Genomic DNA, 246,006 nt, shown 5'->3' on the forward strand with positions numbered 1-246,006 from the left:
ACCAAGGTTTGAGAAAGATGGCAGCAACGTGGGGGGAAACAGAATGTGGGAGGTTAGGGGACAAAGTTGTGTGGACACCCCCCCCCATTTGATGCAGTTTAAACATGAAATCAGAGCAAGACTTCCATGAGTATAATTCTGTTAGAATTGCTCTCTGTTCCTTGAGCTGCTTCCAGAAACTCTGACGCTTCTGTGCTAAGCTGATAAAAGCTGGAATCACAGGTTAAAGTGTTATGGGAGAAAGAAATTTTTTAAAAGTCCAGTGGCCCCATGAAGACAAATGTTATTTATTTCAATATGAGCTTCCATGAGTCACTGCTCTGTTCCTCAGATAAGTGGAAGGAAAACCACATAGAGGAGAGAGAGAAAAAAGCCTACCAAAATGGAGGGTTAAGGGCAGATTACCTTCTCTTCGGTATATCTCCTCCTTCCTGTCAAGAAGCCGTACTTCTCCAGTTCAGTCAGTACCTGTATGCAACCTACAATACCTACCCCACCCCAATATATCTTCTTTTATGTTGTGTCACAGGCAACCGTGTGGTTCGGGAATGGAGCCAGTGTCTATATTTCACATTAACTAAGTATGTTATTTAAATCTGGGTGGAGTACCATGGATTGCAATCCTGGCTGTGCATGTCACGGGCTTCTCTAGTCAGGCGATGGCAGACAAGGCAGCAATGCTGAACGCACGAAGCGTCCTGGTGACGGGATCCAACCGGGGCATTGGCTTGGCAATTATCAGGCAGCTGGTGGAGAGCAGCAACAGTCCAGAATGGATCTTTGCCACTTGTCGGGAGCCAGAGGGACCCCGTGCCCAGGTGAGTTCTTGAGGGGAATTGGGTGAGATCTAGGACAGGGGCCTGAATAAAAGAGTCCCCCTGATGCCAAGGCTACGGTGTCCAGAAGGAAAGAGATTTGAGATCTTTGGCAAGTTTCATTTTTCAGCAGTTTAGGTTCTTTTGAGGATATATGCAAGATTTCTTCAACACCAGTTAATTGTGCTCACAATGATCTTGAAGTATATTTATTTATTTACTGTATTTATTCCCCATCTTTCTCCCCAACAGAGGCCAAGTGAGGTTCACATCCTTGATTTTATCTTTACAACAAACTTAGGCAAAGCGTGTGTGACTGACTTCCATGGCTGAGAGGGGAATCAAACCTGGGTTGCCCAGATCCTAGTCTAACACTCTAACCACTATGAAATTATGAGTGATCCAAGTTAGATTTTCTGAAATACTATCATGGGAGGAATATAGGTTTTTACCATTGCAGTTATATATCCCATTGCATGAACTGGAGAAGCATGTTCAATATTGTACTATTTGCTTTAGGAAAATGGCATTGAAGAAATGGAGGTGGAGAAAGAGGAACACCCAAATTGTCAAAGAGAAACTAATTTGTGTGAATGGTTCAGGAGAATGTGCCTGAAGCATAAAATTCTCATCTCGCTCTGGATTTCTTATGGTGAGGAGAATACCACGCATTGCGAGTAATTTTCTATACAAAATGTAGATTGCTTTTGTGCGAGGACAGTTCCCCATTGTGCACTCATTACTGCAACCAGTGCAGAGTCATTTGCAGCAGCAATGGAGTGCCATTACTGGAGGGGGATTCTATAAACAGTCTCTGTGGTAACCCCTCATGCCTCCAATGTCCCTGATCAGCTCCCCTACCTTCCTTCAAATGATATCACAATTTGCAACCACACCAGTTTTCCAGACTTCTTCTCATGTCACAAGTCTCTGGGTTTCTTTTCTTTTCAGGAGTTGAGGAACTTGGCTGCCAAGCACCAGGGAGTCAAGATCATCCAACTCGGTATGTGCCAGGCACTTCTTGCATTACAGGAGCGGAGATTCAGGGCTATTCCATGAGAGTTGGAAACTCAATGCATGCAATAAATTCTAGCGTTCATCCAATGAGCATTTTCTGAACATTGTACTTTATCCTGAGTTAGTTCATTAGACATTTTGACCTCTGACTGGCTGCAGCTCTCAAAGGTCTCTGCCAGAAGTTTTTTCTATCTTCTTATGACGTTCCCTCATCCGTAAACAGCAGAAATGGCACCAGAGGCGTTAAAATTCAAAAATAACTAACTAGTTTATTTATTTTAGAAGGGAATGGTCAGGTGAAATCTGTTGAAATATATGTGTGTTGCAAGGTCTGACATTCAGTCATTATGGGGTTAATGTGTTTACCTACCATGCTATTGTTTAGATTGACCTGGAAGAGAACCTGGCAGAAAGCCAATAGCCTAGAAGCCCGGGGAAACTGAAGGACATTTGTAAACTGTTATTGGTCAATAGGTCAGGTGATTTTCTTTCAGGGTCAAGAAGATGGAGGAAGAATCTCCATTCCTATCTCTTTGTCTATACTCGTGGTTAGCAAGATGTAGCCTTAAGCTTTGTTATTTTGTAGCAATCCTATGCACCTTTTTCTTTAGAAGTAAATGATTTTGAAAGCAAACAGATGCTCTGACTCTCTATTGAGTCAAGATCCATTGCACTTCTGATTTTAAGCTATTTTAATTAACCCTTTTCGCCAACAAAATCAGGGGTTGAAAATTTATGAGGAAACTCAACATCTCTCTATCTCTGAGATAAAATCAGAATATGCAGAGATTTCAGTTCTTATGCTCTCCACTGATACTTAAAGGCTTATGTTCTGAGGCTTTGGTTCCCTTGATTTTCCCCAAGCACTTGAATATACTTTCCTTTAGTATTCTCTTTGTCTTCTGGAGTTAGGAATGCTGGTACTCAGTTTCTAGTACTCCAGTCCCCTTCTCTGCACGCACCAGTGGATTCCTTAAGTTGTTTACTGAATCTGGTTTCCAGCCACACCCAACCAGGGATCTCTTCACTTTCCAGAGCTACCTCTTTGACTGGGTAGGGAAAATCTCCTCTCCTTAGAACATCTATCCCTTTTCTTTGGTCCATTGGGGAGTCTGCACTGACTTCCCAAACCTCCTTGCTTACTTTCCCCAATTCTCCTGTCAGTAGTAAAATTGCTCTCTCTTTCAGTACTCTATCTTCCAACTCTTTATCCTGGATTCCACTCTGCTAGGACTGAAAAAAGACCCTCCTCTTTTCAGCTCTTGCTACTCAATCAGATCCCTTTGAGTAGTTGTCACTCACAGCTCTCTAATTTTATGAGAGATTAACCCTTAATAGTCATGCAGCTGTGTGTACACTTCTAGGATTTTAAAGACACACAGTCCATCACACCCATTCATCTGGGAGTCTTTTAAACAAAGAAGCTGGAATCGAACCTGGGGCACATACAGTACACTAAGTTGTGGCCTGTCTTACACGCATTTCAGCAATCAAAGAGCAATGTGAAGAAATCTCATTTTCCTCCTTCATAAAGTGGATATTGGCCCACTCTTCTGAGAGCTACTCCAGTCAAAGGTGTTTTCCACACAGTCACTTTACAGCATTTCAGAATCTATTCTGCTTCCCATCTTCTCCAGAGTTCTGCAAGTGCAAGGAGACATAAGAATCAGAAATGTTTTTTGTCTGTCTTTTCCTCTTCCCCCCGTCCAGGCACATTCTGTGATTTTTTTAAAGCCGCTGCCTAGTCGCTGCTGGCGTGTGTTCTGTCTGTGCAGAATCAAAAAAATCCCATCCTGCTTCTCGTGCCCTCCTCTTCCTTTCCCCCAGGAGCTGATTGGTCTGTCTACCAGTAACCACTTCCACCCTCCTCAGTTCTATGAACTCCTCTTCTGCCATTTTTATCAATAAAGTGAGGTAAGGGTCATAAGGCTGCTTCTTCGTTTGCTCCCTTCCTCTCGGGTATGCACACACTCTTATATATTTTTTTCAAAGCCAGGAATGAGTCCTAACGTTGCTGCTTATCCCCTGCTGGGTTTAAAAACCAGGAAAGAGTTAAAGGGCTGTTTCCCACTTCCTCCTTTGAGGGTATGCGTACACTCTCATTTATTATTTTTTTCAAAGCCAGGAATGAGCTGTAATGTTACTGCTCCTCCTAGCTTTAAAAGCCAGGAAAAGGCTCCCCCCCACTTCTGCTTTTCCTTATGCCGAAGAGGAAAAAAACCCAAGCATTTGCAAAAAAAAGTGGCAGGGAAGCTTCCTGGAGGGAATGAAGCAGCAGCATTTTAACCCTTTCCTAGCTTGCTTTAAAAAAATAAATGAGAGTAGAACAAGCATAAAAAGTACTCCCCCCCCAGAACTCCACCCCAGTGGGCACGAGACAACGCAATCAGCAAATACAGGGATGGGGGTGGGGGATGGGTCCCAACGTTATAACGTTATAATCCATGTGAATTTTTTTTAAAAAAAGACATTCGCACCAGCGACCACAAAGTACAGCTCCAAACAGACACATCTCAACTCATAAGTAGACACCAAATTGCCTCAAGGACATGCAGTGCCGAATGATATGACCCCAAGCCATTTCGGCACCGATCAGTGTAAATGCTCAGCTGAAAAACTCAGGTCTATGTAAAAGTCTTATCCTGGACCAAAGAATTCGGGGACAATATTTGACTAAATAGTGCAAAAGACTAAACAAATCTCAAAATGCACCAGGGGCAAAGATGCAGCAATGGGGAATCTACTTATGCTACAACTAGATGGAATACCTATACAGAAAGTTTCCTTACCTTTTGTCAAAGCCTCTTTTCCCACAAGATGGTTTTGGGATCAAGGTCGAAAGCAAAACACACTAAAAATGGGGTGTGAAGCTTCACTTCCCAGCGTAATGGAGAACCACTACCAGTCTCTCTGACTAACCCTCAGCTATGAGACCAAGGAACAAGCCTCCAGTCCTACCTGGTGTTAAAAAGGAAGCCACTCCTGCAAGGTAGGACACTTGCAGAATGAGATCCACAAAACAATTTTTGGGGTAGCTGTAGCCAATAGGCCAAAGGACTGAATTCAGGCTGAGGCTTCAAAACCCAGAGAACACCAGAAAAATATAGTTCATGAAGTTTTTTTTAAAGAAGAATGTGCAAAAGAGTACAATTATAGAATGGTACAAACAGGAGAAAAAAATAATAAAAGCAACATAACTATCCTAATCTACTAAACAGGATTTCAGTCTTTAAACAAGAGAACATGCTATATAGATGGTACAGTTACAGACACCTGCAGTGCAGGATTTGGGCTGGGCGTGGCTTACTTTCCGTTTTGACCTTTTCTTTGCTGCTGCAGAAGTTACTGAGCCATGCAGCGTCCAGGCTGCTGCAGCCAGAGTCACGGAGCACCTGCAAGGAGCCGGGCTGAATCTCCTGATCAACAATGCCGGGATTGTAAAGCCAAGTACTTTGGAATCTGAGACACCAGAGAACATGTCCGAGGTGTACAAAAACAATGTGATAGGGCCCATGGTGGTGAGCCAGGTAAGTGCAACCAAAGCCCCCTACTTCTCAAAAATGTCTCGTTGAGACACTGGTTGGCCAGTCCCCTTACCCTCCCAGTGGGAGAGGGAAACCTGGAGCTTACCTTTTCTCTGCTCCCATCAGGTTCCTCATATATGCACACAATGCATGTGTGACCCCCCTGCGATGATGTCACTTCCAGCGATGGCACTTTGGGGTGATGGCAGCTCTGGGTGATGTCATCACACAGATGCAGGAGTGTGCACGTGCTTTGCAACTGGCTAATTTGGGGAGAATACCCCATGGGGACTGGTAACCTTATCATGTTTAGGGCCCTTGGTGATGGGATCATTAGTAGGACTGCTACCTCTTTTTCAGCCAAAGATACTATGACGTTAACAGCAACATAACAAAACAGAAATTGAACAGGTGCTGCTATCCTGGTTGTGGTATTGAGGCAACATGGGAGATCTGAACCCACAGTTGCTGTTGGGTTGAGCCCCTAAGAGAACACGCCCATCCCACAGCTGCGTAGCACTTGTGGCTTTGGCCTAGTTGTTTGGACAGTGTGAGTGGCTGTGCTTGCTTCTTCCTTCTCCATCTCCAGGCATTCCTGCCCTTGCTGAGGAAGGCGTCTAAGGAGAGCCCCCAAAAAGGGATGAGCTGTAGCAAAGCTGCCATTGTCAATGTGTCCAGTAAAGGAGGCTCCATCACAAATCCCATATTCTTTCATGTGGGACACTTCATTAATTACCGCTGCAGCAAGGTACGGACATGCCTTTGGCACAAAGGGTGAAGGGATGGCTCAGCTGACATCATAAGAATAAAGTGTCTTTCCATAACACACACTCTTTTCCAATTCTTGGCCAAGGTTTCACTCACGTCAAAATACAGAACGCAAGCTTGTGTACACGAAGAAGAAGAAAAGTACTCCCGGTAGAAACATACTCAGCCATGCAGTGAGAAGGTGGTATAAACTGCCATCAAGTCACTGCTGACTTATGGCAACCCTGGGAGGGGGTTTTCAAGGCAAGAGATGAACAAAGGTGGTTTGTCATTGTGTCCACCTGCATAGCAACCCTGGACTTCCTTGATGGTCTCCCATCCAAGTTTTAACCAGGGCTGACCCTGCTTAGCCTTCAAGCTTGAAGAGATCAAGCTAGCCTGCCCTCCTTCAAGTCAAAGCAAGGCTAGATATACAATAGAATTAAAAAAGCATCAAATAATATCTTGGATCAACAAGAGTTTCCAAATGACTTATTGCCTTTTCATAGATCAGAATGCATCGCTCACTCTTCTGCTTCTGGTATGTTTCCCTCGTAGGCTGCTCTGAACATGCTCACTCGGTGCCAGTCCCTGGCGCTTGCCGAAGACAAGATCTTGAGTGTTGCCCTGTATCCTGGATGGGTGCAGACGGACATGGGAAATACAATAGTAGGTCGTTCATGGTATCATCTCATTTGTACGATGGGTGTGTGTGGGGGTCAACTTTAATTACATAGTTTGGGCTCAAATCCCAGTAAGAGTAAGTCGGCTTTTATGGTTGCCAGTTCTGCAACAGACATGCCTCCTATCAGGCCCTTCTGTCCAGAACTCTCAAAGAACAGTCAAATTGGGTCAGAATCTGTTTTCCATCTGATGGTAACATTTTCCAGCCTTCAGATTCCCCATGGTTGTTGTTGGTGCAATCTTCTCAACAAATCATCTAATCCAGTGATCTTTGACCTGTCCTATGACAATGAATTCCATAAATTAATCCAGCTTTGCTTTATTTTGCTTCTTAGATGTTTTGAGTTAACTCTCTGGCTACTGTATACTAGGCCACCTGCCAAAGTTTCATACTTTGTCTGAAGGTGTTCATGCTCCCTTTGGATGAACCTCCACAGCAACAAAGTTCCATACACACAGAGCAACTTTTAAGTATATTTGTCTGTTTGACTCTGATGTATGAACACATTGCACAAAATGATGTGGTGTGGTGTGGTGTGGTGTGCTGGTTGATCTTACTCATTTGTCGTGGTTTTTTTGCACAGCACAAGTATGCCTTGTTTAACTCACTTAAGCTGCAATCCTAGGGACGCTTTTCTGGGAGTAAGCTCCACTGAATGAAATGGGACTTAAGTAAACCTGCTTATGCTTGATCTCTTACTATCTTTTCTCTAGGGGCAGCCTCCATTAACAGCAGATGCTAGTGTAAAGAAAATCTTAAACACCCTTGGCCACCTGTCTGAGAAGAACAATGGCACTTTTGTGAACTGGGAGGGGGAGACCGTTGCTTGGTGAGAGATCGAACTGTCCTCCTTGGCTGCTATGCCGAAAGAATATCTCACCCATGTGAATGTGGATTTGAATGCCGGAATAACTGTGTTCTCAACTGCAATAAACTTAACATGACTTGCAGAAATTTTACATGCCTCTTCTCTTACCAATTGATCTCCATGTGGGAAGTTGGTTGCAAATTACCCACCCTTTAATTAGTGTGTGTATATATTCTTTAATATATTTTGAACACCTCTTTTCATACCAGTGCTGTCTCCCCAAAACAGGCCATTGCAATTAAAATTCGATACACAACACCACTGCTGTTCCCTCTACCAAAATGAAAATGGAGGACAGTGCCCGTCCTCAAGGCTTTGTGAACAAAAGAGCAGATACACAAGAGAAGGGAAGTGGAAGGGTAACTGAGAACAAGAAGATCAGTTTCCACGGTTAATTCCATGCAACCATTTCAACCAGAATTATCATGATTTATTCCCACACTTTTTATGGAGCACCCAGATGACATCATAACCATTTTTACTTTTCTGGACTTTGTGCCTATTCCCTCCCGCTCCAAATTCAACTGCAGCACCAGCCATCTGCATGTAGACAGTGAAAGCACTGCCAGTGAAAGCAATGGAAAGTGTTCCATTTTTAGCCAAATTCTGGAGAAAAGTCTGCTATCTGTTAGAGTTCTTCTATTGTTTATCCGTTGCAAACTCACGGCAAGTTGAAATCATCAAAGTACGAGAGCATTATCTGTGATGCTTTTTGAGCCATTTCCAGAACCTTTGTCAAATTGGCATGCTGTGGGTCCCATCCTTGATTCCATCCATCAGCAATATTCCTCAAGCAATGTTCCTGTTTCAACAGACCTACTTTGGATCATCCTTGACAGCCACACGTTAGCTTGCAATGTTACCTGGATAGATCCATGGTGACCTACAAACGGTATGGTGAGCTGACCACCCCTGACAGGGTTCCCAGCCTTGGAGAGTGGAGACCAGCTATGGTGACCCACCATACACTTGCAGATTTAGTGGCCAAAGCAGACGCTAGATCACCAGTATTCAGAATCAGGACCCTTTAAAGTTGTTCAAAAATTGTTTGTGCTTCACTCCCCTCTGCACTCCCTCACTCTGAGGCAGAATTTTCTGCCAAAATCTAAGGGCGAAGCTACAAGTGACGAATGACACTTGAACGGCAAGTGTATTTCTCCCTGTTCACTTGTGTTCCACTCAATCCACTTGCCATTCAAGTGCCATTCGTCACTTGTAGCGTGGCCCTAAGGTTGCCTGTTTTGGCTGAGTGTGTCTCCATTAGTGATTTTAATGTTGTAAAGTTCCTTTTGTCCCACCCTGATAAGCGGGTATATTTTAGGGTTTTTAGCCCAGCCAAGAAACTTGATGGGGGAAAAACAAAATCTCTCTTCCTCATTAATGAAATGGCACTGGAGGTGACTCACAAAAGAAATGGCAACTTTATTGAACAGGCAAGGATGGTATGCAGGGAATGAAATGTTGAGGTAAAATTTGTAGGTAGAACAGAATACTTTAAAAGTAAAAAGTACTTTTTACCACATTGGTTAGTGGTTTCTGTCACAATATTATCCCCACCACCATGCGTAATCCAAATATTTTGGATTTACATCCAAGAAAGACTAAGAATGAATAACATATCAATTAACTTCTTTGGTATTTCCAAACTAGTTCCAATAATCCCTGATAATTAAAAAGATAAGAATTTCCTCTCTGAGGGCCAAGCTACAAGTGACAAGTGACACTTGAACTGCAAGTGTATTTCTCCCTGTTCACTTGCACTCCACTCAATCCACTTGCCATTCAAGTGTCATTCGTCACTTGTAGCTTGGCCCTGAGAGCGGGACCACAAGTGACGCCTGACACAGGTTGGACACTAGTCAGCTTCCCTCAAGTTTTGATGGGAAATGTAGGCATCCTCGTCTCGCAGCTTGGCTCTCCGGCTGCTGTCCAACGGAATTTTCAACTGTCACTTGCCCAACATTCCGCCAAGCTGCCTACATTTCCCATCAAAACTTGAGGGAAGCTGACAAGTGTCCAACCTGTGTCAGGCGTCACTTGTGGTCCCGCTCTGAGTTGATTCAAAAGCTACCTAGTCTCATTCAAGGGTCACAGGTAATTAAAATATTTTGGGGCCTACATCCAGCTAAAGACTCTTGGGATTTCCAAAGTATTTAAAATAATCCCTGATAATTAAAAACATAAAAGTTTCCTTCCTGGATCAAACTAAAAGCTATAGTTTGGCCAGGGTTTTTTTTCTGGGAAAAGAGGCGGCGGAACTCTTGAGAGTGAAATGAAGGAGAAACACACGGAATTCTTTGAAATAATATTATTTTCATGCGATATTGCCAAGCATTTTCAAGAGCTGCCAGAATGCCGTTCCACCATGTTCCCACTGAAAAAAAAGCCCCGAGTTTGGCCAAATTCTCCTGGGAATCCATGAGAGCCATAATCTTTATTAATTTGTCAAATCCTTTAAAAAAGGAAACCATCCAAGCTAGGGGCCGTCAGCTCATTCTATGACAGTTAATTGTAATTTGTCTGTAGAAATGCTTTATTTTGTTTAGATAACTCAATTTAACTCTTTGACCAACCAATATTATCCCAGTTGCAAACGACTTACGCTTCCAACAAATACATTAACCTCAGTTCATGTTAACCTCCAAAGGAATGGGATTTTCAAAGTGTGGAGAAGATCGGGAGGATGTTTTTCTGTACAACTTTAATATGAAAGTGTGTTGCAAGGACATTGTGATTTGTACACTCAGTTCATTTCACTCAATTTTTTGAACAGCACAAGCCTTTATGTCATAATCCTGTTCTCATAACCATGGTTATGTCATAACCATGTCTTGAAGGAGAACCCCCAATGACAGAGGATGCAAGTCTGTGAGCCATCCCAGATATCCTTGACCACACATTGACGAACAAACTATACATTATGGTTGTTGTGGTTTTTCCGGGCTGTATTGCCGTGGTCTTGGCATTGTAGTTCCTGACGTTTCGCCAGCAGCTGTGGCTGGCATCTTCAGAGGTGTAGCACCAAAAGACAGAGATCTCTCAGCTGCTGGCGAAACGTCAGGAACTACAATGCCAAGACCATGGCAATACAGCCCGGAAAACCCACAACAACCATCATTCTCCGGCCGTGAAAGCCTTCGACAATACAAACTATACATTACATTTTTCTTGTATCTTCTCTGGGTCTATGTAACTGGATGTCTGTTGGATACTCCATGCTGGATTTAGATGGGAACACATTTCCTACCGTTTTGAGAATGGCACTCATACTTCCTATGAACAGTGCAACTTCATGATATTCAATTAACTCTGTGGCACAGAGCAGTTCTCCAATAGAGGAAACTATATTTTTTACAGGATGGAAACAAAGACTCTGAAGCAGTTGGGGCATCACATTTAGAAGGGAAGTCAGCAGGTCCGGTGCCAGGGCTTCTGGTGGCTGAGGTGAGATACTTACTTGCGTCCCTCGCCCCTTGCTCCGGCCATGTGTAATGATGTCACTTGTGATGTCATCGCGCAGGATCGTCCCCCTCACCTGAGGTGGGCAGCAGTGGCGAAGGGGCAGGGAGGAGGCCCACTTCCCCGCTCGCTTCCCCGCTCACTGCCGTGCCACCTGGGCGCCCGGCTCACTGGGAGCCAAGCTGAGGCAGGCAGCAGTGGCGAAGGGGCAGAGAGGCAAATGGGGATGTGGCCCGCTTCCGGGTCGGGGGAGGGTCATCGGGGGCTGGCACAGCACCTCCTTCAGAGTTCAGCTCTCGAGACAGCTGCCAGCACCGCCTCCATGGATGTGCCAGGCCTGGAAGTCAGCCATCTTTCTAAAGTTGTTCTTTTTGTATGTCAAGTGTTTGTCTGAGAGACAATTGTGGGGTGTTTTTCTGTCCCTTCAGCCCCACCTTAGGCAAATGAAAAGGCTGAATTTCAATCAACAGGAACAATAATTAAGCAAGAGATACAGCTGCTTCATGCTCGTCCTAACTGATTTTGAAATCCTAGCCACAGGGGTTTACCCTTCCCTTTTATCCATTCCTAGAGCATGGAAGATTTGTCAGGGCTTGTTTAATCTGAAGCCTGCAAATATTATTGTTCTCTCTTGCATGATCAACAAGTGCTTTTAGGCTGTAACCAATCATAAACTGTGCAACACAAAGTTTTAGCCAATGACAGCAAAGTATTCATCTATAGAGTCAAAATTATATCTGCAACAGATTAGAATTTACCAGCCACGCTTGCATGCTTGTAAATTCCCCTACAATTGTGGTTTAATAATCCAATCTTACCGTCTGCTAAACAGCGAGTGGGCTCATTTTTGTTAGAACGCTTCTTACAGCCGAAGGGACCCCTTTAGAAGAAAGCTCCTTTTGCTGGAGGAAAGTGTCACATTTAGCTGAATGAAGCAGTGGATTAAATTCACCTGCCCCCTTGTCATCATTGTGTTCCAAATGAGAGCGGGACCACAAGTGACGCCTGACACAGGTTGGACACTTGTCAGCTTCCCTCAAGTTCTGATGGGAAATGTAGGCATCCTGGTCTCACAGCTTGGCTCTCCGACTGCTGTCCAATGGACTTTTCAACTGTCACTTGTCCAACATTCCGCCAAGCTGCCTACATTTCCCATCAACACTTGAGGGAAGCTGACAAGTGTCCAATCTGTGCCTTTTGTCACTTGTGGTTCTGCTCTTAGTGTGATATTACTGTGGGGTCTGACCAGTCAGCTTACCTTAAGTTTTGATGGGAAATGTAGGCGCCCTGGTTTTACAGCTTGGCTCTCCATTACAGCTGCAAGACCAGGAAGCCTACATTTCCCATCAACACTTGAGGGAAGCTGGCAAGTGTCCAACCTGTGTAAGGCGTCACTTGTGGTCCCGCTCTGAGCGTGTGTGCATCAAATAGGTACCCATTTAATGGAAGATATGTATCAATTTGGGAAAAATGAATTTTGAAATGATCATGCCATCATTCTTTCAGTACGCAGGGTACTGTGTTACAGCTCTGCTGTTTGATTGGTATCCCACAAGGGGGAGCTAATTTTCCAAACAAATTTTAACAGACTTCTTTGATTCTGAAAATTTAAAAGGATATGAGAACTCAGGCATACCTATGATAGAGAGCTTCAGCATGTATATGGATAATAGCCAGGGCTTTTTTTCTGGGAAAAGAGGTGGTGGAGCTTAGTGGGTTGCCAGCACAGGGGGCAACTCTTGGTGGGAGGTGGTGCCCCTGGTACCACATGTGCACGCGCAAAGTGCATGCATGCTCCCAGGGCCAATGATGTAACTTTGGGTCAGCTGGAACAAGGGGGGAGTTTTTAAAAGTTTAAATCGGCCTCAGCGAAAATGGTCACATGGCTGGTGGCCCCGCCCCCTGATCTCCAGACAGAGGGGAGTTTAGATTTCCCTCCGCACCACTCCAGTGGTGCTGAGGGCAATCTACACTCCCCTCTGTCTGGAGATCAGGGGGCGGGGCCACCAGCCATGTGACCATTTTCAAGAGGTTCTGGAACTCCGTTCTACCACGTTCCAGCTGAAAAACCCCCTGATAATAGCTGTATTTTCAGACTTGTGCTAAGCAGGATATACAATGCATTTACACATTTTTCTATTTTTTTATTTATACTACGTTGCATATTTTTTATCCGCACACGTGAAACAAATTATGTGTGCATTAAAAATTGTGACACGGGAAGGGATCGTCTCTACGTCAAGAGCAACAAGCACACAATCTGAAGAGGCAGCGGTACAGGAGCCAGGAGGGCTGGATCAGCTTTCCTTGAATCCCTTTTTAAAATCTGCTGTAGACATTACTGATCCATTCAGCATCCAGGCTGCTGCAGCCAGAATCACGGAGCATTTGCAAGGAGTCGGGCTGAATCTCCTGATCAATAATGCTGGGACTGGAAAGCTAACCGCTCTGGCATCTGAGACACCACAGGGCATGGCTGAGATATGCAACGTGATAGGGCCTATGATGACGAGCCAGGTAAAAGCACACTACAGCTTTTCATCATGTTGCGGAGACTTTAGTATTTGATGTTTCCTGGCAATGTGTTCCCTTGTAGGGTTTCTTGCCTGTTTAACAGATAGAATTGTTTTTTCCTTTTAACAATGGCCTAATAAACAGAAATTCTGGTTATGGAAGTGAAGCAACGGGGGGGGGGGGGGATGTGACAACTGTTGAACCATAAATGCAGTTTTATTCATATTACAAATTTCCTCGCTTGAGTTGCAAATCCTGTAGAGTCACCAAAGGATATTGAGGGAACTGACAGCAGAGGAGCTGAGTGGGAAGGGTTAATTAATGCCAGTCCTTGATTAGTATCTATGACAAAGAGATTCACTGGACTCCCCCGCTTCTGGAAGGGTCAATGTGCCTGTTTCTGAGCCCAGTCAAAGGTCTTCCTTGAGTGCAAGAAACTGTTTGCTTCTATCTTCTTGGTGCTTTGCTGAAGCCTTTAAAGACACATGCTTATTTGTACTTTTTATTTCATGGCATTAACAATAACATATAATCTAATTAAGATGATCTTTCCCCTACTCCCTTACTTCCAGCAGCAAGACATTTCTGTGCTTTTAAAAACACCATGCTTTCCTCTGTCTTCCTGCTTTGCTAACAGATGGACATGAAGCTCCCAACAGCTAAGTATGCCCCTCTTTTTGACCATTTTTATTTATGGAATTAAAACAATCACACAGCAGGAGTTTTGTGCTACTGCCTGTCAAGTTGGCTGGATTGCCACAGCATCCTAAGAAGAGTTACACCCTTCCAAGTCTATTGAAGTAAAAAGGCTGGAAAGGGCATAATTGTTGGAAATCCAATGAACGGAGTTATGACTCTCGGCAGCTTATACCCTGGAAATCTAGTTGGTCTTTAAGGTGCTGCTGGACCTGAATTTTGCATTTCTACTACAGACCAACATGGCTACCCACCTGAAACTATCTGTTTGGGATTCCACTTCAAATCTTATTTAAACCAAGAATCAATAAACAATTGCTTTCCCCCATCACATCCTGTTCCTCCCTTCTCTCTTCCTGCTATTCACTCTGTTGTTAATGTCAAAATGTAATTTCTGTGGGAGTCAAGGGCCCTGTTGTTTTATTCTTATAAACTGTAAAGCACTGTGTTTCTTCACGGTATTGTAAACAACACAACAACATTGTGGAGTAGTGGTTAAAATGTTGGACAAGGATCTGGGACAACTAGGTTCAGATCACCACTCTGCCATGGAAGCCTGGTGGGTGAACTTGGGTCTTTCACACACTGTCTCCCTAATCCAACTGAAAGGGTTGTTGTGTGGTTAGAATGGAGAAGAGGAGATTTAGAGAATGGTGTCAGCTGCTTTGGGTCCCCATTGGAAAGAATGGCAGGGTATAAATGAAGTAAATAAATAAACAATAAGAACAACAAAATCCTGCATTGAAAAGGCTTATACAAGGATGTGTTTTCCACTAAAAAAGACAATAAAAACCATTTGTGTCTGGCAAGAGCATCAAATAACATCTGATAGATCTACAAAGGTTTCCCTTTGACCTTCTATTGCGTCTTGGAACTGAATGCTTCATGCAACTTCTTGTTCCTGGCATGTCTCTCTTGTAGGCTGCTCTGTACATGCTCACACCGTGCCAGTTCCTGGGATATGCCAAAGATGAGATGCTGTGTGTTGCAGTGGACTCTGGTTGAGTCAGGACTAGAGATGGGCACGAACCGGGGAAAAACCGAACTGTGCGGTTCGTGATTTGTCACGTTTCACGAACCACGAACTTTCATGAACTTGCCCAGGTTCGCGAACCAGTTTGCTTGGTTTGTGAAAACATCACTTCCGGGTCAACAAAACGTCACTTCCGGATCAGCAGAAGGTCTGCAGAAAGCCCGTCCTCTGTTGCCTAGGAAACTGATTGATCGGTGCCAGGTTGTCTGCAGTGACGAACTGAAAAATGAACCAAATGAACCGGCCTAAAGTTCATGGCGGTTCATCAGAAATGAGCTCTGACGAACCACCAGTTCACAAACCATGAAACGGCCCGGTTCATGCCGAACTTTGGTTTGTCTTTCAGTTCATGCTCATCTCTAGTCAGGAGGACAGATCTAGGAAACTTATTGGTAACTGATTCACAATGCAATCTTATCACATACGCAGTCCTGATATTTTGGGCCTACATCCAAGGAAGTCTCAGAGTGGATAATAAATTAATTGATTTTTTGGTATTTTCAAAATTATTTTAAATAATCCCTGATCATTAAAAAAATAGATTTTTCACCCTGCATCAGATTAAAAGCTATTTAGTTCCACATGGTGGTGGTGACAATCAACCATAGAATTAGCTGTGCTTCTGTTTTACAATCCATCTCTGCCCTGGAATGCGGTCTTCCCTGTCGAGGCCAGACAGATACTTCTGCAAAGATGACAAGCAGGGTATAAAGGTGATGACCGGATGGGGAGAGGAGCCCCCCTGGTACTCACATTATGGAGGATCTTTGCATGTGCATGATCCTGGCCCCAGCACAATGACGTCACTTCTGGAAGTGCAGGCTCCAGTCCCTAAGTCTCTCAGCAGCAGGACTGCATAACTGGGGGCTGCTGGTGGGGAGCTGGCCTAGCCAGCCCAGCCTTCCTGGGAGTGCCCCTCAACAGGAAGTACAGGGGCACAGTAGGCCTGGCCTTCAACTGAAACCCTTTTGAGAGAACTGTGGGATGTTTTTCTGCCTCCGTCGCCACACCTTATGAATAGATCCATAAAAGGCTTGAAATTCAGAGTGCTATCAAATAACGGCCACATTTGTTTCCTGCTTTTCCTAATCACGTCTCAAAGTCTTAAACTTAATTGTGTTTCAAAAGTCTTAAACCACCGGAGTTACCCATCCCCTTTCTCTGTGTCTAGGGCAAGTGAGGGGAAGGATTTTCAAGGCCTGCCCCTCAGATTTGCCAGGCCTTGCTGGCTGTGACCAATAGAAGTTCTTCTAAGCCATACATCTCCAATACTGTCATTTGAGCTGCTTGCCTTCACCGAGTATGAGCTCATGGAGAGCTTTTCGTTTATAGTCCAAAGGTTGCTGAAAAATCTACACAAATCAATGGTGTGTTGGCAGCCTCTCTGTCTCTCTTTCCTCTATATTATCTTTCCTTCGATAAGCAACAATCCTGTCCTTCTTCAGACCTAATAAGGTAGTGCTTGAAGGAAACTCACACACACCGTATTTTAAATAGTCACCGTCAGCTGAGCAATGTTGGCAATTCGCTCAATGCAGAGTTTGTGTGGCACAGGTCTCAAGTGACAAATACCATACCTGGGTGGAAGGACCAAAGGTTACAGCTTGCTGGATCTGGATTTACTAATCAGGCACAGGCAGTACAATGCTGAACGCAAGAAGTGTCCTGGTGACAGGATCCAACCGGGGCATTGGCTTGGGGCTAATCCAACAGCTGTTGGGGCAAAACAACCGGCCAGAATGGATCTTTGCAACCTGCCGGGACCCAGAAGGACCACGTGCCCAGGTGAACCTTGGGGTAGAGTCAGCTGAACTCTGGAATGGGTGCCTGAACAAGAATGTCCTCTTGATGCCAAGAATAACATGCCCCGGGCTGCCGGCGCATGAAGGGAGGGCAGTTTGGGGCAGCTAAGGAGGTTGAACCTTGGGAAATTCATAAGCACTTGGTGAAATTTCTCAAGCTTTCCCCAAGTGGGGCAGGTTTGGTACCATGGGGAATGTTCATTGAGCCTCTTAAACTCAAATTCAACCCGTTTGTCCAACAAACATTAAAAGACAAGAGGGATTCGGTGTTAGAAATTACAAGAATAAAACAAATATTGTGAAATATCATGGGATTAATATAGGATTTGAAGGTTACAGTCACTGTGTAATCAGTTCTGTTGAATGTGGCAAGGCTTCTTTTGAATAAATATAATTAGGCTCGCCCTGTTTGTTGTGGGGAAAACATTTGGGAGAACATATCCTAAAGTATAAAGCTTTTGTCTGCATTACTGATTGTACACCAGTTTGGACAGTGATCTTACGTCCTGTGCCTCTGTGTCCTTGTACGGTTTTTCTGTTGGTTTTATTATATTACTGTGGGGTTGGGTTGTTTTACTGATGATTGAGAGGGCTTTATTCAAAATAGATAACATAATAAAATAATAAAATAATAATGTCTATCTGATGTTGTCAAGTGCTGCCTCAAGCAGTTTTTCTAGAGAGGTGGCATAGACATGCCCTAAATAAATAGATAAACGAGTAACAAAGGCTGCGATCTGAAGGATGCTTTCCTGGGAGTCAACTCTGTTAACTAACTTGGGATTTTTGAGTTGATCAGCCTAGAATGTCTGCCTAAATAAAGTATCTAGTGGCAGTCAGTTGGGTCTGGTGATAGGATTTTGTTTGTGCAGGTTTTCCCGCCAAATATTTTTTCTATATGAAATATCATTGCTTGATCATAGAGATGCCAACCGCAGGCAATTTGGGGGTGGAGTCTGGGGAGGGTGGGGTTTGGAGAGGGGTGGGATCTTAATGAGATATAATGCCATCGTGGCCACCCTCCAAAGCAGCCATTTTCTCCAGGGGAACTGATCTGTGTAGCCTAGACATCGGTTGTAATTCTGGGAGATCTCCAAGCCCCACCCGGATGTTGGCAACTCTCTACTCTGAGTAGTTCATAGAGGCAGGACAGCACAACAGATAACCTCCCTCCGGCCAACCCAGGCAAACGGGGAAACCAGATGGGATTTAATCTCTTCTTCCCCTTCCTCCTCACCCCACATCCCACAAACCAGGACACTGTCTGTTACAACATAAATCTCTGGCTTTGGTCTCTTTCAGGAGTTGAAGAATTTGGCTGCCAAGCACCCTGAAGTGAAGCTCATCCCCCTGGGTATGTCTCTCCCCCTCCCCTTCCCGCAGTTCTTTCTTTGCAATTGATGTAGCAAGAGTCCATTGGCATTCCGCATCCGTCGTTTCCACACCAGGTCACTTTTGTGTTGCTCAGCCACTCCTTTTTCCAAAATCAACTTCAAGTAGAATTAAAATGGTGATTCCAGACAGTATCACACCATGCCCACAAAAAAAACAGCAGTTCCCTTCTCCGTAAAAGTGAAATGCATTCTGTAAAGATTCTGCTTGTCTCTGCAATTTTATTTATAATCCTTCTTCTATGTTTCTGAAGCATAATTTGTTACTTTCTTTTCACTCACAGTTGCTGCATTCCTGCGCTGATCCTTAATTATCAATTCTTGTTCCTGGATGATTAATTGCGGCTTTTCGGGTCTGCTCTTTTACAATCCCATCTGTTTAATTAGTTGCTTCCTTTTCAGTTGGAGTGGCCACAGCATTACTGAACTGAACCTTGCTTATCAGCTTTTTGGGTGGTGGGAAATTAATTACTGTTTTTCACTTGAACAATTGCTTTGGATGTAAACTGAGAAGTAGTCATTGAATTTAAAGTGAAATAAAACCTTTTAAATGAACTATTGCTTTGAATGTAATTTTAAAATTTTTATTTTGTTATTGTTGTAATTTTGTAATCAGCAATTATGATCATAGAAATAATGGTTTTGTTTCAGCTGTAAAAATCAAAACAGTAATTAATCCATCCAGACAACAAGCATCTATGATAATAGATCAGTTCAGTAATACCACAGCCAGTATGAATCTATAGAAATTAAAGGCGCTGAAAATGTAAAGGAGCTGAGCCCTGAAAACCCTCAATCACTTTGTGATATTCTTTATTGAATAGGCCAATGTTGTGATTATGTTTTGCTTTTAAAACTAGCCCCAAGTTGGGTTGCTTCCTCACTACTCTGTAACATACTGTGTTTATTCAGCTTCGACAATGCTGTTACAAACTCATTGTATTAGATCCTCTGGATCCAGGGCTTTTTTTCAGTGTATTACTTCTGTGGCAAACACTCAGAAATGGTTTCCTCCACAAGTCAGGGCTTTTTTCCAGCAGGAATGCAGTGGAACGGAGTTCCAGCTCCTCTTGAAAATGGTCACATGGCTGGTGGCCCCGCCCCCTGATCTCCAGACAGAGGGGAGTTTAGATTGCCCTCCACCACCACTGGCGGCGCAGAGGGCAATCTAAACTTCCCTCTGTCTGCAGATCAGGGGGCGGGGCCACCGGCCATGTGACCATTTTTGCCAAGGGCGATTTAAACTTGAAAAAGCTCCCCCCTTGTTCCAGCTAACCCAAGGCGACGTCATTGTGCGGTCCTGAGTTCCACCACGGAGTTCCACCACCTCTTTTCCCAGAAAAAAAGCCCTGTCTGGATCTATTGTATTATAGTATTTCCTCTATTTTCCTCAGGCATGTTTTCAGAACTCTGCCACTGAGGGCCAAGCTACAAGTGATGAATGACACTTGAACGGCAAGTGTATTCCTCCCTGTTCACTTGCCCTCCACTTGCGCTCCACTCGATCCACTTGCCGTTCAAGTGTCATTCGTCACTTGTAGCTTGGCCCTGAGGGCCAAGCTAGACAGGCAGGTTTTTAAAGACTTGGGTCTGGGTTCCCAAAACCCAATTTGAATTCCCTGAAGCTATACAGCAACTTTGGGGAGTAGCTGTTAAAAATAAAGGATACCCTAAATGGCCTCAGAATTCCTCCATGAGGGGAGGAGGGGCTCAAGCCATTTCCCCATGTCAAAATAGCAGGAGAAGTAGGTTTTTTCTGTTTTTTTCTGCTCCATGGGGAGTTTTCTGTGTACCTGAGTTGGGTCTGGGGAACTTTAAAAACCTGCATGTCTAGGAGCCAAACTACATGAGACACCAGACACATGTTTTTCACGTGTCGTGTCCTGCAAGTTTCCCTAGGTAGTGCAATCTTACAAAGAAAAGCTGCTTGTTGCAATTCTCCGCCAGGGAAAGAGCAATGGGAGGGATTCTTTCTCTCTCTATCTTGCAAAAAACCTCTTGCTCGGGTTTTCCTCTGGGAGCTCAGGGGTGGGGGTGGGTGGACATAACAGGGGGCAGGAAATCCAGGATGGCTTTTTGCAATAGAGAGAAAAAGAATCCCCCCCCAACTGTAGGGTATTAATTTTTCACATAAATTGCAACAGTGCTACTTTATTAAAATTGCAAAAGTGTACTGGGTTTAACCAGGATTTAACCAGCTCAAAGTCCACTTTGTATAATATACAGCAACAAGAGCGTTTGATTATTTAAAACCATCCTGTGAGGCAGGATTAGCTGAAAGAGAGATGGATGGTCGAAGGTCATCCAGAGAAGTATTCATGTTAGTCTCTGGGCCAAGCTACAAGTGACGAATGACACTTGAACGGCAAGTGTATTTCTACCTGTTCACTTGCCCTCCAATCAATCCACTTGCTGTTCAAGTGTCATTTGTCACTTGTAGCTTGGCCCTCTGTCAGGGTGCCCAAGTGGCACCCTCCTTGATTGTCAGCTGCATCTATCCAGAGCTGGAAGTCCAGTGGTGCCCTAAAGGCTAACAGTGTGTATTCCAACCTGAGCTTCCATGAGTGAGAGCTCACTTCCTCAGATGCAATGAAAGAAAGAAAATAATGTTCCTCGTTTTTATATAGAAAATTACAGACAGGAAGAGGGAAATGGGAGTTGAGTAAAGAGAGGCCTGGTACTGGAAATCAGTTGTGGTTTTCCATGTGAGAGACCGGCATTCTTCTGTAAAGGCAAGAATTTGGACCAAATCCCCCAAATACTAGACCAACCCTGAACACTATACTACACTGACTACAGCACTAGACTCACAAGGATAGAGCTTGGCTGGGTACCTCATCTTTAATTACCTTTCAAAACTTACATTGCTGCTTTAGATGTTACCGATCTATCCAGCATCCAGGCTGCTGCAGCCAAAGTTGCGGAGCACCTGCAGGGAACTGGATTGAATCTCTTGATCAACAACGCTGCAATTGCAAGGCCAAGAGCTATGGAATCCGAGACGCCAGAAGACATGTCCGAGGTGTACAAAAACAATGTGATAGGGCCCATGATGGTGAGCCAGGTAAGGAAATCCTAGAGTCCCTTCTTCACATAAACATCTCATGTTTCACAGCCCTTCACTTCTGCAGAGTAGGTGTCTTGAGTATGGGATCACGAGTACCCTTTGTTTTACAGACGAAAGCATTCTGCTTTAACAGCTCCCAGCTGAAATCCAAGTAGCGTGCAACTTTTCACTTTTGAATGAGGAAAAGTGACATCTATTGAACCCAGATTGCAAGCACCTCACTCTGGAGACTTTTTCCAAAAACGAAAGCTACGATTTCAGAGGATTGTAATATTATAACGCTATAGCAATCTAGAAATTATTGAATTTTTTAAAGCCTGGAAAAAAGTGTTCCAGGGATGTGGCTGGGGTGGTAGTGCAGGGGAAATGGCTGCGGGGGGGAAATAATCAAATTTCTATCATAGAAAATATACCGGAAAGCACCATCTTTTTGAAAACTCTATATTAGAAATGTTGACTATTTAACTTCCTTTTATACTAGAAATATTTCTACTTAATTACATTATAATGGTTCTACAGAGAAATCAGGACATGATCTTGCATACGATATGACTTATTTTTGCCCAGTTTTGGAAAGGAAAGTGCTCGGTTGATGAAGGTGTGGGAATCTGATTAAGTGAGTCACATTGAAGTGAGCAGATGTTGGTTGCCTGTATTATAATAGATGGAGTCTGAATGAGGAAATATTCTGTTTATAGTATGTATCTATTGTATGTATTATATAGGTCTGTTTAAAAAAATATTTTGTGCATATCTTACCTAGGGACACTCAAATGAACCTCATTTCACATGTCCCCCTTCCAACTTTCCATGCACTCACTCGCATAGTCACACTTCAATTTGCTCCACATGAATACATTCATGTACTTGATATCAGTTCCTCCTCAACTGCTAAAAGTATCTGAGTTTCCCCCACATCCATTCATTGAAATGCAGATCTTGACACTTTCTCACACGTTAAAGAAATGCAAATTGGAAAGTCAGAGTAGCCTACAGTACTTGTTCTTGCAGCAAAACCAGAGCTGAATTGGCACTTTACTCTCTGGTATCACTTGCAGATGCGATCACACAAAGGGAGCTTCCGTGAAAGTGGCATTCACGTGCACCAAGCAAGAACAGCCTGCATGTGAACTGAGAACTCCACATACAATCCTGCACTTTTGCATCCCTAGGTACTTAGTAATGTGTATTTCTGGCTTGTGCGGATGTCCTTCATTCTTCCCTCTCCTTCTCCAGGCATTCCTGCCCTTGCTGAGGAAGGCGTCTCAGGAAAGCCCGCAGAAAGGGATGAGTTGTAGCAAGGCCGCCATTGTCAATATGTCCAGTGATGGAGGCTCTATCACTAATGTCTACCTATGGGATATTAGAGCACCATGTATTAATTACCGTTGTAGCAAGGTAAGTGTGAAGTAGGAGGTAAGTGTAAAGTAGCTCTTTTATTATGGTTAAAAATTAAGAATAAAGTTGTTTTCCAATACATGCTGTACCCCCATCCTCTGTCTCCAGACTCTCTCCTTTAGTTTTAGAATGTCATCTCCCTTAGAGAACGGACTCTAGTCTTTTCTTTTTCCTTTTTGTAACCGTAAAGGCCTATCTTCTTTGATGGCGCAATATCTAAGACAAAAGTTTAGAAACAAACTCAAAGTTGTTGCTATGATAAGCTGTGTTCAGAGCTGTGTATGCTGCAAATAAAAACAAATATAATCTACGCCTTGATAGAGCATAGAAGATAATCACTAAGATCCTTAAGAAAATTTAGTATGTCTAAACCCTCAATTCAAACAATATCTTCCAGATTATTGTTGTGTATTTCAGATTTTAACCACAGGTATGCATGTTAATCTAGGTATTCTTTCTTATGTAGCTTCCTAACTAGAGATGGGCCCGATCTGAATTACGATTTCAACACCCCCCCCCCCCCCCGATTTTGGCATTTGCGCCATCGTGACTCAGCTAATCGGTTCTGTCCACGGCAACTGATCCAGCAGTCGGGAGTTTGCTTGTTTGGGACTTGATCAGATGAGTCAGTTTCTGTTCGGAATTGCAGACACTCTTGCGCCAGTAATTTATTCCTGGGGCAACGGAGTCAGGGGAATGAGCTGTGTTTGCCCTCCTTCTGTCGCCCTCGAAACACAAATGGAAGCCCAGCTTTCCTTGATTAGCATGCTTCCTTCCAACCATGGAGCAGCAACCCAGGGGAGGGAGGGGGAAGGGGGTGTTCTGAAGCCATGGGCACAAAGGAAAGGCAAAAGGTAATGCAGGAGGCTGGGAGGCCACCCGCGCCATTCGCCTTTCCCCAGGACAAGGGGCGTGTGGGCAAGCCAGCCGCCCCTTGTCCTGGGGAAAGGCAAAAGGCAGCGTGGAAGGCTGGGAGGCCAACTGCACCGTTCGCCTTCCCCTAGGACAAGGGGCATGCGGGCAAGCCGGCCGCCCCTTGTCTTGCGGGGCAGGTGAACGGCGCGGGCAGCCTCCTAGCCACTCGCGCTGCTGCCAGCTCCGCAGCGCACCGGAACAGCCGGCTTGCTGCGGGGGCGGGGGCGGCTCAGGAGCGCGTGTGCACGCGCGCGCAAGAGCCTGACTACAGTTGCCCTGGGCGCTGGCCTCCCCGATTCCCGATTCCGGACCGGAAACGAGACTTGATCAGTTAGAATCGGTGACCTGCGTTCGGCGGCAGCCCAGATCCATGAACGGCTTAATCGGAATTTTTTTTTGGATCGTGCCCATGTCTATTCCTAACATCTGTAAGGTTCAACAGCTCGTCAGGAAAAGTACAGGACTGCATCTCTACCTGGCAGTTGCAGCTGAAGAAATAGCAGAATTATTGCTTTTTAATTGCAAACAAGTGCTCTTTTTTAGCCTTATAACCTTGCTTTGAGACATTTTTGAGCATTATCAAGCTGTAGTCTAGTCTGCCTCTTACTCACTTGCACAATTCCTTTAGGAACCAGTTATTTTATTTAGAGGACAAGCGCAGGCCTCATGCCAGGTAGGGAAGTAAATGTGGCTGTTTTGGTTGGTGGTAAATGTGAATGAAGCTCTCCATGAGCCATAAAGTACTGCTATCCAAGATCTACTGCCTCCTCATGGAACTGGATGCTTCTTTCTTCCTGTTTCCGACATGTCTCTCTTGTAGGCTGCTCTGAACATGCTCACACGGTGCCAGTCGCTGGGATTTGCAGATGACAAGATTCTGTGCATTGCACTGCATCCTGGATGGGTGCAGACAAATATGGGAACATCAGCGGTAGGTGATTCCCAGGGGGTGGGATTTCATCATCACCCAGCAATCAACTGCAATATATTATGTCTGCATCTAAATAAGGCTCAGATTGTTTATTAACTTATTTATTAACTTAAATATTTCAAAAATATTTTCATTATTCTCTCAAATTAAAATCCTAAGAACTCTTTCCTTGAGTCGGACCAAAACTGATCTCTAGTCCCAAACTATAGCCCGAATCCAACACAGCATCAATGGTGCTTCTATTTTTTCCTGAACTCTGAGCTCGATTATGATGGGAATTTCAGCAGTGGCCAATCCGATAGTGTGAAGCTGGTGACAAGCTTGGTATGGAGGTGATGACCCTCCCCCTCCCCATACTTTGCCCCTCCAACATCAGTTATTCAGAGGTACACTAGCTCTGGATGAGGAGGGTCCATTTTTAACAATTGGGACTAACAGCTGTTAAAAGATCAAAGGAATGTGAATTTGCAAATATTTTTTGAAAAAGTCATCTAAGCCAGTAGCTATCAGCAGGGATAAGTTTGAAGAAACACCTTGTGAAGAGTTTAAAGAGAGATAGTTTGGTGTAGTGATTAAGAGCATGGGACTCTAATCTGGAGAACCAGATTTGATTCCTCACTCCTCTACTTAAAGCCAGCTGGGTGACCTTGGGTCAGTCACAGCTTCTCAGAGCTCTCTCAGCCCCACCCACCTTACAGGGTGATTGTTGTAAGGATAATAATAACACACTGTACACCGGTTTGAGTGGACATTAAGTTGTCCCGAAGAGCAGTATATAAATTGAATGTTGTTGTTGTTGTTGTGTGAAGAAATGTTCCATGGATGTGATGAAGGATGCTATGATGTGTACTCGGCAAGGGTGAAAGCAATTTGCAGCGCAATGCTAAGCCGAGTTACATCCTTCTAAGTCCATCAAGAACAATTGGCTTAGAAGGTGCAACTCTACTTAGGATTGTATAGTTAAATTTCTTACTAGCACTCCCTCACTCCTCCCTTGACCAGCAGAAGGTGGGAGGCCACTAACTTTCTGTTTTTTCTGAACTGGACTGTACCACCTTACTTTCACCCTGACTGTTGGTCAGTCTTGCTAATTGGTCATTTTTTATGTAACGTGCAAATCTTTATGTACTCTCTTTTTTCAAATGGGCAGGCCCCACTGACAGTGGACGCAAGTGTGAAAGCCATCCTGAACACCCTCGGGCACCTCTCTGAGAAAGACAATGGCACTTTTGTGAACTGGGAGGGGACAGCCCTTCCTTGGTAAGAGAGAGATAGGGCAAGAACTGCTCTTTGTCTACCTCCTACAGTAGGGAAATCTGGCCACAGGAGGCAAGCCATTGATCAGTTCCTTTGTTGTTTCTCTGTCACGTTGTTTTAATCTAAAACTAGTGCTTGCCAATCCGTTTAATTGCACTATCTATAAAGAGGTTAGACTTTGTCCTTGCATTTCTACTGAGTTGGACTTCTAATCTGATTTGTAACAAATCAGTTTTTCTTGGCAAAAAGGCAGTTTGGTCATGAAAAAGACACTACCTCTGGCACCAGCTGCTAAAAGGTTTTCACGAACTGTCATGTGACAAATAGTTTGAAGGAAACTTGGCTCTTCATAATTTGACATCTTTGTTTCATTATGTATTTGTTTAATTATGCTATGCTCATGGATGTTGTTGCAACTATACAAGTAAATACTTGTGGTTGTAGTGGTACATGCGAAAGACTATTGTGAACTAGAGATGGGCACGAACCAGAAAAAACCGAACTGTGCGGTTTATGGTTCGTTGCATTTCACGAACCACGAACTTTCACGAATCGGTTCGTTTAGTTCGTGAAAATGTCACATCCAGGTCAGCAGAAGGCCACTTCCAGGCCAGCAGAAGGCCACTTCTGGGTCAGTAGAAGGTCTGCAGGAAGTCCAACCCCCTAGGAAACTGACTGATCGGCACCAGGCTGTCTGCAGTGACGAACCAAAAAACAAACCAAACGAACCAGCCTAAAGTTCATGGCGGTTCGTCAAAAACGGGCTCTGATGAACTGCTGGTTCACAAACCACAAACCGGCCTGGTTCATGATGAATTTTGGTTCATATTTCAGTTTGTGCCCATCTGTATTGTGAACTTGAGGAGCCAGGTTTGGTGTGCCACAGTTCCTCCATCATTTGCCTAGATTGCTCTGCAGGCCAGACCAGAACGTTCTTCTCTGTTTGGGCAACATGAGATGTTTTTCTCTTAAAAACATGTTTTTCACTTTAATATCTACCTTATCTAATCACAGTGTCCTGTTATTACACTGAGGACTGGGATGTTTATGAGCTAAACCGTATACCAGGTATGGGGGTCTTTTAGAGAGGACAGTAGCACTCTTCACATCGGACACCTGCCACTTACTGCTTATCAGTTGGCCTTGCCTTTCCAACAAGCGCACAGGTATAGTCTCAGGGGACAGCTCCACTGAAGAACCTCAGATAGGCTGAACTACAGAAGCAATATTGTGCAACTGACCAGAACCAGGGGTCTGTCCGTTGTCGTTTCTTGTGGATCCTGACAGCAGTACGGGGGTGTAAGCATAGTCTCTGTTCTGTACTTGTTCATTTCTGTAAATTGTCAGAGCGATTTAATAAATATATTTTCCTTCAACACTTGTGTGTCTATTGTCCTCAAATCCAAAAGAACCACTGCCTCTTGTCACCGTAATGTTCGAGACAATAAAACCATTAATAACTCAAAATTGCTGCACAAAGTCCCACAATCCCTTTAAGTATAATTACATTGATTACAATGTAAGTTTTCATCCACAAGATTCCTTTAGAAACTGTGCATGCTGTAGCTCTTGTACTACTCATGGTCTTATGCATGAATTAGCTATGAACAGAGATTAGATACAGTGGGAAAGCCCCTACTTGCATTAATTCCTGGCATTTCCAATGAAAATGGAATTTCCGTACCAGCTGTTGGGAAATACCTTTTTTCCTATTTCTAAATCAGAGAGATGGAGCACTGGTTTGTCTTGGTATAAGGATTAGCTTGCCAGCTCCAGTTTGGAAAATTCCTGGAGATTTGAGGGGCGAGGCCTAGGGAGGGCAAATTTTGGGGAGGCACATGGCTCAGCAGGGATGTGATGCCAGTCTAGGAATAATGTTACTCCTGGACTCTGTGGTATACCATAGTCCACTTTCTGAAGCTGTCATTTCCTCCAAGGGGAAATATGTCTGTCTGGAGATCAGTTGTAATTCCTGGAGAACTCCCCCTCCCTTTGAGGTTGACCACCTTAATGGGGAGCTTCATTTGTTCAAGTGCTTAATTTTTGCTGGATCTTGCGCATTCTCATTATTATTATAAAATAGATAATATCATAAACAGATTCAACCAAATTCTTATTCCAAGGCTGATATTAACTGAATAGTCACAACATGAATTTATCTGGAGGATAGTCTCCCTAAAGGAAGTGATGTCACACATCTCTGCACATCCCCATCCTGCCTTCCAAAGCTCGTGACTCTCACCCTGCCTCATGGAAGCTGTTGTTTATTCCTCTTAGAGGATCAGTTCAACTGCCACCACCCCCACGCACACACTGAGGATACACACACAGTAATTAGAATATGTTAATTTGCTTTTTTTTGGTATTTCCAAAAATATTTAAAATACCCATTCTTAAAAAAAAAAAACAGGAAATTTCTTTCCCAGATCAGACCAAAATCTATCTAGGCACACATCCAACCCTGTGGTTAGGCTGGTGGGTTATGACAACTACCTCCTGATGTTTGTGTTCTTGGTCAGAATCACATAAGTGTAGGCAAAGGATAAGGCTTTCTCCTCTGGAAAACACAAAGCTCCAGCTCTAATCAGAAATGGCCCCAATGCTCTCCGCTCTCCTCCTCAGAAATAAGGGCTGTTAAAGACTAAAGCAGACATCACACTGGGGGTCTGATCCAGATCTCCAGACATGACACAGAACTGTCCAAATCAGCCAGGAGGTGGCTTGAGGAGACAACAGATTAACTGCATGCTTGTGTGAACATGCTCTCAAATTGCAACCGACTTATGGCGACCCCAGCAAGGGGCTTTCAAGACAAGTGAAAAGCAGAGGTGATTTGCCAGTGCTTTCCTCTGCCCATCCAAGTACCGACTCGACTTAGTTTCCGAGTTTGGGCTATACCATGCTGCCTTCCCTCCCTTCCAATGCATGGTGGCCTGGAAGTAAGGTATGTATACACACAACGGAAGAGAAACGATTTTATTTATTTATTACACGTATATTGCATCATCTATCACAGAATTCAAGAGGGTGTACCTAAGGGTTGTCAAGCAATCTCCCCTCCAGGCACCGGCCGGCTTAACTTCAGCCAAGGTTGCCTTTGGACAGGATTCTATATTTCTGCAATAGAGGCTGGGGCCTGGCCTTGACCCCCCTCAGCTTTTTCTCAAAGTGGCCCATCACTGTCTGACAGATGATGATTACATTAACAAGTGTGTGTGCATGCTGTCAAGTCATAACCAACTTATGGCGACCCCAGCAAGGGGCTGTCAAAGCAAGTGAGAAGCAGAGGTGGTTTGCCAGTGCCTTCCTCTGCAGAGTCTTCCTTGGTGGTGTCCCATCCAAGTACCAACTCTGCTTAGCTTTTGAGATCTGATGAGATCAGGCTCTACCATGCTGCCTTCCCGCCACACTTTGCTTTAAAAAAATGCTTTATTTTGTTTATCTGGTGTTTTAAATTACTGCTAAAAACCCATCTAATTGCAGAGGTTTACATGACTCCCAAATGTATGTATGTATGTATGAATGAATGAACGAATGAATGTAATGTGTGGAGTAGACTTCAGGATCCATCTCACAGGGCATTTTCAAACAGAATCCTTTCAGAAAATTATGGACTGTTTATTGGCCTCTCCAGTCCACGCCTCACCAACAGACCCATTCAATGCTTAAATTTGATTAAGAGTGGCAGGACTCTAATCTGGAGAGGCAGGTTTGATTCCCCTCTCCTCTGCTTGCAGCCAGCTGGGAGACCTTGGGTCAGTCACAGCTTCTCAGAGCTCTCTCAGCCCCACCCATCTCACAGGGTGATTGTTGTGGGGATAACAACAACACACTGTAAACCATTCTGAGTGAGCGTTAAGTTGTCCCGAAGGGCAGTATATAAATCAAATATTTCTGTTGTTATACACTGTTCCTCCTAATTGTATTTGAAAGTCTTAACCACAGAGGATATCCGTTTCCACTTTCTCTTCTTCTGGGTAAAATGACAATAACTTGACGGGTAAACTTGTTTACCCGTCAAGTTATTGTCTACAAAGATACTATCAAGCTTCTGTCATCTCTCATATGCCCTCTTGAGCTTTGCTTGTTAATATGATTGCATTTGTGGTGTATGTAGTACTTTGGGAACTTGTCCACATGACAGCATGTACCTTCTCATTCTCTGTATATGCAAAATAGAGGAGAGTGAGGAAAGCTGCACCAAACATTAACCTATCCAAACTCTGGAATATTGCAGAAGGGCAAAAGAGCAGACTGAAACCTCTGCCCCATCCAAATGGCACTCAGCCCACCTGTGCAAACCGAGCACACAACCTCGTCTCTTTCTACCATCTAAACGACGTTTTCCTCCTCTCTGCCAAATCTTTTTCTGCATTAGGCAAAACTCTTTTCTTTTCTAAGCCTTTGCGAGACAACACCTATAGGAAACCAACAAGAAATTCCAAACTCTCTTATCTTTTTGTGTTGTCCTGGTGAGCCGCATAGAGGAACTTGAACTAATGCAGGAATCAATTTCCTCAAACTTGCTTCGAGGAGTTGTAGCCTAAAGTTAGTTAGGCTGTGACAAGTCTAGTTGGACGACAACAGACAAGAAGCCATGGATATGCTGAAGGCACGCAGTGTCCTGGTGACTGGATCCAACCGGGGGATTGGCCTGGAGCTTGTCAGGCAGCTGTCTGAGCAAAATGAACATCCAGAATGGATCTTTGCCACCTGCCGTGACCCAGAGGGATCCCGTGCCCAGGTGAGCTTTGAAGGGGAATCCTGTTGATGCCAAAGATATTGTGTCCAGGAGAACGGAGGTTTGAATATCTTTGGAGTTGCAGGGTAAATTGGGTTCTACAGGAAATGTTCATAAGATCTCATAACATCATTGCCTCTTAATGTGCTGTGGTTACTCTTTTCTTTCCAGAATTAGGAAAAAGACTGCTCATGCCCTTCTCTGATTCATCCAACAAGCATTTTGAAAGAGGCATGCTGATCTTAATGCACACAAGAAATTAGGAGAGTAACCTGAACAAAATATTCTGAAATACATTAACGTGAAAAGCAGGGTTTTCCAGGCAGCAGTTCACTAAGCAATCTATCCCAATGAACTCAGTGCAGCTTGCGCTAAGTAAATGTGTACAGGACTACATTCTTTGTTCTTTAAAAAGCAGGGGAGACCCAGATCAAACTGTTGCACAAACTGTTCTGGAAAACATAACCTGAACTATAAAGCTCCAGTTTTTACATGTGTTTCCTGCACAACAGGAGGTTTGGTGGAGGTTTTTAACATTTTGCTTGTCCAGATTTTCTTAATATTCTGGGTGAAGTCAGAAAGTCAAATGTAACCTTTGCCTGACTTTCCTTCCTAGCTCATAACAAAGAATCCAGAGGATATTGAGAGGTTAATTTAATTATAAGGCTAAGTGGAATGATCTATAGAGCAATAGAGTTGTACTGGGAGTAATTGTGAATATGAAATAATATTGTATGGAATAATATTTATGTATCTACTGCCTGGAGGTCCCTACACGGGTGATGTCGGTGACGGGTTGTTATATTCGGAATAAAACAATAAAGTATTTTTTTAAAAAATATATAACAAAGAATCCAGGACTTGCCTCGACATCACTAGCTTCTGCCTTTGGTCTCTTTCAGGACTTGAAGGATTTGGCCGCCAAGCATCAGGAAGTCAAGATCATCCCCCTGGGTGGGTGTTTCTCTCCCCCTGCCCCAGTTCTGCATTGATTGGGATAGAAGAACTTCCTATTAAATTCCCTGCACGATGCCACCTCTCTCTTCTCCTTCACATCCCACTTTTGGAACGATGCCTTCACGATAACTATTGCCCCTGTTTATCCTCACTGCCGTTCCTCCCCCCGCTCCCTGTATCCCTGATGTGTAGTCATGCGCAGCAAAAAAAAAAACACTACAGCCCACTGATTTCCAGAAAATGCTGCTAATGGGGAATTGGAGTCCCAGAGGGAGATACGCAGTGGGAAGTGGGAATCCATGTAAATTGCCAATTTAGTTTTGATCCAATCCGGTGTGAGAAATCCAAAGTCCTTGTCAAGATCTGGAGAGGGGAAGATGTGCCAGGGTCTCTACAATGGGGAACCAATCTTTTGTGGACACAGCTTCAGTATTAAAATGTATTTTACAGATGAGAGTGATTTTGAAATTATTTGTTTTATTTATACTCTGCCTTTCTTTCCAATGTAGACCCAAAGCAGTTTACATTGTTCTCCTCTCCTTCATTTTATCCTCACAACAACCCTGTGAGGAAGGTTAGACTGAGAGTCTCTCTACACAAGATATCTGACATGTGAAGAACACTTGTCGGGAAATGCAATGTTAGCCGGGAAGGGTAGTTTAAAAAGACAGAGTGTCACTCATCGTCACTCTCCAGCAGCTGGCGTTGGCTCAAGAGGCGAGCACTGCACCGTCTCTCCTGCAGTTCTAGTCTCTGGCGCTGCCTGCGGCGTTCCTTGGGCATGGGTGAACCTGGGGGGGTGGAGGCTCTTGGCTGCGCTGCACCTGTAGAAGTCCCTGGCTGAGCTTCCCCTGTGGTATTGGAGCTAGAGGGTGCTGGTGTCTCAGCTGCTGGCTGCAAGCTCTGATCAGCCAGCAGCTGTTGCTCCTGATTGCTGGCTTCTGCTGAATCAGGGCTAGGGCTGGCTACACAGGGCTCCTCTTCTCCTGAGGAGTCCTGACTGGCTACACGAGGCTCCTCTCCTCCAGAGGAGACCTCACTCTCAGACTGGGCCATGACACCCATGGAGGTTGATTGGGTCGCGGTGTCGCCCTAACGATGAATTACCCTTCCTTTTTTTTCTTTAAGTGCAGGGGGGGGAACCACGGAGACAAGGGGTGGGGCTTGAATGGGTGATGCTTTAGGGGCTGGACGATGTAATGAGCTCATAGCGCGATGAAATCGCGGTGGTCTGCTGTGACGCCGTAGCGATACTATTACAATTTTTTTAAAAAACGTGTGAACAGAGGAATGTGTAGCGTTGCGGCAGCGAAAAACTGGCGCGAAAACAAGGTGGTGTGGAATCGGCCAAGGTTGGCTTGTGGCTAAGTGGGCTAATAACCATTAAAACTTCCCTTTTTCTGCTGCAGAAGTTACTGATCCATCCAGCATCCAGGCTGCTGCAGCCAGAGTCACGGAGCACCTGCAAGGAGCCGGGCTGAATCTCCTGATCAACAATGCCGGGATTGTAAGGTCCAGCACTCTGGAATCCGAGATGCCAGAGAAAATGTCCGAGGTGTACAAAAACAACGTGATTGGGCCCATGATGGTGAGCCAGGTGAGGACATCCTATGGCCCCTCCAAAGAAAATAATTTGTCATCTCTCACAGTCATCTTTCCATTTGGTAGCCCGATGCCTGTGCTTCCTAATGACGGGAATCACCGTTTCACATTTTATTTATTTATTAAAACACTTATACCTTCACCTTTCCACATAGTTCAAGGCGGCTTACAAAATTATTTGAAATTTTCCAAATCAAAACCAAGATAAAATCTCTCCCTTCCTGCCCCCTGTAAAGATGCCTGCCCCAAAGGTTGGGTTGCTATCAAAGGGGAGAAGCTGTGGCTCAGTGGGAGGACATCTACCGTTGAAAAGATCAGGTGGAAGGTCAGATGAAAGACACTTCCCAAGGCCTTGAAGAGCTGCTGCTCGGCCGTGATAGTCTTAGGCACACGGCATCAAGGGCAGTTGCCCTGGGCCCCAAGCTGAGGAGTAGGGTTACCGGCATCCAGGTAGTGGCTGAAGATCTCCTGGAATTACAACTGGTCTCCAGGCCACAGAGATCAGTTCACCTGGAGAAAATGGCTGCTTTGGGGGGGGTGGACTGTATGGAATTATGCCATGCCAAGATCCTTTCCCTCTCCAAACCCCACTTTCTCCAGGTTTCTCCAGGTTTCACCCCCCAAATCTCCAGGAATTTCCCAACTTGGAGCTGGCAATCCTACTAAGGAGGCCCCAACCACTCACTGAAGAGTTGCCAGCACCAGGTTGGGAAATTCCGGGAGATTTTGAAGGTGGAACCTGGAGAGGGTGGGGTTTGGGGAGGGAAGGGAAGGGACTTCAGCAAGGTATAATGCCATACTATCCGCCTTTCAAAGCAGCCATTTTCTCCAGGAGAAAATGGCCTGGGTTATGTATTGCCTGAGTAGGAATGAAGGCTCCTGAAGCCTACAAGACTATTGGTCTTTTGTGCTAGTAACGGCCAATCATAACTGTTGCCTTATAGGCCAGTCACTGCGCTGCACACAGTTACTTTGTGTATAGTTCATGCAAATGAAGGATTCTAGAGGCATACCTTGTATTGGTTGTTGTTAAAAGTGGGCATGGTTTCTGTAAGTATAAATTAATTACTGTTGAGCCTGTCTTCTGTCTGTTTGCTTCCAGCTTCCAATAAAGATGTTTACTATAATAAAGAGCTGTTAATCACAATATATAATAGCCTGGGGATCAGTTGTAATTCCAGAAGATTGCCAGCCACCACCTTAGCTCACAGCCCTGCCTTCCCTGGGGTTCTGGCAGAAAACAACTTAGCAGTCACCATGTACACCCACCCACTTTGCACTGTATGTGGGCCAGTGCTTGCTTGAGCTTGGAGTGGCCCCAGTGGGAGGGGGGCCTGGCAGGCAGGGCGAGATTGATTCTGAAGACTCTTGCTGAGAGCCCCAGGATCATAAGACCCTCTTCTGGCTGCCCATCAGGGTCTTCTTGACCTTGATAAAACCGTCTGGTTCCATAGAAGGCTTTTTCTGTTCACTGAGAAGGTCCACATTTGTTTGGAATTAAGTTCCCAGCAAAGAACTGGCAATGGACATTTTGTTGGGTGGACCCAGGGGGGAGTAAAGCACGTAACTGAGATGATGGCAATAATAATGAAATGGAATGGAGGTATTTAGGAGCAAAATGAGATTGATTTTTAAAAAATTCTGTGCATATCCATGCCAGTGAGCAGTGGCCCGGTCTGTCCTACGGATTGTGTTTCTGCGCTTGACGGATGTTGTCTCCTTCTCCAGGCATTCTTGCCCTTGCTGAGGAGGGCATCTCAGGAAAGCCCCCAGAAAGGGATGAGCTGCAGCAAAGCCGCTATTGTCAACATGTCCAGTGGCGCTGGCTCCATCACTGATCTCCTTGGATGGGATTTTGGACAAGTCATTAATTACCGCTGCAGCAAGGTAGGGCCATGCCTGCAGTGCAAAGGATGACGACCAGGGCTTTTTTCCTGGGAAAACAGGTGGTGGAACTCAGGACTGCACAATGATGTCACTTTGGGTCAGCTGGGACAAGGGGGGAGTTTTTTAAAGTTTAAATCGCCCTCGGCGAAAATGGTCACATGGCCACCAGCCATGTGACCATTTTTAAGAGGTGCCGGAACTCCGTTCCACCGCGTTCCTGCTGAAAAAAAGCCCTGTTAACTAGCAATGCTGGCATTGGCTTCTTAGTATTGGAAAGTTAGAGCTCAAGTCTAATAATTCCTCTTCACCTGTGTTGTACATTGGTTTGAGTGCTTGGGATGAGAGTTAGGTTCAAATCCCTACTCGGTCTCAAAGCTCACCGAGAATCCTAAGCCAGTCACTGTTTCTCAACCTACCTTACGGGGTTGTTGTGAGGATACAAAGATAAGAGGGGAGACTAAGTATGCCACCCTGTGCAACTTGGCGGAAAGGAAGGTTGAAATATGATAAAACTACAAAGATGTCCTTTTGACATGCTCATTTATCATGGACCTGGAAGCAGCATTTATTTGCCAGTTTGGTGTAGTGGTTAAGAGCACGGGACTCTAATCTGGAGAGCCGGGTTTGATTCCCCACTCCTCCACTTGAAGGCAGCTGGGGGACCTTGGGTCAGTCACAGCTCTCTCAGAGCTCTCTCAGCCCCACCCACCTCACAGGGTGATTGTCGTTGGGATAATAATAACACACTTTGTAAACCACTCTGAGTGGGCATTAAGTTGTCCTGAAGGGCGGTATATAAATCGAATGTTGTTGTTGTTGTTATTTCTCTCCCTCTGGCATGTTTTCTTCAAAGACAGCTCTAAATATGCTCACTCGGTGCCAGTCCCTGGGATATGCCGGAGATGAGATCTTGTGCATTGCATTGAACCCTGGATGGGTGAAGACAGACATGGGAAGCATGATGGTAGGTGATTCCTCATGAACTCTCATCCCCACACTAAAAACCAGTGTGGTGAGCTACCAGCAAGCCAGCTGGTACCACAGGAGTTTCCAAGCCACCAGCCAGAGACCTCACCCAAGAGGTGCACCCCAAGCCACCTGGCAACCCTGGGCAGGAGCGCTATGGGGCTGCCTGCTTTGACTGCCTTGGCACCTCTGCCTTCTGGTTTCCCAAGCCTAGGGCCCTCTAGTGGACTGATCATCACCTCCGGGTAAACCTCCAGAGACCCGGAGTTCTGTAAAATATGGAGCTTTTTATGGGAAGATTCGCCAGGGTACGAGACTGTTGTTATCTTGGTGAATCTTTCTGATTTAACATTCTTTTGTGCGTGGTGCCAGTCCTTTGAGTGACATACCTGTTTTCTCTTCTCAATGGTGAAGGCCCCAATGACAGTGGAAGCCAATGTGCAAGCGATTCTGAACACCTTCGGCCATCTCTCCGAGAAAGAAAACGGGGTTTTTTTGAACTGGAAGGGGATGATTCTTCCTTGGTGAGGGCCAAACTGCTTGCTTTGCTGGAAGAATTCTTCATCAGAGCATTACTGATCATGCCTTCATCCTCAATAAGCTTTCCATGATCTGCTGAAAAATTTGCAATGCTCGTTCTCTTTTGTGGGCTAAGATCCAGTGAAAACTAGTCATCCTTTATTTCCTGTGTATGGAGAGCCAGTTTGGTGTAGTGGTTAAGAGTAGCGGAACACTAATCTGGAGTACCAGGTTTGATTCCCCACTTCTCCACTTGTAGCCAGCTGGGTGACCTTGGGTCAGTCACAGCTCTTCCAGAGCTCTCTCAGCCCCACCTACCTCACAGGGTGATTGTTGTGGTGGGGATAATAATGACATACTTTGTAAACCGCTCTGAGTGGGTAGCTATTGTCCTGAACGGCAGTATATAAATTGAATGTTATTATTATTATTATATTTCTTTTCTTTTTTAAATTCATCTTGATTTTTCAAAGAGAAATTGTCTACTAAATCTTGTCACAGCAATTAAAATTTCATACAGGATACTGCTGGCTGGTGCTATTTATAAAAACGAAACACTGATCCTGTGGCATACAAACTAAACACAAGAGGTACAAAGAAAGGGAGATAAAAGCTAGATGAGGGAGATCAGTTTTGCAATCCTTAATGTTTCTACAGATGGCATTTGCATAAGGTAGCTCCATAAATTCTGTTCCAAAGACATAAGGGCAACTCTCCAAAATGAAAAAGGACTTTTTAAATGGGGATCTCCAATACTCATCGGTTCAGGGCTGAATCCACATTCACCCATTACCCGCTTATAAATCGCTTTTCTTTCGGTTTCCTCCAACCCGCAACTTTTCCTTCTCCGTTCACATTCAGGCTCCCCATCCGGCTTTCTCGCGCGAGCCTCCGGTCACACGTCCGCTCGCCAACCGCTTTTGTGGGCGGTACCTTTTTTTCCCTCCCTTTTTTTTTATTTTTTTTGAAAACACTTTTCCGTTATTTCGTTTTATCGATATGAGGAAACATCAACAAAGCGACAAATCACGTGAACATCTCGATAGCCACTGGTTAACTTTTTTGGGCGGGCGATTCGAATGGTCTATAAAAGGGAAGGTTCTCGGCAAAATCTATTTGTGGGTGTGAGCGGATGGTTGGTGTGCTTGGTGTCGTTGTGGTTACTGTTGCCGATTCGGTTGTGGGTATGGATCCTATAGTCGCCCTCATCGGACAGCTGATGTTTACGTTGCTGGCTTGCCAGACGCAGCTGCTTCTTGCTTACCGGCGCTATTCAGCCCAACGCCGCAGAGCTGCAGCCAGGATTCTGTTCCAGGATTCAGTCTCCACCGTCGCCTGGACGCGCTCCAGAATACGGCGCCGGCAGCGCTTCCAACATTGGTTCCTGCTTGCGCAGATGGAGGAGCCACGGCAGCACTGGGTATACCCGAGAAGCACCGACTGGTGGGAGAATATCGTGTTGGTGCACTGGGATGACCGTCGGTGGATGCGCCGCTTCCGGATGTCCAAGAGGACCTTCATCGACTTGGTGGAAGCCCTGCGTCCAAGGCTGCAGCGTCAAAACACCTCCCTTCGCTCTGCAATATCGGTGGAGAGACGAGTCGCGGTTGCAATTTGGTGGCTGGCCAGCGGAACAAGCTACCAGGTGGCGAGCGATCTGTTCGGGATTGGGAAGTCAACGGTAGCCTCCGCGGTGGTCGAGTTCTGCCTCGCGGTCGAGGTGGAACTTCTATCGAAGACTGTCTCCTTCGGAAGAGCGATTGGACAGGTAATTTTTATTTTGAAATATCAAAATTTCGCTATTACAATTTATCGTTTAAAAAAAAATTGTGACATTAACGGAACGACCAGTACACAACACTCTGGTGTGTACATCATCCCCCTCTCCCAGTCATTTTAAAGGTAATTTTGAAACCCTCTCAAAATCTACAACCCTATGTGTTTGTTTGAGTGTGAGTGAACATTGCCCACAGACACCTTAAGCATGCAATGGCATTCAACCCTCATAGTGTGTTCTTCCACCACACAAATCCCTTTTTTTTTAAGAAAAAGAGGGGCAACAACTGACACACACACACACCCCTCGCCGTGTGATCTGAAGCAGTTAACAAAATGAATTGTCGTGGAGAGGGATTGCCTTTTTTGCCTCTGTGATATAAACATTTGGTTTACATAGGTGGGGTGGTGTGCAGGAATGCAGTTTGGTCTTTCCCCCTACTGTGTGACCCAAATCGTTACACAGTTGTCGAACACCTTCTCCTAACCCTCCTTTGTCAAACCTCCAAATTTAGGAATACTTTGAAATATGGGGATACAAGTTTACCCCCCCTCCCATCCAATTCTCCACGAATCCTCCTAAAATCTCCATGGTTTTCTATGGGGAGAAACGTCTCCCTTCATGGTGGCTCTGGGTGGCATTGTGAAAGCAAAGTAAACACAACGTGCAAGGCACCTTATCCGACCTGTTATCCCACTCTCCAACAATTTCTAGTTAATTTGTTACCTGGGGGGATGTTTTGGTTTACCCCGAAAAACAGTGCCTCATACACCGCCAAACACCTGTCTCCAGGGTTAGAAAAAATAGAGGCCTCTGTGGCCCGGGGTGGAATTTTGAGTCCAGAATGGACCCAATTGTCATGGGCCCGTCTCACACCCGTTCTCGTTCCCTCTAGCAAGGCACAAGACGATCCCAATTTGGTGGGCCAGTTAGTGGCCTCAAAAAGATGCTGATTTTTAAACCACCAACGGTCACCTTTATTGCCAAAGGGTGAGAAGAGAGAGACTTGTGTGGATATGTGGATCATTCAATTTAAATTACACCAAACATAAGAGAACCTCCACCCAACATTTCAGAATGCAAAAAAATCCTAAATTCAATTTACAAAAATAACCCTTTCAGGGTGTTTAAGAACTAGACATCGCTGAGTGATGATGATTCTTTAAAGCACAGTTTGCCTGATAGCACTATGACTTTTTTTTTCCTTTCTTTTTTCTTTCTCCCAGATAATGGACGGTTTCCGTAGAATGGGTTTCCCGCACTGTGTGGGAGCTATTGATGGAACGCATATCCCAATCTGCGCTCCTGGAGGCCGCCCAGATCAGTACGGCAACCGCAAGAACTATTCCTCGATTCTGCTCCAAGGCACAGTTGATCACCGGGGAAGATTTGTGGACGCCGAGGTGGGGTGGAGTGGGAAGAACCACGATGCCTTCGTGTTCGCCCACTCCGCCTTCTGTGTTGCCATGGATAGTGGCTCACTAATTCCGGGAAACCCTTTCATGGTGGTGGACGGTGTAAGAATACCCCCGGTGGTCATTGCCGATGGAGCCTACCCCATGCGTAGGTGGCTTATGAAGCCCTACGGGAGAACGGCAACCACACAAGCTCAGAAAATGTTTGACACCCGCCTATCGCGAGCCAGGAACGTGGTGGAATGTTGTTTCGGAAGACTGAAGGCCAGGTGGAGGTGTCTGTCACACCGCCTCCAAGTTAGGGAGCACAACGTCATCGCTGTGGTGACAGCATGTGTTGTTTTGCACAACCTCTGTGAAAGCCGGGGACATCCCATCACTGGCCGCGGAGCAGCCCCAGAGACAATACTTGTTTCTCATGGAGAGGGACAAGAGTTGACCACCCATCACAGGCATCTTGCCGAAGGAAAGGTGGTTAGGGATGCCCTGGCCAAGTATATGGGCCTAGATTCGACAAGTTGATGTTGCCTCCCTCAGTGCGGCAAGTGATGGACATCGGCTAACCTGCTTCAAAAAGCTGCTAAACCAAGGGGAACATAAATGGTCTCAACCAGCAACTCTAATCTGTGTAAATAAAAAAAAAATTTGGTTAACTGAACTCAAAAGACTATTGATTATTGGGGTGCTGTCAGACAAGCGGTGGATGTGAATTCAAGTCCTGGCACATGCAGACAATACATTCCCACACAGCTGAGTGGTCCCCCGCATACATCGTTCACAGTTGGTCATGGTATTTTTGGCCAAGTCTGGAATAGGGCCCCCCCCCCAAATTTCCAATTTGGACTGCAAGTGCTCCTCCCAAAAATATAACTTAGCCGCATGTTGCAATCAAGGGGGGGGGAAGCGCCACTCAATTGGTGACTGCTGTGTTTCACTTTTTGCAGGAAGGCTGTTTAGAATGGTCACTACATGAGTGATGCCACTTACACAAAGAAACACAAATGTGATTCTTACTGTAATTTCATTGTATTGTCTGATGTTAAATATTCCTAAACTTTGGGGATTGCGTTGAAAAAAAAAAGGGAGTCAACATTGGAAACGATTGGCCATCATCTTATACCTTGATGATTCCATTTGATCCCAGAAAGTTAAGAATTTTAAAACAGACATACATGACTGGGGCGACAACTCCTTAACACACATTTATTTCAAATACAATAGATAAAGACCATTAAGGGGTCACCAGTGCAATGGAATCTGTCAAATGAACTTTGCTGCCAAAAACCATGATATGTGGCAAATAAGGAGGGCAACGCAGAACATAGCTCCTCAAAGCGTCAGCCTCTCCCTGGCTTTGCCAACACAGGAACGCCTCGCTGCTGCCTTCTTCGGGGTGGCCTGTGAGGCAGGTAGGGCGGTTTGCCCATAATCGTGTGTTGGGGGGATGATTTGACGCTGTTGGGCGAGCATCTGTCCCAATGACTTCAAAGTGTTCACAGCATCAGACATCACCGAAATGTTCTGTTTCCAGGCCTCGGCAAACTTCTCACTCTCCATTTTAGTGTGATCCAAGAATTCCCTCTGAATCTTGTTCTCATCAGCCTTCCAACTGCACAGCATCTCTCTGTCCGTTCGCCATTGGGAAACCTGGACATTGTGCTCCTCTCGAGAACGGCGCATCATATCATCGGCTACTCCATAGAGTGCTGCGTTTCTGCGTCTCCTGTTTCTTAGTTGGAATAGTCTTGTTCCCGGTGAAACTTCTGCTAGGCATCTGTTATCTGCCCCGTCTGCTGTGGATGTAAGTCAGAGCAACAGATCAATAAATTGTTAACATCTCAGACATTATTCAGAAATCTAAGCCTGCAGAAAAGGATGCAACATGTTTTTTGGTTGGCCAGCAGCAGGCTTCATAGTTTGGGCACTTCCCCATGACTTCCAAAACCCACATAACAGATTTCGGCCTAGTTCATCCCGTTGCCCCCGCCGAGGCCAATGTGTTCCACATCTTTTGATAACCATGCATGCACAAGCATCAAGGTTTTTCCATAACTGGAAGGCTTTTACAATGCCACTTGCCATATGGGTTGTACAGAAATAACATGGAGGACATACTGGCAGCAGTCAAAGCTATTATGTTTAAAACTGCGTTAGTGAGAGAGACCAATTTATCTGCTTTAGATAGCGAGGAGACGTGCTGTGTCCTGATCTGCCTTTTACACCAATGCTGACCAACGTTGCTCTTGCAATGTGCCACAGTGAGCACATTCTGACCATTTTCAATGTTATGCCAAATCAAGAATTTCCTTGAAATCCTGACAACATCAGAACATATATGGTGGGAGCAACCATTAAAGAGGATAGGTGATCCAAGACGGTGTCTGGGTGTCCCTCAGAATTAATTTTTGGAACTGTGATTCATGTCAGTGCAGATCACATCAACAGTGTTGGCATTATCAATTGAGGGGTGCAAGGTGCAGTTCAATGCGCGCTGCAGATCTGAGAAACCAGCCAACAAATGCGAGAAAAAATACATTGACAAAAATCTTACATGATAAATGGGAAATTTCAGCTACCAGTGGGAGAACACTACACTCTTCTGGGAAAATCCAATGCAGACTGTAAGGTAGCCGTGGTTTGTCCCAATTTTTTTTTTTTCTAACCTATGCACCCTGCGTGGCCGATGAATTACAACACACATGAAAATTTCATCCGTTCCATTTGGTTCAGAATGGGGACTATGCATGCTGTTCACAGTGAAACAGGTGACAGATTTTATTGCACCAGGTGGGGTCTGGGTGAGCTCGGTGACACCTGGCGTGGGCTTCTGGGAACAAAATTTTTTTTTTTTAATTCATCTTGCGGGTAGGTCTGTGTCTATAGGAGGGTCACACGCCAAGGGGATATTATGGTCTTGCTGTTGGGCTTACAGAAACTAACAGGGCAACTGCCTTGGAGGCCAACAGTCGCACACAAAGAATGGAGATTTTGGACATGTGACATAAAAGGAACGATTGTGAGGCACCCTCCGGCCTCCCAAGATGACTCAGCTCTCTCCTCCACTTCTCTCCCCCCCTCTATATTTGACCATGCTCTGTTTCATATGTCAGACAAAGATAACGTGATTCAGGAGAGCTTATGCCACTCTGCAATTGTCTCTTCTCAAAGGTGCAACTGGACTCTTTTAGATTCTGCAGATCAACTAAGCTTACCCGTGTTATAGCGTGAACGATGCCCCAGGGGAAGGTCTGAATCACTGTCGTCGTCCTCTACTGCGTTTGCACCTGTAGTGTCGTTTTCTGAAAATTGATAGGTTTTAAATGTGATTTGTTTGAAAAACACGGGGATTTGATATAGATAAATACAATTCAAACATTCACTTCGCAGGCACTGTCTTCTGCGTTGTCCTCTTTTCTTATTTGTATCTGTGCCACTAGCAATATATAAGAGATGATAGGAGCTGTAATGGGACGTCTGACCTTTTTTTTTGCACCACTATAACGACAAAGAGGTGGCCCTGAAAACCTGAAACAGATTTTGAATGTGCCCTCTGTCATCTACCCCTTATTCAGCCTTTTAGTGGACCGGAATGTCTCACACAGAAAATTGCACCAGTCCGTGCACCCGTCCACGGTCTCATATTCCTGTGTTCATCTGTCCCTGAAGCTGGGCACTGGGTTTATATGCTTCGAGTGTAGAGATTGGAGTTCAAGTCAGGCATCCATTAATGAAAAGGAGACTGATCAAAAATATATTTGAATCCAAAGCCAACTCCATCCATGCATTTTGGTAAATATAGAACGGATAAACCGTGGTGTTGCTTGCATGGATGGCCTGGGCAGGAGTGGACAGTTGACGATTGGAAACCATAAGTCTAAGACAACCTCCACGGTGTGGCCAATGATGTCACATCATCCCCATAAATGAAAGACCTCCAAACCATCCCATCACTGACAGACTTTCCCATATCTTGCAAACCTGAGGTCGTGCCCTTTTTTTCCCCTAAAACAAGCACTCTCATCTTGGCGTTCCCACTTTCGAGATGTCTTCAGCCTTTCCAGGGACTGTTTTTGGGTGGGCCACCATTGGAGCAACCTGTCAAAACAATGCTCACCCTTGTCAGCAAGTCCATCTATGGTGCGGTCAAGATCCTCTTCACTGGCATCGGTGGATGATGACGTGTTCTGCGCTATAAACGTGAAATCAATAAAGGTGTTACGATTTCATAGACAGGGAAATGTGAAAAGGAAGAAAAATCATAGCTCTGAACTAGAATAATCAACGCTCCATCACTCACGTGCTGCCATGGGATTTGGAGAAGAGCACCACAGCGGTGCAGCATCTATCGTCTGCATGTCGTGCGAGAAGAGTTCCTCCGATCCCTCCATCACTTCCCTGGGGGCGCTTATCTGCGGGGGTCCTTGGGCAAAAGAAATGCTTCGCGCTATCCGTTTAGGTTTTACACTTGCGTCCCCTCTTAGAATACTGTCCAGCTCACGAAAAAAAGGACATGTAATGGGGCCGTTTCCAGAGGTGGAATTGTGTGCTATGACGCGCTTGTACTCCAACCGCATACTTTTTGTTTTGTTCCTGCATTCCAATGCAGTGCGCCGATGACCACGTGAGGACATCATTTTGGAAATTTTTTCAAAGTTGTCTAAGTTCCTGTGGGAGCTTCTAAGGGCGTCCTGTATCTTGTCCTCCCCCCAGAAAGAAAGGAGGTCCAATACCTCTTTTTCCCTCCATGTCGCTGATCGTGGAGCCGCAGGAGCAGTGGCCGACATTTTCAAAAAACAATTGTTTATGATGGTGTCCGCAGATCAGAGTGTCGGTTGCTCTTCTCTCCCCACGTCTGCAAGAAAGCAAATGGAGGGCAGTCCACTGCACTGTGATCCGTCGACCAAGCACTGTTCTCCCGCCGGAAATCCAAGCCGTTAATTGCGCATGCGCTGCAGCCACCACCCGTTCCTTTGCCTAATTAATTTTAATGTGACAAAATAACGCTATGACGAATTTTCGATGAAGCATTGGCGCGCCAGGAAAATGTATCGTGAAAAGAACTGTAATGCGATGTGAAAATTGAACCAATTTGTTGATAAGAAATCAACCCCTGTTCTTGTTAAAAATGCTTTCTCGTGCTTCACTGGACCTCAAGTAGCAGAAATAAAAATTATTGGCCTGAAAGGGCCTTCCCATGAGTGTGGGAGAACATAGTGTTCATTCAACAGCATTTGGCGCCGAAATCAAATCCTTAACACCGATTGGTCATCCTGTTTAAGCGCGTCCAATCAGCAGCCTTTTTTTCCGCGCCTTTATGGAGCCGTTATGAAGGCATGCTTATTTATGCAACAGCACATTTTCGGTATTTCGTTTAGGAACAAGTATGGCAGCAGCGGCAAAAGGAGTCTTCTGGCGGGATGAAGAGGTGGAGACCCTGCTGGACCTCGTTGCACGCTCCGGAAAAGCGGCGCGTGTAATGAGGAGCACACATCTGCCCACGAAGCTTATATTTCACAAGCTGTCGAGGCAGATGTGTGCCCGTGGTCACAGCAGGACCCCCGAACAGTGCAGATCGAAGTTCAAGAGGGTGAAGGGGGACTTCTACGGGGCGCTGGAAGCCTGGCAGGGGATCCCTCGCCAGAGTGGAAAGCCCCCGTACTTTGCGTCCATGATGAACCTCTGGGATCTCGCCGGAAGGCCAAGCTGGCAATCCCGTCATCATGCTGGTAAGAACCTCTTAAAAGCATTTAATTTTAAATTAACAACGCAGTTAAGTGCACGTCAATGTGGAGAAACCAGGCAAAAAGTTAGATGGTGGGGGGAGAGCTGAGATTCCATTCCCCCCCCCCCGTAATCGTCGCACAACGCCGTTTTATTGCAATAGCGGATTTTTTTTCTCCTACAAAGAAACCTTTTTTTTTTATGCTCGGCGTGAGGGACCCCAAGTTTGGGAATGTGGCATGTGTCGAGCCGCTGTGTTCATCACGGTGCACAGTTGCTGGTGTTATCTTTGTTGCACCTTTTTGTCATGAATGTTCCGATTGCAATGGTTTGATGGAGTGTACCAACATTTCTTCTTCACTTTGCAGCCCTTCTCCGTGGTAGAGCTCCCACCGCTGCCGTGGGGGAGGCAAGAGCAGACGAGGAGCAGGAGGCGCTTGAGGTGGCTGGGGAGCAAGCTTCCTCTGAGGACCCTGCACAGGGATCAGAACAGGCACCCCCTGGTAAGCATGTATTTGCCTAATATATTCTTCCCCACCTAAAATCAGGCAGACCAGCAACTGATGCTTTCCCACACCGTGCACTTGACCATCAACCTTCATAGAATGTGTCCATGGATGAGTGGGACCACATTCGCTTCCACACTTCCATGGATGGAGGGGAAGTTGTATATGACAGCGGTGCCCCAAGCACGGAGCATCACCACCCACCGGCCTTTTCCACGATTTCAAAAGTGTGCTGTGAAAAAAAATAATTGTCAGCCTTTTTTTATCTCCTTTGTAACAGCAAGAAAAAAAAATTAATGCTTTCCGATGTTTTATTTGCTGGTGCTATAACAGAGTTCCCATTTTTCTGTAATCATTGAAATGAAATCAGAGAATCTGGAGGTTGATGCCACAGTGGATCAGCCATGATGTTATAACTGCTGTGGCCAAACCGTTTTACAAGACTTTGATTTCTTCCTTTCATTTCTGAAGCTAGTGCACAGGAAAGCCAACTGGAACGGTCGGAGGAGGGTCCCTCAACCAGCAGAAGGTCTGCTCCCCCTGGAAGAGCCCAACGCAGAGGGATAGGAGATCTGTTCACGGCCATGGAGAGGATGGAGGAGAGGCTAGGATCATCCAGTAAGTTTTTGCTCTGAATGGTGCTGTCACCCTTTTTTTGGGTGCCGTCTCTCAAAAACACTTTTCTTTCCCAAATTCAGTCTCAAATGTGCAAGAGAGGTTGAGCAGCGTGGAGGACCGACTAGCACGCCTAGGGCGGCGAGTAAATGTGATGGAGCGCCGTGAGAGAAGGAGACATCGTCCCTCTGCCTCTGGGGATGCACCCTGATTGTTCTCACCACTGTATATAGTTACCCAAGTTTTCTTCCCCTTCCCCCACAGTTTATTGTTGAGCTGTTCATTTAAAAAAAAAAATTTTTTTGTGGTTCTCTTTTGCTGAATTTTTTCCTTAAATTAAAAAAATATTTTCCATGATGTCACAGTGATATTTTCTCTGTACGTGGTCCATGTCTATGCATCCATAAGATAGGTGTAATGGCTGTCTGGACTGTCCACTAGATTTCCCAAATTACAATCAATGCCCACCCCTTGTTGGTACAATGTCCCACATCATCATAGGTTTTCTCTGCACCCCCTTTTTTCTAATTTCCCGCATCCCCGGCAAACACGTGAAGTGTTTGTATTTATCGTGACCTCGAACTTCATTAGCCTTACCTGCCAAAGTTTAGTCTCATGTGTCAAATTCTGATTGCCACAGTTGACTTGACACAATTGTAGGTTTTTCGGGACATGTTATATAAGTGGCAAATGGTGGATTACACTGTTCCACAAGCACCTCACAAGCATCCCCCCTGTCATCATGTCACCAGACTCAGTTTTCCAGACGAGGGAAGCACTGACAATTTAAGGATCATCACCCCAATGGCATCATTGGGCTCTAAATTGCTGATGTTGAGAAATAATGTGATATGACCTGTAGTTTAAATGGCCCAAGAAACTGGTTGTTCCGCCACAGCACATGGAGACATCAAGCTGAAATTTGTTGGCACAGCGTAATACAAAAACACCAATTCTGATTCGTCTGGAATGTGCCGCTCCTGGTGTTACCCGTTCTTCCCTCTCAAAAGCACAGTCCATTAATGTGGGAGATGAAATCAATGGGTGAAACTGGCATTGAATGCATGATTTTCTGAATGGAGTGCTGAATCAATCAGTCCCCAGTGTCTTAGATTGGGTGTGATGGAAATGAACTACACGTGACGCCAATTAACAGAATTTACAGGCGGGCCCCTATCTGTGCTGGATATCCAGATGTGTTTTTTCTTCTACTGGCGTGGAACAAAAGGAGCTGTTTAAAAGTGGAGGATGCCGAAGGACACTTTGAATATGATGTCCAGAATGATTCTGCTGATATCCTAGGTTTCCCATTCATCACTCCAATCGGGGGGCCAAACGTCGTAGTCTCCAGCCTGGTTGGCACACAGGTTTGAGACAGGTGCCAAACACGAAGAACCACAAAGAACCCACAGAACGCCACATCACAACTTTAAATTTAGCATTCTGTCTGTATTCACTGTATCTTCAGAATGCTTTCTCCATTGTGTCCCCAGGCATAACACCAAATTTTACAGCAAAACAGGAATGGAAATACAGATAAGATTTCAAGGGAATCTATTTTAAGTTCATGGATGTCAATGTGGAACTAAAAAATTGGGTCACCAGAAATAAGAAGCGTTTCTTTAAGAGCAACAGAAAGGTGTTCGATGTTCAAAATGTTTTCTGCATGTTTTTGGACAGCATTTCCCCTGTTAATCCAAGATTGACAAACTTTCTTTATCTACTAATATTTTTGCAAGGAACACAATTGATTCCTATTCTGTCTGTGCGGCACGTAAATCTTCCCTCGATTCTCTGATCCTTTTTTTTCTAATTTTTTTTTTTAATGAATCTTTGGAATAGCGATATTTTGTTATGTGGGAATAAAAAAAGTATTGCGCCCAGAAAAGGCACCCTAGCCAAGTGTCCCCGTGGTGCTCAACCTTCGGTCGTGACAAGCGCCAGCCACGAGACACACCCTGACCAAACGATTTAATAACATTCCAACAAAATAATTCCGGGTTGGACATTCAAAGCTTTTTATTTTGATCTATCGTCACTGCGTCACGATGTCTTAAGTTTTAAAAAAGCCAAAAAAATTAAAAGAGACATTTCTCAAGGAACAAGAAACACAACAGATTTTAAAAACTTGTTTGTGGTATCATTCAAGAGCACTGTATACATGGGCCGAGGCAGGAGGCGTTAGGACGGCGGTTAAATGTGATCTTTGTTGCGCTGGAACACACTACGAAATTTCGCTATGACAGATCTATTTAAAAAAAAAAATTAAAAGAGGAGGGGGGGGGAAGAGGATATTCGGGTGGTTGGGCCACTAAAAAGATGTTAATGAGAAAAAAGTTTGGCTTTTGAGAAATCGGATGTTGCTGAACCAAGCAACGAAAGCAAATAAAGGGGAAATATAGGAGAAATCGCTTATGAGCCATCTCTGGTGGAATCGGCCAATGGGAACGCAAGGAAAGGAAGGGGAGACTTGATTGACGGCTGTTTAAAAAAGGAGCGCGAAAATTGCGCTCGCAAGCGTTCACGTCCATCGTGAAACTCCCGCAAGAAAACCGCTACTAGCAATCCGATGGAAATCCGAGAGAGATGCGTGTAGAGGATTGGGTAATGTGACCGGCACTCTGAAATGCGGATTTCATGTGGAGAACAACCGGGAAAAAAGAGGTAATGTGGATTCGACCCAGCTTACAGTCTATTGATTTGTTGAGAACAGGGAGCTGATTTTTTGTCAGTAAATCTGGCCGTTTGCAAACAGTTTGTGCCTCTTCACTGGGTTATTTTTCATGTATTCAAACACTACAGTGCGAGCAGAAGTGTTTCACACCTATGTATTCTCACACAACCCAACAGGAGTTAGCCTCTTGCTATAGTGAGAGGACTCTTGGCATCCCACATCATTGCCCACTGGTGCCTCAGCCACTGGTGGGAGGAAATGGGGGTGGAAGGGATGCATTCCAGCATCATGCTAGCGTGCTTACATCACTTCCATTTTTTACCATAGAGTTTTTGCAAAATTCTAGAACATCCACCATGCAACTTCCATTTTTTACCAGAAGTGACATAATCTCACTGACACAATGCTGATGCATGAGGCCTCCGTCCACATTTCCTCCTGGAGGTTGCCAGTTGCGACCTGGCATGCCTACCTGCAGAGCAGTCATCGCTGCCTGCCTCTCAGAATCCAATCCTATATATAAACAGTGAGCCAATCACTCAGTCAGCCAGTGATTATAAACACGGATTTTTTAAAAAAGAAGTCTTAATGTTTGGTTTAATGGTTCAACAAAACTGAAAAGGGAAATTAGGTTGACTTAAAATGATGATCCTTTTTGTACCCTTCTTTGGTGTGTTCTGTATATGCATAGCAGGCAGTGCTCTGACTTGAGAGGGTGCATGGCTGGATGACCCAAGCTAGCCTGATCTCATCAGATCTCAGAAGTAAGTATGCCCTGACCTGGATGGTGCAGGCTAGGCTGATCTCGTCAGAGAAGCTAAGCAGGGTAAGCCCTGGCTAGTACTTGGGTGGGAGACTGCTAAGCAAGTCCAGGGTCACTATGCAGAAGCAGGCTATGGCAAACTACCTCTGTTTGTCTCTTGCCTTGAAAACCATACGTGGTTGCCATATAAGTCAGCTGCGACTTGATGGTACTTTTCATACATACACATGACTGAGTTTGTGTGTACCTGCTGGTTGGCATTATCATGGGCTCCGATGCCATTGTTATGTTCTCCGAACCGTGTTAGGGGTGTTTCCATCTGCCAGAGCAGGCAAACTAATGGTGTCAGTGCGGGTGTTAGAGTCTCAGGGCTGAGCTGCTGAAAAGCTCAAGAATTTAAAACAGGGATATTTGGCAACACAAAATGCTCCCATTTAATAATGCAAAATGTTCTCAAACCTGAATGGGAACAAATGCCCAGAAAACGTAAACAGCGGCTAAAGCGTCAAGGAAACGAGAATCGGCATATTAAAAGGCACAAACTTTCACAATTTAGATGCTCAGCACTGTTGAGGTGTTCTGGAGCTCTGACCAAAATCTCCTCACCAGGGAAAGTGGTTTCCTTCCCAGTCCAGAAAAGCCCCTGTTTCCAATGATGATAAATTAGCAAGGACTCTGAGGATGCCCCGCACGCTGCACTCGACAGTCAAAGGTGCCTGCAAGACAAGAAGAGTGACTGTCCCAAGACAGAACTTTAAGGACTTTCCCACTAATGGCCCAGCCCAGGGCTTTTTTTCTGGGAAAAGAGGTGGTGGAACTCAGTGGGTTGCCCTTGGAAAAAATGGTCACACGGCTGGTCGCCCCGCCTCCTGATCTCTAGACAGAGGGCCCTTCCATCCCTCTAGATTTACCTCTGGGCTTTCTCCCAGGGCCCCTCTCAGCTTTCCTTTCTGACATTCTTTCCCCTCCCGGAATCTGCACTGACAGCTCCTGTAGATAAGTCTTTTTAAAAAATAAACGTATAACAAAAGGAAAACGAAGGTAAACTTTGTTTTCAATCTACCTACTTCTAAATCTGTGCTTCTTGTGGCTCTATCACTACTGGAGATGGTCAATCAAATGTCTTCTTAGACAACCCTATTTATGCTTGGGAACCTAAACCTACCAAACAGCTGAATTCCTCTTCAGGAATCGAGCTGTCCCTAAACCCCAATAACAAGGGAAAGCCTTGGCCACTTACAAGACTAGTATGCCCAGGCCGGCCTGGCTCCACGGGTGATGGGCAGTGAACCCTTGGTTATGGGAGCACTAATGGGAAGCCTATTTATGACTATATCAATATGTATATAGATATAGATACAGATTTGTGTAATTTGAATATAACCTAACGCTAAGTACTGCTTTTCCTACTGATCACTGCCAGGGCTTTTTTTCTGGGAAAAGAGGTGGTGGAACTCAGTGATAGAACTCAGGACTGTACAATGACGTCACTTTGGGTCAGCTGGAACAAGGGGGGAGTTTTTTAAAGTTTAAATCGCCCTTGGCGAAAATGGTCACATGGCTGGTGGCCCCGCCCCCTGATCTCCAGACAGAGGGGAGTTTAGATTGTCCGCCGCACTGCTGCACAGAGGGCAATCTAAATTCCCCTCTGTTTGGAGATCAGGGGGTGGGGCCACCGGCCATGTGACCATTTTCAAGAGGTGCCGGAACTCTGTTCCACATCGTTCCTGCTGAAAAAAAGCCCTGATCACTGCTAACTGTAGATGAACAAACCTTGTGCCATACAAAGAAAAATCCCAGCACACGAAATATATAGATGTCCAGGAGAAAGAATCTATCCTAACCTACTCATTGACGTGCTAGTTTTAAACGTGTTAGGTATTTTTCCACGGGGGAGCATTCCATCACTAGATCCCCCTCCACCTCGAACCTCAAAGATAACCACTGACCACTTCCTCTACCATCTGTGAATTTGGGTCTTAAGAGATTCAGCACTGGAGCTTCTCAGGCTGTCTACAAACATAGCTCCCTCTCTCACATCCTGCACAGTACCTCGGCTGTTCCCATGTCTGTTTTCACCCAGCCAGGATGGAGCGCAGTGCACAAGACCCCCTCGCTTTGCAGTTCTGATGCCATGCATGCCGTTGCCATATTCAAAGCAGCCTGCAAGATGGAAAAACAGCCTTCAGCCAGACATTCTCACAACCTTTCTAATGATATGTGAGAGCCAGTGTGGTGTAGCCATCAAGACTAGGAACCAAGAGACCCAAGTTTGAATCTCTGCTCTGCCGTGGAAGCTGGCTGGGTGACTTGAGGCCAGTCACACACTCTGAGCCTAACCTACCTCACAGGGTTGTTGTGAGAATAAAATGGAGAAGAGGTGAGCAATGGAAGCCGCTTTGGTTCCCCACTGGGGAGGAAGGCAAGGTATACATGGAGTAAATAAATAAAGCTTTCAATTTATCAAAAGATACTGGGAGCAAGGACTGGAGGATTGGACAGGCGGGTGTGTCCCAGGTTTCTATTGGGATCAATCTTCAGAATGATGAAATATCCCGCTCTTTGAAAGAAAGACTTACCTTGGTTACACGGTACGAGTACACAGGTGGACCTTCAAATTCAAAGCCTCGCCCAATGGAGCCCAGTCTGGAAGTAAGGTTGATGATGGCGGCCTTGCCACAACTCATTCCCTCTGTTGCGCTCTCTCTAGCTGCCTTCTTCAACAGGGGCAAGAACTCCTACATTGGCACAGAAATGAGGGATCTGAGCTCTGATGTGTGAGAAACTTCTGGGCTACGACTAGCTTTGTACATTTTTAATGCAAGGCCTTTGTTTATCCTGCCACCACTTCTGCTGATGGAGGTGTAACTCCTGTGGGCAGTGAAGGACTGTGCCATGTCTCTTTGCACCAAGCCCAGCAGTGCTCCTGAGAGGAGAGCCAGTACAGTGCATAGGTCAGATTACTCGATATCCTTCCTCTTGTCTGTTCTCTTGCTACTTGCATGGATTTCCTTCCTTCTGTCTCCTTCTCTGCTTGCTTCTTTGTCTAAATTCCATGAGAGCAAGGTGTGCCCTCAACATTTCTTTCCAATCTAACCTATATAGATAACTATAATGCCTGTTCTTCCTTTCCTATCATAGTATGGAGTCCCTCAACAATAAAGGACATCCATTTCTTTCCTAAAGCAACAAGATTCATGTGGACTTAACTAAGGCCGTTTCCACATGTCCTTAAAGAGACGGCCCACTCACCAAATGCTGGCGGCTTTCCCCCTTGACTCCAGACATCGCTGTTTTCAAAATGGTTGCAGGCTGTTTGGCTTCCATTTTTCAGCATCTTTTCTGGGACCGCACTTTCCCATGGTCCTAGAAAAGGTGCTGAAAAAACAGAAGCCAAACAGCCTACAACCGTTTGAAAACAGAGATGTCTGGAATTAAGAGGAAAAGTTGCCAGTGTTCGGTGAGTGGGCCGTCTCTTTAAGGACGTGTGGAAATGGCCTAATAAAGCAGACATCCCCTTTCGCTGAACAAACCAGCTCTAAGCTCTTCTTTCTTTCATTCTTTCAAACACTGATATCTTTCCTGTTGAGAGAGCGCAGATCTCCAGGTACTTTATCTTTAAGTTCATTATTTTCATCAGCCAGGCAAATTTGCCACTCTTGTTCATCTTGATGATATTCCAACGCTTTCGGATCCACTTCTGATGGGATGCTTGGCCTCATCAGGGTGGTTTGTTGGACTTCTGTTGGTTATCACCTTATCTATGTTTATGTCTTTGGCTATTGGACATCCACCTCACTTCTCGTGGTTCTGGGCCCGTCTCTCTTTTCATGCTCACTGCATACTTTTCAATCCTACACCTATTCCCGTTGCTCTCTGCCTGGCTTTCAACTTTGCTGTCTTTGATTCCTCGTGAAGTCCAACTCGTTTCCTTCTAAACAGAACATAGCACTTTTCTCTACACCCTCCAAAAATGTCAGTTTCCTGCATCTATGAGGCCAAACTTCCCATTCCCTCCTATTCCGCTGCCCTAAAGTCCATAGAAAGCTATTCTTACCTTGACCACAAGGGTGGGCCCTACTACGTTGGTGTTGAACACAGACAACATTTCTTCCTGCTCCATCGTCTCCAGCGAGCCATAGATGGCAACTCCAGCATTGTTGATTAGCAAATTCAGGCCTTTACCATTTAGATGGGACTCAACCACTGACACAGCAGCCTTGAGACTGGATGGGTCCTTCACATCTTCCAAATGGAAAGGGGCACAAATGTTACAGGTATTTAGATTGGGCATAGCCAGATGCTTGAACCGAAAGGCACTGGGCCTGGGGCATCTTGCCTGTGACCCCGAATGAGGTGGTCTACTGAAACCAGCAGGAACCCTCAAACATTAGGGGTGCCAACTTCTAAGTGGGGCCTGGAGTTCTCCAAGAATTCCAAACTACAGAGATCAGTTTCCCTGGAGAAACTGCTTTGGGGGCAGGGGCGGCTAACTCTATGGTATACCATAGATTCTAGATGAAACCCCTTCCCAAACCCCCTCCTCCACAGGCACTGTTCATAAATCACCAAGAATTTCCCAGGCCTGAGTTGGCAGCCCTATCAAACATTGTATTATCTATGATTTAGATTGTTGGTTTTAAACAATATTTTTGCACTGGTTTTTGTAACCTGCATTGAGTCTTCAGATGTGGGAGAAAAGCGGGATAGAAATGAATAAACGAAACGATTAAAAAGTACCTAGGCTTAAACAGCAAAATATATTTATGGAGCCATCAAATTGTGAATGGGTTCTAATGACCAGGTTCCCGTGCAACAGATCGGGGCATTCAGAGACCGGGGGGGGGGGGCTCCCTGTGGCAGGGAAGGGATACATTCCATACCTAACTGAACCACATGAATAGTGGGGTGTTTGTCAGCCAGTTCACGCAGAGCCTGGAATCGGAGACAGAAAGATGGTTGAGAGGAGAGCAATCGGTCTAATGAAAAGGGAAGAAAATTCTTGTTTGCTTATTAAAATTTGTATATCCTATCTCTCTCACCATTGAACGGTGGCTCAAAGCAATTTCTAAAGACAGATTCGAACTTCACTACACAAGCTTTGTAAATGCAGATTCAGATAAATAAACTAAATAATACAGAAAAAAGCAATCCTAACTTCATCTTCAGTATGCATACTCAGCTAAATAAATAAAAAATCAGTGCTTTTGCTGCCCATACAAGTCTTGTTAAATATGGTCTATGGAACTGTGCTAAGATGGGAATCCTCCTTACCTCTTCTGGGAGACTGTTCCATAGAACAGGTTGCAAATCTGGGAAGGAGCATGCCTAAGAGATCGCAGATCTTCAGGGATGGGATGTTCAAGAGGAAGCCTTGGGAAGATCTATGTTGGTGCACAGGCTCACACTGGCGAGATGGTTGCATGGCAGATAATTTTACCTATTCCTAATATATCAACTTTTCGGGGTCAGTATTTCTAAAATCAGACTTTGTTGGGCTGTCATTGGGTTTGGAATAAGTCAAATTATTTTGTTTTATACCTAACTATCAATGGATAATTTAAAACAAGCAGGACTGTCAATGGCAAAGCTTTCCACTCACTTTGGGGTGAACTGCTAACATCAGCAGCGTAAGGGATTTCCTATCACTCTCTTGTATTGCAGCCAGCAGTTCCTGGCCATCTCTGTGGCCAAAAAAGTCTAGAGCCCCAAGAATTATTTGAGTGCCCTCAAGTCATAGCTGACTTATGGCAACCCCTAGTGGGGTTTTCATGGCAAGAGACTAACAGAGGTGATTTGCCATTGTCTACCTCTGCAACCAGGGTCTTCATTGGAGGTCTCCCATCCAATTACTAACCAAGGCCAACCCTGCTTAGCTTCTGAGATCTAATGGGACTGGGCTTACCTGGACTATCCAGGTCAGGTCATTTACCAACCCAAAAACTTAGAAGCTTTGTGATTGTATGTACCATAAAAGGGCTTACTAGGTCACCAAGGAAGGACTACCCAGAATACACAAAACAAGATATTTGGTGCCACCTTACCAACAGCATAGACTTTCTACACACCTTTCCTTGGGATCCAGCAGGATTCCGGCAAGTTGCAAAGATGTGCTCTGGTGGATCTGTTGTCTCGGCAAGCTGCTGCACCAGTTCTAGTCCAATTCCCCGGTTGGAGCCTGTCACCAGGACACTGCAAGCAAGTGGAGCCATCCTGTCCCTTAGTTCTCACTCTCCTAACGCATGAACTTTGTTGATGATTTGGTTAAATATGAGCCGAAGAGGGTGGTTAATGGGAGAGTGTGTTCCCTTTGGGCTATGGCTATTTTCAGCTGTGCAAGAAGAGTGAAGATTAGGCTAGATTAATTATTGAATGAAATCACTAGAAAGCAACGGGTGCTCCTGGTGTGGAGAAATGATGGATGGAGAGAGGGACCAGAGTTCACTTTGCATGGATAAAGTTCAATTTCTGGCACCTCCTGTGGAGGTTTCTCATGCATCAGTGCTCAGGGCTTGAAAAAGATATGCAGGAGTCTTTGGAGATCAACAGTCAGCCAAAAGAAACCACTAGATGCACAGTACATGAAATATCACCTAATATAAGGCAGATATTTGTGGTGAGGTGGGGATTTGCCCTCTGTGCTAAGATTTCTAGATCACAGTAATGTGTGTGTGTGTGTGTGTTATGTGCCATCAAGTCGCCTCCAACTTATGGTGACCCTATGAATAAAAGACCTCCAGAACGTCCTATCTTTAACAGACTTGCTCAGATCCTGCAAACTGGAGGACGTGACTTCTTTTATTGAGTCCAGCCATCTCGTTTTAGGTCTTCCTCTTTTCCTACTGCCTTCCACTTTTCCTAGCATTATTGACTTTTCCAGCGAATCTTGTCTTCTCATGATGTGACCAAAGTACAATAGCCTCAGTTTTGTTATTTTAGCTTCTAGGGAGAATTCAGGCTTGATTTGATCTAGTACCCATTTATTTGTCTTTTTGGCTGTCCATGGTACCCACAAAACTCTCCTCCAGCACCACATTTCAGATGAATTAACTTTCTTCCTGTCAGCTTTCTTCGCTGTCCAACTTTCACATTCATATATGGCAATGGAGAATACCATCATTTGGATTATCTTGATCTTGATTCCCAGAGAGACATCTTTATCTTTAAGGATGTTATCTAGCTGCTCTTCCAAGTCTCAATCTTCTTCTTATTTCTTCACTGCAGTCTCCCTTTTGGTTGATGATTGAGCCAAGGAATAGAAAATCTTGAACAATTTCAATTCACAAGCAATATACAAACTATATGAGAGCCAGGGATGAACAGTGAATGGAGTAGTGAACCCAGATCAGAAATATGTGTATTCAAAGACCTGCTGACTTATAAAGCTCACTGTGTGGCCTATTACTCTACCTAATTATTTCACAGGGCTGTTGTGATGGTACAGCGGGATAGCCCCATATACAGTACCCTGGGCTCCTTGGGAAAAGAGTGGGATGCAAAAATAAAAGTTAAATAAATAAAAACTCCCACATCTTCAGCAAATACAAATGAAGGGGGATTGTGTTGTGAAAGCCTTGGGAAGTAAGTGTTAAATCTGAGTCCATATTGATAGGGAAGCAAAGGCTAGCTGAATTCAGTTATTTTATGCCAGTAATCCCTTCCTCCCATGGTTACAAATTTTCCTAACTGATCTACCACCTTTTTAACAGTGCAGTCCTAAGTCCTATCACTGAATGGTTTAGGTTACCGATTAACTGTCAGGCAAGCATAATATGAAAACACCCTGAGGTAGCTTGAATATATGACGGCATATATTGAGATTCCCCAGTGCTAAGACCCTTTGGTGCTATACCAGAAGATCACTCATTACAGTCGTTGTGTCTCTTAACTCTGTGCAGGCCGTCAATCAACCAACAGGGGTGCTGTAGGGCTGCCAACCTCCAGGTGGCAGCTGGAGACCTCCTGGAATTACAACTGATCCCCAGATGACAGAGATCAGTTCCCCCAGAGAAAATGGCTGCTTTGGAGGGTGGATTCTATGGCATTATACCCTGCTGAGGTCACTCCCCACCAAACTCTGCCCTCTCCAGGCTCCACCCCCTACCCCAAAATCTCCAGGGATTTCCTGATCTGGAGCCGGTAACCCTAGGTAGATGCCAGGATGAACTCCATTCACAGTGGACTGTCAGCCATCTCCCAAGCCTGTAGGACAACCAACAGTTGCAGTGACTAGTGTACTTTTAGCTGCTCTCTTGTGGGGTTTGCCAGCCCTCTTGTTCCATCCTGTATCCTGTACTGTTGCAAGCCACTTAACAGGCATAACAGTTGTCCTTTTCATGAGCACGAAGTTGGAAAGCTCCATGTGTGATGCTGGGGTCAGTGCAGTTTGCAAATGCACGGAAATCATACTGGAACAAGAGCAACTTCTTCCCTTTGATGTGCTTCCACATCTGTCTCTGTTTGATTGGGGTTTGGTAGCTAAGAGATCACCTCACACACCCTGTTCCTTATTGACCTCAAATTGTCATCAAGACAGGATTCACACTGGGAGGGAACTGAGGGGTCCCTCCACTGTCTGCATAGTTGTGCTGGAGTGAGGTTGCACAATACTCTAAACATCTGCTATTTGGGGGCCTCATTACATAATCCAGATGTTTTTTCAACTCATTGCTCTCCTTTGTCCCTGTAAGAGAGGTGGGGAGGGGAGACGGCATGGTATAGACCAATCTCATAAGATCTCACATCAGATTTTAACCTCATCAGAGGGTAAAATGGAGGAGAGGAGAGCAATGCAAGCTGCTTTGGGTCCCCACTGGGGATAAAGGCAAAATATGAATAAAGTAAATAAAGAAATCAATCTCAGACGCTAAGCAGAGTCAGGCCTGGTGTCAGTACTTGGAAGAGAGACCACCAAGGAAGAGTGGGTCGCCCTGCAGGGGAAGGCAATGGCAATCCACCTCTGCTCCTCACTTGCCTTGAAAGCCCCTTGCTGGGGTCCCCATAAGTTGGCTGAGAGAAGAGAGGAGTGGCATCGACCTTGCCGAGTCACGTAAAGAGGCTGACGAGAACAGAAAAGTCTATCTTCCTTATCCTCCCATTCATAAGGAAATTGCTTGTCAAGATGGAACCAAAACAATTTTTAGCAACAAATGGAGAGATACAAAGAAATATAGAGATCGCATACAGTTATTTTAAAAATGCTGCTCTTTTTACAGAACGTGGTGTTTTTGTGCGCAAAAAGTAAGACAGGCAGGGTCAGAGAGCCAGTTCAGTGTAGTGGTTAAGAGCGGCAGGACTCTAGTTTGGAGAACTGAGTTTGATTCCCCGCTTCTCCACTTGAAGCCAGCTGGGTGACCTTGGGTCTGTCACAGCTCTCTCAGAGCTCTCTCAACCCCACCCACCTTAAAGGGTGATTGTTGTGGGGATAATAACAACACACTTTGTAAACTGCTCTGAGTGGGCGTTAAGTTGTCCTGAAGGGCAGTATGTAAACCAAATGTTGTCATTGTTTTTGTTGTTGTTAACCTCCGTGGTGACAAGTCCCCCCAATGCTTCTAATAGCCATGTAATTACATGGTAGTTCGAATGACGGCACCAGCATCAACTGGCTAACGTTCAGCTGCAAACCAAACAAGTACTACCTTTGATTATTCATTACTCAAGTTCTTATAAACACAAGGCCAGGTGCAGCTCTAGGAACAGTCACACAGTTACAAAGGATGAGGCACTGTTGGGTCTCATCAGGACCTTGAAGGGCATGTAGCCTGCAAGGGATGGGGTAGGGCGGAGCACGATGAATGAATAGCATCAGGCAATAGTAATTAACTCCCTAAATGCAGCATATCAAAACGATCAGCATGGGGAGCAGCCAGTTAGCACAGGCGGTGCATCTCAAGTGATTGTGAAAACCTCAGTAAGGCTTGGGACTTCTTCCCGGACTGCCTGATGCCTCAGCCCATGCAGGGTGTGAACTGGGGACTCCAGGTAGGCTACACCTGTAGCAATTCTACTGTACAATGCCTTTTTCTGCAGTCTTCCTTGGCCCGGTGTACATGCCAGTTTCAGCACCATAAAGCAACGAAACAATGGCACTTCCCGTACTATAGCAGTGAAACTAAAGAGAACCCTCATGGGAAGAAACAACAATTACAAACCAATAAACAACTCTTCTTTTAGCAGCCGCCCTGCTAAAGAAGATACAGCTGCTCAGGTCCGGGAGTGAATAATTGTCACAGCGTTTAAGGGTCTGCCACACAGCGTTTGGCCACGCCCCTGAGGAAGATTCTGCACGAAATCTGAGCTTTTCAGCTGGCCCAAGATCGGGCGTGCAGCCGTGGATTTCCTTACCATGTGTGGACATAGCTGTGCATGAATGCTACTTTGTTTAAAGAAGATACAGGACACATTTCGTTTGGACCTTTGTATTTTCCTGGACTACTATTGGAGATCATAATAGTAATTTCAAGTTTATGGAAGAATCATTGTATAATTTGCAATTGGTCATCCTATTGATTGGTTTATTTATATAAGAAATACGTATGGCCCTTTGGGCACTTATAATAGAGTTGTTTATTGGTTTGTAATTGTTGTTTCTTCCCGTGAGGGTTCTCCTCAGTTTCAGCACCATGGCTGCTAGGGATTTGCTGACATATGCTGTGCTGTCAGCCATGTGTAGTTACAGGAATGCTGTGAGTGTGGGTTCTAGTCCAGCCTGTTCCATTGTGTCTGGCTGAAAGGTCAGTTTTATATTCTTGACAAAGAAAGGAGAACTAATCTCTGCAACTGATCCAAAACAGAGAAAGGAATAAAGCAAAAATTTAGGGGAAATCCAAACAAACAGATAATGCAACAAAATATAAAAAGCTAACCAACTGGTAAAAAAACATTGCAAACGCTGTAAAATATAAGGTGCATATTACAAGCTGGCCATAAACTTTTTTTCAGATACAACACCAATGAAACATGAAACACGTTAACATGCAAAGGGTGCTAAAATCAAATGCATTTTAACCAAAAAGGCCTTCGTTCGTGATATTACTTTATGCTGCAAAAATACATACAGATTTTGAAAAACACACCCACATCCAACTATGTAAAAGGCTGCGAGACAAAAACATAATAGCATGGTGAAACATGAACTCAAAGCTTTTTTTTAAAAAATGACTATGCCTATTGAACCGAAGAACAATATTATGGCTAGTAAAAATAAGAGTTCCACAACATCAAAAACTGTGTTTCCAAATGTTTAAACAGGAAGGGGCAGATTCACTCAGGAGTCCTACTCCTTACAGGCAAGAAAAAAACAAACTATTAACATATATCCAAACTTAATTATTCACTTCAGCAAAGGCTTTGAATAAACTATCCCTGTATGAATTTTTAACCCCCTCCTAGTATAAATTTGATAGTTTGGATTTTTTCCAGATTTTGAAGACCAAAATAAGGTTCTCTGCAGGCTTAAGTCTGCAAGGGCTCCTGAGGGCCTGGTAAGGCCAGCCCTGGATCTCTAAACAGAATTCCTTCACCAAGGGAGGCTGTTTCCTTCCCAGTCCAGAAAAGCTCCTGTTTCCGATGATGATAAATTAGCAAGGACTCTGAGGATGCCCTGCACGCTGCTCTCTACATCCAAAGGTGCCTGCAAGAGAAGAACAGTAAGAGCGACTGTCCCAAAGAGGAATTTTAAGGACTGGACTAGTCTGCATATAAATCCAGAGGGCACTTGAGCCTTTCTCTCTGAGACTCAAGGTGGATTACCAGATTTTAAACAAAGTGGTGCAAAAATGCAGGAAGAACAGTATAATATATTCAGTAAACAATCCAATAAAACTGCCTGTTTTTTTCACAGGTAGTAAGAGTGCAACTCTAGTCCTCTTCTAAGAATGGCCTCCTGAGCAATTCCATTTTACACATGTTACGTAGCTTTCTTTTTTTAAAAGAAAATAAGCCCGGAGCAGATCGTTTCATGATTTTTTCCTGGTTCTTCTAAGGATTGCACAAGCCATTCTGAAGCAGCCAGTGAGCTACCAGTGAGCTACCTGTTGGAGACCCCAAGTTTACTCCTTCATCTGACGTTTGCGGGAAGCAGACCTTAGAGACTTAACAGAGGCAGGAAAAGTTGCTGAACTCCAGCTAGGGCCTTGAGTTCTCTTGGAGTTACAACTGATCTCCAGACTACAGAGTTCCCCTCTATGGCATCCCATCTCTGCTGAGCTCCCTTCCCTCCCCAAACTGCCTTCCCAAGAACTTCTGGAGATTCTACCAGCCCTGAGTCAGCAAATGTCGAGGGATTTGGGGGGCAATGTCTGGAGATGGTGGAGTTACACAGTATGTGGCATCACATTTCTGTGAGTCTCTGCGTTCTTTACAATATAGATCTGAGAAGTTCCTAGAGCGTCATGGAGGATGCGATGTCACTTCCAGGTAGCGGTTTGGAGAATGTTGCATCACTTTTGGATAACGCTGCAGGAATCCTTCCAATCTCTTTAACATAGAGGCTGGGGGATGTCCTGGAGTGTTACTGTCAATTTTATTTCCCACTTCATTTTTTATTCCATTCTTCAAATCACCAAGGGCAGGCAATTAAGACTGGGGGCGGGGGATTGGTGGGCAAATGGCAGGTAAGGCTACCTAAGGATATAACTCCCTTTCTCATATCCTGCATACCTTTTCCGTCCCCATGTCTGTTTTCACCCATCCAGGATGGATCGTGGCGCACAAGATACCGTCTCCTTTCAGTTCCATCGCCATGCATACAGTCACCATATTCAACGCGACCTGCAAAACGAAACCAGACTTGGAAGAAGCTGCCTCATTCAAGGTCTTCCTTCAAGGTTCCCAAGGTTCAAACCGATAGATGACTGCCAGGTTGCATAGGTCCTGGACTTCCCCACAATGATGGTACATCAAGTTCTCTGAATGTCTTACCTTGCTTGCGCGGTACGGCAGCATGGACGCCACCATCACCTCAAAGCCCCTTTCAATGGAGCCCAGTTTGGAGGTTATATTGATGACAGCTGCCTTCCTGCAGCTCATCTCCTCTGTTGCTGTCTCTTTTGCTGCCTTCTTCAGCAGAGGCAGAAATTCCTGTGATGCAAATTAAGTTTTAATCATTCAGAAACCACCTGGATATGAATGGGGAATGGCCTGCCTGAGGAGGTGAGGAAAGCTCCCACTTTCCTGGCTTTCTGCAAGCTATGCAAAACTGAATTATTCAGGAGGGCTTCCTACCCAGATTATAGGGCTGTGTCAGATGCCTTAGGGGTAGGGACTATACACTACGTTGTTGGGTACTGTCTGCTGATGTACACATGTGCCTGCTAGGGAGTTTCCACATTGCTAAACGTGCCATGTAAATTAGTTACGCTTTGTTTCAGAAGGATTTCCTCCACATGCTTAGCTTTATGCCTGTTCTCAAAACTTCTGCTGCCATATCCTATTGTATCTCTTTCACTGAATGCCCTAAATGTTGTTTATTATTATACTTTGCTCAGTGAATGTCCTAGCTGTTGATTATATTGTATTTCATTTGCACTGTTTAATCCACCTTGTATCTCAGTGAGAAAAGCAGACTATAAATAATGATGATGACTATGGTGATGAAAGGTTATACATCTTCCCTGCCATCATTGCTGCGTAACTAAAGCATTGTTCTTTGCTTTTTTGTTTGCTGCTGCTGTAGCATAGGGGTTAAGTGACTGGGCTGCGAGTCAGCACTCTGATAGTTTGATTCCCACCACTGCCATGAACTCTGCAGGTGGCCTTGCGCAAGCCACTCCTTGCAGTCCCAGGCAGCTCCTCAGCTATATCATGGGAATAAAGATAACGCTGACTTTGTTCACCGCTCTGAGTATAGCACTAATTTGTCCAAAAGGGCGGTATAAAAGCACACTGTTGTTGTTGTTGTTGTTGTTGTTCAATTGCGGGATCATCATCATTATCATCATCATCTTTGGGTGCAAGAACCAAATTTCTCTGCCATGCCTACATAGCCAAAGTGTGAAACTGAGGATACTGCCTAGTTCCACACCCAATCACTGCACACTTGGTTGTGCAATGCAAGACTACACACCCCTACACACCATCTCATGCAGACTTAGCACTCATACAGGTGGACTTGTGATAAGAACTCTAGAGAACGGGCACATTGCACAAACGAAAAGGGTCAAGAGTTGGGGGAAGGGGGACATTGGTAGAGCATATTGCTGACACTGCCTTGGCCAGAGCCATTTCAGGTTCTCTCCTGCAGGACCCAATGTCAACTTGCACCTGCCGTTCCTCCAAGTGGAGATGCCCAAACCATTAACTCCAGGTGGGTAAGAAAGGGTTATGGATTCCCTTTCTCAAACCTGGACTGCTGAAAAAGTCTTTCCCACTCCAAGATGTGCACTTGCTATGTAACAGAGATGAAAATTTTCTGGAAATTTTGAAACCATAAAAAACCCATCCCTTCTCTCCTGGGAGGGTAGGATTTAAATACTTACTTCCTTATCAAGCCTTTCTGCTGCAGCAAAATAAAACTGATTGTTTATTATGTAGCATATACAAATATACAACACATCATATTGGGGAAATGGAAAAGTATAAATGTCTTGCAAAATTTGAACTGTAAATTCACCCAATTCTAGCCAGAAAGAAAGAGCTGCAAACTTCTTCTGCCCATGCTACCTTGCCCTCTAAAAGGCAGGAGGGAAAGTTGAAAACAAAAAACACAGATGATGTAATTTTTTAAAAGGAAAGTATATTATTTGGAGAAAAACAGTTGTAATAGGGATAGTAGCACAACTGAATATCGAGTTAAACTTCATAAAATGGGAAAAAATAAACATTTCAAGAGTGCATTATCATCATACACATTATAATATATTATCAGTGTGGACACATCAGTCACATTTAAACAATAAAAATGCTCTGAAACAGAGAAGGATATCCTCACCTGGACCACAAGAATGGGTCCTACTACATTGGTGTTGAACACGGAGAGCATTTCTTCCGGTTGCACAGTCTCCAGTGAGGCATAAGAGTTTACTCCGGCATTGTTGATGAGCAAGTTTAGGCCTTTGCCGTTTAGATGAGACTCCACGACTGCTACAGAAGCCTTCACACTGGACTGGTTTTCCACCTCTGCCGTGTGACAGGTGAGCAGATGAGACGGGAATGGGACAGGAAATGCAAAGATCAGTGTGGTGTTGAGCTTTGGATCATTGTGTGGGTAACCCAGGTTCAATTAACTCGTACATTATGATCTGAATTCTGCTGCAGATGTTCACAGCTTTAAATGGCAAAATGTATAACTAGAGCAGGGGTCTTCAACAGGTAACTTGTGAGATACTAGGAGCTCACCAGAATAGCTCATACACCCCCCCCAGAAGACTCTGGAAAAAGTGTTAAATGATTTGCTCTAGAATTTTTAAAAAGCTTTTATTTGTTAGGATTTTTCTCTGTGCTGCGTAGCAGATAACCACATATCTGGAGCTCTTCATGTCCTATTTCTAGGACAGAACAAAGCTTGGTGACATATTGAGGTGATGAGAGTAGTTCAGAATATTTGATGATGATGATGATGATGATGATACCATTCAGTTTATATACTGCTCTTCAGGGCAACTTAACGCCCGCTCAGAGTGGTTTACCAAGTATGCTATTATTATCCCCACCACAAACACCCTGTGAGGTGGGTGGGGCAGAGAGAGCTCCTAGTAGGGTTGCCAAGTACAGGATGGGAAATTCCTGGAGATTTGGGGGTGGAGCCAAGAAAGAGTGGATGGGGGAGGGGAGAGGCCTCAGTGGGGTATAATGCCATAGAGTGCACCCTCCAAAGCAGCCCTTTTCTCCAGGGGAACTGATCTCTGTGGCCTGGAGATCAGTTGTAATTCCAGGAGATCTCCAGCCACCACCTGGAGTCTGGCAACCCTAGCTCCTAGAAGCTGATTTAGCTCTCATTAAAGAAAAGGTTGGCAACTAGAGCAATCAAATTGTGAATGGTGAAAACGCATTTAAATGGCCAATATGGCCTGCAATAAACAGCATGACATTTAGGAAAGGATTGGGAATTTGGGAACCTTCGGGGAGAGGAAGGGAAGGGATAAATTCCATACCTAACTGAATGATGTGAATCCTGGAATGTTTATCAGCCAGATCACGCAGGGCCTATAATTGGAGACACAAAGATGACTTTCAGTGCAATCCTAAGCAGACTTGCTCCAGTCGAAGCCCATTGAAATCAATGGGCTTAGACTGGAGTAATTCTTCTTAAGATTCTACTGTTAGACAAGAGTAGTATATCAAATGGACACAGAATCCTCAGAGCTGTAGGATTCATAACTTTGGTTACTCATGTTCAATGTTACTGACATTTTGGGGACTGAATTTTCAAAATTAGCCCCATCTGAAGGCTGTCAGATGGAGTTTTAAAATAATTTTAAATTATTTTCTCATCTTCATCCTTCTTCCTGGATTCTAATCAACAAAAAATAGTATCCTTGCTATAGAAACAATGAAAGCCACAACAGATTTCTAATCCTAATGCCCCCCCCACACACACACACCATGTAATTGGGCTAAAATCAGTGACTGTATCCATTATCCAAGGGACATTACGAGAAAGATTTCCTTTTTGGAAATCTATTAAAGTCTATTAAAATTCTCCCTTACAGAATTGGCACATAAAGGTTCTGTAATGTGTTCCCTTTTCAAACTCTTTTCACCTACATGAACTCTGTGTTAGGTTAATTCACTTCATTTTTCTTACAGCCCCAGCCAAACTTAATTTCTGGTATCCACTGATGACTGTACAGGATTGCTTGATTAAAATTAAATGCTTCAGATAGCGAAACACAATAGGGTACTCCCTTAGCCCACATACACTATTTTTGTAAAAGTATGTTTCTGGCTAATGCCCAGAAGATGGAATATCTCCAACAACAAACACTCCAAACCAGTAAGCTAACAATGCAGTTGTGGGAAACAGTCTACACAGAAATGCTAAGTAAGGATGAACGATTCCAGTGTAAACGTGGGCTAAATGTTTTAGTAGGGCAGTGTCCCAGCCATATACATGCTGCTGATTCCCTCTCTCCCCTCAGTGCTTGCCTCCTTGGGGAAATGGACTTTTACAGATAGCACAGGGGACAATGGAAACTGAAAGCAGAGTGAACATTGACATCGTAGCATCATCAGAAAAACAGCAAGATAAGGTTTGGATATACAAATGGAATATAATTTCATTCACATTGTTTAACATTCTGAGCTTAATGAATGGATTAAGCTTAATGAATGGCCGTATTGGGTTTCAAATGCTTAAATCCAAATGCATACCGCTAGTTTAAGCCAAATCATTTTTTTCCTCATTTGCCAATCAAACTGTGCATGCAACTCAGACAACCTGGCCAGATTTCCCGTCTTCCAAGGAGGGAGCAGGTTTCACTCTCTGAAGATTTTGATACCTTTCCTTTTCCTCACTTTGTTGTTCCAGCCAGATGTATCCTGCCGTCTCTGTTGGTTCAACCAGAGACCTTACTTTGTGACTATATGCTCCATAAAAGGTCACCAAGGATTACACCAGAATACACCAACCAAGATCCCCTACCGTTCGCTTTGACTTTCTACAGACCTTTCCCTGGGATCCAGCGGGATTCCGGCAAGTTGCAAAGATGTGCTCTGGTGGGTCCGTCATCTCCACAAGCTGGTGCACCATTTCTAGCCCAATTCCCCGGTTGGAGCCTGTCACAAGGACACTGTGAGCAAGTGGAGCCATCCTGTCACGTAGTTCTCGCTCCTGGAATAACTGGACTTTGTTCCCTGATTGGGTAAATATGCATCAGTCAAGCTCTAGAGAGGGCGTGTTTTTGGGTACACCTGTTTCCTCCCATGCCTCCTGAGGTTACTGTACTAGCATCTTACACAGTAGAGAGTTGGGTTAGGTTAGCAATTTATGTGAATATGATATAAGGGAAAATGGTGTTCCTGGTATGGTGAAATTGAAGAGAGGGAGGGAAGCAGGGAGGGACTACAGTTCATGTTGCATGTATAAAGTTCAGTCTGGCCATCTGGGTTACAAAAGCTTGAAGAAAGATACTCAAAAATATTCTTCAGAACTTGGAGAACTATTGCCAGGCAGAGGAGACAGCGCTGAGCTATACAGAGTATATGGCATAAAGTAGTTCTTACAGGGCTTTTTTTCTGGGAAAAATGGTGGGGGAACTCTCAAGAGGGAAATGAGGAAAAGACACATCCGATGCACTGGGTGAAGCTGGCATGGGGGGGCAGGCGTTTGAAAGCCCCCACTTTTTCTGCCGCTCATGAGTGGCAGAAGAATGGGCGCTTTCAGTTTCAAATGTCCTGCCGTCGGCTTCAGCCGATGCATCTTGCAGAGATCAGTTACCCTGGAAGAAATGGCCATTTTGGAAGGGGAATTGGAAGGAGGTGTGCAAGGGAAAGGAGCTGCAGGGAAAGGGGCACTTTAACTTTTAAATCCCCACATTTGCTTCAGCTGACAGGCAGGGAGCCTCCTGTCAGCTGAAGCAAGCCATGAGGGTTTAATGTACTTCTTTCCACATAGCTTCCAAGCCGAGCAGAAAGGGGCGATTTAACTTTTAAACTTGCACACCCTCTTTCAAATCCCCCTTCCAAAATGGCCATTTCCTCCAGGGGAACTGATCTCGATCTGGAGATCAGGGGGCGGGGCCACCGGACAAGTGACTGTTTTCAAGAGGTTCCGGAACTCCGTTCCACTGTGTTCCTGCTGAAAAAAAGCCCTGAGTTCTTATCTCTGCAAGTAACTGGCTACTTACGAGATGGATATTCGATAACAAACCGTAAAGTCTGGTGAAGATTATGAAATGAGGTTTTAACTCAGGGAAGAACAGGCACTTTGTTAATGATTATCATGACCTGTATATGTTGTATATGTGGATCCGTGTTATTTGATTTTGTACAATGGTGGATTTCTCAGAATACACATGACAACTGCCATTCACACATTCTTAAGGGCCTTTTTTTGTCATAAAGCAGTTCTTTTTAATGAGGGGTGGGGCCTGCACTGAGTGCCATGTTGCCAAGACTGATGGGCCTCCATTTTGTTGGCACTAGTCCCTATCATTTTGGTTGGCACCTGGACAGAATGCCTTTGCCAGATCTGGAATGTTCTTCTAGATTTTTATAGACTCTCTAGGGGGAAATGGAGGTGGGCTGGGAAAAGAAATATAAGGCTGAGACTAAATACTCAATATGACTGAATCTGAGCCCACTGAGAGAATGTGTTGGCTCATCAAGGAAGGAGCTAGGGTTGCCAGCTTTGGGTTAAGAGATTCCTGGAGATTTTGAGGGGAGGCATTTCAGCTCGGTATAATGCCACCGAGTCCACCTTCCACAGCTGCCATTTTCCCCAGGGGAACTGCTCTTTGACGCCTGTCAGTTGTAATTCTGGGAGATCTCCAGCCACCGGATGAAGGGTGGGAACTGTAGAAGGATCCAGCACAGCACATTCAAGGTCATTATGTTGTCTATCTTGACATAATCAAGGCTCCAGTCCAGGCAACAGTTGCCTTTTCCCCTTCATAACAAAGAATTCTTTTATATCAGTTCTAGAGTTGCTAGCGTCCAGGTGGAGCCTGGAGATCCCCCACACTCCCAAGGCTGGACCCCCAAATTTCCAGGAATTTCCAAACCTGGAATTGACAGACTTAATCATTTTAGGCCAACCAGATTCTTCTCAGCCAGCTCTTGTTCAAATGGCCCAATCAAGCCACCAGATGCCACTTCACTTTGGCTGTCTCCTGCACCAGTCAGAAGTGCCATTTCTCACTTTCCCCTTCTCTGGGCAAACTTGCTAAAGTGAACATTTGCTTGGCTATTGTGCTCAGTTGCCTATAATGAAGTCCCGCGCACAGTATCAAATAGCACACTGCCACTCTGCAATGTGCACCTGCTAGCCAAGACTTGACTCTTATGAACCTCAACCTGGTTCCGATGACTTTTCTAGCTCTAACGAAGCTCCAAGACCAGGCTAAGCCTTCAAGGATCATCTCTCTACTCACAGGGAGAACAGGACAGAAAATCACAAAGCCCCACAGAGATGAATAGGGTTTCTCCTCCAAAAGAATCAACTGATTGGCTTAGCAGCAGCCAGAATGACAAAAAAGCACCTATCCATGCAAGGGGGTGTGATTGTAACAAGGTTGATAAAACACTGTGGGTGGAGTTAAGATTACTTTTTCCAGAAGTAAGCAGGGGAAGAGAAATAGGATAGCCCCATGTCAGGCCAACATGGCTCAGAAGAATCTATGAAGAACTGCGAGCCATTCAACTTGGGAACCAGTTTAGTCAGGTTGCATTAATACTGTGCTATTTGAACTCTTGCATCCTCTCATGGTGTCTGAAATCCTTCCCTGGTTCACTTTGTCCACACAAGCAATTATATGCAACTTCCCCCTTCCTCTCTTTTACAAATGAAATCAATCTTTTTATTTAAGGGAGCATAAAATTTGTGGACTGCAGATCTCTCATGAAGTGGGCTTTAGTTCATAACATTTTATAGCACAACAGGTCTTTATGATGCCATGATATTCTTTTTTGGAGTCATACTAACATAGCTATGCCCAAGAATAGGAAGACAGATATTATGGTGCATCTCTAGCAGGCCACTTCACTCCGCCTCTTCTATTTGGCATAAGGCTGTTCGCATTGGTAAATCTGCAAGTTTGCTAGAGCCTGGAGATTACCCACTGGTATAAGGGGAAAGAAGGGATAACGAAGGGTTTATGACCAGGGTTAGGCAATCCCTGGCACCTATGCATGCAGGCAGGCAGGCATGTGTCTTAAATTTAGCTAGGCTTTGTGTATTTGTAAATAGGCCTAGAACATCTAGGATGGGATAGACTAAAAACAAAATAAGCTTTGACTCAACAAATACATATGCAAATAAATAACCTTTCTCTCAGATGTTGCTTAATATTTACTTCTTCCTCTACCTTCCTTATTTCTCCTACCTGATATTATTTAAATATCCCAGCTGTGTTGGACAGTTTGAAGATCATGACCAGGGACATATTGGCCTATGAGAGCACTTTATTTATAGGCACAAGATAACTTTTGACATTATATTCTCCACCCTTCTACTTTCATAGATTTCTTCAACCTGTGGTGTTTTTAAACATCCTTTTTGCTAACTTATGCACCAGAAATTCTTTTACCTTGTGGAGCTAACAGCTGAAAAGTGCCTGCCTACCTTTCCTACTGTCTGCATCCAACAGAAAAAAATACATTGTTTTAGCTGCTATTGCTTCTTTCCAATATTTTGCACTTCTGCTACCTCTTTCTTGAAATTGAACAAAGAAAGCAACTGAATAAAGATCAATTTAGTATTGTCAGACTCCAAAGCATGTTTACATCAGTTTGCCTTTCCCATGTCGAATGCTAATGCAAAGGAATAATTTCTGATACACTATGTATGCTACATTAAACAACCCTTTGAATAGGCCATGTGGCATGAAGTCAACATGCATACAAAATTGTTGATTAATTAGGATTGTCAGCTTTTAAACTGGTTTCTCCAACTGTAATTTTAATATCAGTTTGAGCCACAGCAATTATCAGGTGATGTTATTTAGCTCTGTGCCATGAAAACTTTCAACTGGCCATTACTACCTATTTATCCTCTATTAAAAGGTCAGGAGGACCTTTTTTGCCTGGATAGTCACTAACCTAGTAAAGTCAGCTGGGGAAGGCACCCATTCTGTATGATTTTGTAAAGATGTACAATTTAGGCAAGTGTTCAGCTCTGTCTACTTGGTAATATTTTTTACCCTTCCATTCCTACAAGCAGTTGGGGTGACATGCATGGCTTTCCTTTCCCCTTTTTATGCTTACAATAACCCCTGTGAAGTATATTAGGTTATGGTTGCCAATCTCTACGTGAGACTTGGGAGATCTGGAATTACGACAGATCTTCAGACTACAGATATTAGTTCCCCTAGAGAAAATGGCAACTTCAGAGGGCAGACTTTATGATATACCATAGAGTCTAGGTGTTATGTGTCCCCAAATTGCCCCTTCACATGTATCATCCCCAAATCTCCAGGAATTTCCTATGCTGGAGTTGGTAACCCTCATGATTGGCCCAAGTACCTTTAAATATCATTTCAAGAAGGATTCTAAGCATGATTTCTCAAGAAAAAGTTCTTTCTGGGATTTCCTTCCTGGTGTTTTGATTTGCAAAGTATAAATTGATATCCACTAACAGTCATTTAATTGCCGATATAGTTGAAAGTTATTCCCACCTCCCTTCTCTGCTATTTAAAAGCATAGGTGCTTATGGGGAAAATGGAAATTTTGTAATCCATGTATAATGTAAATTTGATTTGGGGGTGGCCATTACTCCATATTAACTGAAGCAATGGCCTTGTGTGCATGGCACACTTAGCTCAAGTGTTCCTTGTATGCCTTCCCCAGCAGTTTCATTGTGGCGGAGAAGGAGTAGTTGTATAATGTGCCATGTTCGCAAGGCACATTATTTTCTAATAATAGAAAAGTAACGAGGAAATAGGCGAGAAATTTTTTGAAAAGATTTAAAAGCCGTTTCTCGTCAGAGAACAACTTTGCCCACAATGGCAGCCCCCGTCTCGCCCTCAGCCCTTTTGTGGCCCACGTGACCACCCTTTCAGAGCCGTTGCATCAGCCGCTCTAAAGTCCCTGCTTCACCGTGACGTTTGCAAAGCCGCCATTCCTGGGCGGAGAGAGATTGACAGGCCGGATTTTTGCCCAATTACTAGCCAGTTCTGAGATGTAGTTGCTAGTCATGTGGGCGTGGCAGTGCCGCAGCAGGTTTGGATGCACGGTGGCAGCATTGCAGCAGCTGCTGGAGGAAGGGCTGCTAAGAGACGGGTAGGAATGGGAAGTGGGGTGTGATTGCAGGATAGGGGGATAAATAAATGAATGAATGAATGAATGAATGAATGAATGAATGAATGAATGAAGTTTGGCTGAGGATCCTTGGGAACTAGGAACCTTGGGAAGCTGGTTCCTAGTTTCTTCGATAAGATCTGCATTAGGGCCAAGGCTGCATGTATGGCTACCAACTTCTCGGTGGTGCCTGGAGGTCTCCTGGAATTACAGCAGACTTCCAGACCACAGAGAACAGTTCCCCTGGAAGAAATGGCTGCTTTGGAGGTGGATTATATGGTATTATGGCATTATGCCCTGCTGAGGTCCCTCCCCGCCCAAACTCTGCCCTCTCCAGGCTCCACCCCCCCAAATCTCCAGGAATTTCTTGACCTGGAGCTGGCAACCCTACTCCACCCCCAAATCTCCAGGAGTCTCTCAACCTGGAGTTGGCAACCCTAGACCAGCCGCAGAGGATGCTAGAAGTGTAGTTCATGCCAAGGGATGTGTGTGAGTGGGAAATAAAGTGGGATGTGAGCGTTACCGATTGCAGAGTGTACCAATGTGGTCCGTGTTCCAGATTTGGTGGGAGGAGGGTCTAAAGCCAGCAGGGTACATTGGTAGTTTGATTTTATTGTGGCAGAAATGAATGTCTCTGGATGCATGGCTGAATAAAGATGACGGTTTGCCAAGTGGTAGCTTCTTGTGGTTGAAAACTAGGCATCTGTATTTGCCTGCCTGCTATGGTATGGAGGAAGAATCTCTCCACTCTTCTGTTACTGATCAGGAATCCTGTAAAGTGGGATTGTAAGAACCTCCACTCTATATACTTTAGATGCACTGTATGTGTAAGTAAATACATGCGTGAAACAACTTGGGAAATAGATCATACGTATATGACCTATTTCCCAAGTGGTTTTAGGCTTATCAAGGTTAACTTATCACTTGCCACATCATTCTTTGTATTTAGATGCTATAGTATAGTGATTAGAGGATCAGATTAGGGTCTGGGAGGCCCAGGTTCAAATCACCATTCTTCTATGGAAGTGCACCTTGAGTCAGCCATACCCTCTCAGCCTAACCTACCTCACAGGGTTGTTGTGAGGATAAAAAGGAGAAGAAGAGAAGGTCGTCAGCCTTTTTGGACTCCCATTGGGAAGGAAAGTGTGGTACAAATGAAGCAAATGGTAAAACAAGCTTACAGTTCTCTACATTGTCATCTATAACTTCTTGCATTCTCATAAACAAAAATGAATTGTTACAAGGGTAGCTTCATCAGCTGAAAACCATTCTCAAATGAAGAATATATGATTGTTCTTTTGGAGTTCATATTAGTAATTCTGCAAGAGGTAGCAAAATTCAGACTGGCAGAGATTATATGGAGAACAAACACCTCTTCATGTGGACTTGGTTCATAAACTGGATTGTCTGGAGGGTGGTTTAGTTAACTTTGGGGATCTCCCTCCTTTCATATGACCCCAGGCGTACCAGGGCAAGACTGTTTTGAGATAGAACATTATTAGGCCTGAATTTCACAACGCTTGTGGCCTCTTAGCATTTATTCCAGTTGTATTCGATAACAGTTACTGCCGCAACCTGAAATTCTGGCTCCAAGTGCTACATCTTGTCCTTATATAGAAAATTAGCATTGCCTTCAAGTCTTGTCTTTTCTTTTTCCTGGGCCAGTGTTGAGCGGCGCTCTGAAGATGGAGTCTTTAACAGCCAGCCAGATCCGTCAAAGGTTCATCAACTTCTTCGTGGAGAACCGGCACACATATGTGCACTCTTCGGCCACCATCCCACTGGATGACCCCACTCTACTCTTTGCCAATGCGGGCATGAATCAGGTTGGACATTATAAAGATTTAGATTGTTACATTTCATTTGTTTAAACATCAACCGTAAATCATTGCAAAAGCCCACTTCTTCAGAAGAGGAGAACAACTTAAAAATGTATGCTGACACCAATATAATGGCCTAGATTGGTCTCCGGCACACTGAATAGCTATATCACTTATGGGTAGCATGGAGAGAGCAAATGAAGATTTTTTTTCCTTCTCTGGTACTATTAGAATTTGAGATTTTCCTGTTATCAGTTGTAGCTTTACTATGGTCTAAGGAAAGTACAATGTCACCCAGTGCATAGTGAGGGCGGTAGATCTCCAGCGTTTTGAAGCAGGATTCACTTCTAATCTTAGGACTGGATCCAGACTAAATCCTCCTTCACACTGCAGATCCCCTCGTGTCATTCCTCAGGGTTGCCTTTTCTCCCAAAAGCTCCATTTAGGGAAGATCAGTGAGCTGCAATGGGAGGGAGGAGCCCGGAAAGTTCCATTCTGCCACTGGAAAATTTAGTCTGGGTCTGACCTTTGCTCTGCTTTTGAGGACCTGCTTATGAAATAACTCCATGCTACTTTCTACCCCCCCTAACATAAAATGCAAAAATCTTACAACTGTTACCATTAAACAAGTTTATATTTTATTTTTTTATAAATATATAGCAATGTTTGTTTATTTTATTTACTTTATGGGTACCCAAAGCAAGCAGCAGGCTGTATTTCATGGCCGTTTTGCATATTTGTGTGGAAGCAAATCCAGATTTGCCATTGAGCCTGCAGTCTTTCAAGAAAGGTTGTTATTCCCATGCAACAGATTGAGGGAGACTGGTTGTGCCCCTCCCTGCCTCTACAGAACCCAGGTGGTCCAGATTTCTTTGATGGTTCCACATCAACTTGCCTGTACCAGAAGGCCTTTCTCTGTCCAGTTGCTTCTTGTGAATCGAACATGGTCTCCTTGTTTCTCTCCTAGTTCAAACCCATCTTCCTCAACACTATCGACCCTTCCCACCCCATGGCGAAGCTGACGAGGGCAGCCAATACTCAGAAGTGCATTCGGGCTGGCGGGAAGCACAACGATTTGGATGACGTTGGCAAGGATGTCTACCATCACACTTTCTTCGAGATGCTGGGCTCCTGGTCTTTTGGGGATTACTTCAAGGTACAGTTATAACCCTGGGCTTGGGGTGGGAGTGGGGGCGGGGGCAGGGGGCGGGGTCAGTTCTAACCAAGACTACAGGCAACTAGCTAGTTGGTACCTTGGGTGGTCAGAAGCTCAGCAGAAAGGCAGGAATATCCCTATTTTAAATACATAAACAGTGCTTGCAAGCTCTTCTCGACCACTGAGGTGGCAAGCCTATATCTGGCTACGCGTCTGCAGTTTCCTCTTTTCAAAAACAGTATTTTCAGTACTCAAATAATTCTGGTTCTAAATCTGAGTCTAGGCAGTACCACTTCAGATTGCAAGTGTGGGCTAGAATCCTTCTTCTTGACGTGACTTTTCAGGGTGCAGGGAATTTTTTTTTCATACAGAAATAGCTAATCAGATTTTTTCATACAGAAATAGCTAATCAGATAGCTAATCCTTACTTGCTTGTAATTGATTGCTTCCATATGCAAAGAAAATCCCTGTACCTAGAAAGCGAGCATCTCAGGATTATAGCCTGCACTTGCAATCTGAAGTGATCTTGTTTAGACCAGGGTTCCCCAACATGGTGCCCTCCAACAGCCTTCCTTGTGCCTACTAAGTGTTTTTAAAAAGTGGGCAGGGCCAGGTGAGGCTTTTGTCCAGCAAGGCTTCTGATTGGCCACTCAAGATTTGATTGGCTGTGCAGATTTTTAAAAATGTTGCTTTGGCAGCCACTGCTATCACAGCATAAGGATCTTCACTGTATAACTGAAGAGAAGCTGCGGCAGCCATTTTGTGGTAGCCATTTTGTAGCTGCGCCCACCACACTGTGTCAGAATTCCAAAGGTGCTCACAGGCTCAAAAAGATTGGGTACCCTTGGTCTAGACACAGATATAGCTCCTCATTGCAGAACCAGGATTTCATAAGTAGTGGAAATACTCCATTTTTTAAAACAAAATCTTTCTCATACCACATGCAGATACACACAATATATACAATTGTAAATTGACAGCTTTACTTACAGGAAGATTATCATCAAACCCCAATGGCTCTCCGTCTCTGCATATGCGGTGCCTCAGTTACTGAGGATCTTCTACATTACACTTTATTTTGTCCCATGTATGCAAAGGTTAGAGCTAAATTTCTTGCTAACTTGTTAGTGGGGCGTAACTTTACCTCTGATACTGACAAATTAGTTTTTTTGTTTTCTGATACTGATTCATTTGTCACTAGCAGAGCATCCCTGTTTGCCTTAGCTGCAAAAAAGATTAGGGCCAAGATTGTTTCCTCAGAAACCTAACTTTTTTCATAACTATCTGGTATTTATTAAGGTTCCATTTTAATTGTATTTTATTTTTATTATTTTAATAACTGTATTTTATGCTTGTAAGATAGATTTCTATTTTTACTGTTCTTAACTTTGTATTGTGACGACCCTTGGCCATATACAATTAAACCTATTAATTATAAATAAGGTTGTGTGATTATTATAGCTGCAACCAATCAGCAGCAACCTTTATTGGCATTACATCCATATTAACAAAAACACTAGACACAACCAGAACTCAGTCTACAAATACACAACCCGCCTCATAGATGCAGGATACCAAAATTTAGCTACAGTTTTAATAACATTTTGGTTCTGAGTAGCCAATAGGAAGATAACTTTACATTTATCAGATTTTCCAATTTGCTCTCTCAGCAGCGGGTCAATGAGGGTGGGACGTAGATCACAGTAATAAGTACAATACAATACAAGTCTGTGTCTTGCTGAGCACAAGTGCATAACCTGTTAGCATATGGCATTTTATGGAATCTCTCGTAAAGTATCGCAGAAGGTAGCGCATTAAACCAAGCTAATGAATAAGCTCTGCAATAATGTGGGGCTGTTAAAGAAGTGAGATATTCTGCCCTATACCCATGGGGTAAAACCCCCAAACCCAGGGGTGAACATCTGCCTTTTGCAAGACACCTGAGATTCTGAATCTCGATGTCAAGGAGCCTTTGTCTGATCAATGCATAAGCTGATTTTTCTGTGAGGGAAAAAGGGTGTGTGTAATGCTGTGAAATATATATCAATCCACTCATTGCTTCGACAAGTGTCGGCTACTGCAGGGTTAGGGAGGAAGAGGAAGAGGTTAGTAAACCATGCTGTGTGCCTTACCCCTGCTTTCTTCTTCATTCAGGAACTGGCCTGTAAATTTGCCCTGGACCTACTCACCAAGGAATTTGGCATCCCCATTGAGAGGCTTTACGTCACGTACTTTGGCGGAAATGAGGCAGCTGGCTTACAGCCAGATTTGGAATGCAAACAAATCTGGCTGGATCTTGGGTAAGTTGTGGGGAGTCCCAAGCTCCATAGAAAGTTGGCTGTGTGTTTTGGACAGCAAGAAATTCTGCTAAGTGGTAGATGATTCGGCAAGAGGGGAAGCCATCGGGAAGGCCCAGAGATGTTCCTGCCCAGAAAATTGAGAGAGATCAAAAAAGAGGCACAAACAGAATTCCTTCTGCTGTCTCCAGGCAGACGTAAACTGTCTGCCTCTTTCTTCCAGATGGTGTTTTAAGCATAGATGGGCTAATCAAATGAAAATGCTATCTTTTAAAAATAGGAAACCAACTAATTAGGTCCCAGGGATCCAGACCCTCTTATATTCAAAACATTCCTTTTAAACGTGTGTAAAGAGCCTGTGAATTACAAACACTTTCTCCTGTGTTTTGCCAGTCGTGTCACTCACTGGCCGTTTTCTCCTCTGTAGTCTGGCAGAGAGCCGGATCCTTCCAGGCAGCATGAAGGATAACTTCTGGGAAATGGGTGACACGGGGCCTTGCGGACCTTGCAGCGAGATCCATTACGACCGGATCGGGGACCGAGACGCTTCACATCTTGTCAATCAAGATGATCCAAACGTGTTGGAGATCTGGAACCTGGTGTTCATACAGTTTAACAGGTGATGCAAGCATTCCTCTCCTTCCACGTATATGTGTGTTTGTACCTGCCTACTTATCTTTTAGTTTCCCATGTTAAATAAAGACATGTTGTCATCTATACCACAATCTGGGTGCCAACTAACGATGTCAATCATTGTAATTGCTTTCCAATTCAACTTACTTTTTTCACAGTATATTAAAAATCACTTACTGAAAGGAGCTGTAGCCACTTTCAGGATAGGTGACATGTTTGCTGAGTGCCTTTCATCTTAAGGGATATTCAGAAAAAATCCAAGGGGTGCTTCCATTAGCCCGACATAACCGTGGTTCTATCAACTGAGTTTCCTAGCTCAGGATGACATGAATCATAGTCTGGTCTATTATCTATTACATTTTATCCCTCCTTGCCTTCAAGGAGCTCAGGGCACAGTTTGTGTTTCTCCCCTCCATCTTCTTGTCCTGAAAACACCCCTTCGAGGCGGGTTTGGGAGCAGCTGGCCCAGGGTCTCCCAGTGAACGTTGTGGCTGAAGGGGGTTTGCATCCAGGGCTTTCCCAAGCCTAGACCAACGCTTTAAACATGACATTACTGTGATCTGCTAATTTGCTAGCATTTCCATCTTGCGTCAGCCTGGTGGCAAATGGGCTTTCTCTGATTACGGAACCAGTTTCCTTCTGGGATTCAGCACGACACATTTTCTTGGATTTTTTTGTTAATTCTAGCTTGCTGGCCATAAATTTGGTTGTTCTCTTTTAAATTGTGCTAACAATTTTATTATTATTTTATTGCAACTCTCCTTCAACACTTGTTATTCGAAATTTTCCATATCAACAAAAATTCCTGCCTTAGAGCTCCTCTATGGTTGTTTTCCTTGGCTAGGAAGAATCCAAAGACAAGAATGCAATCTACACAATACCTTTTATTAGGGGCAGCAGAAAGCCATGTGCAGAATTTCCCAAGTTTACTGGAACTTTTCATCAGGTTGGATGAAGAGTTCTGTTGAACCTGGAGAAAGCTTGCACACTGTTACGTATTGGTCCTAATAAAAAGCTTGCATGCTACTATGTGTTGGTCCTAATAAAAAGTCATATGTGTTCTTGTTTCTGGATTTTGCTTTTTGGTCAACATGGCTGTAAATAACTTTGGATTAGGGAGAGGTTATGGGAAATAACCATAGGTTTTACCCCAGATTGGTTTTAGTTTACAACTGCATTTATAGGTCCTCCCGGGCTGCGCATACTCTGACTTTATATATCCAGTGGCACCAGCTAGAGCAGGAAAAGAGCAGCTATTCATGCAAGGGGGAGTGATTGTAACAAGACTGATAAAATCCTGGGAACGGGGTTATTTCTATAACCCGTGGCATTTTTGGATTGCTTTGAGGAATGGGGAAAGGCATGGGCCCCTGTTCATGTTTCCCGCATTACAAAGGTGTGTCTCTTTCCACTATACAGAGAATCTGATGGAACCCTGAAGCCTCTCCCCAAGAAGAGCATTGACACTGGGATGGGTCTCGAGAGGCTGGTGTCCGTGCTGCAGAACAAGATGTCCAACTATGACACAGATCTCTTTGTGCCCTACTTTGAGGCTATCCAGAAGGTATTTGGCCCAAATGCATTGTGGGTGAATGCCTGTCTGCAGATTGGCTATGAGTTCTCTCTCCTGCTGTTCACAGAACAGGCTCTGTGCCTAGATCATTGTTGCAGTGAAGCACACCTTTCTCCCACTGAGCTTCACTGCCAGTCCTAGCTGGATATATTTTTTCCTTTGTTTTAGAATGTACTAGAGTGATCTTCCATGCATTTCTCGTGAATGGAACTGTACGTCTCTCCCCAACTCTTGAACATCACCTTATTTCTTCTTCCTAGGGTACCGGTTGCAGGCCATACACTGGGCAGGTTGGCGAGGAGGATGTAGATGGCATCGATATGGCATATCGCGTCCTGGCTGACCATGCCCGAACCATCACTGTGGCCCTTTCGGACGGCGGCAGGCCCGATAACACTGGCCGAGGGTGAGGGAACTGTGGGATTCAGCTATTTAACCTGGGCCATGTTGGTTGTGTGGGTCTAGTATGGAGCTGGGGACTAACAGGGCAATCTTAAGAAGAGTTACTGCAGTCTAAACCCAGTGAGTTTAGACTGGAGTAATTCTTAGGATTGCATTGTAAAGCTTGGATCCTATGCCATGCATCCATTTGCAGTCCCCTCTTTGATTATTGAGGAAGGAGTAACAGCGCTTCATGTGTTCTAAGCATTGTAGGAGTGTTGGCTGCACACCTTTGCTTGTCTGGACCGGACCACTGTTATTTTTCTATCCGAGAATGAACTCCACCTCCTGAGGACGATAACCTTAATCACTGTTTTGAGAATGAAAGGTGTATCGAGCCCTTAAACTAGCTAAGAGCTATTGACTTTTTAATAATATAATAACATTTGATCCCGCATTACAAAGTCAACTTAACACCCACTCAGAGTGGTTTACAAAGTATGTTGTTATTATCCTCAAAACAATCACCCTGTGAGGTAGGGGGGGACTGAGACTTCTGAGAGCTTTGACTGACCCAAGGTCACCCAGCTAGCTACAAGTGGAGGAGTGGGGAATCCAATCTAGTTCTCCAGATTAGAGTCCTGCCGCTCATAACCACTACACCAAACTGGCTCTCGCAGATAACATCACCATCTAATTTATAAGCTGAGTGAGGCAAGGTTGGAAGTTGTTATTCATGGATAACTGCTTGTAGGAAACCCTGAAAGAAAAGCCATGTAAGATTTAAGACTACCTAAATTGATGCAATATGGTGTACAAAGGTCTGAGTTTTCCAGAACTTTTTGTCATGCTGTTGTTGTTTTTTAAAGGATCCTCACAAAACCCCTCTGTGGGGTAGGTTAGGCTGGCCCGAGGCCACCCAATGAGCTTCCATAGCAGAGTGGGAATTTGAACCTGGGAGTCCCAGATCCTAGTCCAGTGCTCTAACCACTGTACCACTATGCCTCTCTGACCTTAAGGTCTGTTTTTCAGCGTCCTCTGTAGGATGCTTTGTTCAGTCCAGAATATGGTTATGCAATAGTTTCAAGTAAGTAACCTTGTTGATCTGCAGTAGACCAACAGGACTGGTATCTGAAGAAGGGAGCTCTGACTGTTGAAAGCTTATACCCTGAAAGTCTCTTAAGGTGCTGCTGGACTCAGGTCCTGCTATAATAACCAATAGTTAATCAAATGTCCCTTGATAGTGCAGGAAGAAGTTAAGGGCAGTGCCTGTGAATCCTGGCTCTGAAGAGATTTTGCTTCCTTGGTTGCAAATCTGGCTAACCCCCTGCCCCCTCTTTCCCTTAACGCAGGTACGTTCTGAGGCGCATCCTTCGCCGTGCCGTGCGCTATGCCCACGAGAAGCTGAATGCCCGCAAAGGGTTCTTCGCGACCCTGGTGGACGTGGTGGTAGAGTCTCTGGTAAATTCCTTTCTGTTGCGAGGCTTCGGGGGTTTCACAGGGTATGGAGCAAGGAAGAGAGGGTCAGTTGTTCTGACTAAAGCCTTGTTCCCTCAGGGTGGGGCCTTCCCTGAACTGAAGAAGGATCCTGACATGGTGAAAGACATTATAAACGAAGAGGAAGTTCAGTTCCTGAAGACGCTGAATAGAGGGCGCCGCATCCTTGACAGGAAGATTCAGAGCTTGGGAGACAATAAAACGATTCCTGGTACGGAACTGAACATTGTAGAGTTTGAGAGAGAGTGTTGTACAGTGGTTAATGCGCCGGACCAGGGTCTGGGAGACCCCAGTTCAAATCCCTACTCTCTCATGGAAGCTCACTGGGCGACTTCGAGCTGATTGGGTACTATTCCAGCTATTTCACTCTTGGCTTTCTTACTCGCCTTTCTCTGTTCAGGAGACACTGCCTGGCTGCTGTATGACACCTACGGTTTCCCTGTGGATCTTACGGGACTGATTGCAGAGGAGAAAGGCTTGAAACTTGACATGGAAGGCTTTGAGGAGGAGAGGAAGGCCGCCCAGGTAAGGCTTGGCTGCTACTTATTCAGGATCCATAGGGAGCACTGATTGACTGCATCGACCTGTTGTGCAAAATTTGTGCATCTCACTTTCTCTGCATTTCACAAAAGCTGTTCACAACCAAAGTTCTGGAATGGTCAGAGGTGCAAACCTTTGGGCATGAGACAAAAGGCGCTTTGCCCTTCGGCTCTTAATCCACATCTTGCATCTTTGGAGGAATCGGCTTCTGAATCTGGGAGAAGTCCCAAGGCATAATTTTTGTTTTTGGTTTAGCTACATTGCACATCTTATTGTTATAAGCTACTCTGGTTCCATTTGGGAAGAAAAGCAGGGCACAAGTATTCAAATCAATAAATAACTTTTTAAAAAAAGAAATGCAGATAAGTTTAAAGAAATGCAGATAAGTGCTAAACGTACTTAAAACAGCCAATGTCACAATGAAAGACTACTCACCCCGTTTTGTGTAAACCCCTCAAAATAGCACACTTTATTCTGCTGTAGAGGTATAATATATAGGGCACACCTCATAAAAGCCAGAAATAGGAGAACTGTTAACAGGATTCGTGTTAAATGGGCACGAGGGAGGGGATAATAAGCAACATTCCATTCTAACATAGCTAAGGATGCCTACACAAAGTAACACCATGAAAACAATTTGGCAGCGTGAAAAGCACCTTAGCTTTCATTTGAACATGGATGAATACATCAGTGGATAAATGTAGTGAGAGTCATTGCATAGACAAGACATTGCATGGACAAGGTCCAGATAGTCAAACGCCTGTGGTAAAAGAGGAGCTTCTTTGTTGTGCGTTAGTGTGTTTCTCTTTATGCCAGCATAAGGGAACCTTCATACTTACAGAGATGCAGAGCTTTTTAAAGAGCTGGCCGCTGACTGCTCCATCTCCTTCTTCTATAGATCTGCAACCCTCCTACCCTGAAAGGGCTTTCAGTTTAGACATTTCAGTGTATTCAGCCTTGCTGGCCTTATAAGGGCAACCCTAAATTCAGATGTAGCGTCCTAGTAAGTGGGACGCTTAATTTCCTAGTAAGTGGGATGCTTAATTTCCTGGTGATGGTTGGAAAGCTGAGATGGACATTCTGCAGGGCTTGGAATCCGCTTCATTAGTTGGCCTGCCCCAGCTTTTCCGCTGCTGTTTTCTAGTCGCCAAGGAGTAGGGCAAGGGGATTTGTTGACCTCCATTTCCTGCCTTTCACCCTTGGGTTTGTTACTGTTCCCAGCTAAAATCCCAGGGCAGAGGAGGTGGTGATGAAGACCTCATCATGTTGGATATCTACGCTATTGAAGAACTCCGGTCCAGAGGTCTGGAGGTCACGGACGACTCTCTCAAGTACAGCTACACATCAGATCCCAGTGGCACTTATGGTAGGTTACAGGCTGCTCCCTTCCAGATCTCACTGTGTTGCCATGATGTCTGTCTTGGAACACGGCGAAAACGAGTTGCCTTTTGTCAAATTCTGTGCTTTCTGCACCTTCTGTCCTCTAAAATCCTGTATCCAAAGGCATTGTAACATAGCGGTTAAGTGGTTGGGCTGCAAATCAGCACTCTGCTGGTTGGAATCCCACAGTTGCCATGAGCTCTGCAGGAGGCCTTGGGTAAGCCACTCCTCTCAGCCCCGGCTGTATTGTGGGGATAATAATAACACTGACTTTGTTCACTGCTCTGAGTGGTGCACTAATCTGTCTAGAAGAGTGGTATATAAGCACTGTGGTTGTTGATGATGTTATCTATCATTAGGCACAGCTTCTGGAATTAGAAGACTATAAACTTGAATTTTTGTAACACCAAAGCAGGATTTTCTTTCTAATTCATTCTCTTTCTACTTAAGGCAAATGTTTTAAGGTTCCTGTAGACCCACAGAATGGCCCCTTGGTCAGTGTTTTGATTAAGGATGCAGTGTTGAGCTGATCAGTTAAAGATCTGTTGATTAAGATGAAACTCCTATTTCATTGAACAGTTGTTTCGCCCCAAAAGTTCCTTTTTATAAATGAAAATATTTGCAGATCTATTGGCAGCTGCCTCCCAAAGAGGCATTTGTCCTCCTATCTCATAAACGCATTACCCAAGAGCCGGTGTGCCATAATGGATAGTGTCAGACCTAGAACCCTGAGAGATCTAAGTTTGAGTTCCCACTTCTACCATGGAAGCTTGCTTGGGTGATCTTGGGCCAGTCCCATTCACTGAGCCTAACCTACCACATAGCAGGATTGTCGTGAGAACAACAGAGGCGAGGAGAATGACGTTCTAAGTTTAAGCGCCCTTGGGGAGAAAAGCGGGATATAAAGAAATAAATGCAAATGCGTCTTCTGAGACGGTGTATTTATACACCGCAGCAGAAAAAAACAAAAATGGATTTTTTTTCTTTCAGATTTGATAAATTAACTGATCGATTAAAATCTATACAGTAAATTGATTAAGACCTCTTTAGTTAAGTGACCGCACTAAGTTTTGACCCGTCATCAGAATTCTTAAAGTAGCTGCCATCCTGTGACTTCTTGTGCCTCTCAAATACAACGTTTCTGCCGACATACGGTGCGTTCCTAAGCCGAGTTACACCCTTCTAAGCCCGCTGACTTGCATGGATAAACTCAATTGTGATTGCCAGTCTCTCTGTGTTACTCTCTGTTGTCTAGCATGATTTTGAAATAAAAGGAGTTTTGTGCCCCAATTTCCACCACTCCCCCCCCCCCGCAACCTGCAGAGTTTGAGAGTCCCGTGGCCACGGTGAAAGCCCTCCGCCGGGAGAAGAAGTTTGTGGAAGAAGTGTCTACAGGCCAGGAGTGTGGGGTCGTACTGGATCAGACCTGCTTTTATGCCGAGCAGGGAGGACAGATCTACGATGAGGGTTATCTCGTTAAGGAGGACGAAGACAGCGATGAGGATGTATGTTGTTGCTGTGACTTTGGCATTCAGAGATTCATTACAGGGGGATGGGCGTTTGCAGGGGGCATCGTTGAACATTATCCCATTGTTTGCTTCAGTGTTGAGGATTGCGATGTCACGCCTGCATCTGCTTCCCCCCCCTGCAAAACAATATTGGGTCCTGGAATCTGGCTGCTTCCCAAGTTTTCCAGATCTGTGACTGGGTTGGGTGTCTTGACTCTCTTCCTGCCCTTGCTAATATAGGCTGCTACTGTTTGTTTTTGGTATTTGCAGAAGACAGAATTCACAGTGAAAAATGTCCAAGTGCGCGGAGGCTACGTGCTCCACATAGGCACAGTCTATGGCAACCTCAAAGTAGGAGACACTGTTCGGCTGTACGTGGATGAGGTGAGCTTATTGCCAGAGCGAGGTCCCATGAACACTGCTCTGGATTCACTTGTTAGCTATCTGAAGCTAAGATTTCTTCCTGTTTTGATCTGGGGATGCTGAGGAGTCTTTGGCTGCGTTATCTTTTTAAAATTGGCTTACATTTAAACAGGCGGGATACGTTTTTGTAAATAAATGCATTTGTGGGGTGAACAGCTTGGGGTCTGGAGCTGGATTGTAGTGTTGCGCTAGGGACTTGAGAAAAATGAAGAAATGCACATTTAAGTGATGCACAGTTATGTGATGCATGTTTGAACTGGCTTTTAATTTTTCTGGATTTTTGAAAACATGATCACTGTTGGGTAGAACTTTTTTATCAAATCAAGGTTAAAATTTGGTAGGGCCACAAAGAATTAAATCAAGTTGCTTTGTGGGCCAGATCTGGCTTGCAGATGACTAGCTGTCAGCATGAGTTTAGGTCACCAGTTGCAGGATCCCCGTTTTCTTAATTTTTTAAAATATATATTGTGCATGCCCACCATCCTGATTCATATCTGTCTTTGCTGTGCAGCCAAGGAGGAGACCAATCATGAGCAACCACACATCCACCCATATCCTCAACTTTGCTTTACGAGCTGTACTGGGGGAGGCTGACCAACGAGGGTCCTTGGTTGCCCCAGACCGACTGCGGTTTGACTTCACCGCCAAGGGAGCCATGTCCACCAAGGAAATCAAGAAGGCAGAGGAGATTGCCAATCGTATGATTCAGGAAGCCAAGGTATGGTGGGGTGATGATTTGGCCTCTGGGGCTGGGGTTGAGGGTTGGAATCCCTAGGGTGTTCAACAACTTTCTTGCACCCTGCTTGTGTGAAGTAGACAGAGCTGTGCTCCAAGTCCTTGACACAGGTGTGTGTGCTTCATGGCTCTAGAGGCTGTCACTGTGTATGTGTTTTAAAGACTGTACCTTTTCCTATCAAGATTCTCTAGAAACCAATCCCATGACATGGAAACGTTCTCTTCCATTGAGCAGTTACTGGATTTCTCACTGACCCTGTTCGCAAGTTACAGTGAACAGATGTAAATAGAGGGGGGCACAGACGGGGAAAAACCCGTGGGTCCGTGGTCCATGGTGTTTCATGGACCACGAATTTTTCACGGTCCACCCCCAGTTCACGAACCAACTGGTCGTTGGTCTGGGGCCACCAGTCAGCTGGAGCAAGGGGGGGTTAAATGTTAAAGCACTCCCGGCACCACTTGCCAGCAGCACCGGGAAGCTTTAACAGACCATAGACCTACAGACTGGCAAAAAGTCCATGGGTCCATGGAAAACGGGTGTCCCACGACCCGCTGGTTCATGAACACTGAACTGGCCAAGTCCATGAAAAATTTTGGTCCGTTTTCCATTTCGTGCCCATCTCTAAAGCTTTTTTTATGCACATTGAGTAATTCTCATTTTACATTTAACACTTGTACAGCTGGACATGTGAATATGGACCCCATTTTTATCCAGGTTCTAATCCCCAGTTTAATACGTAAAGGGAATGCCTTTTGGCTCTTTTGTACGAACAGATGTATGCCCATACATGCAGGATGTACATTCATGCATTGTATTATGTGAACAGGACTTTTAACCTTCTTGCGGTCAATTCTCCAGGTTGTCTATGCCAAGGACTGCCCTCTGGCAGCAGCTAAAGCCATCCAAGGTCTGCGAGCTGTGTTTGACGAGACATACCCTGACCCTGTGCGCGTTGTCTCTATCGGCATACCCGTGGAGGACATGTTGGCTGACCCCTCCAGTGCTGCTGGCGCAATCACGTCTGTCGAATTCTGTGGGGGAACGTAAGTACTGCAAGAGGAAGAGAGATTCTGAACCACAGAAAGAGGGGTTACACATGTGTGGAATTCTCTGTAGAACGGGGATACTTAGAAACTGCTACATGTGGGTTTGCAAGGTTCTGTCCTGATTTGAATCATCTGTAACCTGGTTTGTAAGCTTAGTGGGTGCTTACTATTGTGTATGAAACAGTGCAAGTTGTTAATTTCTTTCAGTAGCAATAATGGCAAGTGTGGTAGCTTGCTTGTGTGTGCAAAGCCACAGAGATGCAGGCAACATGGCTTTCTTTCAATGAAAGGATCTGTGGCAAAGCTTAGGTTTGCTTGTTCCCAATGGATCTCTCACCAGTGGTTCTAAATAAATTTGCGAAGGCAGAAGAAAAAATGAAAATCACGTGAGATTTCTCCATATCTGATGTTTCACAGGCACTTGCAGAATTCCAGCCACGCCGGATCCTTTGTGATTGTGTCAGAGGAAGCAATTGCCAAAGGTATCCGGAGGATAGTGGCCATCACTGGAGCAGAAGCCCAGAAGGTGAGCAGAAAAAGAGAGGGCAGGAGCTTTGGGAAGGGGGGAGGGCACTTACCCAGATGATTCCTCGGTTGTAGAGCATCCGCTTTGCATGTGGAAGGTCCTAGGTTTTAATCTTTGGCATCTCCAGTTAAAGTCTTGAGTAGTAGGGCTGGGAAAGATGTTTGCCTGGAAACCTTAAGAGAGCTGCTAGCAGATAGAGTAGACAGTCTTGGTCTAGACTGACCAATGGTCTGATTCCATATAAGATAGCTCCATATGTCAAAATCAAGTCAACAAGTTTCTATTCCTTCAAACTTGCATGTGCATACCTACATTAATGTGTACTGGCCCCATTTAGCTGTGAGGCAGAGAATGCAACACGTAGGGGCTACCAGCTGTCACCACTTATTGCTCATTAGCAAGTGAAAGATTCCCTTTTTGTGTCACCGCCGATCGTCAAACTTCTCTTTCCCAGGCCCTGAGGAAAGCAGACAGCCTTAAGAAATTGCTCGCCGACCTGGAAGCTAAGGTGAAGGTGCAGACCGCTCCCAATAAGGAAGTCCAGCGTGAGATCGCAGACCTCAATGAGGTACGAGACAGCGTGGCTACTCTTGGTGGGGGAAGAGGATTGCAGCACCTTCCCCAGAATTCTCCAGCCTAGTTGTTCTTTGGAGAGCCGCAAAGGCAGTGCTATGTTGCCAAAGGCTGAATTGGAGAGGCTGCTGGGTGTGAAGTGTAAATAGGTGAGGCTGTGATGTGCTGTGCACCAACACAACCCAGGATCTGTATCCAAGGAAGCCAAATTCAGTATTCAAAGTAATATTTTCCTAAAATGACGTTCCATAGTTGTGTTCCTAGAAGCCATGGCTGAGGAACATATTATGCAAAGCATTGAATTAAACCCTTAATTGTCCTCCCCGGGAAGCCATTTTGACATCTGTAATACATTATGCAAAGTAATATATTTCATAATTGCATGATTGTATGCCTAGAAGCTGTGAATCAAGGTGTTCTTCTATGCAAAGCAGTGAATCAGGCCCTTAATGTCATTCCCAGGGAAGTCCTATTCTGAGACCTGTAATGCATGATGCTGAGTAATATATTTTCATAACTCTTCTTTGCATAATTATGCTCCTAAAAGCCATGGGAGAGGAACCAAGAAGGTATACCAAACAGTGAATCGGGTCCTTTATAGGCACTCATTAAAAAGCCATAGGGGCTAGATGCTTGTTTGTTTTTAACAGAAGCTGAGATTCTTGAGATTATAAACTCAACATGATGCGCTAAATTCTGCCCCGGTCTGCTGGGTCTGACCACAGATGCACACAACTTAGTGCCTTACCTGTAACAATGGACATACAACCGCTTGGGGCACCTTGTGGAAACTTCAAATTCTTCTTCCATTTGCAGACCCTGGCTACTGCTGTCATTCCTCAGTGGCAGAAGGATGAACTAAGAGAGGCCCTCAAAGCACTGAAGAAGGTTATGGACGATCTCGATCGTGCCAGCAAAGCCGACGTCCAGAAACGAGTGAGCTTGCCCTTTCTCTGCCCCTCCCGCTTCCTTTTGCGTCTCTTCCCCCTGGCTGTGTCATATATGAAGGGTGCCAGCATGCAGAAATTGCTGTAAGACAGGCAGGGGGTGAGCAGGAAAGGATTTTGTCTCTGCTCTTACTATTTTAAAGGGGAATGTAGCAGTTTCTTCGCAACCCTTTGTGTTGCATACCCCATGCTGGCTGAATATACAATAAAAGGTGATCTTGCAGCCCCATGATGGATCTTGGCTGTATCTAAGCAGTTCTGGAGTCTGGTCTGTGCCTGGATAGGAGACTGTTCAGGGACCCCTCCCCATCCCCCCTCCATAGATCGCCTTAAGTTCCATGGATGAAAGGATGAAAGTTGGTATCTGCTATGAACTGGAAGTAAATCAGGCAAGGCTGTTTCTCTTAGGTGTCTGATGGAATCTTGAAGGGTTCAGTGCCTATTAATAGGCAGTGTTCGTATCCATGGGCAACCTGGACTCTCTTTGAACATTTCCTTGTTCTCCCAGGTCCTTGACAAGACGAAACAACTTATCGAGACTCATCCCAACCAGCCACTGGTCATACTGGAGATGGAAAGCGGCGCTTCCGCAAAGGTAACCCAACTGAACAGCAGGATCAGCCCATCTCCCTGCCCTCATGAGGGTCTGCTATAAAGGAGAGGAAACAAGGGTGGCTGGTTTGTTTTTCTTGCCACAGCAGCTCCAGCGCAAACATGATGTAGGCCTGGAGAGGCAAGAATAGAATGAACTGCTTCCTGCTGCTGGTTTGGGAGCATCCAGTTCCTTTTTAGTGCAATACAGCAGTTAGCCATTTCCTTAGCTCAAGGATGTATGTTCAGCTTTGTGCTGGTTTCCAGATTTGCAGCTACCATCCGCTATTGTATCTGTTTTCATTGAATATCCTAACTGTTGATCATGTTGTGTTTTTGCTCTGTGGATGTCCTGGCTATTGACGTATGTTGCATTCACTTGCAGTAGGTAATCTGCCTTGGATCTCAGTGAGAAAGGTGGACTGTAAACAAACAATAATAATAATATATGGGTGCCGCCTGGTTGCATGTTTCCTACAAAAAGTGTCCAAAACAAAGGCAGGCATCTCATTTCTCTGGGGTGCCCGTTGACTTTTCAAGTAGCCATGCAGACGCCTTCCCCTGGTCTCTGGCATCCATGTGGAACATTGAGAACTAGCGTTGCCTAAGACAGTCTGTAGGTCTGCTCTTTGGAGGATAAGAGTGCCCCAAAACATCAAGCCTCGTTCCCAAATTTAGGAGGTCAGGAGTGGAATGTGCTGCCACATACTTCCATCAAACTCTCCCCTTCCCCAGAAACAGATGCAGCAACGCTTGAGTTTGTGGGGCCTGAAAGTTGCAGACCAAGTCCTGCATCTAGTTCCTGTGTCACTGGATGCTGTTTCTTCTCCTCCACTCTTGCTGCAGTCGGCACCTGTGCTCTTGGGAATGAAAATATCACACACAAACTTTTGCAGCTGCCACATACTTGAGAGACTGTGTTGATGAGGAATGCTGTGCTTGGCGTGGATTCAGACAGCAAGCGCCCACCCCAACGGCATGCTTTTTGCCAGTTTGGTGTAGCAGTTAAGAATGGCGGGACTCTAATCCGGAGAACCGGGTTTGATTCCCCACTCCTCCGCTTGAAGCCAGCTGGGTGACCTTGGGTCAGTCACAGCTCTCTCAGAGCTCTCTCAACCCCACCCACCTCACAGGATGATTGTCGTGAAGATAATAACAACACACTTTGTAAACCGCTCTGAGTGGATGTTAAGTTGTCCTGAAGGTGGTATATAAATCAAACGTTGTTGTTGTTGTTGCTGTTATAACCAGACACATGTCCTCCTGCAGGCGCTGAATGAATCCTTGAAGCTATTTAAGACTCACTCCCCTGAGACAGCAGCCATGCTTTTCACGGTGGATAACGAAGCCGGCAAGATCATCTGCTTGTGCCAAGTTCCTCAGGTAAAGCAGGGAGGAGAAGGGAGAGAGTTGGACCCTCGGGAGTCCATGGGGCACTGGAAGAAAGCAATAGGGGCCACTGAAGGCTGGACCCTGCGTTTTCTCCATGTGGATTGCTCAGGTGGTTGGCCTGCCTTAAGGCAATTCATAGCTCTGGAGTCATGAGAGCAGGCGGCATATTTTTGGCCGCTGTTGAATCTTTGTCAACTGGAGGCTTTTGCACTGGAGGACATATTCAGTGCCAGATTCCCTTCACTCCTTGATACATTTATTATCTGTAAGATGGTAATTTTTAAGCAGCCGTTTCCCAGAGAATCTTTTCATACTGTGCCCAGTCTGACATTGCAGGAGTTCTAGTATTTTTGGTACTTTCCAGCAGCCATCTGGGAAAGGTGTGAAAATCCAGAGGGGGTAGCCGTTCGTTTCTTCAAAAGAAGTTTTTATATCCTGCTCTTTCTCTCCTGCGCTCGGGATGGCTTACAAATAAAGCCACAAAAATTGGGAGGTGATAATGCACTGATTTGGTAATCACTTTGTTGGTTGCCAGTTGCTTTTCTGATTCGGTTCAAGCTGCTGCTTATTACCTACCCAGTTCTTCATGGCCCAGGGCCAGGGCCCACATGTCCACAGGAGCATCTCTCCTCCAGTTTCTCTGCTCCGTTCCTCTGGATGGAGTTTTTTGCAAAGTCCTTCCTGCAGATAACATCTGTTGCAGCCCATGCCTGGGGCCTTTTTGGTGGAACAGCCTATCGGAGGAAAAGAGCAAGAGTTCAGTAGCACCTGTAAGACTAACAAAACTTCTGGTAGGGTATCTGAAGAAGTGAGCTGTAACTCACTTGTAGGTGCTACTGGACTCTTGCTCTTTTCTACTGCTACAGACAAACTAACATGGCTACCCATCTTGATCTGTCTACCAGAGGAAGTTCTCTCTTTTGCATCCTCTCCTTTGCATCCTCGGGCTTTACAAAACAGGACTTTTTTAGAAGGGAGTATTTTTTTCGCAACTTAGGGTGCTTTGTTAATATTGTTTTATAGGTGCTTTAATGTTAAATATTTTAATTGTGATCTGCCTTCAGAAAGGCTGACTATAAATGCAGTTAAATAACTAATAATTAAAAACTAGTCTGGCAACAGACTACAAATACTTAATAGGGAGTACTTAAAACCAATTAATCATTAAATGCCTTCGTAGCACGAAAAATCTTAACACGCCCTATGAAAATAAAACAGTGCTCTCTGGATTTCCTCTGGAAGATTATTCCCCAGGGTGGGTTCTACAGTTGAAAACAACATGTGTCCTGGCAGTAACAGACCTGCCCAGTTGAGGGGATAACCAAAAGAGCTCAAATTGGTGCCTACTTGGGACGAGTAAACATGCCACAAGTAAATTTGGATGAGTAAATCTGCTACAGCAGATACAAGTAAGAAACTGATGTTATTGTGGCAGAAGCTTTTGGGAATTGAAAGGACACTTCAGGCATCAAAGAAGTGGGCTCTAGTATAGGAAAGCTTGTGCCACAACCAATCTTTCAGTCTTGAACACGCTACTGACGTTATGTTTTGAAATCAGTGGAAGACTCTAATGTGCTCTCTTGCACGCTCTTTCTCAGGAAGTGGCCGGCAGAGGACTGAAAGCCAGCGAATGGGTGCAACAGGTGTCAGGGCTGATGGACGGCAAAGGAGGCGGCAAAGACATTTCCGCTCAGGCTACGGGCAAAAATGTCGATTGCCTTGAAGAAGCCCTGAAGGTGGCCACGGACTTTGCTAAGCTCAGGCTGGGCGAGCTGAAGAACTGACCCCCGTCCGGGCACACACTGAAGAAGGGAATTCCTTGTCCACTAAGCCAGTAGGGTTTGGAGCTGACTTTAGTGACATTTGTGGAAATAAAGGCTACGGGCTCTTGTCCTTCTAAATTCACCAGCTTAGGCAGTGACCCAGATACAGAACAAAATGCCAGGACTGCACAGATTCTAATCTAGTTTCATGGTAATAATTGACCGGTCCCGTGATGCCTGTCAGTTATCTGTCAGTTAATATTTTTTGTGTGCAAAAATGTCTTTTGCTTTCTGAGATTGTCAGTTCAGCGCTGCTCTCCCCATACAGTTTAAAAGATCACAACCAAGAGTCTGCACACACAACCCCTGTCCATGCCTGGGCACCTGAGATGGTTGCTGTACCACGACCAGGCAGTGGGGTGAACATCAAAGCTGCTATTTATCCCTTCCTTATCTGTAACTGTGGCTGCCGTTGCTGCTGTTCATAGTATTAACCTGTGTTGTTTGTAGCAAAGCCTTAGGTGGACTGACTAACCCTGGCCTGAGGAACTGTGTCCGATAGGTTGAGTACTAAATAAAAGAACAGATGCAAGTGTGTCTGTGGGGATTTGTGGCTATCGGAACAAAGCGTGCAGGTGAGCTATTGCTTTATAAGGAGTGCCACCTACAGGGGCAATTTGTGCATGTCGGGGTTATATATATATTAGTATATTTGGGACATAGAAGGTGGGAGGAGATTGAATCACATGGTTGCCCACCATTACGGAGGAATGCTACGCTGGATTTTTTATTTTGCAGATTTCAAGCCTACATTTTTACAAATAAAATTGTCCTCAGAACAGCTTATGCACAAAAGAGACTGCACAAGGTATTGCGTTTAGTCCAGCAAGCATAATTGCTCATCTATATTTTGGAACTGCTAAGCCAAACCTTGGAATCAAAACTTGGAGGGATCCCCATGTAGAGGGAAGAACAGACTCTCACTGCTGTCCCAGCAAAAAACCCACTGCTTAGAAGATGGAGCCATGCAGATAACCTGTCACCGCTGGCTGCTAGTCACCATTTACTTTTGGGCTAACCCCATTCAAGAGCTGCAAAACAAATCTAGCAATGCAGTGCCTCTCAGAAAGATGCTAAAATAATGGAAAGGGATTGATGTAGGCACAGACTATAGAAAAACAGAAAGGAGGCTTGTGCCATCTTAAAAGACAAGCCGTTTTATTGTAGTGTAAGTTCTCGTGCAGATACACAGGGAGGAGGAGGAGGGAACGATGAGGTTAAAAGGCTATAAAATGCAAGAAGTACAGACGGACATTTCTAGTCATGACTCAGTTCAACAACGGCTGCCGCCAAAACAGGAATAGGTAATACACGAGTGACTTTTACTGCATTGTAAACTAAAAAGGTAGCACTTTAGGGTCAGGGCATTGTGTGCTCTCGGACTAGCCGTGCTCTCCAGGGGCTCAAGTAGAGAGAGCTTTAACGCTGCATCCTGGGGATTGAAGTCGGGACCTTTTGCACGCGAAGTAGATGCTCTACCGTTGAGCAATAACATCATCCCTGTACTAAGGGAGACCTTTGGTCCACTGAGGATTAGTATTGTCTACTCTGGCAAGCTCTCTCCAGGAGCTTGCATGTCACCCACTATGTAATCCTTACATTGTTTAAAAAGTAGAGGGTGCCATGGACTGACAACATTTTTGAAGAAGCTGTCTCCCCCAAAAGCTCATACCCTACAATAAATTTTGTTAGTCTTACAGGAGCTACTGGTCTCTTGCTGTGTTCTATCTTCATGGAAGGCACCATATTCAACAGACTTGAGTGGAAATCCGTTAAGCTTAAAAAACAACTTGCAAAAGGTTCCGACTAGTATCACTTTTTGGGACAATATAAACCTAGATTCTGTGGGTATAGCTGTAAGAAGTACATTTTAGAAAGGAGATGGTAAGCCCCTCAAATTGGTTAACTTCTTGAGAGATGCTAATGTTTTCACAGGGTGATGTTAAAATCAAGCGAGGACTTTTTAACGGGATATATTTACCAGTGGTTTACTCAGGGCTTTTTTTCAGCAGGAATGCAGTGGAACGGAGTTCCGGAACCTCTTGAAAATGGTCACATGGCTGGTGGCCCCACCCCCTGATCTCCAGACAGAGGGGAGCTTAGATGACAGGGCAATCTAAACTCCCCTCTGTCTGGAGATCAGGGGGCGGGGCCACCAGCCATGTGATGATTTTCTCCGAGGGCAACCCACTGAGTTCCACCACCTCTTTTCGCAGAAAAAAAGCCCTGGGTTTACTTATATGCAAATAGTGGAAAGGTTTCAAGCAGATAAGCCACAATATGACTTTGATCAACTGAAGAGGAGGAAATGACGTACAAATGATCAATGTGTTACTGCTAAATTTGTACTGAAACTTGAGACAGAAGAAGAACAAGTCACAGAATGTATGTATGATTGAATGGGCTAAAACTGGTTAGGATATCTTGATGGAACAAAAGTATCTGAAGAAGGTATGTGAAGAAGTAAGCTGTGACTCACGAAAGCTCATACCGACTCCAAATTCTGTTAGTCTTCTAGGTGCTACTGGACTCTTGCTCTTTTCTACTGATACAGACTGAGCCTGCTACCCATCTTGATGTACCTCCACTGCAAGGGACTCGACGTCGCGCGCCTTTCCTGTCCTGCTGAAACGAAGTGCGAGCGGGAGCCGGCAGAGGGCGCGGCCGGGCTGGCTGCTGGGCGGGCGGCGCGCTGCCGCTTCCCTTCCGGCGTGCCCTCGGCGGAGAGGCCATGCCGCTGGACCACCGCCGGGTGCCCGGGCCGGAGGAGTCGCAGTCGCCGCTGCTTTTCGTGCCCTCGTCCGCGCAGGATGGCGAGGCGCCGCCGGCGCAGGAGGCGAGCCGGGACCCGACGGCGCTGCAGCCGCTCTTCGCCCGCGTGGGGCTGCTGAGCCAGGCGAAGGGCTCGGCCTACGTGGAGCTGGACGGCGGCACCAAAGTGCTGTGCGCCGTGGCCGGCCCGCGCGAAGCGGCAGGCGGCGGCGGCGGCGGCGGCGGCGAGCCCCGCGGCCGGCTGGTGTGCGAGTTCCGCCGGGCGCCCTTCTCGGGGCGCGGCGCCCGCTCGCGGCCCGGCGAGCGGGAGCCGGAGCTGAGCCTGGCGCTGCAGGAGGCGCTGGAGCCGGCCGTGCGCCTGGCGCGCTACCCGCGGGCGCAGCTGGAGGTGAGCGCGCTGGTGCTGCAGGACGGCGGCTCGGCGCTGGCGGCCGCCCTCTGCGCCGCCGGCCTGGCGCTGGCCGACGCGGGCGTGGAGCTCTACGACCTGGTGGCGGCCTGCGCGCTCTGCCGGCCGCCCTCGGGGGGCGAGTGGCTGCTGCAGCCCCGCGAGGCCGAGGAGCGCGCCGCCGCCGCCCGCCTCACCGTGGCGCTCCTGCCCTCGCTCAACCAGGTGGCCGGCCTGCTGGGCAGCGGCCAGGGCGGGGCCCCCGACAGCTGGGCGCAGGCCCTGCGCCTCGCCCTCGACGGCTGCCAGCGCCTCTACCCGCTGCTGCGCCAGAGCCTCCTGCGCGCCGCCAAGCGCGCCGCGACCGCTGAGCCGTCGGAGGAGGAGGACGCGGCCGAGGCGCCTGCTGCCACCACCGGGACTTAGAAGAGGCACGGCTCAGCTTCGGGCTGCAGGCGGGACCCTAATTTTTCCCCAGCCACCTTCCACTCTTGGAATCTGTTCTAACAAGGTATCCAAAGACAAACATCACAGTACCGTTGCCATCCAACCACTAACTGCTGCGCTGGGCTCTGGTGCCTATGAGAGTGGCAGAGCCTCAGCATTGGGCATCAGGCGGGACTCTTATTTTTTCCAGCCGTCTTGGAATCTCTAACATGGTAACCAAATATGAAGATCACAGTACTGTTGGCAGCTAATATCTAAATGCTGGGCTGTGGTCCCCATTAGAGCGGCAGAGCCTCAGCACTGAGCAACAGATGTGACCCGCTGCTTCCAGCCATCTCCGCTCTTGGAATCTTCAAATCTGGATATCTGCAGCCCAGGTTGGGCCCATGCCTCTTCTCCCTCTTTTTTGCCAGTGCCGCCCTCCCTGCCTCCTTCATGAGGGACAGGGCACACATTTCCTCTGGCTGGTCATAGGATCCACTGGCACGAGCCTTTGACAGGCTGGCGATAGAAGGAGACTCTAGAAACTGCAGAGAATGACATTTGTGAGCAAGTTTCAGCAGAGGCTTGGATGAACGGCATCTTCTACCTGCTGTTAAAAGACTGCTGAATACCTATTACTTTGTGGATTTGGGGGCGGGGGATTTCTATGAATAGATAATGCTGAACTGGATTCGTGCTACAGAGCTTGGCATGGGGCAACAGACATGACCCACTTTTTCCAGCCATCTCCCACTCTTAGAAACTGTTCCATTGAGGTATCCAAATCCAAGATCTACAGCCTGGGTTTGTTGGGCCAATGCCTCTTCTCTGCCTCCTTTGCAAGCACCCCCCTCAGTCCCTTCAAGAGGAATAGGCCACCCATTTTCCATCGGTCAGCCATTGAATCCACTGGCAAGATGAACCTCTGATAGCAGTAGAAGGAGACTCTAGAAACTGCAGAGAATGACATTTGTGAGCAGGTTTCAGCAGAGGCTTGGATGAACGGCATCTGTGGAGAGACCACTGCGCATGTGTGACTTTGTGCTTTGCTACGATAGATTTAGGGGAAACTTGGAAGATGGGGGGGCGGGGGACATATATTTTTGTGAATAGATTAATGGAATTAGTTGTTTGCGGCAGATAAGATTTTGAATGTTTTTCCATCTGAGCTTTTCAATATGATGCCTGGTGTGTGACTCCCCCCCCCCAAAGCTGCCTTTTCACTTTTTTGTGGAAGTCTTTAAAATGGGACAGATTAAAAAAAAATTTTTTTTAATTCATTGGTCAAAAGAATTGGCTTGTGAGCATGTTCTTGCATCCTGCTTACTTAGGAGGAAGTCTCAGTTTAACCCCATGCTTAAAAACAAGAAAAATGCTTACACTTTTTTCCTCTTGGGGAAGTTCTCAAGTTTCTGTAGGCAGTTAAACCACGTTTACATGTATGTGTAAATCCACTTGAGTTACTTTTTCTATTTAAAATAAGCATCTTTGTTATTACAAATGGACTGCTCTGTGGAGCAGGTTATTTCATAGTTATTTTTGCAAATAAAGGATATAAACAATAAAATTTTGTGCTTAAAAGGGTATCTGCAAAACTGGGCTCCTTCCTGCAGAAGTCAGGTGCGCATCAGTAAATACTAGAGAGTAATGTTGTATGTGGACTTGGCAGAGACTGGTTACTTGTTGCTGGTTATATGTGCAGGAAGTATCTCTGATGTGACTATCTTCCAAACATGAATCTGGTGTGGATCTCATAAGCATGGTTTGAGAATTTGTTCTTCTGGAAGGAAAAGCAGGGTGGGTTTTTTGTTGTTACCTATTATTTAGCTAATATCGTCATTGTGCACAATGTTTTATAGAATCTGTGCCATATCCCTACCCCAAGGAGTGTACAGTCTAAAATTGGAACTAAGGAAGGGAGCCAAGACAGCAGGGGATAGCCTGAGAGAGAGAGAAATATTTCTCTACACACCTAAGCTTAGTTTCAGTAAGTAGATGGATTTAGGGGTTGTGCGGTGCCTAACCTGTGATAATCTGTAAATCATAATTTCTGGCTCTTTTCATATTTCACTGGGGCATGCGAGTTTATATGGCGCTGAGGAAATTGTGAGTCCACATGTGGAAGAACAGAATTATTTTCATGCGAGAAAGAAAGGATCACTGAGAAAGGGACTTGTAAAATACTAGAGTAGGGAGGGGAAATGGGCAGAAAGATACTGGTAAGCCAAGCTGCCAGTGAATTTAATCCCCAGCACATTGAATTTGCCCTAGGATGTTTTTTTAAATAGGGGTGCAATGCTCTCATGTGTGGTGAGGTGAGAGGGCTACCTCCATTGAGGGATTTGGGATGTTTATAAAGGTAATAAGGGTTTGCACTTTAAATGTTTTGAAAAGAACACTTAAAAATGTTAAAAGGATATTTTAAAATGGCCCATGGAGCAGGAGTATGTCCCTGGATACAGCTAGAGAGCCAGCGTGGTTGTAGTGGTTAGAGTGTCAAGACTACAATCGGTCTGAATCCTCACTGTACCATTGAAGTTTGCTGGGTGATCTTAGAACAGTCAGCCACTCCCAGCCTAGCCTACCTCACAGGGTCGTTGTGAAGATAAAATAGAGGCGGAGAATAATGTGAGCCACCTTGAGTCCCCATTGGGGAGAAAAGTGGGTTAGGGAATGAAGTAAATAGGCATGTACCATGGGGGAACATACCCTAGAACCTTTTTTCGGGCGATGAGGCCCTCTTTAACAAGATGGCTCCCCTCAGAGCAACCTTTCTCGAAAGCTTGTGGGCGGGGCATGTGGCTGGATGCATCTGGGAAGGGCTTTTAATGCTGCTAGAGGAAGAGGAGGCTGCCAAACTGGTGCTGAGCTCTTAATACCGTGTACAACAAAATAGAGCAACACGGTAATGTAATTGTCACAACAGAGAATCTCCCGTGTGGTATTATGTCTTCACAATTGTTTTAATAAAGGATATATTAATTGAGTACTGTTTCACAAATTTGTTTATACAGAGTAAGGGATGTAATAAACAATTTGTATATTCTTTTGTTTCTCTTGACACAACCATATACTACACCATATATTGCAACCTCCCTAGACCTCAATTATACAGGCATCTTATGCGTTCTAAAAACAATTCATTAAAGTGTCCCGTGCTCAAAGTGCTATCATAGATGTTATTAAAGTGCAATTGCTTTTGGCATCTTATGACACTATTTCTCATATAGAACTCGATTTGCCTTGCATACAGGTACAATACAGGTACAGTATAAGGGTAATTCCAGACACTGTGAATGTCACAGATCAAAAGGACACAAATGGAAGTAATTGACAAATCAAAGAGGGATATGGAAGGTTAACTATGATGAATCTTTGACATCTGTGCTCTTTGAGAAAGAAGCTTGGAAACGGACCTTACAAGGATCTGGACCGTCCGTTAGAGAATGCAGTCACAGAACCAACTACGTGAACCTATGATTATAGGTCCTTTTGATCTGTGACATTCACAGTGTCTGGAATTACCCTTATACTGTACCTGTATTGTACCTGTATGCAAGGCAAATCGAGTTCTATATGAGAAATAGTGTCATAAGATGCCAAAAGCAATTGCACTTTAATAACATCTATGATAGCACTTTGAGCACGGGACACTTTAATGAATTGTTTTTAGAACGCATAAGATGCCTGTATAATTGAGGTCTAGGGAGGTTGCAATATATGGTGTAGTATATGGTTGTGTCAAGAGAAACAAAAGAATATACAAATTGTTTATTACATCCCTTACTCTGTATAAACAAATTTGTGAAACAGTACTCAATTAATATATCCTTTATTAAAACAATTGTGAAGACATAATACCACACGGGAGATTCTCTGTTGTGACAGAGCTCTTAATACCGGGCATTTGATCAGATCAAAAATACTTCCATGATGAAGTCAGATAAAGCACGCCTACCTTTGTTGTTGGATGATGCTGTGAAGTGATTGTTTTTTAAGGCAGGCCGCCTCCTACATGAGGGCGTTCTTGGTTTCATGGACCGCGATCAAATAACTGACAATCCTACATCTTAACTCAATTTTCTGCTTATTTAGCTGGACGTTGTTGCGTGTTCCCAGGCCTCCTGACAAGTTTTGAAACAGTGATATCGGAGGAATCGCGGCGTGCACAAGATAACAAAAAGAAGAACCACTGTGATATACAGCTCTTCCCAAATAAAGACAAAGTGGTATATTCAAAATATTATAGAGAGTGGGTTAGTTATTTGTATCAGTACAAAAATACAATTTAAATCCAGTATCAAAAGATAGCATGAATGAATTGCAATCTGTGAAGTGTCACAAGCAAGACGGTGCGTCTGGCTGACTCCCATGTTTCGGCATTTCAGTCCCTGGCAGAGCATCAAACATACAAACAAGATCAAATATATCTCCCGAACTAAACAATGAAGTTTTCTATGTCTTCATGCGCTCAAAATCTCAAATGTGCAGGCAGTGATTTATTTACTCAAGTTATCTTTTGATACGGGATTGAAATTGTTGTACTTTTGTATTAATACAAATAATAATAACTGCTTATATACCACACTTCTAGACATAATAATAACATTCTATTTATATACCGCCCTTCAGGACAACTTAATGCCCACTCAGAATGGCTTACAATGTTGTTATCCTTGCAACAATCACCCTGTGAGGTGGGTGGGGCTGAGAGAGCTCCAGAGAGCTGTGACTAGCCCAAGATCACCCAGCTGGCTTCAAGTGGAGGAGTGGGGAATCAAACTCGGCTCTCCAGATTAGAGTCCCGCGCTCTTAACCACTGCACCAAACTGGCTCTCAGGTTAGTATCCTACCCAGAGCAGTGAAAAAGTATCCCCACAATACAGCTGGGGAGCTGGGGCTGAGAGGAGCAGCTGACCCAAGGCCACCTACTGAGCTCATGGCAGTAGTAGGATTCAAACCAGTAGAGTGCTGATTTGCAGCCCAACCACTTAACCACTGTACTGCAGCAGCTCTCACCTCTATAATAACACACCTCTATAATATTTTGAATATACTACTTTATTTTGTCTTTATTTGGGAAGCGCTGTATATCACGGACGTTTTTCTTTTTGTTATCTAAGTATTAAAACAGAGCATACACAGAAGACACAGATCCTAGGAACTAGGCCGATCCCCAGGTCTGTGCAGGAGGCGCAAGATGAGAATGTGAAGATCCTCTGATCTGACATAAGACAGTAAGATTAATAGCCGTCCTGGATACGTACTGAGCCAGTATACCAAAGCAACACATCACAGCCGTAGGAGACTGCTTCTGTTTTTATTTCAGTTTAATGGTGGGCAGCTACAGTTGTGCAGTCTCATTGCCTGCGCTTCCCACCCTCCTCCCAGGTTGGCATATTTACGTTTTCACAACAAAGAACACAGAGCTTCCTCTCTTTTCACCTGTCGTATGAGTCTCTCTCTTCCAGACCAGAGGAAGGTGCTGGTGAAATCACGCACATTCCTTGCTCTTCTGCACCATCACTGTTGGGTAACTGATGCGCCACTAGCTTGGAGGCATTGGAAGAAATACAAAACACAGGAAAAGGGATGCTGGGCAGGGGGTTGCAGTACTCCGGGGCTCTTACTGGTTGCTCTCATGATCCAGCATGTGATTTCGCGCCTGCAAAAAATACCCAAGATGCTTTTATCCACCCTTCTCTTCCGAAATCATAGCTCTGGGCTATATTAAATCACAGTTTCAGGCACCAAAATGATTTCCGTTATATATCTTCCACTTCTGCAGATGAGCAAAGATACTGCTTCCCATGTTATGTTTAACAAAGTTAAGCTTTTTGAACCTGGGGTTCTTCTAATATAATAACAACAACAACTGTGTTTATATACTACTCTTCTAGACAGATTCGTGCCTCACCCAGAGCGGTGAACAAGTTAGTGTTGTTATCCCCACAATACAGCTGGGGAGCTGAAGCTGAGAGGAATGGCTTACCCAAGGCCACCTACTGAGCTCATGGCAGTAGTGGGATTCGAACCAGTAGAGTGCTGATTCACAGCCGAACCACTTAACCATTGTGCTACATGTAACCTTTCTTGGCCCCTCAGAGCCAAAACACACGTTAAGGTTCAGCACGTGTTCTCTTACCTCAAGGTTTGCTGGGATCTGTAGGCGTCCTGGAAGCTTAAAGTTTAGCATTTACAGAGCAGCAAAAAGGGAAAGGGAAATACAGGCGCCTGTATTTTAAGCTTTAAGCTTCCAGGACGCCTTTAAGCTTCCAGGACGCTTGCAGATCCTTTAAGCTTCCAGGACTTTAAGCTTCCAGGACCCCTACAGATCTTTAAGCTTCCAGGACGCCTACTTTAAGCTTCCAGGACTCCTACAGATCCCGGCAAACCTTGAGGTAAGAGAACACGTGCTGAACCTAGGTTTTTCTTAACGTGTGTTTTGGCTCTCAGCCAAGAGTGGGATCCAAATTTCTGATTGGAAAAGGAAGTCCAAGCACAAGTATGTGGGTGAGTGCAAAAAGTCTGTTTAAATCCCACCCAAGACATTCCACATTTAGTTGTGATGGGTTCTTAATAAATAAACTTCAGAAAAGGAAACTGAAAATTATTCTCTTCAGTAAACTAAAATCCCATTCCTAACAAGGACCCCCATCTATTTATTAACAGAAAAACAGTCCCCGTTCATGTATCTTTCTACTGTAACATGCCCAAATTTAGGCTTGTAGAAATACTGCTGGTTGCTGGACACATAGAAGGCCTTGATGCTTGCCCACGGGGGTGGGGAGAACTTGACCAAATCATTTAAACTCAAAACGTTTGCAACAGTTTTGGCACAAAAGCCAAAAACAGTATCTTTGTTTAAAACAGGTGGGGGGGGGGATTGCCTACTATTAAAGCCTTCTCCTTCTGAGCAGACTTTGCAGAGATGGGACGTTCTCCCTCTGAGGCGGAGGACATCTTGATGGGACCTCCCAGAGCAGTGTCCCTGTTTTCTGGGTGGGTCATTGTCATCTGGTCATAAGATATGTTGTAATACTCTTCTGCCAAATGCATCCACTGAGTCGTAAGTGTTCAGCTTATAGTGTTTAACAAAGGGAGATACAGACGACCAAGTAGCTGCCTTGCAAATTTCTTAACTGTAGCATGTCTGGCAACTATTACACTGGCGCAGCACTTCGTATTGAGTGAGTAGTAATCCTAGCTGGTATGTCTAGTTTTTGAATGTTGTGTGCTTCGATGATGCATGTCTCTAGGTTACTGCTAATGGCAGATTTAGACATCATTCCTTTACTCGGTGAGGATAGAGAGATAAGGAAGCAGTTTTCCAGATTTGCTCTGTTCTATAAAGAAATGCTTTTAGAATAAGGCTGATTCTGCACACATTGGATAGTGCACTTTCAATGCACTTTATCAATCGTTTGAGGTGGATTTTTTGTTCTGCACACAAAAAAAATCCGTTCCAAATGATCTATAAAGAGGATTGGAAGTGCATTATCCAACGTGTGCGGAATCACTCAGAGTCTTATGTCCAGAGCGTGCCACATTTCTACTTTGGGATGGAAAGTATTTGGTCAACGGATAGTAGACCTAATTCCAGTGATCTGTGGGAGAGATCACTTTGGGTATGAAGGTAGAATCTGTTCTCAGGACCACTTTGTCCTTGTGTAAGATACGTAGCTCAAGCTAATTAACAGGGTACCCGTTAATGATGGGACGTTTGGGAGGTCTTTCATTCATAGGGTTGCCATAGGTTGGAGGCAACTTGACAGCACATAATACGCACATTACTTTGCAATGACTCCGGCCCCTGAAAATGCGAGGCTCTGGTTGCCCTCAATAAAGACAGAGTTGTTAGGATAGCCGGAGTTTCGAGGTGGGAATACTACGCATCTGCTGCTAGGACAAGGTTGCCAGTTCTGAGTTTGCTTCGGAGGGAGATCTCCCTTTGGGCCACCCCTCTTTGTCCTTCCTTCTAGGGGCAAAGCACAGGTAGGTGTGCAGTGGCAAGTGAAGACTCACACTTCTCTCTCTCTCTCTCTCTCTCTCTCTCTCACACACACACACACACACACACACGTATTTTGTGCACTGGCTGATTGGGTGGCAAGGGGCCAGGTATGGGATGGCATGATGGTGTGATATCTTGTGTTAAATCAGATACGGAAGTATGGAGGAGACTGGCCTAGAGTGGCATCCACCTGGGGTCTCATCAGGTCTACTTCCCCCCTTTCTGCAGCTCTTTGGTTTGTTGTTTTTGGCATGGCTATCGGTGCTTAAGCCCTACCCCTGTTCTAGAGGGGAATGAGCTGTGCAGACCAGTGAGTGGTTAAGAGGATCAGACCAGGATTTGGGTAACCCAGGTTCAAATCCCCGCTCTGTCGTGGAAGCTTGCTGGGTGACCCTAGGCCAGTTACAATCTTGAAGCCTAACGTTCCTCACAAGATTGGTGTGAGGAAAAAAATGGAGGTCATTCTGGGTCCCCCACTGATGAGAAAGTCGGCGTATAAATCAAGTAAATATTACAAGAACAATAGTAGCATTGGTTATACTGTCATGACAAAATGGGAAAGATGCTGTGGGACAGAAGAAATGCAAAAATAACATCTATTTAAAACTGCCTAGTAGCATAAGTCATGCAATTCACTGTGTTTCAGGTAGGTAACTGTGCAGTAGAAGAGCACGATTCAGGTCCAGTAACACCTTAAAGACCAACTAGATTTGCAAGGTATGAGCTTTCGAGCATCAGAGCTCCCTTCTTGACTCTCGAAAACTCATGCCCTGGAAATCTAGTTGGCCTTTAAGATGCCACTGGACCCAAATCTTGTAATTCAGTGTAGAATCTGTGTTGCCACAGAGTTTTGTATTTCCTTGCTCTCCCCCCACTGCACTGGGAAACGGAGCCTGCCCTTCTCACCTTTGGGGACATTTTTGTACCACCATCCACTCTTCCCTCCCTCTGGCATCAATGAAAGGAAGGAACTTGTTCTTCCAGCTGATAGACCCAAAAGCCTCGGAGGGGGTGTGAATATGTGTATACATGAGTGCGCTGGGACGCATAATGAGAGCCAAAGCTGCTGGCCTAGCTTCTTTGTGACTCTTCATGCCTTTAATTGTCTCAGCTCCGGAGGAGCAGGCCTCGGCTAATAGAGGCACACCGGGAGGGTTTTCCACTTGGTTAGTTGCAAAGACATAATTTGCCTCGGGTTTCCGTGGAGTGGGTGGTAGTCTGTTTGGGCATGATGGGAGAGAAGAGAGAAGACAGACATTCTCCCCCCGCCCAATAATCCACAGGTGCCACAAAGGATTTAAGAGGATGACGGACAATGCGCACCACGGATATTCTGGGTGCCTGGGGAATTCTATTTTGTGTGGAATATCACAGCCGTAGATGCTCTGGTGAAGTCAGGCTTTGGTTAGATCTGATGGCAATGCGATAGATGGTGTTCATTGTGTCTTTGCAACAGTACAACATGGAATATCGTCACAGCCCTTAGTGTCAGAGATACCCAACATGCTTGAATTTGCATGAAAGAAAAAGAGAATCAGCAGTTCTCTCTGCTTTATCTTTGCCATTTCATTCTGGCAGCACAAAGCCTAGTTATCATCTTACTGCCTCTTCGGTGTCTGTGCTCTCGTCAGCACTGTCAACCTCTTGCACAGGGGTGTGTCTGTCATTGGCTGCGCTCTCCTTCTTCCGGGACGTATCCCCTGCTGAATACTCGCCACTGGACAGGTTTTTCTTCTTGCCTTCCTTAGAGCCTGCAGGGGGAAGGGGCCATTCAGAGCTGGTAGCCTGAGTTAAGCATCCTAGCCTAGTCAGTTTGTGTGTTAACAAGTGGGGAGGGTGCTGCAGTCTGCAAAGCTACACTGGGCCTAAAAATAAATACAGATCCTGATTCGAATCTCCCCTCAGCCATGAAGATGGAGAAAACTGTGCAACCCTGCTGGGCAGGCCTCTCTGTTCGCTGCCTTGTGTCACCACAGTGCGTGAGAAAGCAGAATAAAAATATTTAAATGGATAAATAAAACGTTGAGTGCCTTGGAGGAAGGGCAGAATAAAAACACAACAGATGTCATTTGTGGTCAGTGTGTGCAGAGATGTTACGCTGCCCAAATGCAGACTTTTCCCACTACATAAGAGCCCTTCCAATTCTTGACATAACTGGATATTTCTAAATTACATTCTTTGGCTTTCTGTCATATTGGAATTGTTCTGACCACCTGCTCTATTTGTGTCCATGACACTCATTTTGTGTACTCCTTTTTGGGCAACACTGCATCCTTTTTACCATTACATAAATGTTTCATTTTCTTATTTTTCATCTTCTGTTCCTGTTCACAGCCTGTAAACATATAGATTGTAATCTTTTGGGGGCAGGGATTCTCTTTCTTGTTGTCGTTATTTACATATGTTATTCTGTAGTGTTGGATATATAGATGCTATATATAATGATGGTGATGAGGAACATCATTTATAGCCCACCTTTCTCAAAGAGGCTCAAGGCAGATTACAAAATATGATAAAAACAGTTCTGTCAAACAGCAAAGATGTCTAATGAACAAAACAATGCAGTGGTGGTAGAATTGAAGAACTGCAAAACAGTGCAAGCAAACAAAAAACCCTTAAGGCTACAAAACTAACTACAGTTTGATATACCATACTGAAAAGAGGATTAACAAGATGGAAGACACTGAATTACATTAAGGGGCGGTGTTTGAAACGTACAATGACCACTGCAATAGAAGACAGCTCTGTCTTCTTAATCACATGCAAACCACCTCACCTGTCGGATGCTCCCGTCGTTGGTCCATCCGATCCAGGCTCTCCAATAAGCTGTCCACCTGGGCTTTGATCTGACTTAGTTCCCCTTTGATGGAGTGTAGCTCCTCTGCTCTCACTGCAAGGAAAACATAGCATGGGAGGGTTAAGTTATGTTTCTGCCATTCAGCGGATGCCCAGGGAGAGGGGTGGTGCTAGAGTTGTGCCTGCAGTTCTTTCAGCTGTTATGGAAGGGAAAATTGTAAATCACCTGCATGTCATGAAACTGACTTTTAAAAAATGAAAAGCAGCCTAAGGAGGCTGCAAGTTTAAACTAAAGTTATGGCTCATGGGGTTCCAGATATATGTTTATAAGGGTAAATGTGCATCTGAGACCCTGCACAGATGAAAGAAGATTTGGAGGAGGGTTAGCAGGAAAATGGTTGAAAGTTAAGCCCTTATATCCCTCTACTGCCCCCAGACTCAACATGGCAGCTTCCCAAAGCAGCTTTTCATTTTTAAAAACAGAGGTTTATTACAGTTCAACTTTTATGCATATCTTGCCTCTGAAACTAACATTAAAAAAATCATACTCCAAACTTCTAATATCTTGATCCTAATCATCACTCCAAGCATCTCATTAAAAAGGTACTTGTTTTCCCACTCTGTCTGTTGTCTGTAATTCAGTATGGATCTTGCAATGCCTCTCATCCTATTTGGTCTGTTCTCCATTCTGAAGTCTTTTTTTCTTTCAGAGAAACTGGACTACATGCTTACATCTTTGTTCTGTAAGCAACTGGAATGTTTATGAACATTCCATATCTCCTCACCAACTCAGCCAATCCATGCTGAAGGCTTCTGGAATGTTTGTGAACATTCCATATCACCTCACCAACTCAGCCAATCCATGCTAGAGGCTTGATAGGATACCACAAAAGGCACTAATGCAGAATTGGCTAACGTTGACGATGACCAAGAAGGGGATCTGACGGCAAAACCGATCTCCGTAGTATTTTCTGCAAAACACTCACACTTTGTACGGCCTGCGATGGAGTTGCTGTTGCTTCTCAACCCTGTGTGAGGGCCCAGGGCGCTCTTGTCCCCAGCCCCTAGGTGGCTTCGCTTGGTCTTCACAGGGATATGACTGATGAGAGGAGGAATCTTCTGGTATTCGTAGACCCTGTGGAGGAGAAGAGCGGGAGAAGACGCATTTCTTCAAATACAGCAGCTCAAAGTCAAGGAGAATACATATGGAGGCCTACAGATGTGTAAAATTACACCCATTTCACTGTCATGATACCTCAAAGAATAGAAAGAGTAGATACTGAGGGAGGGAAGGAGGCCAAAGCGCTAAACCTACCTGTATGGAAAATCCTCTTTGTAGACTTCATAGTCTAGATCGCAGCTGCTGCTGCTGCAAAGGAGAGAAGATGCTGGTAATTCAGTGCAGGCTGCTCATAAGTTTTTCAAAAGTGGTCACCCCCCATTTCACCCCAAATGGTACCATCACATGTACATAGTTGGAGGAACTCCACGCATATGAATCTTCCTTCTACCATGTCAAAATATTAGCCCATCTGCCTCAAGGTTGTCTAGCCCCTGCTGCAATGACTGCTTATGATATGAAAGACATAAGCCACTCAATCTGATTTATTTCGTGTCCAGTGGGACAAAACGTTACCAGATCCAGCCTGGGATACTGAAACGCACGTACTATGCCAATGGAATGCGGGGCAATTAGGCTTATTGAACTCCTGCCTCCTGTAGATCTTGGAACAAGAAAGGCACCTGAGAGATCTTTCCCTTTAACACCCCTCTGACATTCCTTCCTCTTTCATCCCAGTTTGGTGAGAACCCCAATGCAAGTCATCAGTTTTATAGATAGTTTTATTCCTTCCTGGGAAAAACTTAATTTTAACTTGGAGACACATCACCAATCTTTAAAGATACTTGATGAATTACAGTTTTATTGGTGAGCACCTGAATAAGCAATTGTAACTCTGGTGCCCAAACAGAATGTTGAATTATTGTTTTATTGGCAGGAACCTAAAATAAGCAATTGCTCCCCTTATCTCTAGACCAAATGTTGATCAAAAAATCATCAAAGTCCTTATCACTCCCAGACAAATATCAAAGCCCGTTGTATATAGGACCATTCTGTCCCAAGGGCTGTTCCACCCTATATTTGGGTTCTGAGCCAATCAAAGTGTGCACACTTCCTTGGGACCCAAGTGTCACACCCTCAGGGTTTGCCCTGGGCTTCTCTTTGTGGACACCGGTCATTCTCTGCGGACTTCACTTCTTGTCTGATAGACAAATAACCCTGAACCTTACTCTATTCCCCATTTTCTGGCTATACTCCTCAGATCCTTGTTTATTTGATATATATATTTAGTAATCTACCTATGTATGTATGCTATTTATCTCTTCAATAAAACCTACTTTTGTCTTGGAAACACCCCCCCCATCTCGTTGGCTTCCTCAGGAGACAGACCCCATTAAAGTTTGTGGAAAATCCCACTAGTTACTGACCTCTCGCTAAACCTACTCCTTGTTTGCTAATTTCCTCTATTTTGCAAGGAGCCCCATCCAGGTAACATCATACTCTAGATCACAGGTGCTGCTGGTGGTAATTCAGTGCATACTACTCCAAAAGCGGTCACCCTATCGCATCCCAAATGGTGCCATCACATGTGCATAGAAGGAATTCCATGCATATGAATCTGCCTTCTGCCATGTCAAAACATTAGCCCATCTACATCAATGTTTTCTGCTCTGACTGGCAGCAGGTCCCCAAGTTCTTGGCAGAGAAGGGTCATTTCTTGCATCTGCTACATGAGGTCCTTTTAACTGGAGATGTCGGGAGGATATCCGCATGCAAGACATGTGCTCAGTGTGTGAGCTGCAAACCCCTTCCCAGACAGGGCATATAAATGTGTAAGATTTGTTAGGCTTTTCAGTGTGCCTGTTCCCTTTCTACCCTCAAAAAGACCTTTCAACGGACTCGTTACAGCCTCATAAGAACATAAGAAGAACGCTGCTGGATCAGACCAGTGGTCCATCTAGTCCACTGTCCCATCTCACACATTGATCAGACACTGCAGAGGGCCAGCATCATTGCACAGAGGCTAGGGCCTTGCCCAATGTTGCCTCCTGGCACTGGGTTTCAGAGGTTTGCTGCCCCTAAATGTGGAGGTTCTCTTTAGCGCAAATTCCTTCTGTGTATCATACTTGTTTAACCTCTGGACCATGGAAATGCCTAGTGCACTTTTTTGTCAAGAAAAGATGATAAAAGCAGAAATACTCTGTCTTCTGGAACAGGTGAACTTTGTGGGTATGGGGTAGCATATTGCGCACAGCAAACAAAGCGATATCTACCTCCACAATTCAGATTCAGGGCATGTGTCTCTCTTTTCCAATTCAATTTATATTTGAGGCAATACCTATCCTGGAATACCTGAGGAGATTAAAGATTAAAAGTGAATCCTGGAGTCCTATGATAAGTAGGCTAGTCCACAAGAATTGGGGGAGACGGTACCTCAGTACTCCCCAGATCTAATGCCACAAGATGGCTTCATATCCTCTTTTGAGACACTGGGGTAAAGCTGCTTTGGGTTTCACTGAAGAATCTCACACCCGCAGGCGGGGAATGGGCCCTGTCACTCTACTGATCTTCAGTTAGAGATTTCTGAAGTTAAATTTCACGGTCAGTAGTTCTGGAGCAGAAGCTGTCTGCCCCTCAGATCCAAATGAAGAAGCTGTCTGCCAAGAACGCCTCCCTTGAAGGAAGGTGATGTGCCTGTCACAAGTCTTGGGGTGGGGGGTGGGGGGGAAACAGAAGGCTGGAGAGAAAATCTTGTGGGCCAACCTATTACTGAGCAGCAATAGCCGACAATGGAGAAAGAACTGAGCGTAATATCTGTGTAGAAGAGGAGTTTTTTGAAAGTGCAGCTTTTTCTTAATGCTACACAGCAATGCATATGGCATCTGCCAACATTCCCTTTTTTACACAACTGTTAGAGGGTACAGGACTCCCGTCCTTTGCATTTGATGTAATGGTTTGATTTGGTTCCCTAGGAAATGAGCTAGAATGGGCCCTGTCCTGGAATGAGCTTGAATATTGGCTGTGACAGAGATCTCTCTATCTTGCCATTCTTACTACCACACAACAGATTTCAAAACAAAGGAAAAAGTCCACTTCATTGCCCAGAAATATGCCCAGGGTTTGGGGGAACGAAGGCACTATTGAGGAGGCTGCATTCTCTCCTCTTTTTGTTGGGTCACATATTCAGGTTAAAGAGGATTTTTAAAAATTCTGTCCATGGAGCTGGAAACTGATTGTCATCCCACAGGGGAGTGTGTGGGAGCCGAGTTGCCAGACATATGCTTGGAATGTTTTGCAGAATAATTGAAATTTTTTCAGCTTCGCTTCCTCCCGGAAGCCTCCCCCCTCAGCATGACTCTGTGCCATCAGTCTCTAGAGCTTACGTGCCAATGCAAAAGGAGCTGATTTTGTGGAGCTTTTATCCACTCAGCAGTTGTGGTGGTAACATGCACTGGCTGCAGCACAGTGCGTGCTTTGGATCCGTCTACACTGGCTCCCTCGATCGTCATTTAAGTGAGGGAACAGTACTGACAAATTTGGACTTTGGAAAGTTGGCGAGTCCTTTTTCTGCCCACTTGGCAGAATAAATTTTGCTAGATCGACGCGCACTTCCTTGCATCCTTTATACAGGCCACAGAATTCTAGTGGGTTGGTGTGTGCGCATGATTATTGTGGGAGCAGAACACACATGGAACTCTGCTTAGGGCACGTTTTTCTCTCAGCCGCATCCCTACTTCCTCTGCTCCAGCAGACCAAGGCGTCCGCTTCTGGAAGAGCAGCTGCGTTCAGTTGATAGTGGCACAAAAGCACAAACGTACATGTCACGTTAGAGGCAAAACAATTTATTGCAGTGGGAGCTCTTGTAGACAAGAGAATTAGAGAGGAAGCAGGGGACTGGACAGATGGGAGGGGGGTTGCCTGTGAATATTCCTGCCACGATAAATTCTATTTTCCCTGTTCCTTTTTCACAGGCTTTATTGTAGGCATGGGAAGAGCCCAGCCCTTCAGTTGTGCCAAATCCATGCAGAGCCCAAACGGTGCAAATGGAAAGGGAGACCTGGAAGCTTGGGAACGTTTGGTGCATTAGCTCAGGTAGCTGTGGATTGCAGGACAAAGAGGTCTGTGGTATTTCGAGGGGTTTAACAATGGCTCATGCCGGCCGGCAATAGCAACACCCCTCCTTTTAAAGGCACGTCCAAGCAGCATGCTGGCAGACACGGGGAGAGCTGAAGCCAGGAATTTGGGAAAAGCTGCTGTGGTCCGGCTATTGTTTTCCCCTGGAAGTTATTTTGGGACTCTTTGTTCAGTCCTTTTGTTTTCCAAGTTTCCATCTGCTGGATCGCCGGTCTCGTCTCTTGGCTCCTCAGACTTGCTCATACAAAATGGTTAGAATGACGGTTGCCAACTCCAGGTTTGGAAATTCCTAGATATTTGGGGGCTAATCCTGGTGTGGGCAGGGTTTGGGGAGGGAGAGACCTCAGCGGGATATAATGCCATAATGCAAAGCTAGCATTTTCTCCAGGGGAATAAGTTTCCCAGTTGCCCGCTGGTGGCGGGCAATCTCCCAGGACCTATTGCCCTGTTGCCCACCAACTGCTGAAGTGACATCATTGCACCAGCTGTGGGCATGTTCCCGCGCTTTGCTGGGGGCGATTTTGGTGCCAATAGGCTGAATTTGCCCTGCGTGAAGCGCTGGAGCACATCCATAGCTGCCGGGATGATGTCACTTCCCAGAAGTGACATCATGCAAGTGCCGGGAGTGAACATAAGCAAAAAATAGAATGCATGAGGTATGAGGTAAGTGCCCCCACTCCCACTGGGAGGGTATAGGAACCTGGCAACCCTAGAACTGAACTCGGTAGTTTGGAGATCAGTTGTAATTCTGAGGGATTTCCAGCCCTCACTTGGAGGTTGGCAACACTAATTAGAACTGTAAGGAGGACTATTCTGCACCTGAGAGACCCATTAAGCATTTTTCATTTTACGCCACCCTCCCATCACACTGGTTTACATGTGGTCACATTATGATCTTACAATGCTTTGACAGTTATTTCCTCTTTCCAGGAAACTTTAGGAAATACCGGGAATGTGTCTCTGACAAAGAGTTCCCAGCACCCTCACTGAACTTCAGTTCCCAGGATCCTTTGGAAACAGCCATGCGAGATACATAATCTAGAGCTGATATGAACTGGTAGCAAAGAGATGGCTGGCGGTGCATCAAAAACCCTTCCCTTGCGGATTGAAAAGGAGAGGAGAACCTAGAACATAACCAAAACAATTGCTTCAGCCCTTTGGAGAACCTTCCCCAGTCTTAGGGAAATCATAAATGGCTGAACAGGCCACTTGAGGCATGAGATCTTGATTCATGACTGCCTCTCTCTCGTGCGTTTTTATTCCTTTCTGCATGAAATTAAGGGCAGCACACATGGCTTCGAACTCCCTTTTCCTGTTTTCATAATCAGGCAACATCAGGGGAAGGCCTCAGCCCTGTTTGTTGGTCCTCCATAGTAACTAGTTGGCTACTGTGTGAGATGGTGGCCTAGATGGACCACTGGTCGATCCCACAGAACTACTCTTATATTCTTATGAGATAGGTTAGTGTAAGAGAGTGATGGATCCAAGGCTACACAGTGGGAACTCCCAGATCTTAGTCCAACCACTACACCACACTGTCTTTCTACTCCTCCTCAGATTTTATTTATTTAATTTATTTATTTTCAATTTATATTCCGCCCTGCCCACATTTCCAGCGGGCTCAGGGCGGATTACAAAAACATATAGTTAAAATATATAAAACTATTATTATAAATTAGAAACCATAAAAACATGCATAAATTAGAAACATAAAAACAAAGCCAGGCCTGCTTTAGTAGCTCAGGCTACATCCCTTCAGGAAGCCCCTGCAGACAGTTCTATCTCAGAAGACCCCAGTTAGAAAAAAGCATCTTTTCACTCTCTACCACGAAAGATGGTTGGCCTTTTTGAAATACTATCCTCAATGGTATCTGGACGCAGAGAAAATAGCAAGTGAGATTTTTTCATTGCTTTGACAACGTTCCAGGAAAACTTTGCTGACGAAACTGTGCACGTTCGGCTGTTTTTGGAAGTTGTCTGTCTGTCCTTGGACTTCTATCTTTCTAAGGCCCTTTCCTGGCGCACGTGATTCACTCCCAATTCCCACTCCCAGTCTTGCCTGTTCACTTACTTCTTGCAGGACTTCTGCTTTCGTGCCCCCTATCCTGTCCTGCCTGTACTATGGATCCCATTCTATTTTGCACCTGATCTTTCAAATGATGTTCCTGCTTTGGCTAGCTCTTGAAATAGAGAGAGATTAGAGCGGGTTTACTGCTGACTAGTTATTCCCATATTCCACCAAGGAGATGGAAAAGCAGCCTACCGCCTCCCTGACCGAACAGCTGCAGCCAAATAATTTTCATTACCAGCTATATAAATAAATACATGAAATAAACCCACTTAATCCTAAGGTTCTAATCTGTTTTATTGACAACGGAAGAAACCCCACGTGGGGGGCTGAACAGGAAGATGCAAAGCTGTGATAAAATAGAACGCTTTATCCTTTATCAAGAGCCTTTTTTGAAAACACAGGGAAACAACAACCTCCAGATGAGTATCACCTTTTTTCACTCCCCCTTGCTGCCGATGAATCAACATTTGGCACAGTGAAAATGAAACAAACTGGCCGAAGCGTCCTCTGTCTGGATTCTCATGGCAAAAGAAGAGATTTGTCTTGCTAAATAACGTTCAACGTTAACAAGGCTTTATAAATTCTGCCTCAGCCGTTGTAAAAGCACACACATGTTTTGCAATAAAGGATTGCAGAGAAATCTGTGCAAATGTAATAAAGTCAACGAAGTCCAGGGGTGGGGTGGGGTGGGGTGGAGGAATAATTACATGACATGCCTGACAAAAGCTTTTAAAACCGACTTACTCCTGTGCTGCAAACTGGCACACGGGAAATGCATGACGGAGTAGTTAAAATTATCGGATTAGGACTGGGGAATCCAAACTCAAATACCCACTCAGCTGTTGAACTTACTCACTGGCCTTCTTCCTTAGCCTGACCTACCTCACAGGATCGTTGTAAGGATAAAATGCAGAGAACTGTGTACATCTAAGCTCCTTGAAGGAAGGAAGGAATACAAATGCAACAGACAGGAGATTTAAGAAGCAACCTTCTAAAATCTTGATGCCAGGAAAAGCTTTGCTTACTAAATGTCTTTATTTCCGAAACTCTGTTCTATCTGGAGGATATACTCCAAGCCTATGTAAGGCTCTGTGTCTGTGTCTTAAGTAGCTGCAGGGGTCATTTTGTAGAAAAAAAGCAGGAGGAACTTATTAGCATCTCATTAGCATAATCATATCCCACTCCCCTTAACATCACTGGAAGTGTGTCATTAGCATAACTGATTTGCATATGCCACACCCCCTGACATCACCTATCCTGGCTCTTTTGGACCCAATCCTGGCCATTCAGGGCCGAAATTGGGCCCAAAATGACAAAAAGGGGCTGAAAATGGCTGAAAAGGGGCACAGAATGGTCAGGATTGGGCCGCTGCTGAGCATGAGAGTGATCTACCACCCGTCAGAGGCACAATTCGGGCTGTCTTGGCCCCAATCCAGGCTGAAACAAGCCCAAAATGGCCGAGAGTCAGGTGGGCGGGGCCACCTGACATGTGACCTCTTTGGGGAACTGCCGGAACTGCGTGTTCCCCCTCAAAATGAGCCCTGAGTAGCGGCACACCACAAAAAAAATTAAACAGGTGAAGTTTAACTACATTATCACCATGCCAGGAAACACTTCCCCATCTACGTTTCTGGGTTTGTGGCTCTGCTATAGGCCTAGGACAGGACTAGAAATTAAAGTAACAGCTCTAAGAGCTTTGCTTTCTGCAGTAACTCGTGACACTTAAGGATATGCATAGCCAAGGCAGAGACTGGACTAAGTGATAAACACATGCTTAACAGTGAGCACACCTATGCTATAAATGTACATCAGACGCCATAAGCTGGGTTCAAATCATACAGATGGTACCTTCAAGGAAAAACTGAGAGTTCCCCAACCTCACGGAACTAAAAATTCTCAAGATTCTTTCGGCTTTGCCGTGTAAATGTGCACATAGGAGTCACTCCTGACTCCTGACAGAGAATACAGAGTGGTTAGGTAATTATCAGTTGCCGTTCTTTCCACTTGTGAATTAGCATAGCAAACCATGCCTCATAGCTTAGTACGTATTATTTAAGCAACATTGGGCTAAAATATGTCACACACTGAATCAAGAGTCTAGCCCTGGGCATGTTCTTACATGGATGAAGCACAAACACAGAGTGAAAGACTCAAGGCGCAAACTATTGCGTTTGTTATGGACTCATCTGGGCTAAAATTAGGTTCCCATTCTAAATTCCAAAGCCAAGTGTGTTAGGTTTTTAACATACAGATGCCGGGGGGTTGGGGGTGAGGGATCTTACGTTGCAATCAGAGAATCAACATCACCGTTTTTACTGGGAATTCAGGTTGTGTGTCACTCTGGTCTTTTTCTGTCTCTGCGGCAAGAAAGCTTGCAAATGCGCTAATAGTTCTCTCCCTCCTTCCATTCTGTATCTGATATCTGATCGAGAACCAGCATTGCATGCTGGGACAGGTAGTCTGTTACACCCTTGTTAGGCAATGCTAGATGTACTTCTTGCTTCTTGACTTGCAATTCTGGGTCATCATACCTTTTCCCAGTCTAGGGGATAGCCCCAATAGCTCCAAGCATGGGAAAGGCTATGGGCACTATTTAAAGCCTTTTTCCTTGACCTGTAAGCCATAAAAATGGGCTTCTGAACAACATATCCCATGGATGGCAGCTGCAAAAAAATATTGTGCATGCTTACTAGCAACCTTTAGATGGGCAGTCAATTAAATCCTATACGTGGTAACTGATTCACAAGATCACCTGGCCAGGGCTGAGAATCAGCAATGGTAGGATTTTCGAATGTTGTTCCCACAACTACTATAGCAGTACAATGACCACATGAACAGACCCTCTGATCATTTGTAAAGTCACATCTGCTAAAGCAGCAGATTTCATCTCTGGGTCCTTCTTTCTCTTCCGGTTGTAAAATAAAAGAGGAGGCCAGCGGCATCTGAAACGAAATTTATTCCTGCATAAGCTTTTGTGTATCAGAGCGCGCTTTAACAGATGCTTGTGCCGGAATAAATATTGTTAGTCTTTTAAAGTGCGACTGGACTGCTATTTTATTTTGCTGCTACAGACTAACGTGGCTGCTCGTCTGGAATTATCTTCTGGTTGCAGTTGACTTCTGCCTATTCACGCCTGGATTTGTGACCGCTGAGCCTGCGAGGCCCAAGTTTCTTTGTTTCAAATGATGACCGTCCTTCCTGTCATCTTCTTGTAAGAAACAAGAAACTGGCTCTTGGATCTTTATGGGAAAAAATAAATAATTTCCATCTATACCACTGTTGTATGCAAGCGCACACAATCTCTGCCTGAAATGGGCCTCGCTGCTATTGAAGGCAGCGAGCGGATAGCGAACCTGGGAACTGGATGTTCCGTGTTCAGGTCACTGTTCCCAATTCTGCTTATTTATACACACTCCTGAAATGCACATCCTTTGTACGCTGAACCGAAAAGACAGGAATATCCCAGCCATTCTAGGCAGGTCCAATTGCCCCCACCCCTGCTCCTTCCTTTGCCTCATGCTGAACAGACTCTTCTGTTTTCCCTTGGAACATCAGCTGTGGAGCATCTCCAGTACTGCTCCGCATTCTCCCACTTTCCCCAACAAGAACTGTATGTAGACTCACTGGTAGAGGCCTCCGCCATGCTGCCGCTTCTGACCAGGCCTGGTATGGCTCAGCTTAGGTTCTCGGGCCATGTCTACATCTAGGGAAAGAGAAAGACGTGACAGAGGGAGAAAGAGGAGAGAGCAGGAGAGGAGAAGCTGGGGGCCGAGGAAACCGCCACCAGGATGGCTCTTCAGGAAGCAGGCAAAACCATGCCAACAACCTGGAAGGCCCATCCCAGAGACAGGGTTGCCCGCCTCCAGGTAGTGGCTGGAGGTCCCTCGGAATTACAGCTGATCTCCAGGCCACAGAGAGCAGTTCCCCCGGAAAAAAGGCTCCTTTGGAGGTGGGACTCCATGTATTCTACTCCACTGAGGTCCTCCCCTCCCCAAACCCTGCCCTCTGCAAGATCCACCCCCAAAATCTCCACGGATTTCCTCATTTGGAGCTGGCAACCCTACCCAGAGGTCATACGGTACTCTGCATCTTCACAGCATTTCACAGGCAGGTGAATTCATTCATTTTTTTTCAGGCTCATAAAAAAAATCTGGGCTGGTAGTGTTGCCTACCAGCCCTGGAGATTTTGGGGGTAGAGCCTGGGGAGCCAAGAGATTTGGGGGGGGGGAGCCTGGGGGGTGGGGTTTGGGGAGGGGAGTTTGAGGGGGAAGGGACCTCAGTGTTGTATATAAATGCCATACAGTCCACCTTCCGAAATAACCACTATTTTCCACGAGGATGATCTCTATGACCTGGAGATCCGTTGTAATTTTGGGAGATCTCCAACCACCACCTGGAGGTTGACAATGATAATAATAATAATAAAAAACAAACAAACAGTGTGCTTATATACCACCCCTCTGGACAGATCAGTGCCGCACTCAGAGCATTAAACAAAGTCAGTGTTATTATTATCCCCGCAATACAGCTGGGGACCTGAAGCTGAGAGAAAAGGCTTACCCAAGGCCATGCTGACCTCAGGGCTGTAGAAGGAGTTGAACTAGCAAAGTGCTGGTTCACAGCCCAGCCATTTAACCAAGGAGGCCCGCCTGGCGTCAACCAGAGCCAGGGCCTTCTCGGTCCTGGCTCCAGCCTGGTGGAATGCTCTGTTGCAAGAGACTAAGGCCCAGCCTGATGTGCTATCTTTCTGCCGGGGCCTGTAAGACGGAGCTGTTCCGCCAGGCATACGGTTGATGCTGGCTAGGGCCTCCCTGCCAGCCGAACAGAGGAAAATCTGCCCTCCCTATCAGATGTATTTTCCGCCCAGCCTCTCTGTTAAACATCTGTGGAGAGGAATGAGTGGCGGATCCCTTTTTTGAGAAGTGCTGCCACATTGTTTTAAATATTTATAATACTTATGTGATTTTGTTTTAAAGTGTATATATATTTTTTCATGTTTTATATTGTATATAATCCGCCCTGAGCCTGCTATAGTGGGGAGGGCAGAATATAAATCGAATTAAATAAATAAATATGCTACATCAGCAACCCTAGTGGATAACCATATTCTGGGAGCTGAAATGCATAATGGTGCCAGCCTAGGTGGTATCAAAGGGACAGCAAGGCGATCAGCGCCCATTCAGAATGCTGATTTGCCCACCCAAAAAAAGGCCAACGAACTCACACAGCCCTTATCTCAAAATAGCAGTGTTAGTAACAGCAAAACCTTCTATTAGAAAGACCAGGAAGGATTACTGTTTCCTCTAGCTTCTCTCTTCCTCCCCTCCTTCTGTTGCCTTCTCTGAGGCAAACTGTAGACTGCAAGCTCCTTGGGGCAGGAACCTTTATGGCTGTTACTTTGCAAGGTACTGTGCATATTGAAGTGGCCATATAAAAATAAGAATTCTCAATTCAGCAAACAGCAGCTCCTAATACCTACTGCAGTATTTTTTTTAAAAATATAGTTTTCAATTAAATTTTTAATTAAGGCAGCAAACCTGAACCTATCTTACTGAGATACAAATCATCATCGTTTTGAAGTCAGTATAACTTATCTCTAAGTAAATTATGCTTTAGGACTCGAACATTAATGTAACACAGAGAATAAGGCTGCCATCTGGAAAGATTTAATAGGGAAAGCTTGCTTTCTCAGACAACTTCACCCCTCGTTTGCCCATATGAATGCTTTTTTCCCTAGCGCTGCCTGTGGACGCCGGGTCCCATGTCACCTGCTGGCATAGGATTCCGGTCTGCTTGCGACCGCTTTATCTTGACTGTGGGGCAGTTGTCGTTGTTGTTGATGCTAAACTCTTCCAGCGCTTCTGCAGCTTGGGCTTGGGCCTCTCAAACCTTTAAAAGGCACACTTGAAAAGCTGACATCAAGGGACGTGCCCAAGGCCTCTCAGCAAGTTAGTGGCAGAGCCACAATTTGGACCCCAGTGTCTCCAGCCCCATTTCAGCTGGCTTCCCTTTTCCCGTTCCGTTCCAAAGATGCTTTCTTTGGTATGCATGTTTAGGGTGTACAAGGCAGGTCCTCAGGACACAGGCGAAGGATGTTGTAGCTGGAAGGACAAGTGTTTTATTTTACTCCAACGTCCTTACAGCTCAGCATGCTGCGCCCACAAACCCTGAGGTTTCAAACCCAGACCTCTGCGACGATCCTTTCTTGTTTGGATTGTGCAAATACACTCTCCCAGTTGCCTTAATCATCTCTGGAGCTGTTCCGGGGCAGCCAGACCTTGTATATTCACATCACTCTTTGGATCTAACTTTCTCTCAGCAAGTGAGGGTCATTTTTCTGCATTCACAAGCAAGAACAAAATGCTCTAACACTCCCAGCAAAGTACAATAAAATAAATCTTCTTCCCCCCCCCGCCCCACCCCCCCAAAGAACTACGTACACTGCTATGTTTATAGTATTCAAGGGAGCAAGGAGGGGGGGCTGTCAACAGTTCTCAGCCCTCCCCTCCCTATGCCACCGTTTTTGCCTTCTGGAGGCAGCATTTTTGCCATCTTGTTTTGGGTCTGAAAGGCAAGGAAACATGCAAGCAAACAGACACAAAGGGATCATGGAGGCACCATCGGTACTTACATCGCCAGCACCCTTCCCTGCTGCCAAAAAGTGTCATGCCACCCTAGAATGAGACGAGGGGCCTGGCGCCAGACTCTGGAATCGTTGCTGCCCGGCCTGGGGTGATCTCGGTAAGCGTACGCGGGCTTGCCAGCAGCTCTTTTGCTCGAGAAGGGATCTCAAGTCTGAATGCTGTACCAGAGGAATGTACCATCTGTCCTTTAGAGGTGGGGGGGGGGGAGGAGGACAAGAAGGGGAAAGGCAAGGCAAACCATCTCCGTCACATGCAGAGGGGTGTGTGGAGCCAGAATAGCAAAGTATTTCTGTAACGATGACCTCAGCGTTATTGGTTCAAGGGATAGAAGAGGAGGGCTTTTGGGCAGGATGCTGGAAGCGAGGTTGCCTCTTATGTTCAGAGGGAGGAAAGAAGCAAACCAAAGGCAGGTGTGGACAAAGCTCACTCTCCTACGCTCCAGCCTAATCTTTCCTGCGTTCTGATCTGACTCTGGTGTTTAAAAAAAACACTGTCCATATCTTGGGGAAGATGTTGGGAATGGCTTTTCAGATTTTGTCAATCATGTGTCCTTGAGTTCCTCTGGCTTTGGTCCTCCCCGGCAACCTTATTGATGTAGCTTGATTCTAGGGTTGCCAGCCTCCAGGTGGTACCAAAACAAGCAATATATATGAGGGCAACACAGTGAAAAATTAGTATATTCGCTTCCTCTGCCAGCGACCACATCTTTGGAGGTACTTGCTTTTCCACCAAAGAGCTTCATGGTGGAGATTTATTATTTTCATGTGTTATCTGCGTTACCTGTGTTGCAACTCCTGAGAAAGACATTTTGAAACAAGTTCTTCGCCTGGCTCCTTGTAGAGTCGCTGGGGTCTTGTGCCCCCAGGCTTTCTTCCTGACACCTGTAAAAAAGAACATGTGCCTTTAATATGAAAACAATTCTATGACTTTATATGTAGCACTCACCTTTTACTCCATTACCTTGGTTGGTTGTATTGGTCGCCGCTGCCTGTTCTGATAGTATTACTATGGTACTGTAGCATGTTGCACTTTAATCGACTATACATTTGCTGTTACTTTTTCAATAACACTTTATACTAATTTTTCACTGTGTTGCCCTCATATATATTGCGTGTTTTGGTACTCCCTTGAGGGTTGCTCCTGTTGCTTTTTTGGTTAGCCTCCAGGTGGTGGCTGGAGATCTCTCGGGATTACAACTGGTTTCCAGGCCACAGAGATCTGTTCACCTGGAGAAAAGGGTTGCTTTGGAGGGTGGACTCTATGGCATTATACCATGCTGAAGTCTTTTCCCTCCCCAAACCCTGCCTTCTCCAGTCTTCACCCCCCAAATCTCCAGGAATTTCCCCGCTTGGAGCTGGCAACCCTACTTGATTCTAATGCACGTGCCACTGCTTCTGTTCTGTCTGTATTTCATCATAACAGCCTGCGAGGGTGTAATGCATTTTGCTGGTTGAGTGCAATTTGGTGTGATTCAATAATAGACATAGAATACTTATTGCATGTGGCCAAAGACCATCACATTCAAACGAACAAAAATGAGTAAAACACATAAGCAAAAACATGGATTCAATAAGAACTACAGCCAGGCCCGCTGCGAGATGAAACATCTTATTAAACTTTCTTGAAAGGGTTGGTTTTAAAAAGAGGGAAGCGTAGGATCATACCACAAGTAAAGATAAGCAAGCGTTAATGGGTGGCAGGGTGCTCAAGCTGTGATCCTTAGGCAACAGGAGCGTGAGGGAGTATCTCTCTTTTCATCTGTGAAACGTGGAGAGCACGCTATCTTCCCAACCAGGAACGGCACATTAATAATAACAACAGTAATTGGTGTCATGAGTTTTGCCTAAGGAGACTGGATCCAGGCCCTATCATTAAAAGAATGTTAATTTTAATTAACTGCTGTGGTTGTTTCTTCAGTGAAGGGTATTTATTTGTCCACTGTGGCTCTGTTCAAGCATCCGTCAGAAGCTGAAGAAGGCCAGCTGAAAGGGAGTTATCAGTGAAAAGCACAGCCAGGTTTGAATTGGAACAGAGGTGTTTTTTTCATACTGGGACAGGCAGCAACAGGGCTGGGGCACGGCAGGTTACCCTGTAGTTTCCCTGCCTCAGTCCCTCCAGCGATGGCCATTCCTCCCACCACTGCACCCCCAGGACTATTTCAGTATTTTAAATACTGAATACTGTTATAACAATATAACAGTCTGTGTATCTGGGTCTCTGCATTCCCAGCTTTTGTTTGAAAAGAATAAGTCTCTAGCCCCTTTAGTTGCAGAGAAATACCTTTCCCTTTATATCTCCACAACCAAAAGGGGGTAGACACTTACTTTAAAAGAAAAAAAAGGGTGGAATTCAATGAACCTGTGCAAGAACAGTTATTATAAGGATATTCAATTGTCAGTTTTAAAAAAGCTTCCCCCCACCCCCAGTGGTGGGGGAGAAGATGGCCATTGCAGGGGCAGGAGCAGAGGAAATGGCTGCTATGTGGGTGGGGCTGGGAAGATGCAGACATTCCCATACACACAGCAGCTATCCAGGCATTGCTTCCATCTTTCCCAAAACTTTGCAACAAAGCAGAGGAAAGCTGGGGAAATCCGAGAGGTGCATGGATGTGCCACAAAGATGTCAGAAAGCAGGGGGAAAAGAAACACACACTTCCCAACAGCATCGAACCCAGGACAAAGATGCTGCATGGAAACAAGCAGAGTGAGAAGCAGACAGAGGGCCAGGTCGAGCTCCTTGGGGGACGCAATGTTAGCCAGGAAGCTTAGTTTAAAAAGACAGAGCAGGCAGAGATCTCAGAGAGTTTGTTCATTTCATCTTCACTTCCCAGAAGGCTCTGTCAATTTCACCTCTCCAGTTTAAAACCATGTGGGATCACAACTAGATGGCAGCGAGGAATGGAAGTGGGCTGGAGCTGCCTTCCAGAGCCAGGCTTGGACCTGGAGAGGTTATAATGGCCTGAAGTTTCACTTCTGGCATTTCACTTCTGGAATTTCACAGCAAAGCCTTTGCCCTGCCGCTGGCTCTGTCTTTTTAAACTACCCTTCCCAGCTAACATTGTATTTCCAGATACGTGTTCTTCACATGTCAGATATCTTGTGTTGAGAGACTCTCAGACACTGGGGAATTGCTACCAGGCCGAGTAGGTAATACCAACCTTGTTAGACTTGGTAAATGGCAGCTTTGTATGAGGTTGACCGCATGTGATGGGGTGTAAGACCTCTCCTGGGATCAGGTGTGGGGTAGTAAGATGTTGGAATGCCTATTGGTATGCCTCTTTGCCTCTGCCTGGGCTCTACTTGGTTATTTGTAAATACAACAAAATACTCCTCTTGTGTTCTCTCCTCCAAAGGGAATTAACCTCGGTAAATGAAAATGCATATATAAAACACTGCACAGTGGCTTAGTATTCACGTGCATTTGCTCCAAATATTTTACTTCTTCATGTCAAGGAAAGGGAGCTATACCTTAAGGAATGGCCACTTCCAGTAACTCACACTAAAAATGTTAACATTACCCTTGCAAGTCAAAACAAGAGCAAGGGTCGAGCAGATACTGTTTAAAAAAACACAAAAATACGGGACTCGTTTTGAGTGCATACAGTTTACAGCATTATGGAGAAAGCTTTGCGTCAGCAGAGATGCCAGGCGAAAGGAAGAAAAACTGAAGGTAGGGAGTGGGAAGGAGAAACTGAAAATCACTGGCAATTTATAAAGAAGGGGGCAGCAGCAGCATGAACTGTGAATCTATCTTCATAAAGAGCCCTCAGGATTCATGCACGGAGGTGTCACTCATGTGCCGTAAGGAGGCTGAGCTCCAGGAAGCCATGCTTAGGCTAGGTCTGTGAGCTGAACGCAGAGGAGAACAGAAAGAGAGGTGCGGATTGTGAGATTCAGAAATCTAGAGGCCTCGTTGGGCCCTACAATTGGGGAAGAAAAATCACGTTGACCTTGGCTCAGATCCAGTGACTACCATTACACAATGAATTTAAAAACCAAACTCTCTTGCCTTCTGTTTCACAAAGGGAGAGGCGACTGCCCATTCTTAAAGTTGCTAAGAAGAATAAAAGCATAATTTCAAAATAATTTGTTATGTCTCTTTTTAAACCCTTACACCTGTATCAGAGTTGTCCAGAGGCTGGGTAAGTGCACATACCTGTTCGGAGTTTTAAAAGGGATTTGCCTCTTTAGCACATGCACTTAATAGATGGTAACTTATGGCGACAGAAACTGATAGCGCAGTCCTGATGGGGAAGTGCGGAAAGCACTCAGGGAGCCAACCAGCTGCTGTGCCAACCTCAGCCTGGGAACGCTACTCAGCAACGGTGCAGAGCTGAGCCTGCAAAAACCACGGCATAGCCCATAGGCACCCATTGAGTCCGAGGTAGGGTCGCCAGGCGTCCCCCTGACAATCAGGGGTTGGTGGAACTTAACAGGTTGCAGGGGGGCTTGCCAGCCATGTCATCACATCACTGGCAATGAGCAGTGCACATCAATGTGTTGGGACACTACTGACATCTCACCTAGTTCCTGCCACCACCACAACCCTCCCCCCACCAGCCAACTGAGCAACAGCAGTAAATACCCACTGGTGGCTTGGTCTAGGAAAAGCAACCCCTCCAGTTGCCACATCCCCAGTGCCCCAAGGACCACAGGTGGCCAAGAGGCACCACAGCCCATAGCCAGATGCTATGTTGCCTGGCATGGGGCTATGTCTAGGGTTACCAGGCCAAGCCTGACAACTAGTGAGAAGGTTGGGGGCAAGGACAAGGGGGTGTGCATGTGACGTTGTCGAGATTGCGATATAAAATCATTGAATTTCCCTCAATTCCTAGAGCTACCTTCTACCACTTCCAGATCATACCCAAAAGTGGCACAGTGACATGGGTAACGTCACACTGGGGTTTTATTTTCTCCCACCACTGCTCCAAGCGGTGGTAGGCAACCAGTCTTCCAGGAGGGCAAGCCTAGCTACTTTGGTGGCTGGAACGTAGCAGCTCACACCATGGTGGAAGCTCAGACACACTCTCAGGGATTGGGCACACCATATGGGAGTACAACTCCCTAACAGGCAAACAAAATGGTAATCACTGCATTAATAGAACTGGAGTTTAATTTTAGATGATGCACTAGGTAAAGCATCAATATAATTCAAATTGGATAAAATTCCTAGTGTCGTAGACCAAGAAACTTCACAAGCTCAGTCTTGCCCCAAAGGACAGTCTCCAAGGGACGAGCACAGTTGAAAGTGCTTTAAAACGGGTAGCATCGATTTAGCCAGGTGCCTCTCTCCCCTCCTTCTCTGGGTGCAAAAAGCCAGGCCTCTCCGGAAGCTCGTCTGCTCCTGCTCTATACTCCCCAGCTGCTGTTTTAAACCTCTCATTGCTGCTTATTGCCATGGGGATGAGGAAGGATTAATTTCTAAACAGCCGCCTGAGCGACATTATCTCCCTGTTAGGTCTGGAGATAGCCAGGATGATTTGGGAGGCAGCCCAGGAAACCAGGTGAGACTCGGGCTGCTTAGTGATTTCCCCCACACCAACAGGGACTTCCCACATGAGCCTATGCAGAGTTGGACACATCAAGTTCTGTTTAATTCAGTCAGCGTAAGCATGCCTAACTCTATCCATCTTAATCGGGTCATTTCGTAGAAAAAGAGCTGCAGGAACTCATTAGCGTAACTCATTAGCACACAATTAGCATATGCCATGCCCCTTGCCAGCACTGGAAGTGTGTCATTAACATAACTGATTTGCGTATGCCACGCCCCCTGACATCACCTATCCTGGCTGTTTTGGACCCAATCCTTGCCATTCAAGGCCGAAATTGGGCCCAAAACAGCAAAAGGGGGCTGAAAATGGCAGAAAAGGGGACCAAAGTGGTCAGGATTGGGCCGCTGCTGAGCAGGAGAGTGATCCACCACCCATCAGAGGCCTAATCCTGGCCATTCTGGGATCAATCCTGGCTGTTTGGGGCCTGATCCTAGCCATTTTGGCCCAAATTGGGCTGTTTCAGTCCCGATCCAGGCCGAAACTGGCCCAAAATGGCCGAAAATCATGTGACATGTGACCTTTTTGGAGAACTACCGGAACTGCGTTTCTGCGCGTTCCCCCTCAAAATGAGCCCTGATCTTAATTATTCAGACATTTATACCCTGCTTTTCTCCCAAAGCAGCTTACAACATCATTCTCCCTCTCCTCAGATTTTGCCCCCTCCAACAACCCTGTGAGTTAGATGAGACTGAGAGAGAGAGAGAGAGACTGGCCCAAGGTCACCCAAACAAGCACCCAAAACAGGATTTCATAGAATCATAGAGTGGAAGGTATCCATAGAGACCATCTAGTCCAACCCCCTGCCCAAGGCAGGAACAGCCTAAAGCATCCCCAACAAGTATTCGTCCAGCCGTTTCTTGAACACTGCCAATGAGGAGGAACCTACCACATCCCTAGGTGGCCAATTCCACCTAGTCTTAACATGGTACCTTCCCCGCTATAGTTTATATTAAGTATTGTGATTTCATCTCAAAAGGAATAGAGATTTCAGCTCATATTAACAGCTTTATTGAGAACTGGAAGCAGGCAGACAAAAGACGAGGCTCAACAGGAGCCAATATATACACATAAATCCCATGCCCCTTTCAAGCAATAACCAATAGGAACATCTGCAACTAGAATCAATTTGCATTAACTATATACAAGGAAACTGATTTGCAGCCCTGTGATTGGCCTTTATTTCTGCGGAGTGATTGGCTGCTGCCAACAAGTAACAACCAATGAACATCAAGGCATTAGGAGCCTAGCTCAACCCAAACTCAACCCAGTACATAACAGTTTGAACCCATTCTTGTGAGTCCTATCCTCTGTTGCCAACAGGAACAGCTCCCTTCCCTCCTCTAAGTGACAGCCTTTTAAGTACTTAAAGAGAGCAATCATGTCTCCCCTCAACCTCCTCTTCTCCAAAATGAACATTCCCAGGGCCGTCAGTCTTTCCTCGTTGGGCTTGGTCTCCAGGCCTCTGATTATCCTGGTTGCTCTCCTCTGCACCTGCTCCAATTTGCCCATAATCCGGGTCCTTTTTGAAGTGAGACCTCCAGAACTGCACACAATACTCCAGGTGGGGCCTGACCAACACAAGTATATAGTGAGACAATGCCATCCTGTGTTTTGGATGTTATGTCTTTATTGATACCCCCCAAGATTGCATGAGCCTTTTTTGCTGCTGCATCACACTGACTGCTCCTATTTAGCTTCCATCCGTACCCCAAGATCCTTTTCACTCACACTGTTACCCAGAAGTGTATCCCCCATCCAGTATACATACTCTTTGCATTTTTCTTACCTAGGTGCAGAACCCAGTACTTATCCTTAGTTAAATCGCGTCTTATTCAAATCTTTTCACTTGAAACTGATTCTCCTAGGCTGACTCTCTCACCATGACACCACAAGGATTCAGTTCAACCAAATGCCAACCACTTGTAGGTCCTCACCAGGAGCTCCAGAAACCACCTATATTTGCTTATAAAATATCAGGCAATCCCCAGCACGTGACTGGTGGAGCGCATCTGGTCTATGCCGTCACAGGACATCCGAAACCGGAGGAAGAGATTTGGGCTAGTTCCTACACAAAGGAAGAGTCACCAATGGACCCCCCCCCCTTGAAGTGAATAGACAAAAGTTGAACAGGTCTCCTTTGACAGATTCAGGAGGTGTCCCCTACGTTTTTAATATCTATATGAAGCCTTTAAAGAGATTGTCCACCGGTTTGTAGTGGGGTGCCATCAATATGTTGAGCAATATTCGGGTCCAGTAGCACCTTAAAGACCAACTAGATTTCCAAGCTATGAGCTTTCTGACGAAGGGAGCTTTGACTTTAGATTTAAGGTGCTACTGGACCTGAATATTGCTCTTCTACTACAGAGTCTGGTGGCACAGAGTGGTAAGGTGCAGTACTGCAGCCCAAGCTCTGCTCACGACCTGAGTTCGATCCTAGCGGGGAGGGCGGAATACAAATTTGAAATAAATAAAATAAATAAAAATAAAATAGCAGAAGCCAGGTTCGGGTAGCCGGCTCAAGGTTGACTCAGCCTTCCATCCTTCCGTGGTCAGTAAAATGAGTACCCAGTTTCCTGGGGGTAAAGGGTAGATGACTGGGGAAGGCAATGGCAAACCACCCATAAAAAGTCTGCCAAGAAAACGTCATGATGTGACGTCCCCCCCCATGGGTCAGTAATGACTTGGTGCTGGCACAGGGGACTACCTTTACCTTTACTGCCGATCAACACTGCTACCCACCTGAAATGGTAAATCTGTCAAGGACGCCCAGCTATATGTCTCTTTGAATAAGCCTCCCGATGCTTCTCTGTCATAGATCAGGGTCTGCCGTGCACGTAAAGAGACTGCAGTCCCCAGCTTCTCTAAACAGTATCCCTGATTTTTTATTTTTAAGGAACGCAGAACAAAAAATCAGAGGAAACATTTTGAGGCTTGAGTCCATGATACTTCCTCAGTTTCACACAAGGGGTCAGCATTACGCCAGCTATTCATTCCACTGTGCTCCTTAACTATGCAGGGAAGACAGCTTGTAAAGAACCTGGCTGTGGCTGGCCGAAGTACAATTCAAATGTTGCTTCCTGCTGCTGGAAGCCCACCCTGGGGAAACAGTGCCTTGCTAAACTGCAAGATGCTGGACTATATTCATGGGGAAGATAGTTGAACATGCACATCACATGAAACTGCCTATTGACCTAAATGAGATTAGTGTTGGCTACTCTGATGGGCAGAGGCGTTCCAGACTCTTTCACACCATTTACTACTTGATTGCACCCTGACCTGGATGGCCCAGGTGAGCCTGATCTCATCAGATCACAGAAGCTAAGCAGGTTCAGCCTTGGTTAGTAATTGGATGGGAAACCTCCAATGAAAGCCAATGGCAAACCACCTCTGTTTGTCTCTTCCCATGGAAACCCCACCGGGGTTGCCAGAAGGCAGCTATGATTTGAGGGCACTCTCCACCACCGCTACTTGATTGCATTGTACCTTTTCATCCTGGCTCCCTTCTTTGCAACAGCCCTCCCACTTTGTGACTGTGATTCGAGTGCTCAGGGATCTCCATTGCTACTTCTATCTGATGAAGGGGGCTTGACTCTCCAAAGCTTATACCCTGGAAAATCTCGTGGTCTTTATGGTGCTACTGGACTCGCATCTTGGTCTTCTGCCTGATCTTTTTAACTGGAGATGGCAGGAATTGAACCTGACATCTTCTGCATGCAAACCAGATGTTCTACCACTGAACCATAGCCACCAAACCTTCTTTAGGGGGCTCATGTAAGAACAGGTGTTTTAATTCTCCCTGATCATGCCATTTTGGAACTAACTTCGGAAAGCAAGAAAACTATGCAGAATGTTAGATCCTACTCACCTGTCAAATTCACCCCCTGCAAGAAATATCTGGGCCTTAAGGTCTTGCAAAGCAGACCATACTCCCCAAAGCTTCCTTGAAATAGTTGTGGAGATCTCACATGTTGCAACGCACAGCAAAAAATCCAGCTATTGATGCAGCAATCTGAATTGGGGGTCATGGGGTGGCTTGGTTTGAGGATTATTCCTTCACTAGGTGGCTGGAGATGTCCCTGAATTATAACTGATCTGTAGTCAACAGAGATCACTTCCCCTGAAGAAAATGGCTGCTGTGTAGGGCGGACTATTTGGCATTATACTCCACTGAGGTCCCTCCTCTCCCCACACACACCCCTTCACCCCCCCCCCCCCAAATCTTCAGGAATTTCCCAGCCTGCTGGCAACCCTAACAGATGTTAGGAGGCTCTATTCGGTTGGAAAGGTGGCATAAAAATGTTTTGAATAAATTGTTTAGCTATGAGAACTATGCATGAACCAGAAGACCATAGCAAATACACAGCAAATACATGCATTTACCATTGTGTGAAGGGTTTAATGAGGAGGGGAGGCAGCATGGTATAGCCTGATCGGGGAAGCTGAGCAGGATCGTTACTTGGACGGAGGATCACCAAGGAAGACTCTGCAGAGGAAGGCCCTGGCAAACCACCTCTGCTTCTCACTTGCCTTGAAAGCCTTTTGCTGGGGTTGCCAGTTGTGACTTGATGGCGCATATGCACACACGCAAAGGGATTAACATGCGTAATCCTTACCACCACTTTATAAGGTAGGTTAGTATTGCTGTTTCTCCTGTTGCAGACGAGGAGTGGAGTTGCGAGTGGCTTCCCCAAAGGACTGCCGTCTCCACTTCGGGAAATTCCTGGAGAATTGGGGGTGGTGCTTGGGGCAGATGGCATTGGAGGAGAGGAGACAGCTCAGCTGTTGTGTGACGCCATTTCCTCTAGGGGAACTGATCTCGGTAGACTGTCATGTATACCTGCCTGCATACCTGCCATTCATGTCTTTTGCATTTCGTGCTGATCATAAATGTTTGCTGAGGTTGTATTCTGTACACTGTGTTGATCATCTGAGAGTGTGTAAACTGCTAACATGAAATGTACGGAGCCAGTGGGGGTTGTCTGTTATCTGTTGAAGGTATTTACTTTCATTTTCTACAGTAATTGCCCTTGGATGCAAGCTGCAGGCAGGTATCTTTTCTCAGAGACTGAGATGATTTCATTATGTACAATGTCTAGCCTAAATTAATCATTTCCCATGTAACTCTTTGGGGTTTTCGCGGCAGAATGTTAACGGACCCAAAGGGCGGGAAGTTTCCCTATAATTAACACTACCCCTTTTTGAATAGTCACTTCTGCCAATGCATTCGTATAGATCACCTGGACTTCAACCAATGCACCTGAGTGCTTGCTGTGAGGGACTTGGGGATCTACCTGCCAACGACTGACATAGACTGGAGGTTAGTTATAATCCTGGGAGAACTCCAGCCCCTGCCTGGAGGTTGGTGGCCGTACTTTTCTAAGACCTCCTAGTAAATTCCTATTTCATACCACTGAGATTTTGTGGCAGAGGCGAGATTTGACCTGAGGGCCATTGCCGATCTTCCTCTGAGCTACTACAGTATTCTATTTGAATACAGTAACATTCATCTTCTCTTCCATAAAATGAGAAGTTTTCACCTTTTGATGTTTATTTGATTTTTAACGTTCCTCCCCACCCCAAAGAGTTCAGAGTTATATGCATAGTATCCCCCTCCTTTTTATCCTCATGACAGCCCTGCAAACTAGAGACAGTGACTGATCCAAGGTTAACCTTCTTGGCAGAGTGAGAATCTGAAGACAGAATTTCCTTCGTCCAGCATCTATATCTCTATCTCTGTCTATTACGGCATTTATAGTTCACCTTTCTCAAACAAATTCAGGACTCTAAACATTGTACTGTACAACCGTACAGTATTTTATTCTGAAAAAATATTGTCTTGGGGTCAGCCCTTGAAGGGACAAATCCTAAGTGCTGAAATGCTGCATGCTTTTTGGAAGGCATATTGCAAATATTATCATTGTGTTGTAAAGCTGGCCTGTCTTAGGAACATGATCCCACAGAAAGGTGACTGATTTCAGCAGGGCTAGTTTGTACCTTTTCAGAATCAGGCTCTTAAAGATGCTATTTACACGAACTTGTGGGAAAGCCATGCTGGATTCATTCCTCCTGAGCAGCCAAGCTTGGGTATCTGACTGCATGGGCCAGTTCAGAGACTCAGAATCTCTTCCTTGCAGCACACCTGGGCTTGAGATCCCTTGAGATTCATTCCCGAAGAGAACACAGCCTGTGAGCCTGACTATACACAGCTCCCTGCAAGCAATTCCTGTCCTGTCAGCTGGAGAAAAATAAGGTCTTAGTGATTTGTACAGGTTTCTGCCAGGAAGCTGCAACACAAAAATGCATCCATAAAAGCAATTGGTGGTGATGGAAAGTGTTGTCAAATCGCAGTCAACTTGCGGCAATCTCAGAGTATTTTCAAGGCAAGTGACAAACAGAGGTACCTGCCTCTGCCTTGGCTTCCTTGGTGGTCTCCCGTCCATGTACTAACCAGGGCTGACCCTGCTTAGCCGCCAAAAGTTAATGACATCAGACTAGCCTAGGCTATCCAGGTTAGGGTATAAAAGCAGACAGGGTAGACAAAATGGGAATATTTTTGCAAAAATGAATCGGTTTTAATATGTCCTTGTTTTTGCTTTTAAATGGAAGCTGAGATCCCCCAAGTTCTACTATGTCCCAGAACGTGATTCGGCATGTGTGCAGAAACAAGAAAAATGTACGGATGTGTTGCAGCAGCGTATGCTATGCACATGGATCATACGCCACTGTGTAGTTCCATATTTTACTTTTTAAAGAAATGCTCAGTCTTCCATGAAATTCAATTGAATGTATAGATTTTTAACCCTGGGTGAACCTTATTATCATTAAATACTGGCAAATAGGGTGGAGGGAAACTCTTCTCCCCCCAAAAGGGCTGGGGGACAGGCCTTTACCTCTGTACGCTGATGTGCATTTCAAAGCATTAAACCAGGACAGAAATAGCAACAGCAACATCCCCTTAAAGCAGCACATGGCCGTTTCCCTGTCCTTTCTGTTCAGTTGCTATGTAGCGGCCGCGTCGCAGCAAAGAACTCTGGCTTTTTTGCTTACTAACATTTCGTCATTCAAGAGGAACACTGTATGTTCGGACTCGACTGCCCAAAGGAAGTCGTTTTTTGCTCCTAAGAACTGACTTTGGAGCATTGCTTAGCTGGACCCGCCAGTGCGTCTTTTTGTTTGTTTGTTTAAGTTCTGCCTTTTTAAAAATAATTATATTAACGACAGGCTGAGCATACCGCCTTGCTCAGAAGAAAACAAAAGCCTTCTTCATCCTAATGCACAAACACACAGCAAAGCAAGCAGGAACCAAGCCCTATTTAAAGAAAGAAAAAGAAGGGGGGAAAGAACATTTCTTTGGCACTCGATGTAGGTAATCTTTGCTAGGCTTCTATGGCTGCAGCCTTCTTGCAACAGGTTCCCTAGTTTTCGGTTTCCCCCTCTTTTTATCTCAAGTTTGCATGCAGTTACTTGGGAGTAAATCCCCTTGGGGTTTATTTATTACTTTTTGATTCAAGGAACTCAGGACAGCAGGCCTTCTCTGTGGCATTTTCACAGCAATCCTGTGAGGTAGGCTAGGCAGATGGTGACTGGCACAAAGTGACCTAGAGGTGGCACAGTGGTCCCTGTCTGGCCCCACAAATAGAATGGAGCAGTTGGTGCTTTGCTAACTACCACAAAAGCTCATGGTGTAAGCATCCTGGTTTTCTTGGAATCTGGAAATAATAGTCAGGTGAAGTTAAGCGCTTTTCCTGTTGATTTCAATGGGAAAAAGTGACGGGTGGGCTCTGGCAATCTCTGGCAAAATTCATCAGTAAATCTCCTGTTTAATAAAACCTGTGGTCAGTCCATATCTACCCTTGGTTTGGACTGCTTGTCTAATCAAAATACCTTACACTGCTTAGCTATCAAGCTAAACCCCTTAAGAGCTTATTTTTTCTCCCTACAAATAATAGAGGAATTTGCTGCAAACACAACACACAAGCACCAGAGAAACAAGTGAGCAGGGCAAGAGAGGCTTTACTTTTCCTGTTCCCTTGGGCGGGCAGGTATCCTCTGTGGGAAGAAAGATGAAGAGGCCCCTTTGCACTAAAAAGGACCCTTCCTGTCTCTCTTTTTGAAAAGCAGAACGTGAATTGCCAAGAGCTGCCTGACCCTAACAGCAACATAAATGACCTAGTGCTTACTTTGGACATTAAAAACCTGCGGTCTTAGGTTGTTGGGTCAGTTTATACAATAAGCAGCATGTTTGTGTAATGTACCCTTTTGTTTGATCATCTTTCTATTCATGTTGTATGTGATGGTATAGTTGTGATATGTGATGATATTTCTGTCCAGGTTAAAAAAATAATTTCATATTTTTTAATTTCCAGACATATGCTAGTGAAACAAACCAGCAAAGAATCTCTAGTGGGACTTTGTAAACACATTAATTGTGGTATCTGATATCAGGGACTAGAATTCCCTTCTATCAAATGCGTATGATGATTTCCTGAATTGGTAGATGTATTCTGTATATATGGGGGTGGGTGGGGAAACAAAATAAAAATAACATTTGATTTATATACTGCCTTTATGGACAACTTAATGCCCACTCAGAGTGGTTTACAAAATATGTTATTATTATCCCCACAACAAACCCTGTGAGGTGAGTGGGGCTGAGAGAGCTCTAAGAGAGCTGTGACTGACCCAAGGTCCCCCCAGCTGGCTTCAAGGGGAGGAGTGGGGAATCAAACCCGGCTCTCCAGATTAGAGTCCCACGCTCTTAACCACTACACCAAACTGGCTCGCACACCAAGACTGTAGATAGTTGTAGATGTGCCCTGTTTCTCCAGATGGCACAAAAGAATGCAAGCTACAATAGATTTGGCATTCATGTGTGCTGTGTATAGACATAGGTATTACTATCTGTTGTATCTCAATTAACTTTTGGACTTGTTTTTTCAGAGCCTGCATTACTGCATTAAAGAGGGAGTCCAGTTGCTCTTTAAAGACTAATAAAATTGATCCAAGAGTAAACTTTTATAATAATAACAACAACAATGTTCGATTTTTATACCGTCCCTCAGGACAACTTAATGCCCATTCGGAGCGATTTACAAAGCGTGTTATTATTATCTTCACGACACTCATCCTGTGAGGTGGGTGGGGCTGAGAGAGCTCCGAGAAGCTGTTACTGACCCAAGGTCACACAGCTGGCTTCAAATGGGGTACAAAAATGTTATGCCACAGTACATAGAACGGTGCCCAGGCTAGCCTGATTTTGTCAGATCTTGGAATGTAAGTAAGGCGAGCCTTAATACTTAGATGGGAGTATCTACACAGAGTATCTACACATAGCAAACCACCTCTGCTGGTCTCTTGCCTTGAAAACCCTATAAGGTTACCAGAAGTTGGCTTCCATTTTCCACATGTAATTGGGTGGATCCTTCCACTCCACCAAGCAAAGTTTAGTAATTTATTTATTAAAATGTTTATGCCCTACCTTTGCTTTTGGCTCAGATTTGAAGTCTTTCTCCTGCTTAAGGGAACATTCCTCCAACTTAAGTGTCTCTTCCATTGGAAGAAGAGCCACTTAAGTTAGAAGAAAAGCTGCTTAAGTTGGAAGAAGGCTACTTAGAAGATGGTTGGATCCGCCACATTATATATAGGTACAGGTAGGTAGCTGTGCTAGTCTGCAGTAAAACAAGATTTGAGTCCAGTGGCACCTTAGAGACCAACAAGATTTTCAGGTATAAGCTTTCAAGAGTCAAAGCTCTCTTCTTCAGATACAAGAGAATATCTGAAGAAGGGAGTTTTGACTCTTGAAAGCTCATACCCTGAAAATCTTGTTGGTCTTTAAGGTGCCACTGGACTCAAATCCTACTATTCTGGAGACCAAAATCTTGTTGGCTACTGGATGCAGAACCTGTTGTTCATGATATATGTTGGTCTTTAAAGGGCTTTTACATGCCAATCCTCTCTAGAAGTGAGTCCTACTGTTTTCAATGGACTTGCTCTCAGAAAACTGCTCATAAGGTTGCAGCTCTGTCCCTTGTGGCAAAACCAAAACCAACCTAACTGCCACCCAACTGCAGTGAAACAAATGTTCATTTGTGAACATGGGTCCAGATCAGTTTGGGACTGTTTTAATTGAGTTGCTTACGGACACTTGCTTGACCTTGGATTTTGCTCTTGCTTTTCAAAGGGGCTGATTCTGGAAGGAACCTGAAAAAGGCAGACGAAAGAGTCTGCCCCTTGCTCTCTCAGGGCAAGATGCTTAGGGGAGGGGGGAGGAAGAAAGGAGAGGGAAAAAACTCACACACAGACCCAACTCTCTGCCAAGTGAAGGGCAAGGTAAGGGCAGCAGCTTGGCTTTCTTTAATTAGCTTGTGCAGGGGAGAGAGGAGAAAAAAATAAATTACATTCTGTCTTGGCAGCCGCTTTAGGAAACCAAGGCTGTGCTTTTGCAAAAGAGGGGTGGCTGTGGAAAGCACGCTCCCAGGAGAGGAGGAGGGTCTCCCCGTGCCCCATTTCAGCTCCCAGTTCTCCAGATTCGGCTGGCTTCTCCCCTCCAAAAAATCTATCTCGCAATCTCCGAAGTCCTTGGCTGCTCCACTTTGAAGAGCAACAGGCCAGCGGCGCATGCGCCCTGCCCACTGAGCGCTCTCCAGCCGGGCTCGGGCTGATTTTGCAGCGGAGGGGAGCGGGCGAGGCTTCGGCGGGGGGAATCCACTCGAGCGGCCGGGGGGCAGCCAACGATGGCCGGGGAAAACCAGCAGCAAACCCTCCGCAAGAGCATCGCGGCGCACCAGCCCGCGGCTCCCACCCAGGTGCCCCCGCAGGCGCGGCCCCCGCTGGCCAACGCCAGTGGCCCCCAGAGCGGCGTCGAGGAGCGGGTGGCTCTCAAGAAGGAGATCGGGCTCGTCAGCGCCTGTGCCATCATTATAGGTAAGGCAGCCGGGCGGAGTCCCCGGGGCGCCCGCGGGCTTTGGAGAGCAGCCGGTCGAACCGACGTTGCGCCGACGGCTCGGCGCGAACTCCCGGCTGAGAAAGTTTTGCAGGGCCGGCGCCTGAGAGTTGGGCGAGCTGGGCAGGCGCCTCTGAGCGGGGCTTTCCCCGGCCGTCTCGGCGAGCCTGGCGTGAGCTCGGAAACCGGCTGGAGGGAGTGGGTCGATTCGCTGCGTGCGCAACGAGAAGGGCTTCCGTGCTGTAGATCAAGACGGGTAGCCGAGTTAGTCTGGCTGTGGCGGTGGAAAAGAGCCAAAGTCCGGTAGCACCTAGAAGGCTAACACAGTTTGTGGCGGGGGATGAGCTTTTGTGAGAGACAGGTCACTTCTTCAGAATCTGATGCATCAGTTACATCCTCTGGACCAAACTAGGCTTGGCTCAGAAGTTTTATTTTATTTTTAGGTTGTTTTTCTCACTGAGTCTCAAGACAGATTGCATCCCTGAGTCATTTTCTAGGACATTTCAATAAACAATGTAATAGGGCAGATAATTGCAAATTTGCAAAGATTTTAAACCAGCAGAGATCCAATACAGAGTTGAGGAAATGCTGAAACAGAGCATGAGCAATTCTAAGACTGATGTATTAAACGAGCATAGAGCTACCCAGTCGGGTTCTTCCTCAAGCAACAGATAGTATATGGTAGCACGTAGTAGTAAAATCTATAGTCCCTCTCTTTACTGATGCACTCTGAATAATGCACTTTCAATCCACTTTCAAACATTTGCAAGTGGGTTTTCCCATTTCACACAATAAAATCCAGTTGCAAAGGGCACAGAAACTGCATTGAAAGTGCCTTATTTACCCATGTGTGAAAGCAGTTCCAGGCATTATACAGTAGCCAAGGTGGGTTTGCTACTAAGTGCAGAACCAACCAAGGTCATGCTGTCAGTCCCATCTCTCTCCTGTGACACTCGTATTTTCAAACACCCATTCATTGCATTTTAAAGGTGTACAGTCTTTACACCTTTAAAAGATGCAAAAGGTGCTTTAAAAGATGAGGTGTAAAAAGAGACAAATTAATAGGGGATAGGACACATTTGGTATTTTGTTTCCTTAGGACTTACCAAACAGGACAAGTAAGGTTTGAAGGAAAAACTGGGGAAGAGCCATGTTTTTATTTATTTTTTTCTGGTATCCTCCAGGCCGCATGTATCTCAGGTTAATATGTTCTCCTTCCCTGCACACCAGAGATGGACAATGAAAAGTTTCATTCGCTTAGAGCATCTTCACAGATGACATTCAAAGCACTTTTTTAGATTCCCTTGAGAACATCCACCTCAATTAGAGTTCTTCCAGGGGGGTAGCCATCCTCATCCACTGTAGCAAAATTAAACAGGAGTCCAATAGCATATTAAATACTAACACATTTTATTCCGCTATAAGTTTTTGTGAGTCGGCAACCACTTCATCAGAGGTCCTATGAGATCCCATCACCAGAGACTGATGAAGGAAGCTCTGACTCATCAAAGCTTGAGCTAGAATCAGGGCTTTTTTTCTGGGAAAAGAGGTGGTGGAACTGAGTGGGTTGCCAGCACAGGGGGCAACTCTTGGCGGGAGGTGGTGCCCCTGGTACCACATGCATGCATGCAAAGTGCATGCATGCTCCCAGGACCGCACAATGATGTCACTTTGGGTCAGCTGGAACAAGGGGGGAGTTTTTTAAAGTTTAAATCACCCTCGGTGAAAATGGTCACATGGCTGGTGGCCCCGCCCCCTGATCTCCAGACAGAAGGGAGTTTAGATAGTCCTCAGTGCCACTCCAGCGGCACAGAGGGCAATCTAAACTCCCCTCTGTCTGGAGATCAGGGGGTGGGGCCACCAGCCATGTGACCATTTTCAAGAGGTTCCGGAACTCCGTCCCACCGTGTTCCAGCTGAAAAAAAGCCCTGGCTAGAATAAATTTAAACTTTAAGGTAGGGTTGCCAGGTCCAGGTTAGGAAATTCCTGGAGATTTTGGAGGTGGAGCTTGGGGAAGGCATAGTTTAGGAAGAGGAGGGACTTCAGTGGAATATAATACCATACAGTCCACCTTCCAAAATGTCCATTTTTTCCAGAGGAACTTTCTCTGTCACCTGGAGATCAGATGTAATTCCGGGACATCTCCAGCCACCACCTGGAGGTGGGCAACCCTACTTTAAGGTGTTAACAAGCACCTATTTACGTTTAATCAAATTAGTGAAATGTACTTTGCATGCACAGGGATCTAATCTCAAAATTAATTGAGAATCATGCAGGGCAATGGGTTTATCTTCACATTTCAGCTTTGATGTTTTCTCTGTGACATTGATGAGCATATACATCATTCTTAAAGTTCATTATTTGCCCTTCATAGTTACTCAAGAGTTCTGTGTTTTCTGATTTGAACAACAGTGGGTGGGGGGAGCAGAGTGGGAAACTATTGGCCTTTACTGTAGGAACGGTAACAAAAATTGGGAGCATTAACAGTCATAACCAAGATCTTTGGGTGGAAATGTCTGTTTTAAGACACTTATGAAAACATATTGCTCTGAGCTGGATGGCTCAGGCTAGCCTGATCTAATCAAATCTTGGCAGCTAAGCAGGGTTGGCCCTAGTTAGTACTTGGACAAGAGACTGCCAAGAAAGTCCAGGGTCACAATGGCAAACCACCTCTGTTTTTCGCTTGCCTTGAAAACCCTGTGGGGTTGCCATAAGTTGGCTGCAACTTGACAGCACCAAAAAAGGTGCTTTGAATGTCACCTGTAGAGATGCTCTAAGAAGACTGAAAACTCACTGTTGTCCATCACTGGTGTGTAGGGGATCAGAACATATTAACTTGAGATATGTGCGGCTTGCAGGATCCTTGACAACAATTCACACACATACCCACATCCTAAGGATGTATCTAGTAGTTGTCGGTTTTATTCACTGTTGTATTTTTTAAAATAGTGTTGAATCTAGTATCGCTTGTAATGTGTGCACTCCTTCTGAAATCTGCTTCTATGAGTTTCTGTTTTTCAAACTGATTGAGCCAAACAGTTTTAGTAGAAATAACAGGGGAACACAAAAAATATGCATGAGAAAGTGGACACGAGATCAGACTGTATGTGACAGCTGTCGAAGGGAGGGTGGGTGGGGCACGTTAACACATCAGACTCAGAATTTTGTCCCATCGCTGCTTTTTAGGATTAAAAAGTCAGTATTTCCAGTATCCAATGCAAAGAAGTCCCTACCTGCAATCTCCTCTTTAAAATCAGCCATATTAGAGGAGAGCATTTCTGGCATACAGCCAGTATAAATACCTAAATCCCTTCATAATGATTAGCGTCCTGCTCTTTCTACAAGGTACGATCCTCAAATTTTGGATCTCAGATTCACCATCAAGTACTTCTGCACCTTTATAAAATGAAAAAAGGAGGGGAAAAGGACCCACATTTGGACGCTGAAACGAAGGCCCCAGAAGGCTGAATTGGATTGTGGTGGATGGTGCTACAACAGAATATTCTGATATCAAAGTGCAAAGGCAAAGACTCCCCTGTTCTAAGAGATGGGAGGAGAGGAAAAGGAGCTTTTTAAAAAAAAAAACTCCCAGGCTGAACACTGTGTTTGCTAATGGCAACAAATCTCTCTGGCAATTTGTCTCTGCTACAGAACTTTGGATGTTCTGTAGGGAGAACCTTAGTTGGTCTTGCTTGTTTCCAAAGCGGGTCAAGTACTTTGGAAAGCAAAACGGTTCTCATTTTCAGTCAAGGTTGTCAATTTCAGCCTGGGAATTTCCTGGAGATTGGGGGAGGTGCCTGGGGAGGGGAGAATTTGGGGAGGGATTTCATATATCATCTTTGGTATATTATAGAGTTTGCCTTCTGAAGTTGCCATTTTCTCCAGGGGAACTGATCTCTGCAGTCTAGAGAGTTTCAGGTAGGTAGCCGTGTTGGTCTGCAGTCAAAGAGCAAGATCCTGGTCCAGCAGCAACTTATGAACCAACTAGAATCCCAAGGTATGAGCTTTTGAGAGACTAAGCTCCCCTGGTTAGATGCTAGGGGTGGAAAAAACCACTCCTTGTATCTGACGAAGGGAGCTTTGACTCCTGAAAGCTCATACCTTGGGATTCTAGTTGGTCTTTAAGGTGCTATTGGACTTGGATCTTGCTATAGTCCAGAGATCAGCTGTAATTCCAGGAGAACTCCAGGGCTGGAGTGCTGGTGCATCTGTTTTTTTTCCATCTCTAGAAGGTTCCTAAGTATCTACCTAAACAAGAGCTTGGGAGATCCACAACTGGGCCTTCACAGCATCTTTTAAAAGGGAATGAGATCCTTATTCAACCTTTCCTCCTCCGCACAGTTTTGCCCATTCAAACCTACAGTTTTGAGCTGCTACTACCCTTGGAAAGGAAAGGACAAGTAAAGAGTGCCTTCCCATCCCTCTCCAGGATTAAGGACAGCACAAAGAGATCTGCTTTGATCGGTGAAACCATGTGCCGAGGCCCTGCCTGAGTCTGGTGGTATCTTGCAAGCAGCAAGTGTGGCATACCCTCCTACCAGAGGGAAAGGGATTTCCTTCACCCTTATTCTCTGCCTCTCTCCTGACTTTGCTTCTTGCATCCTGAGAAGCAAGAGCTGGCACATCTCTCTTGGCCATTTCCCTTTTAAAGGGTCTGGCCCTGCCAGAGGCAAGGCCCTTTGGAGGCTCCACCCCTCTGGAACTCCCATGAGATCTGGGCAAATCCTGCAGTCATTGCCATAAGGCACTATGTGTGTTGCTGTCTTGGTGCGTGGATACCAAGGGTGACTCCTCAGTCACCCCTGGCATTTCGTAGAAAAAGAGCTGGAGGGACTCATTAGCATAATTCATTAGCATAACGCATTAGCATAACGCATTAGCATATGCCACACGCTTGCCATCGCCAGAAGTGGTTCATTAGCATAACTGATTTGCATATGCCACACCCCCTGACATCACCTATCCTGGCTGTTTTGGACCCAATCCTGTTCATTCAGGGTCGAAATTGGGTTCAAAATGGCAAAAAGGGGCTGAAAATGGCCAAAAAGGGGCCCAAAATGGTCAGGATCAGGCTGCTGCTGAGCGGGAGAGTGATCCACCACCCGTCAGAGGCCCGATCTGGGCCGTTTCAGCCCCAATCCAGGCTGAAACAAACCCCAAATGGCCACCTGACACATGACCTCTTTGGGGAACTGCCAGAACTGCGTTCCTGCACGTTCCCCCTCGAAATGAGCCTTGCTCCTCAGACCCCCTCAGAGTTGGGGAGCCCTGCCGTCTCTCAGGTCCCTGACCCCATTCAAGTACAGAGGGGTTAAATCCTTCTCTCTTTCTTTCCAACCTGAATCAGGGCTCCTGCTATTACCCTTTTTTAAATGCTGGAAATTTGCATTTCTGCATTCCAAATAAGTTTGCATACCCTCTCAAAAGCTGTCAATTATTATTTTATACCTATCCCACTTTTCTCCCCACTAGGGGACCCAAATAAGGTTTAGCTTGCATGCCGGAATTTAATTAAAGTGTGTCATGAGGTTTAACTACTGTTGTATTTATTTTGATTTTGTTTAAAACATTTTTACACTGCCTTTCCACCTAGGTAGGATCCCCAAGGTGGCAACTGTAGTACGGATTGGTTAAATGCCCCAGGTTTGTAGCTTCACAATAGATACTGAAATATGAGAATGCCCTTCTCTGGCTGCAGTAAGACCAAGTCAAATAGAAGAGATGATGCAGCCTGGTATACAAAATCCGTACAGTTGTACTCAAAATAAGCCTGTATTGACCGTGCCTGGAGAAAAAATCCCAGTACAAAAGTTCTATACAAGCTGTAACCAGATCCTTTGGGGATCTTGTGCTCTACATTTTTCTTTTCCCCCCATTGACTAACACCTGTCATATGAAACTGACTCAAGTGTCAAGGAGCAATGCTGCTTGGTGGATTGATTTTCTAGTTTTCCTTCTGCTGTATTGACAAGTTTGAAGCAAGCCGTGCCACCTTGAGTAAAAGACTTCAGTCAAACCTACTGCACAAATTCGGAAAGCCGTGCCAAGAAGCCAAGAAGTGGCAGAATCCTGAACATTTCAGTGCAATTATTTTTAAAGGTTCTAGTCCTGTTGGTTGTGTGAGATGTGACAGCAGCAGCATTAATAGCTACTTTGGTATGACCTCCCTCTTGAAGCTCATCTGGTGTCTACCTTACTTTTCGTTATGTTCCGTGCCAAAACATTCCTTTTTATTCAGGTTTTTAACCTAAGCGGAGTATCTTTTAATGTTTTAATGCAGATGAATTTTTTATTGTATTTTAATACGTTGTTATCCGCCCTGAGCCTGCTTGCGGGGAGGGTGGAATAGAAATATGAAATAAATAAAATCTTTCCCCCAGCTATTTCATTGCTACTGTTTTAAGACTGCTTTATGCTGCTTTATACCGGGCATGTTTTCATGATCTGTTTTTAATTGACTTTTTGTATTGGCTATTGGTTTTATCAGCCTGTTTTGCTGTTTTAGTCTTGAACTGCCTCAAGCGAGTTTTGGAGAGGTAGTATACAAATTAGCTAAATAAATAAAGAAGACGGTGTGGGAAGCCAGAGGCAGTCTGGTCATCCCAGGTTGCGATGCATGGCAGTTGTTGTGGGAGCTAAACAGCAAAAATGCTATATATCATTGTGAGAATCCAATGAAATGTGCCTACAGGTTTATTCCAGAAAGAACTGTATCAAAATTTTGGGAAACCAGGTTTTAACTGCAAATTCTTGCCACGGAGATTTGTTTTTTAAAAAGATTTATGCTTCCCTTCTGTCAGGTGATCTCCAAGGCAGCTTACATAAAAGATTAAAAATCAGTATGCAAAAAGAATGGGAAAAATTAAATCCAACTGAAATTCACAAAACAGGAAAAAAACTGAGCATAAGAAGGGGAGCTACTAAAAGCTGTCCACAATTAAAACTGAAGTAAAATCCACTTCCCTCTCACATCTAATAGATTTGGCTGAGGGGGGTGAAAATATTTGAGGAGAGTGTTTCACGACTGGGGCATTATAACAAGAAAGGGCCTGACCCAGTAACTACCTCCCCCAAATAGAAGCAGATGAGCCATGCAAACATGCACGTTCATACAAAGATGTATGAACGTCAGTTCCCTGATCCCAAACTGTTCATGCAGAGCCGTGTTAGACGAAATCACACAGGCTTTCTCTGTGGTGGCCCCCACCCTGTGGAACGGCCTGCCTGAGGCGGTCAGGAGAGCCCCCACTCTCCTGGCTTTCTGCAAACGATGTAAAACCGAATTATTCAAAAAGATACTTAGATAGGAGGGCTGTATTGTAGGGAGGGGATCTCAGTAGCTTCACTAATGAGTTAGGGTCCATAAACTTCACCACCATGTTGTCTTACATATTATCTGTTGCTTTAAATATGTGCTCCTATGAGCTATCTGTGCTTCATGTTGTCAGCCCTAGAATTCCTTAAGTTCTGTTTCAGCATTTCTTCAATTCTGTATTGGATTCTTGCTAATCCAATACAGATAGTCTTTGTAAACGTGTATTTTCCCCCCTATGCCATTGTTTGTGAAAATGCTCTTGATATATTGACTGTACTAATCTCACACTGTGTAATCCGCCTTGAGTCTAAGGCCGTTTCCAGACGGCCCCCCGCCTCGCGAAACGTCGCGCGTCGTCGCGCGTCGTTGCGCAGAAAACGCGAAATATCGCGTTTTCTCGCGCGAGTTTTGCGCGACGTCGCGCAAAACTCGCGCGAGAAAACGCGATATTTCGCGTTTTCTGCGCAACGACGCGCGACGACGCGCGACGTTTCGCGAGGCGGGGGGCCGTCTGGAAACGGCCTTAGTAAAAAAGGTGGACTATAAATGGATGAGAGAGAGAGAGAGAGAGAGAGAGAGAGAGAGAGAGAGAGAGAGAGAGAGAGTTTGATGTAGTGGTTAAGAGCATGGGACTCTAATCTGGAGAACTGGGTTTGATTCCCTACTCCTTGGGTCAGTCACAGCTTCTAGGAGGTCTCTCAGCCCCACCCACCTCACAGGGGGTTTGTTGTGGGGATAACAACAACAACAACAACAACATTCAATTTATATACCGCCCTTCAGGACAACTTAATGCCCACTCAGAGTGGTTTACAATGTTATTATTATCCCCACAAGAAACACCCTGTGAGATAGGTGGGGCTGAGAGAGCTCCAGAGAACTGTGACTAGCCCAAGGTACAAAATACTTTGTAAACCACTCTGGGTGGGTGTTAAGTCATCTTGAGGGGCGGTATATAAATCGATTGTTGTTGTTGTTGTTGTTGTTGTTGTTGTTGTTGTTGTTGTTGTTATGATAGATAGATAGATAGATAGATAGATAGATAGATAGATAGATAGATAGATAGATAGATAGATAGATAGATAGATAGATAGATAGATAGATAGATAGATAGATAGATAGATAGATAGATAGATGCACAACCTCCACCCTCTGATTGCCTCCAATGAGGCTGGCACAACATATATCCTGACCTAACACACTTTTGAGTGGATAAAGTCGCATCCCCGAGGCAGAATGCTGTGTCCTGCCCCTGCCCTTGCTCACTGGCTGACCTTTGGCCATTCATTCTCTCTCAGCCTCGCCTCACGGTTGTTGTTGTGAGGGCAAAATAGAAGAGGGGGGGAAGCATGTCTGCCCCATTGAGGAGGGGGGGAAATGCAATAGACAGATAGGGTCAAAGCCAGCATTTAAAAGCCAGTGAAAATCTTTTTAGTCTGAGCCAAATGTGCTCAATAAAGGTATAAAGACAGATACGTAGAGCTATGCCCATCTGTTTAAAGGTGATTAAAGTGAGCATTTTTCTTTTCTCCGTATTAACTCCACTCTACCAGTAAATTGAAATTAAGCCTGGGAAGGTGGCAAGGAAGTCCTGCAAATCCTCTGATATGGATGTTCACCTCCAAGGTCCCAAATGAGTTACACAGGAGAACAAAGAGTTCTAATTAGAGTTTCCAGGCAGGGGCAAAGGGGGGAGCGGGGACGGCAAACTGACAAACATCACAGAAAACAATTTTGCTCTCCTGTCCTTGTGCCTTCCTGCCACAGCCAATCTTCATCCAGCACGAAAGCCCTGCATCCTTCCTGGGTACAAAAGCAGCAAGCCAGAAACACTGGGGGGGATAAAGGAGTGGCAGTTGGGTGAGGTGGGCTGGAGGTGCCTTTTGATGTGCCCGGGTTATTCTCTTCTTACTAAGCAAGCAAGGGCAGGGACAGGACACAGCATTCTGCCTCGGGGATGCTACTTTATCCTTTTAAAAGTGTGTTAGGTCAGCCTCATTGTGTGTTGTGCCAGCCTCATTGGAGGCAATCAGAGGGTGGAGGTTGTGCCATTTAATACATATAATCGGGGCTTTTTTTCAGCTGGAATGCAGTGGAACAGAGTTCTGGCACCTCTTGAAAACGGTCACATGGCTGGTGGCCCGGCCCCCTGATCTCCAGACAGAGGGGAGTTTAGATTGCCCTCCACACTGTGCCGCAGCTTGGAGGGCAATCTAAACTCCCCTCTGTCTGGAGATCAGGGGGCCGGGCCACCAGCCATGTGCCCATTTTTGCCGAGGGTGATTTAAACTTGTTCCAGCTGACCCAAAGTGATGTCATTGTGCGGTCCTGGGAGCATGAATGCACTTTGCGCGCATGCATGTGGTACCAGAGGCACCACCTCCTGCCAGGAGTTGTCTCCTGTACTGGCAACCCACTGAGTTCCACCACCTCTTTTCCCAGAAAAAAAAGCCCTGCATATAATTGATATTATTATTATTGTTAGTAGGCACTGTTCAAAATATGATTCGTCATCTATGCCCACTTATGGTTTATTAAGATAACCTAAAAAGATAAGGCTCGGTTTGTTACCCCTCCCCACAATGCAGGGAATCCAGGTACTATTCTTATTTTCGTTGTGAATTATTCCTTTATTAGCAAGAACCATAAGCCTGAACTCCTTAGGTGATCTCAGGAAAGCCACTATCCCACCACCTACCTGCAATCTGCAGTTAAGAATACTAACCTACCTTATAGAGTTGTTGTAAAGATTTCGGAAAGAATGTGTTGGATGCTGGTTCCCTTCCCCTTGTGGAATCCGACTTACAGGTCTCCCTTTAGTGGAATTATCAGGTAGATTTAGGTGATTTTCCTGGGAGCAGACATTATGTCCTCCTGGAACTCAGATTCTATTGCACATTCTTTTCTTTTATCTTCTTTACTTGTAAACTCTATGGTAAGCTAAGAGCTAATATGATATTCCCTCTTAGAGCCACCTTACACAGTAGAAGGACTATGGAAACAGTAGTAAATTTTATTTCAGTGGCACTAAAACTTCACGCCAAAGCGTTCAAGTCACCCTTCGTGAACTGGATTACTGTCAAGCTCTGAATTTATTTTTAGTAGTAGATAGATATGATGATTTTATCTTTTCTTTTTGGTGGGTATTTTAAAATAGAATAATATCTTACTACCAGGCATATTGAGGTTTTGCATTGTATTCTGTTTTCTGAATTGCAATTCATTTTCTGAATTATACTTTAATTTTAGTACAGAGGACATAATTGGAAAAGGGTAACAACTTGTGCTTTATGGACTAAGGAAAGGAAAGGAAGATTCTCCTCCAACAGTAGTTAGCAGATAGAAACCATTAAATCAAGCTCCTACGGTAGAAATGCTTAAAACTCTAAGTATTTTTTCATATAATGTATTTCCCATGAATTCAAATTGTAGTATTTTATAACTGGGGAAATATTATTATTCTCTCTTAGAGGATATGTCAGTTATAATAATGTTAGCAGGGCTTTTTTTCAGCAAGAACACGGTGGAATGGAGTTCCGGCACCTCTTAAAAACGGCCCCATGGACGGTGGCCCCACCCCCTAATCTCCAGACAGAGGGGAGTTTAGATTGCCCTCCGTGCCGCTGAGCGGCACGGAGGGCAATCTAAACTCTCCTCTGTCTGGAGATCAGGGGGTGGGACCACTGGCCATGGGACCAGTTTTGCCAAAGGCAATTTAAACTTTAAAAACTCCCCTTGTTCCAACTGACCCAAAGTGACGTCATTGTGCAGTCTTGAGTTCCACCACTGAGTTCCACCACCTCTTTTCCCAGGAAAAAGGCCCCGAGTGTTAGTGTTGCCAACTCTGGGTTGGGAAGTTCCTGGAGATTTTGGAGGTGGAGCCTGGATAGGGCAGGGTTTGAGAGGGATCTCAGCAAGATACAGTGCCATAGAGTCTACCCTCCAAAGCATTATTTTTGTCCAGGGGAACTGATTTCTGTAGTCTAGAGATGAGTTGTAATTTCAGGATATATCGAGCCACCATCTGGAGGCTGCTAAGCCTAAATAGAGTGCAGCGTGGAATATGAGTGTGTGCAGGAACTGCACGTATTGGACAGCGCCAATGGCATCACTAGGGAATAGCAATACCAATTTGCCTCTGTGGCTGTTCTCACTTCACATTTAAGTGACATTTAATGAAGTATAATGAAGGAACTTCTATTAAATAGTTCCTGGCTAGAGGGAATTTATGAGGACTGCAACTTCACGTGAACCATGTAAGTTGTATTGGCCCTAGTTGCAGTTCTCTTCGGCTGGGCAGACAGAGAATCATTGTGAGTTCTGCACAGTTTGTCTAGTTTACCGCATCAGATGCTCTGAATGAGCCAAACCTGCCCAATTAACACCCACGTTTTATCCAACAGAGTAAATAAAAAGGCCTGTGCATAATTTGTTTTATAAAAAAATAAAGTTTGTGTCATGCCAAGATAATCCAAGTTCTCCTCTAACACCTTCATATTTTATGCAGATTAAGTCTAAATACAGAATTTCAGTACAAATTTACTCTGTGCCTGATAGATATGGATCTAAGATTCATGTAGTCCAATTTCTATTTACTGAAGTCTGTGGTTTATCATGCACGCACACCTAAACTGTTGCTTTAAGACTGTTTTAACAAAAAATAAATCAGAAGCCTTTGGGATATGGGTTTCCACAGGGCTTTTTAAAAAAAAGTCAGGGGTCATTTCGTAGAAAAAGAGCTGGAGGAACTCATTAGTATAACTTATTAGTATCACTCATTAGCATATGCCACAGCCCCTGACATCGCCAGAAGTATTTCATTAGCATAACTGATTTGCATATGGCACACCCCCTGATATCACCTATCCTGGCTGTTTTGGACCCAATCCTGACCATCCAGGGCCGAAATTGGGCCCAAAATGGCAAAAAGGGGCTGAAAAGGGGCCCAAAATGGTCAGGATCGGGCTGCTGCTGAGGGGGAGAGTGATCCACCACCCGTCAGAGGCCCGATCTGGGCTGTTTTGGCCCCAATCCAGGCAGAAACAGGCCCAAAATGGCCAAGAGTCAGGTGGGAAGGGCCACCTGACGTGACCTCCTTGGGGAGCTGCCGGAACTGCGTTCCCCCTCAAAATGAGCCCTGAAAAAAGTAATGGTTAATCAAAACATGAAAGATAATAAACTAATAGTTAATAAACAAATAGATGAAAGTCCGTATTTTATGCACAACAAATTCTAAGTTGGTGATCTCTGAATGAGCTGCAGTGCAAAAACCTGGCAAAGCAAGGTAATCTAGATTAGGCCCAAATATTTTAAAGTAATCACGAAATTAGCTCAGATTCCTAAAAAGCACAAACCTGCTTAGTTCCCAGGACATTAAAGACCTCTAGTTCTGAGAAGACGGGACCCAAACCCACTCCCATTAACCACCCAAATTACACTGAAACAGAACAGTGAGAGACTAATATGCTAAGGATGGCATATAAGGATGACTGTGTTTTTTAAAGAAAATATTGTCAGCCACTTTATGTCTAACAGCAGGATATAAATATATTGATAAACCTTCTGCCACAAGAGATGTGGTTAGTGTACTACACGGTAGTAAGACTTGATTTCTGGCTCTCTTTTAAATGTTCTTCCAGAATGCCAATGGACACCTCTTGGCAAAATGTACTGTGTGTTATTCAGGAACTGAGAGTCAATTCGCTTCATTTATTGACTTATAAATATAAGAATTGTGTGGGTTATCTATGGGGAGGCTGGAGATTTCCCAGAATAACAACTGATCTCCAGACTACAACCTTGAGTTTTCTGGGGGAAATGGCTACTTTGGAGGGCAGATTCGATGGCATTTTACTGACTGGGGTCCCTCCCTCCCCTGGCTCCAGCCCCAAATCTCCAGGAATAGCCCAGCCCAGAGTTGGCAACCCGAGTTTTCCAGGCTGAACTCCATCTATTTCGAAAGACTGAACACGAAGCAGGTAAGTAGGACTCGTGCGTTGTGCAGTTTTGTAGGCATGCAGAAAAGGGAAAAAAAGAAATGGGATGTGGAAAAAATAATAAAAGCCTAATAATCCTAGCTTTCATGTTCAAGAGCATTAAATGCTATGTATTTAAATATTTATATCCAGCTTTTCTCTTCACTGGGAAATTAAAGTGGCTTACAAAGAATTAAACATCTCATCTGGCAAGCACTCTTCCAAAAAGCAGGAAAACCACCCTGTGAAACTCCTGCCCCCAACTTACCTCTCATCTATTCCCAGCCCATCTAAAATCACAGCTCCAAATTCTCAGTAAGTCCAGATTCAAACATGTGCATCCTTTCTGTTTCTCACACACGTAGCCAGGACCAGCATCAGCTGAGCACCTGCTCGCCCTGGCGGGGGGCCTTTCCTCTCTACCAGCTGGCCATGATAGAATTGATCTCCCATTTCCCAACAGGAAAAGTGCCTGGAGAGATCGGAAGATGCAGAGCAGAGGCAAATCACCAGGGCTTTTTTTCAGCGGGAACGCAGTGGAACGGAGTTCCGGCATCTCTTGAAAATGGTCCTATGGCTGGTGGCCCCGCCCCCTGATCTCCAGACAGAGGGGAGTTTAGATTGCCCTCCGCACCACTCCAGCGACGCGGAGGGCAATCTAAACTCCCCTCTGTCTGGAGATCAGGGGGTGGGGCCACCGGCCACGTGACCGCTTTTGCCAAGGGCGATTTAAACTTTTAAAAACTCCCCCCTTGTTCCAGCTGACCCAAAGTGATGTCATTGTGCGGTCCTGAGTTCCTGAGTATCTCTAGGAGAAATCCCTCTCCACAGGCACCACCCCAAAATCTCCAAGAATTTCCCAGGCCAGATGTGTGGGTCTTCTGTGTACTTCACTTTGGCTGGATCACACCCAGTGTGTTTAAAGAGACAGAATCTCTGACCGGCTTTAATTCAGCAGTGCCAACAGGTGCTTTTACAGTAGACATTTTTAGAGTACAAACTCCCCCCCCCCCCCGGTGCAACAACAGTACCAAGAGACCAAAAGGCTTAAAGTCCAACCCTAAGCATAGTTACAGCCTTTTGAATCCAGTTAAGTATAAGGGTGTAATTCTGCTTATGATTGCACAGTTACGCATTATCCTGTATAAGAGAAATAATTACCTACCAATGCATTTACGTTTTAAAATTAAAATATTACAAAAGGATTTAAAATGCTGTGCATAGCGTTAGAATATTGTGCGCGCGTGTGTGTGTATATGTATATATAATACTGCCTACAAAAGATTAGCAACTTGTATAGAGATTGGCTGAATGCATTCAAATTCCACTGAGAATGGAAATCAAGGCCAGCAGGGGGTTTGACTGAGACCCAAACGAAATGAATGAAGTGGCTTTGGGGGGGGAAATTAATCTCATATTGCCCACGTCGCTCAAGGCGTGTCAAAAGGCACGGCAGCTCCTGTTCGGCACTTGGGTGTTTAAACTGTGAGTGGAGGAAGCAGAACAAAGCAGTAACCTGAGGTGGACCTTTGGGAGCAGGAAGCGCATGGTTTGGTTGAGAGCCGTGCGTTTGCATCCCATTGAGACGGGGGGGGGGGTGCACAAGCATCGCATTTCTAGAGCATGTTGATCAGTGTTCTGTTTTGCAGTGTGTGCTGATTTTCTGTCATGCTTTGATTACTGTGATGCCCGTGGTTTGCAACGCTGCATCTCTCATATATGAAGCATTGGCTAAATCAGATTCTTTGGGGCCACGTTATCCCGTAATTTAGTTCCTCCGTCTACAGTAGACTGTAATTACCAAGGCGGCTGTCAGATCAAAGCATTGTATGTAAAGAAGTGGTGGTTTAAACTGGGGCTGTCTGTATACAGACGGCAATATCCACAACAGCTGCACAAACACCTTTTTCAATGTACCTGATCCTTTTATACAAGAAACAGTGTGTGCTAGAGCAGTGGTCATCAGCTTTAAGGTTCACTTTATTGTCAATTAGGCCTCATTTTGAGGGGGAAGGTCCCCCAAAGATTGGGTCCATTTCCAGTGATGTCAAAGGGCATGACATATGCTAATGAGTTATGCTAATGAGTTCCTCCAGCTCTTTTTCTATGAAATGACCCCGCCTCTGCCAGAAATCCCCAGGAGTTTGGGGGATGGGTTGTGGTTGTGTCTCAACAACACTTTAGGAATCCCATAAATCTCTATAGTAAAATTATAGAGATCTCAGATATTCCTAGAGTGTCACCTGACTTGGCAAAGAGCCAGAAGTGACACTGATGCATCATTCAACATATGCTCCCCCCTCCCAATGCTCCATTAAGCAGTGGTGGCAGGAGCCATCCCTCACCTTCAGCAGCCAACTGGCAACTCTATCATCAGCTGAGATCACGTGAAAAATGGAGATATGTACATGTAAAGGCAACTATCAATGGTTGTGGTAAACAGTGCTCATAGAGTTGACAGTCCCCCCTTGGGAGTGGGGGATACCCTGCCCCTAGCCACCCCCAGCTGCTGCCCACTGCCACCACTCACCTGGCGAGCAGGGAAGAGGAAAGCACGGGAACTCATAAGGCCTGTGTGCACTCCCTCCAGGAGGCACGTGGCCAAAATGGGCGCACACACTCCCATATCACCAGAAAATGATGTCATTTCCAGCACAAAGTGGAAGTGACCCAGTGCAACCCGCCGCTTCTTTGGCAATGCAGGAGCGCTCAAAGTAAGTACCCGCTGACCCCCCCACTGCACGCCCATCCCTGTGACTGGTCCTCAAGGGACCTGGCAACACTGATTGATCAACACTTGCTAATAGGGTCATATATTTTCATGCTTAAATTGAAAGCTACAAAGTCTACCTTGCAGAACTCTCCTTTCAGAGCAGCTCACCTTTGTTGCAGATGTCCAGGTGGAAGGTGAAAACTTTATTCATTAGAGTGATGGTGTTTGTCCTGTAAATAAGTTTTTAAAGCTTCTCTATTTTAAATAAGCTCTTTTTTTTTTGCTGTTGCATGAATTAGTTACAGTTGTGCTGTGTTGTTATTTTTGTTAGAGCCGCCTTGAGGTTGAGAAGATGAGACAGACAATGTTTTAAATAAATTAAATAAATAACTAAAGGATGTGGTTGACCTGAAAAAGGTGCTGAAACGGGCAGCCAAAGTGATCAAGAAGCTGGGACACCTGCCCACCTTCAGAATACTAGAACTCAGGATGAAACGGAAAGAGAGTAAATTCAGGACAGACAAAAGGAAGGACTTCTTTATACACCAACGCACAATCCTGTTGTAGAATTCCCTTCCGCAAGATACAGAGATGTCGCTTTAAAATTTAGCCGGTGTGATGTGGTGGGTAGAGCATCGGACTAGAATCGGAGAGTCTCCCTTTCTAACACTGGGTGACTTCGAGCCAGTCACACGCTTTCTCTCTCAGCTTAACCTAACTCACAGGAAATTAACAAACCCTCTGAAGAGCAATCTTTGCTGGCTCTGTAGAGAGGTGAAATTGACAGACCCTTCAGCTCTCTCTTTAAAACTATGCTTCCAGCTAGCATTGTGTCTTGAGTGTTCTTGTGTAAGATATCTCATGTAGAGAGACACATGTGTAGGATCAAGTGAAAGATCTTACACTTGTTCTCCCATTGTGGCTACACATGCCTCGCTAGGGAGACAGAGTATATAAGAACATAAGACCACACAGAAAGTAAGTCACTTGAGTGTCCCCATGTAGGATGTCTTGTGTAGAGAGACTCTCAGAGGCACCTGATAAATTTTAATCAAGTGAAATGAGCAGGTATGGGTGGCTGGTTTGTTTTCATTTTGCAGGCCCAAAGTGCAGCCTCCCGCACTGCCATGCAGGTGGCTTTGTGACTGGAACCCAAATGGCTCCATTGCTTGAGCATTGGCGACCAGGCACTTCTGCCTGGGCTGGCTGTGTGAAGCTGCACTTCTCTAATGAAATGCAAGCCACATCCCTGAACACTGGCAAGACCTAAGGAGCAGGATGTCAGAAACAGAAGAATGCAAGAGGAGTCAGAGGAAGTTAAAATCAGAACAGACACGCTTGAAATGGAGCAATGAATAGGGCGAGCAGATACAAAAGGAGGCAGGGTCTTTCACCTTTCATAGTCAGTGAAGGACAGGGGTGAGCAGAGAGTAGGCCGGATCTAATTGCTGTGGCACCTACCTGCTGGGCTTCTTCCAAAGAATCCTTGACTGGCTGGACCTTTGTCTGATCTGGGAACACACTTCCTATGCTTTTAAAGAACAGGCGGCCCCCGGGATCACTCAGCGCAGGTTAGATATGCCTTTGACTATTAAGAGTTCCTGATTATTCATGCTTGCTCTGTGGATTTAAAACATGCCAGTGAATCACACAAAAATATAAGTTTGTCTACCCCTGGTATATAAGAAGGAAGTGTCAGCAAGTACAGCATGCCATAGAGATGTAAGAAGCATGACTTCTTCTAAGGAATCGACCAGGGCAGAAAGCCTGTCCTCCTTTATCTCCATTTACCCTAGGGTTCTCAGCACCAGGTTGGGAAATTCCTGGAGATTTGGGGGGGTGGAACCTGGAGAAAGCAGGGTTTGGGGAGGGGAGGGTCTTCAGTCCACCCATACAGTCCACCCTCCGCCATACAGTCCACCCTCCGAAACAGCCATTTTCTCCAGGGGAACTGATCTCTGTGATGGTTGTTGTGGGTTTTCCGGGCTGTATTGCCGTGGTCTTGGCATTGTGGTTCCTGACGTTTTGCCAGCAGCTATGGCTGGCATCTTCAGAGGTGTAGCACCAAAAGATAGAGATCTCTCGGTGTCACTGTGTGGAAAAGATGTTGGCAGGTCATTTATATCTACTCAGGAGGGGTGGGGTTGAGCTGAGTCATCCTGTAAGAGTTTCCCAGGGTGTGGAATGCTAATGGCGGGAGGCTTCACTGTATCCTGAGGAGGACTGTATCTCTGAAGATGCCAGCCACAGCTGCTGGCGAAACGTCAGGAACTACAATGCCAAGACCACGGCAATACAGCCCGGAAAACCCACAACAACCATTGTTCTCTGGCCGTGAAAGCCTTTGACAATACATTGATCTCTGTGACCTGGAGACCAGGGCTGAATCCACACACCCGCGGAGCGTCCCGGCGTTGCGCTAAATGTTCGCTAAACACCTGGAAGTGTAGCGTCTTTCTAGCGCGATTTCTGTATCGCGCTAGAAAGATGCTACACTTCTGGGTGTTTAGTGAACATTCAGCGCAACGCCGGGATGCTCCGCGGGTGTGTGGATTCAGCCTAGTTGTAATTCTGGGGGATCTCCAGCCACCACCTAGAGGTTGGTAGTTTGCCAGCATCCTAGCACTGAATTGAGATGCAGAGATTCGTTAAATCTGGAGACTCTTGCATCAGCTTGACAAAACCATAGTTTCAGCAGCCCCTTTTTGTCCTGTGCTGTGCATGCAAGATGACAGGCCCTGGACCAAGTATGTGGAACCCCTGCTGTTTGCAAGGCTGGCACAAGGGGTTTGGGTGCTCTTGGCAAATTATGACTTTGGAGCCCCCTCCCATCAATAGTACTGAATGGGGGGGGTACCAAATTTAGAGTTGTGGAGCAGCCACACCAGGGTGAGTTGTGCCTGGCATGCTGCCTGGGTGAGTCATTCCTGGTTAGGGGAAGGTGGCATACTACTCATCTGTGTCACAGCCTGCCATGTGTAAACTGGCAGCATGCTTCTCAGGTGTGTCACATTCAGCCAGGAGAAGGTAGCGCACTCCCTGCCTGTTTTGTGCCCAGCCTTGGGAAAGTGGCGTGCTGTCCCGATAGGGTTGCCAGGTCCCTTGAGTCCCCTGGCGGGGGATTGGGAGCCTGGCACTTATCCGCTGAAGTTTTCTGTGTATCTTCTCGCACATGCACTCCCAGCATGCAAGGAAAAAGCAGACATAGAATCTGGAGAACTTGTTCCAAATGTAGCATAAGTTTTCGAGATAGCTTATGCTTCCAGTTTGAACCTGGATCTCCCAAGCCCTAACATTCTAGCCACTACATCACCCCGGTTATTTATTTTATTATAACACTTGGCATGCAAAAATCCTGGTTCATTTAATGTAAGTTTAGATCTTGCAACATTGGAAAGGTATGGGAGAAAATGTGCAGAATTAGCATCCCCCACGGATTTGTTTCAGCCATCCCCCCCACTCCCACACACACACTCTAAATAAAATCATATTTCCAGAATCATTAGCTGTTTTTATTTTCCTAAATACATTTCTCCTCCAAAGCCAACTCGGTAGCAGGTTAAAGAATTAATGTTTTGTCCGTATCATAAGTAATCTAATTTTAAGTTTGAAATAGTGTAATCCGATTAGAAATTCCTACCCCAGCAAAACCCGGGAGGAATGCTGGGATTATATACCTCGAGGCTGCAAGCCAGGCTCTGTCTTCCCCAAGTAGATGAGCTGTTTTACTCATACAAGCAACTTGTGCAAGGAAAAGGCAGACATAGAATCTGGAGAACTTGTTCCAAATATAGCATAAACTTTCGAGAATCACAGTTCTCTTCGTCAGATGCGAACGCATCTGATGAAGAGAACCGTGATTCTCGAAAGCTTATGCTACAGTAAAGTTGGTTAGTCTTAAAGGTGCTATTGGACTCTTCGATTTTACTACTACAAACTAACACGGCTAACTCCTCTGGATCTATGTTCCAAATGTGGAGAGCTGTTTCTGGAATTATTAATAATTGACTCAGTAAGACTGTGTTTGGTTTTGAAAAATCAGAAAACTCTCTTTATCCAAGACCCATCAGTCAGAATCATAGAATTAGAAATCTGCCTTCCAAAAAAGGCAAGGAAAAAGGTGCCAGTGTGAGTGGGACTGATCTTTCCTTTATATCTCCGCAAGAAAAAGGGGCTAATCTAGAGAGTTGTATTATTTAAAATGAAAACTAGGAGTTCAGTTAAATTAATAGATCATGGCAATAGATTATTACAACATTATTGTGCTATAGTGATCCAACAATTGCTGGTTTTTAAAGAAGCTCCTGAAAAATCCTCAGGTGGGGGGGTGGCCATGAAGGGCTGAGGCAAAGAAAAAAGCATCAATGAGGGTAGGGCCATCAAAATGCACACTTTTCCATCCTTAGTGCATGGAAAGATGCTTTGGCTGGAGAGATCATATCAAACAAGGTTTGGGAAAGATCACAGCAAAGCAAGGGAGAACCCAGAAAATGTCGTGTGGATGTCAAACCAGAAAAAAACTCAGTGTGGAAGAAGCCAGGATTGGAGATGGGTGGAATCTAACTCGAGAAGAAAGTATGCCATCCATTACGCAGACTGTACAGGACCACTATAGGTCTACTATATCTCTGTGTTATAAGTATAAAACAGGAACCTTTCAATTGAAGGACAATACAACTGAAATGTAATTTTTTAAATTATTTCTTCTGTTTTCTGTTAACCAAACACAAGTTCAAAAGGTTAATTAAACCAACAGATGCTAAGGGTTAAGATAAAGGTAGTCCCTTGTGCAAGCATCGAGTCATTACGACCCATGGGGGGATGTTGCGTCACGACATTTTCTTGGCAGACTTTTTACGGGGTGGTTTGCCATTGCCTTCCCTAGTAATCTACACTTTACCCCCAGAAACTGGGTACTCATTTTACCGACCTCAGAAGGATGGAAGGCTGAGTCAACCTTGAGCCGGCTACTTGAACCTGGCTTCCGCCAGGATTGAATTCAGGTTGTGAGCAGAGCTTGGGTTGCAGTACTGCAGCTTACCACTCTGCACCATGGGGCTCTAATGAGACCCCAAATTAATAATAATTGGTTAAGCCTGAGTCCTAACCTGGATGGGCCAGGCTAGACTAATCTTGGAAGCTAAGGATCAGAGCTGGTTAGTACTTGGATGGGAGACTGTCAAGGAAGCCCAGGGTTTCTACACAGAGGCAGACAATGGCAAACTACCTCTATCACCCTCTTGTCTTGAAAACCCTAGAGGAGTGCCGTAAGTCACCTGCAGCTTGGTAACGCTTTACACACACACATGTAAGCTGAGCCCACTCTTTAAAACACCCAGTTAGACATACTCGAGAACACAGTTTTTCTCTATCTAGATTTTAAATATTTTTTTAATTTGTAAAGGCCTGTGGCCATATCCAATAAACTTATTACCTACCATCTATCTAGATAGCGGGGTTGTTTCTCCCTCTGCTTACCAGCTCTTGTTGCCGCTACAAGAGGAAACATTTTATCTTACGCCACAGGTAATTATCCCTTCTCAGTGAGACCCTCAGGCCCAGTTGCAAAGCAGACACATTTGTTACACAAGTCTTGCTTTGTTGCTGTTTGGTCCCTCGGGAAATCTGTATCTTTCTCAACTTTAATGAGTCTACGGGCACAATCCTGCCAAAGTAATGCACATGTCAAGACTGCAATCTTATGCATGCTTACTTGTGATTCTCGAAAGCTTATGCTACAATAAAGTTGCTTAGTCTTAAAGGTGCTAATGAACTCTTTTTGATTTTGCTACTACAGACTAACACTGCTAACTCCTCTGGATCTACTTGGGAGCAGGCTCCATTGAACACACTGGGAACTTATTTCTGAATAAACATGTACATGATCCTATTGGTTAAGAATGGAAATTCAAACACTTGCGTTGGGCTCAGAAGTACTTTAAATGCCCTTTTTCACAGTGCAGATCTTAAATAAAGTTACTCCAGTCTACATCAATTGATTTCATTGGTTTTAGACTGGAGTAATTCTGTATAAGATTGCACTGAGAATTACAGATGTAATTCCCAGGACAGTTTCCAGAGGCAGGGGGGCTATTCATCACTTTGTCACAAAACTCGCCACGTCATCACAGTGCTCTAGCAATCTCACAAAACTCTATGGTTTTACCACAAGGCCACTTCCACCACATTTCTCTTCCAATTCTGCACTGGGCAGCAGTGAGAAGCTGGGGCCCAGGTGTTCCTCCACTGTAGCAGGAGACCTGGTGGTAACTCTATGCCCAAAAGCTAGGGTGAGGTAGGGTTGACAGCTCCAAGTTGGAAAATTCCTGCAGATTTTTGGGAGGAGGGGTAAAGCCTGGAGAAGGCAGGGTTTGGGGAGGAAAAGGACCTCGGCATGGTATAATTCCATAGAGTCCACCCCCCAAAGCAGCTGTTTTCTCCAGGGGAACTGATCTCTGTGGCCTGGAGATCAATTGTAATTCAGGGAGATCTCCAGCCATCACCTAGAGACTGGCAACCCTTGGGTGAGGGCTGGGTGTGGTGCCCCGTCTCCAAAGTGGGCTTCCTCCTGAGGGGTAGGTGTTTTCTGTGTGGAAAAGATACGTACTAGGGCAAGAGACCTTTTCTTCACTCAACGCACCCCTTCCACTTAATAATAATTAATAACCTTGTGCTTATGTACCACTCTTCTGGACAGATTAGTGCCACACTCAGAGTGGTTTACAAAGTCAGGGTTATTATTATCTCCTGTGAGGTAGGTGGGGCCGAGAGAGCTCTGAGAGAGCTGTGACTGACTCAAGGTCACCCAGCTGGCTTCAAGTGGAGGAGAGGGGAATCAAATCTGGTTCTCCAGATTACAGTCCTGCTGCTCTTAACCACTACACCAAACTGGCTTAACTGAGTGTGTGCATGCTTAAGTCACCTTCTCCAAGCTCTCATTCAAGAACAAAGCTATTATGGAGCTATGTCCTGTTAACCTCCATGGAAGAAGGATCTGCAGTTATTAAGGAACCTGAACATGCTTTGGTCAAAGGCCTTGACTCCCGTCATACGTCTCTTTAGGCCAAATGGCTCGTAGTACTTGGACTACAACCTCACAATATTGTCTTTGCTGAACTCCACAGCTGAAATCTTTGGAGACAACCTTGGGGCCTCTCTCTCTACCTACCTAACCTACCTCATAAGATGGTTGTGAAAGTAAAGTAAGGAAGAGAGAACCATATATAGTGCTTCAATCTCCTTGAGAAAGAGCAGAACAAAATACACTGGGTAAATATTGCCATTCTTTAGGATTCAAAGCCCCTGACCCTTTTCCAGATCTTTAGCAGAGATTCTTTTGGACTGTTGATATATTGTGAAGCAAATTCCCCCAATACATCTTTAACCCAAAGAATGAACATTCTCTTGGCTTTTTTTTAATCAGTGGAGAGATATTTTTTCAGAGTAACAATCCAGCAAACATAGAAGGAATAGAATTTTAAACAATGTGTAACAGTGAGGGGAGGGGTCAGGACAGGAGCTTGGACTGCAATTCTTGATACAAGAATAGGAGTGTTTACAATTGTGTTCCTATTTTTATTTGTAAAAGCATTGGAAAGTATGTTATCGTATGTGACAGGGACTTCAGTGGTTGCCTGAATGCATTTGTATGACTAGAAATTCTGGAGCAGATCTCCTAATGCCCTCTTAACTTTGGCACTGCCACAGGGTCATGTTTTCACATGAATGAACGGCTCTTGAACGATTTGGGGCTGAAATTTCTCAAAGTTATTAGGAACAAAAAGGCTTTTCTTTAGCATCAAGCATGCTTAGATACTGCAGTTGCCTTTTTTTACCCATGATTCAGAGAATATTGACGTATTTAAGACAAGAACTAATATTGATTTATCACAGGCTTTTATTAAAATTAATTTCTTCAATATTTCATTTTATGCCCAGTCACATTAAGGCTATTAAGCAGAGAGGCGTGGACTTATCTTATGACTGGTTTGTTGTCGGTATGTTTTGAAGAGATTACAAAAATGGAGATTGTTGAACAGTTTACCTCGTGTCTCTGGGTGACAGATTACATTTTTTATGGTGACTGAAGAGGGCAGTCTTGGAGCGGCGGGATCAGGCGCAACTACACCTGTAACCTTTATAGAATGGTAAATCTTAACTGGAGAAAACTGCTGCTTTGCAGGGCTGACTGTACTGTATTATATCCTCCTGAGGTCCACCCTTCTCCCAAACCCACCCTTTCTAGACTGTGGTGGAAAGTGCCATCAAGTCATAGCTGAGGCTTTCAAGGCAAGAGACTAACAGAGGTGGTTTGCCATTGTCTGCCTCTGCAACCCTAATCTGTTTTGGAGGTCTCTCATCCAATTACTAACAAAGGCCGACCCTGCTTAGCTTTCGAGATCTGACAAGATCGAGCTTGTTTAGGCTATCCAGGTCAGGGGCCTTTCCCCAGGTCCACCCCCAAATCTCCATGAATTTTCCATTCTGTGGCTGGCAATCATAGCCAAAGGTCGAGGGATAGAAATGTCCATAGCCTCAATTTATGCGAATTACAGAACCCAGTCCAGATTACTTTTCAGAATATCAGTGAGATCGTGGCCAAATGCTGTATACTTGCTGCATCTTAACCTCTGAAATCAGCCATTTAATATTCATTTCAGCTATTTATGGTCCGTTGCATAACCAACATCCATATTTTATGTTTTAATGTTAGCATATTAACATTAAAATCCAGGTAGCCATCCTACAGGGCTGGAATTCCTGGGTGCCAGAATTAAACATATAGAGAACAACAGCAGACCTCTGTAAATTACCATAGAATTACAAAAAAAATGACAACATTCTTAGCAGTAGGACCAATATCAAGCTTATAAGAATATGGGGTTTTTTCCCCATTGTGCCTTTTTCTGTCACAGAGACATCTTGGGAATTATAATACATGGAACAGATTAAAATCTGCAAATAGTGAGTGAGTGAGTGAGTGAGTGAGTGAGTGAGTGAGTGAGTGAGTGAGTGAGTGAGTGAGTGAGTGAGTGAGTGAGTGAGTGAGTGAGTGAGTGAGTGAGTGTGAGAGCAAGAGCGAGAGCGAGAGAGAGAGTAAAAATACAAGGAAATAGTCTTAACATCAGGGATGCTGTTCTATTTCTTGAGATTTTTTAACTCCCTCTGGAGTATATCGACTCATACCTAAAATCACTTTTTCATGCTTTGCTGATTTTGCATTTTATCATTTATGGTGGACTTGTAATAAAGCCAAAAAATTCTGGAAAGACTAATATACAAATGAAACAAGAGACTTTCTTGTTGGGTTTAATGGACAAACAGAAGCTATTCATGGTTGCTTTTTTTATATATGGCAACCACTGCGAGAATGTTATATGCTCAAAAATGGAAATGTACAATACTACCTACAAAACAGAAGAATGGCTGTAGAAGATGATAGACTATGGTTAAACTTACATCTCTGATTAGGGAAAGTCACTGGACAAATATATTGTTTCCTGGAAACCCCTTACTGATTTTTTTCAGGAACGAGAAAGAAATCAATTGATGATTTGTGAGTTTGAAGACTGTTGAAGAAATATGTTCTAGAGGAAAAGGAGAGGTAGTCACTTAGGGTTAACTAGAGTTAAGCTATATTATTGAATACGTACACATCTTTTCACAGAGAAAATTGGTACTTATTCCTAGTTTCTATTGTTTTTTTCTTTTCTCTTTATTATTTTCTCCTTGATGCCTTTTATTAATCTGGAAAAACTTTTCAATAAAACTCTTTTTTTAAAAAAAAGTATGTTTGTGTCAGTTCTGAAAAATTCCTATGCCCTGTTTCCTGGGAGGAAGATGAAAAGGAGAATTTGGCTAACACATAAGCAACATTACTATTAAAGATTCATTTATGGAGCTGGTTTTCATTCAAGGCCACCAGATGGAGACGAAGGCCCATATATCTATTTGTTTCATGCTTGAAATCTCCCCTCCATGTTTCCATTACTATTCTGATCTAATCATCCTTTGTTCTTATCTAGAACTTAAGTTGTGTGTGCGTGTGCGTGTGTGTGTGTGTGTGTGTGCTGTCAAGTCGCCTCCAACCTATGGCAACCCGATGTCGCCTCCAACCTATGGCAACCTCCAAAACATCCTATCATTAACAGACTTGCTCAGATCCTGGAAACTGGAAGATGTGGCTTCAAGCCATCTCGTTTTAGGTCTTCCTCTTTTCCTTCTGCCTTCGTCTTTTCCTAGCATTATTGACTTCTCCAGAGAATCTTGTCTTCTCATGATGTACGATAGCCTCAGTTTTGTCATTTTAGCTTGTAGGGATAATTCAGGCTTGATTTGAACTAGTACCCATTTATTTGCCTTTTTTGCCATCCATGTTAACTGCAATCTCTCCTCCAGCACCACGTTTCAGATGAACTTAAATTACAGGTCAACAAATGAAGCCCTCAAGGCAAAATCTGCCTCCTTGATTGATTCTAGGTTGGGAGGAGGAAATAGTAACTGGGCTGACACCAGACAGCTAGATATACAGGGCCATCTAGAACATTTATATCTCATGAAACCAGAGGCATTCTGGTTGGGATTAATGGACAAACAGAAGCTACTATATTCTCTTTGTATATGACAATAGCAGCGAGACTGTTATATGTTGAAAAATGGAAAGTCACTCACAACATTACCTACAACAGAGGAATGGCTGGAGAAGATGATGGAGTATGCTGAGATGGCCAATCTTACATCTTTGATTAGGGAAAAGTCATTGGATAAATATATTGTTACCTGTAAACCCCTTAAAGACATTTTGTGGGATACAGAGAGAAATGAACTGATGGTTTGTGCTTTTGAAGATTAGAATGTGGGGGGAAAGGATTTAGAGGGAAAGGAGAAGTAGTCATTTAGGGTAAATTTGGAGTTAAACTAGACTATTGATTGTAAAGGCAAATTTGGAATTAGATAATAGGTAATACTTATATATCTTTTCACAGAGAAAATTGGTACATATTCCTAATTTCTTTTTCTTTTCTTTTAGCTGTGTTTTCCCTTGTTCCTTTCTTTATTAATTTGTTTTAAAAAATTCAGTAACAAATAATAAAAAATAGAACATTTATATCTCTCCCTTCCTCTAAGAAACTCAGAGCGCCAGACAGATTTTCCCAACTTTATTTTTACCTCACAGCAACCCTACGAGGTAGTTTAGGCTGAGGGGAGAGTGTTTCCTTCCATAACGGCTGTTTCACCAAGCTTAAAATATTTTTACGCTTTGTTTTTTCTATGTAATATTAAAAAGAAAAGCCATATCGGAATGATCACTGGCCCGTACAACTCTGCATACTGTCAATTATGTTTGGATTTTTAAAAAAATTAGCTTATAAAATGCAGTGCTTTTATACTGGGTATGCAGCACATGTTCAGCCATCTGCAGACGTTGTGGAGAAGGACTTCCCTGCTTCTCCCTTCTGTCCTGGTACAGTCTACTGAGCTTCCTAGGGCTGCTAACTCTAACTTGGGAAATTCCTGGAGATTTGGGGTGGTGCCTGGGGAAACTGAAGTTTGGGGACGGGAAGGAGCTTAGCGGGGATGTGCTACCATGCCATCTGTTCTTCAAAGCTGCAAATTCCTCCAGGGGAACTGATCTCTGTAGCCAGGAGAGATCAGTTGTAATTCTGGGGAAGCTTCAAGCCTCTGGAGATTGGCAAGCTCAAAGCTGCCCCCCCCCAATTTTTGCTCTGGAAATCAGGGGACATAGGAACAGCAAAGGAACGAAATGGGGGTCTACACGGGGAGTAGGCTTATCAGGTCTACCACTATGGCAGGAGGCCTCCAGTTGCCCTCCTTTGTCCCCACCGCCATTTGGCAGGGAGAAAATGGAGGAGAGTCATCATGAAATGATGTTAATGCTCCCATTCCCTCTTCCCTCCCTCTCCTGCACATGGCCAGTCAATGGGAAGCAGAAATCGGCAGAAATCACCCTCTTCTGAAAATGGTAGCGTCATTTTGTTGAAGAAAGTGCATGGTTGGATACATGCCACTGCTTTTCCATTCAGTACAAGTTGGGAGCCTGGAACAGGCTTGCCAGTTTCTCACCGGGGGGGGGGGGGCACGGAATGCCTCGCCCCTGGCTTCTAGTTCCCCCTGCAACTCATGCAAGGGGCAGGAGAAAAATAATGTAAAAAACCCCACTGTTGGTCAACTGCATGACATCACTTCTGGGCAAAACCTGGAAGTGATGTCAGTCCACTCTAGGAATTGCCCATGATGTCTGGCAATTCATAGAGAGGCATAATGTCACTTCCAGGTTTTCCCTGGAAGTGACATCACACTGTTATAGCTTACTTCAGTTTCCAGGACTGTGTTTTATGGCAGTTTTACAGCACTGACAGTCAGTAAGAGGCAAGCTACTTTCAGTCATAGCCAGTTTACTGTTTTCATAGAGAGGACATAGGGTTGCCAGGTCTCCATGGAAGCAAAGAGGGGACTCAGCACTTACCTTTTTTCTTCTATGTGTGTGCGATCCTGGTGCGGTGCAATGACATCACTCATGGGAGTGACATCATTGCACCATACCTGGAGTGCACCTGGGAGGTCTGTTCCCTTGCTTCCCCCCACTTCCCACCAGCCAGGTAAGTGGTGGCAGGGGACAGAAGCAGGGGACAGAGGCTGGGAGCATGGATCCCTCACCCACACCGGGGAATCTGGCAGCCCTATAGGAGGAGCTTGGCCCAAAAGGGGCACAGCTGAAGTAAATTTTTGTTTGTTTGTTTTCCCAGTCTGAGTTGGTACTATCTTCCAGAGAGTTTTTGCTCTTAGGTACCTCCATTTTTGGCATAACCAATGACAAGAAGCCTCTGACCTCCGTATCCCTGCATTTGCAGAAAACCATTGCTTGGCCCGGGAGGTCTTTTCACCACCTCCCCATTTCTCCTTATGTAACCTGCAACACATGAAAGGAAGTCACTCGATCTGTCGGGACATCACTTGTTGTTTAGAATCCAGCCTATTAGCATAGCTGTTCTCCTTCCAGGCTCTGAAATGTCAGGTTTTCTCCAACTAGTTTAGCATTCCAGCCAGGGTTACTGTCTTCCTTTGAGAAGGTTCTTCTGAATATTAATTAGACTTTCCCTGTCCAGGTCTAAAAATCTTAGCCAGAAAGCTACTCGGCTGCAAGATTAAAGTTCTTAAGGCCTCTTTATAATGCCATATCTCTTAGTTGTTCTGAGAAAATTCTCCGTTTGCAAACATAATCTCTTTCTAACTTGAAACACTCACAAATACAGTTCCTTGCATCATGTATCTTTGTTGACTATAGATCAGGCGGTAAATAAATTGTTCTGGAGTTATCAGAGCCCATCTTTGGGGGAGCCCCACATGCTTTGGTGCTGTTTGGCACTTCAATACACAACGAGAAGTCCTGGAAATAAGGCCCATATGAGAAAAGAAAGTACTGCATTGCATGGCATTTGCAAATCTTTTCCTGAGCAGATGGCATCACCAGAATGTCGCCTTGTTCTCTTTCTGCAGCCAGCCGGTCATCTATTTATTTTTACTTCATTTATACCCCACTTCCCCCGCCCCCCAATGGAAACCAAGGTGGCATACAACATTCTCGCCTCTTCCATTTTATCCTCACAGCAACCTGTAAGGTGAGTCAGGTTGAGAGTATGTGACTGGCCATGGTAACCAGGCAAACTTCCATGGCAGAGCAGGGATTTGAACCGTGGGTTTCCGGATCCTAATCTAACACTCTGGCCTCTATACCACACTAGCTAGCCATTTTCCCTGACCCGCTTTAGCATGAAGCAAGACAGCAATTCAACATCACAAACAGCCCTAGACAAATAAATATAGAACAGACCTAGAGGTCTTTCCACACTTTGAAAGGCTTTTTAAAGACATCCACTAAAGAGATGCATGGGAGAAGCTCAGAGCAATTTCAATGCCCTTCTCTAGGATTACGCTCTGATTGACTCTTATAGTAACAGCCTAAGCAGGTCTGCTCAGAATCCAATTCAGTGGGGCTTACTCCCAAGAAAATGTTCTTAGGATGGCATTCTTAATCTTCTGTTGGTCTTAAGATCCATATGAAAAAGTCTTTCCCGCCCATTCCCATTCTTTCTCTCCAATTTAGTGAGTATTGGAAATGTTGATTGGGGTAGGCGAAGTTGGAGAGGGCATTTCAAAATTGTTATCATTTCTTGATGTACGAGTGGAATTTTTATCTTCTGCTAAATACAATAAAATATAATTGTTTAAAATTTGGAAGGCACACTGTCTCCATTCTTCTTGTCCACTTTGCAAAAGGTTTACGTCAATGTTGGGCTGGTTCGCACATGAATGTTTGTTACTTATTGATTTCAGGGGCCCTGCTTTGGGTTTCCCCACTTTCATAAACCAAGGAGGTGGCAACCAAGGACGGGGCCTTCTCAGTGGTGGCCCCCCCAGTTACGGCATACTTCCCTAGGATCATTCCATGGCATTTATTTTGACAACGTTTAGGTGCTAAGTGAAGAGAATTTTATTCTCCCCACCTTGTAATAGATGGTGTGCATTTTTCCCTAATGTATCCCGCTCCTTTTTTCATTGTTTTAATACTAAGTTTCCTGTTCCATTGAGGTTTTATTGTTGCAATACTTTAATTCAGGGTTTTTCTTAATCCCATCGATCAGCATTGATGCTAGAGTTAAGGGGTTAACTCCCCTCCAACCAACTCCCAGCATCACGGCCAGAGTGGGGTCGGGGTGGGGGTAAGGTAACATTTCTTTTTAAAGATTAAATTACATATTTGGAGATCTGACCGGAGATCCGAAACATGTGTGGTTTTGCCCTGAGAAAATAGTTGAAAGAATCCCTGCACATCAAAAAGTAGCATATAAATTAATAATTATCATGTTAGCCAGACATGAGGCTGCCTTTGAAGATAGTCCAGAAGTGGCAGCTGGTCCAAAATGCCACAGGGAACCTGCTGGTGGCTGTACGCCAGTGTGGTGTTTTATTGAGTGTGGCTGACCCGGATCTGGGAGACTTGAATTCAAATGCCCATTCAGTCATGAAACTCACTAGAGGACCTTGGATCAGCCAGTCTCTCTTAGCCTAACCTACCCCGCAGGACTGGTGTGAGGATAAAATGGGAGGGCATGTGCCATATATGCTGCCCTGAGGTCGCTGGAGAATGGCTGAGGTAAAAATAAATAGAGGCTATGTAGGGGGTATATATTTACTGTTCAAAGAAGTCTAAGTGAAATCCTGATTCACATCAGGTCAAAGGGCAGGTTATTGCCTTTTTGATACCCTAAACCGTCTAGGAGCAAAGTACTTAAAGGGCTCCCAGCTCCCATATGAGTTTTCCTGTGAGGTAAGTTGTGAAGGCCCTGCTGATGATGTCTCTGCACCTAGGGTTACCAGCCTCCAGGTAGTGGCTGGAGATCTCCTGGAATTACAACTGGTCTCCAGGCCACAGAGATCTATTCACCTGGAGAAAATGGCTACTTTGGGGGTGGACTGTATGGAATTATGCCATGCCAAGGTCCTTTCCCTCCCCAAACCCCACTTTCTCCAGGTTTCTCCAGGTTTCACCTCCCAGATCTCCAGGAATTTCCCAACTTGAAGCTGGCAACCCTATCTGCACCAGCTCAGGTAAGTAATTGGATATGAGGAAGAGGTCCTTATCTCTTGCAGCATCTTGTCTTTGGAACACCTTCCCACAAGCATTTGCTGATGGCGAGCCTGTTAAGTTTTCAGTACCAGGTAAACACTTAGCTTTTTGCTCAGGTGTAAAATAATAGCTTTTTGCTCTGAGTGTGTTTTTGTCCAGCTACTCAATTTTTGTCTTTTACATAAATCTTGTTTCCTATTGATTATGCTGACTCTAAACCTTGTTTTGGTTTTATTAGGATCTGGGTTTTTTATTGATTTATGCCCCCAGTGTTTTTGTTTTAAATCTCTCTGTTATGTTGGTAACTGGCCTTCATTAATTGCTACTGCAGCGCTGATATTTTAGTTGTCTTGAGATGTAAGTCATGGGTTTTGTGGATGTATTTATTGGTATTTGTGGGATTTAGTATTTGCTGTCTCAGGAAATCAGTTAATTAATAGTACAGGGTATACGGATCATAAATAGAGTCATTCTATGATGTATTGTTTACCCTTTCCTCCCACTTTTCTTTCTAGGTAATATCATCGGCTCAGGCATCTTCATTTCACCCAAAGGAGTATTAGAGCACACCGGGTCAGTAGGGCTCGCTCTCGTCATCTGGGTGCTTGGAGGAGGAATCTCAGCTCTCGGGTCACTTTGCTATGCCGAGTTAGGAGTTACCATCCCTAAATCAGGAGGAGATTATTCCTACGTCACTGAGATTTTTGGTGGATTAGCTGGGTAAGCAGCATCTCATCAGAGCCATGCTTGGCATTTGATATCGTGCTTTTGAGTGTTCAAATCAATTCATACACAATCTCTTGTTAAACCTTAAGTTAATCCTGTAAAACAGAACAGTATTTAATGTCTCCTCTTCCAGATGTGGGGATGAAAGCTGATTCCAGATTTCCCTTAGAGTTCATGGCAGAGGAGGATTTTTTTTAAATTGGGAACTTCTTGTACAAAGTGTTCATTCCACAGAAGAGCCATCACTGGGTGTCTCAATCATACTTTCAGATTAATAGTTAACGGGGCTGTGTGAGATTGTATTGTATTGTTGCTAGGAGGAAAGGGATAAAACATTTCCCTCAACCATTTTGCTCACAGAAATCCTCCCGCCCAAATCTTTTGTCAGGTGCAGCAAAGAAACAGGTACAATGTGGGGTACGTTCCACTTTCCCTGGCGTGACTAAGAGATTCAGAAGAACTAAATTTTTAACACTATTTATTTAGTAGCAATATTTATGAATAATAATAATAACAATAACAGTAATAACACATTGTAAAGAACATAAATAAAACAATAAAGATGGAAGGATTAATAAGAACACTGTCCCTTTTCACACTACTTACTTGCTTCCGAAACATCGCGAGATGTAGTGCAAAAAACGTGGAGGATAGCATCTTCTCGCTCGAGTTTTGCGCGATGTTGCGCAAAATTCTCACGAGAAGACGCTATCTTCCATGTTTTTTGCGCTACATTTTGCGATATTTTGGAAGCAAGTAAGTAGTGTGAAAAGGGCCAATATAATCCATGGTGTTTCAAGATGGACATACTTGGATTAGTGAGCATTTACGTAATCACATCATATAGAATTTGGGTAGCCTGTGAAATATATAAATAATTCTTGATTTGATTACCAGGATGGAATATTTCAAAAGCCTTTTGTGGATTTGCTGCTTAGATTATTCAATGAATTCAAAAAAGGGTAGGCACCTGTTCATGAAATTAGTTGTGTATGATGGACTGTAGATAATTTTGAGCTGGGAAAAGATTTTGTCCAAGAGATCCCAGATCTTAAGGTACCATTTTTAATCGAAAGTATTTGAATCTTTTCTCAGAAAGCTGCAACTGGGAATTTAACAGCCATGCAGAGCAATGAAATTAATCCCAATCTAATTTGGGGTATTGTTTTATGATCAAGCTTTTCCAATAAAACATTTTAAAAGGGATCTTATATCCTATAATGTTTTGTATCTAAATTAATACTATTCCCCAGTATAGTTAAAATTTTGGGACAATGCCACCAACAACGTGAATAATAACAACAACAACAACAACATTTGATTTATATACTGCTTTTCAGGACAATTTAACACCCACTCAGAGTGGTTTACAAAGTGTGTTATTATTATCCCCACAACAATCACCCTATGAGGTGGGTGGGACTGAGAGAACTCTGAAAGAGCTGTGACTGACCCAAGATCACCCAGCTGGCTTCAAGTGGAGGAGTGGAAATCAAACCCGGTTCTCCAGATTAGAGTCCTGCCACTCTTAACCACTACACCAAACTGGTGAAAAGGAACCAACACCACCACAGCTTTTCCTACACAAGTTAGGTAGTGCAATTTCACAAGTGTTAGGTACTATCATTTTATATGGCAATTCTTTAACATTCAAAAAGGAGGAATGAAGTGAAGACATATTCATTTCATATAGACCTGATGACATATCCAATACATATTTGCAGCCATTCTCTTTTTGCCATTTCAGAGTGTATGTGGGATGTTTATTCCAAACTACAGGGAGGACCATAGCAGCCCTGATAGCCCAGAATAGCCTTCTCTTATTAAAATGTAGACGCTAAGCAAGGTTGGAACTTGGATGGGAGACCACCAGGGGAGACTGAGGCTACTCTGCCGGGAAAGACAATGGCAAAACCTTGTGTTCATATCTTGCCTCATCATGGGGTCGGATGCGCCACGAGTAAGTTTTTACCTTTATGGGGAGGATCAGTTTAATGGAGGCAAATGGTGTGAAGGAAAAGTCTTAATCCCCTCCAGGGGGGCCCTCTAGGCCAAGACATCTAAGCAACTGCTTGGTGATGAAGCACAGTAAGGAAGGCCCTGACACATTTTGGGACTCAACCAGAGCCCAGCTGGCAACCTGGAAGGAAACAGTGGGAGTCACTGGCTTGTAGGGTTGCCAGCCTCCAGGTAGTGGCTAGAGATCTCCTGGAATTACAACTGGTCTCCAGACCACAGAGATCAGTTCACCTGGAGAAAATGGCTACTTTGGGGGGTGAACTCTATGGAATTATGTCATGCCAAGGTCCTTTCCCTCCCCAAATCCCTCTTTCTCCAGGTTTCTCCAGGTTTCACCCCCTAGATCTCCAGGAATTTTCCACCTTGGAGCTGGCAACCCTACTAGGTTGGTATGAGACAGCACCTCAAACCGGACCTGCCTGAGACTGCTTTTTAGCCTGAAAGAATCTGCTAGGAGATTCCATTGTGGATTTTCCATGTCATGTGACCTATGGTCCGTAGCTGTAACACTAACAAAGGTCATTTCCACACATCCTGACATTGCGCAGCACTCACTGAATAAGGATGTCTTCCTGGCGTGATTTCTAACGTCATCGCGCCACAATCCCGTTTTCATGACACGATGATGTCAGAAATTGCGCCATGAAGATGCCTTCATTCTGTGAGTGTCGCGTGACATTAGGCCGTGTAGAAACGACAAAAGCTTTCCTAACTTGCTTTTCTGTTCATAATCCTGTCAGTAAGGCTCGGGTAGATGTTCCCAATGCATTAAAACTTCAAGGCACATCCTTATTCCTTTATTTCACTTTCAGCGTGACCATATTACGGTTTGATCTGTATATGATTGAACTAAACTACAGAGTTTCTGTCACGTATTGGATTGCTGATGCAGAATAATTCAGTGGACAGTACCTGCATGCAAATGGAGCTTTTCATGCTTCATGCCAGGCACAACCATGTACTCCTAGGGCAAGCTGAGTTTTCAAAGAATGCTCGCATGCTGCACTTAAATGCCAGTGTTCCTTGGTAAGATTTAATAAGGACAAAGATGACTAAAATGAAGGCTTCTCTGCAATGGCTTGACAATTTGGAAGGCCAGGCATCTCCTAAAAATTAATCTTTATTGCATCATGCCAAGAGGCCAAGCCAAGAGTTGTAAATGGACACGGTAAAAACTGAACGTTTTCCATTTTGTTCCAAAAGTTCGGTTTATGGGGGTATTAACTCTTCCCTCAAGGCTGCAATAATTCAGCCAGGAGATCATTTAACCTTGCTTTGTTTTTATTGAGGCTCAACACACAGATAATAGTCTTTCAGAAAGCTGGAAGTGCTAGGAGAGAGGGGCTGTGGCTCAGTGGAAGAGCCTTTGCTTTGCATGCAAAAGGTCCCAGGTTCAGTTCCTGGCATCTCCAGTTCAAAAGGGCTGGGTAATTGGTGATGTGAAAGACCTCTCTACCTAGGATTGCCAGGACCCCTTACCTTCCGGGCGGGAGGTGGGAAAACTGGCACTTACCATATAGGTGTCCTCGCACGTGTGCTCATGGGGGCTATGTAATGATGTCTGGGAAGTGATATAATGTCCAGGAAGTGACATCATTGTACAGACAATACAATGGGAATTCTGACATACAATGACCCACTCCTAATAGTGCCTGGATTGAAAATGTCTCTGGAAAGCAGTCATTCTCTATATAAACCATAATTAGTATGTAGCATATCCTGTAATTCTTTTCAGCACTAGTGGCAATCACTAAAACAAGCAAGAGTTAATAAAGCTTAAAAGGAAATTATCAGAAATCCTATCCATTATTATTTGGTTGGCCCATAAAACGGCCTCTTCTGATCGGGAGTTAATTAACCTTCAAATTTAATAGTTATTTTATGAAATCGCCAGGCTCCAATCCAACCATAATTTTATAAGATCTTTCTACAATGAAGGGCAAAGGAAGATTAGTCAACAGGGGTTTGCATTAAAAAGCAACTTTGGTTTAAGAGGAGCCAAATTTTTACTTAGGTTACAAATCCCTCTAAGTATACTAAACCTTGAAAGAGTCCTGGGAGATTTGTATTTGCATTTCTCTCTTCAAAGGGCCTCTCTAATGCTTTGTTTATTACAGTTAGGCTAACCTTTTAACCTCTAGAGGGTAAGCAGAACTAGAAGTTCTGCATTGGAGAAAGCCGAGCCCTGTATTTCTTATTGTCTCTAAACACAGTTTTTTTAAAAAGGTGAGAAGAGATAAATGTGAGTAGGGAAGGACAACGTTCTGAGTAAGTTTGACTAGCACAGTCACAGTGGTTAAGTGGGGTGGTTGCAAATTAGCACTCCGCTGGTTCAAGTCCCACTACTGCCGTGAGTATAGTAGGTGGCCTTCGGCAAGCCTCTCACCCCAACTTCCCAGCTGTATTGTGGGGATAATAATAACACTGATTTTGTTCATTGCTCTGAGTGGGGCACTAGTCTCACTAGAAAAGTGGTATATAAGCACAGTTATTATGAAAGCTGTTGTAGCATAGTTATTAAGTGGCTGGGCTGCTCCCACTACTGCCATGAACTCTGCATGTGGCCTTGCGTAAGCCACTCCTCTCAGCCCCAGCTGTATTGTGGGGATAATAATAATACTAACTTGTCCATTGCTCTAGGTGGGCACTAATCTGTCTAGAAGAACGGTATATACGCACAGTTATTATTATCCAGCGGGTCTGCAAGACTGAGATGTTCCACCAGGCATATGGTTGAGGCCTGTCCAGTAGTCATCCTGAAGGCTCCCTACCGGCCTCTTGTCAGGGGGGGCACGTGGTCATCTGGCCCCCCCATATGAGTTACAGCTTAAATTGAAAGGCCTGTTCCCTCCCCCTTTTCGCCCACCCCTCTGTGTACTGCTGGCAGGGGTGGTGTAAGGTCGCTGTCTGGGGGTGGTGTTAAGGTAATTTATTATGTTGTATTGTTGTAACGTGCCTGAGACCACTTACAGGGAGGGCAGGATAGAAGCCTAATTAATAAAATTAATAAATTATTATCCTCCTCCTAAATTGGTCTGGAATTCTACTCAGGTCTGTTAAATGGACCTTACTTGCAAAAAAAAGTGTTCTTTGGAATGGCAGTGTCAAAGACCTGTTCTTGAATGCAATAAAGGTAAAAATTGCAATAAATAAATAGAAGTTTTTAAAGTAAATGGATGTGTGTCTTTGGCCTATAGGTCTCTGATAAAGCAATCCTGTAGGCTGCATTTGCAAAAGAAAAAAAATGTTGTCTAATAGTTGTTTTCAATAGTTTTGCAGAGCAGTCCTAAGCAGAAAAATATCTTTTAAATCCATTGAAGTCAATGTACTTACAAGGGTGTAACTCTGTTTAGGATTGTGCTGCTAGTTTCTCTTATCTCAATTGATAGTAAATTATCAGCAATATTACTGTTATCTTATATGCTTGATGCGAATGGCTTCATCTTCCTGGCCAATATTTAATCATAAGATCTTTGGAAAATAATAGGAGAAATATAAAAGGTTAACATGCACCTAAAATCTTCACCGCACCTATTGAATTTTCTCTTTGAAGTCACTGTTCCTAATCCTCAATTAGAAATCCTGTATTGAAATGTAATTGATTTTTAAAAACAGGGAATGCATCTCAGCATGGTGTATTGTATCTCAACATGTAACTCAGCATGGAACAAATTGAATATTGACTGTCTCCACTGAATTATATTCATATTAAATCGTTTGACACCAAAGGTTGTATACAACTAATTAATTTTATAGGCTCCCGTATCCAGAATGTTTGAGATGAGTTACAATTTTTCTAATGTAATTGTTATATGAAAGGGGGGAGGTGTTTGATCCTTTCTCAATTTCATTTCAGAAAATAATCTGGACGACATCATTTCTAGGTATCTACTGATACTGGAATCCAGGAAAATATATCCTAGATTCTTCCCCCCAACCCCCTTGAAATTCTGGATTATTTTGCTGGAAGCGTATTAGGATTTGGAAACAGTCCAGAAAAGTTTGGATTATGTCCACGAGAGAATCCCATTGCAAAGTTTAGATGCCATGTTGATATCAGAAGACGCAGCAATATCATAATCTCAAGACTTGCTAGGCCTGGTTCATAACTTTTGAAACATGTGTCAGCAGGGCTTTTTTCTGTGAAAAGAGATCATGGAACTCAGTGCTGGCACCATGTGCACGCGCATCCAAGACCACGCAATGACATCACTACGGGAAGTAACATCATCGTGCAGGGCACAGCCACCCCTGGAAAGGGTCTCTTTAATGTTTAAACCCCCATGGCTTCAGCTGGCCGGAGTGGATTTCCTTCCAGCTGAAGCAACCCATGTGAGTTAAACTTCAGCCAGTCAGCTGAAGTTTAAAGGGTCCCCTTCCATGTCACTTGCTCAAGTGGCATGGAAGGAGGCTCTCCCCACCAGGCGCTGCTTCAGCTGACTGGCAGGGAAGCCCTGGTCCTGTTTCAAACGGAAGGTCAGCGTTGCTGCTGCTAAAGAGCCTGACGCCTTGGCCTGCCCACTGGAGGAACGAGAATCAGGTGGGTGGGACCACTAGACAGGTGATCTCTTTGGAGAGGTGCTGGAACGTCATTCCACCGCGTTCCAGCTGAAAAAAAAAGCCCTGTGTGTCAGTCTTGGAAATCTTTGCACTAGTGCTGGGTTCTGCCACAAGGTGCAATGTTCACATTGAGACTTCCTACACAGAAGCAAAGGAAGGAGCCCTCGGAAGTAGGAAAACCTCAAACGCCATTCTAATAGGAAGCCTGTCTTCCTGTGAAGATCATGATGAGCTGTTTTGAGCCATTGTATGGGCAAATTCTTTCTAGACCACCTGTTCTTAACAAGAAATCTCTTTGTGTTACAGGTTTTTACTACTATGGAGTGCAGTTCTCATCATGTACCCCACTAGCCTGGCTGTTATTGCACTGACTTTTTCGAACTATGTTTTACAGCCAGTGTTCCCTAACTGTATCCCCCCCTATAATGCCTCCAGAGTCCTCTCCATGGTGTGTTTGTGTGAGTATATACCAATAATCTTGCTTATGATGGTGTTTCCCACTTGAGAGCTGCTAGGGTTGAATTGACCAAGTAACAAAAGAAAATGTATACATCTGTTTTTTAATGAAGATTTCTTGAAGCAGAATAAAAATCAAATCGTAAGATCACAAGAAGAGCCCTATGGATCAGATCACAATTGCATTTAGTTCAACTTCCACAGCCAGATACTGCCTGCCAAAAAGGCAGGGAGCTATGTTGTTCTCCAGTAACTGCTATTCATTTGAACTTGGAGGTTCTATTTAGCTATTGTGGGTAACAGCCTTTGATAGACCTATCCTCTATCTCCTTTTTGGTGGTGGAGAGTGCCATCAAGTAACAGCTGGTTTATGGTGACCCCTAGTGGGGTTTGCAAGGCAAGAGACTAACAGAGGTGGTTTGCCATTGCCTGCCTCTGCAACAGTGGTCTTCACTGAAGGTCTCCCATCCAATTACTAACCAAGGCCGATCCTGTTTAGCTTCTGCAATCTGACAAGATCAGGCTTGCCTGGGCTATTCAGGTAAGGGCCTAGCCCCCTTTTAACACCCCTCTTAAGCCAGTGACCATCACAATATCTCACAGTGGCAAATTCTGTCTAAAATCACACAGAGTGTAAAGCATTTTTTTGACTGAATTCTCTGTTCTCTCTTGATTCTCTGTTCTCTAGTGCTCTTGACTTGGGTGAACAGTTCCAGTGTCCGGTGGGCAACTCGCATCCAGGATATATTTACTGCAGGAAAACTCTTGGCCTTGGGCCTTATCATTATCGTGGGCTTCATACAGATTTTTAAAGGTATTTGCAAAAAAACCCTCTGAATGCCCACAGGGTATTCCTTCTTAGAACTTGGGATAGGGAGAGTTGAAATAAACTGTGAATCTCCCTACACAAAGCATCATACATGGGGACGCTCAAGTGTAAGGAGATGCAATGCTAGCTGGGAAGCATAGTTTAAAAAGAGCAGGTGGAGATCGCTCCTCAGAGGGTTCGTTAATTTCATCTTCACGTTCCCGAAGTCTCTGTCAATTGCTCCTCTCTGCAGCAGGGTAGTTTAAAAAGACAGAGCCAACGAAGATCTCTCCTTAGAGGGTTTGTTAACTGGCAAATAACCCTAGTTTAAATTTGCAGTGTTGATGAACTTTCAGGTTTTTACCGACTTAAAACAAACACCAGGGTCACCATTCTTTTATTGGACCAGTTCTTGTGCAGTTAACAATAGCCCTGATGTTCAGATTTATTTTTTTTAAGTGAAGGTTTTTTTCCAGCATGGGGGTGAACTGATGTGGAAAACATTACTTGCTCAATTTCTACTAAAAATCAAGATGCAGGGAGAATGAAAATAGATAGCAATCGTATCTTGAAGGCCTACAAGGAAAGTAGTCCACATAAGTATTGCTGTGAGATGACTAGCGGTGGTCTGGAATAATCATTCATGAATCTGTCTTATCCCCTTCTGGAAGCATTTCCCACCAGGCCTCAGCACTGCAGAAGGAGGTAAACCATATGCAGCAGGCTTCAGGGAAAGATGCAGGGTTGCAACTTGACCCTGGCTGTTTCCACACGTCCTTAAAGGGATGGCTCACTCACCAAACACAGGTGGCTTTCCCCCTTGACTCCAGACATCTGTGTTTTCAAAATAGCTGCAGGCTGTTTGGCTTCTATTTTTTCAGCACCTTTCCCGTGGTCCCAGAAAAGGTGTAGAAAAATGGAAGCCAAACGGCCTGCAACCATTTTGAAAATGGAGACATCTGGAGTCAAGGGGGAAAGCTGCCATCATTTGGTGATTGGGCCATCCCTTTAAGGATGCATGGAAATAGCCCTTGTCTGGAGGAAAAGACGCCTGCTTCTTCTTGTGTGTGGGGAGGGTGGCTCTTTTGCTCCTTGATGTACACGCTGTCCACAAGTGCTGCTCTGTTTGACCATCCAGCGTACACTTGTCCATTAAACTGTGCCTTTGCTTTGCTTGTAGGAAACTATGGAGAACTGCTACCCAGCAATGCTTTCAATTTCTGGATGATCCCGTCGGTGGGGCACCTGGCATTAGCCTTCCTTCAAGGTTCCTTTGCATTCAGTGGGTGGAACTTCCTAAATTATGTAACGGAAGAATTAGTTGATCCTCGCAGGCAAGTATTTGTTCCTAGTCTGACCTGGGTTTGGAGAGAGACCAATCGCACTTGTCTTGCCACATGGGGTCTGAAACGTAGTCTTGGAAAAATAGCATCCATCTGCAAATGCAAACCCCAAATTCTGGGAGCGGAACCAGTTATGCAAAGTAGGCACATTTGAATTTTAAATAATTCATATTTTGTTCGGTTGGAAATGTGTTGTGATTTTTAAAAAATACAATTTTCCAGGGTCTGCCCTCTCCCGCTCCGGAAATGGGGTAAGAATGAATAATTTTGGAATACCAGAGTCTCCATCCACGCATTCAAAACTGCCTGTTAGGCTTAGAATATTCTGAATTTGTGAAACTGCTTTATACTGAGTCCGACCCTTGGTTCATCTTGCTCAGTGTTGTTTCCTTGGACTGGCACTGGCTTTCTGGAAACTCTCTGCTTAAAGATCCTTTTACGGGAGCCTTCTGTATGCAAAGCAGGTGCCATACCACTCAGCAATGGTTGCTCTGGGGCAGCAGTTTATTATGATATCCAGTGCCACATTTACATTCTATTTGCAGCTGTTCAGATTATTAGATCTCTCATCATGGAATTTGTGTTTCTTTAATATCAAGTTCACATTCATTCGTGCACCTTATTGTATGTGAGTATTTTTTTTAACTTCACATACATTTCATTTTATATATAATTTGCATGTGTTTTTTGTTAACGGTGTACCATATAATTTTAAAGGGTACATTCTCCCAGCCACATCTATTCTTAAGCTATAGTGTATCTGTGAGTGCTTCCAAAAAAGCTTATGTTCTCTTTGGTCCTGCGCAGGCAGGCAAAATGGGTCGAAAGTTGTGAACAGGGAAGGAGGTCAGAATCCTGTCTACACGTCCCATCTCCTGTCTTCATGCACGGACTGTAACTTTTGCAATGGGACCTGTGCATATACTGCCCCCTCCAAAGCAGATCAGCTCTCAATGCATGATCCAGACCCTCCATTTGGGCAAGGTACAGGCAGTGTATCTGGAGCCAGCACACTGGAGTATACAAGCATACATCCCTGTGTAGAATTTACAAGCCATGGGTTGAAAACAGTGGTAGATTTCCACTGATGGAAGAGATGTTTTTCGTCAATTTGCCTTTTCCAGTACAGAATTCCAAATTTCCCCACCATGCTCTTCCCCAGGAGCAGCGTTTCAGGAGACTTTCAGGCTATGAGCTAAGCTACAAGAGACAAATTACACAAGGAAGAGCATGTGAAGGGAGTTGCAATGTTATCTGGGAAGCTGAGTTTTAAAAGAGATTGGAAGGCTTTGTCAATTTCCCCTCTCTACAGAGCCAAAGAGATTGCTGCTCAGAGGGTTTGTTAATTTCCTCTTTGTCACCGGGTCAGTTTCACTTCCCCTTTTAAAAGGCAAAGAAGAAATAAACAAACTTTCTGAGCAGTGATCTTCCTGGCTCTGTAGAGAGGGGAAAGTAACAAAGCATTCCAACCTCTTTTAAAACTCAGCTTCCCGGCTGACATTACAACGCCCTTCATGTGCTCCTCCTCGTGTAATCCATCTCTTGTAGCTCGGCTCTACAACGGGATGAGGGAGCGGAGAAAATCCTTTTCTACGTAAATCCCTTCCACTGGTGAAAGTTACCACTGGATTCAGTCCTTTCTATGAAGGTCGGCAGTAGCACCAGAAGGCACAATCCTCACCCCACGTTCTCTCCACACATGCATTTCTATCCAGCGCTACTGCCTGCACTGGGATTTTGTCAAACTCTAAAGGGACCAAGAAAGGGAATCCGGTGTGAGGCAATGTATGTAAGGATATGCCTGAGACTTCTTCATGAGCTTTTCGGGATAATGCAAATGGCGTCAACGGGAGAAGTCACAAACAGTTGCTGTGTCTGTGATGGTGGTTAGATCCCCGTACACATACTGCAGTATTACTTTCTCCCATCTGTACGTCAATGGCTCTTGCTGATTGCAAGATGTGCATTGCTGATGCAAATGGTAATCAGGAGTCCATCGTTTCCAGTGACGATTGCATGCTTAACACTGACGCTCTCACCTCCTCTGCTTCAACAGCATAAAGTGACACTCTCCCTTTCCTAAAATACCCACATCTCATAGAGCGCCCAGAAGAGAAGGGGCTTAAGCTTGACTCTGTAGCACCATTACTGCCTACCCCCAATCCCTGGCAGAGTTTGGGGCAAAGTGGGAGACTCTGGTTCAAGGTGTGAGATTCATCCACAGGCCCATGAACCAACTTAACATTATCAATCTTCAGGTGACGCCTGGAGTTCTCAGAGTTTGACCTCCAGACTACGGAGAACTGTTCTCCTGGAGGAAATCGTGTCTTTGGAAGGCAGACTCCATGGAAGCTCCACGCTGAGCAACCTCCCCAAAGTCCACCTCCCCTCAGCCACCCCCCCCCCCCATCTCCAGGAATTCCCCGTGTTGGATTTTGGATCACCAGAGAGCTCAGGGGAAGTTTGGCCGGCTACAGAACCCAACCGAAATGTGTAGATCCCTGATTTTGATGGATTGACTTTTTTGGAGAGTAGAAAACAGAACTCCATTGGAAGAGGGCATGAGGTTCACCACCTCCATAAACCCAGCCTAGGGCTCCCCACACCTTTTCAGGTGTAGTTTCAGGTGACACTATGAATAAGGAAGGGCGGTACAGCCAATTATTCCCATAGATTTTATTCCAACGACATGTTACTTTCTGTCTGGTAACAGAGCCGGCAAGGATCTACACATTCTGAAGGACATGTGAATGTAAACTCTTGTTGTGTTCTCCCTGCCCTCCTTCCCTGGTTTTCTTATTAGGAATCTACCTCGTGCCATATTCATATCCATCCCATTGGTGACATTTGTGTATACATTCACCAACATCGCCTATTTCACCGCCATGTCACCCCAAGAGCTCTTGTCTTCCAATGCTGTTGCGGTAGTAAGTAAAACACTCCCCAGACATACAATGTGGGGTTCTTTTTTTAAAATCCCTGTTCTGTGCTTTGCGGTATATGTTTCAGTTTTTCTGCCTTCTGTTGCTTTAGACGTTTGGTGAAAAGTTACTGGGCTATTTTTCGTGGGTTATGCCAGTCTCGGTGGCTCTGTCTACATTTGGAGGAATAAATGGATACCTTTTTACCTCGTCAAGGTTAGATGAAGTACGATTTTTTTTGTCTCTCCTGAATGCTCTTTCTCATTTCGGAAAGGGGAGGGGGGACTGGATTTGTTTTCTTTACTAGCGATGAGGTTTTGGGCTACTGAACAGGATCCCCGTTGCACATCACTTCTAAGACATCTATTTATAATTTGGATTTATTAGTCACCGTCGTGCCCCACCTTTATCCGTGGGCTCACATCTGTATCCAATGTGGACCTGGAGGTAGTAGAAATGGGGTTAACTGCGCAATGCAAGTTTGTAACTTGATCAAACTCATGCAATTGGGCTGAAGTCAGGCCAGCTCAACAAGAAACACAACTAAGCCCACCAATAAAAACCTCACACGTTGGATTAAGCGAGAAAGATAAGGATCATGTGTGGATAGGGTCTCTTCCACTGTAGCCACCATTCCCTCCCCAGTTGTGGTATTATTCTTTCTCCAGTCACTACAACTCCCCCACTATGACCTACAGCTCCCTTCTTCTTCACACTGAATAATAATAATAATAATAATAATAATAATAATAATAATAATAATAATAAGCATTAGAGGGAGAAAAATGAAACTTTCTCACATTCTTTCTTTAGCCCATATGGGTGCCTACAGGTCTAAAAGGAGTACCTGGAGGAAGAAGATCCAGAGAGGTTAGCTGTGTTAGTCTGTAGTTGCAAAATAGTAGAGTCCAGTAGACTAACCAACTTTATTGTAGCATAAGCTTTTGAGAACTACAGCTCTCTTCATCAGATGATGGCTATAGTTCTCAAAAGCTTATGCTACAATAAAGTTGGTTAGTCTTAAAGGTGCTACTGGACTCTTTACTATGGAGGAAGAAGAGCATAATTGTGATTTCTCAGCTGCCTACAGGCATATCTCCCATTTGGAAAAAGGAGACTGGCGCAAAATCTTCTGGCTGTGGCCAGGTGTGGAAGGCTGAAATCCAACATACTGATTTGAAAAAAATCAGCCAGATCTTTTGCTATCTGTCTCAAGTAAGGTTATAAAAGAAGAGATGGAGGGGGTGAAGTGGCTTGCCAATGCCAGCATTTTGTGATTAAGCTATAAACATTGGTTCTGAAAAAAAAATATGCTTGATTCTTTGTGGATTAAATGACACACCCATCTGAAGCTGTGAGCCTACAATCAATGCAGTGTGGAATATAGCTGAGCCAAGACCTTCCACATGAGTTGTATCTTTTAGCAGCCAGAAGAAACTCAGTGGTGTTATATGCTGAAAAGGTCTAATTGAATTTTGTTCTTCTTTTTTAGGTTATGCTTCTCTGGTGCGCGAGAAGGCCATTTACCAAGCCTGTTGGCTATGATTCATGTTAAACAATGCACCCCAATTCCAGCTCTCCTTGTCTGTGTAAGTTTCACTATTCTTCTCAAAAGCAAAAGAAGAGTTCTGTGACACCCTAAGGACTATACCAACACATTTATTGTATATCTGCTTAAGACAAAGGCCATGGAAGCTTACTCTACGATAAAACGGTTAGTTTTGGAAGTGCCACAGGACTCTTGTTTTTGCTTCAACAGACTAACCCAACTACCCCACTGGAATTTATTCCTTTCATAATATTTGTTACAGATTATTGCTCTCATTTTAAAGCCAGCAGCTATAATAGCCAGATGGGTTTTAGAAAGAATTCTTGAGCAGCCTATCAGTCTCCTATTTACAACACCAAGCAAGAACAAACCAAACTGGTGACCCGCTATAAAGGAACATTTTTCACATTTATGGGAATCCTTCCAAAAATCTTATCTCCTGGAGGCAAACCTTCAATCAGAAGTGGCTGTATGCAAGTTCTCACTGCCACAGTAGCAACGTGCTTAAGCTGTGGCTTCTCCTTTAGTTACATTTCTCATTATCCGTTAACAATTCTAACAATTGTACTGAATGTTTTCCACACAGTTTGAATAAATGAGGTTAAATAAATGCTTTTACCTTAGGCATTTGAGGAGGTATCTGAGGGATGACTATTATTTGGTATATATTTAGTATATTTTTCTCAAGATATGCCAGCGGTGGACCCTACCTATCTTATCTGGTTCCCTCTTCACTGCAGTCTGCATCCCGCATGACTGCTGGGCACAGAGGTCCCACAATCCTCCACATAGCCTTTACGGAGGTTCCTCTTTAATAACATTCAATTTATATACAGCCCTTCAGGACAACTTAATGCCACACTCAGAGCAGTTTACAAAGTGGGTTATTAGTATCCTCACAACAATCACTCTGTGAGGTGGATGGGTCTGAGAGAGCTCTGAGAGAGCTGTGACTGACCCAAGATCATCCAGCTGGCTTCAAGCGGAGGAGCGTGGAACCAAACCTGGCTCTCCAGGTTAGAGGCCAGATTAGAATCCTGCCGCTTTAATGCGTGGAAAACTTAGTAGGATCCAACCCTAAGCACTTCAGAGATGATACTGCAGATCTGTCCTGATGCAAAAATTGATAGGCAGGGACCGAATAAATAAAAATAGAAAAGCCTAATAATTTCTGCAAACGGTTTTTAAATCTAATTATTTCTGCTACAGGTTTTTTTTAAAAAATTGCAGTAATGCCTGAACTGAGCATCCCTTTCTCTTTTCCTAGTGTCTGGCCACTGTTGTCATCATGCTTGTCGGGGACACATACACATTAATTAATTACGTGTCGTTTATTAACTACCTCTGTTACGGTGTGACAATAATAGGCTTGATTGTGCTACGCTGGAAGAAACCCAAAGTCTTCAGACCGATCAAGGTGAAAATATTGGAGCTACGTGAATGATGGTGTGTTACCGTTGTTGGCCTGCCTTTTCCACGAGATAGCTCCCATGATGCAATGGGGGAGGGGGGAAGGAGAAGCTGCATGGGTCAGCCACGCATCCTTGCAACACATCTATCAGCGCCAGCCCATCTCCGTCAGAGGGAAACATTTGCACAGCCGCAGGATAGTGCCGCATGGCGCTGTCACAGTTTCTTCCCTGTTATGATACGGCAGTGGCAAGGACAAATGTGAAAATGATGGGCAGTGAACATGAGCCAGAAATTAAAGCTATAAACAATAGCTTTTCAGGGAGTGAGAGGCAGTAAGGTAGATGTGTCAGTTTCCAGACTGCAGGCTTTCTTTGTTGCTGACTTTCCTCCACCAAACAGGTTTCCAAATTTCTTTATTCATTGGGGAAAGTTGAAAACTGCAGTGTACGCATTTTGGCATGACTTTTGCAGAAGTGTATTGGATAGCACCTAGGATGAGTCATTCTCATTCCCTTCTCCTCCCTTTGTGCCTGGGGCTTTTTCTGGAGTTTTAAGGTTTCCCTTATGAGTTAAACTGACAAAGCCAGCAGATGCTTCTGATCTGGCCTAGTCAATCTCGCCACTCCTTTGATCAGTATGGCACTAAGGAAATCAGGATAGACCGTTCTTTTTAATGAGCTAAAGGGACCAGGCTAGAACCGACTGGCCTTGCCTGCATGGCTGTTGCTCTGATTTAGATGGGAGTGGAATTAGGACAAGGGACAGGTTTCTGTACACTTCCAATATTTTCTTTCCCCTTAGGTAAATCTCATGGTTCCAATCACTTACCTGATATTTTGGGCCTTTCTCTTGATCTTCAGTTTTTATTCTGAGCCAGTAGTCTGTGGAATCGGACTGATTATCATATTCACTGGAGTGCCAGTGTTTTTTCTTGGAGTGTACTGGAAAAACAAACCAAAGTGTGTAAACAGGATAACAGGTAAGAAGCCACGGCAGTCCATGTTGTGAGAAGAAAGAGTGTAACGCTTATCAATGTTGGTATCAACTGTATTTACAGTCCAATCCTAAACAGAGTTTGATCATTCTAAGAGCACTGAGGCCTCTGCTTAAGATTGTGCTGTTAGAAAACCAAGCAGATGTGTACCTTTAAATTTCATCAGACTACATGTAGGGTTGCCAGCTCCAAGTTGGGAAATTCCTGGAGATCTAGGGGGTGAAACCTGGAGAAAGTGGGGTTTGGGGAGAGAAAGGACCTTGGCATGGCATAATTCCATAGAGTCCACCCCCCAAAGTAGCCATTTTCTCCAGGGGGACAGATCTCTGTGGCCTGGAGACCAGTTGTAATTCCGGGAGATCTCCAGCCACTACCTGGAGGCTGGCAACCCTAACTACATGTGAATTGAAAGTGAAGATCTAATTTTAATTTGGGGCTTCCAATAGACCAGTGTTCCATCCTTCTAACTGCAGGGCTATTTTAAGGTATACAGTATTTCTGACACCCCCAGGATGACTGATTGAAGTTTTCCTGTTGAGTTTGGCTGGTTCTGTGTGGCCAAACAGATAGGGCTGGTCCCTGCATTAAGGAGATAGGAATCAGTTAATGATGTCTTTTATCCATTAGAATAAAATTGAATAAATAAATAAATAAATAAATAAAAGCAGCACTTTTTTCCAGATGAGTGTGTCACATCAAGCCCTGTATCATTTTTTAATAATAATTTTAAATTTATTAATAAGATTAAAAGCCCAATAAAAGGGCAGAGAAAAGAAAAATTAAAGAAAGAGGAACAGAAAGAGAGGAAACGAGAAAGAAAGAAATGAAAATTGAAGAAAGGAAAAATAGAGAAAAATAATACATATTTCATTTTTCATTTTCCTAGACAACACCTATTATATCTTTACGCACATTGTACTTGTAGTTTTAATACCTCTAAAATTTACCTTTTCAATACTTCTCCCTTCTTTTTATTTTTTCCAAGCTTGTCTTCTTAGAAATCAAACTCACAAATTATCAATTCATTTTTTCTCGTCTCGCGCAAAAAGTCAATAAGGAGTTTTCAATTAAACGTGAAAGTAGGCAGTGTTTTATCTCTAATCAGACACCAAGTCCTATATCAGAAGAAGCATTTCTTCCTTTCTATGTAAGAGAGGGGAGGAGAGATGTTTCTTAAAAGAAGGCACCTGCCACCCACAGATTTGATCAGAGCTGCTCCTTTTATCACTCCAAAGATTTTTAACTAATTAAATTAATATATTAGCAGGATAAATATTTTAACCAGGTTGTTTGTTTTTATTAGTTCAGCTGTCCCCTATTCTCACACACACTGATTTTGAATTCTTACTGTTTGTTTGTTTATGTCTTGCCTTTTCTCCTCAATGGGGAGCCAAAACACCTCACATCATTCTCCTCTCCTCCATTTCATCCTCACAACAACCCTGTGGAGTAGGCTTGGCTGAGCGAGTGTGACTGGCCCAAAGTCACCCAGCAAGCTTCCATGGAAGGGTAGAGATTCGAATCCGAGTCTCCCAGATCCTGGTCTGACTCTCTAACTGCACACACTGTACTGGCTTTTTAATCCTTTGTTTAATTTTTAATGTTACTTTATTATTATTGCCACTTTTGAAAAATAGTTTTCTTACATGGTATTACGACCCCCTTTCTTTTTCAGTTAGTTTTTGCCTTTACCTTTAGCCTCTGGCTAGATTGCTGCCACCAGGAATTATATTCTAAAATAAGTAATTTAAATTTCCCTTTTAATATGGTGGATCTTCTCGAGAAGTGCTGCTACGTTGTTTTAAATATTTATGTGATTTTATCTGATTCTAAAGTATATATTTATATTTTAATGTATTTATTGTATGTAATCCGCCCTGAGCCTACTATTGTGGGGAGGGCGGAATATAAATTGAATTAAATAAATAGTAACATGCCCAAGCGTCAGGATCCTTCGTGGGACTATGTGGCCCTGAGGATAGGAATGGGATATGTAGGAATTACAGATACCCTGGGATTAAAAAAAAAACTTTTAATTTTACAAGAAGCATATCGGTTTCATACTATTACTTAAGCTTGATGGTTTCAAAGATAGTTATCAGTTCTTAAAAGTTTCCTTACATAGGCTCAGTCACACAGATATATATATAACTTTCTCTCTCAGGCGCACACACAGTTTGCCTATCTAAACCGGAATCAGTATTTATCTCAAAAATGCATAGACCCCCTCAGGCGGCACACAGGTTGCCTGCTTTGCCCAGACTGAATATTTCTCTCTCCTCAGTAACTGAAAACTGCATTCACTCCGCCCACACTCTCAGAGCGGAACCACAAGTGACGCCTGACACAGGTTGGACACTAGTCAGCTTCCCTCAAGTTTTGATGGGAAATGTAGGCATCCTGATCTTGCAGCTTGGCTCTCCAACTGCTGTCCAATGGACTTTTCAACTGTCACTTGTCCAACATTCCACCAAGCTGCCTACATTTCCCATCAAAACTTGAGGGAAGCTGGCAAGTGTCCAACCTGTGTCAGGTGTCACTTGTGGTCCCGCTCTCAGTCATCAACCAATCATCTCACTCACTCATCCCTCTCTTTCACCCCCACTCTTCATCTGTACCACACCAAGCATTATCTAATATGGACAATCAAGTACCAGTTAAGACTGATAATCTCATTGTTTGTTTTTGCAGAATCTTTGACATATTGGGGCCAGAAGGTGTGTTTTGTTGTCTACCCTCAAGGGGGACCTCCAGAAGAGGAGGATGATATACCTTTCACTCATTCGCCCCTCTCTGGAAGTGAGAAGAGCTTGAAGAAATAATGATATATTTTACATAAGAGAAGTAGATTTTTGTTCTGTTTACATGACCTTTTTTTTTTTTGGAAAAAGAGGAAGAAAAATCTTGAAAATGTGTTTTTAGCAATCCAATAGTAAAACTCATGCAACGAAATACATCATTTCAACACTTCTAGTGGACAGCTAATAGCCTTTAGCTCTTTTTCCTAAAAAGAAAAAAAAGAAGAAAAAAACAGTAAAATAAAATAAAAAGAGATGGTTGTTGGTTTCTGGCTATGTGTTTCAGTTAGGCAGCCTGGGTATGGGAATTTCGGAGGAAATTGCTTCACCCAATAATTTTAAAACTCTGCTATAAAGGTTGTGGATTTGGGAAGTTTTGAAACGAGGCTGTCTTGCAAGCTTATAAAAATAAAGCATCATGTTTTAAAAGAGGAGACAATATAAAGTTAGGAAACCCATCTAAGATAGCTAAGACAAAAATATGAAGTGCCTTATACCCAGGGGTCATTTAGTAGAAAAAGAGCTGCAGGAACTCATTAGCATAACTCATTAGCACAACTCATTTGCATATGCCATGCCCCTTGCAGTGTGTCATTAGCATAACTGATTTGCATATGCCACACCCCCTGACATCACCTATCCTGGCTGTTTTGGACCCAATCCTGGACATTCAGGGCCGAAATTGGGCCCAAAATGGCAAAAAGGGGCTGAAAATGGCCGAAAGGGGGACCAAAGTGGTCAGGATTGGGCCGCTGCTGAGCAGAAGAGTGATCCACCACCTGTCAGAGGCCTGATCCTGGCCATTTTGGGCCCAAATTTGACTGTTTCAGCCCCAATCCAGGCCAAAACAGGTCCAAAATGGCCGAAAATCAAGTGCACGGGACCACCTGACATGTGGCCTTTTTGGAGAACTACCGGAACTGCGTTCCTGCGTGTTCCCCCTCAAAATGAGCCCTGCTTATACCACATCAGACTACTGGTCTATCTGAGCTCAATACCTTCTGCACTGACTGGCAGTGGCTTTTCCAAGTCTGCAACCGAGAATGTTCCTAATACTTGCTGCCTGAAATAGTTTAAACTGGAGATGCCGGCCATGAAGCTGGGACCTTTAGCATCCGAAGCATGTACTTTACCACTGAGCCGTGTTCCAAATACACACTGCATCAAGAACATTACTTTCAAAAAAAGAATGTTACTTCCGATTATGTCCCACACACATTTAAGAGATGGCCTACATTGTGGCTGCAATTTAGGCAAATTTAATGCACTCGAGCATCACTTTAGTTTGGTTTATGTGCAAGTACAACAAAAGGAAAACTCCATATACGTGAGGCACTTGTTTTCACAGGTGCAAAAGAGAAGCCCCTGTACTCTAAAGCTTTGGCTTGTTTCCAGAGCATCCAAGAGTTTAGCATAATCTTCATTAAGCTTTAAAGTGGACTTTACAGCTTTGTACATCATGTTCTGTCTCCATCCTGTAATTCAGCACTTTATTCATATGAACTCTACCACAAGACTCACATCTGCTCAACTGACAACTAGAGCAAAATTCGCATCCAGTAGCACCTTAAAGACCGACAGGATTTCTCAAGAGTCAAAGCTTCCTTCCTCAAATACAAGTAGCAATGGAGATCCCAGAGCCTTTATATCCCAGCTAGAAGGTGGGAGGGGCGTTGTAAGAAAGGGAGTCAGGATGCAGAAGTACAATGCAAAATGCAAGCAGCTTGGTTAGAACATCGGATCTGATGTCACAATAGCTGATGGGAGCTTTGACTATTGAAAGCTTATACCCTGGAAATCTGGTTGATCTTTAAGGTGCTACTGGATTAGAATTTTGCTCTTCTGTGCCTGGAAGGGTCAGTTTTGCATGATGTAGGGGGGATTTTTTAAACTAGAATTTCCATGATCCACCAATGCATTTTGCAATTACAATGCAAAAGTGCATAATCAGGGTGTCTTAACAGTTAAGATGTAACTAGCCTGTGTTAAGTGGTCTTGAGCATACAATCTGCTTTGCTAGATCAGACCAAATGTCCCACCTAGTCCAGGATTTGGGAAGGGGGGTAGGAATTCGAACAACCAGCAAGCATTAGATGGTCGACGAGAAGCTGATGTACGATCCACCCGTGGGTCACAATCTATCTCCTGCCCACACCAATTCTATACCACAATTTATCGACATAAAACCTGCTGATCTAAGGCAAGTTTCATTCTGCAGACATCTGTTGAAAATATCAATCTGGCCTTATTTGAACACCATCTGTTATAACTAATTAGATGAAAAGAAACCCTTTATTATACTATTAGACCGTACAATGCTCTAAAAAAAAATCTGTCCCCTTGCAAAAGAAGATGAAGTGCTCTAGAACGTTAACATTCGTTCATATGGAGAAAACAAACGAGGGAACCTAGACAATGGCCTGATGTAGGCACGCTGATGGGTCCATAAAGAATATGGTTTGTAAATCTGAGCCTACTTTAGGTTCTAGCTACATGCAATGCTGGCACAAACCATTAGAATAGGGACTGTACAAAACAGGACAACTTAAACCAGTGAATTTGGGTGTCTGAGCATCTCCTATGTCTGTGAATTTTCACTCACTTCTGCCCATAGCCATTTTAGTTCAGATCCTCAAATCCCCTCAGGAGAAGGATGGCTGAGGGAAGGGGCTGAGTGTAAAAACATCTCTGCTTTAAATTGTCCCCCTACATTTACACACTGCAGTCCTAAGCAGAATTATACCACAATGACCAGAGAAACTGGCTTGCCTTATCCCTGGTTTGCACTGGTCCACATAGCCCACAAATCCAGGCCAGGAAGATTTGCATATCTGCAAGACCGATTCCTGATGGTTTACAGGGAACCACTATACACGAGCACCAGACCTTTCCCCCCCCTTCAGTCACATGTAAACTGTTATCAGTATTGGCTGTAGTCACAACAACAGCTACTTTACAGCCCAAGGTTGAGCCCATCTTACCACCCTTTCCATTTACTGTGCAGGTGATTACATATTCCCATTGACCAAGTGCTGCTTACAGCACTGTAAACATGCATTAAATCTATCATCCCAATGCCCTGCCAGATGATGCTAAGAATTTTAAGCATGTGTTAAATTTCAGCAAGAGAGCTACAAGTGAGCTTTAACAGTGCCTTTTGCTTTTGGAATGCTAATTTTATCTATCACCTTTTTTAATCCTTTGCTTGCTCCTACGAGCTCAGCATAAATGGGGTTCCCTGTCCCCCCCCTTTCCTTTTTATGAGTGAATTCTCCTACTCACACCAACAGAAGAGTCTCAAGATACTCCTAACCAGGGGTCATTTCATAGAAAAAGAGCTGGAGGAACTCATTAGCATAACTCATTAGCATATGCCACGCCACTTGACATCACCAGAAGTGTGTCATGAGCATAAATGATTTGCATGTGCCACACCCTCTGACATCACCTATCCTGGCTGTTTTGGACCCAATCCTGGCCATTCAGGGCCGAAATTGGGCCCAAAATGGCAAAAGGGGGCTGAAAATAGCTAAAAAGGGACCCAAAATGGTCAGGATCAGGCCGCTGCTGAGCGGGAGAGTGATCCACCACCCGTCAGAGGCCTGATCCGGGCTGTTTCGACCCAATCCAGGCTGAAACGGGCCCAAATGGCCGAGAGTCAGGTGGGCGGGGCCAGCTGACATGTGACCTCTTTGGGGAATGGCCAGAACTGCATTCCTGTGCGTTCCCCCTCGAAATGAGCCCTGCTCCTAACCCTTTCGAAATAGCTTAATGCGGCTTACCTTTATGTAAATGCAGACTGCGAGGGAATAGGATAAGCTTGGAGGGTGGATTATTTTCTTTTTCCTTACCTGGTATTATGCGGTGAACATAACAGAAGGGGCCGTGCCAAACCGTAATGTAAAAGCAACAGTGGTGAGGGACCCGTTGGCAGCATGATTCCCTCATGCACGCAGAGCCGAGGGGGATCCTCGTAGACATTTTCTGCTCTGCTCCTTCCATCTGGGTCTGCTGCAACATGCATGACCATTGCTGACAATGTCAGGACAAGTTATTGAGTGACATGCTCCTTTCTAAACTTCTGGCATCCAACAGACACATGGAGCCTGTGTGAGAAGGATTTGGAATGGCTCAGTAATAATAAAAATAACAGCAATAATAATAATAAATGTATATCACTCTTCTAGACAGATTAGTGCCCCATTCAAGAGCACTAATTGTTGTTTTATCCCCACAATACAGCTAGGGAGCAGGAGCCGAGAGGAGTGGCTTACCCAAGGCTACCTGCAGAGCTCATGGCAGTAGTGGGATTCGAACCAGCAGTGCTGATTTGCACCCAACCTCTTAACCATTACAGCTGGGGAGCTGGGACTGAGAGAAATGGCTTACTCAAGGCCACTTACTGAGCTCATGGCAATAGCGGGATTCGAACCAGCAGAGTGCTGTTTCATATCTCAGCCACTTAACCGCTATGCTGCAGCTATGCTACAGTGTGGAAGGGCCTCCCATTCCCTGTAACAGCTGAACATACTGCAGCTGCACGTGAGACATTTCAGAAGGCTGAATACTCCATCCCCAAGCATTTGGAGATTTTATCGTATAGCCGTAATGTAAAACAATTCGGTGAACTGGCCACTTGAGCAGCAAATCCAGCCTCTGTGCTTTCCTTGTATAGCAAAGCGATAGCTTAGTGATTACTGGCCTACAGTTATGGTCCCTTTTTATACCAAAAAGTATTTTTGAAATGCAAGAATAAATAAATAAATAGATGAACATAGCACAATAGCTTTGGATGATTTCAATTAACGACCAATTTGCCGGTTTTTGACAATACATTTGATTTGCATAGGATTACACTGTATATTTTCAGATACACTGCATCTGAAGAAGGGAGCATTGACTCTGGAAAGCTTATATCCTAAAAATCTTGTTGATTTCTAAGGTGCCACTGGGCTCAAATCCTGCTGTTCTACTGCAGACCAACCTGAAACTGTATATTTACTAACTCAGTGACGGGGGCTTTCAGACAAAAAAGTTGAATACATTTAAACTCCATTACTGTAACGGAAAAATTAAATGCCTTTTAGACCCTTCTGTTGAAGTGGACAAGAGACTAACAGAGGTGGTTTGCCGTTGCCTGCCTCTGCAACCCTGGTCTACTAACCAAGGCCAACGCTGCTTAGCTTCTGATACCTGACAAGTACTATGATATAATATATATTTAGGCTTCAGATGTGAAATTAAGTTTTTGGCTGCTTTCTGTAGGTGTTTTCATGCAGATGTAATTCCTATAATGTGACACAAAATGGGAAGCTGAATGAAATGGAAGGGACGCAAAGCAAAGTCATCTGCTGCTTCTTGGTCACGTCTCCATTCATTTTTATTTCCCCTGCTCCATCTGCTGTCCTCCTTTATCTCAACTTTCCCACTCTCCTCCTACCATCCCCCCAAATGCCCCCTGGGCCATTCATCTTCCTCCCACCTCTCCTCTTGCGGGGGGGGGGGAGTCCCCAGCCATCAGAGGAAACTAACCAAGTCTGGCTGACACCCCTTACCCAAACAAGGGCAAGAACAATTCTTCTGATTGGCAGTTCCATGGTACTCGATGCTCAGCATGGTTACTGAACACCCCAGTGGCAATCCAGAAGTGAACAAGGGCAACCCTCAACTGCAGTTGTTTTGTGGGCAGGGTGGGGGGTTAGAATCATCCAAATTCCTTGCTGTTCCTCTGCAAAGATGGGAAGGGTCTCTCTTCCCAGCAGATAGCCCCTCCTACTTTGCAGGAACACCCAGTTTGGAGTCCTTCAGTGTCTACTCACGGATATGGAAAGAAATGGATACCTGATCACTTGATGGTTCCATCTCATATAGGACATGCGTGCAAGTGGTGGTGGCAGTCCAAGCAGTGGTGGGTCATTTGTCAAGTGGCCGAGTGGAAAGGAACGGCAGCAAAGAGCAGCAGCTGCTGTCCTTTGCCTGCCTGCTCTGTCTGTGTCTTGGTTATATCAGGAAGGGGCTTGCTGGACAGCAACTTGCCAAGGGCCCCCAGAATCCAGAACCACCACCACTTTCCTTGATTTGAGCCACCAAACCTAAAAAAATCATCCATGGGAAAACCTCTGTGCTCAGTATTTCAAATATAATTTTAAGCAGTGTGTGTTTCACACACTCAAATATATATGCAAACTTCAGAGGTTAAGGGAAAAGGAATTAAAACGTATGCAGCTTTCTTTGTACCAAGTTGATTGAGATTTAAGTATATACATAGCTAAAGAGAGCTTATTTCTGAGTGAGTGTGTGTGTGTGTGTGCGCGCGCGTGCGCTTGCGCGCAGGGGGGGTTTCTGGGAAAGGAGGTGGCGGAACTCTCAAGAGGGAAATGAGGAAGAAACACACAGAATTCTTTGAAATCATATTATTTTCAAGCACTATTGCTGAGTATTTTCAAGAGGTGCCGGGACTCCGTTCCCCCATGTTCCTCCTGAAAAAAATTAATCAGAGGCTTGTGCAATTGCTTAACAACAATCTGTCATTAAGTTAAGCAAGAAAGAGAAGGTTTGGTGCTCTGTCTTTAAGATCCTGATATACAAGAAACGAAATTTCAAGTCATCCAGTGAGAAATGTTCTTCCTCCTGGGAGTTACGGTAGCTAGTTGACAAACTGAAAACAGTCTAGCACTGCTCATGAAAAGCAATGCCATTGTTCTATTTTTTAACAATGAAACTGTCAGGTTGGCCACAGCTGAAATGTGCATATCAGTAGCAAGTTTGGGCTGTCACGAACGGTTGACATGATGCTGCCATGGTTTGATTTCAGATATCAGCTGTTTAAGTCAAGTGAACTCAGAATAAAAACAAATGTAGACTGTGTTTGTTTCAGAATATTCCTCCGAGGAGCTCCGGGTAGCGTAATTGGCTCTTCCTCATTTTATTCCATCAACAAACACCCGGTGAGATAGGTCAAGTTTAGAGTTTGTGACTGGTCCAAGATCTCTTGGTCAGTATGGCTGAGCAGACATTTGAGCTCAGGTCTCCCTGGATGTAATGCAACACACTGGCTCAATTTTTGACAGATCTCCTCTCCAGCCTGAATTTTCAAGCCAAAATAATCACACCCTGTTACATTTTTACTAGTGATGGATGATCTCCCCTCAGCTCAGATCTTAAATGGGATATGAATTTTATGAGCAGCATCTGTGAATGCTAATGTCACCAAAAATTCTTCTGTAGATTTATTTCACATATGCATGGGGAAATGCACATGGGGAAATGCATCTTGTTACTCATCAGAAAGGTGGCTGCAACGACACACTCACCAACCCCAATTTCTCCGTCAAGATTGGAGGGTGTGTAATAGTCGTAAATGACATGTGCTACTGGTGGGAAGTGCCATCAAGTCATGGCTGACTTATGGTGACCCCCCCCCCTGCTGAGGTTTTCATGGCAAGAGACTAAGAGAGGTGGTTTGCGATTGCATGCCTCTGCAACCCTGATCTTCGTTGGAGGTCTCCCATCCAATTACTAATCAAAGCTGACCCTGCTTAGATTCCGAGATCTGATAAGATCGGGCTGGCCTGGGCTGTCCAAAATGACATGTTGATTTAGCACTTCTTAATTGGTAGATTGGTTGGTTGTTCTGAAGATAAGATTTATCCCTCCCCCACCTGCAGACTGGAACACCCCTGGGGATATGTTGACTTCTGCGATCTTGATGATGACATGTTTGCCAGATTCTGTTCTGTAAATTGCATTCTCATTTACAAAAAAATCCAAAAAAAACCTCAGGACACTTTCAGCAGTTCTATGGAGACCCAACCAACAGCAGCTGTTCACTGCCTATGCTAATAACAGGCAACTACACAGGTGCAAAAGCAGTGCATAAACTCAAAATACATCCCCCAACACCTCTCATTTTCAAATGAGTAATAATTTTAAGGACCCACTTTGTGATTAAAAACAACTATTACAAAGCTGGAGAAATTGGCATTATCGGCGGACCATATTACAACTTCAGCAGCGCCAATTGTCTTTGCAAGGTTTGTATTACTTATATTATAAAACGTTGATTTAGCACCTCCAGTTCACCCAAATATCCAGTGCGCTTCTGGAACTCTGCATGTGTGTCAGTTTGAGCCAGAAGGACCGGTTTCTTCCAGGGAACAATAGGTCACTGTGCCCAAAGCTTGTTCACTTTGTATATAGTGACCAAAAAAAGGGAGCGGTCTAATGAGTGTGGTACTCCAGGTATACATCGAAACTTTTCGTATTATGGCTGCTCTACGAAAGTCAGACTCCACCCTGTTTAGTACCCAAACCCAGTAACATGTGTAACCTTGACCGAGTTCATTTCCGTTTCAGAACAGCAGTTTAAAAGTTCAGCATTTAATAGGACACTACCTTCTTACAGTTGGGGTTGCAAGCACAGCTTGTTTTCCCCCCTTCATCTACATGAGGAAACATAAAAGTCAACCCAGGAAAAAGTAGTTTACAAATGACGCAGTAATTCTATCTAATCCTGCAACCCTTACTTGCCACCACGGCAGATCCAAAGAAGCAAAAGCCAGCTCTGGATTTCTAGTTCATCGCATTTCTTGATGCCAAACCCAGGTGCTGCATGTTGTTCATTTTTGTCTAGAGTCTGTTCTGCATCCAATAGAACAGGGTTGGATCCAACCCGCCTTTTCACTCATTTCCCCCCCCCCCACAGCTCCCATCCCATGTGGCTTCTGTCCATTCAGGTCCCATGATGCTCCCCAGCATAGACTTCTTAAAATGGGTAGCAGTGTTTGTCTGTAGCAGTAGAGAAGAGCAAGAGTCCAGTAACACCTATAAGTCTTAACAAAATTTGTGGTAGGGTAGGAAGAAGTGAGCTGGGACTCATGAAAGCTCATATTCTACCACAAATTTTTGTTAGTCTTGTAGGTGCTAATAAACTTCTTGATCAATATTTGCACCAGTGAAAAAGCTGGTTGGATCCAACCCACATTTCCTGTATTTGTGGCACACTTATCACCAAGGTTGTATGTATTCACTGGCGAGGAGGAGGGGCTTCAAGTCCCCACCCTCACCTAGCAGATTATTCAAAATAAGTACATGCGAACTGGAATATCTTATAGAGGCCACAGAAATCTCCTTGGCTTGGCTCAAATTTAGACTAATGTGATGCAGGAATTCAATTCTGCTGGACCCATTATATTCAGCACCGTCTCTTAAGAGAAGGATCTTCCAACTCTAGTCTACCAACCTATCTCTACCTGTATTACACACCAACCCTCCTCTTCATCACACCAAGCAATAGTTTACTCATGAGAAAGGGGGGAGGGAATGCAGTGAAATAATAAAGAAAAAGCAGACCAGAATCTCTTATTCATAGGCCTGCACTCTTCAGAACTGACCTGCAAGTCTGGGGTGGATTGGCCCTGCCCCTATACAGGAAGTGTTGGATTTAGCAGTTCTAAAACGGGAAATTTTCTTCAAATGTTGAAAACAAACAGGGCTGGAGCCAGGAATATTAGAGCTTTTCCGGTTCTGCCCTTTTTATGGTTGGTATCTTATCATGCATACAAACGCCCACCTGCTTTACATGCTCAGCCATCAAAGCGCGGTCCGGAGTTTGGGGCTGCTACGTATTGCTCAGCAACATGCCGGCTCTTGGCGCTAGCCTTCTCCTCACCTGCTTATACTTACCTGATGTTTTTTTTAAAAACATCACATGCATTTTGAGTAAAGGATGTGGGGCTTGATTTGATTGTGTTTCGCAAGTTGTTTTTGCTTGGCTAAAATAAATGCCAAGAAAAAAAAAAACGTGCACCACATAGCAGTTTTGAGCATTTGAAAAATGTTGCCTTAACAGCATGTAAGGGTGTATACTGGTGGAGCAGCAGGGGAGCTTTGTTGTATGCATCCACAATGATGAACGAATGCCATTAAGGCAATTTCCTTAAAAACACTCAAGAATAAAACAAGGAGATACCCTCCGGAAGATTCCCAACTCAAAAAGGAAAAAAACAACTTTGTGTTAAATTTTATTACTTTCTGCTTTGACCTTTTACAGAAAGACTTGTTGACACCTTTTAATTTCCTTGGTTAATTGTAGGGAAACTGATGATATCACTACAGTTTACAATAAAAAGTATATTGCTGATACAGCACATTCCAATTTATACCAGCCCTGCAGAGCTCAGTCAGCTACTTAGCGCATCTGGAAACTCCTCCAAACCCATTTCCGTTCTCATTAATTTTGATTCAAGAGAAGTTGCTTAAAGAAATGTCTTATTTGCAGACACACGGAACTGTTCTTGGTATTATCTGATCATTCATTACTGCCCTTTACTTCCTTTACCCTGGAAAGGTATTGGGATGTTAAGAGAGCTTTGGGTTACATTGATAAAGCAATTGGCAATCTGGGAAGCAACTGTTAACTGTTTACATTGGCTGCAATCCAGTGCACAGTCAGATATGCACAAGTCCCTTTGATTTTAATGAGTCTTCCGCTCAGATAACAGTGTGGTGCAACATGGCCACAGAAAATACACAATCAATGAGCTGAAAGGGAAAATTACAGAGAATGATGAAGAAGACTGTAATGAAGGGTCACGGTGCTCGTGCAACCCATTCACAGATATCTGGAGAGGTATAGCAGCCATGCTCCCCTCCCAGGTTGGATCCGGTCCTGGCGAGGGCGACTTCCCATGTCAATATCACTCTCCCAAAAGCTGGTGGTGTTGCTGTGGGAAGTCGCCCAAAGGTGTTGCTTTCAACAGATGTTACTGAAGCAGCGCGGGTATCCCACTTGGGTGAGGGAGACAAGAGGCAACACCAGCAGCAGCAAAGGAGGATCCATGAACAGGCAACTAAATCGTGCGTTTTTAAATGGATGTCTCAGACTAGCACAACTTTATTCACTGTCAATTGCTTGTGTTGCAGTCCAGTGCAGCTGAGCCAAAAGCTTTCTTTAAAAAAATATATTAAAAGATAAAAAGGCACCAGCATACAGTTCTTAGGGCCTACACAATGGCAGCCTTCAGGATAAGGATGGTTACTTTCAACGGAGAAACCATCATACAAAAAAAATTGTGCACCGACTATTCTAAGACACTAACATTCGGGCTGCAGCTCAGCTGTGCTCCAATGGTTTTCAAACTTTCTGCCTCCAAGGTAACACCTTTCTACACCCACTTTTCTGCCAAGGAACCACTGAGTCTGTCCCATGGAGCCTCCGTACACTCCAGAGGATTTTGTGTCAGACTCTCTAGGATGCAGTACCACTTCACAAGGGTCACAAGTGGGACCTCAGAAGTCACATTAGAATAGACCAAATCTCCTTTATATACTGCCAAGGTCAGCTGCGGCAGACAAACTTTTGGGAAAGCTTCTGTACTGCTATTGATCTCCTCAGTGAAGAACTCTGGATACGTATCTGATGGATCTCAGAGGTTTCCCCAGAACAGTTTGAAAATCAACCTGGCAACCTGCTTATTAAAGATAAAGCACTTACTAATCTATGCTAAATCTTATGGGAATCACGTGCGCTCTGAACACTGCTGCTTCCTGTGCCAGCGCTGGGAAGGTCCTTGGCAGTAGGGGGCGGGGAGGAGGGGCTGTGAAATGCACAGCCATGAAAAATTGATATGACAACATAAGCCAATGTAAAACCACCAATGAACAGAGCAGCTTTGCTGCAATCCTACTAAAATTAAAACTTGGCTTCTTTGCTACAAGGGTGGCAGAACGACCAGAAAATGCAATTATTTTTCTGTTTGCAGGATACCAAGAACCTTTGGCCATTACTGGCACTTCTTGATATCTACAGCCATTACTGTGAAAGGGGAAAGCAGAGGGGAGCGTGGAGCCTTTTTTTGTTTAAGTAATGAAAGGAAGTGATGCTGTATGGCCTTGGTTTTCTGTTATAACAATTTACCCGGGGGCAATGTAAACACAGCTTTAATTTAAACAAATATTTTAAATTGGCAATAATTGGATATTTCCAGTTGAGCAGTCACAGTAATAATTACTTGTGTCTGGTGCCGGTTTGCCTGCCAGCTGAATCCCCTCAAGCACATGAATGCAAAGCTGAAAAGCTTCCTGTTGGATCACCAAGTGCGAAGGGAAGGGGACTTCACAAAACAGAACAAAACGAAAGGATTTAGGGCAGTGTCGTATCATAAAGGCAGATCCTTTCTCGGGGTGCAAGCTGCTTTCCCATCCACGGATCACGGGACCAGGGAGTCAGACTCTTTGTTCAGCTTCCCAGGGTGGCTAGATGCAAAGCAGAGGATGTTCTGCTGCTTCTCGTGGATGTAACCTCCCCTGGGTCCCCTCTCTCCCTGGTAACCACGCATCAGTTGTGAAGAAGGGGCACCAGAGAGGCATCCTGGTCAATGTAATTATAGTCACTGGAAGCGTCGTGGCTGATGCAAACACGAAACATGAGAACAGGCAGCCACTTGCCTCCCCCGCAGGGAGCTTTCCTGCATAACTAGTCCCTTCACCTGCTTTCCCTGTACCCATATACACATATATCTGTCAACTGAGGATAACACTTCATGCACCTGACAGAGTGGAATCCAGTCCGCGAAAAGTTTTGTCACAATAAAACGGTTGCCTTTTAAGGTGTCATGGGAAGTTATCTTTTTTTATGACATTGGCTCAGCAGCTAGAGATCTCTCTGGGATTATACCAAGGGAACATTTTAAGACAGTGAGAGATTTCGGATTGTGAGCCCTTTCAGAAAGAACAACTGTGTCTTTTACGTAAAATACGTTTTAAAATGAAACAATTTTTAAAAGGCAAAACAATGTGATGCGAAATGCACTCGTCAGCCGCAGGTGCTTATCCTATTTAACCTTGCTATGTATTTTCAGCTCCCCTGAGGTTTAATGAGCTGTAAGAGACAGCAAAAGAGGTGGATTCTGTTGGTTATGAATGGTGTGTGCCACAACACAATAGAAAATGTCACAAGGGCCTGTCAGAGACCAACACAATCCCATTAGCAAACCAGTAAAGACTCATCATCGCTGGGGCTGATTTCTGAGAGAGGGGGAGGGGATTCTAGTATTGGCACTTCCATGGAATGGCAACAAGCTGGGTGAATGCCCAACGGTTCTTCGCGATATGAATGTGGACAGTAGCATTGGCCTTCCACCTGGATGGGAACATTCATCGGGCTGTCAGAGTACACAGTGTCCCACTTTTTAAAGGGCAGCCGACATGGCTCTTCAGTCAGCAAATTACTCCTGTTTGAAATTCGGTTCTCGGCCATTGTCATTCTGGGCACTGACCCCTCGTGAGGGTGTATTTCCATAACCCTTTCTGACAAAGGGTCTCTAAACGTTTTTCCTGAATCAACCTTGCTGGTTTGTCTTGCCTCGCCACTGGAGGCGTCATCAGCACCCAAAGGCTTGTCACTGTTCTCTGACTCTGCCAAGGCAGCTGTGCAGGCATCTGACAAAACGTCCAAGGGCGACGACTCCGTAGCTTCTGTCCCTGATGGCAGGTTGCTGCTTTCAGGTTCTGGGAGTTCCCGATTCGGGCTGCAGGTCTCTGTTTCAATGTCAGCTCCTTCGGGAGAAGGTGGGAGAGACTGTGCGGGCGCTCCATCCGTGCGGTGGATGATTCCATCCCCCAGCACTGTCTGCGAGGTGTGGGCGGGGTTTAAAAGCGGGATCTGGCCTCTCGCTCGTGGCCTGTGAAAGAATCTGTTCCACAGTCTGCCCAAGCGCCGGCGGGAGGAGTTACGTCTTGAAGAGTGGCGCCTCATCTGCCTCCTCATTGCTGTTCGGATGTTCTGCAGAACAGAGGCCTGTAAAGAGAAATACAGTGGATTTTTAATCCCCAATTGTGGCTTTCTTTGAAAGATATTTGCAGGCATCCCGACCGATGCCTTTGGTTGCATGCCATCTTGAAAACCTAATTGCCAGAGCTTATTTTCAGGGCCTAACGGAGTTATTGCACTATGTTTTATATCAACCATCCATTATTTCCTTTACAGTAACTGTCATACAATATATGACAAGTATCTGAGGAAGTGAGCTCTGACTTCAGAAAGCTTATGATGAAATACATTTTGTTAATCTTTAAGATGCTACTAGATTCCTGTATAATTTTGCTGCAATGAACTAACATGGCTAAACTACTGGGATTACTGTCTTGCAATTTTATACTTCTTCTTGTTTTCACTTAACACTACAAGGATTTCAAGTTTGTAATGTTTTAATGGAAAATAAAAGCCAAACTGAAACAAACAGTAACACCCTGTCCTATAGACTCCACAAAATGAAGATGTGAAGGAAGGCATGCTTGGAAATCAACCCAATGAGACAACTCAGCTCACACCAAAGTACTCTTTTCCAGTGCGCTCTCTCTCTCTCTCTCTCTCTCTCTCTCTCTCACACACACACACACACACACACACACACACAATCTCCTGGTCTCATAAATTCATGGATTATCATGAATAGAGTGCTGTAAGCCACCAGTCCCATCAGTTTCAGAATCATCACCAAATGCTGCCTGCAGTGTCAAAAACTGAAGCTCAAAAAAAAAAAAAAGCTGAAGGCTAAAAAAATGACTATTCAAAAACACGGAGCGTCAGCGGTAATAGGATCATGTCACAGAGCTGGTTATATTTAGCAGCACTGGGACAAAAAAACCCTGCAAGCCGATCATTCAAAAAAAGTGTATTTATAATAATATTCTTGAGAGGAAAACGTTTTAGCAGTCTGTGTGATGTCTGAAAAAAATATATCTGCTTTCTGTTATCACTGTCTTTTCCCACTCAATTCTTCAAAAACTTGGATGAAGGTGGGAAAGTGGAAGCAGCAGCATTTGGCTCCTAAGGTCTCTGTGGAGATTCGGGAGAATTGCAGCCACTTTATTTCTTTCTCAAAACAAGGATTTTATCAGTGCATGGCCACATGTTCTGACTAAGGCTTTAAGAGCATAAACGCAAACCAACCCCAAATTGCTGTTTTCAACCCCAAAGCTGCTGGTCTATCCCCAACCCATCTCAAGTTTAGAGGAGGTGAATGCTAGGATATCTGAAAGCTCTCGCAACCTGTACAAATGATGGTGGTGTAACATGCAATCAAACTAGCTTCACTTTTTACCAACAGAAAGGTCCAACCCACTTCCTTTCAGCAAGAGTAAAGTGGGAGGTGGGAATGATGCATCCTTAGCTCTCACATAAAACGGTTTCCATAGCACCTGTCCACTGAACTCGCAGCTCCCATTCAGAGTATCTACTTACAAAAAAAAATAACCTTTCCCCTAAAAATGAAAAACTGTGTTTCAGCAGCGCAGAGGTCATAATTTTCAAAATGCATACCTCGGAGAAACAGTGAAATCATAAGCAGAGTTACTCCAGTCTAAGCCCGTTTACTTCAATGGCCTTAGACTGGAGTAATTTTGCTTAGGATTTCACTGTAAACTATGTGAAGCTACCCTGGAGTAAGTAGTATGAAATCTTGATTGCAGCATCGTAAGTTACGTTTCAGTTCCAAAGGGTCCAATCAGACACACTGGTTTCCACAGTTGCCTGCATTTTTTCAGACTTAATTATCAGGTTCATGGAGGCTCCAATTCAGATAGGGACCCTGGGGTTGGAGTTTGAATCTTGCTCCTCAAAACTCTCTCTGTCTCTACTATCAGTTTCCCCAATGGGGTAAAAACAGCAGTTCACTGGGGTCATTTCAGGTTGGAAAAACGGTAGAGGGGGCTCAAAATCCCCCCATCCCCTCTTGCTGTGGTCCCCATCTGAAGCAACCCCACACGCATGCAATAATGACATCTGAAAAAATGCCGGGAGTGGCAGAAACGTGCATGGTTAGATCCTGTCAGTATGAAAAAAGCGTTTTCAGAGTCAGAGTCTACTTATGTTGCAATGCACATGTAGATAAATATATGGCTTCTTTTACTTGTGATGCGTTGTAAACGGGGAAGTCTTCCACTGGTGGAATAAGTCCCTGTGCAATCAGTTGCCCATAGGAAGGGGGAGCTTCGCGTCTCACAAACTCTGCTTCTAGGCGTGTCATCTGAGTTTCAAATGCCCTGGAACAACAACAGAAGACACAGGAGGGGAGAGGGGAAAAGAAACAATATAAGATTGACACGTATCACCCTGAAAATGGGTTTCTCTGTCTCTTTTTTCTATCTGCTTAACAACAAAACTGCATTGCTAGTGTTTATTTTACAGAAGCAATTATCTTGCTTTGGGCATTCTGGCTGATTCACATGGTAGAAAAAAGCAAGATCGTTGTAGCTGCACAACCAAAACGAGCAACTGCTGCTTAGACTTTACTTGGGACCGCTTTCCAGTTCAGCATCAAAGCACTAAAAACAATAAGTCTGGCCAATCTCTCGGGAGGAAATCAAGTCATCAGTTTCTTGGCTAGAATGCTCAGTATGACAATTTGAAAACTGCGGCCTGATTGTACTATACTTGAAAAACAACAGAGCAAGGTCAAGAAATATTTAGGAATTATAAATAAGTAAACAGTGGGAACGGCCATTTCTTATAGATAACTCTCACATGAATGGGGGGTTGAAGGTACCGGATACCAGAGGTAACAAAGCAAAAAAAGAGGAGGGAAAAGTTCTGAATAGTATGTGAATAAATATTATTAATCACGGGGAGTGACTCAAAAAATAAAATGAACAGAAACGATACCAAGATTATAATGAGCATATATACATATATGTTGACATCAAGATGGGTAGCCATACTAGTCTGTCTGTAGTAGTGGAAAAGAGCCAGACTAACAAAAGACTAACAAAATAAGACTAACAAAATTTGTAGTAGGGTATGAGATTCCATGAGTCACAACTCACTTCTTCAGATATGGAGCTGTGACATTCATTAAACAAAGAACCGTATAGACAGAAGAAGAGCTGTGCAGTCCCATAAGCAAACAATTAGCTATGAAGTCCAACAAGCAAACAACATGATGGTCTGCCAGCTAAATGGGTTTCATTTCATAACTTTTTTCAGAACTGTTTGCCTTTGCAGCCTGGCCTTGTGATAACGAAGTGGTAGGCTAACTGTGAAATGAACACAGAAAGAATCCAAAAGTGCCAGAGTTTTACATCATACAGGAAATCAAGACAAAATGAAAATCTGCAGCAAATAAAACATTCACTTATTAATTATTAATTATGATAAAAATGATGAGTAATCACTCCTGGTGATTAATAATATTCTCACACTATTCAGGGCTTTTTTTCTTTTGTTACCTCTGGTACCTGTACCTTCTGCCCTTGGTTTTTCAGAGGTGTTCTCCCCTCCTGATTTTTGGGGTTATATTGAATCAGACCGAGGTCAATACTGTCTACTCTGAATCGCAGCGGCTCTCTGGACTCTCAGGCTGAGGTCATTTACATCAGCTATGGCCCGATCCTCTAAACTGGAGGTGCTGGGGACTGAACCTAGGACCTTCTTCGTTCAAAGCAGATGTTCTACCACTGAGCCACAGCCCCTCCTGAAACTCTCAAGAAACAAGACATTCCCAGGCACCGACCAGACCCACTTGGATCTCCAACATTATTCTCGCACCAAAAGAAAACAAAAAGCCCTGTTTAAGAAGTTAAATATAGCAGAACCTTAACAACGACTAATAAAATTTATTCCAGAGTAAGCTTACACTGCATCTGACAAAGTAAGCTCCAACTCATGTAAAGTTCCATTGGAATAAATTTTGGGTGCAATAGCAACTTAAAGAACAACTAGATTTCCAAGGTATGAGTCTTTGAGAGCCAAAGCTTCCTGACGAAGGGAGCTGTGAATCTCAAAAGCTCATACCTTGGAAATCTAGTTTGTCTTTAAGATGCTGTTGGGCCTGAATCTTGCTCTTCAACTGTGGGCCAACACAGCTACCCAGCTGAAACTATCTTCATGGAATAAGTTCTGTTAGTCTTTAAGGAGCCACTGAACATCTGCTTTATTTTGCTACAACAGACTAGCATGGCTCTCTCTCTCTCTCTCTGGAAGTGTTATTTATTTAAACAGCGAATACACCCTTTGACCTTCTCTTCACCTGTATTCCCTGGTTCGCAGCGAGTAGAGTTTAAAGGCACATCCCAAGGCGATCACTAAGAGCAACCCACAGACAAGGCTCCCTATCAAAGCTGCTGTGATGACCTTCCTCGGCACAATCACAAGGCAGTTGTGCTCGTCGCTCCCATCCTGGCAATCCTCTTGGCCGTCACAGCGCCATGTTTCGAAGATGCACAGGTTGGTGCCGCAATGAAAGTTGCCTGGCTGGCAAGTGAAGCAGTTTTTCTCGTCTGAGCCATCGGGACAGTTCTTTTGGTTATTACAGCGATCGAGCAATGAATAACACAGCCCACTGTTTCCCTCACATGGGTATTCGTTCTTCTGACAGGCAGGGCAATTCTCTTCATCTTTGCCATTGGGGCAATGCCACCAGCCGTCACAATGCTGCTTATCAGTATAGCACTCCTCGTCATTGCCGCAGGGATGCTCCCAAGGCAGGCAGTAGCCTTTCACCTGATAAGTTGCGTTGAAACCATGACCAATGCTCTTTGACCGAGCGTGGTACGCTATAGTCAGCTGCCCCTTGGAGGACTCCAGGCTCACAGAGTGTCTGTTGTTGTGATATGAAAGAGTCTGCATGAGTTTCTCGCCTCTCTCCCCCAGCCCATCGTATACCTTCACATAATCGTTGTACCCAAGTTGCAAATCAAGCTGAAGGAGAACGTGGCGATTATCTTGGGTGTCCACATACCAGGTGCAGCGGAGATCGGCCCGGCTATGATCTGAGCGGAACAAGTCCGGGGAAGCGAAAGACCCATAAAAGTTGCCAAGTCTTTTGCCACATGAAAGATCGGGGCAGTTTTCTTCATCGGAACCATCGCTGCAGTCTTTGACCGTGTTACATTTCAGTTCGTTTAACAAGCACTTGGTGGAATGGGCAACGCTACACTGGAATGTTCCCGACGGACAAATGCTAGACTGGGGCTCAGTTGGGGGAAGGGTACAGTTTTTCTCATCTGAATTATCACCACATTCATCCATTGAATTGCACTTCCAAGAGCTGGGGATGCATTTGCCATTTAGACAACGGAATTCATCAGATTGGCAATTGGTCTGGCCAACTTTTCCTGTGAAGTGAGAAGGAAACGTTAGAAACTCTGGGGAGCACTAATTGCTCTACACTAAACCCAACGTAAAACACAGTCCTACTTGGAAATGTTGGTCTTTCCAATCTTTGGAACAGCAAGCCTGCAGCACTGGAAATTCACTCTCGCCAAACTCTCGCTTCTTCTGCCAACAGACTGACTTGCTCCAGGTGAGCTCTCCAACCCACACACCTGCACTTTCGGTTCCCCAGTTCCCCAAAGAACTCTGCTCAGAAGGACTCAGCCTCTGTAAATAAAACTGATCCACCATTCTGGAAGACAATGATCTGACAGAAGTCAATTATGAGGCTGCAAAGGGCGGTTTGGCTGACCCCCAAGAGTGCATCTGCTGGAAAAATGCTCTGCCCACACTGTTTGCAACAAGAAAAGGTAGGACATTGGCCCAGATTCAGGCCCTCTCTCAGTGCTCTCATGTCTGGCTTTCTGCCCTAACGCAACAAATGACACAGGCACTCTGCCTGTATACTCAGTACAAATCTTCAATACACTGAAAGAAGACCTAAATGTAATTCCGTTACCTGGAGCAGAGGGTCAGGGAGGAGAATGGGACAATTTCATTCTGATCCTGCCACCACAAGCATAAAGTCACAAATGCTTCAAGGACAGAGCACAGAGTTTTCAGGTAGGTTCAAACCCCTATCAATATTGTGTTCAAAGGCAAAACCATTGAAAATAAATGGATCTGGGGGGAACCGAAAAAGGTACTTTAGGTGATAAAATACATGGTCCTAAAAAGGAGCATGGGAGGAATGGATTATAATAAACGGGGTGACTCAAGCAATTTTCATGCAAGAAAGGGAGGGGTTAAATTTAAAACAATCCAGAAATTGAAAGCAAACATCCGACTTTCGGCAGCTAGCTATTTTGAGAATTTTGAGATTCTCTCTGAAAAGGCAAAACAAATCCCCATATTCCCCTTCCTCTTTCTGCCCCCAAATAAAGTGAAAAAAATATTATCTTGACAAAAGTATGGCTTTTTTTTTAATAAACAAAGGAGCTGCCTATAAAAAAACAATCCAATAACAAGAGAAATCCTATCCTCTGCCACGGATAGATCATCGCAGTGATATCATCCACTTTAAGGGCTTCCGCTACAGTACAGATTTCTTGGCAGCCAATCAGAATCATGACTCCAAGCATTAGAAACCATGTGAGACTGAAGACATGTGACCAGGTTTCCATTTAGAGCTGGGGGCACCCACAAAGAGCACCCCCAGAGTGTTCTAAGTCTCCCTAATTTTTAGCAGGAATAGCCGGTAGTAAGCAGAGGAAACAGAAGAGTTGGAGAACATTTTGCATGTACACATTTCCCTGGCATTTATTGCTTGTTGCGACAAGCACAGAGCACACTTGCGTACAGCAAGTGCCAATTATTTGGACTGACTTGAAATTTCCATCATGACTGACATCAGCCTCAATGGAAATTTCAAGCCAGTCCACATGATTGGCAAAGCTCATGGTGGCTGCTTTTCCTCTAGCCTGGGGCTTCACCTCGCTTGCCACAACTGGCTGTCCAATGCCTTTGCCACAAACTGCAGCTGCCAAGTTTGAATGGTCATAGAAACTCACAAATGGTTTAGCCCAGCGTGCAGATTGGCAGTTTCTGTTCAATCAGTCAAATTAACAATTTGCAAAGAGCAGTGAGTGTCATCAAGGACAAGGGGGAGGAGGGGGACACATTCAGCTGTCACCATCCGAGCAGTCAATCAAAGCAGCCCCATGCTATATTGAATGTCATACTCAAGTTGTGACTTCCTTAAGCCCTTGTCAGTCCCTAGCAGGTAGATCCCTCAAGCCCATCTGTAGTGAACACACATTGGTTCCATAAGAAGTAGCTTTACTAGAATTTATACAGTTCAGGTCTGCACTCCATCACCGAGTTTGACAGAAGTGGCAATTCAAATCAAGCAATCTCTGTTATACTGCATTTTCCCGCACTTCAAACAGTTTTGGCGCGCAACCTTACACAGGTTCTGTGAGAATCAACTTAGTTATGACTATGAATCAGATAGACAACAACTTATTCCCAACATTTGGGGTTAGTAGCTGAAGTTAGCATTTATACACTTCAAGGTTACAGCTAGCCGAGACTCACATATTTCTCTAAGATAAGTGAGAGGCCCTTGCTTGGGCCTCTTTAGTAACACCTGCACTACAGTTATGCAGGAAGAGAGAGAGAGAGAGCATATTAATTAATACACATTAATAAAGTAGCATGACTTCAGCATAATGTCAGCAGTAGTAAGCAATAAATGTCAGCAACGCAATCATGGCATGTATGTAGACAGACAGACATGACAGCTCTGCACCTTTAACGGCAGGTCTGTCCTACCCATATATAAAAGCGCACGGAGAGGGGGAAGGAGCTGCAATTTAAAAGGCAAGTGGGGCTCAGGGACAGCAGATGTTTCATTTGCTTCACAGTTGTGGCATTACCTGCACCCTTCAACCAGGCACTTTCTTCCTGCTGAGCTCACTTATGGTATTGGGCTCTGGCTATAATAATGCTGCCTGCAGGGACAGATTATGGGAGGAAAGCCATGGAGAGGATTCATCTTCCTCCACACACACCCCACTCTGACCCACTGAAACCCAACCCTCCTGCAACCATGTTTAAAATACATGAGTTCGTTACCATCACCTATAGTTTAGCACAATAAAAAGTGCATTCCACTTGGAGCAGAAGAGGTGCGTTTGAATCCCTGTTTGGCAATGAAGCTTGTTTATTACTTTCACTTACAACCTGCCTGTCCATCCGGGGTACACAGAGTTCTTAGGCCATCTTCCATCTGGGCATTGGCCAGACCCACACCTGCCAGCTTCAGCTAAGACACAACATTGTGTACCTTCAAACTGTGCCCCGGAACAAGTCATTCTCTTTCAGCTTAACCTATCACAAAGAAAATGACATCAATACCCCCAGCCCCATAAATCAATGTGACAAATTAAATGAAGAAATGACATTTGGTAGCCAGAACTGAGTAATCAATAGAGTAATTAAAACTTGACAAACTTTTACCTCGGATGTAAGACAGGCGGAATCCCTGAGCCTGCCCTGAGCTTGATGGATCTGCATGGAAAACTATCCAGACATGATCCCTGGCGGAGATGAAGGAAGGAGGGATGAAGGATCCACACACTCTGTACTCCTCCCGCTTGGAAGATGGGCCGATCATCAGCCAGTCTACTGAACATTTTAGGGAGTCCTCCAAATCAAAGTTCTTAAAACTGCCAAGTGGGAAAAAAGCAGCACAAATGAAGGGAGGTGCACTCTTATTTATCAGAAATATAAAAGGGGAATCACTGATTGCTGAACAATGATACTTGATTGATTGCAGAAAGTAACCACATTTATTAATGCAGGATGCAAATTACTAGTCCTCAAAGGGCAGATTTGATGGAACTTCCTCAATAAAACAGATGCAGGTCAGTTGAGAAACTCTGAACTGGACAAAGTTTTTTTTAATGTAAATCCTACAATGTCAATCTTACAATTTGAGACCTAGGTGGGGGAAGAGTAACATTTTGTAAGATTTCTTTTCATTGACAAGAGACTAACCTAAGTCACACAGAAGCTATCATTTATTCTTAACAGGAAAGCCATCTTTAGTACATTTGCGCTCATTCTCTATAATCAAAAGGCCTTAAAAGCTTATCCTTCGCCTGCAGCCCAGTCAATTAAAATTAGCCTTGCAGATTCATCAAATATACACTTTGGTTAATTAAATCAATTAAGGTTCCTCACTGTTGGCCTTCTGGAAATCAGTAAAAACGTGTGGGGTTTTTTTTCCAGTGGACTTTTAATGAAACCAACAGTTCACGGGTGGGCTTTGATACTGTCTGCAGATAATTTGATTTTGATACATCTTGTTTTGGCAGTGGAAAGTTGGGTGAGATTCTCCTTTTTCAGCCGTCAGGATTGGGTTTGTAGGGTTACTTAATTTAAATCTTATGCATTTTATGATTTTTAGCTGCTTTACAAAGAGTTTGGCTTTTTAATGGGTGTATTGAGCTGTCTCTGCTATTATCCAATTTTGGGGGGGGGGAGTGTTATATTGTTTTAATTTGGTAAGCCACTCTGGGTACCCTTGAGACAGGAGGGTAGAAAAATTAATATCTTCAACAAACAAAGTAAAAATCAAAACCAAGTACAGTCTGGAGCATTAATCAAATGTTTTAGAAATTGACAATCTGGATATCTAACTAGCCTCCCTGCACGATGGGGGCGGCGGGAGAGGGAATTATCAATGCTATCGGTATAGCAACTATATTTCCCAATTAAACAAGAGAAGTTACTGTTGTTTGCTAGTCTCTCTAAGTAAGGGCAGGCTGTGAACGCAGCTGAAACCTTAATTGGCTCATTAAAAATGTTCTGTCTAACTGTTTAGAACAAGAGAGGGAGAAGTTAGAAAACCTTGTTTGTATTCCCAGCTCAGCCACTGGCATGGTGTGTAACCTTACGCCAAGTACAAAGGGCCTGATTGGCAAGCTTGAGGCACTTTTAAAGCTTCTACTGAAGTCCAGAGGAACTGGGGTAAACACAGGCCAGAGCCTCTTTCTGTCAAAGCAGGATAGAACAGAATCCACCAGATAGTTTGTTCAGAGAGGTACCGATGAACAGAATGACAGCTGTGTAAGAGCACTGTAGTATGTACTACAAGCCGTGTTTAAAACTGAGATGGTTTTTCAAACGAAGCTTGCGATATGGTGAGGTGGTGGAGGGGTTCTCCTGTTCCAAAGGGGGAAGGCATCAACCATTCCATGGGATTATGTAAAAATAGTTCCCCCCCCCCATCAATGAATATTTTAACTGTAATCATGTATAGAAAAATTGGGCTTTTCATAAAAAAAAATTATCTGATCTAGATTGTTTTACTGTCTCTGCATTAGAAGTCGTATTTTGTTTAAGACATCCTTGCTTAGGAAGGCAGCTCTGGGAAATAAGGCGGGATTAAGCCAGGAAGTGAGCGCTCATATGTCATACAAAATTATAACCAAGACTAACTGATTCAAACTGCAGTTTAAAGATACTGGTTTGATATACTCTAACAAACCATAGTGAGTGGAATAGCTCACGTTTGGATAATCATAACAACAACATGGTGTAACAGAGACAAACAAACCAGCCAGTCAGTGCGAGCAGGGCTCTACCAGCCAATGGGGGGCATGGGGGGAGAGCTAGGGTTGAAAAACAGGAGACAGTAAAGATTTTTTATAATAGCTAAATTTTGACAGGTAAGCGTTGCAAGCTGGCAATTAGAGAGGTTACCACAATGAGACAGTGTGCTTAAGCGACGGCATCCTGAAACTGGGACGGTCCTGGAATAATTATAACATTTAACAAGAATGTGACACAGTGAAAGGCATGACGAGAAAGGTTAAAAACCACAATCCCACTTCTCTTCGTTCACTGCTTATATTTACCTCAGTTGTGTTGTTTTAAATGAACTTCAGTCTCATTTAGTTTTGAGAAGAAGACCATCAGTTTCCCTCATCCTTCAGTTAACAGTGCAGGCTTGGATAGGGGTTTTTACATCTCAGCAAGAGTTTCCATCTTCTCAAACCTTTACTCCAACTGGAATTCCTCAGTGCTGTGCAGAAGGTGGGAAGGTTCTGTCTATTGTAAATTATCCTACATGGTTTTGTGTTATATCTGAACCAACAAATTATGGTTTGCGCTTCCTCAGAAAACTGAAATTCCAAACTGTAGTTTAATTCAGGCTTGGAATCCTGGTTCGGAAGGGGCAAGTATGAACTATTCAATTGTAACAGCAGCTTGCAGTGAAAACAGAAGCCTCTAAAGAACGTATGATGGGAACAGCAAGCACATGTATCCAAAGAATCACTGGGCTTGTTCAAATAGCAGCAAACTCGGCTTATGTCTTAGGCAGACTTCAACTATTTGTCCTCTCTCCGCCAAATCACAGATTTGGTGCAAACATATCTATATGTTTAACCTCACAAATAAAAGAGAAGATAAACTTCCCTCACACATATGCTTACCTTTATATTTTAACTTTTTAGCATTGCTTTAGCTGTTTCTAGAAAGACTGTATTATTCCTTGTATTTATTACGATGGGTAGCCATGTTAGTCAGTCCATAGCGGTAGAAAAGAGCAAGAGTCCAGTAGCATCTATAAGACTAACAAAATTTGGGGTGGATATGAGCTTTTGTGTGTCACAGCTCATTTCTTCAGATACAGATAAACAGTGAGTCCATCTGCCCTTATATCTTGGTGAGATCAAGACCTAGGATTTTTACTCGATAAAATATGTTAAAAAAAAAAAGACCTAGGCTTCCGGTCTCATTACCAGTGGTGATTTCTCCACACCCTCTACCCCTCTGCCTACCCTACCCTATCCAATCACGCCTGCTATTGTCATTCACTGGCTTTTGTCATTTACCCGCTATTGTCATTTGGTATCTGAAAACACTCCTCTCATGCTCTTTCCTACTTGTATTTATTGACTGTTATCTGCCTTGGGGGATTATTTAAAGACAGGCTATAAATTAACAGCTGATTTTATCCTACGGCACCTGAATCTCCAGTGCAGAGAAAAACAGGTTTTACTTACCATAACTGTTGTTCATCTAGGTCTTCCGTGCAGGCACACATGGGACTGCGCACGCGCAGGCCTGCCGATACCGGAGATTTTAACAGCTAAACACCACCAGGGGGCGCTCCCGCCTCTCAGCGCGCATGCGCGGCCGCTTTCCCGCCGAAACGGACCTTAAGAGGCGGAGCGCCCCTCACATACCCTCAGTTCCTCTTTCGCCGCCCCCTGCAAGGTAAGTACCAAGAGAGTTAGCGGGGAAGGAGGGAGGGCATGTGTGCCTGCACGGAAGACCTAGATGAACAACAGTTATGGTAAGTAAAACCTGTTTTTCATCTACGGTCTTCCTGTGCAGTCCCACATGGGAAGATTCCAAAGCTAAATACCTGGGTGGAGGTGACGCCAAAGCATCACTCAAAGATGGAGTGCAGAACTGCTGTGCCCACCGCTGTCTCCTTTCTATCTAGGATGTCCAGCGCATAATGCTTCACAAAGGTATCCGCCGAGGCCCACGTCGCCGCCCTGCAGATGTCCTGGAGTGGAACACCTCTGAAGAGAGCCGCTGACGACGCCTGGGACCTGGTGGAGTGGGCATGCACTTGCAAAGGACAAGGTAAGTTAGCAGCAGAATAACAGGTCAGTATAGCCTGGACCACCCATCTAGAGATAGTCTGAGCCGAAGCCCGGTTACCCTTCTTCGGTCCAGCAAAACAAATAAACAAATTAGAGTCAATCCTAAATGGTTTTACCCTATCTAAATAAAATAAAATGGCCCTGCGAACATCCAAAGAATGAAGGGCCGCCTCTGCCTCAGAAGCCGGAGTCGGAAAGAAAACCGGCAGAACCAATTCCTGAGATAAATGAAAACGGGATACTACTTTAGGTAAAAATTCAACCTTTGTACGAAGAACGACCTTCTCAGGGTGAAATTTCAAATAAGGGGGCTCGCAAGATAACGCTGCTAGCTCCCCAACCCTCCTGGCTGAAGTAGCCGCAACCAAAAAGGCCACTTTCATGGACAAAAAACGAAGTGGACAGGAAGCCAAGGGTTCAAACGGCTTAGACATCAAACGAGTCAGAACCAGGGGCAACGACCACTGAGGGACCAAAGCCCGCACAGGGGGAAACAAATTATTCAATCCCCTCAAAAATAATTTGGCAGAATAGTGGGAAAAAACAGACTTTCTATCCACTGGAGGGTGAAAAGCAGAGATGGCTGCCAGATAAACCTTGACTGAGGAGTTGGCCAAACCCTCCTGTTTTACCTCCCACAAAAAGTCCAAAATCTCAGAAAGGGTGGACTCAAAAGGATCCAAACCCCTGCGACTACACCACACAGAAAATTTGTCCCACTTAAGGGCATAAGACTGCCTGGTAGACAAACGCCTAGCATTTAAGAGAACATTAGTCACAGCCTCGGAGAAGGCAGCCCCGGCCTGATCAACCACGCTGTGAGTTTGAGTCTCCTGATGTCGTGGTGAAGAACCCCCCCGCAGGTCAGGAGATCGGGAACCACCGGGAGACGGATCGATTGAGTCTGTAGACCCAGAAGGGAGTGAAACCATGGTTGCCTCGGCCAATACGGGGTCACCAGGATGACGGACGCTCTGTCCCTCTGGATCTTGCTGAGGACCCGTGCCAGAAGCGGGAACGGAGGGAAGGCATAACACAGGGGACCTGACCAACTTAACTGAAACGCGTCCCCACTTGATTCTGGGCCTACTCCTCCTCTGGAACAATAAGCTAGGACCTTGCGATTTTCCACAGTCGCAAACAGGTCCAACTCTGGAGTCCCCCATTCCGAGAAGATAGGGGCGAGATACTTGTCCTGGAGGGACCACTCGTAGTTTTCCTTGTGGAGCCTGCTCAGGTGGTCCGCCATGGAATTCTGCACCCCCGGGATGTGAACTGCATGCAGCCAGACAGCATGATCTATGGCCCACTTCCAGAGTCTCATCGCCTCTGTGCAGAGAGCCACAGACGCCGTGCCACCTTGCTTGTTGATGTAAAACATCGCCGTCGTGTTGTCGGTCAGGACCTGAACGGACTTGTTCCGCACGACATCTGTAAAGGAGATCAATGCATATAAAATTGCCCGTAACTCAAGAACATTAATATGTTCCTCACGTTCAGATTCAGACCATAACCCATGGGCATAAAGGCCAGCACAGTGAGCCCCCCAACCGAAAAGGGAAGCATCGGAAGTAACTGACAGATGAGTTTGGTGAAAACCAAACTCCATCCCTTTAAATAAATTAGCATCATCCAGCCACCACTCCAGGGAGGACAGCACCCCCCTAGGGACGGAAAGTCTCCTATTTTGAGAATCACGGGCCGGTGAGAATACTGAATTGAACCACAATTGGAAGGGTCGCATAAATAACCTGGCCAGCGGAACCACAGCCGTAGTAGAAGCCATGCAACCCAAAAGGGTCTGGATAAAGCGAACAGATTGGAAACGACACCTCTGAAGGGTCGAAATAAGCCTCTTAATTTTTGCAGCACGCTCTGAAGGCAAGAAACCTGCATCCCGAACACCATCCAAAACCACTCCAATAAATTGGATGGAGCGCACCGGGGTCAACTTGGACTTCTTTTGATTAACAAAAAGACCCAGGCGTAAACATAAATTTAAGGTGAGATACACCTGATTGGACACAGAGTCAGCAGAATCACCAACCAAGAGCCAGTCATCCAGATAAGGAAAGATCTGGCAGCCCTGGAGGCGTAAATGAGCCACCACTACTGCCACACACTTGGTGAACACCCTAGGTGCAGTGGCCAACCCAAAGGGTAAAACATTGTATTGAAAGACACGTTGCCCATAGACAAAACGTAAAAACTTCCTGTGTTCAGGGAAAATTGAAATATGAAAATACGCATCCTTCAGATCCAGGACTGCAAACCACGACTGTTGGGGCAACAAGGTCAAAACCATCTGTAGAGTAACCATTTTGAATTTACGAACTCGTATAAATTTATTCAAACCCCTAAGATCCAGGATAGGCCGAAGCCCACCATCCTTCTTCTCCACTAAAAACAGGTTGGAATAGAACCCCAAACCAGCTGAAGCAACCGGAATCTCCTCTATAGCCCCTTTCTGCAATAGGGCTGAGAGCTCCCCCAGGATCTCTGAACGAGGGGGGTCAGAAGAAAACACAGGGAGACGTAGGTAAGGTAAACCAAGAAATTCAACTTTATAACCAAACTGGATAATAGACAAAACCCAAACATCGGAACAAATTGAACACCAGGCATCCAAAAAAGCATTAAGCCTGTCCCCAAATGTGGGGTCAGGTCCCTGTGATTGTCAGAATTGCTTATGCAATTGGTCCTGGTCCTTGGCCTGATGCTGTTGGGAACCAGGCTTGGGACGTTGGCCCTGCCTTCGTCTGGGAAAGGCAGATTGTGGGCTCTGGTAGCTCCTGCGCTGCTGGTAAGCATACCCTTGATAGGGCTGATAGCGGTGTTGTCTGCCACGCTGGAAGGAGCGATAATATGGGCGAGAAGGCTGCTGCGACGGCTGGTGTAGAACCCCATACGAGCGGGCTGTCAGACGGTCAGTCCTCTTCTTAGAGAGGAACTCGTCAGTTTTCTCTGAAAACAGAGTGGTGCCCTCGAACGGCAGGTCCTCAACCCTGTTCCTTGTCTCAACTGGCAGGGCGGTCGTGCGAAGCCATGCGTACCTGCGCAGTACCACCGAGGAGAGAAGTGATCGAGACGCAGTGTCAGCCATACTTCTCCCAACATTAATTTGGTGTCTGGATAGACGAACAGCCTCCTCCTGAATGACCCGAAGCAGAGTGCGCTGATCTTCGGGAAGCTTAGGAAGAAAAGACGCCACCTTCTTCCATAAAAACAGCTGATAAGCCGCCATCATTGCGGCATAATTCGCCACTTTGATGCCAAACGTAGCCGAAGTATACAACTTCCTACCCAAGGCATCGATCTTTCTACTATCCTTGTCAGTTGGAGCCGATAGTGAGCCCTGGCGAGGCCGAGCTTGCATCTCCTCGGTGACAAGTGAGGATGGAGGAGGATGAACGGCCAGGAACGGATGAGCATCGTCCTTGGTTCTGTACAAGCTCTCCACTTTCCGATTAGTGGCGGTAGCAGACGCAGGTCGAGACTGCAGCTTCTTCCATAGATCAGCAAACCCCTCAATAAGGGGAAAGGCAATCGAGGGAGTAGAACCCGAATAGATATGTTGCAATATCTTATCAGTAAATTTAGATTCAGTGGAAGTCACTTCAAGGTCCAGGGCTTTCGCCATTCTTTGGAGCAACTCGTTGTAGGCCCGAAAATCATCAGTGGGCGAGGCCTCATCAGATGGCCCAATCTCCTTTTCAGGTGACTCCGACAGAGGAGAAACACTGTAACGGGCCCGGGGTCGTGGAGAGACCCGATCCGACGGGAGGCGGGACGGGTCATAGCCAACATCGGAACCGACTCGAAATGAGGGAGACAACGAAGCACCTCTATAATGCCGGTCCAAGTAGTATGAACTCTCCCTGCTAAAGTAACGAGGGACAGGATCATCTCGACGTCGACTCTCCCTGGATCGGCTCCGATAGGACCGTGGGGTCCGACAGCTAGAGCGACGGGCAGACCGACTCCGTCGACTCCGAGCCGACTGAATAGAGTCCGATTCGTACGAGGCCGATCGAGCCCGACCGGAAGGGGTAAGAGGCTTCTCGAGGAGAATGACATCGTCCTCCTGAGCCACCCGGTCCGGAGGAGTCTTGGACTGCGGACGATCACTCGCCTCCGCCTGCTGCTCCACTTGGACGGGAGCGGAGTCGACCGGAACCGACGGGGAAGAGGTGAGTAAGCCTTCCAACACTGCCTTATCATGCTTACTGGAATGCTTATGCTTCTTCTTTTTCTTTTCAGGAACGGCCTTCGATCTCACAGAAGGATCCGAAGTCATCGGAACCGTAGAGGTGGTCTGAGTTGGCGGAGTCGACCTCGGAACCGACGGAGTCGAACTTCTATGGGCGCCACGAGCAGGTGAAGCCGAGACAGCCGACGAGATCGAAGGAGGTCGACTTGCTAGATGTCTCGGAACCGAAGCGGTCGGTTCCGACAAACTCCGACCCGAAGGGATCCTCTCGGACCTCGACTCCGAGCGACTCGGAGACGGCTGAGAACGAGGAGTCTTGGAACCCGAAGGTACAGGTGGACGAGAGGACGCAGACGGAGCAGACGAAGACTTCGGTGGAGGGTCCTCGACCGACATCGCACGCTGCCAGAGAAAGGCATGCAAACGATCCGTCCGTTCCGCCCTGCCCTTTGAGGTAAACGCGCGGCAATGCTTGCACGCCTGAGTGTTGTGAGTTTCCCCAAGGCAATATAAACAAATGGAATGGCCATCCGACCTTGTCATCTTACGATTGCAGGTCTCGCAACGCTTAAACAAGGCCTTCTCAGACATCGCGAACGAAGAAAGCTGTAAACCTCAACGATCGGCGGCGAAAGAGAAACTGAGGGTATGTGAGGGGCGCTCCGCCTCTTAAGGTCCGTTTCGGCGGGAAAGCGGCCGCGCATGCGCGCTGAGAGGCGGGAGCGCCCCCTGGTGGTGTTTAGCTGTTAAAATCTCCGGTATCGGCAGGCCTGCGCGTGCGCAGTCCCATGTGGGACTGCACAGGAAGACCGTAGATGAACTACAATTTTTTATAAAAAAATAAACCAGTCTTACCTTATAGTGATCACATCACCCCGATCGCCTTGAATGTACCAGCTGCAGTTGACGTCAGCAGGATAGTTTAATGGCCAGGAAGGGCTGTAGATGACTCCACGTCGCTCAGTATGCTGTTCTGGTCTCCCACTGCAAGCTAACAGGAACAAAAATGCTAAATGCTAACATTTGAAAGCATAGGTTGCCTTGCCACCACAGCTTTCCCCAATCTTTAAACACTGTAACAGTTATCTTTCTATTATTTTTTCACGCCCCTTTTACTATTATTCTATTATTCTTTCTATCTATTCTTTCTACTATTATTTCTATTATTCTTTCACGCTAATTATCTGACCTCAATGCAGCTCAACAGACATTTTCTAGGAGAGGGTTAACCACCCTTAATGAGCATATGATAATTTTGCCTGAAAAGGCCAAAAGAGGGGAAAGTACTGAAAGCCCACTCATAAAACTCACTAGTTGTGCCTCCTAGCAACCAGAAGAGATTCATAGCCAACCGTGAAATAACGAGAACATCATTTTCTAGCCTAGCTCTTCTGTAAAATGGTTGGTCTTCCTTCTTCCTAAAATTAAGGCCATCAGATACTTGAATTTTACAAAAAATATGCAAAAATTGTTGTCAAATGCAGCAACGGTTTGGGAACTCTTGCTGTATTGTTGCTTCTGAATTTGGGGATGGGTTATGGCTCAGTATTACAGCACATGCTTTGCATGCAGAAGGCCCCTGGTTCAAGTTCTGACATCTCTAGTAAAAGGAGCTGCTACACTTGTGCACGTCTCTTTTTGAAATGTTGATACAGTCGCATCCCCCGCCCCCCATCCAAATGGTCAGGACCTTTCCTGCTCTCTCTGTGATTTTATACTTACCATAAATAAATAAAATGTACAGCCTAAAATTAGACTGCTGTGATGAAACCACGGTTTTTGAGAATCAGTACTTGGCTCAGGCATCATTTACTGCATATTAATTATTTTTCAGAATGACTAATTAATTTAGAGGAGTTTGTCTCTTTGTAAAGCGATTTGAAAAGCAACAGACTAATATCACTGCCATTCTCAAGCTGGAATTCACATGTGAATCTGAAAAAAAAAGATGATTCAAGGACTATCCTATTTCTTTCAGCAACATCATTACACGGGTTTAAATTCCAAAGATGCCTTCTTCTCCACAGTGAAGGTGATTTATTAGCTATAAGCAACAAGTATGTAGCAAAGCTGTTGAAGCTAAGTAGGTTTAAGTCGGTCTAAGACTAGCTGATGTCTAGATGAGAGATGATCTAGGAGCCCTGTGTAAGCAGCCTTGAGTTCCAAGGAAGAAATGTAAACACACAGAAAATAGGAATATCCTACCTAATGAAGGTACAGCACTTTCAATTTTCCCAGAAAAGAAGAGATTCACTGTTTTTTAAAATACAAAAAGAAGAAAAAAGGATTGGTTAGTGGCAATAGCAAAAACTCAGAAGTTATTTCAAATTATCTGCAACATTTTAAGGTATGGTGTAAAAGCATAGGAAGCGGCAACTTTGCTGAAGCTAAGGGAATCTGGGTCTGACTGGTACTTCGATGGGAGTCCTCCGTGAATCTTGTGAACACTGCCTTGAGTGGAAAGAAAGGTAGAATTTAAATGTAACAAATAACCATGTTCTTCCAACAAGAGCCAGCATTACATTCTTCACATGGCCTTAAGAAAAGAATGTACCTGTATATATACTGCTGACAGGATGAAAGAACCAATTAATTTCAAAACTGCTTTCTAGATAGGAAGAAGAAAAATAACACAGTTGAGTTAGCTCTAATCCAAAAGTTTACGCAGGAATAAAATGGTGTTAGTCTTTGGCAGGGCTTTTTTTCAGCTGGAACGCGGTGGAACAGAGTTCCGGCACCTCTTGAAAATGGTAACATGGCCGGTGGTCCCACCCCCATGATCTCCAGACAGAGGGGAGTTTAGATTGCCCTCCATGCTGCTGAAGCGGCACGGAGGGCAATCTAAACTCCCCTCTGTCTGGAGATCAGGGGGCGGGGCCACCGCCATGTGACCATTTTCGCTGAGGGCAATTTAAACGTTAAAAAACTCCCCCTTTGTTCCAGCTGACCCAAAGTGACATCATTGTGTGGTCCTGGGAGCGTGCATGCACTTTGCGTATGCGCATGTGATACCAAGGGCACTACCTCCCGCCAAGAGTTGCTCCCTGTGCTGGCAACCCACTCAGTTCCACCACCTCTTTTCCCAGAAAAAAAACCCTGGTCATTGGTGATGGACAGCACCACCAAGTCGCAAGTGACGGTGGTGTTTTCAAGGCAAGAGATGTTCAGAGGTTGTTTCCATTGCCTGCCTCTGCCTAACAATCCTGGACTTCCTTGGTGGTCTCCCATTAAGATACCATAAGACTCCTCTTTATTTTTTTACAGCTACCCACTTGCATAGTGGATAGGAGTGAGCTCTGGACTGGTAAATTCAAGGATCTATTTTCAGCAACAAACTCACTAAGTAGTCTTCCCCATGAATGAGATGTCCGGGGCTGCACACACGACACACTGACTGGCTCAGCGTGTGTCTACCCTATGCCGACAGGTGCGGGTAACCTGTTGAACCCCATTCGTGATGGGGATCAGGGATTGCAATTATTCCCCACTAAGTAGTCTTAGGCAAGCTACTTATTTTCTCAGCCTCAGCTACCTTCATGCTCCCCGCCCACCAAACCCCTAATTTAACAGGGATAATAACAAGAACCTACATTACAGGGTTGTTGAGAGGATTACTGAGAAAAAATATATGATATGTTCTGAACATTAAAAAGGAAAATCACTGTTTTATATTCTGGCAACCTGCTTTCCCTACCTCCATGATACGGGTGCATGGGATGTATTATGGTGAACTATCATATGCTGCATCTTAGATCGTAGTTTTAATTTTGTATTGGAATCACGAAATTGTGTATTTTATCTTTTATTGTGTATGGTTGTTTTTAACTTATTGACCTAGATAGCCCAGGTGAGCCTGATCTCGTCAGATCTCAGAAGCTAAGCAGAGTCAACTTTGGTTAGTAACTGGATGGGAGACCTTCAGTGAAGACCAGGGCTGTAGAGGCAAGCAACGGCAAACCACCTCTGTTAGTGAATCCCCCCAGGGGTCACCATAAGTCAGCTTTGACTTGAGGACACTCCCCCCACCACCACTATATAATGTTGTACAGGGCTTTTTTTCAGCAGGAACACGGTGGAACGGAATTCCAGCACCTCTGGAAAATAGTCACATGGCTGGTGGCCCCGCCCCCTGATCTCCAGACAGAGGGGAGTTTAGATTGCCCTCCGCGCCACTGCGCGGAGGGCACTCTAAACTCCCCTCTGTCTGGAGATCAGGGGGCGGGGCCACCAGCCATGTGACTATTTTCGCCAAGGGCGATTTAAACTTTAAAAAACTCCCCCCTTGCTCCAGCTGACCCAAAGTGACATCATTGTGCAGTCCTGAATTCCACCACTGAGTTCCACCACCTCTTTTCCCAGAAAAAAAGCCCTGATGTTGTAACCCGCCCTGAGCCCACTTGCAGGGAGGGCGGGTAAGAAATTTAATAAATTAAATGTTAAGCAATATTGAGGAACACACGAGTCACTGCCATTCTTTTTTTCCAGTTTTGGCCCCACTACCTATTCAATAGCAGTGGTGCACAAAGGCAACGGACAATGGAAAAATAACTTGCTTAAAGCCATACCAGTAGATGTATGATCGAGCCATGCAAATTTTGTTTTACTGCAGCATCTATGCTATTCATATGATATACATAGTTGTATTTGCCCTTAAACCAGTATGCAAGAATTCAGCATTTTTCACATCTGAAATCTTGCCCAACAAGAACAATGATCACATCTGCAACTGAATGCCCACGACAATCTCACTGAAAGCAAATTATGTTATATTAATAATGTCATATTATAACCAAAGTAGCCTCTTCTTATATTAAGAAAAAGGATTTGCTATGCCAGTTGCTGATAAGTCTGGCCTCTGTCACAATACAACACAAGGATTTTTTAAATCACACCACAGTACTATATTTACTTGAAAGAAAGACAAGTCTGAATGTAAGCCAAACTCCTCTACAAATGTTATACATAAAAAAGATTTTTATTATTGGACATAACTGTAACTTTTATGTGAATTTAAGACAACACTCTTTTTATGACATACTTGGGGGGGGGAACTAGTATTGCATTGAGTAAATACAGTAATTTAAAGAACGACTCTGTAGCAACACATCACAGGATTTTATCTTCTAAAGAAAGAGCACAATTGATGAACTGGCAACATTTCAATGGACATTTGGTGGAGGGGAGGGGGGAGTTGGAAGAGTTGAAGATGTGAAATAACAAAATTGCTTTTTGCATTTTCCAAGCAGCTAAGAGATGGCATGGGGATACAGCAGGGACATCAGAGTGCTCCCTACATGTTTATTAATTAGTATTACCTATTAGCATATTATTTTATTAGGCAGCTAATGCAGATGCTGAGCAATTATTCCATTAACTACACATCCTATGCTGTTTCTTTTTTAATCACTGCAATGGCTCATGCTAATAAGCCTCTATTCCGGTGTGACACACTACATGAGATATCCACTTTACTCAGAAATATTCCAAAATAATCAAATCTGCCATCCTTGATCAAGTCTTCGCTTCCAATAGCGTAGATTTTCTAGACTACTCAGGTCAGAATGGCTCCCTAGGTTTGGTTAAACAATCTTCACAAAACGGTTCCAGTGTTGCATAGTAAAGAGGGCAAGACCGAGTGGGCTGAAGAAGAAAAGGGGCAGGGACCAAGATGACAAGGTGTATCTGTAAATGTATTTAAGATGTATCTGTAAACGGCACATGTCCAATTCAGATGTCACATTCTGATCCAAGCATGATCTGGAGGATCAGAAACATCTTGTTGGCCCACGAACCTCCTCCTCCACCCTTTTTGCTTTCCATTTCTCCCCTGTCACATTCTCTCCTCCTCCACCACCCATTTTATTTTCTAACCAGTTTGCTTCCAAAGAATGGGATGGGAGCCAAAGGTGCTCTTCCGCTAATAGATGGATTTCTTCTGTGAATGGAATGGCACCTCAGGAGTCAGGACCCATCTCCACAGTTTGGATCCAAGACATGGTCTGTAAACCTACTTAAAACCACAGTTTCAAAACATGCTTTGGCGCAAATTCTTAGTTAGCACCTACACTCATCTGCTTGATTTTGAAACAGAACAAACCGGGAAAGAGGGGAGGAGAACTACATGTGAGAGGGATTTGATATGGAGAAGAAAGGGAGCGCCTGGGCCTACAAGTACATTGCCAAAGCATGGTAGCTGAGCTGAGCTTACTTAACTCAGTGCTAAATTTCCAGGGGGGAAATGACATAGCATAAAAATAGCACGAGTTTGTTTGTGTATACACACTGCATGTCCTGCCGATTTTCATTCAGTATACTTTGTGTGATAAATCACACTTAAAACAAAATTTAGGGAAGGGAATGGGGAAAAGAAAAAAGACATATTTGGGAAGGGGCACCAACCAAAAATTAAAACAGCCTTCAAGGCAATTATTGTTAGGTGAGAAGAAAGACTGGAGGGAATGAGTTCCATGTTGAGAGGCCTGTCACAGCAAAAACCATACTGCTTGCAAACGTAAGAGATGATGGAAGGATCCCCCAAGCACTAGCTGGCGTCTGAATTCAGACAGCCATCTGGGCGAGATTCCAGAGAAAAGCCTCCAAGAGATTTTAAGCCTACACTGTTGGTACAGAACAGCAAAGTAATATTACAGAAACCACGTCCCTCATCCGGAATCAAAAGAGATCCATTCCCCAAGGATAATTAACCACAGGTTGCTGTTATATCTGAATATAGAAAAGAAGCCATTTTCAAAGGAAAAACTGGTGCGGGGAATTTCTCCATCTAATAATTTGGAACAATGGATTTCCCCAGGGTTGAATCAGGACATAGTATTTTTCTCACATTACAGATGCTAATTTTCTGCACCTCGCACCCATGCTCTATCAAGTGAATTACAACATGTATTACGACTAGCTTCCTGACACTCCAATTTACAATACCCCTCCCACGCTGTGCCTGGATTGTAAAGACCCCTTCCTTTCCCTCCTCCTCATAACTGACAAAGGGAGCTTTGACTCTCAAAAGCTCACACCCTGTAAATCTAGTTGGTCTTTAAAGTGCTACTGGACCTGAACGTTGCTCTTCTACCACAGACCAACATGGCTACCCATGAAACTATCCATCTAACACCAACAACTTTATTACATAAGATTACAATGTTCCTTAACCGAGAAATCCATCTTCAACGCATCACTGTTGATGATGGTGGGAAAGAAGTACACTGGACTGTAGGGAGTTACTAGGACAGCAGTGTATTGGGCAAAGTAAGCCTCCTTGTGGGTCTCTGTTGGGGAGAAAGGTGGGGTATGAAGGAAGGAAGGTGTGGACATCTTGTTTTTCTACGCTAGAATATCAATGAAGACTAGAAACTTTGTATGACCTAGGACTCCAGGTGGTGGCTGCAGATCTCCTAAAATTACAACTGATCTCCAGGTCATAGAGATCAGCTCCCCTGGAGAAAATGTCTGCTTTGTAGGGTGAATCTGATAGCATTATAACCAGTTGAGATCCCTCCCCTCCCCAAACCCTGCCCTCTCCAGGCTTCAACCCCCAAATCTCCAGGACCTGGAGCCGGTAACTCTACCTAGGACCCAAGTTCCTCAGCCTTCTGCAAACGCTACTATTAATTTAGAAACTAATGTACTAGTTTCCCTGCTGCTCACCGTGAACTCTCTCCAAAGATAGCCTTCTATCAAGGAAGGAATTCTCCACTGGAGGAAGGACTCTTTCAGCCGTCAGAAGAGTCTTTTACATTAAAACTATTTAATCAGTTAAAAAAGGGAGGCAAAATTAGCAGCAAACACCAACGGCCAAGGCACATGTTCTATCCATTTCTTCTAATCTAGCATCTTTTGGGGCAGAGGAACGGGGACAGTTAGATAAGAACATTAAGAACTTACTAGCAGATTGGATGGATTACTTGTCTTAAATACATCATCCAGAGAATTACAGCAAAACAATCCAAGGCCGAAGATACATATACTGCATCTGCATTTCATAACTAAAAACCTGCTGCGAAAGTGAAACGGAGATTGCTCTAGGCAGGAGGGAGGCGCGGTACACACAGGAACAAAGCAAAAAATAGAGGTTTTTCTCATCCTGACGCTATTGAACTACCAACCAGATTAAAACACTGATTAAATACCACCCATTCCATCTTTGTCTGTAGTAGGAGATCCAGAACAAAAGTTAAGAAATAGGGAAAAGGTCCAACTTGCAAAAAGTGGGTATAAACTACCACACACATCAGCAGTATTTTTATCAGCTCAATGTCTTCTGTTGCCAGTCATCAACAAAGAAAGAAATGCATTCTGTTTGACGACTACATATTCACCGTGACAATCAATAATCAGCATTCAGTTGCGTAAGTTTAACAGACACTACAGATTTCAGGAAAACAGGAACAGCCGACCCCAGGCACAAAATCTCACATGAAGTCCGGAAACTTTGCTTTCGGGCTCCTGCATTCAGTTTTGCAGGTGACAAACTACTTGGCTCAGGCCAGCCAGACTGCTAAATTCCTTATTATCCACTGACAGAAACCACATTTTTAAGCTGGCAAAAAGCACATTTGCATTACCACCTCACGATGGCATTATCAAGAGGTTTTTCTGTGAACTAGCAAACCATTTCCATTCCGAAATGCTTCCGTCTGAGAAATGAATATTATCAGTGTGCATTTCTATTACATTTAAATGCATTCGGTGCTGATGTTCTATTATAAGAATCTATTTTTTCCTCAATGGACTCTATACCACATTACAGGCATCGCAGCAAGAAGGCGGTTAGAACAAACCACCCTAACTTGTTTGCAAGGCAGAAGAGAGCCACAACCACCCACCAGGCTTGCTTTACTGACTACAGGGTCCTAACTTGGCAAAATGTGGTATCTCCCAGCTGCAGCACGATTTTTTTTTTAAAAGCCTCAACCGTCACAAGTAAAACCAAAGATCACTAAATCACTAATGCAACAACAGCTACTGTCCTATTGAGCCATTTCCATGCTGAGCATAATCCGGGTGCAGAAATCTATGCCTTCCCTTGAGCAAACAGAGCTGATGTCACTTCATTCTGCAGTATCGTAGCATGTGGGGGAGCAAAAGGCACATAGCCTCAATGTGGCCAGTGTATACCAAATGCATGTCCCTGCATGCGTCGCACGTGCGCTCTGCTCTCGGTGCTTATGTACAGCACAGCTAAATGGTCTATACGAGCACTGAATGCATTTCTCTCGGCTGGGTGTTATGTGCACCTGTCAATTTATTGACTGATTTAGAGGACTTTTGTGTCATCTCTCCAGGGAACCTGGCTGAGCCAATTCCCTTTGTGCTCAGTTTATGTGACAGTCCCCCACCCCCATGTGCCTGCCTACAGATCTCCTTCTGGGCAGCCATACAACACTCATCAAACAGTTCATTTAAGCCCCAGATGCATTCCTCTCAGATGAACGTTATGCTACCCACTTCCTAGTTTGTGTGCTGGCTACTCAATATTAAAATTATTTTCATTTACAGTCTGCCTTTCTCACGGGGACCCAATGTGGATTACAAGTATGATTTTTACAAAAAAAAACTTTACAGACAATTGGCAGGTGGATTTCAAAATAAAGACAAGCAATCAGTAAGCAGATTACAACATAAGGGTAACATTGGAATCTAACAACAAAGATGCTTTGGTTGTTTTTGTTTATACTGCAAGCCGCCTTGAGTTCCTGCAAGGAAGACAGGTGACTAATAAATGTTTTAAATATATAAATAATAAGATTGTATTCACTTGCATTGTGTAATCTACCTTGGGTCCCAGAGAGAAAGGTGACATCATCAACATAATTCCTTCCCTTGTTGTGCCAACAGTACAAGCAGATATTCTTGAATTTAATATACATTCACGGTGTGGGTTGGGGAGTTGTTTTGTTCCTTCCCCACCGAAACCCGGAAACTGCCAAGGGCCAGTCCATGTTTCTCTCTCCCAGTCTCTAACTGGAGACCAGTAACAGCCTGTCCCTGGATATCAGGGATCTGCCCAGTTCCCTCTCTCTCCCCACTGATTTCTCACATCTTTTTTCCTCCAGTTTCTCTGCTGGCAATTCTTATGCACGCTTACCTAGGAGTAAGCCTCAATGAAACATGGAGGGGGGGGGGAGGCTTCATTGCTCCCCCCACTCATACTCACTTTCCTGAGAGTAAACCTCACTGGATTCGGTGGAATTTACTTCAGAATAGAAATGTTTAGGACTGCTCCCACAACACTTTCCTGAGAGTAAACCCCATTGAATTAGGTGGGAGTTACTTCAGAGCAGTCGTTTTAAAATTGGTCCCACCAGCGCTTTCCTGGAAGCAAGCCCCACGGAATTAGGTGAGATTTACTTCAGAGTAGACATGCGTAGGATTGCTCCCACACTTTCCTGGGAGCAAGCACCATGGGATTAGCTGACATTTAAGCAGACGTGCTTACGACTGCACCCACCACACTTTCCTGAGAGTAAGCCCATGAGATTAAGTGGGATTTACTTCAGAGTAGACATGCTTAGATTGCTCCCTCAATTATGTAGGAGTAAATTCCATCGGATTAGGTAGCATTTAAGTAGACATGTTTGGGATTGCTCCCACCACACTTTCCTGGGAGTAAACCCCATTGAAATCGGTGGGAGTTACTTCAAAGCAGTCATGTTTTAAGATTGCTCCCACAGCACTTTCCTGGAAGCAAGCCCCATGGAAGTAAATAGGATTTACTGCAGAGTAGACACGCACAGACTTGCTCCCACACTTTCCTGGGAGCAAGCACCATGGGGCTCGCTGCCATTTAAGCAGACCTGCTTACGACTGCACCCACCGCACTTTCCTGAGAGTAAGCCCCATAAGATTAGGTGGGATTTACTTCAGAGCAGACATGCTCCCACCGGCGTGGGATTGCTCTCTCCCCCTGTGCAAACGAATGACAATGCTAATGCATAATAATAATAATAATAATAATAATAATAATAATAATAATAATAATAAAGCCCTGCGGCCGGGACCGTGTAGGAGAGAAGCGGCTTCTCCCCCTTGCCCTGCCCGCCGGCCCCGACTCACCTAGGCAGATGGCCGCCAGCGGTCCCAACGTGCCCGGCGGCCGGAGCTCGGCGGCCGGCGCGTCCATGGCGGGTCCCTTTGCCCTTCGCCAGGGGAAGCCCTTCGCGGCGGAGGCGGAGGCGGGAGCAGCGCTGCGGCTACGGCCCTTTCTCCCCCCTGGCGGCCGCGGCGCCCAGCCCGGGGGGGAGCAGGAGGAGGAGGAGCCGGCGGCCCTCGGCCGGCCGGGCGGGCAGCGGCGGAGCATCCCTCTGCCTCCCCATGGCCGCCGGCCGCCTCAGACGGGACACCCGCAAGAAGAGCGCGGCCCGCCCGCCCGCCGAGGCGAGGCCCGTCCCCGCGTGACGCGCGCCTCCGAGGGGCCGGCGGAGGGCAGGCCCGGCCTGGGAAGGGGCGGGAAGAAGGAGCCGGCTGGGCCTCCCGCCGTGAGGGCGGCTTCGGGGAGCGCGGGCTTGCCAGCTTCCAGGGGGCGGCGGGAGATCTCCCGGGATTCCGACTGACTGAGCTCCAGGCCAACCCGGGGACCGGTCCTGCTGGAGAGAATGGCTGCTTTGGAAGGGGGACTCTGGCATTATACACCGCACAGGAATTTCCCACGCTACAGCTGGCACGCTTCTGAGGGAAATGGGGAGGCTGGCCATCCTGCAGTTGGCAGCTCTAGGCTCTGCTTCATGGAGAGTGTACCCCATGGCACCTCAAACAGCACCCCCAAATCTCCAGGAATTTCCTATTCTGGACTTGGCAACTCTAGCTGTGCTTCATGGAGGGTGTACTCCATGGCACCTCAAACAGCACCCCCAAATCTCCAGGAATTTCCCAAGCTACAGCTGGCAGGGTTCTGAGGGAAATGGGGAAGCTGGCCAACCTCTAGGTGGGGCCTGGAGATCTCTTGAAATTACAGCTGATCTCCAGACAACAGAGATCAGTTTCCCTGGAGAAAATGTCTGCTTTGGAGGGTGGGCTCTCTACCTCACAGAGGTCCATCCCCTACTGAAACACTGTTCTCCTCAGACTCTGCCCCCAAATCTCCAGGAATTTCCCATCCTGGAGTTGGCAACTGTAGCTGTGCTTCATGGAGAGTGTACTCCAGGGCACCTCAGGCAGCACCCACAAATCTGCAGGAATCTCCCATCCTGGAGTTGGCAACTCTAGGCTCTGCTTCGTGGAGGGTGTACTCCATGGTACCTCAGGCAACACCCCCAAATCTCCAGGAATTTCCCAAGCCAAGTGGACCAACCATTGAGAGTCAGCGGAAGGCAGAATCCAGCAGAAACAACCTCTGAGCCTCAGAGGCCATGAAGCTCGGACCCTTTGATGGCAACAAGGATCCATCTAAGCTCACTAGTTGCCTGCTCCAGGATTGCTGCCAGTTGGCACAAGGAGGCAATAGACATGCTGTTGCCCAATGTTGGCACGGCTGAGCTGGAAGGGCCATGTGGTGGTGGCCCCACAGCTTGGCTTGCTCCTGGGGCTGTTTTAATGTCCCAGCCTGACCCTGCTGCAAAAGAATGTTGTCCCTATTGTTATTAAGCAGTTGTTGCTGTCAGTCCTCACTCATGTGAGGTACTTTCATTTTTTAAAAAAATGGATTACCTCTGAGCATGTTCAGGTGTCCTGCCTCACTTGATTCATTATTTGGAAAATGTATATGCTACCTCTTGACAGCCAAGCTTGAGGCAGTTCACAGATTTTTTTAAAAAATACAAATAATTAAAAACAACAACAACATAAAAAGTTCAAAAAAATTAAAAATCAGAAGAACAAACACAAAACAGCCTTCGGTCTAGAAGCAGCCGTAAAAACCAGCTTTTTGAAAAGCTGGAACTGATCTTGGTACCTCAGTGTCAGTCTCTGAGGGGAAGGGCTTGCATTGAGCTATAGCTGCTCCCTAGGAACGAATGCTGCTGCTATTATTGTTACAATTGTTGCTAGAGTTCACTAATGTGAAGTAAATTTTGTTTTTGTTTTTTAAAATCTAGATTGCCTTTCAGAACATGTACAGTTGTATTTGATGTATAATTTATTCATATGGAAAATGTATATGCTGCCTCTCCAGAGGTCTCCTTGAGACAGCTCAAAGAGGTAAAAAATCAAATCATGACAAAACCCACCAAAAACATTAAAAACAAGTAATAAAAACAGACCTAAAACAACTGAAAAATGATATCCATAAAACAGACTGGACGCAGACCATTAAAATAGCTTTTTTTAAAAAGGTAGAATCATTCAGTGAGCTGAGCGCCTCTGAGGGGAAAGGTTTTACACGAGTGAAGACTGAGTCCAAGGAACTAATTCTGTGGCTGTCACTGCTGTTCTTCTTAATTTTATTGTTGGAGCTCAAGTTATTCTGTGAAGCTGTTTTTTAAAAACCTGGATTTCCTTTCAGCATGTACAAACTGCCGTGCCTCACCTAATTCCTTTATTTGGAAAATGTATATGCCAACTCTCCAGAGGTTTGCTTGAGGCAGCTGACAAATGCAAATTAAAAAAAAATACAGTCTAATTTGGGAGTGGGGGGGATAAAACAGCAACTACACCATACAACGATCAATATTAAAACAAGCCAACACCATAAAATGATCAATATTAAAACAAGCCAATATTAAAAACAAGCCAAGTAAGCAGCCTAAAATGATATCCATAAAACAGATTCTCAGACTGGAAGTAGACCATAAAAACAGTTAGACTTGGGTCCAGTAGCACCTTAAAGACCAAATAGATTTCCAGGGTAAGAGATTTCGAGAGTCAAAGCTCCCTTCATCAGATACATAAAAACAGTTGTTTTTTTAAAGGTGGAATAATTCATTTATGGCTTAAGGACACCTCAGCAAGCAGGAAAGGGCTTGAATTGTGGCTGAGCCCCAAGAATTGCTACTCCTTTTATTATTTATTATTATTATTATTACCAGAGCTCACTCGTGTGAAGTAATTTTTTAAACGTCTGGATGGCCTTTGAGAATGTACAGAGGGTCCTACATCATTTGGTTTGTTATTTATTTGGAAAATATATATGCTGCCTCTTCAGAGACTTGCTTGAGGCAGTTCACCAGGTTTTTTTAAGTACAATCAAATCACTAAAGATTAAATGATCAGTATTAAAACAAGCCAACATTAACAGTGAAATCCTAAGAAGCAGGGCTCATTTCGAGGGGGAACTCACGGGAACACAGTTCCGGCAGTTCCCCAAAGAGGTCACATGTCAGGTGGCCCCGCTCTCCTGGGCCGAAACGGCCCGGATCGGGCCTCTGACAGGTGGTGGATCACTCCTACTCAGCAGCGGCCCAATCCTGACCATTTTGGGCCCCTTTTTGGCCATTTTCATCCCCCTTTTGCCATTTTGGGCCCAATTTCAGCCCTGAATGGCCAGGATTGGGTCCAAAACAGCCAGAATAGGTGATGTCATGGGGGTGTGGCATATGCAAACCAGTTATACTAATGACACACTTCCGGCAATGGCAAGAGGCGTGGCATATGCTAATGAGTTATGCTAATGAGTTATATGCTAATGAGTTCCTCCAGCTCTTTTTCTATAAAATGACCCCTGCTAAGAAGAGTTACTCCAGTCTAAGCCCATTGAAGTCAATGATCTTAGAGTAACTCTGTTTAGGATTGCACTGCAAATGACCTAAAAATATATTCATAAAAGACACCCTCAAGCTAGAAGCAGACCATAAAAACAGCTTTTAAAAGATAGAACCATTAGAATCCTGGATAAAAAGAAATACCGCAGAATAACCCTATGCTGCCAGCCAAAGGTGTCTAATATGATAAGAGTGAGGAAAAGGGGCTTCCTTCGACCCGTCAGGACAATGCTTGCCAGTGTCTCTTTAAAAGCTTTAAATTAATCACTGGCTGAAAAGATCACCCACAGCTTTCCCGTCTTCTTTTCCAAGCATGACATTTCTTGTTTTGTTTTGTTTTTGAAGGGAACATCACCACTCCAAACATTGCCAACAACAGACTCTTCTGCTTCTTTGAAAGTGTGTATTGTAGTACGTTTTTATACAGTGTAATAAATCACATGCTGCTCATTTCAGCACATGCATCGGCCTAATCTAATCAGCCAATTCTCAAACATTTTATGAGCCCATGATTGTAAAATCATTGCTGCCTGGATTTTTGAGCCGTAATCCTTAAATTATGGCCCTAGCAGTAATACAAATACCTCGAGAAAGATAGATTTTCCATCAATTAACCTATTCATCTTTATTATTTATTCCTGTCTTTTTTTAAAAAAATCTTTCCTTAAAAAAGAATTTATTAATGGCCCTGTTATCTCACTGGAAAACACGACTAAAATATTGTAATCACTTGTATATTGATTTTAGCAGAATCAATTCATGTTGCTAAATTATTTACGAGTCAAAAACACTTATGACCTGAACATTTCTCACACTCCAGTCTGCATTGGTTCACATAAGGTCAGTTTAAGAACATTAGAACAATGTAAGAATATTAGGAATGTGTTGCTGGAACAACTTTTATCTGTTTCTAATACCGCATCCTGTTTCCAACAGCCAATCAACAGAGATCGCGACCAGGGCTGGTATTCTTTCCCCCATTGTTTGTCGACCATCTGATCCCGGGAAATCTATTCAAAGATATCCTACTTCTATATAAGGATGTTCAGATTAGCTGTCATGGATAATAGCTGATGATAGTCTCGTCCTCCATTAATGTGTTGAGTATACTTGGGTGTAATTCTTCTTAGGATTGCAATGCAAGGTAACGGCCAGTGTCCCATCTTGTGGCAGTTAGTTCCATGTTAATTACACTTGTGTGAAAAAGGTGCCTTTGGTCCATTAGGAACTTACTGCCAGTCAGCTTTATGGGGTGATTCTAAAATTCTGCATTCAGTGTATTGAACATGCATCTATTTTGCCACATGCCTTGCTCGTGTTCATACAGAGAATTAAGATAGTTGTACATTTATCTCAATGGATGTATTACATACAGGATAATAACATAATTTTCCACATGGAAGTGACTTGCACTCAAGAACCGCATTTTGTGTGAAGCATCTCTACATCACAAAGGACATTTCATGTTTGAATCAGCTACTACATGTTCAAATGTTTTAGCATGAAATGCTAATTCTTAAAAAGCATAAAAGTCTTGAGGAACTAAAAGGAGTAGGGCTCACATCTGTTCTCAGCTCTATACCAATGCCACATATAGCAAGAATTAGGATGGGTTATAGTGTGTGTACTTCATATAATTCATACTGTTGCACTTCATATAGTTCATAGAATTCTAAATGGCCTTCACGCTGGTATTATTTTAATAAGGGTTTTAAATGCTAGTCATAGATTTTTATTTTATTAGCCACTCCTTAGGAGGTATACTATTCTTAATTCCATTCACACTAGGGCAGCTAAAACACTTCAAAAACTTGTGGAGTGTGTCTGAAGTGGCCTGAAAAGTGTTACTTGCACAGACCTCTTCCAAAGTTATGTGCCATTTCTACATATCCGTTCCACGTTACAGTTTTCAAAATGGGTATAACGTGAAAGAACAGTCTTCTTTGTATTGTCGAAGGCTTTCACGGCCGGAGAACGATGGTTGTTGTGGGTTTTCCGGGCTGTGTTGCCGTGGTCTTGGCACATCTTTTCCACACTGTGACACTGAGAGATCTCTATTTTTTGGTGCTACACCTCTGAAGATGCCAGCCACAGCTGCTGGCGAAACGTCAGGAACTACAATGCCAAGACCACGGCAATACAGCCCGGAAAACCCACAACAACCAACAGTCTTCTTGTCAGAGTGCCCAAAGACAGCTTGGTAAATACATTAAGAGCAACGAGATTACATACTTTACAACCTTTTCTCAAATTAAAATTGGGTCATACTTGGAACACCCCATCTTGTATCAAAGTTCTCTAACCCTCACCACAGTTATACTTTGCAGAAGCCTCTATTGTACATACTGTATGCTTTATTGATTTTCTCTGCCATAGCCTGCTTTGTGCTAATTTAAAAAACAAAAAGGGTATTTTTCTTTCGGTTGAACATCTATTAGAAGAATATAATTGTCCTACAGTGTGTTATGAATAATTCAAAATATTTCCTAGTAGCTGCAGTGCATGAAAAATGGGGAAATTTACTAGGGACCACTCCTAGAATATCCAGATTGTAGAAACTGCTAGAATATATGGGAGGTGTGCATTGAGAGTGTGTACTTTGTGGCTACATAAAATGACACACATTCACACATCTCCACAATTACTCTCTTCGAGCATTTTATATTAATGTGTGTTTATGTATTGTTGTTCAAAACACCTTTAAAGCAACATGAGATGGTACTCAAAATACTTACATGGACCAGAGACGTGGAAATCTATTAAAATTCTTAATAGTGTTGGTAGAAATATGTTCCTCTATTTTTGTGACTGGTATTTTTATAATTAAAGTGCAAGCCCTCAGCAGTACAATTTCTTCTACACAAACAGTAAAAAGAGAGCATTCAGCAAAATAAAACAACAGGGAGATAGCAATAAAAATTAAGGATTACAGCAGGATATTATGGAAGAGAGTAATTTTCAGTGCAATCCTAAGCAGAGTTACATCGTTCTAAGTCTAATGAAGTCAATGGGTTTACAAGGGATTAAGTCTATTTAGGACTGTACTGTTAGAGCTGATTTTTTTTTCATGTGCAGACATGAATCGCTTCCTCATTGTTTTATTAGATTTTCCCCTTCAAATTCTATAACTAATTTTGGTGGAGTTCATACCAGCTTAAAACTTATTGAATTCATTTTCTCCGGATTCCTCTTTTTTCATCATTGGCTAATCTGTATCTCAGGAAAAGTTAGTGTTATTATTAAGTCAGTAATAATTGTTGTGTGGTTGTGTGGTTACAGATGGTTATATACCATCATAGATTACTGTATGGAAAAGTCTGCCATCTGACAAATACGTTCTCTGAAGTCAATGATGAGGCCTGGTTTACACACATCCAGAGAATTCTGAAGTGATAGAAATACATTGCTCCTTTTGGTGCCACTGGCGATTTATTCCAACTTTGAATGTTCCTTCACATTAAAAAAAATATCTATGCAAACAGAAAATAAGCACAGAATCTCTATGCAAACAGAAAGTAATCAGGAAGAAAGCTTCTAACCCACCCCCTCTTTCTTTGCTTGCTCTTCTGCTTTTGTCGGGGAGGGGCTTGGTTTTGAACATAAGGGGAGATCCTAAAATGTGAACTTCCACAATCTTCTGCTTGGAGTCTGAAGCAAAGCAGTCCTGTATACCTGGCACAGCCTTTTACCACTATTTTCCCACCTCGTTCTACAGCAGGTCTACTTTAGGCCTGGCTACACTGGAGTAAATTATCACTGGCAGTAAGGTTTTGTAATAGCAACTTGTTCTTATCTCATAAACAGCTTCTATTTAGATCACTAAATATCTCCACAGCCGTTAATCATTATTTTAAAAATACACATTATTTAGTCCATCTTTCTCACCGAGACTTCAGGCAGATTACACAGTGCAAATCAATAGGATGGGACATCCAAATTAACAGTGCAATAGGATTTGGACTGCAGAAATCTGAAACCAAGCAAAAATCTGGAACAGAACTAGGACAAAGCACAACCATTAACACGACACATTAAACAATGCAGACATTATATAATAGGATAGAATTTACAGCAACAGACAGTATGTGCTATACACAAAGGTACAGTCTCTATCCCTTTATCAAAGCAACTTTCTTAACCATTTTTAACAGTACAGAACCGCCCTTTTACCTGTAAAAAAAATCCTACTGAATGGTTCAGTTTTGCATTGTCTGGGCAAAGCCAAGAGAGTGGGGAACCTTCTTGACATCATCAAACAGGCCATTCCATAACATAGGGGCCACAACAGAGAACACATGGCTATGGGCAAGTCTTGATTTTGCCCATTTGCAGGGTTGCACATGTAGAAGGCTCCTCTCAGAAAAGCAAAGTTGTCACTGCAGAGTGTAGAGGGAGAGGGGGTCCCGCAGATATGAGGGACCAAGGCCACAAAGGTCTTTGTATGTGATAGTCAATACCTTGAACTCAACCCAGTAACGGATGAGCAGCCAATGGAGTGACTGCAAATGGGAGTAATGCATGCTTTGCCTAGCTCCTGATAATAACTGCACTGCAGCATTATGCAAGTCTCTAAGCTGACTTTGAGGGAAGACCTAAAGAGCATTACAGTAGTCTATTCTCGATGGATGGTGGCCAGATCTGCTATGTCAAAGTAGTGGGCTGTCTTCCAAACTAGAAGTTGGAAGAAACTTTTTGGAGTTTTTATTTATTTATTTATTTATTTATTTATTTATTTATTTATTTATTTATTTATTTATTTATTTATTTATTTATTTATTTATTTATTTATATTTATATTCCACCCTCCCCACATCAGCAGGCTCAGGGCGGATTACAACAAAGTTTAAAATCACATTAATGCATTAATTTGCATCCCCAAGGGTTTTGTATAAGGCCGTACAGAGCTGGGTACTGTTAACATACAGATGAAAGCCATAGTTAACTGCTCTCCCCTGTCATGCCTTAATGTGTCTGCCTGATCCAGAACCCCTTCTCAGGGCAAAGCTACAAGTGACGAATGACACTTGAATGGCAAGTGGATTGAGTGGAGCGCAAGTGAACAGGGAGAAATACACTTGCCGTTCAAGTGTCATTCGTCACTTGTAGCTTTGCCCTGAGAAGGGGCTCTGGATCAGGCAGACTGCACCAACCATCTCTAGTGTTGGGAAATGCAGTGTTAGCTGGGAAGGGTAGTTTTAAAAGACAGAGCCGGCAGCAGGGCAAAGGCTTTGCTATATGCTGGAGCTGTGTGAAGTGCCTGTGAAATGCCAGAAGGGAAACTTCAGCCCATTATAACCTCTCTAGGTCTAAGCCTGGCTTTGGAAGTCAGCTCCAGACCATTTCTATTCCTCATTGCCCTCTGATTGTGATCCCAGACAGTTTTAGACTGGAGAGCAGGGCTGGATCGAGGGGGGGCAGGGGGGTAGTCTGCCCCCGGCACCACCAAAGAGGGGGTGCCGAGCGCGGCTGCCAGCCGCCAGAAGCGCGCCGGTGGCAGCGCTGGTAGCTGAACAGCCGCCTGTGCCATTCACCTACCCAGCAGGACAAGGAGCGCGCAGCAAGCTGACCGCCCTCTCAGCCGGGCAGGTGAATGGCACGGAGAGCTGGGAGGGCGCCTGCACCACTCGCCTGCCCCACTGAGGGGGCGGCTGGATTGCCACGCGCTCCCTGTCCTGTTGGGCAAGCGAGTGGCACGGAGAGCTGGGAGGCTGCCCGTGCCATTCGCCTGCCCTGGAGGACAGGGAGCGTGTGGCAAGCCAGCTGCCCCCTCAGCGGGGCAGGGGAGTGGTGCAGGCGGCCTCCCAGCTCTCTGTGCCATTCACCTGCCCAGCTGAGGGAGCACGTTCCGCTGGCGGCACGCCCACCCTGTGTGATGTCATGAAGTGATGTCATCACGCAGCGCTGGGAGTGCACGTGCACTGTGCGTATGTGCGAGGGTGGCCAGACTTGGGTTGTCCCAGGCACCAGGTACCCTAGATCCTGCCCTGCTGGAGAGATGAAATTGACAGAGCCTTTGGGGAGGCGAAGATGAAATTAACAAACCTTCTGAGGAGCATCTCCCCAGCTCTTTCTTTTTAAACTATGTTTCCCAGTTAACATTGCATCTCCCTACACTTGATGAACATGTACCGAGGCATCAAATGTAGAGGGACTCCAAGCCAAACATCTCTATAGCAGCAGACTACATTTAAATTAGCAATAATTTTAGGGCAATTGCTTGGGTGAGGGGCATCATTTATCTCTTGAAAGATTTCAGAAGCCTTCATTAATTGCCAGCAAGGCTGCACAGATCAATCTTTTAACTTCTTGTAAAAAGCGTATTATTGTTAAGCTTATCACTGTACATTTTGCTGGTCTCTTTTGATTTCTCAGCAACCTGAAGCTACTGGGTTACAGCTGGATAATTATTAAATAGTGGGTTCAGACTTGAGGTAAACCAACAGCTCTTTATTCAGCATAACACACACACACACACACAGGAACTGAACAGAAACCCTCAATATATATATACAGCAGCTCCGCCCCCAGAATACTGATAGCCAATGAGAATACGTATTTTATAATACCATCGTTTGCATAACCCATATACAATGTAACTTATTTACAGCTCAGTGATTGGTCTTTATCTTGCCCTCCTGATTGGCTGCCATCCGTAAATAGTAACCAATGATAGCATAGCCTTGAGTTCTCTTGCAAGCTAGAGTTTGACCAGTACATTACAATAATCATTAGTACAGTTTACTGGAGAGCATAAAGTGACTTAACACCCTGTTCATGGTGAACGTTTTGTACAACTCATTTGGATCACTGGTACATTTTGGGCATCATGCAAACCCAGCTTGTGAGAGGTTTGCAGACTCATGCAAAATAGCAGGTTCTCCTTATGGCAAATGAGTCAAAAGACTGTGTTTATCACTAGCAGGAAGCAGCTGCTTAAAAAAAGAACAAAAATAATGTATGACACACGCCACAAACAAGTCAGTCGTGCACACCAGACTTCAGGCCTCAAACACCCATCTCTCCCCACCTGCACTAATAAGGCTGTTAACTTAGCAAGCCACTCTGAATTCAAACTTGAAATGTAGGTCCATGTTCAACAAGACACATCCATGATTGGGTTCGCTCCCCCCCCCTCAGATTTTTTTAAAGTTCATAGCAACCACAAATGATGTATGTGGGGAGAATCAGACTGCAGGTAGTAAGTGTGAAAATGCAACCATTTCTCCATACAGTTTTTCTGATGTTAAAAAAACGCCTGTCATGCTTAGGGGTGCCCTATTTAGGGGAATGTATGTCCCCCCACCCAAGCCTAAGGCAACTTCAGGAAGTGTGAATTAGCTCAGCGTCAAATGGTTAAGCACCCCTTTGTAACCTCATCTCCCACTTGCCACCTCCACCAGTTTTGTACTTTGAAAAAAGCTGTGGCAGATTCAGTCACCATGGATGACTTCCCATCTTGCCTAGTTTAGTTCTTAACACCTTAGGGCAGGGGTGCCTAAATTTGCTGAGCCTTGAAATTTTGAGAAAGAGTAGTGGACGCCACCACAAAATGGCCACCATGGTGGTGGGACCTATCCCAAAATGGTTGCCATGAGAGGGTGCAGCCAACCACAAAATGGCTGCCATAGCAGTGCAACCACCCTCAACGTAGCTTCCATGAGGGACAAGATTCAGTAGAAACAGTGTTTCTACTCTTCTTTGGAGTAGAAACACTGTTTGGTTTCATTTTATGAAGAAAGGGGAGAAGTTTGCCAAGCCCAGAGATACAAGACTGTCTGAGTTTAAGACCAGGTCGAGGGTGCAGGACTCCGCACTTTTCTAGTCAGTCAACTGCTCGAGAATGATTAAAAGCCCCCTGATTGTTCTTCTTTTTCCATTCAAAGCACTTACCCCTAATGCTCAAGAAGCAAATTGGCACCGTGTCTGAGGGAGTCACATTGTGGATAACTCCCTTAGGATAACACAGTTTGGATAACACAACTGTTACACAGTTACACACAACTGTAACACAGTTAGGATAACACAACTGGAGAGCCAGTTTGGTGTAGTAGTTAAGAGCGCAGGACTCTAATCTGGAGAACCGGGTTTGATTCCTCACTCCTCCACTTGAAGCCAGCTGGGTGACCTTGGGTCAATCACAGCTTCTAGCTCTCTCAGCCCCACCCACCTCACAGGGTGTTTTGTTGTGGGGATAATAATGACATACTTTGTAAACTGCTCTGAGTGGGTGTTAAGTCATCCTGAAGGATGGTATATAAATCAAATGTTATTATTATTAAATTTATTTAATAGCGCTCTGATGTCCTGAACCATAGAGAGTACATGCTGCACCACCACCATTCTAGGTTATGCACACATGCCTCCTTAGGCAATAGTACCAGAGACATTTTCGTCAAGTTTTTTTAAAGAATCATCTCTTCAGTTGAACAGCACATACATCTTTGCCTTTCACCTCTTGCCCATACAGATGCCTTCCTATTACTCAGAGGGCTTCAGAAGCTCCCAAAGGTCACTTATACCTGTGACGAGAAAGGCAAAAACCAGAGTACCAAAGTTCATTGCTTCTCTGCCATTATTTGTTTTGACAGATGATTTATTTTGCGGTTAAATGCTTTTTATTATTAGCCTGTTTCGAGACCTGTAATCTGACAATACAAAGTGGCTCCGATCTATTTTGAAGAAGCTGTATTTATTGTTTCCTGGGTCCATTTCCAACCATTTAATAGTTAATAGACTATATACAGTTTAATTTGGGGGTTTTAAAATTACAAATCCTTTCTCCCTCAGTGCTGAGTCATAAAAAGTCTTTGGATGGACAGATGGATAGGCAGGCAGATGGATAACTGAATGGGTGAATAAATATCCAAAACCACCAGTTTTTTTTGGGGGGGGGAGGCCCTTTGGCTAGACACTATTGGATGGAAAGGACTCCAGTTGGTTGCTCCTCTTGGCCTCCATCCTCTTTTCTATTCTCCTTCTGCAAGTGATGGTCTGGCCCTGAGACGGATGAGCAAGTGGGCAAGAAGGCAAGCACTGGTACAGCTGCTCTGAGTTGCCACTGCTCCTCTATCATTCACCCACCCCAGGGTGAATAACCAAGGAGCAGTTAGTGCTTAGGCTGGGCTGTCTCTTTCTATCTCTTTTCTTCCTTTCTTTTAACTGCTGCTGTATTGAATGTGGTTGCACATAGCAGGGATCTGTACTGGACAGTACCTGTGACATCATTAGTGATGACCAACACACTTCCCTGTGATCTTTTTTCCGGTAGATTGACAAATGTTCCTGAACCTCTTTAGGATCAGAAACAGTGCTGGATCCACTGGGAAGGCAATCAGTACAAGGTTTGTTGCCAACCATGGTCTTCTTCCCGTAGAAGTTCCAGCCAGTTGTATTTTCAATGGAAATACTGTTAAAAATGCTACTAACAAATGGGTGCAATATACTAAATTGTTAATACTTGCAGTATAAAGCTGTAATTTCTTGGGACAAGGGACTTTTTTTGCTGTGGTAAAGCACTATGTATACAAATGACATATGAATAATAAATAGTTATAATGATAACTTCCGTTCCTGAACTCTTTGTGACTGAGTTTATAGCATGCATTTTCCTCTTATGCAGTTTTGTCTATTTTAGGAACTTGGCGGTAGATTGTGCCCCAAAGTTTTCTAAATTATCATACTACAATATTGTAGTTTTGACTTTTTCTGCAGTATTTTTTTCTGTGAAGCCACATAGTTCTATGTAAACACTCCTGTGCATTTTGTAAGCTTAAATGGTGTACCTATACACCATTTGACTTCAAAGGAGTCCTTGAAACTGCACACTGTTTCATTCAGCCCAATACAATAACTATTAGCAGCAATTTCTGTCCTGTGTTTCTCTCCCTTTGTTCTGGGTTCATATTCACAGGCAATTGATCTTTGGCTCCTTAGCAAAGAAAATTAAAGTCCACTTGGAAAATGCTTGCAAAGTCATTCTTAATATGCCGAAACAGCGATTTGCTTTGCAAAACTGGAACAATGCTTCTGTAAAGGTGATCTGCAGGAGGCAAAAGGGCTTGAAAGTGTCCATATTATTCTTCACAAGATACCTGCAGACTTCTCAGAAGCAACCTCCCACATTTTACATGGTTATCATAATTGCTGCTAGAACAACCACATCACATGGCAGCTGAGAAATTCTGTACCTGGATTAAACAAACAAAAAACGCATTTGTGAAGTTTGTGTACAGGAGGGCCTTGGTAAAATGGGCTGGCCCTTTGAGGAGAATGTAGTGGGGGTGGACAGTGCCCTCAGGTCACAGCTGATTTATGGGAACCCTGATGGGTTTTCAAGGCAGGAGGTGAGCAGAGGCGGTTTGCCATTGCTTGCATCTGCAGAGCGACCCTTGGTCTTCCTTGGTGGTCTCCCATCCAGGTACTCATCAGGGCTGACCGTGCTTAACCTCCTTGATCTGACAAGATCTAGCCTTCCTATATCGGAATGAATTTGGGCATGTTCTAACAAGATTTCAGAGACATGCTATCCATTAAAAAATTAGATTCTTACCTCTGACAGCTAAAAATGTGCCTGCTTTGAACATTCTTTCCGATGGGAATAGGTTTACCGAAAGTGCAATAATGCAGTTGGAAACAATTACATCTACTTGCTTGCTGCAATGCCCCCGTTTTCCTTTGCAACTCTCTGTCAACTTTGCATTTCAAGAGAGCAATCTCATTCATTAGCATTCTTACCAGACTCTAAAAGGACTGAGCATATCTGAAAATA

General features: G+C 44.6%; 11 protein-coding genes across 17 annotated transcripts; 7 read left to right on the forward strand and 4 right to left on the reverse strand.

The window, feature by feature from the left end:
* The first annotated feature begins 598 nt into the window (after nt 1–598).
* Nucleotides 599–7,735, forward strand: LOC129343974 (C-factor-like). Of its 2 annotated transcripts, XM_055000417.1 has the most exons (7): nt 731–818; nt 1,335–1,467; nt 1,767–1,818; nt 5,172–5,359; nt 5,946–6,104; nt 6,662–6,772; nt 7,502–7,735. In XM_055000417.1, exons 2-7 carry the CDS (start codon nt 1,465–1,467, stop codon nt 7,619–7,621), a joined length of 633 nt encoding a protein of 210 aa, XP_054856392.1. In that variant the 5' UTR covers nt 731–818; nt 1,335–1,464; the 3' UTR covers nt 7,622–7,735. The 2 variants fall into 2 exon arrangements, with proteins under 2 accessions (XP_054856391.1, XP_054856392.1); XM_055000416.1 differs by lacking the exon at nt 1,335–1,467 and having other exon boundaries at nt 599–818.
* Nucleotides 7,736–16,916: 9,181 nt separating this feature from the next.
* On the forward strand, nt 16,917–27,495 carry LOC129343975 (C-factor-like). The gene is made up of 6 exons (XM_055000418.1): nt 16,917–17,143; nt 18,463–18,514; nt 21,428–21,615; nt 22,855–23,016; nt 24,752–24,862; nt 26,013–27,495. Exons 1-6 carry the CDS (start codon nt 17,003–17,005, stop codon nt 26,124–26,126), a joined length of 768 nt encoding a protein of 255 aa, XP_054856393.1. The 5' UTR covers nt 16,917–17,002; the 3' UTR covers nt 26,127–27,495.
* A 2,911-nt stretch (nt 27,496–30,406) lies between these two features.
* LOC129344073 (C-factor-like) lies at nt 30,407–47,412 on the forward strand. Of its 4 annotated transcripts, XR_008598360.1 has the most exons (8): nt 30,407–30,863; nt 31,763–31,814; nt 33,227–33,414; nt 35,148–35,306; nt 36,160–36,270; nt 46,073–46,207; nt 46,682–46,828; nt 46,909–47,411. XR_008598360.1 is itself a non-coding variant. In XM_055000564.1 (7 exons), exons 1-7 carry the CDS (start codon nt 30,717–30,719, stop codon nt 46,775–46,777), a joined length of 888 nt encoding a protein of 295 aa, XP_054856539.1. In that variant the 5' UTR covers nt 30,407–30,716; the 3' UTR covers nt 46,778–47,412. The 4 variants fall into 4 exon arrangements, 2 of the variants coding, with proteins under 2 accessions (XP_054856539.1, XP_054856540.1); XR_008598361.1 differs by lacking the exon at nt 36,160–36,270 and having other exon boundaries at nt 46,909–47,412; XM_055000564.1 differs by having other exon boundaries at nt 46,682–47,412.
* Nucleotides 37,924–41,387, forward strand: LOC129344072 (uncharacterized). The gene is made up of 2 exons (XM_055000563.1): nt 37,924–38,559; nt 39,795–41,387. The coding sequence occupies exons 1-2, from the start codon at nt 37,924–37,926 to the stop codon at nt 40,503–40,505; spliced, it is 1,347 nt and encodes a 448-aa protein (XP_054856538.1). The 3' UTR covers nt 40,506–41,387.
* A 2,717-nt stretch (nt 47,413–50,129) lies between the features above and the next one.
* On the reverse strand, nt 50,130–56,475 carry LOC129344070 (C-factor-like). The gene is made up of 6 exons (XM_055000560.1): nt 56,331–56,475; nt 55,146–55,197; nt 54,320–54,507; nt 52,842–53,000; nt 52,315–52,425; nt 50,130–50,978 (listed from the first exon to the last, which is right to left on the reverse strand). Exons 1-6 carry the CDS (start codon nt 56,472–56,474, stop codon nt 50,865–50,867), a joined length of 768 nt encoding a protein of 255 aa, XP_054856535.1. The 5' UTR covers nt 56,475; the 3' UTR covers nt 50,130–50,864.
* A 4,704-nt stretch (nt 56,476–61,179) lies between these two features.
* On the reverse strand, nt 61,180–68,045 carry LOC129344049 (C-factor-like). Its single transcript, XM_055000528.1, has 6 exons — nt 67,871–68,045; nt 66,357–66,408; nt 65,195–65,382; nt 63,187–63,345; nt 62,926–63,036; nt 61,180–61,897 (listed from the first exon to the last, which is right to left on the reverse strand). The coding sequence occupies exons 1-6, from the start codon at nt 68,012–68,014 to the stop codon at nt 61,784–61,786; spliced, it is 768 nt and encodes a 255-aa protein (XP_054856503.1). The 5' UTR covers nt 68,015–68,045; the 3' UTR covers nt 61,180–61,783.
* A 5,031-nt stretch (nt 68,046–73,076) lies between these two features.
* AARS1 (alanyl-tRNA synthetase 1) lies at nt 73,077–94,532 on the forward strand. Its single transcript, XM_055000688.1, has 21 exons — nt 73,077–73,140; nt 74,824–74,984; nt 75,946–76,134; nt 78,289–78,434; nt 78,859–79,050; nt 80,484–80,628; nt 80,898–81,043; nt 82,371–82,479; nt 82,576–82,726; nt 82,916–83,040; nt 84,277–84,421; nt 85,759–85,940; nt 86,214–86,327; nt 86,878–87,084; nt 87,961–88,145; nt 88,566–88,674; nt 89,129–89,242; nt 90,064–90,183; nt 90,703–90,789; nt 92,055–92,168; nt 93,776–94,532. Exons 2-21 carry the CDS (start codon nt 74,844–74,846, stop codon nt 93,959–93,961), a joined length of 2,907 nt encoding a protein of 968 aa, XP_054856663.1. The 5' UTR covers nt 73,077–73,140; nt 74,824–74,843; the 3' UTR covers nt 93,962–94,532.
* Nucleotides 94,533–96,717: 2,185 nt separating this feature from the next.
* EXOSC6 (exosome component 6) lies at nt 96,718–100,548 on the forward strand. Its single transcript, XM_055000159.1, has one exon. It carries the CDS (start codon nt 96,732–96,734, stop codon nt 97,584–97,586), a length of 855 nt encoding a protein of 284 aa, XP_054856134.1. The 5' UTR covers nt 96,718–96,731; the 3' UTR covers nt 97,587–100,548.
* Nucleotides 100,549–102,902: 2,354 nt separating this feature from the next.
* On the reverse strand, nt 102,903–122,471 carry LOC129344090 (heterogeneous nuclear ribonucleoprotein C-like). Of its 3 annotated transcripts, none has more exons than XM_055000587.1 (7): nt 122,296–122,471; nt 119,289–119,367; nt 109,715–109,765; nt 109,386–109,534; nt 108,380–108,493; nt 107,206–107,354; nt 102,903–103,254 (listed from the first exon to the last, which is right to left on the reverse strand). In XM_055000587.1, the coding sequence occupies exons 1-7, from the start codon at nt 122,330–122,332 to the stop codon at nt 103,216–103,218; spliced, it is 618 nt and encodes a 205-aa protein (XP_054856562.1). In that variant the 5' UTR covers nt 122,333–122,471; the 3' UTR covers nt 102,903–103,215. The 3 variants fall into 3 exon arrangements, with proteins under 3 accessions (XP_054856562.1, XP_054856561.1, XP_054856563.1); XM_055000586.1 differs by having other exon boundaries at nt 109,715–109,768; XM_055000588.1 differs by lacking the exon at nt 109,715–109,765.
* Nucleotides 122,472–138,592: 16,121 nt separating this feature from the next.
* On the forward strand, nt 138,593–190,064 carry SLC7A10 (solute carrier family 7 member 10). Its single transcript, XM_055000496.1, has 11 exons — nt 138,593–138,782; nt 170,969–171,173; nt 178,065–178,216; nt 178,903–179,028; nt 180,203–180,356; nt 183,169–183,292; nt 183,399–183,502; nt 184,779–184,875; nt 186,103–186,252; nt 187,050–187,227; nt 189,934–190,064. The coding sequence occupies exons 1-11, from the start codon at nt 138,593–138,595 to the stop codon at nt 190,062–190,064; spliced, it is 1,611 nt and encodes a 536-aa protein (XP_054856471.1).
* Nucleotides 190,065–200,049: 9,985 nt separating this feature from the next.
* Nucleotides 200,050–231,926, reverse strand: LRP3 (LDL receptor related protein 3). The gene is made up of 7 exons (XM_055000348.1): nt 231,661–231,926; nt 222,796–222,843; nt 221,446–221,581; nt 212,212–212,420; nt 208,067–209,153; nt 205,952–206,084; nt 200,050–203,838 (listed from the first exon to the last, which is right to left on the reverse strand). The coding sequence occupies exons 1-7, from the start codon at nt 231,902–231,904 to the stop codon at nt 203,026–203,028; spliced, it is 2,670 nt and encodes an 889-aa protein (XP_054856323.1). The 5' UTR covers nt 231,905–231,926; the 3' UTR covers nt 200,050–203,025.
* Nucleotides 231,927–246,006: the final 14,080 nt, after the last annotated feature.

The sequence above is a fragment of the Eublepharis macularius genome, chromosome 16 (assembly GCF_028583425.1).
Source record: "Eublepharis macularius isolate TG4126 chromosome 16, MPM_Emac_v1.0, whole genome shotgun sequence".
NCBI classification, from domain to species: domain Eukaryota; kingdom Metazoa; phylum Chordata; class Lepidosauria; order Squamata; family Eublepharidae; genus Eublepharis; species Eublepharis macularius.

Bases quoted from the DNA above. Each gene is read 5' to 3' on its own strand.
- LOC129343974 (XM_055000416.1), top strand. From the start codon at position 660: ATGGCAGACAAGGCAGCAATGCTGAACGCACGAAGCGTCCTGGTGACG. The intron at 6,105-6,661 runs GTACGGACATGC...TTTCCCTCGTAG, and splicing joins TTAATTACCGCTGCAGCAAG to GCTGCTCTGAACATGCTCAC. The intron at 6,773-7,501 runs GTAGGTCGTTCA...TCTTTTCTCTAG, and splicing joins CGGACATGGGAAATACAATA to GGGCAGCCTCCATTAACAGC.
- LOC129343975 (XM_055000418.1), top strand. From the start codon at position 17,003: ATGCTGAACGCAAGAAGTGTCCTGGTGACAGGATCCAACCGGGGCATT. The intron at 17,144-18,462 runs GTGAACCTTGGG...GGTCTCTTTCAG, and splicing joins CAGAAGGACCACGTGCCCAG to GAGTTGAAGAATTTGGCTGC. The intron at 21,616-22,854 runs GTAAGGAAATCC...CTCCTTCTCCAG, and splicing joins GGCCCATGATGGTGAGCCAG to GCATTCCTGCCCTTGCTGAG.
- LOC129344073 (XM_055000564.1), top strand. From the start codon at position 30,717: ATGGATATGCTGAAGGCACGCAGTGTCCTGGTGACTGGATCCAACCGG. The intron at 30,864-31,762 runs GTGAGCTTTGAA...GGTCTCTTTCAG, and splicing joins CAGAGGGATCCCGTGCCCAG to GACTTGAAGGATTTGGCCGC. The intron at 31,815-33,226 runs GTGGGTGTTTCT...TTTCTGCTGCAG, and splicing joins AGTCAAGATCATCCCCCTGG to AAGTTACTGATCCATCCAGC.
- LOC129344072 (XM_055000563.1), top strand. From the start codon at position 37,924: ATGGTTGGTGTGCTTGGTGTCGTTGTGGTTACTGTTGCCGATTCGGTT. The intron at 38,560-39,794 runs GTAATTTTTATT...TCTTTCTCCCAG, and splicing joins TCGGAAGAGCGATTGGACAG to ATAATGGACGGTTTCCGTAG.
- LOC129344070 (XM_055000560.1), bottom strand. From the start codon at position 56,474: ATGGCTCCACTTGCTTGCAGTGTCCTGGTGACAGGCTCCAACCGGGGA. The intron at 55,198-56,330 runs GTGTGTAGAAAG...CTCCGATTCCAG, and splicing joins CTGCTGGATCCCAAGGAAAG to GCTCTGCGTGAACTGGCTGA. The intron at 50,979-52,314 runs GTACTGTGCAGG...CTTGTCTTGCAG, and splicing joins CAGACATGGGAACAGCCGAG to GCACCTTTGACTGTCGAGTG.
- LOC129344049 (XM_055000528.1), bottom strand. From the start codon at position 68,014: ATGGCTCCACTTGCTCACAGTGTCCTTGTGACAGGCTCCAACCGGGGA. The intron at 66,409-67,870 runs GTCTGTAGAAAG...CTCCAATTATAG, and splicing joins CCGCTGGATCCCAGGGAAAG to GCCCTGCGTGATCTGGCTGA. The intron at 61,898-62,925 runs GTATGCAGGATA...CTTCTCTTGCAG, and splicing joins CAGACATGGGGACGGAAAAG to GCACCTTTGGATGTAGAGAG.
- AARS1 (XM_055000688.1), top strand. From the start codon at position 74,844: ATGGAGTCTTTAACAGCCAGCCAGATCCGTCAAAGGTTCATCAACTTC. The intron at 84,422-85,758 runs GTAGGTTACAGG...CGCAACCTGCAG, and splicing joins AGATCCCAGTGGCACTTATG to AGTTTGAGAGTCCCGTGGCC. The intron at 88,146-88,565 runs GTAAGTACTGCA...GATGTTTCACAG, and splicing joins GTCGAATTCTGTGGGGGAAC to GCACTTGCAGAATTCCAGCC.
- EXOSC6 (XM_055000159.1), top strand. From the start codon at position 96,732: ATGCCGCTGGACCACCGCCGGGTGCCCGGGCCGGAGGAGTCGCAGTCG.
- LOC129344090 (XM_055000586.1), bottom strand. From the start codon at position 122,332: ATGACACTTTTTGGCAGCAGGGAAGGGTGCTGGCGAT. The intron at 109,535-109,714 runs GTAGGTTTAGCG...TCTCCTCCACAG, and splicing joins AAAGAGGATTTTCCATACAG to GGTCTACGAATACCAGAAGA. The intron at 107,355-108,379 runs GTGAGGTGGTTT...TTCCCCCTGCAG, and splicing joins ACGACGGGAGCATCCGACAG to GCTCTAAGGAAGGCAAGAAG.
- SLC7A10 (XM_055000496.1), top strand. From the start codon at position 138,593: ATGGCCGGGGAAAACCAGCAGCAAACCCTCCGCAAGAGCATCGCGGCG. The intron at 179,029-180,202 runs GTATTTGCAAAA...CTTTGCTTGTAG, and splicing joins CTTCATACAGATTTTTAAAG to GAAACTATGGAGAACTGCTA. The intron at 180,357-183,168 runs GCAAGTATTTGT...TTTTCTTATTAG, and splicing joins GAATTAGTTGATCCTCGCAG to GAATCTACCTCGTGCCATAT.
- LRP3 (XM_055000348.1), bottom strand. From the start codon at position 231,904: ATGCTCCGCCGCTGCCCGCCCGGCCGGCCGAGGGCCGCCGGCTCCTCC. The intron at 209,154-212,211 runs GTAAAAGTTTGT...CTCACTTCACAG, and splicing joins CCGCCTGTCTTACATCCGAG to GAAAAGTTGGCCAGACCAAT. The intron at 203,839-205,951 runs GTAAAAGAAGCC...TTCTCTTTACAG, and splicing joins CCGTTTACAACGCATCACAA to GCCTCTGTTCTGCAGAACAT.